Genomic DNA, 206,997 nt, shown 5'->3' with positions numbered 1-206,997 from the left:
AAAAGAAACAGACTGGGTGAATTTGTGTAGGATCCCCAGGGAGAAAGCATCTTTGTGCTGTATTTCTTTTTGACCTGGAAACCCTGAAAACAAGTCAGTTACAAGCTGGAAGAGGCGGTTCCCCAGGTCTGGATTTGTTTGAGTTTCAGGGACAGCCTTGATTAGAAAGGAAGAAATGCTTTATTTATATACACCAGATGGAATGCAGAGTTCCCCGCTCTGTCTTCCCAGGCACCCAGAGCCTCTTGATGAAAATCAGTTGTCTCAATCAGGAGCCGTTCCTTGTTCGGCAGAACCTGATATTAACATTTCCTCCGCCGGATTTGCTGGCATCTGTGTGTTCCCTTCAAGTGATGACAAACTAATTGCAGTGGTTTCCTGTCACCAGCATAGTCTTCCTGCAGAGAAGGGGGTAGGGGGGTGGGAGGGGGGAGGTCAGTCTTTCTGGTGAGCCAGGTCCCCAGCTCGCTTTCCTTTGCCGACGGGGACTGGTTTCCTTGCACCGAACGGCTCTTTACTGTAAGTGGTGCTGTTGGACCATCTTCCTGGGGTGCACTTGCCATCAGCACCCTCCGTGCATTCAGCGGCTCATTTCATACCAAAACGCCTATTCTTTTTGATGACTAAAATAAACTTTCTTCGTATGATACTCCCTTCCTACTGGGACTCCGTGGAGGCAGCTCTGACTCCTCCCAGTCTGCGATCCTGAGACTTCTCTTAGATGTGATTAAAAAATTTAAATGAAGCGGTGTGGGTAATGTAATGGTAACTCCTTGACATGCCTTTCTGAGAGGGAAGCTGGGGGCCAGCCAGTGATGTAAAGAGACGGTGTATGAACAATGGGGGAGGGGACCACAGATGGCAGAAAGTGAATGATCATTTTTATATAAAAGAAGTAAAGAGGCGCCCGGGTGGCTCAGTGAGTTAAGCGTCTGCCTTCAGCTCAGGCCACGATTCCGGGGTCCTGGAATGGAGCCCTGGAGTCGGATCCCTTCTCAGTGGGCATTCTGCTTCTCCTTCTGTCTTTCCCCTGCTTGTGCTCTCTCTCTCTTTCTCTCTCTGTCAAATAAATAAAATCTTAAAAAAAATAAAAGAAGTAAAACAAAACAAAACAAAAAACAAAGAAAAAAGGGGGGAGGGAGCCCAGAAAGGTGCAAGGAAAGGAGATGTGCTTTGATGATGAGCCAGAGAGGCCATTATGGGCCGATTCTACACGTTCCATTTTTTAAGCCATACTTTAAAAATAAATTTGTATGTGTGCATGTGTTTTAGGATAATTGCATGTATATGTGTATTGCTTTTATAATTAGTGAATGGATGTACTTCTCTTTCTCTCATGGGCTCCTTCCTAAGTCACTGACCCCTGGCAGTCCTGTTTACCTTCTCCCTCTTTCCAGAACCCCGAGGGACAGCTGAGCTTCATGACCCTGGCTCTGAGAGGGTTCTGCCGTGTAAACATTGGATCTCCACGTAGCCCACCTTTTAGAGAAAGTGAGTCACGTTTTTAAACTTTGAATTCTGCACTGCTTATTTAATACGAATATGAGACATTATGCCCCCCCTGCCCCCCCAGCCAAGAGGAGTGAGCTCAGTGGTGGAAGTCATTGATAAACTTGTTTTTCTCTCCATGTTAACAGTCAGCGTCTGTGGTCCTGGTAAGGGGGTGACCACAAGACCTGGCCCCTCCCACATAACATTTTTTTTTACAGAAGGAAAATGCGGCAGCCTTGGTCTCGGGCAGTCCGGCAGGAGAGAGGGCCGGTATACTTGGTTTCCTTCTGTCACATGTTTGGTGAAATGAATTAGACTTTTAAATCAGGGAATTCAGCAAGATACGTTCGATCTGTGCACAAAAGCAGCGGAGGATTTCCAGCTGGCTGGGGGTGTGATATGGAAATGCCTTGCTAAATCGGGGTCTGGTGGATTGTTGCTCTCCTGGCGGGCTCTGCTTCTTGCAAGCGAGCTGTGGATTGCATACAGAGTGAAGCGAGAGTGGGAACATAAGCATAGTCTTGCTTGTGGGATGACCCGGGGGTTCAGATGTTTCTCATTAGGAGCTGGTTGTGAGCTTTTTCAGCTTAAAGGAAAGCAGCGCTTTTAGTAGGAAAAGCCTCCCTGAGCTGTGTCTTCTGTTTCTGGAGACTCTTTCTCAAGGAGGGAAGTTTTTAGCATCATGTAACTGTTAACGGGGGATCTTTGTGCAGCAGAAACTCTATGGGAGGATGGGAAAGATGGAGAAAGAGGTGGTTATGGACTTCAACACTTTATTTAGAAGCTTTTGGTTTTACAATAACCAGCCAAGACATAGGCACTCACTCTCGATGAAAATTGCCTTCCCTTGCCATTATAGATAGCTCCGTGCTAAGACTCACGGGGCCATGTAGGCCTCCCCACCCCCCAATCAAATGATGACTGCTTTTTCTGGTTGGACATACAATATCCAGATTATCAGACAAATATTGTCTCAGAAACAAATATTTTATACCATGTTGAGCCAATCACCAGGACTTTCCAAGGTAAGGCCTGACCTCTCTTCTCGCTCCATTTGTAATTTCTGTTTGTCGGAATCAGCTTTGCGTCAGTTCTGTGGATTGACTCTGATGTCACCTGAACAAAGCTCTTAACATCCTTTTTAGACAGAAAACACGATTTGACTCATTTCTGAGTTCACATATGGGTTTTCTTGCCTGTGGATTTCAGGGACTCTCTTGGAGGTTACTGTATTCAAGGCTGGTTTATATCGAGAGCTTGAGGCACAGAAGGGTGGGAGTGGAGTGTGGGGGGGGGGGCAGGACTGCCCAGACTCAGGGTACAGGCTGGCAGGTGTTATCACGGGAAATCCTGGCAAACTCAGAACCTTCAGGTTCCCATATGGGAGAATTAACCGCCTACAGTCTGGCTGGCAGCGTGTGTCCAAAGAAAAGCCGGATGTGTGTTGGAGGAAGGGACCAAATCAGCAGTCATCGTCATATTAAAAACAACTCACGGGCGCCTGGGTGGCTCAGCGGGTTAAAGCCTCTGCCTTCAGCTCAGGTCATGATCCCAGGGTCCTGGGATTGAGCCCCACATCAGGCTCTCTGCTCGGTGGGGAGCCTGCTCCGCCCCCTGCCTGCCTCTCTGCCTAGTTGTGATCAAATAAATAAATAAAATCTTAAAAAATAAGTAAAAATAAAAACAACTCACATAGGCTGGTCTTCTGATGGCCCGTCAGGAGTTGAACTTAGAACAAAGTTAGGGAGGTTCACGGGAAAGCCCCCCAGGTAGGTTTTCTTTGTCACATCCTATCTGGCCGTTCAGTTTCTTGTCACTATTTCTCAAGGATGCCCCCTGCTCGATTGGTCTGACCCTCAGCTTCAGTGCCTTGCCTTTAGGAAGGGGTGTGTGTGTGTGTGTGTGTGTGTGTGTGTGTGTGTGTATGCTGCTGGCAAGTTTCCCGGTTGTTGGCATATGTTTAGCCTTCCAAGAATTCTGTTTTTATTTTAATTCGGGAGCTCTTGGATAAGAGCAGACCTTTCTAAGATCCTAAGTGAAAAATCTGAAATGTTGAAATTTCATGACACGGAGAGTGAGTTTGGGGCAACTTAGCTTTCCAAGTAAGCCTGGCATGTGAATGATTACTTCTTCAGTGCCTCAAATATGCCTTTCATTTAGGAGATCAAGTCTTCATCCACTTTTTCTAGTGTTTGGGACAATATATGTAGTGGTTAGAATTGAATCAGAGTTGTGCTGTTTGCTAGCTGTGTGACCGTGGGCATTTCACTTAATCTCTCCAAACCTCAATTTGTAAAATAGAAGTAATAATGATACCTTTTCAGAGAGCCATTTTTAAAAAAGATTTATTTATTTATTTTGGAGAGGGAGCCTGTGCCCTTGAGTTGGGGGAGGGGCAGAGGGAGAAGGAGAGAGAGAGAAAATCTAGACTCTAGAGAGAGTCTAGGAGACTCCATGCTGAGCATGGAGCTGGACACAGGGCTCTCGATCTCAGGACTCCCAAGATCATGACCTGAGCAGAAATCAAGAGCTGCCTGGCTAACTGAGCCCTCCAGGTTCCCCTTTGCAAAGAGTCTTTGAAAGAGTTTTTGTGAGCTTCAAATGGGTAACACACACACACACACACGCACACACACACACACACACACACACACACACGATCTCCTTGTTCTTCTGTACAGAGGATCTTCTTTAAAGATAATAAAAAATCTGGAAACGTTTGGTTGCCTCCAGGGAGTCAAGCAGGGGCAGGGATGGAAAATGTTTCACTGTATCATCTTCCTTATTTTTGGAATTTTGGACCATATGACTGCATAACGCCTGCACAACATAAAAATTAAAACATTCCTAAGTAACTTATCAGGAATTTGGTTATCATAAAGAAATGCCACCTTGCTGGTAGCTCTCGTTTACTCAGTGCAGGGCCCATGTTACCACTGCCCCCCAAGGCAGCCATGATCTGGCCATAAACATGCACACTGTTCGCAATGTGGGCACAGACCCCATGGGTGTGTGTTATAAACTATACAGAACATTCCTTTATATGTTTCTAAATATTACATAAATGGCATCCCAGTTTGTCACTGTTTTAAGTCAGTAAGGCATTTTTCCTCCTGTTCCTGGAAAATTCAAGGAACTGGACCAGGGAATAATGATGTATTAGCTAAGGTTCTTTTGATTGAAAGCAACAGAAACTAATTCTGGCTAACTTAAACCATGGGAGGATTTAATGAAGAATATTGAGGCATCATAAGTATCGATCCCATGACTGGATAATGGGAGGTTCAGGGCAGCTCCTGGGACATGAGCCCCAGATAGCTCTGGGTTCAGTCCTTCCCTCATATATTATCAACATGGCCAAATCACAGTGACCCCCCGTCTCTCTGTCTGGAGTCCACTCTTCAAATTTCAGAGACAGTGAGAGAATCCAGTTGGGCTGGATATCCCTTCCTGGGCCAAACCCCTTTATTTGGTCAGGAATGCAGGATTACGTAGTAAGTTCATAACCATGGAGAGCCCATCTGGCAGTACGGGGGCTCTTCCCAGCAGAGGGGAACTTGTGAGCGGGTCACCTAACAAGGAGACAACCATAAGTGAGCGGAGAAAATGTGGAGATGAGAAGGAAAGCTCTGTGTTGAGGATTTCTTCTGAAATGGAACAAAGAGAAAGTATTTCCATTTGAGAATTCCTTCTTGGCATTTCTTGAGAAATTGATACGGACTCCTGCATTCTGGATTCTGAGTAAAATCAGTTGAAAAATCAGGAAAATTGGCACAGTGTTATAATTCTCCTAGGAGAATTAAAGCCTAATAGTCCATACAGAGACCTTACCAGTTTGAAGTCTATTGGCTTCAAGCTGAAAGCAAGAGCAGGAAACATTGATGCATGGAGTCAAAGGTCAAGGTTGACATTTCTGGGCTGGGGACAGAAGCCCTAGGAGAGAATTGTCAGTGGGACTTTCTTGTATCTGTTGCTCTAAGTGCGTGTTCAGAGCCTTGTGGATAAGAAGTCAGTCTTGGGGGTAAACATTAAAAAGCTTATGTGCTAGTACTTTTTACATGCATGGTGTTCTAAGAAACACCGGCTTTTGGAAGCAAAATATGTCCTTAAGTTGACTGTTTTGACATTCGCCTCTCTGCAGTGCTCTTAATCTTGCCAGGAGATCCAAATATTACATTATTTGGATTCTACTGGAGAGAACAGTTGATGATTTGTGGGACTAAACTGTCATTTAAAGAATGATAATATTTAACTATTTTGGTATTACTTTCTAATTTCTAATGATGTTTATTTAGCTTCTATTTTATTCATTTCTTTTGAATGTTTTCTATTATCCTGTGTCTGTATTAGGTAGAGACCATTTTTATGTTACTGAGTTTTATAATCTTGTCACAATCTATTGGTTCATAGTAATGATAGCCATGTACTAGTTGTGATACCATTTTTGAAAAAGAAGACCCCAGAACCTTTATAATCTTCATAACCTTCTATAATGACCTTTATAACCTTCTATAATGACCTTTATAACCTTCTATAATCCTATTATAGAAAAGTGTTTCTATGCTTATTATTATGGCTACTTCTTTTTCTTTCTTTCTTTTTTTTTTTTTTTTTAAGATTTACTTATGAGAGAGAGAGAGTGCGTGAGAGAGTGCATGTGTGTGCGAGCCGGGGGAAGGGCAGAAGGAGAGAGAAAATCCCAGACAGACTCCCGCTGAACCTGAGCGGAAATCAAGAGTGGGCTGCTTAACTGACTGAGCCACCCAGGCGCCCTGTGGCTACTTATTTTTCAAAAGCATCTAAGTAAAGTGTTGTGAAACTTATGGAATGACCTGGATTCTGGAATCCCTGAGAATTCTCAGAAATTCCATTTCCTCATTCTTGAATCCCAAGGATTAATTATCGGTCCAAAGTTTGGATGCAGTCTAAGGGAGTAGCTAGCATGCTATGTTGGTTCCCCGATAGGGTTAATGGTGAAGGGTTATTGTTTATCTCTGAGCTACTCTCATTAGTGATGTCCCCACATAAGTCAGTCTCCTTGGGGCACCAAGATACACGAAGACAACTGCTATTGGGAAAAAAGAAACCCGAGTTGATTTCAGTTCCTGCTGAAAGTTGGAAAAATCAATTCCATGAGAAATGAGAAGTGACCCTTTTCTGGCTTCCAAGGAAACATTAAAAACAAGAGGGAGAAAAACGATGAACAATGAAAGGGTCCCCTGGGCTTCCGGTTGAAATTGATCGTCCTATTTTAATCCAAGAAACCCTGATCATCAACATCACTTTGGGGTTAAAAAGTTGTGTCCAGAAGACCCCAGGTGAGAAGGCAGAATTGTGTGCATTGCTTCTCTATTTGCTTGAGTTAATTTTCAAATCAGTGTGCCCTCCTCTGTAGATGTGGTCTAAGGGAATGAACTAAAGACTGGAGGAATCTCACGGAGAAAACTGATCTCCACGGACAGGGCATGTAGAATTGTTGGGGACAGTGTTTCCTGACGCATGGGTGAGTGAGACCTAAGCTGGGCCTGGGCTGGCCCAGAGGGGCTGACAATGACATCTGCTCACAGACCCAAAATGGGCTGGTCCTGATGACATAGTATTTTTCTTTTTTCCTTTCTTCTTCCCTCCCTCCCTTCCTTCCTTTCAAGATTTATTTATTTATTTTTAGAGAAAGAGAGAGAGCACAGGTGTGCAAGCCAGGGGAGGGGCAGAGGGAGAAAGAGAATCTCAAGCAGGCTCCTTGCTGAGCACAGACCGGGACCTGGGGCTCCATCCCAGGACCCTGAGATCATGACCTGAGCTGAAATCCAGAGTCGGTTCCTCAACTGACTGAGCCACCCAGGGGTCGCTGGATTTTTTTTTTTTTTTTTTTTTAGTGGAAATACAATTCACACAGAGTGTTATATTAGTTTCAGGTATATGATCTAATGTTTCAATAATTCTATAGTTATATTCAATGTAGTTTTATTTAAAAAAAAAGATTTTATTTGTTTATTTGAGACAGAGAGAGTGAGCAAACAAGAGGGAGACGAGGAGCAGGGGAGAGGGAGAAGCAGACTCCCCGCTCAGCAGGCAGCTGGATTGGGGACTTGATCCCAGGATTCTGGGTTCAGGACTGAGCCACCCCGTTGCCCCTACTCGGTGTACTTTTAATCCTGTTTATCTATTTCAACCATCCTTCCACCCACCTCCCCTCTGATAACCAAGTTTGTTTTCTGTATTTAAGAGTCTGTTTTTTGGTCTTTTTTTGCTTTATTTCTTCCACATACGTTTGAAATTATATGGCATTTGTCTTTCTTTGACTCCGTATGTCACTTAGCATTCTACCCTCTAGATCCATGTTGTCACAAATGGTGAAATCTCATTCTTTTTATGGCTGAATAATGTTCCCTTGTGTGTGTGTGTGTATCTCATATCTTCTTTATCCATTTATCCAGTGATGGACACTTGGGTTGTGTCCATAGCTTAGTTATTGTAAGGGAGAATTTCATATTAGCCATGCAAACTGACCCAGACTTCATGGCTAAAAAAATTCATTCATTAGGCAGGAATCCTGGCTGGTGTGACATACTTGATATTTAGCTCCATGATGTAGGTGGATATAAAATAGCTTTTAAAAAATGACTTTACATAGGAATGTTAGATATTTATCCGGAGATTGGCCATATATTGGGGGAAGCGGGGGAGGGATTCCTTCCTAAAACCCAAAACAAAAACCACCCGAGAAAAATGCCACGCAGGCTATGATTGCAAATGACTAATGGAATGCGATTTAGTGGAATATGGAAAATACATTTCCTTTATAATAAAGACCGAAGTTCTTTCTTCTCTGAAGCTTTAAACCCAAAATTCAGCTATTAAAAAAGTGTGGAGATAGCTTCAGAAAACCTTTTGCCTTTTATGCAATAAGGACTTTGATCAGATGACTTACAAACTGGTCAGACACCCATTACTGTGTATCACTGATGCCTCTAGACACAGTGGGGGACCCCTGGAGATGGAATATTCATTTCTGGCCCACCAGAGGCCTATCGTTTTTTTTTTAGAAAAAAGTGAATTAAGATGAAAACTTTTGCTCTCCCCAAACTACAGTTTTTACAAGCTGGTCAATTAACATGCTTTCCAGAGTTGTGTGACGTCCCCCCGACCGCCCCGCGCCAGACTCCCAGCAGGAGCATGCAGTAGGCAGGAGGCAGGAAACCCCCCCCTGAAAAAGTTTTCCATCAACTTCTTGTGCTGACCTCAGGGCACTCCTGATAACTGGAGCTCCCAGTATTAGGCTGATGGCTTTTTGCTTCCAAAGCAGTTAAAAGTCAGTAAAACTTTCTTTCGTCTTTACTAGGAGTTCGGTACTTTGCAAACGATGTCATACTGGATATGGTGCTGAAAAAAGTTAACTAGCCATAATCTATGGCTGCCGTCAAAGACAATACTGTCTGATACAAAGATTCAGAATTATTATTATAGTAATAGGAATTATGTTGGTACTATTTCAATAATTATTTAATGGTAATATTTAATAATAATAACTTATAATAATTTACTAATACTACTAATTCCGTTCTAGGCTCCGTGCGAAGCAATTTGCCGTTATTATCTCTCTGCATATGATCATGGACCATGGGAGGTAGGTAGCATTATATTTATTTTCCAGATGCAGAGACTGAGGTTTAGGGAGGGTCAGCAACTTGCCCAAGGCCACACAGGCAGTCAGTGATGAAGGCGGGAGACAGAGTTTTGAAGCCTGACATACAAGAACATAGAGAGCAGTGTACAGATGTTTGCAAGATACACCTGCGACATGCCTTCGTCCATCTGGTGAAGTTTTGAATACAGGTGAGGTTCAGTGGGGTGGAGTCCCGAGCCCACTGCCAAGAAAGAATTCTTGGGACATCTTTGGTGCAAAATGGTGGTTTACTAAAGCATGGGGACAGGACCCATGAGCAGGAAGAGTCACTGCCCCGGGGGGCTGTGAGGAGTGGTCCATTATATACTTGCAAGTTGGGAGGGCGTCAGGGATGGCGTCAGTCTCTAAGGAATTTTGGAAGCAAGGTTTTCAGGACCTTGAGGGACTGGCTGTTGTTGGGGAAAGGTCGTTTATTACTATCTAATAAAACCTTAGTCGTGAGACCCTTAAGGTATATATATATCCCCATATGCTTGGGGATGAGTGCCAGCCCGTTTCTTGGAGGGTTTAGAGATAAAGGACGTTTCCAAAGGAATTTTTATATATTAAAGTAGACTTACAGGACTCTGGTTGGGGTGGGGCGGTCAGGCTAGGATTTGCCTTTTGCCCTTAGCAGAGTATTAAGGTGGGAGCAGTTGAGACGCTGGAGGAATGTCACTCTGCCTCTTTCAAGGACTTGTCAGTGGCTCTAGATAATAAGGAAATTGAACAACTTTTCTTCTGCCTCTGTTTCCCACATTACATCCCTCGAACGTTTACTCAGTGACCTTCTAGGGAGGGGGCTGGAGAAGCAGCAAGTTCTGTTGGAATTGTGATCTGTATTTCCTTTGTTAGGGAACAGAGGCTTGGTGGAAAACGGTGTGTTTTAAGAGAAATATGGAATTGACTTTCCCCATCACCAGAAGCTGTTGGGGCAGATTTAAAATGAGTACATCCAAGATGTCCGCCCTGGAGATTTTCTACCTGCTTTTCTGCCTCTTGTCCTGTACTTTTGATATTTCTTCTGCTCTTAGTATCAGTAAGTCAACAGCCTATTTTTAGCACTCCCCGTGTGCACAGATGTGGACCCTGACTGAACAGGTGTGTGTAATCACCACAGGCCAAATATGCGTGCCAGTCTTTCCTGCTAGCAGTGGGTCAGGGGTGGTGGGGTGCGGGGAGGTGTGTGGAAGAATGGAACATATAAAAACAAATCTATAAATATATTTAATTCATTTTAAGTCTCAAAATCTCTCAAGGGAATTTTTTTTTTTTTTAATTGGGTAGTTCAGCCTTTCCCCCTTGGCACCTTCTGGTAAGTTCATACAGGGAAGCCTAAGAAATTAATCTTTTAATGCCTCACAAGTAAAAAGGGAAATTATAGAATAATGTAGCGGGAAGGGACCCCAGAGATCTAAAGTGTTTCATGGAATATTCATGTCCTTGATCTGTTAGTAGGTGTTTTGCCAAAGACCTTACTTGACCATGGTCAGATAAGATGTGGAAATGCTAGGTTAAAGTTGAATAGTTTTCTTTTCTGTGGAACTTCAGAGTCTTTAATATGCTAACGTGCTTTGTGAATCTGCAAAGCTCACTGGACACCTCAGCCCCCTCCAATTCTTTTTGTAGACAATGCTGGTCTAGCTGAGGCAGCGCCTATCTTCATCTCTATGAAGATGGCGGCTGACACCTTTTTGAGAGCCCCGAAGTCCCCAGGGGAAGGAAAGATAGATCAGTTGCTCCTGTTACATGCCAGGAATTCTCAGTAAGATGCTTTCCCCTAGAGGCTTAGAGAAGGCTGAGAGACACCTCAGCAAACAGGCCTCCCCTTCATTGTGGACCACACTGCAGAGAAGTGCCAACCTAACACAAAGGGGCGACCCGCCCTTTAAAATCGGGAAAGTGTATTCATCCCCTACCTAGCCCCCTGGGGACAGGTGAAGGGGAAGGGGGACTGTCTCCAGGCTATAGTCACAAAGCTAGTCTGGGGCTTTCCCTGGACAAAGTGGGCATGTGAGCTTGAGAAGAACCAGTTTAAAAGCTCGCAGAGATTTTCGTAGGAAAATGTGCATTGCAAAGCTCCAAGAATGGAGTATTGTGTGGAGGACTTCCAAGTTGCTTGACCAGGCAGCTCTGCTTTGTGAGGCATTGGGAGGCACTCAGGTTCTGAGGAAAGTCCTTTGGGAAACACTGATCTAATCCCACCTTCTCATTTTACCCCAAGGCATTTCTTCTGGAGGCCCTCTCAGGTTCCTTTCTCCATCACTGTAACACAGTTATTAGAACTAACTTGACCAACTTTGAGGGCAGCTTTGAAGAGATTTCTTTAGTTCCTAAATCCCTTTTGTACATTTCAAGGGGAGATTTACTCTATATTTCTTGACTTTCCATTGTCAAAAACCACAGATTATCTCAAGCGATGTGTATAGAATGTCACCTATGCCCAAAGCCCCTTTCTGTATAGTGGTGGTCCCTGCAAAAATATCAATTAGTTCTTGCTACAGAGGACATTCATAATAATGATAAATACGATATTGATGGTGATACTGTGAACATCTTTGAACGAATGCCTTTCTGTGTGTCAGGCCCTATACCATGCATTTTAATCCTCCCAACATCGAGTGAGGCGAGGATGATAATGATTCTTATTTCACAGTGAGGACACTCAGGTGGGGAGAGGTTAAGGATATACTCCAAGGTCACGTACAGCTGGCAGAGAGAAGGCGTACATAGAAAGGTGTGGCAGCCTGTGAGTGTTCCTTATCAATGATGCAAAGCGCTGTATGAATTTAGCGAAAAGAAAAATAAGTTTTGTAAGTCTTGATCCGTGCAAGTGTCAATTATGTGGTGGACAATTGTGGTTGCTTGCCCATCTCTCCTCCTTCTGGGGAACAACGCCCCCTTACTTTGGAGAAACTCCAAAGATACTGTGGGGTCTGGCTATGTGGTTGTACACTTTGTCTTGAGCTGGACCAGAGTCTTTGGGAATATGGGGATTAGAACAAAGGAAAGAGGTTTCCCTCTCTTATTTGGTATAACTGTAAAAGCTTGTCTGAGATATGGATGCCTTGTCCTTAGCCTTGTGGAAGGAGCTAGCCTTTGGTAGGAGAAACAATGTTGGAGGTGGAGAGATGGAGAAGTAGATCTTCTGGTCATCTTTGAGGCCGAAGCCTTCTCTTCTTTACAGGGGCAGAGGATTTACTACCTTCTCTTTTGGGAATGATACTGCCCTTCCCTGCAAAAGAAAATGTTATTAGACAGTGATTTAAAAACCCCTATGCCATAGGGATGTACACAGATCCTTAGAAGAGTGGAAGTTCTTCTCTCTGTTGGGTGCTACAGGGGAATGGGCTCTTGGGGACCCAAGGAAAACAAAAACAAAAATATATTTAAAAAATATAAAGCCCACAATGACAACCGAACTTTGGTGTTTAAGAGGCTAGCTAAGAAGTCCCAACAAGATTCCATTGCTGGCTACATTGGTTTTGTCTCACACTTCAATGATGTCAACAAAAACAGGAGGGGCCATACAAGAATTCGGACTGACTGCAAATGCCATCCTAGACACTCCCTTGATTTCACAGAAAGCCTCCCTTTTCTCATCTGTAAAATGGAAAGGATATGAATGCCATGCTTTCTTCTTTTGCTTTGAGCCTACAGAGAGAAAACAGATGCAAAGCCTTTGTATGCAAAACAGCATGTAATTGTGACCTTCTATTCACACTCATTTTACTGTGATCAAATGCTTTTCCAACCCTGCAGCAGGTCAAGCTTAGTCCCAGCAAGTGGACAGTATTTGGGGGGAGAAGCAGCGGATTTCAGGACAGTAGCCTTAGTGGGTGCAAAAATGCTTGGAGAGTGAAAGGTGATAGAAGCCAAAAAAACCCAAACCCAAACCCCAAACAAAACAATAGTTTCTTCCTGTTTGGGTTTTATCCTTTCGGTCCATTGTCTCTTCACTTCTGTTTTCTATGGAGTATTTCTTGGTTTGGGTTTTAGATGGGCTTTATGGAGACATAAATGCAGACCATCCCTTGCCCCCTGCAGAATGAGAAGATGCATGGAAAGGACCCAGGAGAGTTCCTGGTATCTTGTCCTTGTTTATTCATTCATTCCTGGTAGGGTATTAAGAAGTACTCTACCCTTTTCCTATGGAAAGTGATTACCGGGGCAGGAAGCTCAGCAGTGTGGACAAACAGTGTGGGACCAGCCCGTTTCTAAGCAGGAGCTGGGCTAGGGAGGGTAAGGAGTAGGAAGAAGAAAGAAATAGTGTCTGTGTTGCTGTTGTTGCAACCACCACAACAAACAAGGGGTGGGGTGGGAGTTTCCAAGCTGCAGATCGCGCTGCCCTGAGAGAGCCCAGGGAAAAGTGTGGACGGCTGGGTGGGTCCTCCATGGTTCAAGGGCCTGACAGTCTGTGATTCCCGGCAACAAATGGTAGTGGTGGGGTGTGTACCCACACACACAGACACACATGCAATGCTCAGCCTCCAATTTCAGTGCTGGCAGAAGATAACAATTCTCAGTTCGCCTTTCCAGGGTTATTTTTGGCTCGGGGCTGTTCGCTGGTGGCAAAAGGTTCAGCCCCCTCCCAACTCCCTCCTTCCTCCTTGTTCAAAAGAGAAACTTGGTCTTGTAAAAGACTCACTTGCAGGGAGACTGGGAGACCGGGCTGCGGTGGGAGGGGAGAGGGAGTGGGGGTCTGGTAGAGGTCCCCAAGTCCTGCTCGAACTCGCGCCCCGACTCCCGGCTGTTTTCTAGCAGAGGGTGTGTGCGCTTGGCAGAGAAGCGGTCGCCGGGAAGGCTGGGGCCAGGCGGGCGAGCGGGGTCTCCTGGGTCGGGCTGGCCGGCCCTGGGAGTAGGCTCTGGGGCACCCTCCCTTAAGTGAGTCCAGCAGGGACCCGACACTGCCGGCGCCTCGGGGGATCCGGCTCCAGAGGGAGCTGGGCCGGAGCAAACTTTCTTGGAAGGTAGAGGCCAAACTCTGCTGGATCCGCGGGAGGGCGCAGGGCTGCGGAGGGGGCCGGGGCCAGGGCGCGAGGCGGAGCCCGGGCGCGTAGCCAAGCTGGTGGGGAGCAGGGGGGCCGGCGGGCTGCAGATTCCCTCCGGCTCCCGGGAGCCGCGGCAGGACCGGCCAGGAGGCGCCATGGAGGGGAGCCCCATCCCGGTGCTGACGGTGCCCACCGTGCCCTACGAGGACCAGCGGCCGGCCGGCGGCGGGGGGCTGCGGCGGCCCACCGGCCTTTTCGAGGGCCAGCGCAACTACCTGCCCAACTTCATCCAGAGCGTGCTGTCGTCCATCGACCTGCGCGACCGCCAGGGCTGCACCATGGTGGTGGGCAGCGACGGCAGGTACTTTAGCAGGACGGCCACCGAGATCGTGGTGCAGATGGCTGCGGCCAACGGGGTGAGTGACCTGTCCCCGCTGACCCTCGCCTCCCACCACGCCGCCGCCACCACCGCCCGAAGCTGCCGTCCTCGGTCCCCGCCCTTCTCCCTCCTGCCTGCCGCCCCCCACGCAGGCCCAACACCCACCGCCACCGCCACTGCCACCCCCACCCCCGCGCAGCGACTCCCCCAGGTCCTCTCCTTGAGGTCCCCTAAAGACTTTCAGGGTTCCGCTTCGAGGGAACCTGCCACATCGCCCTGCGCTCTCCCGGGCTCTCTGCCCAGGGCCCGCACCTGCCCGCGTTGCTTTTGGGCCTCTTCTTCCCCGGCCCTTTAAAACTACCCGTTCTCACCGGTTTACTACCCTGCCTTCCCTACCCCCACTTCTTTCCTAAGCTACCAACATAGTGCCCCCCCCCCCCCCCGCCCCTTTCCTTCCTTTTTCTCCTGTGCCCTACTGGCAGTCCTCTTCTTCCCCTTTAAGTTTTGGCTCCCCCAGATCTAACAGTAAGTAGTATCTCAAACACACGCGTGCGTGTACACACACACACACACACACACACACAACACTCCAGTGTTGATTCCTGGCATGCTTGGCAAGAGTGGACCCGAAAGACTTTTAGTATAAGTGGTTCATTAACCCAGTGGAATCACTTCACTATTCATCTGGTTTGTGCAGGGCTGGGGTGGAGATCAGTTCCGTGCCACACAGCCTCTCTGCCCTCAGTTCTGTGTGTGTCATGGTGGGGAGCGGTATCTCTCAATGATCTGAAATGAGACTTGCGCTGCCTTTTTTAAAGCAATTCCTAACTACTCTGCGGAAGACTCTCTGGCAGTTGATAGCATTTTGTACCTCTTCTCCCTTTCAGATTTCATCCTCATTTCCTCTCTCTTCTCCCACCACCTCTGCAGACCTTGGAGGTTTCTCCTCTTCCTTCCTTTCTGTCCTACAGCTGAAACACCTTCTGGCATCATCCCGTAGCTCCCTGTCCTCCTTCCCAAATCCCGTAGCCTCTGTGGACTTCTGCAAGAGGGACACCTCCCTTCAGCGGTCTTTGTGGGAAATATTGTCTAAAAGAGTCATTTGAGCCAGAACCCCACACATAGCACATTTAAGTGGAATCCCTACCGATGTATAAATGAGTGTGAACATTTAAAAAAGTGAAACTAAGCAACTCTCTGGGGTGTGGATTCCCTTTTTCCTTCCCGACCCCATCCTTTTAATTTTCTCCCTTCCTTCCTTTCTTTTTTTTAATCTTTGGTGTCATCCATGCTCCATGTTTGTGTACTCTGATTCCCCTCTTGCAGTGTTTTAGGGGTAGGGAAAGTAGATTTTTTTTCTCCCAAATAAAATAACCCAAAAGCAATTGGAAGAAGGCGCTGAGGGGTGGCATGGGCGGTAGAGCTGGGATTTCCAACCTCGGAAGGCGATGTGGCTGGTGAGACAGCACTAGTATTTCTCTCTGGCTCCTTACATGGATCGATAAAAGTTGGCTTGAATCAGGGAGTTGGAGAGAGGTTGACAAATGGTCTTTTACTCTTGTCTGACAAAGCTGTTCCCGTGGAGTGATGGAGGATAAGGAGCCTTGGGAGAGGTAGGGCAGCTCTTGTACTCCTTCCTGGGCCAGTTTTTTTTTAGGGAGGGAGGAAAACATCCACTTATTTATTGTGGGTGAGGATAGTTTTGAAGCTACAGTTGTCGATTTGCACAGGCAAGGTATTGCTATGCTTTCTTGTTTCTTTTTTTTAAAAATATATATATTCATTTATATATATTCATCTGGTTTTTTTTTTAAAGATTTTATTTATTTATTTGACAGACAGAGATCACAGGTACGGCAGGCAGGCAGGCAGAGAGAGAGAGAGAGAGAGAGAGGAGGAAGCAGGTTCCCTGCTGAGCAGAGAGCCCGATGTGGGCCTCAATCCCAGGACCCTGAGATCATGACCCGAGCTGAAGGCAGAGGCTTTAACCTACTGAGCCACGCAGGTGCCCCTGCTTTCTTGTTTCTTGGCACACGGTCCCATCAGGTCTCTTCAACTTCTTACTTCAGTGGCTTCTCTGATAACCACATCTTATTAACTTTAAGGTGGAGTTTATTTTAGGCGATAGGTAGCATATGTTAATAAACGGTTAAAACAGAGCCACGCTTAACCTCGTGGTTGTTAGAAGGGACAGAATGACAAGTCACAGTCTATACAGAAGCACCATCTCCTAAATAATCCAAAAGTGTTATTTCCAAAATGGGTGGGTAGGAGTGAAGGGAATGGCCAACGTTTATCAAAGGTTCAGGCAGCCAATTTAAACCAGTCTTCTCATTTTGTTCACCTTCTTGAGGCTTTTGCTTGGGCAAATGAACAATCAGAAGCCTGACTTCAGGAGAAAGGGGGTTCACCATGAACAAAATTGGTCTTGAATGATGGCAAATTGATAGGAATGAAGACCCTTGGTTCCAAAAACTTTTCCTCTCTTGATTTCCCATTGGGTATTCATTAACGGGTTAGAAAAATAGTACAAAAATTGTATTTATTCTCTTTGAACTGACTTGAACCTGAGTGATAGGGCTGCCTCTCTGTATGTGAAAGATTTGGGGTTTGATAAAGTTATTTTACTATGCAGTTTAATATAACCAACTGTAGTCGCTCTTTGATTATATAATTGCTAGAGGAGAACAGAAGTTTGGAATTTCCAAAGTGATGAACTGCACCACTTATATCTTAATATATCATAGAGTTTGAAACAGATTCTCCGACATATAGCCGGTACAATTCGGGATAAAAAATTTTTTTATTGTAAAATTCTGAATATTTCAAACTTTCAGAAAAGCAGAGAATAGATAAATGGCTTCCATATGTCCATACCCCAGGCTGTTATTATTTTTCCTATATCTGTTCCATCTTTTTTGAGGGCTAAAGTATTTTAAAGTATATTTTTAAAATGATGTTTTATCCTTAAATTCAGTATGGATCTCTAAAAACTAAGAACAATGTTCTTGATAGTTACAATATCATTATCATCCCAAACAAAATAAAAAAAGGATTTCTTCATTTATTACCCATCCTACATTCAGATTCCTCAATTATTCTGAAATGTCTTTTATAGCTGTTTTTTTCAAACTCGTTTTCTTCAAACTAGTTTCAAGGAACACACATTGCATTTGGTTATGTCTTAAGTCTTTTTTAGCCTAGAAAATATCTCCCTCCTTATTTTTTTCTGTTAATGAAATTGACTTATTGAGGAGACGAGGTCGGTTGGTTGTCCTGTAGAATGCCTCCCTCGGCCCCGCTTTCTGGAATTTTCTGATTTTTTTTTTTTTATGGTGTCATTTAACTTTTCATGATATTTCCTGTGTGTGTGTATGTGTGTATACTAGAATTGAGTTCTAAAGGCTTAATTAGATTCAGGCTCAACATTTTTTTTCTTTTTTTGGCAAGACTATTTCGTAGGTGATGGTGTATATTCATGTTGTATTGTGTTAGGAAACAATCTCTGGTTGACCAGATGTTCATGGTACTGAGATGACTATAGGGCTGTTGTGGTGATTGCCTCTATCTTCCAGTACTTTCCCCCTTGGAACTGGCCAGTAGCCTGTGGGGTGAGGTTTGTACCATGTGAATATCCAGTTCCTGTCACCCTTTACTCAGTTGTTTTAGCTTCCATTAGTGATCCTGGCTTGAGTGGATTCTTTCATTAGGGGTTTCAAAATGATTTTTAATTCTCTAATTCTATCTACACGCTTCAGCTAGCATTTTTCTAAAAACTGGGCATTTCGCTCACTATTGGGCTATCCTGTAATAGAGTTCCTTCTGGAAAAGCAGAATTTATGTTTATTTCCCTCTCTTTTTAAATTATAAATTTTCAGTCAGGATTTGGCAAAATAGCCACTTCCACTCTTGACACACGAATTTGTTTGGCTTTCCTTTTGCTCTTTTGAGTTTCACTGTGAACTCTTGAATTTTTATATGATCAGTTTGAATGGATTTGCAAGTTAGTGAGAAGATACTTTTACCTGTTTTTGTAATTTTTATGTGGCTGTGCGAACTTATCTAAAAAGTCCCCAGAAGTATTATAATTCTTTTTTCAAGGATCCAGACTCTTATATGGTGTCATACCATATAAGAGCAAAGAAAAATATCTACTAAGTATGAGAGTAAACAGCATCATTTAAATGAATTGCAGAACTTAGTTTGTTACCAATATAAACTTAGTTTGTAACTAAGTGATTTTTAAAAAAAGATTTTATTTATTTGACAGACAGAGATCACAAGTAGGCAGAGAGGCAGGCAGAGAGAGAGGAGGAAGCAGGCTCCCCACGGAGTCGAGAGCCCGATGCGGGGCTCAATCCTAGGACCCTGAGATCATGACCTAAGCCGAAGGCAGAGGCTTTAACCCACTGAGCCGCCCAGGCACCCCTGTAACTAAGTGGTTTTTAAAAATTATTTCTTTTTCTATCTGCTGCAGATACTTCTTAGGGGTTTAGATCCTCTAGTTATCAATTTATTTTAATCTCATAAAGATTTCAAGAGCTAAATGTAAGTGATGACTACATTATGAATAAATGCCTTTGCCATTTTCTGGGTGAATCCATCTGTGACTAAGGGCATCTCTCTCTTTCTCTTCTTTGTTCTAATCTTTTTTTTTTTTTTTTTTTTTTTTTAAAGTTGTAAAGTACCTTTAATATTGGACAGATGGCAGCACTGTGCCTGAAGATGTTTCTGACTTTTTCTAAAGTTTTCTGTCTCTGGAGATGACTATATATATATATAAATACACACACACACGTATGTGTGTGTGTGTGTGTGTATGTGTTTATCTATCTATCTGTCTCATCACGGTCCAATAGAACTTTTAGAATGTTTTGAGATGATGGAAAGTTTCTGTAATCTACCCCAGCCACTAGCCACATGTGATTATCAAGCAGTCGAAATGTACCAAGTGTGACTGAAAAACTGAATCTTTTGTTTTATTTAATTTTAATTAATTAAAATTTAAGTTTAAGTAGCTGCAAGTGATTAGTAGCTACCATACTAGGTAGCACAGCTCTATGATTTAGTATTTAAAGTGTAAAATTTTTTTTTTATGGATCCAGACTGTTACAACCAAAAACAACTATAAATTAAATAAAGGTAGGTCACCAAACACTACAGATGCATTTTAGCAAACCCAAACCAGATTTCTTCATGTGATGATAACCACACTGTCTTCTGACCTTAGCCCGGGAGATAATGAGGTATGGTAGAAAAAGCTCCATATCAGCAGCTGGAAGGCTTGCTTTCTTTTCCTAGCTTGGCCATACAAGTTGCAGAGCAAATGCTTTAGCCTCTTGAAATACCTAGAAACCACTTGTTTCCTCATCTATACATTGGGTGGGACAGCAGGGCTGAGTTATCCTGGGAATCAAATGAAAGCGTTATGTAACATCCATAGCTTTAAGAAATGTAAGGGAATATTATTATGGTCAACTGAATATATCTCCTAAAACAGTGATTTGACTGCCACATTTTGAGCAAAACAACTTAGAGTTCTGTTGCACGTTTTAGCCAAGAGAAAAATCCATATGTTGATTAACCACACAGTATGCTGGCCATGTGATGATCAGGAATGGTAATAATAATATTAGCATACAGCTCAGCTTGCAAGAACTTCTCAATGCCTTGTGAAATCTTTTAGGGGTGGAGGTTGAAGTGCAATGGTGTGAAGAAGGCGGCGTCAGCGAGGGACTGGGGTATGCCCTCCAGAGGGATGCTTGTGCCGACCGTGTTTGAGTCCAATGTGCCATGCAGAGGTGGTTTTTCCAAAGAATGGGAAAGCCTTGTCTTGACATTTATCAGAGCTATCTGGGGAACAAATTTTGATGTCCCAAAGAAAAGGAGCATAGATTTGGAAGCGAGGCAGAGTGGAATATGGCGGTGTGTGGAACGTAGGGAGGGAAGAAGAAGGAAGCAAGAGAGGGAAGCCTGTGTTTCAACATATAAGGCTTCTTTCCTGGGGTGACTCTGGAAGTCTCGGATTGGCTGGCTTCAGGTCCTGTCTCTAGAAAGGAAAAAGAACTGGGTGATGATTGTTCTATATTTTCGACTGAAGTTCCCTACAGAATAGGTGAATGGAATGAGTTACTATGGCCCAGACATTAGGAAGGGCAGGATTGTAATACACAAGAAAGCCCCAAAGAGCTTGCCATAACTTTCTTTCGCTAACCTTCCCAAATCCCCATCCCTGAATTGTGGAAATGGGAAATCCATTATAAGAGCAATAGCCCTTGGTTTCCTTGGTGCCCTTGGTTCCCTCTTTCTCCCTGTTCAGTCAGTCCATTCCTTTTTTTTTTTAATTAAAATTTTTTTCATTTTTTAAAAATTTCTTTTCAGCATAACAGTATTCATTGTTTTTGCACCACACCCAGTGCTCCATGCAATACGTGCCCTCCCTATTACCCACCACCTGGTTCCCCCAACCTCCCACCCCCCGCCCCTTCAAAACCCAGTCCATTCTTGAATCTGTTAGCCTCAAGTCATCATTCACTTTTTTTTTTTTTTTTTTTTTTTTTTTTTTTTATGGGGAAGGAAAAGGAATGGGAGAGGTTTTAAGAACAGCTGGGCCCTCCCAGTTGCTGGGGTGGGTTATTTTAAGCTTTGTTTAATGTGTCCAGAGACCCAGATGACATTTTTAACTAAGCTGTGTTATTAAATCTTGTGATAAAGCATAATGATGTTTATTGAAAAGACAGACACACATCACCAACATTATGTGTGAAACTTGCCCAAAGAATTTTCTAGAAAACATCTGTTCTCTTCGAGTCCTTCGTGAACTCTGAAGGTTTGATAGTTTCTGTACGGATCTGAGGGATAGAAGTTGGAACCTGATTTTGAGGAAGCTAAGCATAGGTATTTACTTTGCTAAACTTAACCTTCACGTTTTGGGGCCCTGGTCGCCCTTCTTTTAGACCAGATACTGGGATGGGATTTGAACAGGATTTTTTGAGAATAATAGGCAGGTGGGGTGGGGAAAAGGGTCTGAAATTTCCAGGGATTCTTAAATTGAAGGTAGAAACTCAACATCCTTTGTTTCGCCTACAGCTTTGGCAGTTAACTGCAAACACTCAAAATTTGGCCAATATGCCTTAAATGTTTATACTTGTAAAGCCAAGGGAAAAGCTTTAGGTCCTTTCTTCGGACTTGACTCTCATTAGTTATGGATATGAGTCTTGTTAAAGTCCACATTTTCTGGAGCTTTAAGAGTTTTTCATCTCCTACATTTTTAGTGATGGTCAGATTTGGGAGTGATGCTTATATTTGTGTGAAGAGAAAATTTTCAGGAAATTTGAAGAAATTTTTCTTGGCATTGAGTCACAGAAATTTTTCTTTTCCACGTCTCTAGTTATAGCTGTTTTGTAATGTAATATTTAATGATTGCCTTCTTCTCCTCTTATTAATAAGAGATCTCTTTGGTAGCCAGGGGTATCTAGTTTTATATTTAAGGCTTTCTAATGGAAAGGGAAAAGAAGTTGAAATCAGAAGACCAGAGTTTATAACAAATGGTTAATATCTATACTCTATGAAAAGCTTCTCTAAATCAGTAAAAAATTCAAAAAATTCAAAAGAAATATTATCAACTACAACAACAAACATATGAAAAGGAGATCATCTTCATTAATAACCAAAAAAAAAATATAAACAAAACCAATCCATCAATTTGAAAAAAACTGAAAGTACTCGGAGTTGGTGTGAACATTTGAAAATTGTCATGCTAATGGAAGTTAACTTGATAGAACCTTTAGGGCAGGCAGTTCAGTTTAGCAGTATGCACCAAAATCAATGGAATACTTGTCCAGTAATCCACCAATCCATGAATCTAAAAATCTGTCCTGTAAATTTCCTAATACAAAGGTGGAAATGTCTATGTACAGGAATACTAATCACAGCATTTTGCAAGAAAACCTTAGAAACAGTTTATATGCTCATTAGTAGAGAATAGATACCTAATGTATGACACAAGCCTACCACTGAGGCATTAAAACCCGTAAACAAAGAAGGTAGATCTATACGTACATGAAAAAGATACGAATGATAGTTTGTTCAGTGAAACAAAGCAAGTAGTAGATTAAGAAGAATGTACTTCCAACTTCTATCCCTCGTCTGTACAGAAACTATCAAAAATCCAGAGTTCACGAAGGGCTCGAGGAGAACAGATGTTTTCTAGAAAGTTCTTCGGGCAAGTTTCGCATATAATTTTGCTGATGTGTGTCTGTCTTTTCAGTAAACACCATTATACTTTATCACAAGATTTAATAAAGCAGCTTAGTTAGAAATGTCGTCTGGGTCTCTGGCCACATGAAACAAATCTATAATGTAGGCATAGAAAATAGGGTTAGAAGAATATATTACAGTTAACAGTGTATTCACTGTTATGGGTGAATATGGGATATATGGGTGTGTGGCAGGGAAGGAGAATCCTTTCTCTTTCGACGTCGTATACTTCTTTTTATTAAATACTCATACACGTGTATGCATTGCTCTGATGATTAAAGACACCAGGAAAATATAATAAAAAGGAGACAGTCTGGATTTGAATGCCGATACTATTGTTTGCAACTTGCGTGACCACGGAAAAGTCACGTGGCTTTCTGGGGTTGATCTCCTCATTTATACAAATAGGAAAAGTAAAACTACTTGCCCCCACATCTTCCAGGTTCACTGGGAGGATTATTATCAATTATTTTATTTGTTCTCATAACACAATTATTACCAAACTCGTCTCCTCTGATTAAAATGAGAGGACCTGGGCGGGGTGCCCTGTAGTCTCAGTAACTGTACTGTTCATGTGGCGATCCCGGCTGCTTTGGTAAGGCTTCCTCTTGACTTTGGCCTTTCTTCCCTGCTGGGGGCTAAATGGCTTGGGTGCTGACTGCTGAAGTCGCCATCCCGTCCGCGCTCCTAGTGTGGCGTGCGCCCGTGCATGCGGTGTCTGTGCGTTATTTCCCAGCATGAATGAGCTGAGTCAGCGCCATGCTTCTCCACCTTAAACCTTTCTGAGGCTCCGGCTGCGTTCAGGCAGGACTCTCCCCACTCCCCACCCCCCAATCTGCTCATTTCATGAGGATTTTCAAGCCTAACGGACGGGGCCATGTGAGAGATTACTGAGAGGAACAGACCGAGCAGAGGCTAGGGGACTCCACGCTAATCTGCTGAGTCGTCTGAGCGCGGACAGCTGCAGGCGCTGGAGGTGCGATATTTGGTCAGGATGTTTGTCCGGGTGTCTGTTCCCGCAGCCTCGCCGAACGTTTGGTTCCCGGGCATGGTCATTTTTTTGGACAGGATCTCCCAGATGTAAAGTGTTGGATGCTAATGTGGAACAGAACACAGAAGACCCGGCCCTGCTGTCATACATAACAGTAAATTGTTCAGTCTTGCTGAGCTGTAAATCTGTTATTGCCAGAGGTCTTCAGTTCACTGGAACACAGTTCGAGGCGTGGGGGCACTTAGCAAAGGGGCAGGAATTGTTTCCCAGCCAGACGGAAACGGGTCTGATGTAATTTATTTAAAAAGCCACATAAATGTATTTTAATTGATTATGACAGTGACTCAGGAAAAAACACATGGCTATAGAGACTGAGGTTTATTTTGGGGGGGGGATATGCAGGCGACACACACACACACATTTATTGCAGTGTGGGTATATATATTAAGTATATATTCACACATGTATATTCGATCTATAAAGATGCCAAAGATAGAGTTTTTTGTTTTATAGATATAGCTTTCTTTATATATATATACATATTATATATCTATATAATGATATAATTTTTGTGTGTGTACCTATAAAGGTACCAGATGGAAAGTGTTTTTACGCATTTAGACAGTTTATTGAGTAGCATATGTGTGTGGGTATATGCACAGGACAGCCCCTTCCCCAGATATATATCTTCTTCCCTGGATGTCTTCAAGAGGAGAGTCGACAAGATGTCAGAAATGTCTGAAGATTACATAGAACCAAAGGAGTGGCTAAATATTCCCAGATGACCTATGTTTCTTTGAGAATTAGGAGAATTGGACTGGAATTGGAGGGGCTGATAGTAAGAGATATAAACCGAAGAAATCTTACTGTTCTGGGCGGGAATCTGTCTTGCAAGAGCAGCTCTACGGTGAGCTCACCAACACGGGAAAGTTAGCCAGTCGGCATCGCGCATCCTAGCAGATAGTACAAGTCAGAGGCACAGAGAGGAAAATGAAATGATCCAGATCGAGACGAGAGTACAAACGCGGTCTTGTCACTCCTTACCGTGGACTTCAGCACCTTCTCAGGGAGCAGGCTTGGTGGTTAAAGAAGAAAGAAGACATTGTATTTATGTAGGCATGTTACAACTAATTTGCTCTTTCATTTTGCCAAGCTACATGCAGTTTCATTTATTTCATAGCCCCTGTTTAGTCCTCAAACATTTTTTAGTTTCACATACAAAAACTTCAGGTAAAAGAACACTTTCTAAAAAAACTATTTTTAAAGAGGGAGAGAGAGAGAGAGAGAAAGAGAGCACGCGTGCGTGCGTGCAAATGTGGGAGGGAGAGGCAGAGGGGGAGGGAGAGAGATGCTCTCAAGCCCACTGCGCTGAGTGCAGAACCTGACATGAAGCTTGATCTCAAGACCCTGAGATCACGACCTGAGCCCAAACCAAGAGTTGGCTGTTCAACTGACTGAGCGTCCCAGGCACCCCAAAGAGCACTTTTATATTGGTTAGTAAACAATGGTACATCTAAATAATGGAAGACCATACGTACACTAAGAATCCAGTCGTGGAAGAATATTCAGTGACACAGAAACATAGATGCCAGGGAAGGGCTGGATATATTAGGATATATATCACCTACGATGTAGGTGATACAATAATCCCTTTTATAAAAATATGGAAATATGTAAATTAGAGAGAGAAGCAGAGATACCAAGACAAAGAGGATTTACATAGAAATGAGAACTGTGCTCATTTTTAGATTTAGAGACGACTCTTATTTTCCTCTTGCGCAGGTGTACTTCTTAAATGTTCAAAAAGGGAACATGTATATATGTTTATATATATATATATATATTTGTAATTAGAAAACCACTATAGGTTAGCAAAACAACAACAGATTCATTCAATAACTACGAATTAAGGAATTCATACTTAAGAATTAAGCAATGGCAAGTGGAAGAGGAAGGAAGGCAAGGGAAGACCCTTGAGTCTTTGTTTGGTGCTGGACACTGACCTGGAGCTTGCTTACGTTACCTCCTCTCACCTTCCATCTTTTAGATTACAAAACCGAGACACAGAGGGATCTTGTCGCAAATCGCGTAGCCAGTAGGAAGCCCATTGGATACAAAAATCTCATAGTATCTCAGGGCGTACAACTCTGTGTTCTTGACTCAGGTGGATCCAGTGGTTCCTCTCCAGGTCTTCAGCTGGGGTGAGCACCTCATAAATTAGCAGCAGACAAGCCCTTTCTTACTCCAGTGAGCCACGTCCTATACCTCAAGGTAAAGATTTCAGTATTTTCCAAGTGCTGAATTACCTAATTCCTCGGAGGGACCCAAGTTCGAGGGTCAGCACCCCCATTTTGCATCTGAGCAAAGCTGGATTGCCTGGTTCTCACTGAGATCTCCAGAGCTGCTGAGGGGGTGGAAGACTAGAACTTCGGCCAAACTTCTGGGCACGCGTGACTTTTCTGCATCTGTTCAGATGTTAGGGACCGAATGTGAAATCCACCTTCATTTGATTTTGGTGGGCTCTCACCTCTCCTTCCAGCCCCAAAGTGTATGCGTGAAACCTTCCAGGGGTCCGGAAGCTGAGGATGGGCTCAGGGGCTCCCATCTGGTCTCCATGTAACGAAGGATATAACCGCATCATTATCCATGTGCAAATGGAGAAGTCCCTTGATGTTTGGATAATCACATCCATGTCCTGAGTTTGTTATTTCTCGAAATTCCACTTAGCCATCTCCGGCTTACTCATGGGCAGCACTGCACAAAGGTTGGCACGCCCCTCTGACAGCTGGAGCCGAGAGACCGAAGCCCTGCCATCATGGTGGCTTGGCTTTGGCCTTGCTTCGTGGGTTTTGGTTTGTGTTTAACGGCGAAGACAGGAAACAGGCATCTTTGCGTCTGTGGCTCTCTGTGCACTTCGGAGATGACTGTGGTGGGCTGTGTGGTCCGCGCCACGCTCTGGGAACCATCAAGGAAGCTTCTGTTTATTGCTCTCTTCGCTCTCTGATTCACTTTGGGAATGAGAGGGATATGGCACAGTGAGTGGAGGATATTGGGGAACGTCATGCTTTCTTTTTCTTGTCTCTCTTTGGGACGCTTTAAAAAAAAAATGGCTTGTGTAAAGCTCGAAGGAAATCATGGCAGGGGAGTCGTATTTAGGGAGTTCACACAGGAAAACAATGTGTTTTGTTGCTTGGAGAAACTCATTTGGAGTAAAAAATCTGCCTGTACTCTGAGACCCTACCCTGCAGGCTTCAACTGCCCATCGCTGCTCTCTAGTACTTTGAGCTAATTAGAAACCGAACTCATGGCTAAGTCTAATTTAGAAGGATAGTTTTTTAGTGTTCTGAAAAGAACAAGCCATGCGAGAGAAACTTACTACTTTTTTTAAAGATTTATTTATTTTGAGGGGGGGAGGGGGAGAAGCAGAGGGAGAAAGAGAATCTCAAGTGGACTCCCCGCTGAGCATAGAACCCCAACGCAGGGCTCGATCTCACCACCCTGAGGTCATGACCTGAGCTGAAATCAAGAGTCAGATGCTTAACTGACTGAGCCACTGGGGCGCCCTGAGAAAGAAAATTATTTTAAAAATGGGTTGTATATGGCATCTGGTGTAAAGAAATGCCAGGGCTGGGAGAAAGCTTTATGGGATAAAAGGTTCTCTTCTCAGGACGCTGGTCTGTGCCATGTGGAGGGGCACCCTGATTCCCTTGGCACCTGCTGTGTCCATCAGGGGTGGAGCAGTAATGACACAGTCCGGGTGAGGTTCAAGAGTTGGTGAGAGGTTCCGACATCCATCTAGGAGACTAGACACAGAGAGATGATTAAGTAATGGCACCCTGGGAAATGTGACTCATTGCACGCCAGCCCGTGCTACGTCCTCTCTTTACGGAGCCTCTGCAAGTGTTGCCTAGGTAGGAACAAGCTCAAACTCACGTGCCTCAGTAGGTCTGCGAGCGTCCCTGTGATAGTGTGCACGTGACTACCTGTGGATCCTGGGATCTAGATGTGTGTACCGCCTGTTCCCTGTGTACATGACACTGCACTAGAGGCCACCTTGACCCCCTTTGCAAGTGGGAACGGAAGGACATGTTCCCCAGTAGCAAGTGAAGCCCAGGCTGGTTTCCCTTTCCTCCAGCCAAAGCCAGACCGTATGGGAATGGGAGTGGTGATTCCCCCTGCGCCCCTTGTGGGAAGGTTGGGGAGCCGCAGGATGTCTTAACGTGAACCCCCCACCCCACCCCACCCTGCTCCGGGTTGCAGTCTGGGTTTCACTCAGGAAAAAAGTCAGATGCCGCCCGCTCCAATGCCCTAAACAGAAGCAGTGTTAATTATGTAAGTAGACCATCCTCTCCTTGCAGGGTAGCATCTGCTGTGATGGGGATGGCAGAGAGCAATATTTCTAGGACTTGTTTGGAAAGTGAAATGGTAGCATAAGGGATAACCTGCTGTCTAAAAGTGATTTTGCAAGCACCTGGGGGGCGCAGTCAGTTAAGCAGTTAAATATCTGACTCTTGATTTCAGCTCAGGTCATGATCTCGGGGTTGTGAGATCGAGCCCCGCGCCAGCGTCTGCACTCAGCTGGGAGTCTGCGTCTCCGCTCCCTCTGTCCTTCTCCCTGCTCATGCTCTCTCTTTCTCAAATAAATAAATAAAATCTTTTAAAAAATTTAAAAAACCAAGTGTTCGAGGAGGGTGGTGGTAACATGTCATGTTTAATTTCATAAAGGGTTTTTCTTTATGGAATCTCGTCTTAAGATTCTCAGCTTTGCAGATGAAGACACGAAGCCTCAGAAAAGTGAAGTGATTTGCCCTCCTCTGGGGTGGAGGCAAGACTCCCATCTAGATCTTTTAACTTCGAAATGGAGTGTTCTTTCTTTAAACAACAGGGTTTCCAAAGGTTATATTTCTTTTATCCGTTGCTAGAAGAAGGCCAGAAGTCTGAAATCCAGCAGGGTCCTGCTTCCTCTGAGGGCCCTGAGGGTGAATCATTCCATGCCTCTTCTAGCTTCTGGTGTGGTGGCTGCCATATTCCTTGGCATTCCCTGGCTTGCGGCCACCTTACTCTGATCTCTGCCTCTGTCTTCACACTGCTTCTTCTGGGTGTATCTTCTCTTCTGTGTGTCCTCTTCAGTAAGAACAAAGCTCTTCCCTTTCCATGAGGGAAGTGGTCCAACTGTAATCAACCTGCCACCGGGTGTTTAGCTGGTCACCCCAGCAATGGTACCATATTAGGGACTCAGTTTTGGTCTCCGTCGGGTGCCCAGTGGTGGCTAGAGCCAGGCTGGCCTTGGTGAGAGGAAAGCCATGGTGCTGAGTCCATGTACCACCTCCCTCCTTGCCACCGTGAGGGTTCCTCATGGAGCTTTGTTCCCGAGTCCATTGGTCAATGACAGGTGTGGCTAACCAACCGGGAAGGAGGCTGATCAGACTCACACGAAGGAGGCTGATCCTACCGGTTTGATTCTTAAAATCATTGTCTGCTCAAGTCCCTTTTTTGTGAGCATTTCCAGGGGATACACATGTCTTTATGATTTTCTATGTCTGACTTTAGAAACTCCATCACTGGCTCTCATGCTTCTCCTCCAGCCCTTACCATGCCTCAGATGTCCCACAATTAGGTTTACACACAGTGTTCAGCATCACGCCTTTTTCTGGTAATGCTGGGTTAAGGAGCACATCTGCATAGGTGAAATTTCCAGATAACTAGGATTTAGTCTCCTCTTAACCCTCCAATTATAACCAAAATGTTAAAGCTTGGTATTTTTTTTTCAAGTATATTTTCTCACATTAACCGTCTTAAACCGGATATGTATTATCTTTTCAAACAAGAAATAATTGAAAGTTTAGTTAAGTTGGTCTATAATCATGACTACTTGATAAATAAATTGTATATATTTATTTCTGTATTTTTTCCAAATCGTAGCCCCAAAGTGAATATAACTTTACATTGTGCTTTTTTTTTTTTAAATTAAAGTAGGCTCCGTGCTCAGTGTGGAGCCCAACATGGGGCTTGAACTCACAACTTTGAGATCAAGACTTGAACTGAAATCAGAAGTCAGATGCTTACCCGACTGAACCACCCAGGCGTCCCTTAACTTTACGTTGTTGTCATAGCATAAAAGTTATTTTCTTTTTTTAAAATTTTATTTATGTATTTGACAGAGATCACAAGTAAGCAGAGAAGCAGGCAGAGAGAGAGGAGGAAGCAGGCTCCCTGCTGAGCAGAGAGCCCGATGCGGGGCTCCATCCCAGGACCCTGAGATCATGACCTGAACCGAAGGCAGAGGCTTAACCCTCTGAGCCACCCAGGTGTCCCTAAAAGTTATTTTCTATTCTGCATTTTTTTTTAAAGATTTTATTTATTTATTTGACAGAGAGAGATCACAAGTAGGCAGAGAGGCAGGCAGAGAGAGAGGAGGAAGCAGGCTCCCTGCGGAGCAGAGAGCCCGATGCGGGACTCGATCCCAGGACCCTGAGATCATGACCTGAGCCGAAGGCAGCGGCTTAACCCACTGAGCCACCCAGGTGCCCCCTCTATTCTGCATTTTTGACTTAGCATTAAAGCATTGTCTGTGTTTCCTCTATACCATTTAAGAAAATACAATTTGTTAGCGCAAATAAACCCTTTTAACAGTAAACCATTTTTATTACCTTTAAAAAGAGTAGAAAGTCATTTCTCACTCACATAATAGTCCACCGTGGGCATTGCTGGTGAACAAAGGCTCTTGGCTTCCATCTTCTGGCTCTGTGTCTCCTAGAGCTGGGTGCTCACCTGTGCTGAGTCTCTGGAAGAAGTCTCTGGAAATACATGGTGGAGAGGAGGCTTCTTACCATCCTGAGCCCAGAGGGCACTTGCATTACTTCTGTCCTCATTCTCATGTTCGTGTATCATCTGTTGTGAAATCAGTCAAGTGGCCACACTAGATATAAGGTGGTCTGGGAAATGTAGTCCCTGGCAGGGGGCTGGAAGTTGGTCCTCAAGGAGCGGTCTGGACTGTGGAAGGGGATCATTGCTTTTTGGGGACTGTGAACCCAGTCTGCCACAGGTGCACAATCTTCTTCTTCTGTTTTTTTTTTTTTTTTAAGACTTTATTTGTTTATTTGACAGAGATCACAAGTAGGCAGAGAGGCAGCAGAGAGAGAGTGGGGAGGTGGGGGAAGCAGGCTCCCTGCCGAGCAGAGAGCCCGACGTGGGACTCCATCCCAGGACCCTGGGATCATGACCTAAGCTGAAGGCAGAGGCTTTAGCCTCTGAGCCATCCAGGAGCCCCGGTGCACAGTCTTCTTAAGTATCTTTTAAAATCTTTTAAAATGGCTGAGGAATATTCCATAAGTTGGTACATCACACTTTATTTAACAGGTCTTTTATTACTTATGCTTCCTTATTTATAAGGGTTGTTTTTCACTTCTAATGAATACCACTGTAGGAATTATCTACACACACATACCTCTTCCCCCTTTCTTTCTTCTTCTTCTTTTTTTAAAAAAATATTTATTTATTTATTTGACAGAGAGAGACAGTGAGAGAGGGAACATAAGCAGGAGGAGTGGGAGAGGGAGAAGCAGGCTTCCCGTGGAGCAGGGAGCCGGATGTGGGACTCCATCCCAGGATCCTGGGATTATGACCCCAGATGAAGGCAGACACCTAATGACTGAGCCACCCAGGCACCCCTTCCCCCTCCCTTATTTCTTTTTAAAGATTTTATTTATTCCAGAGAGAGGGAGAAAGAGAGAGAGGAGAAGGAGAGGGACAAACCAGAAAGTGGGGCTCGATCCAGGACCCTGAAATCGTGACCTGAGCTGAAACCAAGTCAGATGCTTAACTGACTCAGCCACCCAGGCGTTGTCCCCCTGTTCCCCCTTTAAAGATTATTTCTTTACAGGAAATTCTTAAAAATGGGACAGAAAAAATATGAGCAAAGTTTACCGATATTTTTTAGGTTCCTGATTCTACAGACTTACTCCTTGAGGGCAGTGACTAAACCATATATATTGCTGTGTCTGCAGGGTCTTTGACATCTCCTGGTTCACAGTTAATACTCAAGATAAGTTGAATGATGAAATAAATTTTTAACAAGCGCATGTGGAACATAATTTATTATGGCTCTGGGTGATAATACGAGTGTAATTATTGTCCTGTGTCTTTCCCATTTTGATAAATGACACCATCATCCATTAAGTTATTGAAGGTAGAAATTGGGGAGTAGATTCATTTCCTCACTGCCATTGTATTAGTTGTTCATTGCTGTGCGAGGAATTATGACCAATCTTATGACCTAACATGACAACGAATATTTATTTTACTCACAGGAGATAGGTCATTCTTACTTGGGAACTCTCCTGAAGTCACAGTCACATGTTGGTGGTGGCTTTGTTATATGAATGTTTGGTGCGATGGGAGGATCCATTGCAAGAAGGCCCACTCACACAGCCGGCAAGTTGCTGTTGGCTGCTGGTAGGAGACCTCAGTTCCTCTCCCTTTGGGTACCTATGCGAGGCTCCTTGGGTGTCTTCATGACAGAGTGGCTGGTCTCCCTCAGAGTCAACAATCCAACACAGCGAGTCAGAAGCAACCGTGTTGTTTGTGGCCTCATCTTGGAAGTCACACACTCAGTTCTACGGTGTTCTACTGATCACCCAGTTCAGCCTTATTCAGTGTGGGCTTTATTCAGAGGGGACTACACAAAGGCATAAATGCCAGAAGGCAAGGATCCCTGGTGGCCATCTTGAAGGCTGACTACTAGAGTTCCTCTCTTGTGTATTTCATTCTAACTATGTGTTCTTTTTAGTCTCTTTCCAAAAAAAAAAAAAAAAAAAAAAAAAATCTGGAGTAAAATCCCTTCTCTTCATTTCTCCTGCCTCTGGCCTAGTCCAAGACACTGTCCACACTCGGCTCCACTGAAATATTTTTCCATCTGATCTTCCTCTTTTGGCTCTTGTCACTCTAATGCGTTTCTCACATAGCAGCCATTCATTCATTTTAGCAGCCATTCATTCATTCAGAGCAAATGCAAAGGCCCTGCTCATGCTTGATGTGTTTGAGGAATAGTAAACCAAACAGTGTGGCTGGGACAGAGGGGAGAGGGAAGTGGAGGGTGTTTGGTAATGGGGGTCAGGTTGTGCAGGGCCTTATAGAATATGATGACGACTTTGGGTTTACCTTGGGTTTGTCATTGACATATTTTGCTGATATGATATGACTTGCTCTCTGAAAAGATCATTTGGACTGCTCATTCTGTGATCTTTTAAAATGTTAATGATATCTGGTCACTTCCACTGCTTAAAGTTCTTCACTGAATTCCCATTGCACTTGGGATAAAATTCAAACTCTCTTAGCTATTATTATTATCATGTTTATTTTTATTATTAAACTAGACATCCCATCATTCTCTTTCACAGAACGCTGCTGATTTTCTTTCTAATACATATCTAACTAGTAAATATTAGTATTAGGCTTATTTGTTTATAATCTGCCTCCTCCACTTGAAAAAATGTACTCTGGGGATGTTGTGGGTCTTTCCATACTAAATCATCCCAGGACTGCCTTGTTCTTGGGGTTCTTGAGTTTGCTCTTTGTACTTTTTTGTTTTTGTTTTTATTATTGACAGACAGAGATCACAAGTAGGCAGAGAGGCAGGCGGAGTTGGGGGAAGCAGGCTCCCCGCCGAGCAAGAGCCCGATGTGGGGCTCGATCCCAGGACCCTGAGATCATGACCTGAGCTGAAGGCAGAGGCTTTAACCCACTGAACCACCCAGGTGCCCCCGCTCTTTGTACATTTTTTCCTGTATCTTCCTTCATTGTCCTGTTCGGTCAGTGACCTACTTCTAGCAATGTTGTAGTTGGGTCCAGGGTAATTTTGGTGTTGAGCTGGATGCTAGAGCTTGCCTTCCCTTGTGGGCCACAGCAGTACTTCTCAAATTTTGATAGGCAAATGAATTAACTGGAAGGGGGGAGGGGATCTTGTTAAGGTACTTACAGATTCTTCCTCAGTGGGTCTCGAGTGGACCCTTCTACTAAGCTCATAGAGGATGCCCATGCTGCTGATTCTTAACAAGGAGACTTGATCACTAAGCTCGCATGAATGTTGAAATCACTTATAGAGCTTTAGAGACAATGAAGCCTTGATTCTACCCCCAGAGATTCCAATACAATTAGTCCGAGATGCAGTCTGAGTATTAGTAATTTTAAGGCTTCATTAGGATTCTGAATTGTAACATCTGAGAACCACTGGATTGGATGACATTGGTCTTTATTTTAAGAGCAAGCATGCTGAGTCATACTCTGCAGGGTTATATGGCTTTCTTTTTTAAAAGTCACTTTTGTAGCTCTAGAAAGACTGCCCACACCCATGGATGACCTCCAGATCTCTGCCTAGCATGACTGGATAGTTTCTATTGTCTCCAGCACATGTTGTCAGTGGCAGAAATAAAATTCTTGCCTCCATAAGAGTGGTTATTCAGAGGGCAGTTCAATACACCTGCTGATGACGAGGCTATGGTAAGCCGGGTCCCTCTTGTATGGGCTTGTGCTGAGGAAGAGAGAGGAAGGAGGTGAAGCAGAGAAGCACTCCATTTCTTTTTTCTTATAATTTCTAGTATGTTCATGTGTAGAGTTTCTAAGCCAGTAACAAACTAAGAACTTCTTGCCTAGTTCAAGCCAAGCCCTTGATCATCAAAAGCCGATGTTTCAAATTACTAAAAGTCAATGAGGCTGATCCAGTTTGATAATTGACCTCTAGATGTGGGTGCCTCAGTGGTGTTGGAGATACCGGGCAGGAGAGACAATGCCAGAGCTCTCCACCCCCTAACCCAAAGCCCATTCAATTCCTTTTGCCAAGTGCCTTACTATGTCTTAACAGAGCTTGGAACACTTTCCATTGAAATGCCTCTGATTCCATGTAACTGGATTGATTTTTTTCTTTGGCTGATCTAGATTGGACGACTGATTATTGGGCAGAATGGCATCTTGTCAACACCTGCTGTTTCCTGCATTATCAGGAAGATCAAGGCAGCTGGTGGAATCATCTTAACAGCCAGCCATTGCCCTGGAGGACCAGGGGGAGAGTTTGGAGTGAAGTTCAATGTTGCCAATGGAGGTATGTGGCTTAGAATCTGCCTTAATCATCATTATTTCTGTCCTATTATGTTGTCATAGTCTTATTTGTTAAAAAAGATTTATTTGAGACAGCATGTGTGAGATCATGGTGAGGGGCAGAGGGAGAAGGAGAGAGGGAATCTCAAGCAGACTCACACTGAGCACGGAGCCTGACATGGGCCTCGATCTGACCATCCTGAGACCAAGACCTGAGCCAAAACCAAGAGTCAAACGCTTAACTGACTGTGCCACTGTGTATCCCAGCTATCATAGTCTTACAGTGACCCTTTGGTGGTAGACAAGCAGGGTGGAGGAGAAATGGCTCAGAAAGTTCCAGTGAAGTGCTGTATTAGTCAGGTTTCTCCAGAGGACCAGAACAGTGGGCTATACAGAGATTTATTATGAGAAGTGGGTTGGGTTCTGGTTCAAGATGGTGATGTCCTACATTCAGAACTCACCTCCTGTCATGGACACACTGCATCTGCAGAAAGATGGACCACTTTCCTCTGAAAAAAACCTAAAAATAAGCAGAGCAGCCCCTTTACACAAGGCAAATGAGAGGGAAACCATGTCAAAGTGGGTGAGAGAGGCTGGGACACCACCTCATCATAAACCTCACTGCTGGCCAAATAGTCCACCATCTGGAGAGAATGCAAAATCCTGAGCTTCTGTCCAAGGAAGGGAGGGCTCGTGCTCTACATTGGATACTCCATTTCTTAAGACTGCCATCTGAGAGATGAGCCCCCAACACATCCAGCTTGGAAGACCAACTGGCTCATGTCCTTGACCCTCAAGACTGTGGTGAACTAAGGGACAGCTCTTAAAGGGCCTGCATGCAGCCTCACCTGCCCCAGGGCCCAAAGAGGGGGTTGGCTCATGTGATTATGGAGGCAGAAAAGTCCTGAGACCTCTAGACCCAGGAGAGCTGATGGTGGAGTTCTGGTCTGAGTCCAAAGGCCTGAGAAACAGCAGAACTGCTGGTGTATGTTCCAGTCTGAGTCCGGGTTCCAGGGCAGGAGAGGCACCCTGTGGCCCAGTCAGGTTGACATATAAAATGAACCACCACAACCCTTGAGGTGGCATGACAAAGAAGTGTCCTAATGAGATCTTGAACCCACTTGATCTCATGGATGCTTATCTGATATGGAAGGACTCTGAATTTTAAAGCTGGAAGAGACCCTCTAAGTCACTTAGTCCATTCCTGTCATTTTATAGATGAAGAAATAAATCCCCCAGAGGGATTTATTGATTTGCTCAAGTTCACATGGCTGCTCAAGGCTAGACAAATGATTTTTTAGCATAACCTGTAGACATCCTTCTTCCTTATAGTGTTGACTTTCTCTCCCTGAAATGCTTAGAATTATTTCACTATTTCTCCTATTTACAGAAATGTATAGTTTAGAGGTCTTTGTGTAGTGGGATATGTGTATGGGGTGAATTAAACAAATTTTGAACATATATGAAGTTGGGAATAATAAATGGGTAGCTTGTGTCCATTACTTTGCTTTTCCATTTTGCACTTTTTTCCCCTAAAGAATTTTAAGGTAAATTACAGCACGAACACATTTTATACCTAAATATTTCAGAATACATTGTCTTAAAAGAAAGACATGTTCTAACATAACTACTTTATCACACCTAGCAAAAATAACACCAATTCTCTAATATCATCTAAAACCTAATCTATATTCAGAATTTTCCAGTTGCCTCCAAAATGCTATTTTTTTTTAAAAAGAATTTATTTATTTATTTGAGGGGCGCCTGGGTGGCTCAGTGGGTTAAAGCCTCTGCCTTCCGCTCAGGTCATGATCCCAGGGTCCTGGGATTGAGCCCCACATCGGGCTCTCTGCTCTGCGGGGAGCCTGCTTCCTCCTCTCCCTCTGCCTGCCTCTCTGCCTAGTTGTGATTTCTCTCTGTCAAATAAATAAAATATTAAAAAAAGAATTTATTTATTTATTTGAGAGACAGAGCGAGAGAGAGAGAGCATGAGAGGGGAAAAGGTTAGAGGGAGAAGCAGACTCCCAGTGTAGGACTTGATCCTGGGACACCGGGATCATGACCTGAGCTGAAGGCAGTGGCTTAACCAACTGAGCCACCCAGGCGCCCTATTTATAGCTGTTTTATTCAAACCAGGATTCATCCAAGAACTATGCATTACATTTGGTTGTTAAGTCTCTTAGTCTTAATATAGAACACTGAGTCTGCATTTCTACAGGAGTAGGTAATTTTCACCAACAATAGTTACCTTTATGAATTATTTTTGGCCAGAATATTATTTCCCCCCTCCTTGCAGCCATTTTGGACATTATCCAAAAAAATGAACTTCACTCACATCAAGTGTTTTAAAAAAAAAAAAAAAAGAAAAAAACACCTTTATGAAGTGTCGTATATTTCAAGACGTTTCGTTTCATTACAAAGCATACCGAGGACCCACATCTAGTTTTGCAGCAGCCCTTGAGGAGTTCAGGAAAAAAACAGGCAAGATTCAGGTATTTTATATGCTGTTAACATGGGAAATTGAATGGGCTTAGAAAGTGGCAATTTGTAGAGAAATGTGATTTAAAAGTTGCCAAGCTAGACAACGCTTACCAACGTAAGCATTTGGAATTTATATTTGATTTCATATTTTACAAAAATATCTCAGTCATCTCTGTGATATCCTGTGAGGCATAAAGGGAGAAGATATTATTTAAAAACCCATTTTGTAGATAAAGTACAGGAGGAAATGAGACGTATTCAGCCGTAGATTTTGGCTTTTAACTGTATTGAAAGTCCCTCTCTTATGCTTAATTCTTTATATTTGCATGTCTTGGCATCATGAATGAAGCTAACATTCCTAATGGCATAGAAAGATTCAGTTGGTTTCTTCCTACTCAAAGTAGAATCAGTTTTACCATAATTTCTTTCCTTGAAGAGACATTCATCTCTTTTCATTGTGTGTCATATAGATACATTTTATGGAATGAATTAAAAGGCTACGTTGTCTTGGGGCACCTGGGTGGTTAGTTGGTCTGACGTCCGACTCTTGATCTGGGCTCAGCTCATGATCTCCGGATCCTGGAATCCAGTGGTGTTGAGCCCCTTGTAGGGCTCCATGCTCAGTGGGGAGTCTGTTTCTCTCTCTCTTTCTCTCTTCCTCAGCCCCTCCCCCAACTCGTGCATGAGCTCTCTCTCTCTCTCAGATAAATGAATAAATCTTTTTTTAAAAATTAATTAATTTCTTTTCAGCATAACAGTAGTCATTGTTTTTGCACCACACCCAGTGCTCCATGCAGTACGTGCCCTCTCTATTACCCTCCACCTGGTTCCCCAACCTCCCACCCCCCACCCCTTCAAAACCCTCAGGTTGTTTTTCAGAGTCCATAGTCTCTCATGGTTCATCTCCCCTTCCAGTTTCCCTCAACTCCCTTCTCCTCTCCATCTCCCCATGTCCTCCATGTTCTTTGTTATGCTCCACAAATAAGTGAGACCATATGATACTTGACTCTCTCTGCTTGGCTTATTTCGAAAAAAAAAAAAAAAAAAAAAGACTAAGTGTCTACAGAATTAGTAGGCACAGCCAGGGAACTAGGACACATCTGGAACTATGTTACTTTTAAAGTGCATTTAGAGGACGGGACGATTCTGAGGATGTTTTTAAGTAGAGGGGAAGATGCTAGAGGGGAAATGGGATCCGTAATAAAAATACAGGATTTTTGGAATCTCATAATGTGCTGGGCACCGTACTCAGAACCTTAAATACGTTATCTCGTTTAATCCTCGTAACAACCCAATGAAGTCACTGAGGAATTAACTGGTTTAAAAACCTTGATCAGGGGACGCCTGGGTGGCTCAGTTGGTTAAGCGGCTGCCTTCGGCTCAGGTCATGATCCCAGCGTCCTGGGATCGAGTCCCACATCGGGCTCCTTGCTCAGCGGGGAGCCTGCTTTGCCCTCTGACTCTGCCTGCTACTCTGCCTGTGCTCACTCTCTCTCTCTCTGACTAATAAATAAATAAAATCTTAAAAAAAAAGTTTAAAAAAGCTTGATCAGTGTCACAGAATTTGTAAGGTGTGGAGCTCAGTTAGAGCCTAGATTCTGGGAAGAGGGCAAAACTTCTGGATAAGAAGGCAAGGATGGGGAAAGAAGCAATTCTGGGGGGTGCAGAATGAACATTTGGGGTAATAGTTGCTATACCTGTTCCAAAAAGAAAGAAAAAAGAAAGATTGTCTGGTAAGATAATGGGACAAGGAGAGGCAGGACTTGGGGACATATTCTGTAAAAGGTACTATGGGAAATGTGTTGATGATTCATGCATGAGAAGTCATAAAGGTAAGCAGCCTCATTCTTAGGGGGAGCCAGTTGGTGTAATTTTTGACTATTTCCAGCAATATGTGGGAGTCTGGAAATTGTAGCAGTGGGGAAGATGACCGTGATGTCCCAGGGTTGGGGAATGGCTGTGGAAGCATGGAAGAATGGTACTTGTTACAGGTGTCTGAGCTGACATCAGACTATTAGGATTCAAAATCCAGCCTCTGTCTATTACCAGTGAAGGGGCCTTGGTTAAGGATCTTTCCCTCTTCAAATTTCAGTTTCCCCATTTGGCAGTTGAGGATAATAATAACTCCTATTTCATCTGCTTTCTGTGCGTGTTGAATTCCATGTAAAGCGTGAAATGTGGTATATGTAAGTTTCAATAAATGTAGGCTCATACTATTATGCTAACAGAGGTATGGCTCAGATAGTGGACCTTAGGGTCCTGCCTAGGATTAGAGACCAGTGAAACTAGAAGGGACCGATAGCTTGGGATTAACCAAGCGGTGATGGGCATCAGTACAGGAAAGAGCAGATTCAGCAGAGGCGTGGAGGAGGGTAGCTGGCAGATAAGGAATTCATGGGCAGAGGACACTCAAATTTGATATATTTGAAAAGATTTCAAGAGGCAATCATATTTAAGATATGACTTTACCAGCCACTGACTAAAATGAGGAGGAAAACTCATTAGAGCAGAAGATGTCAAGGAACTCGGATGCAGTTGATGGATGCCGAGGTTGATGATGAACTTGTGAGGTTAACGACACGGGTGGTTGAGTGGCATCACAGAACACGAACATGCTAGAAGTTGTTTTACTTTTGGAAGCCAGTGTGCTTTGTCATCAAATCAGGCTTTTTAAAAGTGAGGGACACAGTCAAAGAATACAGTGGCACCTAAGGGAGCAGGGAGATATTCATGCATCCTCCAACTGGACAAGCATACAAAAGGCAAAGACGGAACAAGGCTATTTACTGTTTTACATTTTGTGAAAGGATAAAAAATGGCGTGGAGTGGAGGAGGAGGGCCATTTTTTTTTCTTTGCAGCCTTTACATTTCCTAAAGGACAAGGAAATATGGTTAAAATCTACTAGGCCTCTTTCCCATGCAGTAGCACGGGGACATTGCCCTTCCTTTATTTTTAAAACAGCTTTCTTGAGGTATAATTGATATACAAAAAAATCTGCTCATAGTTAATGTGTACAGTTTGTTGTGTTTGGGTAGTATTCCTTTTTATGTATTCAATGAGCATTTATGGGGAGACAAAAACAGTGCTATGTTTTTGAAATATATTGCGAGTGGCCCTAATGGAAATATATTGTGAGTCAGAGAGGATTTTAAACTTTCTAGTAGCCACATAAGTTAAAAAAAAAAAAAGTGAAATGAACAATGCATTTTTAAACCTCGTATACTGAAAATATTATTTCAGCAAGTTACTATAAAAGTTAAATGTAAGCTATTAACATTTTTTTCTACGAACTGTTCAAAATTTGATGTGTAGTTTGCAATTACAACACATATCAATTTCACCAGTCACATTGCAGGTGCTCAATAGCTGTATACCTTTAGCAACTACTGTCCTGGACAGTGTAGCTTGAGGGATTGGGATTGAAAAGAAATTATTTCTTGATTTCTTTTTGGTTGAAAGTTACAGTCGAGTTGGCAAGTATATCTCATATAAAACCTATCTATTGTCTCTCATTGATATTTCAGATCTTGCACTGTACTCATTTGATTTCCAGACTTATTGCAAAAAATCTAAACTGACTTGCAAGACAAAACAAAATTTAAAAAGAAGCTGAAAGGGGGACAACTTTTGATTTCATGTTCATTTAAAGTCTCTCACAGCCTAATTGTCCTCTTGATCTTGTGAGGAAACACATTAAATATTTTTATTTAAACCTCATTTAAGAAACTTGGAAGTCACTAGGGAGCCTGAGTCGGGGAAAGCATTTAACCCTGGCAAGCTCCTGCCCCAACAAGGCAGCCGACCTGGGAGTAGAACTCGTGTGTTCTTTCTCTAGGTGCACTTGGGAGGCTGCAGTTTAAATCTGGAATCCCTCACTTCTGTCAAGTGCATATCCTGTTGGTGTCTCATATCCTGAAAAAAGCTGATTACATAACTGGGTCTCCCCGGCAGGTGTGAACCTATTTTTAGGGAAGATGTATCATTGCTCAGAAATGGATTCAGACAAACAAACATATGGCTTATTAGCCTATGTAGAACAGGTGAGGCTGACCAAATTTCCTCCATCGTGGGTGAATACAACACAGGGAATATGGAGAACAGCTGAACTGTGAACTGTTGTGCATTGTTTTGAGAACAAATGAATCTTTTGCTTGGTGGTGAAGGAGGGAACGTGCCTCTGATTGAAGCTGCAGATGCTTTTTAAAAAAATTTAGTTTTGGTGGTGTGCTATTTCCAAATGCAGGTCCTGCACCAGATGTGGTCTCAGACAAAATCTACCAGATCAGCAAAACAATCGAGGAATATGCCATATGCCCTGATCTTCGAATTGACCTATCTCGGCTTGGAAGACAAGAATTTGACCTGGAGAACAAATTCAAGCCATTTAGAGGTAATAGATTATATTTTGAAGAAGTCAGAGTAATTCCATGATGGCGGTGAGTCTGCTTCCCGCATGGGAGGGCACACCCTAAAATGATTGGATGGTCTATTTTGGGAGTGACTTGATAAACAGATGTAATATGATTGTGGTGCACGGGGAAGTGGGAGCAGCCAGGATACTCAGAACTGGCAGTTTCAAAAATGACTTACCAAATTCTAGATCACTTTCAACATTGGAAAAATGTCACAGCTGACTCCCTTGTGGCATCCCAAGAATAGGCTATGAGTCTCCAAAACATGTCTTCACTTTTCTAATCAATTACGGTGAAGATGCTGGAATATTTTACACAGTGAAGAAGAGAACCAACAAGGTAATGGGGTTACTAAAATTTCCCATGGAAGGTAGGCGATTTCTTTCCAAGCCAGAACCATGCCGTTCACCTTGATTCAACATGCGAGGGATCGCTATTCTACATCAAGCACTATGTGAGGAGATTTTTGAAAGGAACTCAGTAAGCACCAAATGGATTGAGGCAAAGAATGGAATGAAATTGCCCCAGATATCCTACAATGTAGGATATCTGGGGCAATAAGAAGTATTGAAACTTCTGAAGTACTCAGATTATAACTTTTAATTTATAATCTGAAGTACTCAGATTATAACTTTTAATTTTACAGATTAATATTGAACCATAAAACATCACTAATATCATGTATATGCATATTAGTCCCCCCTCTTTCATCCTATTGCTTTTTCCTAGAACATATACAATTAGCCATAAACCAACTTTTTAACCTTTAATGTCCTATACGCTTAAATACAGTCTGCGTTAAAATATTTTCCTTGTTTGACAAATAAATTAATGTAGCTGAAAAGATTAAATACTAGGCTTGCAGCCGCATGGCATTGAAGAGACAAGCAGGGGAGAGCTTGAAATGGACATTGAGGTGTCACACTGTAAAGCCAACACTGGTATCTTCTTCTTGAAGAATTTTGAGTCAATTGCTCGCTTAGCTAACCAGCAGAAATTCATTGGAAGCCATGTGATACTGGAAATAATGGTGTCTCCTTTTATTAATCTCGCTGGGAGCACACACACGTAAATGGTGTGGTTTGACAGTGGTTTGACATCCATAAATGGGGGGAAGATTAGATGAAACGGATTTAAATATGCTCATTTACATATATTTGGAAAAATTGGACAATAAGATGACTGGGAAAAATCAGATATTACCATCAGGAAGAAGTTACAAATGATTTATTTACTTCTGGTATCTTCACAATTTTTATGCTTGTCTAAGAGACCTACATCATTGGTCTCGTTGGTGAGCTCAGGTTCAAGCTGTTTCTGCTGCCATATTGCTAATTTGATGAGATTTCTAAGATGCTGTGGATACTGGGAGGTGGGTAGAAGAATTCCCTGGCTCCCAAGAAGAATTTGAAGATAATTGTTTGGGATAATTTATGTGCTGTGTTCTTGGTGTTTTAAATGTTGAGCAAGCCTTTGAGTTAATTGCAAACACATCATTCCTTGGCATTTCACCTTAAGGGTTCAAGAGCCTGAACTATTTGATGTGAACTTTCAATTTTCACTGAATTTTACTTGCTTCCTTGTTTTTTACATTTCTGTTTACTATGTGTAATCTGCTATGAATACCAACTGTATTTAGACAAGTGGTTCAAGAATTAAAGAACCAGAATAAAATAGCTAAAAATATTATCCCATATTGTGGAGTAAGACTTCTATATCTAAAAGAATATGATCTTTTATTTCATATAGTAATTTTTTATTATGGTATAATATACATAAAGTTTACCATTATAACCATTTTACATATACATTTCATAAAGATTAATTCCTAATTTATTGTATGAATTAATATTACTCTCAGGCCAAAAGATTAAAAATGATTTGTGTTCATGCAAAAGTAATTACATTATATTTAAATGGGCATACATACTACATTGACTTAAGTGCAAGGAAAAATATTTTTATCTATTTATTTATTTTTTAAAAATAGTTGATTTATTTATTTGACAGAGATCACGAGTAGACAGAGAGGCAGGCAGCGAAAAACAGAGGAAGCAGGCTCCCTACTGAGCAGAGAGCCCAGTGTGGGGCTCGATCCCAGGACCCTGAGATCATGACCTGAGCTGAAGGCAGAGGCTTAACCCACTGAGCCACCCAGGCACCCCTGAAAAAATATTTTTAGATGTGTATTTGACCAGGTGAAGGAATAGTTTCAGCTATCTAATTATAACATATTATAATTCCATCCATTAAATATTATAGCTAGAATTTACTGAAAATTATTAAAAGTGGATTCATAATATCCTTTGTGCAGGTTTAAGTATTTTAGAATTCCAAAGTGGTATGTATTTGAAAATTTTGAAAAACAACATACATATGTTTCAGAATTTAACTATGAACTTAAAAGCAGGGTTTATGGACAAATTTTCATGCTAAAAGAGTCAAATATCTAGTATTCTAGGAAAATACTTTCTTAGTATTAATTATATGTTGATGGCAAAGTTTGAAAAATGTAATGGATTTTGCGTTGTGTATATCTGTCAAATAAGTGGAAAAGACTAGTTTTGGGTTCCTGGTCACTGGGGGGTGCCAAACATTGAAGAATACTTATGTTTAATGAAGGTTTCTAAATATCTGGCATTCAGCCTGAAATGGGTACTGGGTTGGGCACACAGTACAAACTCAGGAATGTATCCTTCATCACCAAATCCATCACCCTGGATTTGGTTGGCATAATGGCATTTAGAAAATAAGGGCCACTGCTAAAGTGACCCTTTAAGCCCCCTGAGTGATTCTTTGGCTTACCCCCACAGGTGAGGCTCCTGGGTGTGCCAAGATATCTCTTAGCATTGAGCTGTGTGCCTTCTTTGGGAGGGATGTGGTGGAAGGAAGATGGGATAAAAGGGCGCAGTTTTATCTTAACTACCTAATTTTGTGTTTGATTCTTCATTTGCAAAGAGGAATATATAACTTGTATTATGTATACCTATTTGTGACCAAAAAAGTTTGTAGGATCTTGATTGTGCCTTAATTTTGTGACTTCGTGTACAAATGGATACTTGGCTTCCTGCATGATGGTAGGGTTATGATGGGATTGTGGTCAGAACTTCATGCTGTTAGGGTAGTGATTCTTTTTTACACTTCCCAGTATTCTTCATGGGTATGGCCAATGATATTTCCCTTTACTTTTCTATCCTTAGTGGAGATAGTGGACCCAGTAGATATCTATCTCAACCTCCTTCGGACCATCTTTGACTTTAATGCCATCAAGAGTTTGCTGACAGGGCCCGGCCAACTGAAGATCCGAGTTGACGCGATGCACGGAGGTAAATCCCTGGTCTTCTCCCGTTTGGTGGATGAGAAATATTAAGGAGACCTCCACCTGTGCTGGGTTTCTGAGATTATGAGAAAGATTGGATTCATAGATATTCACACAACATGTCTATATTCAGATATTTGGAATGTTCTGGAAAACCTCACAGTTTTAACTTCTCTCTCTCTCTCTTTTTTCTTACTTAGTTTTTAAAAAAAATATATATCATTTTTAATTGAAGTATAGTTGACACATATTGTTAGAATAGTTTTAGGTGAATGACATAGTGATTTGACAGTTCTATATGTTATGCTCTGCTCACCACACATGTAGCTACCATCTGTCACCATGCAATGCTATTACAATACAATAGACTATATTCCTTATGCTGCACCTTTCATCTGCATGATTTATTCATTCCATAACTGGAAGCCTGGATCTCATATTCCTCTTCCTGCATTTTGTGCAACCTCTCCCCAGTTCCCTGTCCTGGTAACTTCTCTCTTTTGAAGCAAATGAAGATAGTGGTGAAAAAATGCGTCGGAGACTATGTCTCTTCACGTGTGGAGTGGATAGTTAATTGTAGTCATTTAAAAAAATCTATTTAAAAAATATTTATTTGAGAGAGAAAGAGAGAGCATGGGTGGAGGGGAGAAGCAGAGGCAGAGGGAGAAGCAGACTTCCCACTGAGCAGGGAACCTGACGTGGGGCTCGATCCCAGGACCCTGAGATAATGACCTGAGCCAAAGACAGATGCTTAACTGACTGAGCCACCCAGGTGCCCCTGCAAAATCTATTTTGATCAGTGTACACACATGTAGTTTAAGCAGTCAAGTAGTTCAAAGTTTATTTGAAAAAAATCTAAGCCCACCTCCCCACCAACTCTCTTTCACCCTCTCCATTCACTAAATCCAAGCACACTTCCCTCGACTAATTATATCATCATTTTGGTGAGATCAGTATCCAGTGTCTCCACTATTAGAACACTGCTGAGCCATGTAAAATACTGTAGTTATATTTTCTCACAGCACAACTCTTTTATTTCCTTTGTCTTGTTTTCTCATTGAGTAGTTTTTGTTAGATGTATTTACCACTACTAACCCCCATCCTCTCCCAGAGTCTAAATCTTCTCATCTCATGCTCCTGATTTGCTCTGCTCTGCATGGGTTCCTTTCTGAGTTGCTCTTATCCTTATCATCATTCTAGTTAATTTCTTTATCCTTCCCTTGTGTTGGCTCTCCTTATATCTGGAGCCTTTGTTTTGCATTTTTGTGATTTACTCTTGCCTCTTGGAGGAACCCATTCTCCAGAAGTTCTGAAAGAAAAGTGATGGGAAGTAAATGTGTTGAGTCATTTCATATCTGGAAATGCTTTTCTTATCTCCTTCTCTTAATTGATATTGTCTGGATATAGAACTCTACAATGGATATTATTTCCTTTCAGAAGTTTCAGGGCATTGCTACATTGCCTTATAGCCATCACATTGAACTTGGGAAATCTGATGCTATTGTGATTTTTAATTGATGACACGAAAACTTTCCTTTTTCTTTTCAGGAGGCTTTTAGGGCCTTTGACTTATCATCAGTGTTCCTACGTTTTGCAATGTTGAGTCTTGATGTGGGACCGGGTTCCTGGCGGATCCTCTTAATCTGTAAACTTGAGTCTTTTAATTCTGGGAAATAACTTCTTGAGTGATTTCCTCTATTATTGCTGCCTTCCTTTCTTTCCAGAATGGTTATTTTTAAGTATTGAGCCTACTGGACTAATTCTTTAATTATCTGATTCTCCCCTCTGCCCCTACCACCAATGTTCTTTTTCTTTGTTTTGTGCTCTGTTCTGGGAGGTTTTCTCAACTTTATCTCCAAGTCCTTCCATTATGTTTTTCAGTTCCATATTTTATTTCTAAATTGAACCAGGAAGAAATAGAAAATATGAACAGACCCATAACCAGCAAGGAAACTGAAGCAGTAATCAAAAATCTCCAAACAAAACAAGAGTCTGGGGCTGGACCATGTCCCAGAGGTATTCTACCAAACATTTAAAGAAGAATTAATACCTATACTTCTGAAGCTGTTTCAAAAAATAGAAATGGAAAGAAAACTGCCAAAGTCATCCTATGAGGCCAGTATTACCTTGATCCCAAAACCAGACCAAGACCTTGCCAAAAAGAATTACAGATCAGTATCTCTGATGAACATGGACGCCAATTTCTCACCAAGATACTAGCCAGTAGGATCCAACAGTACATTAAAAGAATTATTCACCATGACCAAGTAGGATTTATTCCTTGGTTGCAAGGGTGGTTCAATATCTGCAAATCAATCAGTGTGTTACATGACATTAATTAAAGAAAGGTCCAGAACCATATGATCCTCTCTATTGATGCAGAAAAAGCATTTGACAAAGAACATCATCTTTTCTTAATTAAAATTCTTCACTGTGTAGGGATTGCAGGAACATACCTCAACATCATAAAAGCCATATGTGAAAACCCCACAGCAAATATCATTCTCAATAGGGAAAAACTGAGAGTTTTTCCCCTAAGGTCAGGAACATGGCAGGGATGTCCACTCTCACCACTGTTGTTCAACATAGTATTAGAAGTCCTAGCCTCAACAATCAAACAAAAAGAAATAAAAGACATCTGAATCAGCAAAGAAGTAAGCTCTCACTCTTTACAGATGATATGATAGTCTACATGGAAAATACGAAAGACTGCACCCCAAATTGCTAGAACTCATATAGGAGGTCAGCAATGTGACAGGACATAAAATCAATGCACAGAAATAATAACATTTCTGTACACTAACAATGAGACAGAAGAAAGCGAAATGAAGGAATCAATCCCATTTACAATTGCACCAAAAACCATAGGATACCTAGGAATGAACCTAACCAAGAAGGCAAAGGATCTTACTCTGAAAACTAGAGAACACTCATGAAAGAAGTTGAGGAAGACAAAAATGAAAAAAAAAATGTTTCATGCTCGTGGATTGGAAGAACAAATATTGTTTAAATGTCTATGGGGCACCTGGGTGGCTCAGTAGGTTAAGCCTCTGCTTTTGGCTCAGGTCATGATCTCAGGGTCCTGGGATCGAGCCCTGCATCAGGCTCTCTGCTCAGCGGGGAACCTGCTTCCCCCTCTCTGCCTAGATAAATAAAATCTTAAAAAAAAAAATCTATGCTACCTACAGCAATTTATATATTCAGTGTAACCCCTATCAAAATGCCATCAACATTTTTCACAAAGCTGGAACAAATAATCCTAAAATTTGTATGGAACCAGAAAAGATCCTGAATAGCCAAAGGAATGTTGAAAAAGAAAACCAAAGCTAGGGGCACCTGAGTGGCTCAGTGAGTCAAGCCTCTGCCTTCGGCTCAGGTCAGGATTTTAGGGTCCTGAGATCGAGCCCCACATTGGGCTCTCTGCTCAGTGGGGAGCCTGCTTCCCCACACTGTGGCTGCCTCTCTGCCTGCTTGTGATCTCTGTCCAATAAATAAATAAAATCTTTCAAAAAAAAAAAAAAAAGAAAGAAAAGAAAACCAAAGCTAGTGGCATAACAATGAAGAACTTCAAGCTCTATTACAAAGCTGTAATCATTGAGACAGTATGGTACTGGCACAAAAACAGACATAGACCAATGCAACAGAACAGAGAATCCAGAAGCAGACACTCAATGCTGTGGTCAACTAGTCTTCGACAAAGCAGGAAAGAATGTCCAGTGGAAATTTGTCTCTTCAACAAATGGTGTTGGGAAAATCAGACAGCCACATGAAGAATGAAGCTGGACCATTTTCTTACACCCTACACAAAAATAGATTCAAAATGAATGGAAGATTTCAATGTGAGACAGGAATTTGTCAAAATCCTAGAGAAGAGCAAAGGCAGCAGCCTCTCTGACCTGCTAAACGTGTCTCTAAAGACAAAGGAAACAAAGGCAAAAATGAACTATTGGACTTCATCAAGATAAAAAGCTTTTTGCCCAGCAAAGAAAACAGTCAACAAAACCAAGAGACAACTTACAGAATGGGAGAAGATACTTGCAAATGTCTAACCAGATAAAGGTCTAGTATCCAAAATCTAGAAAGAACAAACTCAACATGCAGAGTACAAATAAATCCAATCAAGAAATGGGCAGAAGACACGAACAGACATTTCTCCAAAGAAGATATACAGAAGGCCAACAAACACATGAAAAAATGCACCACATCTCTTGGTATCAGGGAACTACAAATCAGAACCACAATGAGACAATATCTCAAACTGGTCAGAATGGCTAAAGTTAATTAGCCAGGAAATGACATGTTGACAAGGATGCAGAGAAGGGGGAAACTTCGCACACTGTTGGTGGAAATGTTAGCTGGTGCAGCCACTCTGGGAAACCATGGAGGTTCCTCAAAAAGTTGAAAATAGGGGCGCCTGGGTGGCTCAGTGGGTTAAGCCTCTGCCTTCGGCTCAGGTCATGATCTCAGGGTCCTGGGATCAAGCCCCGCTTCGGACTCTCTGCTCAGCAGGGAGCCTGCTTCCTCCTCTCTTTCTGCTTGCCTCTCTGCCTACTTGTGATCTCTCTCAGTCTGTCAAATAAAAAAAAAATCTTAAAAAAAAAAAAAAGAAAAAGCTGAAAATAGAGCTATCCTATGACCCATCAAGATTTCGGTTTTTCAATGGCTGCATAATATTCCATTGTATATATATATACCACTTCTTCTCTATCTGTTCATCTGTTGATGGACATCTATGCTCTTTCCATAGTTTGGCTATTGTGGACACTGCTGCTATAAACATTTGGGTGCACGTGCCCCTTTGGATCACTACATTTGTATGTTTGGGGTAAATACCCAGTAGTGCGATTGCTGGGTCATAGGGTAGCTCTATTTTCAACTTTCTGAGAAACCTCCACAGTGTTTTCAAGAGTGGCTGCACCAGCTTGCATTCCAACCAACAGTGTAGGAGGGTCCCCTCTCTCTGCATCTTCTTCAATATCTGTCATTTCCTGACTTGTTAATTTTAGCCATTCTGACTGATGTGAGGTGTTATCTTATTGTGGTTTCGATTTGTATTTCCCTGATGCCAAGTGATCTTGAGCACTTTTTGACGTGTCTGTTGGCCATTTGTATGTCTTCTTTGAAGAAATGTCTGTTCATGTGCTTTGCCCATTTCTTGATTAGATTATTTGTTCTTTGGGTGTTGGGTTTGGTAAGTTCTTTCTAGATTTTGGATACTAGCCCTTTTTCTGATATGTCATTTGCAAATATCTTCTCCCATTCTTCCGGCTGTCTTTTAGTTTTGTTGACTGTTTCCCTTGCTGTGCAAAACGTTTTGATCTTGATGAAGTCCCAATAGTTCATTTTTGCCCTTGCTTCCCTTGCCTTTGGTGATGCTTCTAGGAAGAAGTTGCTGTGGCTGAGGTTGAAGAGGTTGCTGCCTGCGTTCTCCTCAAGGATTTTAATGGATTCCTGTCTCACATTGAAATTGTTCATCCATAGGGAGTCTATTTTTGTGTGTGGTGTAAGGAAATGATCCAGTTTCATTCTTTTGCATGTGGCTGTCCAATTTTCCCAACACCATTTGTTGAAGAGACTGTCTTTTTTCCATTGGACATTCTTTCCTGCTTTGTTGAAAATTAATTAACCATAGAGTTGAGGGTCTATTTCTGGGCTCTCTATTCTGTTCCATTGATCTATGTGTTTGTTTTTGTGCCAGTACCATACTGTCTTGATGATGACAGCTTTGTAATAGAGCTTGAAGTCTGGAATTGTGATGCCAACTTTGGCTTTCTTTTTCAACATTCCTATGGCTACTCAAGGTCTTTTCTGGTTCCATATAAATTTTAGGATTCTTTGTTCCATGTCTTTGAAAAAAGTTGATGGTATTTTGATAGGAATTGCATTAAACATGTAGATTGCTTTGGGTAGCATAGACATTTTCATAATATTTGTTCTTCCAATCCATGAGGATGGAACGATTTTCCATTTCATTGTGTCTTCCTCAATTTCCTTCAAGAGCACTTTATAGTTTTCTGAGTACAGATTCTTTGCCTCTTTGGTTAGGTTTATTCCTAGGTATCTTATGGTTTTGGGTGCATTTGTAAATGGCATCGACTCCTTAATTTCTCCTTCTGTCTTTCTATTGGTGTATAGAAGTGCAACTGATTTCTGTGCATTGATTTTATATCTTGACACTTTACTGAATTCCTGTATGAGTTCTAGAAGTTTTGGAGTGGAGTCTTTTGAGTTTTCCATATAAAGTATCATAGCACTGCAAAGAGTGAGAGTTTGACTTCTTTTTTGCTGATTTGGAGGGCTTTTATTTCTTTTTGTCGTCTGATTGCTGAGGCTAGGACTTCTACTACTACTGTGTTGAATAGCAGTGGTGACAGTGGACATCCCTGCTGTGTTCCTGAGCTTAGGGAAAAAGCTCTCAGTTTTTTCCCCATTGAGAATGATATTCACTGTGGGTTTTTCATAGATGGCTTTGATGATATCAAAGATGTTGCTTTAGGATGAATTGTTCTGATGATATCTATCCCTACACTTTGAAGAGTTTTGATCAAGAAAGGATGCTGTACATTGTCAAATATTTTTTTTTAGCATCTATTGAGAGTATCATATGGTTCTTGTTCTTTCTTTTATTAATGTATTGTATCACATTGATTGATTTGTGGATGTTGAATCAAACTTGCAGCCCAGGAATAAATCCCCCTTGTTTGTGGTAAGTAATCCTTTTAATGTACTGTTTAATCCTATTGGGTAGTATTTTGGTGAGAATTTTTGCATCTGTGTTCATCAAGGATATTGGCCTGTAATTCTCCTTTTTGGTGAGGTCTTTGTCTGGTTTTGGGATCAAACTCATAAAATGAGTTTAGAAGTTTTCCTTCCATTTTTATTTTTTGGAACAGTTTCAGGAGAATAGGAATTAGTTCTTCTTTAAAGTTTGGTAGAATTCTCCTGGGAAGTCATCTGGCCCTGGGCTCTCCTTTGTTGGGAGATTTTTGATGGCTGCTTCAATGTCCTTACTGGTTATGGGTCTGTTCAGGTTTTCTATGTCTTCCTGGTTCAGTTTTGATAGTTTATATGTCTCTAGGAATGCATCCATTTCTTCCAGATTGTCAAATTTGCTGGCGTATTGTTGCTCGTAATATGTTCTTATAATTGTTTGTATTTCTTTGGTGTTGGTTGTGATCTCTCCTCTTTTATTCATGATTTTATTTGTTTGGGTCCTTTCTCTTTTCTTTTTGATAAGTCTGGCCAGGGGTTTATCAATCTTATTAATTCTTCCAAAGAACCAGCTCCTAGTTGCGTTCATTTGTTCTATTGTTTTTTGGCTTCTATTTCATTGATTTCTGCTCTGATCTTTATTATTTCTCTTCTCCTGCTGGGTTTAGGCTTTTTTTGTTGTTATTTCTCCAGCTCCTTTAGGTGTAGGGTTAGGTTGCGTATTTGAGACCTTTCTTGTTTCTTTCTTTTTTCTTTTCTTTTTTTTTTTTGATTTATTTATTTATTTATTTGACACAGAGAGAGAGAGATCACAAATAGGCAGAGAGGCAGGCAGAGAGAGGGGGAAACAGTCCCCCCGCCGAGCAGAGAGCCCGATGCGGGGCTCAATCCCAGGACCCTGAGACCATGACCTGAGCCGAAGGCAGAGGTCTACCCATTGAGCCACCCAGGTGCACCAAGACCTTTCTTGTGTCTTGAGGAAGGCTTGTATTGCTATATATTTTCCTCTTAGGACTGCCTTTGTTTTGTCCCATAGATTTTCAGCTGTTGTGTTTTCATTATCATTTGTTTCCATGAATTTTTTCAATTCTTTGATTTCCTGGTTGACCCATTCATTCTTTAGAAGGATGCTGTTTAGTCTCCATGTATTTGGGTTCTTTCCAAATTTCCTCTTGTGATTGAGTTCTAGTTTCAGAGCATTGTGGTCTGAAAATATGCAGGGTATGATCCCAATCTTTTGGTACTGGTTGAGACCTGATTTGTGACCCCTGCAGGATGTGATCTATTCTGGAGAATGTTCCATGTGCACCCGAAAAGAATGTGTATTCTGTTGCTTTGGGATGAATTGTTCTGAATATATCTGTGATGTCCATCTGGTCCAGTGTGTCATTTAAGGCCTTTATTTCCTTGTTGCTCTTTTGCTTGGATGATCTGTCCATTTCAGTGAGGGGGTTGTTAAAGAGCCCTACTATTATTGTGTTATTGTTGATGTGTTTCTTGGATTTTGTTGTTAATTGGTTTATATAGTTGGCTGCTCCCATGTTAGGGGCATAGATATTTAAAATTGTTAGATCTTCTTGTTGGACAGCCCTTTAAGTATGATGTAGTGTCTTTCCTCATCTCTTATTATAGTCTTTGGCTTAAAATCTAATTGATCTGATATAAAGATTGCCACCCTGCCTTTCTTTTGATATCCATTCGCATGGAAAATTGTTTTCCACCCCCTCACTTTTAATCTGGAGGTGTCTTTGGGTCTAAAATGAGTTTCTTGTAGACAGCATGTTGACGGGTTTTGGTTTTTTATCCATTCTGATACCGTGTGTGTTTTGATCGGGGGCATTTAGCCCATTTACATTCAGGGGTAACTATTAAAAGATATGAATTTAGGGGCGCCTGGGTGGCTCAGTGGGTTAAGCCGCTGCCTTCAGCTCAGGTCATGATCTCAAGGTCCTGGGATCGAGTCCTGCGTCGGGCTCTCTGCTCAGCAGGGAGCCTGCTTCCCTCTCTCTCTCTCTCTCTCTGCCTGCCTCTCTGCCTATTTGTGGTCTCTCTCTGTCAAATAAATAAATAAAAAATCTTTAAAAAAAAAAGATATGAATTTAGTGCCATTGTATTGCCTGTAAGGCGACTGTTACTCTATATTGTTTCTGTTCCTTTCCAATCTACTACTTTTAGTCTCTCGCTTTGCTTAGAGGACCCCTTTCAATATTTCCTGTAGGGCTGATTTGGTGTTTGCAAATTCTTTTAATTTTTGATTGTCCTGGAAGCTTTTTTTTTTTTTTAAAGATTTTATTTATTTATTTATTTGACAGACACAGAGAGAGAGAGAGATCACAAGTAGGCAGAGAAGCAGGCGGCGGGGGGGGGGGGGAAGCAGGCCTCCCCACTGAACAGAGAGCCCAATGTGGGGACTCGATCTCAGGACCCTGGGATCATGACCTGAGCTGAAGTCAGAGGACTTAACCCACTGAGGCGGTACCCCTCTCCTGGATGATTTTTATCTCTCCTTTTATTTTTAATGATAGCCTAGCTGGATATAGTATTCTTGGCTGCATATTTTTCTAGTTTAGTGCTCTGAATATAGCATGCCAGTTCTTTCTGGCCTGTCAGGTCTCTGTGGATAAGTTTGCTGCCAGTCTAATATTTCTACCACTGTATGTTACAGAGTTCTTGTCCTGAGCTGCTTTCAGGATTTTGTCTTTGTCACTAAGACTTGTAAGTTTTACGACCTAAAATAGGTCCACAGGGTGTGGACCTATTTTTATTGATTTTGAGGGGGGTTCTCTGTGCCTCCTAGAGTTTGATGCTTGTTTCCTTTGCCATATTAGGGAAATTCTCTACTATAATTAACTCCAATATACCTTCTGCCCCTCTGTCTCTTTCTTTTTCTTCTGGAATCCCAACTATTCTAATAGTGTTTCATCTTATGGTATCATTTATTTCTTGAATTCTTCCCTTGTGGTCCAGCAGTTGTGTGTCTTTCTTTTGCTCAGCTTCTTTATTCTCCATCATTTGGTCTTCTATATCACTAATGCTCTCTTCTGCCTCAGTTATCCTAGCAGTAAGAGCCTCCAGTTTTGATTGCACCTCTTTAATAGCTTTTTTATTTCAACTTGGTTAGATTTTAGTTCTTTTATTTCTCCAGAAAGGGATTTTATTTCTCCAAAAAGGGTTTCTCTAATATCTTCCATTCCTTTTTCAAGCGCAGTTAGCACCTTGAGAATCGTCATTCTGAACTCTAGTTCTGACGTATTACCAATGTCTATGTTGATTAGGTCCCTAGCCTTTGGTACTGCCTCTTATTCTTTTTTTGTGGTGAGTTTTTCCACCTTGTCATTTTATCCAGATAAGAATATATGAATGAGAGAAAATACTAAAAGTGTGGCAAGGACCCCAGAAAGATGTATGCTAACCAAATCAGAAGAGATCCAAAACTGGGGGGAGAAGAAAGGGGGAAAAAAGAAAGAAAAAAAATATAAAATAAAAAATTATACATATATATTAGACTGGTGAATAGAACAGAGCCACTCACTTGATTTTGGGTATATTTTGGTCTTAGAAGAAACTATCTCCCAAAGTTTTAATGAAAGAAAAACTTGTATATATAGAAAAATAAGGGTAAACACGATGATTGTAAAGATGAAAATTAAAAAAAAATTTTTTAATAGGAATTGATAAGTTGGTCGGAAAAAGAAGAAAAAAAGAGGAGGGAATGTGCTCAGGCTGGAGACTAGAACAAAGCCATGTGCTAGACTAGAATATATTTTGATCTATTAGAAGAAATTGTATCCCAAAATTTTTTAGAAAAAAAGACCCCATACATACACACACACACACACACACACACACACACACACACACAAAATACGGTTAAATACAATGAAATGATAAAATATGACTATAACAATGAAGGTTTTAAAAAAATATTTTAGGAAAAGTATTGTTAAGATAACTAGTTAAAAAATGTTAAAAGAGGAACGAGGAAACATTAGGTAAATAGAATGAGAACAAAGTAAAATTAAAAAAATTTAACTTTGCAAGAGTAAAGGATCATGGGTAAAAAGCCACGAATTCTATGTGTCACTTTCCCCTAGCTCTGGCGTTCCGCAGCTCTCATTGAATAGTGAACTTGGTCTTGGCAGGATGTTCTTGCTGATCTTCGGGGGTAGGGGCCTGTTGCAGTGATTCTCAAATGTCTTTATCTGAGGTGGAATTGCACAGTCCTTGCCAGGGCCTGGGCTAAGTAATCTGCTTAGGTTCATGCTCGGGAGCTTTTGTTTCCTGAACGCTTTCTATAGAGCTTTGGAGGACGGGAATGAAAATGGCAGCCTCCCAATCTCCAGCTCAGGGGAGCCGAGCGCTTGGGACTGCACTCCTCAGTGCATCCTCAGAGAAAAGCAGTCAGTCCCTTCCATCTCCCTGGTCTCAGGCTGCACTCTAAGCTGACCCGGCCTGTGACCGAGCATTTCTGTCTCTTGTGCTTGGCCCCGTTTGGAGTCTTCAAACCCAGCAGATTCCTCTTGCACTGCTTCTCCTGGAGCAGAAAGGTGAGTCTCCCTGGATATGCCACTTGTGGGGTTCCTGCTTGAAGAGCAGTTGCCCAACTGTGCCTCAGATCGTGGTTTAAGGTAACCCCAAGCTGAAAGCCCCCTTCTCAGCTCCATCTATGTAGTCGGCTTCCCTGCTTGGATACCTGGAAGCTCTGCCACACTCAGACACCCCCAATCTTTCTGTGACCCCACGGGACCTGAGACCACATTGTCCACTTGAGGGCTCCACCCCCGCTTAGCCTCTGGAGCAATGTCCCTCAGTGGAGCAGACTTTTAATTGTTCTGATTTTATGCTTTGCTGCTCTACCACTTGCCGGGAGCTGGCCCTTTCCCCTGCGGTCTATCTTCCCATCGCTTCAGATTTACTTCTCCGCATGTCCCACCTTTCAGAAAGTGGTCGATTTTCTGTTCTTAGAATTGCTGCTTTTCTTTTCTTTGAGCTCTTATTGAGTTTGTAGGTGTTTGGAATGGTTTGATTCCTATCTAGCTGGGATCTGATGTCATTTCAGTCTGCTACTACTCTGCCATCTTGCCTCTCTCCTATCATTTGTATTTTATTTCAAGGATATAATTAATTTTAAGATTGGATTTTTTTTTTTTTTGTAAGATTGTTTTTTATGAGGACACCTGGGTGTCTCAATTGGTTAAGCATTTGACTTGGGCTCAGGTCATAGTCCCAGAGTTCATCAGGGAAACTGCTTCTCCTTCTGCCCTTCCCCTGGCTTTCTCTCCCTCTCTCTCACTTGCCTACTCTCAAACAAATACATAAAATCTTTAAAAAGAAAGATTTTTTTATAGACCTTTATATTGATAAATATTTAATATCCTATAATTATGTTAATTATATAATTAAAAAGTTGACTTAAAAATGTTACTGATCTATATTTAAGAGTTTTCTTCTCCCTGTATAGTTGCTGTTTCTTCTAAGTTGCTCTTTACTCTTTTTGTTTTGATCTCATATTAATTGCCCTTTTCAAAAGTCTGGTGATCCTTGGCTGCCTGGCACATTTAAGAATGAGGCACTAAAAATTTTGTTGGGAGATCTGAACCCATGTGTGGAGCTCATCCTCCATGGGCTTTATTTTGATGTCATCTTTTGGCTTGTTTTGTTCTTCCTTATTGGGCTGATCATATTCCCAAAAAAGGGATTTTTAGGTTCTTCCCCTAGCATTAACTGGCCTTGAGGGAAGACAGTTTCTCTTTGTAAATGTTTTGATCAGTATATCTGGTTTTGAGCCTCATTGCCCAGCTTGTTCTATAGGTCCACCTCTGAATCACTTAATCTGGCTGAACGATAGAGGACATTGACTGGGCAGACCTAGGTGACCTTCTCACTGTTGGGGGAAGGGGAATTTAGCCACATTTAACTTATAAGAACTAAGATGGGGAAAGGATTTATTCTCCATAGGAAACCCAAAATATTGCAACTAGAGGAAGGGGAAATGAATGTTGGACAGGCAAAGTCGAAAGATGTTCACTATTTTAGGGTTGTGTTAGTGGAAATTAAATAGAAAAAATGTTTTATATATATTTCAACTAACAGGATTACATGCATTCCCCAAATGTGCTGTGTATTCTACCTCAGGCTCCATTCCCTTGTTTATAATGTCCTTTCCACTTGGATGGCATTCCTATTCCCCATCTCTATCAGTTTTATGTTCTTTTTTTTTAAAGATATTTAATTATTTAATTATTTAATTATTTATTTGGCAGAGAGAGAGAGAGAGAGATCACAACTAGGCAGAGAAGCAGGCAGAGGGGGCGGGGAAGCAGGCCTCCCCGCTGAGCAGAGAGCCCAATATGGGGACTCGATCTCAGGACCCTGGGATCATGACCTGAGTTGAAGGCAGAGGGTTAACCCACTGAGCCACCCAGGCGCCCTATCAATTTTATATTCTTTCTTCAAGTCCCTCCAGAAATGCTACCTCCTTCTTGAAACTTTTACCTGTGGTTGTTTCTTCTTGAAAGCCATCAGATCTAGTTATTTCATAAATATCCATTGCACAGCACTAGTCTTATTTCTGTAATCACTCACCTGTAGATTTAACTCATCCCTCTACCGGATTTGGAGCCCAGTAATTTAGAAACTATGTGATTTACATCCCTTGAATATGATGTTTCTATTCTTAAGATAGGAATTCCATGTTAGGTGCTCCATAAATATGTGTTCAACTGGAAAATACCATTCCTTAGCATTTATTGTGTAAAGTATGCTTAGTTTTACATGCTTCCATTGTTTACATTGTCTAATTATATTCTTGGCAGAGTTAAAAAGATTTACAGACTCAGGGAACATTGCTAGAACCTTTAGTGCTTTTGCATATATTTAGCCAAATTTTTTAATACATAAAAAGCAACACACATTGGATCATTATTAAGTAGTTGGTTTCTTTCTGGCAACATACTAGAAAAGTTTTATGTAACATAAAAATTACATAAACATTTTATGTAACTATTGAACACATCTATATGCCCAGCACAGCAACTGGCACATGGTAGGTACTCAATGAGTAGTAGTTGAAGTAAGTATCACTCTGTGTTGCGTCTTGACAAAGCCTGTAGAATTTGTTTCCTGTGCTATTAAGTGGCCTTTCTTGTTCTAAACAGAACCGAACATTTTTGGAGGTTTCTGCCAAGATCTCATATTGCCGCTTATCTCTTTTTAGTCATGGGACCCTATGTGAGAAAAATCCTGTGTGATGAGCTGGGAGCTCCAGCCAATTCTGCAATAAACTGTGTCCCCTTGGAAGATTTTGGAGGGCAGCCTCCTGACCCAAACTTGACGTATGCAACAACCCTTCTGGAAGCTATGAAAGGAGGAGAATATGGATTTGGAGCTGCATTTGATGCTGATGGGGTAAGTAAGAAACTTTTATGCTTGCAGACCCTTTTACAAGATAATAAGCCAAGCATTGGAAGCCAGAGAATTCATGGGGCTGGCTGATAGGTATGGGGCATTCAAACCCTAACGGGCTCTGCATCTGCTCTTCTTTTCAACGGCTCTTCCGTATTGCAGTTAAACAGCTTTTACTTTTCGTAGTTCCAGGGTAGCATTATGTTATAAAAAAGTTATTACTTTTTAAAAATATATCTTTATTTATGGTTGGATTAGTTAAAACCACCACATTAAGAAACTAGGTATTTCAGCAATAATTCTTGTTCTCCATTATATTTGGGGGAAAGTATGGGATAAGTATATGAAGGCTACAGACGCTTGAGGTAGTCCTCCGCATTCCAGCAGGTGGGACACATTCCAAACTGTGTCATGGTCCTGGACCCTACAATACTCAGGAATTTACAAGAAGGTTTCTCATGGGGACGCCTGGGTGGATCAGTGGGTTAAAGCCTCTGCCTTCAGCTCAGGTCATGATTCCAGGGTCCTGGAATCGAGCCCTGCATCGGGCTCTCTGCTCAGCAGGGAGCCTGCTTTCCCTTCTCTCTCTGCCTGCCTCTCTGCCTACTTGTGACCTTTGTCTGTCAAATAAATAGATAAAATCTTTAACCAAAAAAAAAAAAAAAAAGGTTTCTCATGCCTTCCTTGGCTTCATTCAATTTGTTTTAGGTTGTTTTAATATAGGATGGTGGTGTAACTTGTGATGATTATGGGCATGGGGAGCTAGCAACAGATGCCTCTCTCTGATCTTTGTCTCCTGTTCCTTCTGGCAGGACCGTTATATGATCCTGGGCCGAAATGGCTTCTTCGTGAGCCCTTCTGACTCCCTGGCCATCATTGCTGCCAACCTCTCTTGCATTCCGTATTTCCGTCAGATGGGGGTTCGAGGGTTTGGAAGGAGTATGCCCACCAGCATGGCCCTGGACAGGTAAGCAAGGATGTCACCTTGGAGAACTTCATGGTAGGCTTCTGATGTCAATGTTGCCTTTGCTGTCAGCTGTCACTCATTCTCTCCTGCTCTGGTGGGAACTGTGGGAAGTATGGGAACTTGGAGACATGTATAGTGCCGGGGAGGGGCATGAAGAATCAGGCGGCCTGGACTCGATTCTTGGTTTTATCACTTCTTAGCTGTGGGAACTTGAGGGACATGTGATCACTGTGCCTTATTATTATTATTATTATTATTTTATTTTTTTGCCAGTCTCTTTTATTTTGGCAATTCTAGTGAGTGCAAAATATTATTTTCTTTTTTAAAAATTGAAGTATAAGTACCATATAGTGTTATATTACTTTCGGGTGTACAACATGATTCAACAACTCTACACACTACTCAGTGCCCGTCATGACGAATGGCCTTTTGGTCCCCTTCACCTCCGTCACCCTCACCCCATCTCCCCTTCGGTATCTGTCAGTGAGGTCTCTGTTTTTAAGAGTCTGGTATTTTTGTTTGTCTCTTGTTTTTGTTTAGTTTCTTAAGTTCCACATATGAGTGAAATCATATGGTATTTGTTTTTCTTTGATTTACTTATTTCACTTAACATTATGTTTAATAGCTGAGTAATATTCTATTTTATACGTTTACCATTTCTTCTTTCTCCATTCATGGATGGATGGACCCTTGGGTTGCTTCCACATCTTTGCTTTTGTAAATAAACTGTAGTAAACATCGAGGTGTGTGTATCTTTTCAAATTAGTATTTTCATTTCCTTTGAGTAAACACACAGTAGTAGAATTACTGGATCATGTATTAATTGTATTTTTATTATTTTGAGGGCCTTTCATACTGTTTCCCACAGTGGCTGTATCAATTTCCATTCCCACCAACAGTGCATGAGGGTTCGTTTTTCTCCACATCCTCCCCAACACTTGTTATTTCTTGTCTTTTTTATTCCAGCCGTTCTGAGAGGACGAGGTGGTATCTCACGTGGTTTTGATTTGCGTTTCCCTGATGATGAGTGAGGTTGAGCATCTTTTCATGTGTGTGTGGCCGTCTGGATGTCTTCTTTGGAGAAATGTCTATTCGGATCTTCTGCCCACTTTTAATTAGATAATTTGTGTTTTTATAATGTTGAGTTGAATAAGTATTTTATATATTTTAAATATTAGTCCCTCATTGGATATATCATTTGTAAATATCTGCTCCCATTCAGTAGGTTGTTTTTTTGTTTTGTCAGTGGTTTCTTTCACTCTGTAAGAGCTTTTTTTTTTTTTTTTTTGCTGTTATTTCTCCCTCCTGAGGAGACATATCTAGGAAAATGTTTCTGTGGCTGACATCCAAGAAATTACTGCCTATGTTTTTTTTCTAGGAGTTTTATGGTTTCAGGTCTCACATTTAGGTTTTTAATTCATTTTGAGCTTATTTTTGTGCATGGTGTAAGAAACTGGTCTGATTCCATTCTTTTCATGGAACTGTCCAGTTTTTCCAACACCATTTATTGAAGAGACTGTCTTTTCTTCCTTATATATATATTCTTGCCTCTTTTCTCACAGATTGAGTATATGAGTATGGATTTATTTCCGAGCTCTTTATTGTTCTATTCCGTTGATCCATATGTCTATTTTTGTGCAAGTACCTTGTACTTACTGATTGTGATTTACTAATTCTGTGCCAGGCTCTGCTGTAAGCCTATTCCATAAACTCAGTAGTCATCATAACTACCCCGTGAGGTAGCCCATTTTACAGATGAGGGAACTGAGGTACAAGGAAGTTCAGTAACTTGGTCAAGATCAGGGCCTAGGGGCGCCTGGGTGGCTCAGTGGGTTAAAGCCTCTGCCTTCAGCTCAGGTCATGGTCCCAGGGTCCTGGGATCAAGCCCCGCATCGGGCTCCCTGATTTTCAGGGAGCCTGCTTCCTCCTCTCTCTCTGCCTGCCTCTCTGCCTACTTGTGATCTTTGTCTGTCGAATAAATAAATAAAATCTTAAAAAAAAAAAAAGATCAGGACCTAATGAGGGCGGAACTGGGATTCTAACTACACCATTCCAGCTCCACAGTGCATGGTCTTTTAAAATTTTTTTTTTTATTTTTTGAGAGAGATGGGGAGAGAGAGAGAGAAAGAGAGAGATCAAGGGTAGGGGCAGAGGGAGAAAGAGAGAGAGAATTTTAAGCAGGCTCCACAGTCAGTATGGAGCCTAACACAGGGCTCGATCTCAAGACGCTGAGATCATGACCTGAGCTGAAATCAAGAATCAGATACTTAACTCACGGAGCCACCCAGGCTCCCCCAGAGTGCATGGTCTTAATTACCCTGCAATATTACATGGCACGGTGGTGGGACTGTAAGATCCATAGGAACCCAGAGAGGGGACAAGGGGCCTCCAAAGAAGCTTCTGGGCTTACTCTGAGTTTCAGGGGCTGACGTGACAGCTTTGGCTGCACAGGCCTCCAGGTGACAGCTCCCCAGATGAGCCTACATTGGTCATGCCGTCCAACCTCAAGTCCTCCCCTGGGCTTCATGTTGCCCTCAGTCCCATCCTCAGAAGCGAGGAGATGAGGCTGGACTCATGAAGATGAGGAGAGGGACCCACCAGCACAGTCTTCCCCTGTGCACTTACCCCCCCCCCCCCCGCCAGGAAGTGGAGCCTCAGCAGGAAGAATGGGGGGAGGGCAGATGAGGGATCCATCCCTCTTCTCCCCTGCCTGTGGGGTAGTGGGCTGACCACCGGCCAGGCCTTCTCCTGGGGGCAGGGACAAATGAGGCTCTTCAGGCAGTGGAGAGCCATTCTGCTCCAGGCCTCAGGAGAGAAGACAAATGAGAAGCAAGATGCTGTCCAGGCAGGAATAGAGAAGATGGGGCGGATGCTCCAGGCAGCCAGAATAGAGGGAGTGCATTTGTCTGTTGCCCCCTGAGAACCTCTGCTCTCAGCCAACAACTCAGGAGTCCTAACTAGCCCTGCTGGGCTCCCCAGGCCTGCTCCCCAACCCTTGGCTTTTGGAACTCGGGGTGTTGCTCTTCTAGGCATGTGGTTGCCCCTTCCCACCTCACATAGATTTAATTGGTCTTGATTTTTTTCTTTTAAATGGGAGTTATCATATGGTTTCACTTATATGTGGAACATAAGGAATAGCATGGAGGACATTAGGAGAAGAAAGAGAAAAGTGAAGGGGGGGAATCAGAGGGGGAGACGAACCATGAGAGACTGTGGACTCTGGGAAACAAACTGAGGGTTGCAGAGGGGAGGGGTTGGGGGGATGGGTTAACCCAGTAATGGGTATGAAGGAGGGCACGGATACCACGGAGCACTGGGTATTATACGCAAACAATGAATCATGGAACACTACATCAAAAACTAATGATGTAGCGTTTGGTGACTAACATAACTTAATAAAGAAAAAGTTGAGAATCCAATTAAAAAATCGTAAGCATAAAAAATATATGGGAACTTGATCTTTCTCCTGAAGATTCTCAGGGACTAAGGCTGAAACTGGAGTTCCATTTCAAGCTTCTGACCATTTTTTAACAAGGAGAGCCCATCCTTTGGCATGTTTACACTCAAATTCACTTGTTATCAACTTGACCTTCAGCCCCTTTTGTTGATGTGACTCTCCCTACAGTGTGAGTGGTATTTGGGTGTTGACCCTTGCTGAGTTGAAGAGATGATGTGGACATGCTCTAATCATTGCGTGGTTCCATATCCCCCAGAGAAACCAGTCCAACAATGCCTGCTTTGTGGCTTAACTATAGCGGTCTCACACAATTTTTGTTAAATTTATCTCTGAGTATCTATGTTTCTGATGCTATTATAAGTGGAATAGTTTTGGGGTGCCTGGGTGGCTCAGTGGGTTAAAGCCTCTGCCTTTGGCTCAGGTCATGATCCCAGGGTCCTGGGATAGATCCCCGCATCGGGTTCTCTGCTCTGCAAGGAGCCTGCTTCCTCCTCTCTCTCTGCCTGCCTCTCTGCCTACTTGTGATCTCCATCTGTCATAAATAAATAAAATCTTTAAAAAAAATAAGTGGAATAGTTTCATAAATTTAATTTTCCAGTTGTTTGCTGCTAGCAATTAGAAATGCAACTGATTTTTATAGCTTGACTTTGGATTCCTCCACTGGGAAGAATCTTTTGGATCCCCGCCCCCCCCAACTTTATTTCTCTCCTTCAGGGGATATTGATAAGAAGCTCATGATATAATCCAACCTCAGTGCCTAAGAGCACCAAAGAGGAGGATGTAGTATTCCACACTTTTTTTTCCCCATTTGCCTTTGCTTATATCCTTCCATTAAAAAAGAAAAAAAAAAGATTTAGTAAAACTGTGGAGAACAAGGCAAAAATGGAACCGTCTTTCGTCACTGAGGACTCAGGGTCATATAGGATCCTGATTGCTATGTAGGTTACTTAATATTTTGGGAGCATATTTAATAATGACACTTTTCACTTATACAGAATTTTATAATTTAGAAAGACCTTCTGTGCATTTGATTTCACTTGATCTTTGCATGAATTTAGCAGGTAATTGGGGAGACATGACTCTCACCATCTTAAGGATGTTGAACCATGTATCAGAGAGGTTAAGTGACTTGTACAAGGTTGCACAGCTAATCAGAAAGTGACCCAGGATTTGAAACTGGGTCTTCTAGTGTACGGTTGCATCTGCGTAGTAACTACCACTGGGTGAAGATGGTCCCTGAGAAACTAGTTGAGAAGATTGCCCAACTCTCTTGGGGGATAGCCAGCAACTTTCCAAACCCTGGCCAGGAGAGGCAGGTTTCACTCTGACAACAAAAACCATTTGTCCTCTTTTCTCCCGGACGTTTCCCGTTTCACTTTGTCCCCTCCCTCCCAATAAAACTCTGTTTCAGTCGGAAACCAGAGGCCTTGCTCAGAAATTTCACAAAGGGCCTGTTCTGATACGTAAGTGACCATTTAAAAGGATTATTCACGCTTGCTGGTTGGGCTCCAGAAGGCTCTGGGGCTCTGACGTGCTGATTTGCTGTGGGTATTCGATCTATCTGTTGCGTAGCTCCCAGGTGGATTCTCATGATGGACACTTTATGAGCTTCTTTCTTAGGGAAAATAATACAGCTTCAAAATCTTATCTTGATCATGGTTTACCTTGTAGGTTATTATCATTTTTTTAAATGAATAAAATCATTGAAATGTGACCAAAAGTGCCAGAACCCAGAAGGATGACAACTGAGTAGTCGAGACACATTAAATGGCGCCCTTGCCTAACTTTGGGATTCCAGAATTTGGATTGGGGGGGTGGTGGTGGGGACCTGCACCCTTGAAACTGATGAATTATTCAGGCCAAATTTCATTGTTCCCAGATAATCATTGTTCCCTGAGGGGAGACTTACAGTGTCTTTAATTTCTGCTCTTACAATGTCACTGAAACAAGGACTCTATTTTCCCCAGAATTATGCAGTTTCAGCCTTGAAAAGGGCGTTCTTTTGGAACTTTGTCATTCTGAATGTGTCTGATTTGTAGTTGCAGATGAATCTGTGTTGCTGAAATTGTTTTGGTTCAAGTGATTTGAGAAGGAAAGTCTATCTGTGGCCCGAGGTCTGTCTCCACCCCATGCAGAAGTATTAAATAATCCTCTGTGTCATCAGCCTTCAATAATATTTATGAAGAGCCCATCTGTGCTTGGGAGTGTGCCGAGCACTGTGCAGAACAAGGCAAACACACGCGGACTTGAGCCCTTCTCATTAGAGATATTCACAGCCGCACACAACGCTAGCAGCATCCTTCAGCACACTGCAAGTGATCCAAATCTGAAAAGTATGTTTTGACGGCAAGGGAGTCCACGTCAGGCCCACCACCCATAAGTCTGGTGGTGAAGGGAATTGATCCTTTTCTACCTTCTGTTGACTATCTGTGCCACCCCTGTTCACCGTTTACTCACTCAAGAATAATACTTATTAAGGTCCTTTTGTGTCCTAGACGTGGTCCCTTTCCGTGGGGGAACTTACAGTCTGATGGAGAAGACAAACAATAAGAAGTAAAGAGAAAATACAGATACAAATTTTAACACGTGCTCATAGGAAATGAACTTGGAGCAGTAAATTGTCAGATATGGAGCAGGGTCCTTAGATGGGACAGGCAGGCGAGGACTTCCCGAGGAAGTTATGGGTAGGACCAGAGATCAGAAACATGCAGCTAGACCCAGTGAGGATGCGGGGATTAGAAATAGCCCATGGTACATGTGAAAATGCTTGTTTTTCAGAATATAGTCTACAGCAATCTGTTGCCAATCCCCAGCCCGAAATATGTACTGTAGCTTTATCCTGAATATATGCAGCTGGGTGTTGGAATCCAGACAGTGTTAATGCTGTAAGTATGCAAGTATCTACTGATCTACAGTGACCTTGGTTTTTACTGCAGCCTTTGGATCTGTGCTCTTTTGTCTCTAAGATCAGTCATGATGTTACCAGAGTAGTGGGAGAGATAGTGATCTGAGCTAGTATCTAATTACTTAGTCTCCCATACATTGTTTCTGCTACAGAAAGATGGGAATTCTTTTGCTTCAGCAGACAAATATGTTCAAGTGGACCCTGTATAAAAATAAAAGGAAAAAAAGCCTTTTATCTTAGGAGTTATTCCCCTGAAAGTCTCTATAGCTGATTTAGTCAGGGTCAAGGCAGAAAAGAGATGGTGCCCTGAAAAGGGGTTTACTAAAGAGAGTTTAATAATAGTAACTTAATAACTTAATACAGAAGTATGGATGAAGTTAAGGAAAGCAAAAATAATCAAGAAGAGTTGAAGAAGCACCTCAGGACACAGAATAGTAGAAAGTTGTTAGTTCCTCCAGGACTGAAGGGTCAAAGCAGGAAGGGATTAGGGTAACCATAGCCTAGTAGGGTCTGGAGTGGTGGAAGGTGGGCTGTCAGACAGGAATGGAACTCATCAGTGAGGAATAAATACCCCAACTCCTCTCTTTTTTCACCCTCCAGTCTCCTGCTGATGCCTCCTCTTGATCAAACCCAACTGGAAGCAGGAGTGCAATCTGTGATGTTTAGACTCCAAAGGAAGAGAGTAGGGCAGAGATGGCCATGGAATGAAATGGGTCTTCCACTGGACAAATGAGGAAAAAAATTGTTCAAGGATGAATATGGTTAACTCAACTCTATGCCTGAGGTCCAGAAAAGAGGGGAGAGGATGAGACTGGGAGTTAAGCAGATAGGGATTACTAAAAAGATTGGCCCGTGTGTTGGTTATTCTGGTTATACTTTGTTTGCCCCCTTCTATTCAACAGTCCAATTCCCTACTGCTGTTTAAATTTTCACATCTCATATTACTAATGAGGTTGAGAATTTCTTCACATACTTAAGGGATTTGGGGGTTTCCTTTTTATTAATTGCCTATTCCTGTCCTTTGCTTACTTTTATATTTTGGGTTCTTCTTTTTTATGGGCTTATCGGAGATCATTACATATTTTATATATTAGAGCCTTGTCAATTTTAAGCACTTCTAATTTTCACTTTTTTTCTTGACACAAAATTTTACCGCTAAGCTCTATATCCAGATTGCTGTTAATACACAACTCTGTGTGGACAACTCAAATTTAATATGTACAAATAGCAACTTTTCCAATTTTCCTGGAAAATTGCTCTTTGTTTTTATATATGCTATCTGAGTGAATCACCTATCACCCATATTATAAACCTTAGCATAATCCTAGACTTCTACTTTTTCCTTATTCCCAAGGTACTGTTAGTCACTGAGTTCTGTCAGAAAGGCTGCTTAAACGTTTCCTGAACCATTCTTTCTTCCCCAACCCTACTTTTACTTTCCTACGTCAGGTTCTCATAATCTTTTGCTTGAGCTATTGCAATAGGCAATTAACCCATCTCCCTGCCTCCAGACCACCTCTTTTTCATTCATGTTCTAGACTACCCCATGCAGAAAGCCGTACTTTTCACTTCTTTGCTTAAAATCTGTTGATATCATCATATAACTCCACAATGAGATCTCATGTCCAGATTCTAAAGCATGCATAATTTTCTGATTAGGAACATCTTACTCCTGCCTACATTTTTTACCCTGCCCCCTAGATGTGTCGTGCTGAGAGGCCCCAAATTCAATGGTCTCTTTTGCTGCTGGGCCTTGGAACAAGCTGCTGTCTTTCCTTGAAATGTGTGCCCTGTGCCCCACCCATCCCATGGTTGTCTTTCCTTATTTTTCAGGCTTGAGTCAAGCATCACCTTCTTAGTAAGTCCTCCTTTGGTGTTTTGTTCTCTCCACCCCATAGCACTGTATGGAACTGTTTCCTCGTAGATCATTTTATCATAAATATCACACCGAAAATACACACTTGTCTGTTTTCTAATGTCCAGTGAGTCCCATGAAGGGCAGAGTTTTTAACCAGGGCCTGGCACAGAGTAGTTCTCAATAAGCACTTCTTAAAGGAATGTTTTCCCCTTTTGGATACCTTTTGTTTGAGAAAAAAATAACGAGAACTCCACAGATCTAAGCACAGAATTCTCAAAGTACTGTGAACTACCAACATCCTCCTTTTGCTTTTGTACAAAGTAGACTTGTTGATGCTATCAGCTGTTGGCTCGAGAAGGTGTATCTGAATGATCAGAAGAAAATAAATGATGCATAATTGCACAGTCTTCTTTGACTATAATAAAACTGTGCCTGATTTATGGTTTTCATTTACATTTAGGTAAATTTATAGTTTAAGTCAGATTTTTAGTAATGATATGGGGTATTGATTACAACTTTATCAAGGTGAGGTAAAAGGAAGCAACCACATAGCGTTATTTCCTATTCAATAATTAAAAACTCGCTACAGCCTGAACTTAAGTGCAGTATTATTTATTTCTTGCCCTAGTGAGTTGGATGAGAAATGGATTTTTTTCCCTAAGACATTTAGCGGATGCCTCATATTACTTTCTTGTATGTTTTTGGCGTTCACTTACTGGAAAGGGGGCAAACAATGATTGAAGCCCATTACTTGGTGTTTTTAAGAGCTGATGTCTGATAAACACATGATAACATGCATACATTTAGTAGAGGGCGTTTATGAATTAATTGGGTAAAGGGAAAAAGGAATTCTTAACTGTTTAAGACTAGAAGCTGCAAGGGCTGGAGATGTTGGATAAACCATCTTTTGTTCAGAGCCATCTTTGGTTTTTGCTATTAGAGTTGGTCAGAAAAAGCATTAGGTGACCTGAGTTCTGAAATATGTAGTCATCATCACTCTCCCACGTAAAGTGAAAGTCAAGCCATTTTTAGAATTCGGCTCTCTCTTGCCTGTTGCATTTGCGAGGACTCTGCCATTCTTTGCCTTCATCTCTAGAAAGGCATGGTCATTGCCAAGGGTCTCCAGCATCTTATCCTCAGCCCTTCCACTTCTTGGTCCTGCTTTGGCCTTTGGCAGGTCACTTTGACCATTGGTGGACCCAGCTATTACTGAAAGAAACCCCTTAAGGCTGCCTTGGGTGCTTGGAAATTAAAGACCATTTTAAGCAGGGATTTCTTTCTTTCTTTCTTTTTTTAAGATTTTATTTGTTTATTAGAGAGAGGGGGAATGCAAGAAATCATGAGCAGCAGGGAGGAGCAGAAGGAGAGGAAGAAGCAGTCTCCCCTCTGAGTGTGGAGTCAGACTCCGGGCTTAGTCCTAGAATCCTGAAATCATGACCTGTGAGCCGAAATCAGGAGTCAGATGCTTAACTGACTTAGCCACCCAGGCGCCCCTTGTCCCATTCATTTCTACTAAGAGGCATGAAGTAACTATATATCTTAATTATGGTGGTAGTTATATATACATCATTGTACAAGTATATATAGCTCAAGACTCTTGGAACAGTACAATTGATGAATTTTATTTTATGTAGATTTTACCTTGATAAAATTGATAAAAATAATCAAATCCTCTTTTTTTAAAGATTTTATTTATTTATTTGACAGAGAGAGCATTCACAAGTAAGCAGAGGCAGGCAGAAAGAAAGGGGGAAGCAGGCTTCCTGCTAAGCAGAGAGCTTGATGCGGTACTTGATCCCAGGACCCTGAGATCACGACCTGAGCCAAAGGCAGAGGCTTAACCCACTGAGCCACCCAGGTGCCCTCAAATCCCATTTATTTAAAAAAGGAAACAAAGCACCTCCCTTGGGTCTTCCTTTACAGTTGGGATCAGAAATCAACTCTAGTTCTCAGGGTCAAGTCTGTCGTTTAATAGACTGGCCAGGTTCAGGTGACTTGAGTGGCCTTTGGAATCTCTGTCCACTGCTTTTCTCTCTGTGGTGAGCCATAATATCATTATATTACCTACAATTCTTGTCTTCTTTGGAAAAGACTAAACTTACATTTAGAGTTGGAGGGTCTGAGATTTCAAGGTCATTAGTCATATTTATTGGCATAAAAGATACAAGGAAGATAGGAGAACCCAGCTTAATTCTGAACCATATGCTTTACCAAGCTGCCGGAGAAATTTGGCACTGAACAATGATTTTAAATGAAGGGAATAATGATAAATCATCCTAGGCCTGAAGGTTCTTTTGGAGGAAAAAGGCATGTCCTTTTTATACGTGGTTTAGATTTTGAAATGAATTTTGTTACTCTAACCGAAAAAATAAAAGTTTTTTTTTTCCATTTTATTTATTTTTTCAGCGTAACAGTATTCATTCTTTTTGCACAACACCCAGTGCTCCATGCAAAACGTGCCCTCCCCATTACCCACCACCTGTTCCCCCAACCTCCCACCCTTGACCCTTCAAAACCCTCAGGTTGCCCCAACCTCCCACCCCTGACCCTTCAAAACCCTCAGGTTGTTTTTCAGAGTCCATAGTCTCTTATGGTTCGCCTCCCCTCCCCAATGTCCATAGCCCGCTCCCCCTCTCCCAATCCCACCTCCCCCCAGCAACCCCCAGTTTGTTTTGTGAGATTAAGAGTCATTTATGGTTTGTCTCCCTCCCAATCCCATCTTGTTTCATTTATTCTTCTCCTATCCCCCTACCCCCCCATATTGCTTCTCCATGTCCTCATATCAGGGAGATCATATGATAGTTGTCTTTCTCCGATTGACTTAGAAAAAATAAAAGTTTTAAAATAGATTTTAACCTCCAACCTCAGAGGGTAGTGTCAAGCTGGGCCTATTGGAACACCTCTTAAATGGATTGCTAAATATCATCAGTTTCACTTTACCCATCAAGCTAATGGAACAATAGTACTAAAGAAAGATGCACAGGGTGAATCGGGGAGATGCCCAAGATTTTGTCAGCTCGGCAAAGGATAAGGGGATAAATGCATTTTTATTTACAATGCAATCTATTATAGTACCTTGTTCAGTTTTTACAAAAGCCTCAGAAGTATTTGTCAGGTGCTATCATTGACTTTTTTTTTTAATAAGAGAGAGATCATTTTGAAAGGTTAAGCAATTTGCCTAAGGTCACCCATCAAGAAAGAAGCAGTGAAGATGGGTATCAGACTGTCTAATTCCAAATCTAATAATTTCTTTACTGATCCTAACTGTTGAGAGCAGGAAAGCATTCGGATTGTACCTTGAGTGTAAGTCATTTGTGCGGGTTGGGGTGTGTTGTGGGAATGTCTGTTGCCCAAAAAGTGGTAGATGGCATCAGACAAGGATAATTGATTTCAACCCCAAGATGTCTTGTAAATTTCCACCCTGAACATTACTACTGTTTCATAAAGCTCTGGAAGAAGCAATCCCTGGCTTTAACTTACGACTTCCAGGAAAATGTTGACTGGAGTTCAAGGTAAGGCTTGAATTTTATACCCTTGCCTCAGGATCTGCTTGAAGTAGTAAGATCAGCAGTGGCCACATGAGAAAACTCTGCTCAGGTTTCCACGGCTTTTCTCTGTTACATCTCTATAAAGTGGGTTAAGCAGATACAGTTCCTTCTCCCTAAGAGTTCTGAATCTCAGACAGACAACATTGATAACCAGAAACATAAAATATACCGGTTAGCTATAATGGGTTCTTTTAGTAAATGAAGTGTCAGGAGTTGGATATAAGATGTCCGTGCATAGGAAAAAAGAAAAAAAAAAAAAAGACAAGAAATCTTGTCAGCCCCTGTCGATGTGTCCTGTACAGTGAGAGTGGAATCCAGATCTGAGTAGCCATTCATCTTGCCCCTGATTGGGTTCTGCCTGGGGTTTCAATTTGTCATTTGGAACTCTGAATTCTTTTAGAGTGCTGCATTGCATCAGGGGTTTATATCCTAGTATGCAGGAAAACTCTTTGATGGGTTGGTGCCTTTATGTAAGGAAAAAAAAAAAAAAAAGAATGCAAGATCTCTATCCAGGGCTCACAGAGAGTCTATCAGTCAGGATCTTTGTGCTGCAAACGAGAGAAAAACTAGGTGAGCCGGGGCCTGGGAGTAATACAGGGAATGTGTTGGCACACATCACTAAAAGAGAGGTGGCTGCAGGTGAACTTCGATCCAGCAGCTCAAATGAAAGGTCCACTTGACTTGGATATTGCTGTCAGCTCTGCCTCAGAAGGTAGCGTTCTTATCCTCAGGCTCCCAGCTCTGGCTCTCCAAGCCTTCTCTTTGGGGGAGCAAATACCTGTAGGATTCCAGACTTCTCGCTCCTATATAGTCTTTTCTATGAGGATGAAGGGTTTCTTCCTTCCTCTCTCTTTCTTCCTTCCTTCCTTTTTCTTTCTTCTTTTTTTCTTCTTCCTTTTTTTCTTTCTTTCTTTCTCCTGTCTATGAGACAAAGCTTTTCCAGAAAGCAAAAACAAAAACATCTCCTTGAGTCTTGATTTTGTTTCGGGTCTGTATCATCTCTGATCCATTGACTCACCAGGGCCACGAGGGGGTAAGATACACTGAAAATCTTAAGCCCCTTCCCCTTTATTAGGTGGAGCTGGGAGACTGTCATTCTTTCCCAAGCCAAATGACCAAGAATGGATGCAGTTGTTCTCCAAAGCAAGATCTTTTTTTCTCCTTCCGGAAGGGAGAAGTAACTGCAGCAATTTGGGACCCAGTGGCTGCAGAGGGATGGAAGCTAGAGTGTACTGGGGTGCGGTTCTGCATGGAGAACTCAGGACCTGGCTGAGAGCTCAAGGTGCCCTGCTTGTTACCCCTCACACCCCTGCCAGTCCTCTGCTGTTGACCAGTAACTGACAGTGACATTGGACTTGGAATGGCAGTGCTTGCCTATGATCCTTGTATAATTAATATGCTCATGGATTCATCTGTCCTTTCCCAACCTCTCCTCTCTTCTCCTCTCTTTCCTTCCTTCCCTCCATCTTCCTCCCTTCCTTCCTCCATCTCTCTGGCCCTCTCCCTCTTTCCTTCTTTTGTTCTTCCAACTCCTCCCTCTCTCTTTACCTACCTTCCACTTTGCCGTTTTTCAGACAACATTGTTTTAGTACCTGCTGCATGCCAAGCACACTGCAGGGTTCTGGATATGACCGATGGAGTTCATCTTCTCTTCTGCCTCCTTTTTTTTTTTCCTACCAAACTTCATTGTCGACAAGCTTTATAAATATTCTCTGTATAAGGTATTCTTTTAGATTTAGAGAAATTCATGACTTTAATCTGATGTTAATGATAGATTGGGAGAGTGTTTTCAAATCATTGACTACGACATAGCCTACAGATTGTCTTGCACAGATTCTACTACCTATATTTAGGAGTAGGAAGGAGAGAGAGAACATAAGTTAAGGAGTGCAAACACGGATGCCTGCCAACGTACTCAAATGAGCTCATGCACAAGATGGAAAATGGTACTTTCTTTCATTGGCTTCTACGTTCAGCTTATCCAAGTTTGAATTCTGACTCCTCTACTCTGGCTGTGATCTTAAGCTGGTTCCCTGATCAGGGTCTTGTCCGCTAAATGAGAGTACAATAGCACCTCTCTCATTAAGGATTAAATGAGATAATACATGGATAATGCTTAGAAACAGTGCCAGTCTACAGTAAGAGCTCCATGAGTATTAGCTATTATTAACACAATAATGGAGTTCTATAAGTAAGAAACTCAAGACTGAACAGTGGATCCCGATGACTAATCTCCAGTTCTTCTCCTAAGGAAGCAGGACTTAATCAGTGGCTACACTTAGTTCCTACATTCCCCCCTGTAGATAATAGTGATTAGATGGTTCTCCTTTTGTGGGTACCTCACACTTCACAGTACAACAAAGCTTTTAGAAAACTGCTGCATGGACCTCAAGTATCTGTATTTGGTAGTTTTTCAGATTATTTTATAAGTAATCATTGTTAATTTTCTTTTTTAAAAAGATTTTATTTTAAGTAATCTCTGCATCCAACATGGGGCTTGAACTTACAACCCCAAGATCAAGAGTCAAGTGCTTCACCCACTGAGCAGCGAGGTGCCCCTAATGATTGTTGATTTTCTTTACCTCCTTTTTAAATGTATATGGAAACTTTCAACTAGGTGTTCAGGATTGAACCCATTGCTTTTTGATCTTCTGTCTTTCTGTTAGCATCCTTTATTTCGTCTTTGATTTCTTCATTGACCCATTGGCTATTTAGCAGGATGTGTTTGTATTTTTTCTACTTTTTTCCTTATGATTAATTTCTAGTTTCATATCATTATGGTCCAAAAAAATGAAATCATATCATTATGATTTCAGTTTTATTAAACCTATTGAGACTTGTTTTGTGCCCTATCATGTGATCTATCCTGGAGTATTTTCCATGCACATTTGAAAAAAAAAATGTGTGTTCTGTTGTTTTTGGATGGCATGAACTGCATACATCTGATAAATCCATCTTGTCTAACATGTCGTTCAAAGACACTGTTTTATTATTGATTTTCTGCATAGATAATCTATCTGTTGATGTAAATGGTGTGTTAAAGTATTGTCTTACTCTCATTTTCTTCTTTTAGGTCTGTTGATATTTGCTTTATGTATTTAGGTTGCCCAGTGTTGAGTGCATAGATATTCACGATGGTTACGCACTCTTGTTGTATGGACCCTTTTATGAGTCTGTAGTGTCCTTCTTTGTCTCTTCTGACAGTCTTTGTTTTAAAGTCAATATTATCTGATATAAATATCACAACCTTGGCTTTTTTTCCTGCTTCTGTTGGTATGGATTATCTTTTTTTCATCCTTTCACTTTCAGTTTGGGTATGTCTTCAGGTCTGAAGTGAGACTCCTCTAGGCAGCTTTTTCACATCCTTTGAAGTTGTTACAAATTGGAAGATCTTTGTTCGCTCTAGCAAGTGCCTCTCTGGAACATGTATTGGACTCTGGAAGCCTTATTTCTTTAGAAAAATTGTCTTTCTGAGTAAACACAGGGCTTCTTTCTCTTCTTCTAAAACACACCTATGTCTGTCTGTATCATGGCCAAAATCATTAACCCCCCTTACAAAGCTCAAGCTTTTTTCTCCACTGCTAATTCTGACGATAGGATTTTGACTTTGTATTCACATCCCATTAAAGCATATAATATGACTTGATTGCATATTGTAAGTGCTTGTCCATTTCCTTATCTGTTCATTAGCGCAGCCAAAAGCTAAAAATGTAAAATAAAAGAAGCACCATGACCAAATGAATTACCTGTGTTATGTTGATGCCCGGGGATGAGAGGACAGAGGAGAGATTCACAGAATGGCTTTCTTTTTTTATTAATGTAACACCAGCTGTTTCCTTTTTAAAGAGCATTCAATCCCAATTATTGTTGTCATGGTCATTTCCTGCTTTTATACTGACTTTCTAAAAAGTCATAAGCTCCTCTATAGTCCTTTTAGCTTCAAAACCACTAACTGAGTCCTCTGGTCTACTAGGGAGAAACTTGGGACATGGAAGGGCAGATATTCCCCCCCAAATGGGGTTTGTTTACATGAACCTTACCAAAGCAGGTTGGTGCCAGGAGACACTTAGAAGGAGAGCTGGCTTGAAGAAGGCCATTGGATCTGTAGAGGAAATTTCCATCTGAGGACACTTTCAGAGACAGAGGCTGGGTTGTGCAAGACTCTGGGTCAGCAAGACATTGAGCCTGGCTGGAGCTGACTAGAGAGAGAGAGATAGAGAGAGAGAACTGTTAGAAGTGCTGTAGGAAACGACGACAACAAAACCAACAACAACAGAAAAGGAGGTGTAACTGTGAGATCTGGTATATCTGACTTTACCACTGATTCTTGTCACTCCTCGCAGCCTGGCTTGCCCTCTCTGGACAGGAAATGGTCAGGGCTGGTATAGTGGTTCTTCCCACACAGAGCTTCCAGGGGCCCACATTCCTTCTAGATCATTGCTCCGCCTCCCTTGAGGATAGCCTTCGCCCTCGCGTTTTAGGATAGTTGGCGTTCCAGCCACCATGTGAGCATCCTAGGCAGCTACTGGAGTAAGGATAAAGAAGAAGGGAAGAGCGGAGAGAGACATACCATCTGTCTTTCAAAGAGGTTCACAGGAGCAGACAGTTGACACTTTTGTTTATATCCTACTGGCCGGAACTTAAATTACATGCCTGCCTGCAAGGGAAGCTGGGAAATGGATTCTTCATTCTGAATGACCAAGGTGTGCAGCTCAAAATCAGGGGTTTTCTTATCAAGGAAAAGGAAGACAATGGTTGTAGAGGGACAACTACAGTTCTCTGCCATAGGTTTAGAAGATTTTTTTTAAATTATTTTTTAAAAGATCCTTTATTTATTTATTTGAGAGACAGCATAAGAGCAGAAGATGGGAAGAGAGGCAGAGGCAGAGGGAGAAGCAAACTCCCTGCTAAAGAGGGAGCCCATTGCAGGGCTCAATCCCAGGACCCCAAGATCATGACCTGAGCCAAAGACAGACACTTAACTGATTGAGCCATGCAGGCGCCCCATTTGGATGCTGTTTTAAACATTCTGTGTAGATTATTGTATTCTGTGTAGATATAAAATACTGTTTTCTCTAAGATTTGACTTGCTAAAATATTTTGTTGTTGTTATTTCTGGGGACTAAAGAGAATGACAGAAACTAGGATAATGGTGATATTAATGAGGAGGCAGAGGAAAGGAAGAGGATTGTTTTTCATAGAAAACTTGTAAGATCTAGCAACTCAGAACCTAGTGAGAAAAGTATTATTTTCCTCATTTTATAAATAAGCAGATTGTTGCTCATAGTTGGAGAAAACCTCTGACATATCACCAGTCCTTACCTATGGAGTTATGATCTGGCCGCAGATTTTGAAGGAAGCAAGTTGACTTTTACTTGCAAGTAACAGGAAACTAAACTCCAAATGACATAAATAGTAAAGGGGAAAGAATATCTTACATTATTGACATCAGTCCAAGGGGGTCTCATTCCCTGCCTCAGCATCATCAGCAAGGAGCCAGGTTCTGTCGTCCTCAGGGTTTTTTTGTTTTTTGTTTTTGTTTTTTTTTAGATTTTATTTATTTGAGAGGAGAGAGAGAGAGAGAAAGACAGGACAAGCAGCGGGGAGGAACAGAGGGAGAGGGAAAAGCAGACTCCTCCTTGAGTGGGAAGCCTGACATGGGGCTCGATCTCAGCACCCTGAGGTCATGACCTGAGCTGAAGGCAGACGCTTAACTGACTGAGCCACACAAGTGCCCCGAGTATGGTATTTTCCTGGTGAGATTTCCTTGTGGAAAGACTACAGCAATTCTAGCTATTTGCCTCACATATGATATGGTCCAATGGAAAAACAGGGACTGCTTTCTATTTATGTCTTTTTAAAGTAAAAAAAAAATCTTTTCCATGAAGCCATCCAGTGTAGTATTTAAGTTCACCTTCACTAACAATGAATATTAAAGTTATGATTCTGTTAATGAGGAAATCAGTGTGAATGACTTCAGGTAAGCAAATGTCAGTAACTGCTAGTTCATTTAAATCATTTGCCCACCATCAAAGAACATTCTAGAATTATGGGTGTTTTTCTGAAGATGCCATTATCTTTGGTATCAGTGAGTTTTTTCACTTACTCATCAATAAGCATTTATGGAATACCTTCTCTGGGTCAGATAGTGTTATAAGTGAATACAATTTCTGCTTACCCTGAAAAAATTTTATGATTTAGTGAGAAAGATCAATATCCTGAGGAACGTTTACAATACAGTGTGAGGAATACAGTAATAGGGGCCATGAGTGTGCTGAGAGGAAAGCATTTACATTGGTCTGGATTGAGATCAGAACTTGTGGCTGGAACAGAGTTTTTATTCTCTTAGGTTCTAACTAAGTGTTGCTCAGGGGAAGCCCTTGAATGAGCTCCTTGGGAACAGGGGCACATTTTATTCTTTACCTCTGTGATTATAATGCTTTGACCACAGTGGTTCAGTATGGCAAGCAGGGACGAGTCAGGTCAGGAAAAGAGGAAACATTCTAGAGCAAACTATCCATTGTGTGCAAGAAAGTGCTCCAAGGTGGTAGAAAAGAGCACGAACCTTGGATTTGCAGAGACCTGAGTTCAGGTGTGAGATCCGCCACTACTTGGCTGTGCGAACATAGGGAAGTTATCTAGCCTCCCTGTGCCTGTTTTCTTATCTGTGAAGTGAAAATTAGAGTACTTAACCCCATTGGGTTTTCATGCAGCCGAGATGGGAAAACACATGTCAAGTGATCAGCAGAGAATAAGCATCCAATGAATTATTAGCTATTTTATTACTTATAATCTAGCTTACCTAATTTTTCCCTCCCTCCTTTAAATCTTCAATTTTTAAAAAAGCTTTTATTTTTTTTCAAGTGAGAGAGAGAGAGAAAGAGAGCAGGGGGAGGAGCAGAGGGAGAGGGACAAGCAGGTCCCTGCTGAGCATGGAGCTGACTCAGGGCTTGATCCCAGCACCCTGAGATCATGACCTGAGCCGAAATCAAGAGTCAGACACTTAACCGGCTGAGCCACCCAGGCGCCCCTCAATCTTCAGTTTATGAAGTTGTTTGTTGAGGAAAGTGCTTTCTCTGGGTCAGAATGTCTCTGACAACCAGAAGTAAATCTCGCATAGACTATGCTTCATGATGTCTTGGTTGAGAATCTTTGAGTTAATGGACATTTATAGTCTGATTCTGACAAATACCACATGCTAATATGTCCTACATTCTATTTACTCTGTGTTCTCTACTTCCTAAAATAGGAAAGGGTGCACTGTTGAAGTATTGCCAGATTTTCTTTACAAGTGGCTGGCTCGGTTTTCCTTAATTGATGAGTCACCCTTTGCCGACGGGACCCATTTCCATGGGAATTTCTAGATCTTCTCAGAGCTCACGTTCTGGGGGCTCCCCTCAACAAGTGATGTGAGGTTTTTTGTTTGTTTGTTTGTTTTGTTTTTTTAAGATTTTATTTATTTGACAGAGAGAGATCACAAGTAGACAGGCAGGCAGAGAGAGAGAGAATGAAGCAGGCTCCCTGCTGAGTGGAGAGCCTGATGTGGGACTTGACCCCAGGACTCTGAGATCACGACCTGAGCTGAAGGCAGCGGCTTAACCCACTGAGCCACCCAGACGTCCAATGTGAGCCATTTTTAAGCGACAAATGTCAGCTGGTCATGGCTGCCACATCAGAGATTGTATCTCCTCCAACTGGATTTAGAGACCATTTCCTTAATGGTTTCTTCCTTTTGTAAAACTATGTGCCGTGTGCCATTTATGAGAAGAACAGAGTATTCCAGAACACGTTCAGTTACTCAGGGATAACTGACCTAACAAATGGAGTAGTGAGGTGAGGGTGAAATCCAGTTGCGTGGTGGCCCCTGGTCTTCTGTGTGGCTTGAAGAGATTGAGGATGCTGATGTGTTCTTTGGGGAGAGATTCACAGTTTGACAGGAAACATCTGTTTTAATCTGCTCCAACATCAACACAATCGATGTGGTAGGAAGCCTGTTGTTACTGTGTAGGTTCCATTTCTCCATCCAGAGCTGGGCCTGGGCTCAGGGCTGTTTGGACAGGCAGCATAATACAGTCTCATTTGTCACAATACGGACATAACAAGCAGCATTATTTGAGAGTGTCCTGGGGCTATTTCTCTATTTGAGGGAATTATTTTCCTTCCAAACCTGTCTGGCTCTGTCTTCATTTCTCTCTATCTCTTTTCCTTTATGTTTTCTCTCTCTTGGCACATTTCCATTCTGGGTTGTAATTTTGAGTGATCACTTCTCAACCCTAACTCTACCACTGCTTCCTCTCCCATGAGCAAGAAGGGCTTCCTGTGGAGAATGGTCCCCCCCAGGGGTATCAAGATATCCAGGAAACAAGGGTGCAAAGATTCAGACTCTCACACTCACAAAACCATAGAGATCGTCATCTACCCCGTAAGGTCTAACTTCCTCCTCTCCCCACCTTCAGAATCACTACCTAGAATTAATTAAAAATTCTGTTCCATTGACATTATAGAGTAGGTTTGTAGGGAAACCTACCTCATCCCCCACCCTTTTTTTAAAGATTTATTTTATTTATTTGAGAGAGAGAACGCACATGTGCAGGTATAGGGAAGGGCAGAGGGAGAAGGAGGGAAATCTCAAGCAGACCCCCTGCTGAGCACAGAGACTAATGTGGGGCTTGATCCCATGACCCTGAGATCAGGACCTGAGTCAAAATGAAGAGTTGGACACTTAACTGACTGAGCCACCCAGGTGCCCCTCATTTTTCATTATTTGAAAGAGTAAAGTTGGTATCTGACACTTAAAATTGGTCTCTGGAGAATTCAAGGAATTCAAAGTGTACTTATATCAGTGCATCTGTGATACTCATCACTCAAAAAACTATTACACTACTAATAAAATGTGAAGTGTAGATTCATAGGACTGAGTCCACCTTTTCTCCATGATCATTTTTAAAATTCTATTGCCCATGAAGTCCTAAGCATTGTGAACGACTAATAAAAAGACCTAGGTGTGGATATTCTCAACAACGACAACAACAAAACCACAGTCACACTAGATAAAGTCAAGGTCCTTTTATACCCATTTTGGTACTGACCAATCAAAAGATACTGAAAATATCATGTATTATATCACTGGAACCCACTCTGTACCACTAGTTGAGATAAATCTAGAAGCTTCCCAGTTCTTTTTTATTGACTCTGGCAGTGGGCCCAAATGAGGGTCAATGAAAAGACCTCCAGTTGGTTATTTTCTCCTCTCTCACGCCTTCTTTCTACCTAGTGACCCGAATGTATGTGTATTCCAGATGTTGGCCCCATCCCAGGTGGAAAAAGTCATTTCTTTTCTCTTTCCAGCATCTTCTGGCATGGTTAGGCTGTTGTCTGCCCTGCCCTGTGCCAGGTGCTGTGTGCAACAGGAGGGGAGGTCCACAAGGAAATGATAAGACACATTCTCTGCCTTAAAGAATCTCAAAGCCTTTTGTACCCCCCCCCCAAAAAGAATCTCAAAGCCTGAGAGGAGGTAATAATTACAGACAGTAAGCTAATAATTACAGAGATAATAGGTACAAGGCACATTGATGAGGAGAGAGGAATCAACTTGACTTGAGATTGGAGGCTGCTAGGGGGAGCGGAGACTTCGGAGAGGAGGACGTGTTTGGAGAGTGTTTTAAAGGTTGAAGAAAAGGTTTGGAGAACATGAGTTTGTCTGGTGGACGGGAAGGAGAATTGGAAGGACATGCCAGGCAGTGGACAGCAATCAGTAAAATGGTGTGAGGCAAAAATTATCAAGACACATGAGGAGACTGATAAGCGTGATGTTTCTGGAACATTTGTTGTGGGACTCAGGGAGGCATACAAAAATAAACCAGTGGTAAGAAGTGATGCTGGAAATGTAGCCAAAGGCCTGGAGAAGGAAAGACCACCATCTTACGGGCTGGGACCTCATCCTGTAATGCAGAGACAGTTCTCTGCACCTTACGTTTCCTGTGGAGTCTGTCTGGCTTCCGGTCCACATATTTGCTTTTATTTGCTGGTCATTCAAGAGCCGGCACTCTCTAGTAGCCAGTTACTCCTCACATGCAAAACCTGGGCCATGGATGGAAAACCATGGGCCAAATCAAAGTCTGAAGACCTAGGAACGTGAGCTGAGCTCTGGGAAGTGTGGGATATGCTGACAACCCTCATGGAGAGGGGCTGAGCTGCCTGTTCCAAGAGGCAGTGTTAAGTGGGGCCCCAAATCCGAAGGCTGGCAGGTGGGCATCCCAACTGGATGAAAGCCTTCAAGGGAATTCAGATAAGAGCTTTAGGATGGAACTGGGCTCACTTGACCACTGCTGGGGGCATTCAGAGCGTGGCCTACAGCCGGGAGGAATCCTCTGGGCCATAGGAATGTGGGCAGCTGCAGCCGTGGCCTTGACCTCAGGCAGAGAGGTCACTGTTAGGCTCAGGAACTGACTTGGTTTACACAAGACTCACATTCATTTTTCCAGAAACTTTTCTTCATCTCCACCCAGTTGGAATTTATCGCTCCCTCCTTGGTGGTGTAGAACATTCTATTTATGCTTTAAGTAATTTTAGCCTGCCTTGTTTCATAGTATTTCTGTATATTTCTGTCTCAACTCTTGATTATAAATTTGTTAAGGCAGAGAATATGCTTTTTTCAACTTTTTCCTTATTGTGCTTTAAATATTATTTTAGGCAGAGAATATATAAATACGTAGATACATTTTTGTTGGATTAAACTTAATTGAATTAATCCCATTCTCTTTCAGAATAGAAGTTGTGTTTTCTGGGCTCTAGAAGCTATTGCAGAAGAAGTCAGTATTGTTGCTAAGATTTTATTTCATTTATTTATTTTTAAATATTTTATTTATTTATTTGATAGAGAGAGAGAGAGAGAGAGCTTAAGTAGGCAGAGTGGCAGGCAGAGGGCGAGGAGAAGCAGGCTCTACACTGAGCAGAGAGCCTGATGTTCGTCTCCATCCCAGGACCCTTGGATCATGTCCTGAGCCAAAGGCAGGCTCTTAACTGACAGAACCACCCAGGCGCCCCAGCTGCTAAGATTTTAAATGACTGGCCGCCTTAGTCCATTCAGGCTGCTATAACAAAATAGCACACACTGGGTGGCTTATGAATAACAGAAATTTTTTTCTAACAGTTCTGGGGGCTTGGAAGTCCAAGGTCAGGGTGCTGGCATGGTCAGATGAGGGCCCTTTTCCAGGGTGTAGACGTCTCACTGTGTCCTCCCCTGGTGAAAGGGGCTAAGATGCTCGCTGGGCTCTCTTGTGTGAGAGCACTAATTCCATCCATGAAGGCGGCCCCCTCTTAACGGATGCATCTCCCAAAGGCCCCTCCTTCCTAATACCATTAGGTATTAGGGCATTGAGATTTGGGCATTGAGATTTCAATACATGAATTTGGAGTGGACACAAACATTCAGGTCATAGTATTGGCCAATGCACATGTGGGCTGGCGTGCACTGAATGCCATCTACCTCCAAAGTGATTGGAACTGCTACCAGATCTGAAATAAGTTGTCCCGGTTTATGGGGAGACGCAGGATCTGAGGATTTCCTTCCGCAAATGCTCTGCCTATCTGACTACCCGTTAGCCAGGGATGACCTGACCTCACATGTGCAAAAAAACTGAAAGAAGAAGAGAAAATTAAATATTAGGTGAAATATTTTGAGTCCCAAGGGGTAAGGGATGATTCTCTTGGGGCTCCTACATGAAAGCCTGATGAGAAATGGTATGTAAATACCCCAGCTCCCTTGCCCGTCTGTAGGATCCTGAGGCATGTGTTTTCACAGGCTCCCAGGGTCTTTTATTTTTATTTTTATTTTTATTTTTCCAGTGTTCCAAGATTCACTGTTTATGCACCATACCCAGGGCTCCATGCAATCCGTGCCCTCCTTAATCCCCACCAGATTTACCCATCCCCCCAGGCCCCTTCCCTCCGAATCCCTCCGTGTCAATGCAGGATCAAGTCTCAGTCACCTGTGGTGCAACTGGCTTGAGAACCTGGCCTTGAGTGGCTCTTTCCCCTTCCTTGTCTTACTTCCCTTCTCCCCTCACGTGGGATCTTTCCTGTCCCCACAGACCCAACTACTTGCGCTTGACTCCTTGTTTCAGGATTCAGGTCTCCTTCTGGGGAGCCCAAACCGGGTACCTTTATTCTCTTTCTTCTCATTTGGTGCGGATACATTTTAAGGCCCCAACAATTTCCCCTTAACATGCAGATCCAATTACTTGTGCCTGGCTTATGAAAAGTGGGTAATTTAGAAAATGAAGGCACGCAGAGAAACTTTACATGAGTGTCCAAAAATGTGTCCAGCTTTAGGGCATTATCTTGGGGCCCTATGAGCAGGAAATCTGAAAGGCGGTGCTTCTAGCTTTCATGATTATGTGTGATTTTGTTATTTTATAAAATCTGCCTTGCAAACCCTGTCGGGGCAAGACGCTTGATAAGGCTAAGTAAACACCTGCCACGAAGGGAATTTTATCTAAAAAATGCCGTTTCCTCCTCAGCTCTGAATGTTGACAGATTCTTTCTGTCCTCGTGGGGTTTAGCAAGTTGGCTAGAAAGCCAGGATCAAATACCAGTGCGAGGTGTGAAGACCAGGCAAGCTCAGATCCAGTGAGGACGCCATTCTTTTGCTAAGTTCTTCATCCCGATAAGACAACCATCCCCTTGATGGACTGGGTCTGCCGGGTGTCCTTCTACTGTCTGCAGCAAAGCTGGATGAAGGAGGTGCAGCTTTATTAAGTCAGGGTTAGCAGAAGGTCCCTTGCAATATGCTTTTCCTGGCCAAAAAAAGGTGAGAAACAGTGATCTGTTTGGAGGTCCCTTGAATGAAAATGGGTAGAGCTTTTAGCTTTCAGATGAATGGTGCTTGAGAGGCACAAGTGTAAGACCCCAGGAAACTCTTCTCTGTCCCCCAGAGCCCTGCCAAACCCAAGGGACCTTAGGAAAGCAGTAATGAGAGTCAGAGAGCAAGGGAGCCCTGGGGTGGGGGAAGTGAAATGCTGGTGCTGTGCCTCCACCGGGGAGCAGGCAACTTCATTCTCCTGCGTTTGATCTCCTTTTTGCTCCGTTTCTGTCCTGATGAGAGCGGGATCTCTTCTTGGGTTCCCTGAGGGCCTGTCTGTCTGCTTGGTCCTTCTTTCCCTCACATCCCTCTCTTAGAGTTTTCTGACACGCCTCTGCTTGCAGGATCCCATGTTTTGTCCCCTGGGTTTGACCAAAGCCACCTCAAGCTAGTTTGAACTGCAGAGGTCAGACCTGCCTGCCCAGCCCAAGTGCCCCATTTTGCGGGGCAACAGAACTAGAATGTGGTTTTTTTTTTTTTTTTTTAATCTCTGTGAACCAAGAGGAAAGAGTCCCCTGAGGGTTTGCCTGGGGGTGGGGCGGGGGTCTGTCGCCTCCCACTCTGCTTGGGCTCAGCCAAAGCCATCCTGTGCTTTGCGCCGGACTCTGTCCCTGGGCTCAGCTTCACTGACAAGGGCTGGTATTTTTAGCTTGCAGACCTTTTAGCTCACATCCTGCAGCATTGAGGGTGTGAGAGAGGAGCTCTTTGGAAATCAGACCCTGTTGCCGATAGCTTGTCCTAGACCAAAAGGACGGCTGGAGAAAGGATGCTTTGTAGCCAGGAAAGAAGAAAAGTCTGGCCCACGGGGCACGGGGCACGGGGGCACGGGGCAGGGCTGCAAGCTTCTGTGTTCTCACCTTGCCTCCAGATGACTCACTGTTCTTAAGTCACCTGCTCTGTGAGGGGCGGCACCTTCTGCCTTCCCTGGACCCTCGCTCACCCTGGCTGAGCCCCGGGAGTAGGTTTGAGCCTTGGGACTGTGGTGGGAGAGGCAGGTCCTCCCCTGCTCTCCCAGTACCTCCCACTCGGGTTCCCCCCAAACCCCTCCTGCAGTCCCAGAGCCTCCATGCTGCGGTGTCAGCGTGGAAGGGAGGAAGGAGGTGTTGGGGGACGAAGTTCACGGGGGAGCCCAGTACTGTGTGAGGAAACAGGCTTCCAGGAGCTTTAGGGTGGATGGAAAAAAGAGAAAGCAGTTCGGGTCACATGACCTGTTTCAGTTGTAACCTCTGCTTTTAATCCTCTACCAGGGGCCTCCACGCCGATGCACGTGTAGAAATAAGCCTGTGCTTTGGGATTTTGACAGAAGAGTCAGATTTTAAAAGTCTTATGAAATCAACTTGATTTAATATAACATAATCAATCTCAATTCCATAGCTTATTATTTTTGGATTAAGAGGGAGACATAGATACTGTGGTGTATGCGTTCAGTTGTCTGAGACAGAACAAGATGAACTGAAGGTAATATGTTTTGAGTTTCGTGGGTTTTTTTTTTTTTTTTTTAAGTTTTAAAGCTCTGTGGCTGCTGGTAATTTTCAGTAAAAATATGGAGTACCCATCGCTGGACATCTTATAGGCAAAACAGCTGAAGACAGATAGGCTTCATGATTAGCTCCAGGACCTGGTTTTGCTGCTTTTTCTCGCTTTCCACCACCGGCCAGGTGTCTAGAAGAAGGGGGTTCGGGTCAGGAGGAGCGGGTGGTGCTGGGTTCATATGCTCCTGGGGAGACCTGGGCGGTTTGAAGCTGAGGCAGAAAGGCTGCCCTTGAGGGGGAGAGGCTGGGACCAGGGAGCAATCTCTCTTGCTCTCCTGCACAGCATTTCATGGGAACTAGTCTCTGTGGCTGCTCTAAATTACCATTTAAATGTTCCCAGGCCAGAAAGGTCATCACCCGTATGCATACTCTCAGAGCCAAGACAGAACATTTCCACGGTAGAAAGCAGAGAATTTTCAGTGTCACGTCTAGGGCCGGCTTTATGTCTCTTCGGAGATGGCCCTTGGCCCTCGTGCGAGGATTCGGGGCGTGCCTGCCGTCATTGGGAAATCCTATTCATGCCTCTGAGCACTAGCTCTGCTGGAAGACGGTGGCAGTCAGATTCCAGTGAGGCCACGATGCCCCATGCTGGATGGCCTGGCCGCCTTTGATCTGCAGTCCCACTCAGAGACCGTTGCCACATGGGTGGCAAGTGCCTGGACCGCGGAGTTTGAAGCTGTCACTGCTAGCAGGCCAAGTCAAGTTACCCTCGGGCTCTTGATGCACCCCGAGGGGAATCCCAGCTATTTAACAGGAATTGGCTGTCCCCATGGGACTGGGGACAGGCGCAGCCTGGCCCTGATGCAGGGACCACAGGCATGTGAAGCAGTTGGGGGCTCTGTGACTCTCAGCGGCACATCCCTGAAGTGTGTGTTGTTCCACATGCAGAGCCCGAGCTACTTCGTCGTCTTTGTGGTCGGGCAAAGAGAAATGGGTCACCTCGGAAGGAGAGTCTTCCGCTGGTGATCATGGGCACAAAGGAGGGAAACGGACTTCTTTGAGCGGCAGGCCACGAGTTTCCTTTTATCCCTGAGGAATAAAAGAGGGGCCCCACGGACCTTGAGCTTGGTCACTCACAATGTGAGCAGGTCGGATACATGATAGTTATTGTGACATATTTCAGGAATATTCTTAGATCAAATGGGGGGAAAGGGAGGCACTTTGTAAGCTGTCATGGGCTTGCACATTATTGCTGGGAGGGATTTTTTAAAAAATGGGTCATAAAGTTGATTGAAAGACTGTTGCCTGTGATTTACTTAGTATTGCCTTGTTTATTCGTCTGTGGCCACCTGCGGTGACGAACACCTGTGACCTTCGGACATGCACCAGTAGGCAGGGCATAAATCGTCTGGTCTTGGTGCCTGAAGAGTCCCAGGCTTTGAACCTGAGTCTGTGATGCATTCGTTGGGTGCCTTCATCTTTTTGCACTTCCTCCTTTGGAAAGTGAGAACATTTCTACATGGAATCCCTCGTGTGTTGGTTGTGAGCACGAAAAGAAAAATGGATGGATGGTTTTGAATGTGCTGAAACAAGACAGTGTTTACACCTTACACAAAAGTAAAGGTGTAACATGACCCTAAAAGTTCTGAAAAAAGTAATATGAACTTGGGATCCATGCTGTGGCCATGGGTAGCTTCTTCTCTGGGAGGCAAGGCTACAAGAGGGTAGATGAATGAACAACGTGAGACGATGTGTGTGGGAGCCCCAGCGTGCGTGTGGGGGTGCATAGTGTGACCCATGTGATGTTAGGTGTGTTAGGGTCATTATCTTTTGCATTTAATTTTTTTTTTTTTTAATTTGACAGAGAGAGATCACAAGTAGACAGAGAGGCAGGCAGAGAGAGAGAGAGGGAAGCAGGCTCGCCGCTGAGCAGAGAGCCCGATGCGGGACTCGATCCCAGGACCCTGAGATCATGACCTGAACCGAAGGCAGCGGCTTAACCCACTGAGCCACCCAGGCGCCCCTTCTCCCCTCTGCCCTACCCCTTGCTCTGCCCTGTATCTCAGAGAGCATCGCCCCCTAGGTCCCTGTCGACTGCCAGCTTCCTCTCTTACCCCAGACCCGTGGAGCTAATTCCTGTCAGATGGTACCAGCATCTGAGCTTCTCTTGTCCCTGAAGCCCTGGAGGTTCTGGCCCTTTCCTGATGGTACAGATCCCTGGCTGGTCTCACCCCCTCTGTTCGGCTGCTTACTCTTCTGCCCTTCTGGGGAACTGATTCTCTATATTGAGTTCCTTCTCTTTGAAATACCTGGAGCGCATCCTGCTTCCTTCCCTGGCCCCTGGCTGACACAGGATGCCTGCTTCATACACAGATACTAGATGAAGATGTGGCTACCAGCAAAACGATGATAGAGAATTTATATGAATGTTGTGCAAATTTATAGGTCTATAAATTTGGTTACTTAATTTTAAAACAGAGTAACTGTACTTTGAGTATACCCTGAATCTGTTTGAGCACTTTTAAAATAAGCCGTTCAAAGGGTGCCTGGGTAGCTCAGTCATTTAAGCGTCTGACTCTTAATTAAGGATCTGACTCTTAATTTTGGCTCAAGTCATGATCTTAGGTTTGTGAGATGGAGCCCCACTTGGGGCTCTGTGCACAATAGGGGGTCGGCTTCTATCCCTCTCCCTCTGCCCCTCCTATGGTTTCTCTCTCTCTCAGATAAATAAATACATCTTTAAAAAAAAAAAAAAAGCAGTTCAGCACAGTTTGGGATCTGATATTCTGGAGTAAGTTTTTTTAAAAGTTTACTTAACAAAAGTTTTTTAAAATCCATTTTTAAAGCTCAAGAGTAACCAACCAGATGTTTTATGGTGTCTGAGTTTGCCAGGTCCTGGCATATAAAATGGGATAAGATCATTATCATCATGCAATAAACATGAATGAAAGAAACTCAAGCTTGCTTTTACAGAAAACATATGGAGAGAAGCTGGAATCTAAATCTGGGTTCATTAATATTACATTTACATGTGATTAATTGTGAGTTCTCCTATTGTGTTTTATCTAAGTCATTGTTTGTCTTGATAAAATTAAGGGTAGGATATAATTTCCTAAATTCTCAATCATGGAAGGTCAGGGGTGATTTTAAATGACTATATCATATTAGGTAAATAAAGGGTTTTCCAGTCCCAAAAGGCAATTGTAATTGCCTGTTAAGAATTCGTTGGATCTTAGGAAGTTAGTCAGAGGACTGGAGATGTCAGAGTTCCACATTTGCCTTTTTGTCCTTCAGATCTTAACAGTTACATCTGTGGAAAGACTTCGGAACATCTGTATTAAGGTTCACAATGAGTAGGAGAGTCAAGTGATGGGTTTTAACTTAGCATACACTCTTAAGAATGGAAATAAACAACAAAGGCCATCGCTTAAATGAGCAAACACCAACCTTTTAACATGCTAATGTGTAAACAAAATTATTCTTAGCCTTGTGTGAAACCGTGCACTCTGATGATCATTCTGTTGAAGTTTAAAACAAGTTGTCTAGTGCCTGCATGGGCTATGTACTCAGCAGGCCTGCGTTGAATGAATGCACCGTAAACAGATTAAGACCCGGATGCATTTGTGCGTAATCACTGAAGAGAATAAAGGCAGTAAAACCGAGACCTTAGAGCAGTAGACAGAATTAGCAATGGAGTATAAAGTACAGAAAGTACAGAGCAAGATGCCGGAAGAAAGTCCCTGCTTTCTGTCCGTGTATTATCAACATAAATGAGTTAAAACTTCTCAGTAAAAACAAAGGCTCTCAGAATGGAGTTTAAATGCTTAAAAGAAAAAAAGTCAGGCAAAGATATATAAATAAATTATGAGCAAAAATTAAAAAGCAAAAATCAAGGGATGCCTGGGTGGCTCACTGGGTTACGTGTCTGTCTTTGGCTCAGGTCATGATCCCAGGGTCCCGGGATCGAGCTCCCTGCTCAGCAGAGAGCCTCCTTCTCCCTCTGCCTGCTACCCTCCTGCTTATGCTCTCTCTGACAAATAAAAAAAAAAATAAAATCTTCTAAAAAAAGTGAAAATCAAGGTAAGAAAACATTAAAGCCACGAAGATAATTTTAATTGATTTTTATAACTCATGAATATTTATGTATTAAATTACAGTGTCTAAATATATAAAGAAATGATTCTTTTTTTAAAACTTTTTTTTTAAAGATTTTATTTATTTATTTGACAGACAGAGATCACAAGTAGGCAGAGGCAGGCAGAGAGAGAGAAGGAAGCAGGCTCCCCACTGAGCAGAGAGCCCGATGCGGGGCTTGATCCCAGGACCCCGAGATCATGACCTGAGCTGAAGGCAGAGGCTCCACCCACTGAGCCACCCAGGCGCCCCAGGATTCTTTTTTTTTTTTAAACAAACTCTACAGAAGTGAAAAAACTTGCCACAGTTTTAACTTCTGACAGAGCAAGTGAGAGAAAAAAAAATCCCCAACAATAAAATAATGATTTGATGATCTGATGAGATATTTAGTAACATTAATTGGCTCCAAAATGTTTGTGTAGGGGGTTTTAGGCATCGTGACCTTTTTGGAAGTGGTCTAGAAGAATTGTCTTGAAACTGCATTTACACAGCAGGGACTCCGTTTCTGTTTACATTTAGTCAAGTTTTGGGGAGAGATGGAAGCAGATTATGGAGTGGGGTACACCCCCCACCTCCTTCCTCTTGGTGGCACCACTAGTCCTCGAGAATTTCTCCAGGCTCTGGTGCTCCCGCTTTCCCACTTAGGAAGGAAAAGGAAAAAAAACAAAAACAAAAACGGTAAGCATGTAGATGGGATGATTAAAGGAAGTAAAGTAAATTGGCACCCTCACAGGAAAGTGAGTAGTAGGTTAAAAGCATTCTGCAGGGGTGCCTGGGTGGCTCAGTGGGTTAAAGCCTCTGCCTTCGGCTCAGGTCATGATCTCAGGGTCCTGGGATCGAGTCCCGCATCGGGCTCTCTGCTCGGTGGGGAGCCTGCTTCCTCCGCTCTCTCTGCCTGCCTCTCTGCCTACCTCTCTGCCTAGTTGTGATTTCTCTCTGTCAAATAAATAAAAAATATTAAAACAAACCAAAAAAAAAAAGCGTTCTGCAAAGGCATAGAGATAAAAGAGCACACAATAATCTGAATTTAAAAGAGTAGAGGTCCTGGGCTGGCACAGCTTCTCTGAAGGGAGAGAGCCGGAAGGGGCAGGACTGCGGAGCTCGGCTCAGTCCCCGTTTGTAGCGGGGACCGTCGGAGAGATGACCGCATTTTCAGGCAGGCCATTTCTCTCTCTCTCTCCTCTTTGGGGCTGAGGTCCTTAAAGACCCCTGAGCACTCCGTGAAAATAATAAGAGACAGCTTGCAGCACCACCCGCCCTCTGAGTGGGAGGAGCGCAGGTGCGCGCGCAGCCCTTCTTTCTGTGCATGGGATGAGCAGGCTTGGGATTGGGAACCAGGACCGCCATAGGGACCCAGAAGGAGCCTAGATGGGGAAGCCTTGGCTGAATTTCCGCAGGCTGAGTTTTCCTTTCGAATCCATGCTGATGTCATGTCGCTCAACAAAATCAGAATCAGACACAGTCTGTGACCGTTTCTCTTCTAACTTCATTTCAGAGCTCGTCTTCTCTCTCTTGCCCTCGCACACTCACCCTACCGGCTCTCCTGACCTCATGATGAACAGGGATGGGGAAGTGTCTGGAAATTTTTCCTGTGCAGACCTGTTGACAAGACCTGAGAGGTCAAGGCTAGAAAAGACTCCGTGTGGCATTTCCCACAAAGTGATTCTCAGAACACTGTGAGAAATGTTAATGGTGTTCCAAAACAAGGTGGGAGGGGTTCCACAGACAAAATCAGTTTGAAGAGGGATGAAATTAAGAGAGTTTTCCTTTAAAACTTTTCAGTCTTGAACTGGTTGCTGTGATTCTCCAATTGAGGGCTATAGAATGCAGTCTTTCCTCAAGTTGTTTGCACAAAGAACCCCCAACCCAGGTACACCTGTTAACATGTCTTAGACCACTAGGGTTCCTTGGGAACCAAATCTTAGATTATGCCATCAAACAGAGAAGCAGTGGGTTTATTCTGTATTTAATCAGAGGGTGCATGCCCGTAGAAGTTTGAGAGAGAGAAAATTTGATTCAAAATAAGAGAATCTTTAACTGTTAATATTGCTCTGCAAAGGCATTAAGTGGGCATCCTTGAGAAGGAATCTCAGAAACTTAGAGAAGACAGTCGGTTCCATTGTCATAGATTTTACGGAAGGGATTTTATATTAGGAGGGAGGTTGGACTTACTTGCTTTTAAAGATCCTCTCCAAATCTGATACTACTTCAAGTTACAATCTCTGCTCAGACCTGTCTTCTGATGTTCAAAAGTTGCTTTCTTCCTCCTTATCTGAAATTAATATAATCATGTGATTAAACACATTTCTAGCAAGGCAAATTTTATGTAAGTGTCTGGCTATTTGTTTGCTGTTCATTAAAATAGTGAAGTTTCTTATTCCAAAGGAATCATTGACTAACATAACATAATAAAAAAATATTTTAAAAACCCAAAGAAATAATTCAAGAATTATAGTGGATCTTTCCTGAGGGTTCATCTGGGAGCTCTTTCTAGTGTAGGTAACTTCAGTCTTATTTTCTGTCCTTTGGCAGGCAAAAGGACTAGTAACAAACAGGAATTATCAAAACTTCTCTAGCAGTGGGAAAAAAAGAGAACCAGAGGAAGGCAAAAGAGGCATCCCCCTTGATGACATGATAGAAACACCCAAGCAGCAGAATTGTTTTCAAAAGATGGCCAACAAGGCTCATGGCCAAAGGGTCCCATCTGGCTGGTGATGATGTAACAGTCCAATCCACCATGAAAGGAGGAGAGAGAGGTGAAGTTTAGAGTAATGGAGATTTCAAAGTGTTACTGCTGATCATGGGGAGTGGTGGGGGGTTTCCGTTGTTTATCTATCTTAGGGAAAGTAGACATGGCCTTTTGCAAATATACATTGTTATTGTATTTCTTAATATGTATAGCAGAGAGAAAAAAAATCAGGAGAGAACTCTCAGAGAATGTTGGGGTTGGATCAAATACTATCCTAAGCATAGTCCTCTTTTGGAGTTATGACACCTACATTTTAGAAATACCTTTCATCCTGAATAGCTTAGGGTTGGACATTCAGATTAAATATTTATCTGCTTGGCATGTGGGAAGAAAACCACCTTGAAGCAATTGTGTTCAAAGGTCAAACAGTATGGTAACACCTTACCGATTTTTTTATTGATTAATGAATTAAAACACAGTTTTGTTTTTTTTTAAGATTTTATTTATTTATTTGACCTAGAGAGATCAAAAGTAGGCAGCGAGGCAGGCGGGGGGAGGGAGGAAAGCAGGCTCCCCACTGAGAAGAGAGCCGGATGCAGAGCTAGATCCCAGGACCCTGTGAAATCATGACCTGAGCTGAAGGCAGGGGCTTAACCCACTGAGCCCCCCAGGTGCCCCAAAACACAGTTTTAACTTTCACTGTCAGTAAACCAAGGGCACAAAATGTGACAAGGGATGTCTGAAATGGCTTTCTATAATGGAGATCAAAGTGAATTTGCATTTTCTTCCCTGACCTTGCAAACCGACTAGGATTCACGTTTTCTTGATTTTCTGTTTTAGAGAGACATACACACAAACAAAACAAAAACCTAACACTTTGGTTGGCAGCAAAGGTTATTTTTGTTTGCTATGTAAAATCCCTCTATCCTACTTGAGCTGTATTTTTAAAATTAAGGTTTACTAGTGAAAACATTTAAACATATTTAAAGAAACATATTGCGGATTAAGAACTAGGAGAATTTCATCTGCCCTAACCTACAGCTGTTTTCATTCTCCAGAAGCAGAGTAGTACAATGAAAAGAAAGAATTTGAGATTAGGTGTCTTTCTTGGGTTTGCATTTTCTTCCCTGACCTTGGACAAGCCACTTATTCTCCCAAATCTCCATTCCTCATGCTTTAAAAAAAAAAAAAAAAAAAAAAAGTGTCTTCATTGTCATATTAGCATACTTATTTCCCAGAGTTGTTTTAAGTTTCCAGGAAGAAAATATGTGAAAGAACCTTGTAAACTTCCGATTCCTTACATATACATACAATTGTTTTTTAGCTCCTTTCTGATCTTGTTCATGTATATATGGTTCCAATCTCGGTACCTCATTCAAATCTGTGTTCTACTTTTTCCATCTAACATTATGGTTGTGCTATAATTTAGTAGCTTTCCCCTAGTGATGGACATTTAAATGGTTTACAGTTGTTCCCTATTATAATAATACACTGAAAAACGTCTTTGTACGTTTAGACTTTTTTTTTTTTTTTTTGGACAAATTTCTCTGGGATGAGTTCCAGAGGAGAAATTATGCAGTCAAAGTGAATGAACATTTTTTATCTATCCTGTTTTTTTAAGCTTTCCCCCTTCATCCAAAAACCCCTCCCTTTGGTAACTTTCCTAGAATGTCACAGAATGCCTAAATGTCTTCTTAAAGGCATCCAGCAGGATTCAGAAATCTGCATTTGGTGGCCATATTCCCGTCTTTACGCTCTATCAAAATCACTCAGCTACGAAGCCTCCCCCAGACTGCAGGGTCCTCGGGGGCAGGACTGTCCTAATCACCTTTGCACCCTTGTGTGGCCTGGCCTGTCATACGGTCTCAATGAGTGGTCGTTCCGTGCAAATAAACTGAATGGATGGCTAGAACAAGACAGGCTCCTTACATACCTGACTCGCCAAGGCTTCATGCATCAAAGAGTTATTAAAAATGCCAGGCACTGGTCCTTGAGCTGGAGACAAAGAGGCAGAGCAGCACAGGTGATCTCCGTGCCCTGAGAGCCAGGTCCCCGGTGGGAGGGGAAGACTTTGGCCCTCAATCTGGTCTTCAGTCTGGAGTTAGAGGGTGAAGCTGCCTTGACCCATGTAATGGGATTTCAGGGAGGGCCCCACTCTGGTCAGATATTTTAATCATCTACCCTCTAATACCTGTCATTCTGTAACCAAGATCACGTAACAGAGGCTGGGATGACAGAAGGGCCGTCCACGGTGCTGTTGGTTAACCGTATCCTGTGTCACAGAACTCCAGGTTGTTTGGTAAGAGCCAGGATGTGCAAACAGAGTTCCTTGACACAGCAGGGGTAGGGAGGGCTTCCAGTTCCCCTCTGGAGCAGAAAATCCCTGTTTGATCCTCTTTAGCATCATAAGGCCACCTGCCGTGGGCGTGGATGCTGGGTCCGATTCAGGAAGATCAGAGTTTGGAGGTCTGCACTTGTGTATGAATGAATCTGAGGCTAAACGTTGTATGTTCCCTCCTTACCTCTTGCTGCACAACTTTGATAAGGAGAGTAGAAACTGAGAAAAGAGTTCTGAAAAGTTTTCCTTGGCCTCAAACTCTGGGTTGTTTTGCAACTCATTCCTTGGGAGTTTATATAATTTATTGAAGGCTGGAAAGCCAACCTTGGGTGTACGACGAAGCCTCTCAGAGTGTTGGCTCAGCTTGACGTTTGAGGGCAGAGACTGTCAAAGAGGGCAGCTCTGGTCCAAAATTCTAATTAACGTTTTCTATGGAAACCCTCAGAGAACCTCGACAAGTTTTTCAGACCCCCAGATTGCCTTATGTGGGCCATCGCGCTATTGAGCAATAACTTAGAGTTTACTCTATGAGTTAGAAAGCTATGACTTTCCTTTTAGAGTGTTCTGTTAAAGAACTCCCCACATTTGGCTAAAAAAAACATACACGTTATTGTGTGCATTGCGGAGCATTTATCTGTATAGTTGAGTAAAAATAAAGGCACTTGAACCTACCAAGAGATGAAACCAATTTGTTAACATTTATTAATTATTATTATTTGATCATAAATATATTATCTGCCCAAGACGGCCACTTAATCAGTGACCATCTTGGGGACTAAGGCGTTTTTCTGTGTTTTAGACAGAGTGTCAATGATCCCCGAGTTTTAAATGTCGTCAGGGGGATGGATCTGGCTCAGTTGTGTTGTATGTGTTATTGGTCCTAATTCCACATGTGCGTATATAGTTAGAGTTTTGGTCAGTATTCGTTTTATTTTTGGCCTCCTGTAGCTGGTTTCATGATCCCAAATTTATACTGATGAGCAAATTCTTTCAAACTTTTCCATTCCAGCTCCTATTTAGAAAGTGCCTGTGTGTAATTTTTACTTTGCCTCTGTTGACTGGCTTTTAGGCAGGCATGCTAATTCCCATTTCCCCCGAGCCAAGTTCACGTCTTCCATTTCAGCTGCAAGCTAATAACCTGTCAGGAGTATGGAAATATATATCTGGAGTTTGTGATTCTGCACAGAATCAGGATTTCCAAGCGCGCCTGTGAGAGGAAACTCTGCTCCATGCTTCGCATTTTTAAATGTTGGCTTCTAGGGTGCATTCAGATCAGCTGCAGGAGACCCAGTTTCCTCTGGAAGTTGCTAGCACTATCTTTCGCGTTCTGCAGTCTCACAGGCACAGGCACATACATTCAATGAAACTTATGGAATTCCTTCCTTTTTTTTTTTTTTAAAGATTTTATGTATTTATTTGACAGACAGAGATCACAAGTAGGCAGAGCAGCAGGCAGAGAGAGAGGAGGAAGCAGGCTCCCTGCTGAGCAGAGAGCCCGATGCATGCGGGGCTTGATCCCAGGATCCTGAGATCCATGACCTGAGCCGAAGGCAGAGGCTTAACCCTCTGAGCCACCCAGGCGCCCGAAACTTATGGAATTTCCATGAGTATTTATGTTTTGAAGAGTGCACCCCATAAAATCATGACTACGTTACCGGGGGGGTGGTGGTGTCTGTGGCGCGGTGCTGGGTTCAGGTACCAGCTCTGTCACATGCTGGTTGTGCGGTCTTGGGCAAATCTAACTTTCCATCTTTTGCTTTCCTCATCTGCAAAATGAAGATGGACATTATCTTGCTTTCAGTTCTTCTAGTGGTCCAAGGTGCATGGGTGGAACATGTCCGTGTCTGCTCCAGGAGTTCTACTATTATAAGGACTCCACCAGCCTTATTTTAAGTTTCATGTGGCGTTACTACTCTAAAGCATTCTTTGCGCATAGTAAGCTTCCCATAAGCTTTATTTACCTTTATTACCTTAAGGATCTCAAGAAAATATTAATTCTCTGCCTCTGATGAGAGACAGAGTTCTAATTAAACTAAATGCAGGCCCATTGTGTGAAGTTGTGGGTGTTTTTTTTTTTTCCATTTCTAGAGCAGTAAATACAAGCACATGTTAAAAAACAGTCAGCCAACCAACCAACTACTCAACCAGCCAACCAGAATATCAAATAAGGTTCTAAAGCAGTAGAGTGACACTTAACGAGCCTTCCCACTAACACAGAATTCTTAAACACAAACGTATCAGAGAGTTAATCCCAACTTCCAGGTAATACTCTCCCTTCAAGCAGTATCTGTTGCTCTCATATCCCACGTAAGACAAAATCCACTGCCCAACAGTGGTCTTTGTCAGTCTTTTTAAAGTCAAAAGAAACAAGTATATTTTGGGATGAATAGTACACTAGGTGGCAAGAAATGTCCTCCAGGTACAATTTTTCATTTGTTTCTATGACTTACAGTGTCTTGCATTAAAGAGCACGCATTCTGGTTGTCCCTACATCTGGAGAAAAACAGGCCACAGTTTTTCTCAGGCTTCTATCCCAGAGTTTAATAGCTGTCACTGTTTAAAATCTTAGAGATAATCTACACTGTTCCAATTTAAGACAATTTCTTTTTATCCTGTTTTCCACACCCATCCTTTGAACAAGAGCCAGGTATGGATGTGAACCCCGCAATCCTGTTACACAAAGAACACCAGTGATCTAAACCACTCAGTGTTTTTGTTGCTGGGAGGAGGAACACTTAATCTGGGTTGGTTATTGTCGGTTTTATTCTCTTAGTAGCATTGGGCTTTCTTTGACAGGCAAAACCCAATTGAAGAACTTCTGTTGTTATCTTTTTTTTTTTTTTCAAATTAGAGAGAAGGAGCTAGGGTAGAGGGAGAAGGAAAGAGAATCTTAAGCAGGTTCCATGCCATTGCAGAGCCTGTTTCGTGGCTTGACCTCATGACCCTGAGCTCATGACCTGAGCCAAAGCCAAGAGTCAGATGCTCAACCAACTGAGCCACTCAGGTGCCCCAACTTTCTGGTTATAAGGGAAATCTCAGATTTCCTTTCCCATACCTAGAAATGCATATATTTGGGTTCTCCATATCTCGTTACTTTTATGATCAGAAATTAAGATAGCCAGAAAGTTTGAAAACTTTGAGGCAATTATTCTTTCCTAATCAGATTACTTTCTCATTTAATTATTTCTTTGTATTTAAGTTGTCTTTTGAACTTAGAGTAAGCAGCTTTACGCAGAGGCAGTGTCCTAACCAATGAGGTTTATCTGAGACGTGATTATTGCTAATCGAAATTCGAGTAGTCAACCGTAATTTGCATGTGTTTGTCAAAATTTTAAACTTTCTCAATATATTGTTTTTAGCAATAAATTTTACACCATGGCTCTCTTTTCCCTCCAGATTTATAGGGATATAATGGACATGTAACGTTGTGCAGGCTTCAGGTACAAATGTGATGATTTCATATCCATATATTTTGAAAAGTGATGACCACAATAAGGTTAGCACACCTGTCAACTCAACACCACTTCTTGTGTGTGCGGTGAGAACTTTTAAGATCTGTCCGCTTGGCAACTTTCTAATAAACAATATAATATCACTATCCATAGTCACCATACCGTACCTTCCATCCTCAGAACGTATAACAGGGATGTTTGTACCCTTTGACCACCTTCCCCCATTCCCCCCCACCCTGGCAATCACCAATCTATCTGCTTCTATGAGTTCAGTTTTTTAAAATTTCTTAGAAGTGGGATCGTATCATATTTCCCTTTCTCTGTCTTGCTTCACTCAGCATAACAGCCTCAAGTTTCATCCATTTTGTTGCAACAGGCAGGGTTTCCTATTTTTTTGTGATTGACTAATATTCCGATGTGCGTGTGTCTTTGTGTGTGTGCATGTGTGTGTGTCTGTATGCATGTCTGCGTGTGTTTTCTTGACATTCATCTGTCATTAGTCTCTTAGATTGTTCCCATGTCTTGGCTACTGTAAGCAGCGCTGCAGTGAACATAGGAGTGCAGACACCTCTTCAAGATAGTGATTCATTTCCTTCTAATTAATACCGAGAAGCAGAATTGCTGGATCACATGGTATTTCTGTTTTTAGTTGTTTGAGGAAATGCTATGCTGTTTTCCATAGTGGTTGCACCAGTTTACATTCCCACCAACAGAGTACAAGGGCTCCCTTTTCTCCACATCCTTGCTAGTGCCTTTTAACTCTGGTCTTTTTGATAACAGCAGTTCTACCAGATGCAAGGTAATATCTCATTGTAGTTTTGATTTGCATTTTCCTAATGATTAGTGGGGTTTGTCAAGCAGCTTTCCATGTACGTGTTGGTATTTATATAACTTCTTTGAAAAAAAAAAGTCTGTTTGGGAGAACTTTACTCATTTTCTTAATGGGGCTGGTTGTTCTTTTGGTATTGAGTTTTATGAGTTCCTTACGTATTTTGGATTTTATTTATTTATTTTTTTAAAGAATTTATTTATTTATTTGACAGAGAGAGATCACAATTAGGTAAGAGAGGCAGGCAGAGAGAGAGGAGAAAGCGGGCTCCCCACTGAGCAGAGAGCCCGATGCGGGACTGGATGTCAGGACCTGAGATCATGACCTGAGCCAAAGGCAGAGGCTTAACCCACTGAGCCACCCAGGCACCCCATATTTTGGATTTTAATACATTACTAGATACATAGTTTGCAAGCATTTTCTTTCATTCTGTAGGTTCCCTTTCCATTTTAATTGTGGTTTTGTTGTTGTTGTTGTTTGTTTTGGTTTGTTTGCTGCGCAGAAGTGGTTTAATTTGTTTTATTTCCATTTGTTTATTTTTGCTTCTGTTGCTTATGCTCTTGGTGTCATAACCAAAAAAAATCATTGCCAAGACCAATATAAGGGAACATTGTCCTTGTGTTTTCTTCTAGGAGTTTTATGGTTTTGAGTCTTCTGTTTCAAGTGAATTTTTGTGAGTGTTATAAGACAGGCATCCAGTTTCATACTTGTTTTCTTCTAGGAGTTTTATGGTTTTGAGTCTTCTGTTTCAAGTGAATTTTTGTGAGTGTTATAAGACAGGCATCCAGTTTCATACTTTTGCATGTAAATTTCTAATTATCCCAACACCATTTGTTGAGGGAATTGTCTTTTCCCCATTGAGTATTTTTGACTCCCTTGTTGGCCATGTATTAGTTGACCATATATGCATGGGTTCATTTCTGGGCTCTTGCTTCTGTTCATTTGGCCTATGTGTCTATTTTTATGCCAGTTCCATACTGTTTTGTTTACTATAACTTTATAATATACTTTGAAATCAGGAAGTGTGATGCATCCATCTTTGTGGCTCCCTCCTCCCCTCATCCCTCCCAAAGTTTATTTGGCTCTTCAGGGTATTTTGTAGTTCTGTAAGAGTTTTATGATTGTGTTTTCTATTCCTTTGAAAAATTCTATTGGAATTTTGACAGGGATTTCATTGAATCAACAGACGGTTTTGGGTTGTATGGATATTTTAACAATATTAATTTTCAGGTTTATGATCATGGAGTATCTTTCTGTTTATTTGTGTCTTCTTCAATTTTCTTCATCAGTGTTTAATAGTTTTCAGTATACTTATAGTTTTACTTGGTTAAATTTGGTTCTAAGAATTTTATTATTTTTGATGCTATTATAAATGGAATAATTTTCTTTATTTTTCAAATAGTTTGTTGTTAATGTATAGAAACACAACCGATTTTTGTATGTTAATCTTGTATCCTGCCGTTTTACTGAGTTCATTGATTAGTTTTAATAGTTTTTTGGATTAATAGTTTTTTTTTTTAAGTCTTCAGGGTTTCCTATGTAGAAGATCGTGTTAATCTGTAGAGACAATTTTACTTCTTCCTTTTTTATTTGGATGTCTTTAGTTTCCTTTTCTTGCCTGATGGCTCTAGCTGGGACTTCCAATATTCTGTTGAAGAGGAGTGGTGAGGGTAGGCACCCTTGTTGTATTCCTGATCTTAGAGCAGAAGTTTTCAACAGTTCAGTATTGAGTGTGATGGTAACTGTGGTTTTTCATATATGATCTTTATTATGGTGAGCTATATTTCTTCAATACCCAATTTGTTAAGAGTTTTTATCATGAAAGAATGTTGGGTTTTGCCAAATTCTGCATCTTTTGAGATGTTCGTATTATTTTTATCGTTCATTATACTAGTGTGATGTTATCATATTGATTCATTTGCATATGTTGAGGTTTCTTTGCATCCCAGGGATGAATCCCAGTTGATCAAGGTATATGATCCTTTCAATATGTTGTTGAATTTGGGTTGCTAGCATTTTGTTGGGGATTTTTAATCTGTATTAATTGGAGATATTGGTCTGAGCTTTTATTTCTTGTAGTGTCCTTATCCAGCTTTGGCATCGGGGCACTGTTTGCCTCATAAAATGAGCTTGGAAGTGTTCCCTTCTCTTTAGTTTTTTGGAAGAGTTTGAGAAGGATTGGTATTAATTCTTCTTTAAATATTTGGTGGAATTCACCAGTAAAATCATTTGATCCTGGAATTTCTTTGTTGGGAGGCTTTTGATTAGTGAGTCAAACTCCTTACTTGTTGGTCTATTCACATTTTTTTGTATCTTCATGATTCAGTCTCAGTAGGTTGTGTGTTTCTAGGAGTTTTTCCATTTCTTCTAAGTTGTCCAATTTGCTGGCATAAAGTTGTTCACAGTAGCTTCTTATGATCCTTTGTATTTCTGTGGTATCAGTTGTAATGTCTCTTCTTTCATTTCTGATTTTATTTATTTGAGTCCTCTCTCTTGCTTTCTTGGTGAGTCTAGCTAAAGGCTTGTCAATTTTGTTTATGTGTTCAAGGAACCAACTTTTAGTTTTGCCCATCTTTTCTATTGTTTTCCTGTTGTATATTTCAGTTATTTCTGCTTTAGTCTTTATTATTTCCCTCCTTCTGCTAACTTTGGGTATCATTTGCTCTTCTTTTTCCAGTTCCTTGAGGCATAATGCTAAGTTGTTTAATTGAGAGCTTTCTTCTTTCTCAGTGTGTGCATTTATAACTATATACTTTCCTCTTAGAAATGCTCTTTTGCCTCCCATAACTTTTGTTATGCTTTGTTTCTATTTTTGTTTGTCTCAGACATTTTAAAAAATTTCTTTTGATTTAGTCTTTGATCTAGTGGTTGTTCAAAAGCATGTTTAATTTTCATATATTTAAGAATGTTCCAGCTTCCTTTCTTTTACTCATTTATAATTCCATATCACTGTGGAAAATACACTTGATATAATTTCTGTCTTCTTACATTTGGTTGTACTTGTATTGTGGCCTTACATGATCTGTCTTGGAAAATGTCCTGTGTGTGCTTGAAAATACTATGTATTCTATTGCTGTTGGATCGAATGCTCTGTATATATCTGGTAGGTCCATTTGGTCTATAGTGTTATTCAGATCTGCTGTTTTCATATTGATCTTCACCATGGCTCTTTTAAAGACTATTTTATGTGTATCATACCTGCCTCTTATCCTAGAATATATTAGAGCTTCAAGAAATTTTGTCCTTATGTGACCAAGTTTCAGGGCAGTGTGACATTCAAAGAAACAACAAAAAGCAAATGAAAAGTGGTTCTAAAGTTTGCTTGCAGTCCTAGGAACACATCAAAAGGGATTAATACACAGATCTTAGCCATCTTGCCTAAGATTCTTATTTCCCTACCGCTTTCTCATTGCTGAAGCCCACCTGGAGCTTTTCTTCTCCACTTTCTCTCTTTGACCCCTCCCCAATGCTGTCCACTCTTCTTTCACCTATTGGAGTCAGTCCTTCTAGTCCTACCTCTTTCTTCTTATCCTCCTGATTCTGTGTCACAGGAATTCAGCAATTAAGTTGGCAAGAGACAAAAAATCCCTTTAGAGGGTGGGCAAAGAGGAGACACTAAGCAGGTGGGGACAATATTATCTTTGCTGGGAGCAGAGGACTCAAGTGTTCACAGTGAATCCAGGAATACTCAATGATCAATTTTCTCTGTGTCTCAAAAGCCTTTTTTAAAAAGAACACAAGGATTTAATGCCACTATTAAAGTTCTTGCTTTACTTCGCTTAGGGTGAGCTTTCCAAAAGAGGCGACCCGCCCACAGTTCTCGAGCCCATGGCATTGGAATGCGAGCTTGGAAAAAACTTCAGATAATACACTTAACAATATGCTTCTCAAATTATAACAGACAGAGGGCCAAAATGTACAATGAAGAGTCTAAGCCTATTCCACTCTATGAGGAGGTGGATTTTCTAGGATGTTGCTGTGGTTTTCCAGAATTTCCCCCTAGGAATAGCTAAAGGAGGCAGCTGGTTGGAAAGTAAGTGCTAGGGAGAATGAAAATTGGGTTTGAACAGCATTTTAAGTAAGATGGGGAGAATATCATTTTCCACATCAAAGAGCGGAGGGGTGGTGGTGGCTGCTGGGGATCGCTCAAAACCCAAATCCTCCCCATCCAGTGCTCCCCTGGGAGTTCCCATTGCTCACTTGTGGGCTGTTTGCAGTCCAGGAACCTTTCTTGCATGCGTGGTGCCTAAGGTTATTGGCATACTGCATGGGTTATTTTATTATTCTTGATGGGGTCTTTTTGTTGTGATGCTTTTGTTTTTAAAAAATCCCTTTCTCTCTATAGAACCACTATTAACAGTGGTCTGTGGCCTTTCAAACATTACATACATGCAGAGTTTTAGTTTGTGTTTTTCAACAAACAAAAAATGAGGTCATACTCACTTTGATTTTAAAATTTCTTCTTTTTTCACTTTAGAGTTGTCATGAATATCCATGTCAGAATATTTAAGCATATTGTATTCTTTTAAACAACTGTTTATCTCATTGCATGAAGATAGACTCTTGTACTCAGTAATTCTCCTATTTCTGGATGTGTAGGTTACTTCCAGCTTTTCACTCCCCACGTGATGTCCTGTGCAGTGAGGGCAGTGGAACGGATGATGATCTCTGAGTTCCAGTGGACCAGGAATCTTACATTTACAAATGAATGTTGCCCAGTTTCAGAGGATTGTTTAGGGCTGTTCCAAAGCAGTATAAAAACCTGCTCTTCTAAAGATGGCCAGCAACAAATTAAGTTCTCTTGATTGAGCTTTGATTAATGAACACATCCATTAACTCCCTATGGAAGATTCTTTTGAGACATTTAAACTGTAAATTTTTCTTTTAGGGCTTTTTGAAAGCTGAGAGACACTACTGAACAAGCTTGCATTTGGGCCAGATTTTATTTGTCCAGTTCAAATCGGTTTTGATGCCTGTGTGTTTATGTGTGCCCCGAAACATTCCCCAGTACTTACATAGGGCACGTTTGACCTGTTGGCCAATGTGCAGATTTGGTTTAATCAAGTTCCAAGTTAGATATAGCATTCACGTGATAGTGATCTTTCGTTTAAAGCCTGTGTTTTCCTCACTGAACCTTGGATAAATCAAATGCACAGATAAAATAAAGAGTTTGGGAGAGATGTTGGTTTGGTTTCTTTCATCCTTCTGCTTACTGAAGGCTCAGAGCCAAAAGAAGGAGAAACATAGAGTAATAAGGATTATACTGTTTACTTGCTTAGCTGAATGTGCCTGTAGCTGTCTGGAACCATCCTCTGTAAAATATAGTATTTACCAGCTCTTACGAGTCTCTTAAGGAAACAATCCTGGTTCAACATAGAAAATATTGAATCTGAAATCTATTCAAACCAATGTAGATATGGTTTAGAATATGCATTGGTAGATTACTTTTAGACCCACTATATAAAAGATTATATAGATTATAGATATATAAAGATTATATATATAAATACCTTGCTACTTAGCCAAGGTACAAAACTTGGTGTTAGAATTTTTATCCTTCTGTGATATTGGATCCCAATCAGGGTACATACACATCCAAATAAGTTATTCCCACTCATATGCCAAAGAGTGGTCGTAATTTGATTTTTATAAATGAACGTGAGCCCTAATAGATTTGCCCAAGAATGGACAACCAGCTCAGTGTGGCCTATTCACAGACTGGTCATTATCCTTTGAAATCGAGCAAAAAGCTCTTCACAATCAGGGAATACCAACATTATCAGATGCTTTTCAATAATCTTGAATTTAGTCATTTCAATATGTAAGACTCCTCCTTGAGCAGGAGCAGAACATTGTAGGTCCTGAGGTAGAAGGAATGTGGTGGGGCCATTTATCGTCATGAGTGATTAGAAGTTACATGTAAGCAAGAGTAATGAGAAAGGAGAACCTACAAAGTCAAGTTTAAATGTGCATATCAAATAGAAAATGAGGAAGTCAATGAGAAAGAGAGATGACCAGCCATGACAGACTATATACCCTCCTTGGATTCTGAACAACATATGGTTCTGAAGCCTGGTTGTTCCGTGTTCCCCTAGATTTCTTTTAGGCCTTGGCCTCAAGGTTGAAATTTCCGTGTTCTTATTCTCAAATATACCCTTACGAACTGCAATATCCCACCTAATATTTGAGATAATTTGAGTCAAGACTATGTTCCTTGCAACTGGAAAAGCTAAGTTAAAAACTTGCATTATTAACTGGGAAGAAACCAGGGCTTAAGGTCATATTCTAGTAACTTAGGGGGCTGGAATTCAGATCTATACTTACGTGACTTCAAGGTCCAAACTTTTTAACTCTGTGCCATGCATGATATATTTCCAGACACATTCAGGTGTTTAACTCTGATAGCAATATGCTTTCACCAGTTAAGTGAACCAGTTTGGAACCAAGCGTGAATTAAATGAAATTCCATCTGTATTAATGAGTTTTGTCACTAAAATTAAAATATGGTGTTACTGATAATAATTAAGAACTGGCTTGCATACGAAAATGCTTATAGCATACATTTCACTTTATTAGCCCCATCAGGTCATGTCGCTTTGAAATTAAAGTCAAATGAGGTGTGTCACGTACTCTTCAGTAACCTGCAGATTAAAAATTCTTGGCAACAGAAATTTATCATTATTTTTGAGATGTTTCTCTCTTTTACTAGTTTCCTCCCCTTGTTTCATTTACTCTGGTTCTTGTTGAAAGACGTGGCTGCGATGAAAGATATTATATGTAGGGAACAGGAAGCTTAGCAAGTCCCATGAAATGATATGCCTTAAAAAGTAGGGAGTTCTTAGTAATACCTCAGAACGCCAGCTGTAAAACCTGGACAGGAGTCACAGAACAGCTATTTGAGGACTTTGAAAAGCCAATAGGAACAGATTGGGGAAGAAGACCAGGACTTTAAGTCCCATCAAAGTAGTGGTGAGTTTACCTTTTCTGTGTTTCTGCTGTCGTCCACCTCGACCTCAGTGCAGTCTGAAACCTGGAAGTCAACACCAGCATGGGTAGAATTCCAGGAGAATTTCTCTAGTTTAGAGAGAGAAGGTAAAGAAATTTCCCATTTTTCTTTTCTCTTTTCTTTTTTTCCTTTCTTTTCTTCATCTGTTGTGCCATAGTTCTGAAGCAGTCCCGGGGTAGCAGTGGCAGTGGGAGTAAGATGGCTGGCAGGAACCCCAAACCGGAAGTGGTTCTGAGAGAGTCGGGAAAAACATCACTGCTTCTCTCCCTCCCCTTGTCTTCCCACCACTTGGCTCTCCCTCCTCACGGGAACAGGGACAGGCATGAAGCATATGACCGAATAGAGTAAATAAGACTCCAACTTTCTTGTCAGGGTACCAGAAGAACCGCAGGGAAGCTGGAAAGTATCAAAAGAGAGGATGGGGGGCGCCTGGGTGGCTCAGTGGGTTAAAGCCTCTGCCCTCTGCTCAGGTCATGATCCCAGGGTCCTGGGATCGAGCCCCGCATCAGATTGAGCCCCGCATCAGATCGAGCCCCACATCAGGCTCTCTGCTCGGTGGAGAGCCTGCTTCCCCCTCTCTCTCTGCCTGTGTCTCTGACTACTTGTGATCTCTGTCTGTCAAAAAAAAAAAAATTAAAAAAAAAAAGAGAGGATGGATTCAGGGGAAATTATTAGAGTTATCTATGAACTACTGGGCTCATTCTTTAGCTGAGCATAACGTACATCTGACCCCAAACTGTATACATAGACTTTAAAAACTCAACCGTACTGCAAAGTCTTTGAAAACCGAAATTTTGTTGGCTTAATTTACTAAAAAGACAACACAATCCTGAATGTATATGCTCCTAATAATGGAACTTCAAAGTACATGAAACAAAAATGGATAGAACAGAAAGGAGAAACAGAGAAATCTAGAATTATAGTTGAAGACGTCGTTAATCTCTCAGAAACTTGTAGGACAGACAAAGACAGATGAGACAGAAAATCAGCAAGGGTATGGAAATACTGAAGAAAATTATCTATCAACTGGATCAAATTGACATTTATAGAACACGCTAATCATCAGCAGAATATATATTCTTTTCAAGTGCAGGGAACATTTACCAAGGTAAATCTTATCCTGGGTCATTAAAACAAAAACAACAAAACGTAAAAGAATTTAAACCATGCAAAGTATGTTCCCAGACTATAAAGGAATTAGACTAAAAATTGATTACAGAAAAATAGCAGAAAAAAATCTCTAAACACTTGGAAATTAAACCACATGCTTCTAAGTGATCCATGGGTCAAAAAGAAACTTCCAAGGAAAATTAGAAAATGTTTTGAACTAAATAAAAATGAAAATACAACTCATAAAAAATTGTGGAATGCAGATAAAGCAGTACTGAGGGGGGAAATGGTAGCAGCAAATGCTTATATTAAAAAAGAAGACAGCTTCTGAATTGTAATCTAGGCTTGCACTGCAAGAAACTAGAAAAAAGACAGCAAAGTAAATACAAAGCAAGGAGGAGAGAAAATAAAGATCCCAGTAGAAATCAGTGATATTGAAAACAGTAGAACAAGAAGAAAAATCAATTAACCAAAAGCTAGTTATTTGAAAGATGAATAAAACTGATAATACAGCAAGATCGACAAAGAGAAAAAGAATATACACAAATTATGAATATCAGAGAGGAAAATATCACTACCGATGGGGTGCCTGGGTGGCTCAGTGGGTTAAAGCCTCTGCCTTCGGCTCAGGTCATGATCCCGGGGTCCTGGGATCGAGCCTCGCATCAGGTTCTCTGCTTAGCAGGGAGCCTGCTTCCTCCTCTCTCTCTGCCTGCCTCTCTGCCTACTTGTAATCTCTGTCTCTGTCATATAAATAAATAAAAATTAAAAAAAAGAAAATATCACTACCAAGCTTACAGACATTAAAGTGATGGTACAAACTACTCTTTATGAATAAATTCAACAACTTAGTTGAGATGATTGAGTCCTCAAAAAACAAATTATCAACACTCACCAAAATTAGATAATTTGAACATTTTATGGCTACTACAGAAATTGAATCTGTTGTTTAAAACCTCCCCCAAAATCAACTTGTAAGTGCAGACAGATACACTGATGATTTTTTCCAAATAGCCAACAAATTCTTCACAGTCTCTTCCAGAAAACAGAAAAGGGTGAAATACTTCCAAACTTATTTTATGAGGCCAGAATTATTCTGACACTAAAACCAGACAAATATGGTATAAGAAGAGAAAGATAGAGATCAGTATCCTTCACTAACATATATGAAAAAAATCCTTAACAAAATATTAATGTAACAAATCCAACAATATATAGAAACAAAAATCTGGGGTTTATCCCGAGAATGTGAGGCTGGTTTAATATTCACAAACCAATCAAGGCAATCCACTGTATTAGCAGTTTAAAGAAGACAAACCACACACTCATATCAATTGAGACTGATAATCATTTGACAGAAAGTCAACATCTATTTAAACTAGTTCTTCAGTCTATAAAGGGCTTCTACAAAAAAACATCAGCTAAAATTATTTTTAGTGGTGAAACACCGAATGCTTTCCCCTTATGATCAGGAACAAGAGAAGTTTGTCTACTCTCACTACTACTATTCAACATTATGCTGGGAGTAACTGCCAAAATGATAAGCTGTGAAAAGGAATTAAAAGGCATATAGAGTGAAAAGAAAGAAAGAAGGCCATTTTTATTCACAGATGATATGATTGTCTACATAGAAAATCCTGAGGGATGCCCCCAAAAGTCCTAAAGTTAAGAAAGGAAAATCAGAGAATACAAACTGAACATTTGAACCCCAATTACATTTCCTTTTTTCCCTTTAAGATTTTTAAAATTTGTTTGAGAAAGAGAGAGAGAGAGAGCGTGCGCGCGAGCTCACCATCCAAGTGTAGGGGCAAAGGGAGAGGGAAAAGCAAAGTTCCCCCAATGTGGGACTTGATCCCAGGACCCTGAGGTCATGACCTGAGCTGGAGGCACTTGCTTAACCAACTGAGCCACCCAGGTGCCCCACCTATTGTATTTCTGTATGCCATCACTGTTTAGTTGAAAACTGAAACGCGAAAAAGCAATATTATTTACAGTTGTTGAAAAAAGTGAAAAATTTGGCTATAAACGTAATAAAACATATAGAATCTATATTCTGAAAACATTGTTAAAAAAATATGAAAATCAAGGGATATACCATGTTTCCATGGATTGGAAGACTCAGTGTAGCAAAGGTGTCACTTATCTTCTGATGACGAATGATCCATAGGTTTAATGCATTTCCAATAAACATTTCCACAAGACTTTGGTAGATATAGACAGATCGACTTTCAAACTTATATGGAAAGAAGGAACTAGAACAAGGAAAACAATTTTGAAAAAGAAGATAAAGCTGGAGGAGTCACATTTTTTAATTAGCAGAAAGCAAAAGGCATTGGCTAAGGGATGGACATATAGATCAATGAAACAAAATAGAGAGTCCAGAAATAGACCTGAATAAATATGGCCAGCTAATTTTTGACCAAAGTGCTAACGTAATTCATTGGAGAAACAATAATATTTTCAGCATATTGGAAGAGTTGGAACTGTCAAAACAGTTAAGAATGGGATCTAGAGAGGATTTATGGGTGTCAGATGAGCACATGAAAAGACACCCCACATTATTAGCTCTTAGGAGACGCAAACTCAAACTAGAATGGGACATGACTGTGTAACAATTAGAATGGCTAAAATAGGGGCGCCTGGGTAGCTCAGTGGGTTAAAGCCTCTGCCTTCGGCTCAGCTCATGATCCCAGGGTCCTGGGATCGAGCCCCGCATCGGGCTCTCTGCTCCGCAGGGAGTCTGCTTCCTCCCTCTCTCTGCCTGCCTCTCTGCCTAGTTGTGATTTCTCTCTGTCAAATAAATAAAATATTAAAAAAAAAAGAATGGCTAAAATAACAAATATTGCTGATCCCAAGTGATGAGAGAGATGTCTGTCATTTGAAGCGTCTTACATCCTGCTGGTAGGAATGCAAAATGGGATACAGGGCCACCCTGGAAAACAGGTTTTCAGTTGCTTATTAAGTAGCAAGTAAGATTAACATGTGATTCTGTAGTTCCACTCCTATACATTTACCCTAGAGAATAAAGCCTTATGTTCACACAAAAACCTGGACACAGAGAATTATAACAGCTTTATTCATAACATTGCCCAAACCGGAAACACCCAGTGTCCTTCAACAGGTAATAGATAAATATGTGAATATTTATTATTTGTTATTATGTGTGATATATGTATGCAACGAAATACTACTTGACCATAAACTGGGACTAGTGATATCCACAACAACTTGGATGAATCTCAAGTGATTATTCCGAGTGAAGGGCACCTTTCATATACTGTGTCATTCCATTTATATGGTGCTCAAGAGGACAAAACTCTAGAGAAGAACCCAGAGCAGTAGTTACCAGGGGCTGGGAGTGGGGGACCAATGTGTCTTTGTGAGAGAGTTTCTCGAGGGGGATAGAAATGTTCTGTCTCCTGACTGTGAAGCTAGTTCACATGAATTTATACATAAATGACAATTCATAGAACAGAACACACTCCAAAGTCCCATTTTATTGTAGGTTTAAAAAAAATTAAAATACATTTTTAAAGTTCCACCCTTCATGTTAAGGTGCTGTCTGGGCTATATACCACCTCTCTGGAGCCAACGCCCAACTGGTGGGCCTCTTAAGCAACAGAGTTCTGGAACTCCCCTCCGAAAAGTTAGAACTTACTTTGAAGAAGCACCATAACCAGTAAATAACCTGCAGCAGGAGACAAGCAATGGTTTCAAAGCAAGAGCAGTAGAGAGTCTGAAATTTTGCACTGCCGCCAAGTCAAACAGAAAACACAAATATTTGTATAGCTTTCTAACAAAAGAGCCATATGTGTTTTGGCAGAAAGACCTCTTAATGGCACTCGTGGCTTTACAAGAACCGAGGCTCGCTCCTATTATGTGGAAATTACAGACAGATGTACCGCATGTCAGGGACCATAGGGCTGCCCTGGGGAGAGGACATTAAAGATGAAACCCAGGCTGACAAGGAGGGGAAACTTGTGCAGATGTGGTGAGCCCAATAACTTCTTGGCACTGGACCTTGAGATTGCGTACATTACTTAGAAGCGTCGTTGGATCACTTTGCAGTTGTGGGTTCATGAGTATTTCTGTTTTCAGCTGCCCAGATAGTATCTTAAGCCTTTTAGTTTGGGGATGAGGTGTTTGGGGATCAAAAGGAAAATACTTGGCTTTTTGGAATGAGTAGAGTGGTGGGTATTGACGGAGACTGGGTTTCCAGGAACGTACCCTCCACCCACCTCACTGCAAGGTCAGACAAACTCTGTTTTCAAAAAGGAGACATTTCACCTCAACTTCCCTTTCTCTTGAATTGAACCCAGTGCTTACACATTTATGGTTTGGGATTAAGGAAGCAGAAGTCAAGTAGGGTCCTTGGCATCTAAGTAAAAAGAACCATTTTAGGTTACTGAAAAAGAATGCACTGGAAGGATAAAGGGTAGCTCTCAGAACCAAAGGAAAAGCTAGTCTCAGAAATAATAGGAACCTGGATGGCAGGAATTACGTATGGGCAGTCTCTTCAGACAGTTGCCCTCTGGATCAAGGAAGAAACTCCATCCATTGTCCCCATCTGTGTTCAATCACATGCTTGTTCTTTGGCCCGAGAAGCAGGGATCACCTTGTGTGACATGCTGTGGAGAAGGGTGCAGTTCTGCAAAAGCAAAATCTGTTTCCTTGAAAGGGGGCTGGATATTAGACAGTGAGAAACAACAGTTTCCTGATCATGCCTGGAGAATGTGTGGATGAGCACGGGCGTGGTGCAGGGAGGGCGGCGGGCGTGGGGGGGGGGGTTGGTGGTGGGGGTAGGTGTTGGCTGTGATGGCAGAGCCTAGGGACTGACCCAGAACCAGAAGTCCCAGAGGGCTGCGCTGTCAGCAGGCAGTGAGACACCACGGCAAGTCAGTTACTCTGCCAAGAGCTCTGCTTTGTTTATTTAAAGAATGAAGTGGTTGGACTAACTGTTCCCAAAGATCCCCTTTTGCTACGAATCTCAGGAGAAGTATACTTTGAGATTGTATTTTTTAGTTGGGTATAAGATCGTGTTCAACAGGAATTTTTTTTTTTTTTTTTGAGTGTTTATAACACTGATTCTCAAATGTGCCTGGGAATCTTACAGGGGTTGGGCAGGTGGAGATGTCCTTGTTAAAAAAGGCAGATTCCACAGCTCTATCCCCAGAGATTTGGGTTCAGTTATGCCAAAGGGAGCCCAGGAATCTGCATTTCAAGCAAAATGGCCAGGTAGTTCTGATGCAGGTGGTCCAGCCTATAGACTTGCTTACGTGCTGTTTGGTTCTCAGAAAGGGAACTTCCCCAGTGGAAGCTGCAGGTACCTAAAAATGTGGGATGTCAGGCAACTGGTACGCTTCTAAAAGCCCCCTCTTCAGCCCAGTAGACAGTGTGGGGATGCTGGGGGGACAGTGGAAGCCAGGGTGGCCAGGGGCTTGCTTGCCCGGGTACTGAGACACAAAAACCCTGGGCTGCTGCATCGTCTCCCCGGCCCCTGCTCACTCTTTCTGCCTCAGATGCGGCCACGTGACGATGCTGTGGGGTGGAGAGATGCCTTGTGTAAATCGACGGCTTTCCTTATTGTGTGAGCTGTACAAGGATCTTAAATAGAACATTCTCAGGTGAGGGCATGTACTTGGTATCGGCAGCGTGTGATTCCTAAATTTCTGCTTTAAGAAGTTGACCCTCTGGGCTACGCCTTCTTGTTAAATACATCTCCTTTGGGGAGTGACCTGGAGGGAGGTGTGGTCTGTTGTTTTCTGGAGCGTTGTTATCTGTACTGTGCTTTCTATATGGGAATCTCTAAGTGTATTTTTCTTTTTCTTTTTCTTTTTGAATTTTATTATTATGTTTAAAATTTAAATTCAGTTCATTAACATGTAGTGTATTATTAGTTTCAGAGGTAGAGTCTGGTGATTCATCGGTTGTGTATAACACCCAGTGCTTATTACATCAAGTGCCCTTCTTACTGCCCATCAACCAGTTACCCCATCCCCTTGCCCACCTCCCTCCAGCAACCATCAGTTTGTTTCTTTGAGTTAACAGTCTCTCGTGGTTTGTCTCCATCTCTGAATTCGTCTTACCGCTTTTTTAAAGTACTTGGTTTCGGGGCGCCTGGGTGGCTCATTCATTAAGCATCTGCCTTTGGCTCAGATCATGATCTCAGGGTCCTGGGATTGAGCCCTGCATTGGGAAGCCTGTTTCTCCCTCTTCCACTACCCCGCTTGTGTTCCCTCTCTCGCTGTCTCTCTCTCTCTCTGTGTGTGTCAAGGACATAAATAAAATATTTAAAAAAAAAAAGTACTTGGTTTCAGTCAAGGTGCTCCGTGACACATGCAGTTTGTAGATGGTGAAGGATATGTGTCTATATGATTCGAGCCTGACTCTTTTTTTTTTTTTAAAGATTTTATTTATTTGACAGAGATCACAACTAGGCAGAGGCAGGCAGAGAGAGAGGAGGAAGCAGGCTCCCTGCTGAGTAGAGAGCCCGATGCGGGGCTCGATCCCAGGACCCTGAGATCATGACGCTGAGATCATGACCTGAGCTGAAAGCAGAGGCTTTAACCCATTGAGCCACCCAGGCGCCCCAAGCCTGACTCTTTTTTTACTAGCTTGTACAATGTGCCATTAAAACCTATAGCAGATGCTCAAGCATTCCTTGGCATTCTGAGGCTGGATAGAAGTCCGTCATTTGGACCAGCATGCTCTCCAAATAGATTCAGAGTTCTGACCCAATGATGGTGAATTACAGCAAGGGCAAACAGTTTAAATAGTGACATAAATTATCCTTGGATACATCCAAGGAACAACCATTCTGGGAGGACATTGCCATAGTGCTTACCTCTGGGCACCATATGATTTATGGTGTATAAGGCACTTTTCTCTACATTCCAATCTGATACACCCTCTTGTCTTTGCTGGTTCCAGGCTTAGGACGGAGATTGGATGGGTAAACCTTGATCTTGGCTTCTAACAACATGGCTAAGTCCTTTGATAGGTAGGAGATAGGAACTCATTGTAGCTGACTGGTCCTGTCCTATTTCTGTGTTATGTTTCAAAGAAAATTGTCCTTTCTCTTCAGATGCTTCGTTGGTTGTGTATACGCCGAGTGTGGGGGGTGTGTGTGTGCATGCATGTGTGTGCGTGTGCAGTGGGGAAACAAAGGCCAGGCTAGGAGGGAGAACTGCATGAAGGATAAACTACATGTTTTTCGTCTTGCTTTGCTTTTCTTTCTCTCCGATACATGGGGGGTGGGGCTCTGCATATTCTTTTGGCTTCAAGACTTGTTGAGAGCTCAGAGAGGAACAAAAGTGTTTATTCTTCAGAGTTAAAAAAAAAAAAAAACCCTCAGCAAGTATGCATTCTGTTCCATTTGGTCTTCTACGTCCTTTGCCAGTGAGAAGAGCTTTGTATCCCTCTCGCCGGTGAAACATCCGCACATCTCCTGGTAGACGTTCCTCCAGTCCCATGCTTCATAAATTAGCAGGGAGGGTGCTGTCGTCACACTTGACCATATAAGGGGACGAGAGGCCCCGCCGGGATGGGGTTTTGCCCGCATGTCAGGACTGTATATACACTCGAGGCCTTTTAAGGGAACGTGGTGCGTGCAGGGAAAACATCCCCAGGCAGCCCATCCATTTTCTTCGCTACTGCAGACTCGGTGCCTGCAAGCTGTGTGTCACTAGGAAGCATAAATCACAGGGGGATGCTGGCGCCCAGCTCGAGGGAGGATGCCTCAGGACGGCCCTTGCTGCCGGGAGCTGTTGGCATCTCAGTTTTCGCTAAAAGCCCATCTTACAACTTGGCCTTCTGACTTGCCGTGAGAACCTCACCGCACCTTGGCGTTCACTTGCCCAGCCCCCTCCCGGTTATAAATGGTTACGATGGCGGCAGCAAGGTGACCGTGGTCTCCTGAAGATTCCAGATGCGTCTCGTCTGGCTGTAGCATTTGGCTTGGCACCGTGGGAGGTCTCGAGTCCAGAGAGAGCTGGCTTTCAACCACAGGGCTCTCCCTTCCTCGCTCTGAGATCGTGGACAAGTTACATAAGCTCTCTGAGCCCCAAGGTCTTCCTCCAAAAATGGGGAACATAAATAGGATCAAATTCACTTTAAAGTGCATAGCACAGTACTTGACACGTAGCAAATGCTTACTAAATGTTAGCTGTTGTGCTTATTGCTGTTGCTGCCAGAAGAGACGTATAGTTTTGCTCTTTGCAGCAAGTATTTCAATAATCCCTGCTGCTCTAATACAGTCAGCTTTATGAACGGATTTTCTTTATAGGCCAAACACATCCAGAAGGATCCAGAAGGATCCTTAGAGGTCCCGAAGAATGTCTTGGCACAATTCATTGTAGAGAGAGTGGATTCTGGAATCAGGCAGGTCCGGGCCCGAATTCCTGCCCTGCCACTTACCAGCTTATGGCATTTTGGATGCAGTCTGTGGTCTGGTGATAATGGTAATTGAAAACCAGGCGTTTGGGTTGCCGGGGGTGGCAATGAATCACGTTAGAGCAAAGACAAACCTGTAGAGATTCTACAGAAATAACCTGTGGTTCTGAGGGCACCTCAGTGCCCTCAGCGAGTGACATAGTGACCCCCGTGCTCTCTCAGGTCTGGTGCAGCTCAGTATCCCTAGTGGACACGTCGTCTCACCTTCAGATCACCCCTGTAGTGGAGCCTCTGGGCTGGGGCACTTTCCTTGGATGGGCAACAAGGGCTAGAGCCCTGGGAGGATTATAATAAAGCTGACCTGGTGGGGAGGGGGGTGGCCGGGAGGTATTAATGTGGGGAAACACCCAGTCCAGTGCCTGGTACTAGGTATAGGTACCAAAAGTTGTCTCCTCTGATGACAGCTAATCCTACCCACTCCCTTCCCTGAGTTCTACCTTCTTGAGCTTCGTTTCCCAGTAAACACAACAGAAGTCCTGCACAACAGGTCAAGATGTGTGTGTGCCCTTCCAATGCCCACCCTTCTGTTCTGACCAGTCCAGCTGTAGCCATGCAACCGAATCATCCAGGCCGAGGGGACGTTGGGGGAGACCCTTAGGGAAGCCTGTGTGTGACCTTCCTTGAAGCCTCCACGCCTTCAGGCAGAGCCCTGGTCTCGCCCACCAGCTTCTTCCCAGCACCCAGGAGCCTCACGGTGATTTCATAAACAAACCCGCGTTGGTTGGGATTTCCCTCTTTTTCCCAGTAAGCTCAGGGGTTCTCGAAATGGTTTTCTGTTCATAGGCTCACTCCATGAGGAGCACCTGTTGTTGCCTGTGGTGATTCTCAAAGTAGGTGGGGTTCTGCCTATGAGAATCTGCCCGCCTCTGGGTTTCTGATAATCGGATGTGGTCCTATGCTGGGTGTTGATATTAGGGAAGGACACAGCCCTTGTCTGTGGAGGAGATGGACGAGGACAGCAGTGTGGGAAGGTTTGTGGTGGAGGTGCTGCCTGGCAGAAGAGGGCTCCTGGGCTGGGTGCTTGTGTCACCTTCAAGGAAAGACAGGAGGGGTCTTTTCTCATCCTGGGGCTCTCTGCATGTGCTTCCCAGGAGCTGAGACTTGAAGGACCATTAAGAGTCAGCTGGCCAAAGGGAGGGAAGCCATGTCATTGAGTCATGGAAGGCAGAAAGCTTGGCTTGTCTGGGAGCTGCAAGCCTTCGGAGTCCTGGAACATAAAGATGGGGAGTAATTCTTCACGGGAGGATAGACTTTGTCCCTCAATGTCAAGTTCAGCGATGAGTGCCCTCTGCCGGGGCCCCCAAGGTCACAGCTCTTGCAGCTCATGGAGCACCTCCCAAGGAGAAAATCTGGCCCGTCCGCATGGCTGGCAAGGAGTGGGGTGCTGACGGGTATTATAACTACTCCATTATCTGAGATGTGGAAACCCTAGATAAGAAACGATAAGTGCTGGCCTATGATCGTCACAGACTTAAACGCGTAAGAGCTATGCTTTGAACCCAGGCTTGGAAGAATTCAAAGCCAGTGTGATACTTACAGAGTAAGTAAGGGTCTCCTACAAATAAGAAACACTACTTCCTGGAATATAGACACGCGGGCCCTAAGCAAGACCTCTACTTCAAGACATCCTAGCAGAGGGGGCCTGGAGATTTGTATCTTTCATAAGTACTTCAGGTGACTGGTGTTATCAAGAAAATGTGGGAAATTCTAGCCTCTTTGGAGAAGCTGAGTAGTTCAGCACGATCAGCCGGGCAAAAGTAGAGGGAAACTTGTCCAAGCTTGTGTACTAGGTTAGACTTCAAGGGCAGAATCTGGGCACCCCACAGGTGTTGTCTTCCTGCAAGTTTATAAACATTCATACCACATGGGGTCATTTTACTACTTCTGTTCGGATTGAAAACGCACATTTGGTTTCATCAGGATAACCCACCCCCCAACTGTCCTATTTATCCAGCTAGACAATTTGTTACAGGTGAACAATCATTTCTTTTTCTGACCCTTGGAACATTGCATTGAGATTTTCTGGGAAACTCAGCTGGCAACCTGGTGATCAGTGAGTGAGCTGGGCGTGCGGGCATCCAGATCTGGTTCTCCACGTGGGCGTGTGTATGGGCAGCGGTAACGTGAGCTAGCTGAGAGCTGGGGATGGAATGTTCCGAGATACATTTGTAGGACCCTCTGACAATGAGTATGGTAGAGGCAGAATGTTGTCGGGAGAGAGGAGAAGAGAAGATGAAGTGTTGTGCAGGAAACTACCTATGTTTGTGATGCGTTACACCACCCTCCCTTACCCCCCAAGCACACACACACGTGCATACACCCACAGGCTCACACACACAGTACACATACATAGACATCTACGTACACACACATGCCCACTCACCCATGCACACACACACACACACACACACACAAGCACACACGTCAACACGTGTCCATGGGTCCCAGGGTCATGTCATCCCTTCTTAGCATTCCCAATTCCAAGCCCTGGGCCTTCAGCCTTCGTGGACTTAAAGTTACAGGCCAGAAAACAATTACTACCTCCAAAATAAAGAAAACTGTGACATCAGTGATTAGCTGCCTATTTTAATGAGTATGAAATACAACGTATTGTCACTTTGTCATCAAATTCAGTATCCAAGAAGCCATCCCAATGCTTAAAAATCATCTGTGGAGTGTATCTTCTCATTTTGAAAGCCTTCCAGAGTGTGTATGATCAATGAGAAATTAATTAATTAAAGTTATACTTATGGTATATTGTTAATTAGGTTATATAAATAAATACAGATGTACACAAAGTTATATAGTTGTATAGGTAATTAAAGGAGTGACTCGTTGCCTCATCATTGAAAAAACAAAATTAGAAAAGCCCTTTCAAAATTCTTTGGGATCAAAAAGTAGATTTCTATATGTGATGTGGCTGCATTTTAATACGTTTGGTGTGATATAGGGTGAGGACTCACACACACATGTACGCTCCCAGAGTTCCCCACCACCAACTGCTATCAGGCAGGCTATATGGTTGGAGAAAAATAAAATGTGCCATTCGAAGCTGTGTCTTCAACTACTCCAAGACTGTGAAAGGCTTTTAGGCTTACTGCCAGTCTTATGACCATTGAGAAGGGTATGATCTACCCCCTGCTACACCAGGAATGTGGTTAGGGGACTTAACAGCAATTGCTTCTATGCTGTCTAAATTCAGGTGAGGTTGATGGACAGCTGTGGCATACAGTTGCACAGGATGTATACTATGTAAGGACACCACCATCCAAGGGAGCAGTGTTCATATTGAGGATACCTACATTTGAATATATATTATGACAGTATTTCAGCAGATGGTATAAAAGTGCTCTTGTCTAAGAAAAGCGGTGTGCCACCATACTTTTGACAGCTGGAAATGACTGGATTTTAAAGAAAGTGTGCCTTGAAGCAAAAAGGCTCTTCTTGGGCTTTAGCCCTGGGCTGACACCCAGAATGGTGCTGCTCTTGCTCCATTCATCTTTATCATCCCTTCACTGTAGGTTGTGGGATCTTGACCTAAAGAGAGTTGCTCCTTTCACACAAGATTGTACCCCTGCAAGGGTTCCAGTGCCTGGAAGCCATTCTGTCTTCTCTTTACCCTGCCCTTCCTCTGTGATGAAGTTTCCCCTAAGGCCCCCAGTGGCCTTCATACAGAATGGATCCACACACACATAAACACTAAATATTCCCGTGACTCGAACTCTGAGAAGGGGGACAAGGCAGTTGAGTGGCTTTCTTCTTTCCCTGAGGCGTCTCTGCTTTTCCAATTAATTTCAGGAACTGTGTGTTCTCGCCAACCTATTTTGGTTCTCCATTCCCCAGAGACAACTAGGGAGAGACTCTCCGAGGGAGAGTTCATCTCGGCTACGGCCAGCACTCTAGGGGTCACCCTGAATGCAAGCAGCTGCTTTTCCTTCCTCCTTCCTCTTTCCCCACTGGCTCTCGGGGGCTGAACCCCAGGACCAGATGGCTCAAAGGAAGGGCACGTGACTCGCTCAGATACCACAGAGCCCTGCTGTCTACCACTCACCAGCCATGCCCCCACTGCCTCTCTCTGCTGAGCTCAGAGCTTTTTGCAATCCAGGACATAGAGCACCTAGAGGAGGAGTGTCTCTGCTTCCTTGGATGTCCTTTCCAACGTCTAGTCTCTCAGGCCTCTTTGGGAATGGCATCTTGCTGTGAGTCCCTGATGTGACTTAAGGCTGTTTGACATGTTCCTTCTCCCCTACTCTTCCAAAGTGTTCCATGGGAGTAAATGCTTTTGAAGGACACCCCTGCAAACAGTCATGTAAGGGATATATTTCTTGGTTCATCTCAACAAGTGTTTTCCAGCAGATACTAGATGAAATGTCAGCTCCAAGAGGGGATCCTTATAAATAGGAGAAATGGGTATCCTACTTGCTCTTTGAAGTCTTACAGTGAACTAAGTCTTTAGTTCTGAGAAATCCCATGAAAGGAAAGAGAGGCCAGTTCTACCATCTTCTCTACCTGCTCACAATAAACTTAGAGCACTGGACTTGGTAAGCTAACAGACACTTATTTAGAAGTAATCAGTCTCTTTTCAGCCAACCCTTTTATGCAATTCCCTTTGGAAATTTGTCTGCCATAACTTAATCTTATCCTGAGCTTTCAATGATCTCATGCCCTTGGTTCCATTGATATTTGAGAGCCTTGGTTTTGGAATGTAAATTACATTTTATATCCATCTAAGGGGAGGAGTCTCTGTGCTGGCCTCATGCCTCTTCTGAAGGTCATCGCTCCCACCAGACAGCCCTGTCCACCCAGCTCTGTCTCTGGGTCTCTGGATTCCAGGACTGAATCAGAGGGTAGGGTAATGCCAGCTCTATGGCACTCGCTCTGGGGTACTGTCCTGTTCCTTATGTTCCCCCTCCCCACTGTCCACACCTGTGTGAATAGTTCCTGTATTCAGTGCTCCTCAAATGACTCAGTGTGAGTGGGTCCTCTATTCCTGTTGGGACTCTGACCAACACTGGTTTTGGTGTTTGGGGCTTTCCCAAGCATCACCCCATTTAGTCTTCGCTGAGTAAGGAGTTTCACTGTTAATCCCATTACACAGGTGAAGGAGCTGGTCTTGTTGTCTCAGGAAGTTCACTGTGGTCACAGGGCCAAGAATGGTGGAGCTGGATGGGGACTCAGTCATAATTCAGAGTCCATCCTCTCATCCCTACGAAGGTGTATGGACTTGACCCCTCAGGCAGTGCATGTTTGCCTACCTTTGCTGTCCACTCAGCTTTACCTTGTGCCATGAAACTCATTTCCCACAAAAGGACATCAACTTTTTCAATAGTTTCTTTCTTCATGACCGTGTCTCATTAAACAAAAAGGTTTTTTTTTTTTAAAGATTTTATTTATTTATTTGACAGACAGAGATCACAAATAGGCAGAGAGAGAGGAGGAAGCAGGCTCCCTGCTGAGCAGAGAGCCCGATGCGGGGCTTGATCCCAATCCCTGAGATCATGAGCTGAGCTGAAGGCAGAGGCTTAACCCACTGAGCCACCCAGGCACCCCCAACAAAAAGTTTTTAAGACAAATTGATGTTAGAGCAGAATTAATGTGGCATAGACTTTCCTTATACTTATTGGCAAAATTAAGCTCACTGCTGAATAGAGGATGGAAATCCTGGAAAGATAAGAGCATTCTTGAATACAGGGTCCTTGTTAGGTGGGTGTCTGCCTACGTGTCCTTTGATGAATGCTTATTTTCTCAGAGTCCATTTAGAGAGAGTTGCCTGATGACTTGTTCTGGCTTCCTAGGAAACAGCAACCCGGCTCAGCCATTAGGCCACAGGGCAGAGTTCCCCATGAGATGAAACACCAGAGGAATGACTTGTGTGGTCTCTTGTATTCCAAAACCAGCATGGGCAGCTGCTGCTCACATTCCCAGAGGGAACCCCTCCAAATATAAAAGCCTTTGTATCTCTGAACAGGCATCTCCTCCTGAAATTTTGAGTGCTTTGGTCCAGAAGGTTCTTTGTCTTCCTTCTGTCAAAGAACAAAGAACTTCCTTCTGTCAAAGAACCAAGAGCTAACTCCCTAAAGTGAGCTGAAATGACAATCTCTATTAAGAACCATGTGCAGAACTGGTGAATTCTTCTCTGTGATGTTGATGGATGGGTTAGCAAGAGAAAAGGGAGGGGGAAGTGCTTATACTACACAGAGTATAAGCACCATCTCTTAATTAAGAAGGAAGGGAAGGGAAGGGACAGGACGGTCGGGAAGGGAGGGAGGGAGGGGGAGGGAAGAGAGAAGGGAGGTCAGCTGGTTTTAAGTTCTATCCATGCAGGTGGAAAGCCCTGGCTAAGAATCTTGGGAAATGCCCAGGTCAATTAATTATGGCACGCTCCAGCTAGTGCACATGGACTTGCTCTCTGAATTCAGAGGCTTAGCTATAGGACAAGGACGATCTTCCTAGTTCCCTTGTGCTCTGGTGGCACTTGCAGGTTCTGGATGGTTGTCTGAACCTGATGGTATGTATAGGGCCTCTTCATTTAGTTTTTTAGTTATTTAGTCCCAATAATTCTTCAGAGTTATAAATGTCTGAAACTTCTTATTAGAAGTAGGAATGATATCCTGCTAGGTTTTCAATGTGAACTAGTGAGAAATAGTAATTGGAATACTAGGGATCTAAGATAATATTTCAAGACAGAAATACACTTAATACACACTTAATTTCTTCTTTGTGTATGGCTTTTTTGTTGTTTGTTTTCTGTTTTGTTTGTTTCTACAATCTATGCATTGGGGCCCTTGAATCACAGCTGCTTATTTGCCACTATATAAACAAACCACAGTTTGTCAAGTCCTCTACTGATGGACCATTAAGTTGCTTCTGGCTTAGCTCTTTTTCTCTCTCACCAAGAGTGCTGTAATAGACATCCTTGAACCATGTCTCCTTGCACACACTTACACTAGTTTCTCTAAAATAAATACCAAGAGGTGGGCTTGCTGGGTCATAGAGTATGATTAACTCCACTAGGATTTCTCAAATTATCCTGTAAAGTGAGTGTACTAATTTATAATTCTGCCACCAGTGTTTGGGTTTCCATTTTCCTATGACATTCCCACCAACACTTGGTACTATTAGATTTTTTTTTTCTTTCCTTTTTCACACAATGAGAATGACATTATGTTTGGCTGTTTTAAAATTTTCATTTCCCTGATTTACTGTGTATTTTCATATTGGCCAATTAATCTTCCTTTCTTGTGAATTGCTTAGGTCAGTTGAGATATTCATATTGGTTTACGGGACTTCTTTGTTTAGGTTGGCTACTAATCCTTCAGTTTTATGTATTGCAAATATCTTATCTCAGTCTATGGCTTATCTCCTTTTTTTGGTGTCTTTGAATAATAGAAGTTTTTATAAATTTTAATGCAATTAAATTTATCAATCTTTTTCTTTTATTTAGACCCAACGTGTGGAATATTCTGTTCACTGTTCTTTTCCTCCCCTCTCTCACATTACCTATGGAGATAGATTGCCAAACTGTTCTGTCATATTTAGACTGAAAAGATTTAAATTAATCATTTTAGGGTCAAACTTAGGCTCATAGAAACATTGGGGACAAACACTGAGGTCCCGTGGCATGCTAAAACTGAATCCAGCATGAAACACCAGAGAAAGGAACAGATGTATGCTTTGGGAAAATCGATAATGCTTTCCTATTTCAATGTTTATATCTGCTCATGGTATCATCCACAGAATGGTGATGCAGCATTATACCCTGAGCTTTGTTCTCCCTTTGGAATGAGTATCCATTTAGAGTCAGTGTGTATTTATTTAATATCTAAAGCCCAGATGTCCCTTCTCTTTTTTACGACCTAGGATCCATAAGATTTGTATAATACCCTCCAGGAAAAGATGCTAATTGAATCCAGAAGAGAAAAAAAGAAAAGGTTTTAAGAAAGAGAAGTTTTGTTTGCTGAGATACGTTATCTCCTGGGCTTGAACTGTCCATCATTTCTTATTACTGTTTGTCTATAGGAGCGAGTGAACTGATTCTAAATCTTCCAGTGTAATATATAGGCATTTAAAAAAATCTTAAGTAAGGTGTCTACATGATCAAAAATTCAAAGGAAAACCAAAAGACAAGAGGATAATTCACTTTTTGTTGTTGGGGGAGCAATCTCATGGGAATCTGAAGGACCACTGACAACTATTTTTTTTATCCCTCAGCTTAGCTGGAACTCTTAGGGCTGAAAATTCACCAGCCCCAGTCTTTCAACAATTTTTCTTCTTTGAATATAATTAGAACCAGAAAGAGTTTACATCAAAGTGCTTAAACATCAAGATTGTAAACAGACACTTGTTAATTCCCAGACATAGGGTTCCAGATAATTTCCTCTGGAGAAGTAAACCTGTGATTGTTTCAGTTTTACATATTTTTCTCTTGGAGCTCTGGTCAATTTCCCAAAGCCAAACTTTTTTCTTTTAAATGATGTCAGGATCCTCAGAAATATGCCTGCCTTATGTTTCCTAACAAAACTTAAAATCTAATAAAGAAGAATCCTATTTTTCTGCCATAACCCTACCTAAAATGAAAGTGCAGAAGCTTCTAGATAAAGCAGCAAAAGCCCTTGGGTTTGGGGCCCACCTTTGTTCATTTTACAGTTGGCCAAATGTGGAAGTTTGAAGGGAACACGAGACATGCAGTCATCTTTTGTATTTTTTTTCCTGTAAATACTCTTTAATTAAGTGAAAGTAAGTGAAATAAGTAATTATTACCCTTTTAATTAAGTGAAAGATCCAATACAAAGGACAGTGGTCATGGGGTAGCTCTGTAGGACACTTTATAGTTGTTAGAGCCCTTTCTTTTCATTATACACTACCTTATTTGATCTTTACAACTTCCCTTATAGGGCAGGCAAGGAAGGCGTTATTTAATATGTAAATTTTGAGGTCTAGACCAGGCTGTGATATTGTAAGGCTCAGGAACAAAGAGCTCTTTGCTCAAGTTTATATATATGGTTGAAAAACTTCTGTGATCATCTTATTTTGACAGCCTCGCATTTTATATTTATTTTACCTGCAAGTATGAGTTGCTCCATCCAAAAGATGAGTTTAAAAGTAGACATTCATGCCCATGAGTTTAAGCCCTCTTCCCAGAGGGGCCTTTAACCAATAGCTCCAAGTCAGAGTTTGAAAGACCAGCTAGCTTGTCACAGATCAGGACAATTCTGAGGCAAGGCTCACCATCCAGAGTCCCACGGAAAGGTCTGGCAGAAGCTACTCTCTGCACAGTCTTGCCTGAGATCACACTATTGCTTGGCTTTCTCCCCTTCTCTGTCCTTCTTCCCCACCCCTTACCCATGTCTCCTTGATAAATCTCTAGGGGAATCTTTGTCTCAGGGCCTACCTCTAGGGAACCCCATCTAAGACACCTAGATTTTCCAACCGCTGAGAGTCTTTCCTTCATAGAACAATCTAGTAACAATTTTATATATTTTGGTTAGTCTTTGACCATTACCACATAAGGCAGGGACTACGTGTGTTTGAGTTATTATTGTATCCCCAGAGCTTGGCACTGCAGCTCAAGAACAGCCGATAAAGATTTACTTAATGGGAGAGAAAAAAAAAGCAGACTTTAAGATGACTATTAGAAAATAAGGCCGAGGGGCGCCTGGGTGGTTCAGTGGGTTAAAGCCTCTGCCTTCGGCTCCGGTCATGATCCCAGGGTCCTGGGATTGAGCCCTGCATTGGGCTCTCTGCTCAGCGGGGAGCCTGCTTCCCCCTCTCTCTCTGCCTGCCTCTTTGCCTACTTGTGATCTCTGTCAAATAAATAAATAAAATCTTTAAAGAAAGAAAGAAAGAAAAGATAATAAGGCCGAGATGAATGTTGCCTATTTCATATTTGTGAGTTGAGTAGGTTGCCTTAGAAATGCTTTTAAAGTACAAACTCACACAAGACTTTGACCTCAGAGCAGCTCCGGCTGGCCATGCCAGACATCAAGGAAGGGATCTGGAAGTGAATTCATGGATGTGAAAATACCGAAGGGGTAGTTCGAGGTCAGTTTCGTGAGATGTCCGCTAGACATTGACTAGCATATCCAAAACGCTGCTAAACTCCATCTTCAGCAGTTTATTTCTTGGGATTACGTAAACACAGCCAATTCACATACACATGTGCTTAGTCACAAATACTACAGGGGGCTTTTCTTTTGAATAAATGTTTGTTGAGTATAATATGTATTTTTTAAAAAGGACAACTCTTAAGTCCCTCAAGGACTTTTCACAAAGGGCACGTTCGCATGTAACTAACATGGGGATCAAGTAACAAAACAGCCTTCCTGAAGATCCCCTGTTCTCCATTTCATTTACTCCTTCCTCTCTCCCTTCCCAGAGATAACCGTGACCCTGATCGCCAATAATTATCACACATGGTATCACAGTCAAGTTAATTAAGACATTCATCACAGCACATACTTTTTTATGAGAATGTTCTCGGCAAGTTTCAAGTATACAACATGTATTGCTAACTATAGTCACCAGGCTGTGTGTTAGATCCTCAGAATTTACTCATCTTGTGCCCTTGTACCAATGCCTTCCCATTTCCCCATCCCCTAGGTCCTGGCAACTACCCATCTATTCTCTGTTTCTATGAGCTGGACTTTTTTTTAGACTCTGCATAGAAGGGGTACTGTAGGGTGTTTTTTGTTCTCTGCCTGGCTTATTTCACTTAACAGAATGCCCTCCAGGTTCATCCATGATGTTGCAAGTGGCAGGATTTCCTTCTTTTTTATGACAGAATTATATTCATTGTATATACACACACCACATCTTTATGCATTCATCTGTTGACAGACATGTAGGCTGTTTCCATATCTTGTATAATTGTAAACAATTATGCAATGAACATGGACATGCAGATATCTTTTTGAGATCCTGTTTTCATTTCCTTTGCGTATATACCCAGAAGTCAGATTGTTGGATCATATGGCAGCTATTTTTTAAAATTTTTTTGAGGAACTTCCGTACTATTTTCAGTAGTGGCCATGCCAGTTTACACTCCCATCAATGGTGCACAAGGGTTCACTTCTCTCTACATCCTTACCAGCTCTTATCTATTGTCTTTTTAGTAACAGCCATTCTAACAGGTGTGAGGTGATATCTCATTGTGGTTTTCATTTGCATTTCCCTCATGATTAGTAACATTGAACATCTTTTCATATATATTTGTTGGCCATTCGTATGTGTTCTTCAGAAAAATGCCTATTCAGATCCTTCACTTGTTTCCTTTTTTTTTTTTTAATTAGATTGTTTTCTTGTCTTTGGGTTGTTGGCGTTCCTTACATATTTTAGATATTAACTTCTTATTGGATATAGGGTTTGCAAATATTTTTTCCTGTTTTGTAGGTTGTCCTTTCATTTTTTTGGTAGTTTCCCTTGCTATTTAGTGACTTTTTGGTTCATGTTGTCACACTAGTTTACTTTTGCTTTTATTGCCTGTGCTTTCAGTGTCCTACCCCCAAAATAATTGCCTAGACCAATGTCAGTGATTAGTTTTATTTACTTTGAACTGTGTGTAAGTGGAATCATACAGTATATATTCCTCTATGCTGACTTCTTTAATCCAATATTATACTTATGTGACACATTCATGTCTTTCTATGTAGTGGTAGCTTGTTCATTTTCTCTCTTCTGTGCTACTCCTTTGTGTAAATATGTCAAATAAATAAATATGCCACAGTCAGTACTGATTTTCTTTCCTTTAGCAATTCATGAATTCCCTTCCTTCACCTGCACTTGGCAGTACCACTCTTTTCAGCTAGTCTTGTGGGGGTGTAGTTTGATCTCATTGTGATTTTAGTTTGCAGTTATATTATCTTTACTGATATTGGGCATCTTTTCATATGCCAAGGAGTCAATTGAATATCCTTTTTTATAAAGTGCCTGTTCAAGACTTTTGCCCAACTTTAAAAAAAAACTTATCTGTCCTTTTTACTGATGTACAAGAGAGTTTTAAAAAGATTTTATTTATTTATTTGACAGAGAGAGAGAGCAAGAGAGCATAAGCAGGGGGCGTGGCAGGCAGAGGGAGAGGGAAAAGCAGACGCCCTGCAGAGTAGGGGGATCCTGATGAGGGGCTCGATCCCAGGACCCTGGGATTATGACCTGAGCTGAAGGCAGTTGCTTAACCAACTGAGTCATCCAAGCACCCTGTTGTAGAGCTTTAAAATGTGAACTGCATATAAGTCTTTTGTTGGATATATGTGATGCAGGTTCTTCTACTCTATGCTCTTGGGGGCTTTTAAAAAATGGGGATAAGTGTTCAGTGTGTAGATAATAGAGTCATGAGCCCTGCTTGGGCTTCAAGAAAGTGGACATTTGAAGGTAAATCAAAAGAAGCGAAACCTGGATCTTGTTCTCTTTAAGTCTGCAGTTTTGTTGAAGTAGGATTCCAAGAGCAGCTGGGTATGCTTCATATTCTTGATAGAACCAATCATTTTTTATTTGGTTATTGTCTCACATGCTGAAAGAGAGTCATTAATCATTGATATCCCAGTAGAGTCTATCCCACAAAATGATGTAGTACTGTATAATTAGGTCACTAGATATTTGAATAACGACTGTGGCTGTGTACTGTGCTGGAGGCACAAAGATGGGTATGTCAGTGCCCCTTAATTATGGGAGCTTTTAGGGCACTGTTGGGATGCTTTAGTATCTGTATCTTGTTTGATCGCCTGAGGGTATGGTGATGGCCAGACTGGTAAAATAGAAAAATGAGTTTTCCTGCTCCTGAAACCTTTGATTTTCAGTTAGTCATTGCCCTAAATCTATGAGATCTTTATTTCCAAGAAATGCCTTTCTCTCATCCTGATAACCCCACTAATTAACATCTTGTGAAATTCTCTTTCTCAAAATGATGAATTTAAATAAAACGTGGTGGGGCCTCTGGGTGGCTCAGTTGGTTAAGTGTCTGACTCTTGATTTTGGCTCAGGTCATGATCTCAGGGTTGTGAGACTGAGCGTGGGACTCCACACTCAGCACAGAGTCTGCTTGGGGTTCTCTCTCCCTCTCTCCCTGTCCTTCCTCTCATTCACTTTCTCCCTTTCAAGTAAGTGAATAAATAATCTTTTAAAGTAAATAAATAAATAAATAAAACATGCAGAAATGACTTAGTTATAGTTTTAAGATACTACAAGAGAAAAGGGCCATAAAATAAAGATTCTTTTCTCCCTGCTATACGATAACACCCTTAAAGATTCAGTATTAGTCAACCGAAATCATGCCGAATTTATTAAGGGCAAATCTGACAAATCTGAAGAGCTATAAAAAGTCTATAAGATCCTGCTTATAGTATATATAGTATATATATATTATATATATATATATAAATATATTTATGTAAGTATATATATATATATATATATATATATATATATATATATATATATATACTTATAGTATATAGTATATATAGTTCCTGCTTCAAAGAACTTCTAATACACTGGTCATGATAGCAGTGTGCATCTGTGTGTGGAAGAAAAGTGTTAAGGGTGTGACAACATCAGCAATGACAACGTGAACATAAAGACCTAAACCAAGTGAGAGGAAGGGGTACTTTGGTTTGATTATAATGATGAGAAAGGGTTATACTGATTAAGATAATGGAGCTGTTACTACAAAACAATATTCTCAGTCATCAAAAGCTAAAGACAGGTGTTCCTGATTGGTGGTTGATTCTCCTCCAAATGGCAAATTAGAGTCCAAGATCCTTCCATACTATGGGTCTACCATCTTCAATGTATAGCTTCCATGTTTGCTCGGCTTGTCTGCTATAAGTTGGCAGAAGGAGAAAGAACATGGAGGATGGGAAGGTTTAATAGCTAGATCTGCAAAGGGTATATGTCCTTTCCACTCAAGTTCCATTGGCTCGAACTCCACCATGTGACCACAGCTAAATGGGAGGGAGGTTGGGAAGTATAGTCCAGCTGTGTGTCCAGGAGAAGAGATGGATTTGTTGGTCACCTAACAGCCTTTGCCACCGGCTTCATGGTGACAGGGCATTTAAAATAGGTCTTGAAGCAACGTGAAGGATTTTGACAGAGATTGGAAGTATTAATCTTCATGAAAAGCATGAAGAATGACTCAGGAGTAGCCAACAACAGCAAAAATGAAAGAGCATATTTGGAAAATAAGAAATGGCCTAGTTATTAGGAGCTTATAGTGACTTCCATGAGAGAAACTATTGGAAAAGTAGGTTGAGGCTGTTTCCAATCTGAAACCACATTTTTAGAGGTTTATAAATCACACTGAGAAGGTTACATCCACCATGGTTCGTTTTATTTCTTTTCTTTCTTTCTTTCTTTTAAGATTTACTTATTTGAGACAGAGAGAGAGCACGAGGAGGGGGTGGGGCGAGGGAGGGGGGAGGGAAAGAGAACCTTAAGCAGACTCCATGCTGGTTGTGGAGACTGACACAGGGCTTGATCTCAGAACTCTGAGATCACAACCTTACAAAACCAAGAGTCAGAGACTTAACTGACTGCGCCACTCAGGCGTCCCTGTTTTTGTTTTTTTAACTACCAGAACTCAACTCCCACTTGTGGGAAAATTGTGGTTGAGACTCATTTTCTTTCTTTTTTCTTCATACTCCAGTCTTTCCTAGGAAGTGAGTTCTTAACGTTGGTCTCTAGCACATGGTGGCAGTGGTCAAGCGGGGTGAAGACCCCCAGCATAAGCAGCTTGGTTTTAAGCTTTCAGAAAATCCCCAGGGGGTCTGCTGCCAAAAACCAGTCTAGAGAATGGTATCTGCTGAATGCTGTGTTTGGGATGGATCCCAAGTTCAGTAGAGGGAGGAGGGAGAGGAATTCCTTTCTGACTCTAGGGCACAATCAGCTCATGCTCAGGATCCCGGAATTTAATTACCCATGTTGTTATCTTAGCTTGCATAGCTGCAACTATGCCTTAGCGTTATAGAAGTATCCGGTCCTTTAAAATCCAGCCTCAGCACTCAGCCTGGTGACCTCCTGACAGTGATTCATTGGGAAGGGTGGGAGCAAGGGAAATCCTTTCCCCTCCCTTCAGATCTGCCAACTTGACTCTGAACCAACAAGAATGTTTTAGCCAGAAAATATATGTCCCCAAACTCTCTACCCTTTTTCTTACCCTTACATCTACTCCATGTTGCACTTTCTCTTTGGTAATCATACGCATTCATATTTGTGAAATTAACTTGGACCTAGGCTTTACTGTGTGCCAACTCTGGGAAGCTTCTCTGAATTACTCCTCTTTCCTTCTGCTTCTGACTATGAAAATTTACCTTGGATCTACAGTTGGGGGAGGATTTATTTCATTGTTCCTACCAAGATACAAGTGTAATTGTATATGTTTCTTAGCCCATTAAAACAACAGAACATTTGATGTAATACCCGAGCATCTAAAAAGTACTTTTCAAAACAAGCTTGAGGGTGATTTAGCACATAATTTTTCAAGGTCCTGAACACATCAGTTACACTTGTATGTTATGGAAAGGAAGGTGTTCCCTTTCCTCTGGAAAGAGTTTCTAGATTTTTTTCTTCTTTAGCTGGCCATAAAACAAACCTAAAGAAATCATTATTACATCATGTCCTTTGTCCTCTGTGCACCTTTCTTCCTCTTCTTCACCAAGATGCTCTCACTGGTTCCTCTCCCTGACTACCTCCTGCATTTTAAGCCTCTGAGAAACCAAATCTTGCTGGTGGCAGGTATTTGGTGTTTTTGTTTTTTTTGGTTGCTTGCATGTGGGGAAGATGAAACTCTTTAGGTCGATGGTACAGTACCAGATTATTCCCCAACATTTTCTGAGATCTACATACCTCTTAAATCATTTGGGCAGACACCACAATATAATGAAATGGAATGTGAGCAGAAATGAAGCAGACTTGAGTCCAAATTCTAGCTTTGCCTCTTACCTCTGTGAAACCTTCCACAAAACACTTGACCTCTCTGATCCCCTAAACCTGCATTGTGATAGCACTGTTTAGTTTTAGCTGTTCTTGAAGTTTATCTACATGGAACAGTACAGTATGTATTTTCTTGTTCCCAGTTTCTTTTACTTGATATGATGTTTGTGAGTTTCATCCAAGTTGTTGCAGGTAGCAATAGTTTGTTCCACGAAATCTATGGTAGCGCATTATATATCACAAGTCATCTGTCCATCCTACTCAATGGACACTGGGTTTGTTCAGTTCTTGTGAATTGTGATTCTATGATCATTTTTGTAAAATCTTGTGTATATATTCTGTTGAGTAATGTGACACACTGGTTCCCCAGGTGGCACCCCTGAAAGATTTGCTTGCAAGAAGTTTATTCCTTTCTGCCATCAAGGTCAAAGTTGGCTTTAAGATCAGAACCTGTGGGGGAGTTGGGGCGCCTGGGTGGCTCAGTGGTTTAAGCCGCTGCCTTTGGCTCAGGTCATGATCTCAAGGTCCTAGGATCGAGTCCCGCATTGGGCTCTCTGCTCGGCAGGGAGCCTGCTTCCCTCTCACTCTCTCTGCCTGCCTCTTTGCCTACTTGTGATCTCTCTCTGTCAAATAAATAAATAAAATCTTAAAAAAAAAAAAAAAGAACCTGTAGGGGAGCAAGGAAGGCGAATTGGACACCGAGAGACAAGTTGGACTACAGTGTAGTCACAGAAAAGGCCTCAGCCAACCTATGGAAAGCTCTAGAGCTGAAATGGTCCCACCGAGTTGTGCCAAATAGGGGCAAGGAAACTAGACCTTTATCCATCCTCATTTACCAGTCATTGTACATCGACTGACCCGGGGAGGGAAGCATGATTTTGAATGTGACATCTGTCTTTGACAGAGAGTGGGGGCCACATCTGTGAGCCATTAGCCATCAACATTTCTAGGAGCTGGTAGAATGAGCTTCCCAATCCTAAAAGTCCTAGCGTGTGTGTGGGTGGGGGGTTGGTAGTGGATCACAGCTGTATGCCACAAGTGTCCACTACATGTCTAATTTCTAAGAGTTGACTTGCTGGTTCATAGGGTATGGGTATATTCATCTTTAGTAGATACTGTCAACAATATTCCAAAGTGTTTGTACCCAAACTCCCTCTTAATTTGGATTCTGAGATCCCCAAGTGGATCTGGATATCCACGTGGATAAAGGAACATTTTTAGAAGGAAAACATAAATGTGAGAATATCCTACACATTAACTTAATATTTTCTATATTATGGGAAAGCAAAACTGAGAACCCTTGGAATATGCTATTTATCATTTTCTACCTTATGGCTTAACATCCTGAAAAATGTCAACACAGTCTGGAATGTTCTGAAATCTAGTTATTAGAGATAATAAATTCTAAAGACTTTCTTCTGTGCTAAGAAAAGAAAGGAGAAGAGATATATGAATTGACTGTTGCCTTGAATTTAATTTTTCAGAGTGGCCAAATCAATGAAGGTCCCTGTATATGAGACCCCAGCGGGATGGAGATTCTTCTCCAATCTGATGGACTCGGGACGGTGCTCTCTGTGCGGAGAAGAGAGCTTTGGCACTGGTAGGTTTTGCTGGGGTGATGTCACCGGAGAGGGTGGCTATGGCTGTAGCAGTTCTACACAAACTGTGTGACTCCGGTTTGGAGATGTGTGAACCCATTGTGAACCATAGGAAGAGATAATTAGAGGGAAAAAATCAGAGAAGACTGGTGGGATATGTGTTATGATACACTCATCTCTTCCATTTTTTTCTCTTTAAAAAAAAATCCATTTTTGGATCATATGGTAATTCTATTTTTAATTTTGTGACAAACCCCCACACTGTTTTCCACCGTGGCTGTACCAGTTTGCCTTTCCAGGAGCAGTGCACGAGGGTTCCCCTTTCTCCCCATTCTCACCAACACCTGTTGTTTCTACTGTTCTTGATTTTAGCCATTCTGACAGGTGGGAGGTGACATCTCATTGTGGTTTTGATTTGCATTTCCCTGATAATTAGTGATGTTGAGTATCCTTTCATGTGTCTGTTGGCCATCTGTATGTCTTCTTTGGAAAAAGTCTATTTGGGTCCTTTGCCCATTTTTAAATTAGATTGTTTAGGTTTTTTTGGTGTTGAGTTGCGTAAGTTCTTTATATATTTTGGATATTAACCCCTTATCAGATACATTATTTGCAAATGTCTTCTACCATTCAGTTGGTTGCCTTTTTCGTTTTGTTGATGCCTGCCTTTCCTGTACAAAAGCTTTTTATTCTGATGTAATCTTAATAGCTTATGTTTGCTTTTGCTACCCTTGCATTAGGAGACATATCTAGAAAAATGTTGCGGTCAATGTCTGAGATATTATTGCCTATTTTCTCTTCTAGGATTTTTATGGTTTCAGGTCTCACACTTAAGACTTTATTTCATTTGGGATTTATTTTTGTGTATGGTGGGTATTTACCCTAAGAAGATGAAAACACTAATTTGAAAAGATAATGCACCTCTATGTTCTTTGCAGCATTATTTACAATAACCAAGATATGGAAGGAACCTAATTGTCCATCCTTGGCAGATGAATGGATAAGGAAGATGTGTGTGTGTGTGTGTGTGTGTGTGTGTGAGAGAGAGAGAGAGAGAGAGAGATGGAATATTACACAGCCATAAAAAGATGAAATTGTTCCATTTGCAACAACATGGATAGACCAAGAGAGCATTACACCAAGTGAAATGTCAGACTGAGAAACAAATAGTATATGATTTCATTCTTATGTGGAATCTAAAATTTCTTGGCCTTTTGGCTAAGATCAAGTATGGAATCTAAAACACAAAATAAATGAAAAAAAAACACCAAAAAACAAAAAGCAAAATTACTATGTGTCTATCCATAGATAAATTGATAAAGAAAATGTGGAATATATATACAGTGGAATATTATTCAGCCATAAAAATGAGATCTTGCCATTTGTGGCAACATGGATGGACCTAAAGTACTGTACGATTTCATTCATATGTGTAATTTGAGAAACAAAACAAATGAATAACCAAAAAAGGAGACCCAAAAAACAAAACAGAGAACAGGGTTCTTAAATACAGAGAACAAACTGGTGGTTGCCAGAGGGGAAGGGGAGTGGAGGATCCAGATTTCCAGTTATGGAATGAATAAGTCATGTGAATGAAAGGCACAACATAGGAAATATAGTCAATGGTATTATGATAGTGTTGTATGGTGATAAATTTTATCTATACTTGTGAGCATAGCATAGTGTATGGAGAAGTTGAATCACTATGTTGTGTACCTGAAACTAATGTAACATTGTGTGTCAAACTGTACCCAAATAAAAAAATGCTTTAAATTTTCCATTTCTCACCAAAATTTTCTATTATGGCAATTTAAAAAATTTTATGAGAGTAGAGAGACTATCACTGAATTCTCTGCTTATCACCTACTTTCTATCATCATCAACTCATGGTTGATCTTGGTTTGATGGTTGATGAGCCAGTCATCATCTTGGTTTATCTCTACCTTCATCTACAAGGTGAGCTCTCCTCTCTGATTAGTGTGAAATAATCCCTAGTGTGAATCTTTAAGTATAAAAGCTGTTGAGAAAAAATATATAATACCACAGTACCATTGTCACACCTAAAATGTTAAAATTTCATTTCTTTATTTCAGTATTTTGAAGATGTTACTTCATTGTCTTCTGGCTTGCATACTTTCCAAGAAGAGTGCTTCGGTCCTTGTCTCTGTTCCTCTGTGTTTAAACTCTCGCCAATCCTTATTACCTCTGGTTGCCCTCAATGTTTTCTTTATATGTTTTGTTTTCAAAAGGTTGACTACAATATTTCTAGGCATTTTTAAAAATCATCTTGATATTTTGGGGATTCTTGGATCTGTTCCTTATTGTCTTTCATGAATTTTAGAAAATTCTCAGTCATTATTTTTTAAATATTTCTCCTTCCCAATTCTGTCTCTTCTGGGGTTCTGATGACACATGATTTGTGACCATATGTTGTCTCAGAGCTCTTCACACATACTGTTTGGTTTTGTTTACTTTTATCTTTTGTGTTTCAGTTTAAATTCTTTCTATTGTCATTATCTTTAAGTCATTGATTCTTTCCTTCACTGTGTCCAATCTTCTGATGAGCCTAGTGAAGGAATTCATCTCTGATACTGTTTTTTATTTCTAGCATTTTTCTTTGACTCATCTATAATTTTCATCTTGGTGAGAAAATTCCCCATCTGTTTAATATGTTGCTTATCTTTTCCATTAGATCATTTAACATATCCAACATCATTATTCCAAACTCCCTGTCTGTTATTTCTAATATCTGGTTTATCTCTGAATCTGGTTCTCTTGATTGTTTTATCTCTCTGGATAAAGTAGTGGTTTAGTCTTTCTTGCTTTTTGTGTATCTTGTAATTTTTCACTGAATGCTGGACAGTAAGTATATAAGAACACTAGAGACTCAGGTAAACAATGTTTATACACAGAAGGGGGCATACCTCTTCTTTTATCTGGCCCTTACTGGAAAGTGTAAATTGATCTAGTCAGGAGTTGAGCTGGATTTGGATTTTATTGTTTCTATTATAGTTTTTAGTGTTGCATAGTGTTCTAATTCTTCCAGAAGTGGGATATTTTTACTGTGTGCCAAAGCAAGGATGCTGTATTGGAGGAGATTTTTTAGTGTTTCTGTTTCGTTTGCAGATTTCCATAGTGCCCGCATGTCTATGATACAAGACAGATCTATATTGTCAGGTGCTTGACCCTTCTCCAGTGACAGCAGACCTCTCCTTAGTATTGGAGTAAGGTTACAGGCCCCAAAAGGTTTCCTACCCTTTCTCCAAGGGCAGAGGGTTGTTACTTCAATCCCTATTCCAGTAATAATGGATTTTTGCATGGGTTCTTAGGATGAGAAAATTTGCAACTCACATACCCAAAAGTTTAAGCCTTTTGTTTCCTATGAAAGGTAGGTTTGGGGAACTAGAAGGGCTTCATGGTTGTCTCTCAGCAGCTGATCATTGCCCACATGTGAACACTATCAGGACTCCCTCTCTGTCTCCAGTCTTTTCTGTGAACAGCCAGTGAAGGTTTGTGGGAATTAACTTGCAAATTTATCTCTGATATCTGGGACTCCAAGCAATTTTAAACTAACATGATGGGCTATACTTGGCCTTTAAGAATTTTTGGAACTCTTAAATAACTTCTTATTTTTCACTTGTATGGAAGCATCCTCTTTTTCCTGTGACCTGCCAAAAGGAAATGGTTTTGTGTCCTATTTCTCCTTGAAGGGGCTTGTCACTTTTTGGATTTCACTTACTCTATGGCCTTATGGCCTCATATTTCTAAGGAGTTCAAGAAAAGTTATGATTTTGAAGGTTTCCTGGCCTTTTCATATTACTGGGATAGGAGTGACATTCTTTTATAGAGTTCTGCATCCTAAACAGACATGTAGAAGTGGAATGCCAAAAGTAATTTCTTAATAACCTCTCCTTTTCTCACCTCTTCCTTAATAGTTTTTTCTTTTTCTAATTGAGATCCAAAAGATATTACTTTGTAACTATTTGATATCTATTAAGCATCTTTTAATCTGCATATCCCTTTCAGGTATTCTCTTTCTAATTTATTAATTGAAGAGACTGGGTCATATGTCCTATAGAGCTTTTAACAGCTTTGATTTTAATGTTGACATCCTCATTTTTATAATTTCTTTGGTGCTTATATAAGGAGAGGCTATTGATTAATACCTTTTTTTCTCTTCTTTGCAACCATCTTAGCACATTCTAATATTAATTACAGCATTTTCTTTTCTAAAAACTCTATAATCTCTTGTGATTTTAAAAAGGCATACAGTCATATAATCTATGATTAAAATATTTTTATGTTTCCTTTTCTAATATTTTTACCCTGTATGTCATATTCTTATTGTATTAGGTACAATCTTCAGAATTATGTTAAATAATAATTGTGATAATTCATTATTTTAATGGAAATGGATTTAACATTTACCTTCTGTTTTGGTTATTGCTTTTTAAAACTTTAAAAAAAGATTTTATTTATTCATTTGGTGGGGAAGGGCAAAGGAAAAAGGAGAGGGAATCTCAAGCAGACTCTGTGCTGAGTGTAGAGCCCTATGCATTGCTCAGTCTCACGACCCTGAGATCATGACCTGAGCGGAAATCAAGAGTCAGATGCTCAACCAACTGAGCCACTCAGGCACCCCAGTGATTACTTTTTAATGTTGGTAAAATCTCTATCATGTCCATGTAGATATTTTTTCCTATTTTTATTTTACTTAGAACCTTGTAGAAACAGCTGCTGGATTTATCAGGTGTCTTTTCAGAATCTAGTGATATACAAGTACTTTTTTCTTTTTTATTATGATGTAATGAAATAGTATGATTGATTTGCTGATGTCAAACCATCTTTGAATTCCTGAGAATATGTCCTCTTTGGTCATGCTTAAACACATTGCAGTAAAACCACTGGAACTGGTTATAATGATAACATTTGAGGATATGTTGGGATTCCTGAAGAAGTTTCATTCTGGGGAATTTTCTTCTCTTACCCACTCTAGTGGCATTACCATTAATGGTCTGGGAGGGATGGTGTGCATTTTTGTGTCTTTGGGAAGGGAGAGACCGTATCAAGCTCTCTCAAGTGCTACTCTTTGGATTCAGAATATATGGCTGGTACTTGTGCTTAGGTCAGTCCAAGCTGTGATACCTTCTTTAACAACACAAATCGAGCAACTGGAACGGAAACTGGCAAGCCCAGATTATCCTTCCCTCTCTGTCTTTATAAGCATTTATTGAGCACTTACAATATACCATATATTTACAGGCTTTAACTTTGCAGGATAAGATATCATGTGCATAAACCATATTATATCCTCAGTAACAAATATTTGCTTACTTCAGTTCAGTACTTACGGAGTATGAGGCACTGTCCTGCATGGTATTTAGAATACAAACTGCTTAGGACCATACCCTTAAGGAACTCAAGATCTTTGGGTACATCATTAGAAACATGCACAGATTACTAGATGACTGTTCTACAATGCAGAAACTTTAAATTTCTAAAATAGGGGAAGAGAAAAAATGTGGTGGGAAATGAGAGAATGCTTTGGGACTGGAGGTTCAAAGCAGACTTCGGGAAAGGGATGGAAACTGGGCTGGTTCTTAAAGAATGGGAAGGATTTGTATACATAGAGATGAAAGGACTGGACCATGCCAGATGGAGAGAGCAGTGCCAAGAAAGAAACAGAGGTTGGGAGAGCAGGGGACATGTGTTGCAAGTAGCCAGTTCACTTTGTCTAAAGCAGTGTTTTCCAAATATGAATCAAGACTCATCTGAGATCAGGAAATTAATAAAATGTCATGACAGATTTTGAGAAAAAAATGAGTAGACTGGAAACTTCTTAGAATGCATTGTGTTTAGTAAAGGTAAATATTACTCTGGGAAATATGTATATATAAATACACACATAAGTATCTATGTGTATAGTAGGTCTCATTGTCAAGTGTGCTTATTGTGGGTCATGGCCAAAAATGTCTGAAAAGGACTGGCTATAGTGGGGGTCATCACACTTTTTCTGTAAAGGGTTGGATAATAAATGCTTTGGGTTTTGCAGACTAAGAGGATACGTATTGTCCCTTTCACACTTGGCTCAGCCACACTGGCACAAATACAGCCGTCAGTGATACATCAATGAATGAGAATGGCTCTGTTTCAGTAAACATTTATTTACAAAAATAGACCGAAGTCTGAATTTTGGCCCGTGGGCCGAAGTTCACTAACCTGTGACATCTAGGGTAGGTTGGAGGAAAGATTATCAAGAAGCAGTGCCAGAAATACAAGCGAGGAGGGGAGAATGTGTGAAGCCCTTCACCTGCCTGGCTTAGACACGGACACATGATTCAGCCGGAACTCGGGAACCATGGTCAGCACCGGAAGGAGGTCGCTTCTAGACACCTTTCAGCAAACTTTGCTTTCACTGATGCTGACTGCAACGTGTAGGCTGGCCTAGGAGGGAATTTGAAAAGTCTCTTGTTGTTATTCTTGTTTATCATGTTCCATTTAAGGAGCCCAAGGACCCTTCCTCAGGTTCAAGTGACATTTGCCTCATGAGCCTGATTTGACAGAGGAAATTCCTGAGCCCAGGAAGGAGTTGAGTGACTCACCCAGGGCCCCAGGGCTTGGAAAAGGTCCCCACCTGAATTACATTGCAGTTGAACTAAGATTGATCTCGTGCCTTACACTGTGTGCTGCTTTCCACCACGGTGATCAGACTTTCTGACGAAAGCAGTGACTAATTCCATCCTGCGGGCACGCAACAGTGAGGGACTGTTAGAAGGCCTGAGGAGCGGGACCACTCAGCCTTGTAGGGGGAAAGTAGCTTCATTCTGCTCTTATGGGTTTTATTAATGCCAGTTCCTGAGTAGCCCTGAGCTGCTACGTCAGAATCTCCTGGGAAACTTGCTAAAAATACATATGTTCTATCCTACTCTTCCTTGGAGTCTCTGGAAGTGGGGGGTTGCTGAGGACCTGCATTTTATTTATTTTATTTTATTATTTTATTTTTTAAATTATGTCATGTTAGAATCTGCATTTTAAGTAAGTATCCTGACATTTTTTAAAGAAGGTTTATTTATTTCAGAGAGAGAGAGAGAGCGAGCAAGTGAGCAAGTGTGGGAAGGGGCAGAAGGAGGGGGAGAGAGAAGCTTTGGCAGAGCTTGGAGCCATGCGGGGCTCCATCTCACAACTCTGAGATCATGACCCAAGCCGAAACCAAGAATCGGATGCTCAACTGCCTGTGTTACCCATGTACAATCAGGAGCAGGAAATATTGCTGTAGTGAAAACGAGTTTTTTTCCCACCTGGATGCAGAGAAAGAGTATCGTTGAGGTGCCACAGGGTATGGTGCAGGGAGTCCAGTGGCCCAGAAATGGGACACTGACAAGTACATTTAAGACTCTTACCTGCAAGTTACAACAAGCCTTATGGCCTCTCTGACCCTTAGTTCCAATCTGTAAAAGTTAGCTGGACACAAGAGATCCTTATCCACCTTAAGATATAGTTTCCAGGAGCAAGTGAGCTAACTAAGGGAGGAAACGGTGGACAGATGGAAGGGTTTTAGATCTGCGGCTGGGGAGGTGCTCCGAAAATGTACCCAGGCTTTCTCAAGTGGAGGCCTTTTCATGTGTCCCTGGAGCATGGAGCTGTGTACCAATTAGGAATGCATTGTTCGGTGCCAAGAAAGCTTGAAAATATGGATTTGACTCAGGCTCAAGAATGTCAAGCTTTTTTTCCAAGACGAGCAAGATATATTGTGAGTGGAAGTTTCCTTTGCTAGCTTCTTGAGCTCCTAGAAATTTCCAAGGTACCAAGCCGGTGATAGGATTGGAGCTCAGGCTTCTCTCCTACGGAAAGGTCCAAGTCCTGGACAATAGGAAACCTGTATTTCTGACTCTGCCAAAGAACCAAAGTCCCTTAAGAAGCCAGATCACCTTTTGTGCTGGGACCAGATACTCACCCACCTCCTGGGAAGAGGCTTGGAAAACTCCTTTACAGAGAGAAAGAAGAATGTATTAAAAATTCTCAGATTTAAAGAGAAGAAAACTGTTCATCTAGATGACATTCTGGGTACTTTTCTAAAGTTCCAATTTGAAGGAATCTGGACTTGTCCCCGTACACAAAAGGGGATATATGAAACAACTAAACCTAAGATCTATAAAACCAAAAATTTTGAAGTTTTGTTTTGTTTTTGTTTTGGCATTGGTTGATGATGTCCTTCTCGTTTCCATCTTTGACAGCAGTTTTCTAAGAAGTTACACTATTTTGGGAATGTATGAAGGGTCACAGCCCAAAGCTTTTTCCTTTACAGGTAACACTGAAGAATGGCTGTGTTTGGGAAAACCTGGATGAGCTCTGAATTTGAACATCACCTTGAATATGACTATTACCTTGATCACATATTCTTAAAAAGCTAAGCTAATGTCGTTAGCCATGTGACTGTGTGTTGTTTTCAAGAAAGTGCTCTCTGTTGAGTTTTCCTTAATAATAATAATCTCTTTGAATGGACACTTAGTATACGCCCGGGCATTGCTAAACCTCCTGTATGCATCCATCTCTCTCTCCCTGAAGATTTGGAATTGAATCCAGGTCTCCTGGCACCGACAGGGCTTGTCCACTGTTATCACACCAGTTTTTTCCACTGTGAACTTTGGAGTACAGCCTGGTTCTCTTGAAGTAGGCTATTTTTATATCTGCCCGGTTTCTAGCACAAAAGGGAGAGACCAAGCCTATGTGTACATTCCATGTCACAAGTAATTTCAAATTTTTAAGATTGGTTAGATCTTTCTGCTTGCTGTGCAGAAATCATAAATGCCCTGAGGACAGGGGCCATGACTATTTTGTTCAGCTCTATTTCTTTGATATATGGCAGGTCTTGAGTAATTGTTTGCACGATGGATGGAAGGAGAGAAGGAGGGATGGCAGAATGGAAGGAAGTTAAGGTAGAAAGAGGAAATAAAGGAAAGAAGGCTGGAAAGATGGATGGAAAGTAGACAGGTAGAAGGAAAGAAATAAGGAAGAAACAAAGGATTTCCGTGTTGGTATTTCTTCTTTGTCTTATCAGTAGTTATATTTTTAGCAGTTTTGAGTGAATATATTTCTGGAGATCTGGGCACTTCTATCCCAAGATTTGGGAGGATTTATAAAGACAAAACAACACAAATATAGACCAGTTGGAAGGGAGAGAGGAGGGATGTTGCAAATTATAGTAAAGTCAGAGTTATATAATTTTGAAACTAAAATTTTGATATTTTCAGTCATCATGTAATTATCAGCACAAATTAATAACTAACAAAGTGCTTCTAGGAGGACTTTTTCCCAAAACCTGTGTTAATGAATAGAGTTTAAATTTTAAGTATTATCAAGCATTTGTAATTTGTTTTATTTACCTGTTTATTTCCTATGTGTGTGGTTGGCTGACAATTACCTGTGAAAAGCCTCATGTACAATGGTGGGCTGAGTTCTAGCTTTAGAGATCTTTTATGTGTCCTAAATTCTTACAGCCTTCAACACAGACGTTCTCTATAGTCTGTGTAGTCTCATGGTTTATATTGTTGACTTATTCTCCAGTTGCTTTATGAAAAGACATTTTATTTCCCCTAATAGTTATGTAATTTATAGTTCAGGGCCATGCCTTCTCCTTTGTTTATGTTTCACACATGACCTGGGTGCATCCTAACTCAAGATTGGGTTCGCAGTATTGCTGTTGAACAAGTACTGCATAGACTTAACTGTGCCGTATTTATACGGTGATTTCACTTAATAGTGTACCTTTTTAAACAGGTAAAATAAAGGATCACTTTAGTTCATTCCTTATCTAGATGATCACTAATAGTACACTTGGCTCTTTCCATATCGGTTCAGTCTCTAGGGCAAAGAGAGAAGCCTGTGAATTTCAGATTATTGACGTCCTACCCCATTTCCTTCTCCTATTCATGGCCAATTTGTGTATCCGTCTGGATAGCAGATGTGACGTGAGAAGGCCGTGGTGACAGCATTATCAGTGCTGGGAGAGCAGTTCCTCTGCGGGCTAGTTGGGACAGGCTGCATGCACATGTGCGATGTAGGCTAGGTCAGAGCACGAGGCGCCAAAATTGACATCCCCAAGAGCCTCCTCCTAACGCCCAAAAACCAAAACTCCCTTTTGGACCCTGCATAAACTCCCTACCCTGTGCTGGGACCCAAAGCTCCACCTGGAGTGGGAAGAATATCTCCATCACATAAAATCCTGTTCTTGGGGTCTCCCCGGTTCCAGTTGCCTTCACCCTTCAACTCATCCTCCAAGCTGTTGAAAAGTGGTGAGGGAGGGTGTGTGTGACGTCTGAGTGTGGAATGAAAACAAAAGAGTGGACCTCAGAGGCTGTGTCTACACCTAACAGGGCACTCTGGGACTGAGAATCCTGGGAAATCATGGTCCTTAGCCACAGACAGGGATCCCAGCCAGACTAAGGGTTTCTTTGTCTACAGCGTCGACTAAGGGACTTCTAACGAGGAGGCCCATCCCTTGGTATTTAAGACGGAGTTCCTAAAATGGCACTTGCAGGCTTCCCCACCTGCTCTCTGCTAGTTGCTAGGTGACCCCAGGAGAACAAAGCGTAATGACTACAGAGTGACAGGTCCTCAGCCATGTGGTGCAGATCGTAAATCCACTGGAATGATTGCCGGTTCAGCTTATGACCTGTCAAGGAGTAGTTCTCAGGGAATCGTGTTGTTTTCCTCCACTCGGGTGACAAAGAAATGCGGTGGGATGTATGAGTTAGGAGGTTCCACTCTCCCTTACCTACCAGTACCGGTGTGCTCATGAGGGAGAGTTGTGTTAGCTGGCTGGCCTCCTCCAGGACGGATGGCTTGACTGCCTTGGGGCACATGTTGATGAAATCGTGCTAATATGTCTGATTTATCGAGCCCCTCCTAAGTGACAGATACCATGCTTAGGGCCTCCTATACATTGTTTCATGGAGATGTCTCAACGCTGAAGTGAATTAGAAACTGTAATGGCCCCTCATTTTCCAGATAAGGTCATGGAGGCTTAGGGAAGAAGGTCAAGCCAATGGTCAAGGCCACTGGCGGAGTCAGGATCAAACCCAATCTCACTGGCTCCACAGTGCCCTGCTGCCCCCGCTTAAGGCCAGGCCGAAGGGTCTTTTACTCCCCTGTGGTGATTCTTTTAGATGAGGGTGGAGAGGACGGCAGGGGACTTGGGAGAATGGTGTCATGTAAATAGCACAGCACCAGGATTTGATAGACTTGGCTCCAATCTTGACTCCCCCTCTATGCGGCTGAACCACCTTGCAGAGATTGCTCATCTTCTCTGGGCCTCAGTTTCCTCGTCTGTAAGGTGAATATTCAGTTGGATGATCTGTAATGTTTTTTCCAATGTAACATTCCAGGTGACGTCTAGCCAGCTAGCTACTTTCATGAGGAGTGAGTCCAGTGAATTAGATCAAGCTACATACAAGAGTTTCACTCCGTCATTGATTTCATGTCATCATTCAGTGAATATTTACTGCACACCTTCTACGAACCAGGGCCAAGAAAGAGTGATGAGTAATTTCAGACGCCGTTCTTTCCCTCATGGAGGTTATTGGGTGTTGCCATATTAGCCATATCCTCTGCAGGATATTGGTGTCAAGCACCATCATCATCATCATCATCGTCGTCGTCGTTATCATCATCAATGTCCTCATGAAATTTATTGCCACGTAGTATTATTCACTGGGATCCACGATGGCCACAGTGCCAGTCATTGGTCAGTTGCTGCCATCTTACCTTTCTGAGCTGACAGCTGTCTCTTATACATCAGTTACATAGACCTGACCTGCTGATACACGGAATAAATTTGTTCTCCAATTCGTGAAAGTTTTAGGGCATTTGTTTTTTGTGGGGTTTTTAAAATAATTTTTTATTTTTTTATTAACATATAATGTATTATTAGCCCCAGGGGTACAGGTCTGTGAATCACCAGGTTTACACACTTCATAGCACTCACCATAGCACATACATTCCCCAATGTCCATAACCCTACTCCCCCTCTCCCTAACCCCCCTACCCCCAGAAACCCTCAGTTTGTTTGGGGAGATTAAGAATCTCTTGTGGTTTGTCTTCCTCCCGATCCCATCTTGTTTCATTTATTCTTTTCCTATCCCTCAAACCCCCCACGTTGCCTCTCAACTTCCTCGTATGAGGGAGATCATATAATTGTCTTTCTCTGATTGACTTATTTCGCTCAGCATAATACGCTCTAGTTCCATCCATGTCATCGCAAATGGCAAGATTTCATTTCTTTTAATGACTAGGGCATTTGTTTTTAAAAAACTTAATTTTTAAGCATGGAAAAGTGTCAGTCTTTCCATGCACCTTGCTTTTGGGCAAGATTTCAAAAGCTGAACGTAAGCGATTTGAGGCATGAAAAACACAAAACCCCCAAACCAACCTGTCACAATTCTATAACATGTTTTCAGATCTCCGAGTCACCTGAAAGGAGTGTCTCCCACTTTTCCCTTCGAACTCCACTATTTAAAAAGACAAATCCTTGTCTTGAGTGGACGAAAAGAGGATGGGGAGACTTTCAGTGCAGACTAGTAGGAACTGTATTTGTAATTGACCTGAGGTTGAATTGATCTGAGAAGAGAAGCAAAGGGAAATCGACAACTTTTCTGACTATCTTGTGTGCGAAGGAGGAAGAGTGCCTTTTGTGACCCACATCTTTAGGAGGGTTGCCTCGGCTCTGTCATCCTTGCAGGCCCTGAGGACCACTGTGGTTCCTGGGCTTGCTGGAAGTAGCAAAGTTCATCCATGTGAGCGCCAAAGTGCCCAGGTTCGAAGCCTGTTTTCACCACTTCATGGCTGTGTGACCTCATACGAATGGTCTAGCCACAGTCTCTTTTTTGTCAAAAGAGCTATACTGTTGTGTACATTGGGTGATTGAATACACGGATGTGTGAGATACTGAGTCTAGTGTCTGGTACCTTCCTGCTTGTCTTCTAAGAATGGAATTTATCTCACTTTGTAATCCTCCTCCGAGAGCAAGTACATATAGCTCCTGTGACTTCCAGTTCCGGGAACGGTGGTGCTACTGTGTGCGTTGAACATGCATGAGTCCTAAAAACCATCAGGGACCGATTTGAGGGAGTGGCCCTTCTTTTTAGATGATCACCCATCCTGGCGTGCTGGGGACAGAGAGGTTTTCTTGACGGGGGGGACATTTACTGCTATAATTGGGAAGGTCCCGGGCTAAGTTGGTTAAATCCTCCCAAGTTTTCCAGACAGAAAGGACAGGGAGAGAGCATAATCCTGACACCGGCTCCAGCAGGAGCCACCTGCACAAGCAGGGCTTGTGGCATCCACTGAACTGGAGACTAGTGGCCACTTCCATTTAGCACCAAATTTGGACAAAAAGAAGAGGCATAATTTGCTACCCCAAGCCATCTGCCCCCAACATGGACCTATTTTGATTAGTCTTTTCCTAATGCAGTGGCTCTCAGCCCCAGCAGCCCATGAGAATCACTAGTAAAAAACAAACAAACAAAAAACAAAACCAATGCCCGGATCCCATTGCCAAAAATTCTCATTTTAATGGTCAGGAACAAGGCCTTGCATTGATATTTGGAATTTTTATAAGTTCTTTAGGTGACTCTGATATGCAGCCTGGATTGAGAATCATAATTCTTGTTCCAGCTTGGGGCCTGCAAAAGGTGCACAGTGACGTCTGTTTTCCTAATTGACAAGTTCAGACGTTCCTGATCTGAGTCTCCACTGAGATGACTTGATTGTGTTCATGTTTAATTGAGTTGATTTGCCCATGCTTGGATTTCCATGAGAAGAAAATCACTTTGAGCCTGAGTACACTCTTTATTTCCCCCTTATCTTCCATGAGGCCAGTGTTCTTACTGGAGTAAGTAGTCTGGATAAGGCATAACTGAAGATGGCAGAAAGATTAGTAGTTTGCCATGTTTGTCCAAATCCTTGACTGCACACCAAGCGGGAACCCTAGCATAAACTATGGGCTTCAGGTGAAAATCGTGTGTCATTGTAGGTTCAACACTTAGAATAAATGTGCTCCTGCACTGGGAACTGTTAATAGTGGGGGGAAGTTGTCTTTGTGTGAGGACAAGGAGTAGAGGGGACTCCCCATACTTTTTAATCCATTTTGCTGTGAAGCTAAAGGTAGGCTACAAAAATAAGCTTCCCCAGCTTCTTCCAAGGCCAATGCTGACAGCTCAGCTGCATGCCTTCTTCCCTATCCTCAACTTCTGTTAGTCTGTAAAACCTTCCAGGATATTCCTGATCCTAATCCCAAGACCTGTGAGACCCACAGGGAGGGGGGTCATATTCAGTCTCTATGGGATGATTGATAGGTTCAACGTCCATCACCCATTCATAGGTGGTAGCGATCTATTTACTATCCCAACCAGCTTTTTGGTAAATGGAGTTGAATGTCCTCAAATGTGACTTTCTACTCACCACTGAAGACTTTCATGAAAAAAATACATCTTTCTTCTGGAAGTAGGGCAGGAAAAGAAAACACCTGCGATTCTACCATTTCCGAGATATTGTTAAGGGCGGTCCTCCTGTTGTTTATCTGCGCACATACATATAGACGTATCTACCTATAGTTTGCTCCAAAAATATACTGAATATACTTCCTTGGTAAGCTGAGTTGTTCCATTTATGAAAACATCTAAACAAGCTTTTGGATGGATTTTCCACAATTATCCTGATGTGTAACAATTGGCATTTATTTGTCCAATTTTCTTCTCTTCTTTTAGCTACTTTAGTAAAATGTCCTTAGGCTAAAGGTTAAAAATTAGGATAGCTTGGTCCAAACCTGGGTGATACTTTAAGACTATTGATTATTTGTGCCAAATTATGGTATCAAACTACACATTTATACTAACACTGGTACTCGGTAGTCCCCTACCCCTGACCTCTGCTAATTGGCAGTTTCCAAGTATCATCCCATTTAATGGACTTGACCGCAGTGAGACCGAACATTTGTTCAAATGTTTTGAACTATTAATATTTTTCTCTTGCGAAATTGCTCATTTCTGCCCTCCCGCAGCCCTCTATCGGGGTATCTCTTTTTTTCATTAACTCATAAAATATTTATAAATATGTCGTGTGTTAGCCTTATAATCTATAATGTGAATAGCGCTTCCCTCTGTTTTTACTCTGTTTATGGTGGGGTTTCAGAAAACCATTTAATACCTTTGTATTTTCTGCATTTCTTATTTAATGTACCTGTCACTGATATGGCATGAGAGTTCATTTGCTTTAGAGAATTATTAAAAGGAAGGTTGTATCCCCAAAACCCTCTCCAAAGCATCCCATGAGCATCCAGGGGAAACATGTGTATAAATGCAACATCCCTCAGTGTCTCCATCCCACCTCAGAAAGCTGTAAAGAGCACAATTCATTTTACTAGATCATTTCCCCTTATGAATTGGCAGATAGTTTAACTTGTAGGCAAGTATATCCAAACCAACTTCACAATCTACTGGTGACAAATGGGCGAGGTGTTTGGTTTTGTTTTGTTTTTTTTTTTTAATCTTGCTACAAGAACTTTATGTCTCTTCTCCCACTAAATTATGCCATCTTCCTTCACAGAGTTAATAAGCTCTAATGGTTCTATCTCCAGGTAATGTAATCCAGCTGGAAATGCAAGGTATGCAAAGCCCATGTTTTAAAACAAAAGAGTATTTTTCTCTAGCCAGTAAATAAAAGTGATTTTTCAGCTATAAAAGGACAAAAGGTTTTGAAATTATCCCACTGGGCAGGGTTTCCTAGACTTGTTATTTTGGCACTCAGCCATGGAGCCAGCCCAGCATCTTCCAAACTTCTTCCATTTTTGTAGCCGTGTGAAGAGTTCGCTGGATAAGACAAGAGTCACCCCGTGGTGTGATGATTAACGTCTGGGGTCCTCTCGACCTGGAGGCAGCGGCAACCAGACGTCTGAAAGTGTCATCAGCGCCTCATTGATCAGTGTAGAAGGAGAACCAAACACTGATTGTTTTTCCTTTTAAATATCTTCACTGCCCTCTCAAGGTTGTATGTTTTCCTTTTCAAGGAAAAGCATTTAACATTTAACACCATAAATGTAACAGTAAGTGGCTCGTAGCTTCATTGAGAAGTTGTCAAAAATATTTAACTTAACTAAAGTATTATTTCATCCCGTTTTCGAGGTTTCAATAGCTTTGAGACATCGGGTCTCTCTTTTCGATTCTCTATGTATGTTTCATAGCCCTGAAACCAAAGAGTCCTCTTGTCCATTCTCACTGCTCTATTGCAAGAAGCGATGGTCCAGCCCCTGATCCCAGTCGCCTTTCTTATGATATGGTTATTGCTAGTGTCAGAGGATAACATTATAGGAATAACTGAGAACAATCTGCCTTAAAGGGTGTCTTAAGGAATCAGCACCATGTTGGTGCATTGTGTGAATTACCAGTATATCCTGACAGTGACTCCATGGGGTGGGAACCATCCTTGTCCCTGTGTTGCAGACGAGAACAACCAGTCCCACGAAGAGAAGCGTTGAGCCAGCTCTTGAATGTGAGCAACCTGACCCAAGAGCCTGCCCTCTGGCCTTGACTAAATTGATAGGACAGCCCCACGAGATTGGTGTTGGTGTCCTCATTGTACAGATGAGAAGTTGAGGCTCAGAAAGCTTAATAACTGTGCAGCAACTTGTCACACATGCAAGAGGTAGCAAGAGTTTGGTTTCAGACCCTCATTCCAAAGCCTTCGCATGCTTTTCCCGTCACCGTGTTCCTTACTCTGTTACAAGTGCCTTGGATTCGGGGCCTTCTTCACTTCGGAGAGAGCTTAGAGCCGGCCAGGAGACAGGTGCTTAAGTGGGCCTCTCGCATTTCCTTCTGGTTCTTTTTTGCACAGAAACCTACCTGTTCAGCGGGCTTTTGGCGTTCCTGTGAATGCCACGATATGAACTGCCTGTCTTAATACAGAGCTGCTGTAGGGTTGAGTTACCCGGTTCGTTCCTGGGTGGGGGACTTTGTGGTCGCTGTCCCTTGGTTTGGGAATGCTTTGTGCCCACATCTCAGCGTGGCCGACTCCTTCCCACATGGCAGCTCAGACGTCATCATCTCAGCGGAGCTGACCGTGACAACCTGTACTCACTTCCTAAGGCTGCCACAACAAATCGCTGTAAACCTGGGGTCGGGGGGTCTTAAAACAACAGGAATTTATTCCACAAATCCAAAACCAAGGTGTTGACAGTGTCATCCTTCCTCTGAAGGCTCTAGGGGAGAGCCCTTCCTTGCCTCTTTCCACTTTTGATGGCTCCCTGTGTTCCCCCACTGGTGACAGCAATGCCAGTCTCTGTCTCTGTCTTTATGTCACCTGTTTCTTTATATTGCTCCTCTCTGTGTCTTCTCCTCTCCTTTGAGGAACACTTGTCATTGGATTTAAGGTCTGCCTGGGTAACCCAGGATGATCTCATCTCAAGATCCTTAATTGTATCTGCCAGACTGTTTCCTCAGCTAAGGTCACGGTCACGGGTGCTGTGTGAACATGTCTTTTGGGAAAGCCACCACTAGCCCTTCTGTAGACAAACTATACTACTCTAGGTAATATAGTTTTTTTTTTTATTCGTTTGTTTATTTACAGCATAACAGTGTTCATTGGGTAATATAGTTTTTGCTTCTGTCATACTCTGTGACTTTTCATAGCCCTTGTCCTTATTTAATGCATCTTGTTCTCTCGCCTACTTTTCTGTTGCCCGTCTCTACCTCCTCGAGTTCAAGCTTCATGAATGAAGAGTTGTCTTATTCAGTGCTCTATCCCTAGCACCTTGACCAGAACTTGGTATACTGTAAGGGTCAAAAATTATTGACTGAATGAATGATAACATTGGGCAAATGCGATGTCAGCTTAGCTCTTTGGAACTTTCAATAGATTCCAGGATTGTATTTTATTTTTTGATGTTATTTTATGTTACTTGAATTTCAGTTGGATTTTTTTTCGAAAATGCAAGTATACTATGGGACATGTATTTATCACAATATGTAAATAGAGGCAACCATTTCAACATTCAGTTGCTAACTGGTCTTCATGGTTCATTTGGCTTTTACTTCCCCCTCCCCGCCAGGAACAATTCCTCAGCAGAATTCTTCTTTCTTCTTTAGGCTCTGATCACCTCCGGGAAAAGGATGGCCTCTGGGCTGTCTTGGTCTGGCTTTCCATTCTGGCTGCCCGAAAGCAGAGTGTGGAGGAAATCGTCCGAGATCACTGGGCCAAATTTGGTCGCCACTATTATTGCAGGTGAGGAGTGAGGGGACCCTGGGGAACTGCTCTTAGAGAAAAGTGGTGGGCTAGAACCTTAAGAAGGAGGCAGCTTTCAGGATGATCTGAGGAACACAGGGGCTGGAGCTTCTGATAGGCATTGGGGCGACCTGTCAAGGGCATCCGAACCGGAAGGCAGGAAGTTCCCCTCCCCTAGAGACTTTCCTCTGTAATCTTTTCACCCATGCCTGTAAGATGGGCATCCATTCCAAGAGGGACTCTGAACTGCAGAACCTTAAAAGTTCTTTGTTGCCCAGGAGAGTTGTATCGTCTAATCAGGGGCTCTCCTTGTTAGTCCTCCATCCATAATTATCAAGGAATGGAAGCAGAGACAAAACTGATAGGTCGGATTGCTTTTGTAATCCTCTCTTCCCTCTGTCTTACTTGCCCACTAAGGGTCCAGTAATGTCTAAGGTGTCCTCTGAAGGGGCCACATGGTTCAAGAGCCCCAGATTTGGCTAAAGTTTTGTCCCTGTGAAAGGAGATACAGAAGAGGAAACTCTTACCCTGGGAGGGAACAAGGGCAAAGGTCAGTGGCTACGAGCTCAGGGTTGGGGGTCTATCTATGTCGCTTTCCTGTTTGTGAAGTAAGTGAGAGCACGGAGTCTTCTGGCTGCCTGGTTGCCTGCTGGATATGTGTACCTAGGTATGCTAAGTTTGTGTTCCAAGTACCAAGCCACGGATTTGGGGGAGCAATGGTGGGCAAGGACGTTAACTATGGAGAACCTGGGGTTGGGGCAAGGGAATCTTTGGGTAGCCTCAGAGACTCTCTATGTCTGCAAAACAGAAATGGTGGCTTCTTTGCTTTGTTTATGAATAGTTAACTACTTTGGATGTTTGGTTATGTTTCAAGAGCTTAAGGAACAGAAAGAAAGCTTTAGACTTCCCTTATAAGGTGATTGTTTCTTCTCTTAAGAAGTCATTTACTTAGATAAATATCAGAGAATAAGAAAGCCTGTGAGAGGCCTCATTACTGTCAAAAAGATTACAGGGCTCTGGGAAATGTTGACATGGCCATAATAGTCTTTTTTCCTGTTTAGTCAAAGAAGACGGAGGTTGCAGTTCCCTGAAAACCACCTCAAATGGTCCCTTGTTTCATAAACAAGGCAGTTACTCTCAAGGCAGGTTGGGCATTTGTTATACTTACTAGTATTTCTCACAAGTGCCCCCAAAAATCCTGATTCTCGTGGGCCTTTTTTTGGCGTACCTGAGAAGTAATTCCATTGCATGAAGCTGTTTCAAAAAAAAGTCCAACCTGATAAAAATATGTTATGATCACCAACCTCTGGCTTAGTGAGATCCCTTTGAGTTAAGGATGTGCTCCTCATAATTTGTGCAATGATTATCTAACTTTCTGCCAGTGTTTTGAGGACATGGTGTTACGATGACTGTATTTAGAATATAGTTCATTTTTTTTTTGTGGCCAAGAGCTTAGAGGAAATTACTTTTTTCATAGCAAATACCGTATTAGAGAATATAACGCAATGGCAATTTAAATTCTTGTAGAACATTGACTTACGTTTCAGATTTCTGTCCAAAAAGATCACAGAGATAAAGAAAGAAGGAGGAGGGAGTAGGTAGAATGAAAGGTTAACACTTTTTCAGCCTCCAGCAGATACAGGTTGAGAGATCCTTGTGAAATAAAAAGACTTCTAGCCTGTTCTTTGTGGTGGGGAGGAGATAATCCAACAGTTTTCGTTTAACTGTTTCTGAACCTGAAGTTGTATCTGGGAACCCAGATGATTTTCCTTGTGTGTGGACCCCAGAAGGAACTCCCCATTGAAAAATTTCCTCCCTTGTATGTGCTATGGTGAGTGCTGTGAAACGTGTAAGCCTGACGATTCACTGTATCCCTGGGGCAAATAATACATTATATGTTAATAAAAGTAATTAATTTTAAAAAAAAGAAAGATTTCCTCCCGTGAAAGTGTGGGTTGTGGTGGTCAGAGGGGGTGGTTTGCGAAGCGGGGGCTGTGCCAGAGTCTGCTTGTGGATGAAGATAAGCATTTGGGCAGCCTTGCCCATAGACTGAATATATCTGTCCTGTCAGTCAGTTTCCCCAACTTCTGCATCTCTTTCACTGCCCCCTTTGTATCCTAATAAACCCTCTTATCCCATCCTTCTACCCTTCTCTGCTTGGTTGGGTCTCGATCTTCCCCCCAAAGACTATCTTTAAAGAGATTCTAGGCTCAGAACTCATCCACTTCCTCCAGTATTCTGAAAGAGTTCCCAGTTGTTTTGTTTCTGAGGCTGGGGAGGGCACATCTGTGTTGGAGAGAGAGTTTACAAGACAGAGATACAGGGACAGGGAACCCACTAGTAGAAATGGCATCATTCCATGTTTTCCATTTTGGCTAATACCCTGATGTTTACTCAAAGTCTTAAAAGATCTTGGGTGAAGAAGAAGTAGCATTGATTCAAGTCTTCCTTCTTTCAGCAGGCTGGGAGCCCACATCTTGTCCCTGTGTCACACAGAGCCCAGTGTGAGATCTCACCACAGCCATGTGCGCCCCGCTGCCCCTCAAGGGCTTCCTTCTTTAACAGCGCCCCCGGGAGGGCGCCTGGGTGGCTCAGTGGGTTAAAGCCTCTGCCTTCCGCTCAGGTCATGATCCCAGGGTCCTGGGATGATCCTCGGGGGTTCTCTGCTCAGCAGGGAGCCTGCTTCCTCCTCTCCCTCTGCCTGTCTCTCTGCCTACTTGTGATCTCTGTCTGTCAAATAAATAAATAAAATCTTTAAAAAAAAAAAACAAAAACACAGCGCCCCCCCTGGGCTTGCCATTTGGTCTTGGTTGATACTATCTGACACAGGGGAAGACTCCAGTTTCTTTGTGATAGTGACTAAGAATAAAATCCATTAATAATTTTAAGCAATGGTGTCTGGCATCACTTGATATGCATTATGGTATTTAAGCCCAACAACAACAAATGAGATAGGTGTTATTTTTAGTCTTTTTTTTCTAATCACCTCCCAGCCCCATTGTTACATTTGATGTTCTTGGCTAGGAGGACTTTTTTTTTTAATGGAACAATTGGGGTATTTGTTCCAAGTTTCCAAGAGAGTTTTATGGTACGTTGAGGCCCCTTCCTCCTTCTCTCTTCACCTCCCTTGATTCCTCTTTCTCCTTCCTTCCTCCCTCTGTTCCCTTCCTCCCATCTTTCATCCCACTGCTTAGTAAACACTTACTAGAAGCAGCAGAGAACAAAACAGAGAAGGTCTCTGGCCTCCCGGAGCTTGTGGTTCATGGGGGCAAAGGCAGATAAGAAATAAATGAACAAATACACAAACAAGTCAGTACAGATTGGGGTAAGTACCACAAGAAAATTTCAAGAGTGATGTGAGAGCGGGAGAGATAGAAGGAAAAAGCTTGAATTAGACGATCAGAGAAGGTCACTTTCTGGAGGTAACTCTAAGCTGGCAAAGGGACAGAAGAGAACGTGCCAGGTACGTGAGGGGTCATGGGGAAGAATATACCAGACTGAGTCCTGGGATGGATCCCCATCCCGGGCTCCCTGCTCAGCGGGAAGCCTGCTTCTCCCCCTGCAACCTGCCACTCACCTCACAGTGCTCTCTCTTTCTCAAATAAATAAATAAAATCTTAAAAAAATATATACCATGTTGAAGGAACAGACAGCAATGGCAAAGTCCCAAAGGCAGGGCAGGGCAGGGCAAAGTGTCTCTGAGGACCCGAGAGGAAGCCCGTGTGGCTGGAGCATAGGGAACAAGGGCGAGAGTGGGACAAAGTCAAGGGTGGGTGGGGTCGGATCTCACAGCGGCTTATGGTCTGTGACGAGAGTCTTGTTCTCAACTGATGGGCACTTGGGGAAGGATTTAAAATAAAGGACATGACTCCATGTGCTTTTTACAAGATCATTTGGGCTCCTACGGGGCCAGGGTTCTGTGGTTCAGGTAAGAGAGCATGGGGCCAACTGGAATGCTTCTCTGTGCTCTTCTTTCAGGAAAACAAAACCAAGGATCAGATGACCTTGAGTGGTCCACCCTGTTGCTGGCTCTCTGACTAGGTTTGTCTTCACCCTGTGTCCTGCCTTCCCTCTCCAGGTTTGACTATGAGGGGTTAGAGCCCAAGACGACGTATTACATCATGAGGGACCTGGAGGCCCTGGTCACAGATAAGTCCTTCGTCGGCCAGCAGTTTGCAGTGGGCAACCACGTCTACAGTGTGGCAAAGACAGACTGCTTTGAATATGTGGACCCCGTGGACGGCACAGTGACCAAGAAACAGGTACTTGCTAGGAAATCACCAGAAAGGGCAAAGCCAGGGGCCAGAGTGTCTAACAGCTGGAATGGTCTGTAGGGCTGGTCTACTGTGAGCGCTTCATGGTTAGATGAGAGCCTGCAGCCGGGAGAGAAGAAAGGCCTCAGTGAAGTTTACCTACCTGGTTAATTCCTGGTAGAGGACACATTTGAACACAGAGCCCTGACTGTCCAGTATTCTTTCTGCTTGTAACTGACAGGCCAATACTATACATGGATAGAAACCCAGTATTTCCTTCTGAAATGTTTGCAGCCTGTGGGCTCATCACAGATTCGGAAAAAGGTTCCCAGGGCAAAATATTCTTTTTCCTTAGCATCCCCGTCAAGTGCAGTTTCCCTTTTATGACCTTATGTCATTGAGAATAATAGGAGCTTAGCCAGATGGGCTTATAGGGGAAGAAACGATGGGAAAACTTGTCCCACAAAACCCAAAAGGAAGATCTATGGTGGAGAATGATTACAAAAGGTCAGTGACAAAATCAACAACTTCTGCCATGGTCTCGTCTTTGTGAATTGTGTAATGGAAGTTGAAAGCTATTACAAAGTGTGTTTCTTCTTGATTTTGTGTATTTATTGGCTATGGCAAGAACTGACCAGTCTAGGAGCACATTTCAATATTTACAGTTCAAATAAGACACCGAGTAATGTTAAGAAAAGTTCCATTCTAAAATCTCCAAATTCATATCTTCTGGTACACTGTTCACCAAGAATAGACAACAAAATAAATCAGAAGCTGTCGGATCTGGGGAACTAGATGTAACAGAAGTTACTGATCTTTTTATTTCGACTAATATTTCACACATAGTCCTTCTCTTAGGGTTCTGGACTTGCATATGTTCCAAAGCCTGAGGCCCTCCTATTATTTGGTTGGTATCCTCCTCTGGTCTGTGGTGTTTCCTGGTGGTCTTTCATTCATCTCTGTTGGAAAGTCCTTAGTCTTTCATTCTAGAAGGCCTTCCATGGCTGGGGAAATTGATGACCGCTTTACTTTGGCAAGCTGTAGGGTAGTGGAGATAAGAGTGGTTGAGAAGTTTGAAAGTTTGAAGACCCAGGGGTATCTGGGTGGCTCAGTCAGTTCAGTGCTTGCCTTTAGCTCAGGCCATGCTCTCAAGGTCCTGGGATGGAGTCCTGCATCCTTCTCCTTGCTTCTCCTTCTGCCCCTCCCCCTGCTTGCACTCTCTCTCTCTTTCTGTATCTCTCTCGTTCTCTCAAATAACAAATAAATAGTCTTTTTAAAAAGTTAAAGAAGAAGAAGCACATCCTCCCCCTGCCCCACTAACTAGTTATATGACTTCAGGAAAGAGGTCCGATTTCTTTGAGCCACGGTTCCTTCCTCCTTGGTAACACATCGACCTCACAGAGCTGTTTTAGAAAGCCAACGAATAAGACACAAAAGCTCCCAGTGATCCTTCACACAAGGAGTATATCATCCATTTTTTGTAGTTGTGTTTTGTTTCCCATGAGGATGCGTCTTCATAGAGGAGACCGACTCCTTCCAGAATAACGCTAGTGAATCTCCAGACACGTGAAGCCAGGAGCTCCCCACATGGCGTCTCAGAGCCGTGTTGCCTCAGATGAATCCTTTCCAATTCTGTACCATATCCCTACTTCCATTTTGCAAAGGAGCCTCAGAGCAAACATTTTGTAAATCCAGGGCTCCTAAAATACGTGCTTTCTAAATTATTCGTGGGAGGTTTTTGTTCCCTGGTGAGGAAGTCTTGAAATCCATTCCCTGAAAAGATTATCTAGTCAGTGCTAGGTTCTGGACTCTGTCTGCTCCTGAGAAGCTTGTCTGTGAAGCTAATTTGTTTTGCTGTTAAATCCACTAACGCTCTACCTTGTTTCTTCCCCAGTGCACTCACCATCCGTATCCTCTTTTCTTGGCTCTTTGAACAGTTCACATCAGGCTAATTCTGCAGCTAGATCTCAAGTTCAGACTCTATTTATTCCACGTCCCCTCCCCTGCAACCCTGAATATTGGTTTCCATTTTTACTCTGGAACTTGTTTTTTTTTTCTTTCCATACTCTTTCATATTAGCTCAAATGTGGCCATAAATAGTAAATGCTACCAGGAGCTGCTCTGGGGAGTTCCTCTAGCAACAAAGGAAGGTTGTTGTTCACCTTCTCAGAAACCCAAGTGGTGGTTTACCAGCTGGCGGTCCTCAGTCACCCTGGAGTTTCTCCGCTGCTCTGGGTTTGGCTCACGGAGAGTTTGGGGGGACACTTAACCCTCAGTGCCATCCTCATCGTCAGCAAGTTACACATGGTTCTTGCTGTTGGTCCTGTTGGCACGGAGGGGGAGTTCCAGCAATGGGGGTGTGTTGGTAAACTTCCTTCATCAAGGCGACATCTCAGCTCCTGAGAAGTCAGGGCATCAGCAGTCGCTTCCAGGGATGGTCGAGTCTGGGCACACTTCCTGTGACATTGTTGCAAAGCAGGCACCATCTATCTACTCCTAAAAGATATATTTGAATTTAAGGAACGTGTATTATTTTTAAAACCCATAAAGCACTTCGGTGCCTTCATTCAAGAGATATTTCTGGAGAGCCTACCAAATGCATACTAACTGCATTTGTCATGGGGGGCATTTGTATTTTTTAGAGAGGAAGAAGTTGGGGGGGGCAAGAGGCAGAGGGAGAGGGAAAATCCTTTTTTTTTTTTTTTGAAGATTTTATTTATTTATTTGACACACAGAGATCACAAGTAGGCAGAGAGGCAGGCAGAGAGAGAGGAGAAAGCAGGCTCCCTGCTGAGCAGAGAGCCTGATGCGGGGCTCCATCCCAGGACCCTGAGATCATGACCTGAACCGAAGGTAAAGGCTTTAACCCACTGAGCCACCCAGGTACCCCGGGAGAGGGAAAATCTTAAGCAGACTTCACGTGCAGCACGGAGTCCGATGTAAGGCTGGTCTCACGACCTTGAAATCATGACCTGGGTTGAATTCGTGAGTTGGGCTCTTAATTGATTGAGCCACCCAGGCACCCCTGGAGCAGATTTTTAATATAAATGTGTATCAGCTTTATCGAGATACCATTCACACACCATCCAATTTACCCATGCCAAGTGTACACTTCGGTGGTTTCTAGCATATTCAGGCAGTTGTGCCATCATCACCATGGTCAGTTGTAGAACATTTTTGTCATCCCCAAAAGCAACGTGTACTTGTTAGCTGGAATCTCCATTTCCAACCCTGGCAGTCCCTGACCTACTTTCTGTCTCTCTGGATTTGCCTATTCTGGATATTTCACTCAAAGGGAACCATTGTGTGGATAGACTGATTTTTGTTTGTCCATTCTTCAGTTGATGGATGCTTGGACTCCTTCCACTTAAAAAAAATATGTATTTATTTATCTTGGAGAAAGAGAGTGTCCATGAGTGGGGGTAGGGACAGAAGGAAAGGGAAGGAGAATCCTGAAGCAGACTCCCCGCTGAGCATGGAGCCCTACACGGCGCTCCATCCCGGAACCCTGAGATCATGACCTGAGCCGAAACCAAGAGTCGGCCTCTTAACCGACTGAGCCACCCAGGCACCCTAGGCTGTTTCCACTCTTTGACTATTATGAAGGGTGCTGCTGTGAATATTCACATAAAGTTTCTGAGCAGACATTGATTTTTAATTATCGTAGGTGTGTTGCTAAGTGTGGAATTGCTAGGTTAGTGGTAACTCTAGGTCTAACCTTTAAAGCAACAGCCATATGGTCTTCAAGAACGATTTCTCTGCTTCCCATTCTCCCCAGCAGTATATGAGGCTTCCAATTTCTGCATGCTTTTGCCAACCTTTGTTATTATCTGTCTTTTTGGTGAGAGAATACTGTAATTTAAAATAATCTATTAAATAATGTATTATTTTAAAATTAAGTTGGAAGAGACTTGATCTATAAGGACAAACACAGTATGCCTCGCCTAGTAAAACCCAAAGGAAACATAATAATGCAACATCTCCGTTTGCTGTGGGAAGCAGATTGCTATGGCCTCTCCAGGGTTGTATTATGTTGGAGTCAAGCAGACATAGGTTTGAAGTCTTTCTTCCCTGCCTCGATTTGTGGCTTTGGGTACATTATTTAATTCTTTCTTTTCTCAACTTGTTGGGCCAGGCAGATGGCCTGTTGGTAATAATTATCATATAGGTTATAGAGAAGGTGTGAGAAGAAAGTTCTATAAAGCCCCAGGCTCAGTGGCTGGTATCCATTTGATATTCCAGAATTATCAGTTGCTTCCTCCTTTCAGAATCTTCAGCGTGACTGCATATCAGTTCGAGGAAAGGGTGTGGGAGGCGTTTAAGTGCAGATGCTTGAGATCAGCAAGTCTGGAGGTTGATTCAGTTCTACCGCCTCCTTGCTGGGTGATCTTAGGAAGTTACTCAACCTCCCTGTGCCTTTCCTTATCTGTGAAAATAGGAATTGTGGCTTCTTCATACAGCCCTTGGGAGAATTCGATAATACATGGGAAGTCCTGACATGTAATAACCACTAATAAATGGTTAACTAGAAGAGGTTAGGTTAAAAGAGCATCCTTGGGAAAGAAGGATTTTGACATTTACTGACCATATATGATGAGAAAAACAGGGACAACAACACTGAACAAAATACAGCTTTGCAGGGTGTCATGTGAAGACATTGGGAAGGCCTCCTCAGTTTCTGAGTCATCTGTGAATTGATTCAAAGTCACAGTTCTTTGCCTTCCCTGAGTCCACTCCTCCCCCATCTCCTCCAACCCACTTTGCTCTAGAAAGGGAAAGGTTTTTTAAGGCAGCTCAGTCTCCTTTTTGTCCTCGATTTGGGGTTAGAGTCAGGAAAGGGACTGTGAAAAAAAAGCGGTTTCACATATATCTCCAGAGATAAAGAAGAAATGTTCCTCCATCCAAAATGAAATTAAAATCCTGTTCTAGTGATAAGCCCTGCCCTCCATCCACTTCACAGCTGTGGGAATATTCAGCAAAATCTGTCCTCTCTGTGAGACCCTGTGGGTCATTTAAGGAGCAAGAAGGAAACCCCTGAAGTATTCAACCCCTGACTTGAATTCCCAGGGACCCCATTGGCCTACCCACGACCTATCCAGGTCACATGGAATTTACTGTGGCTGCCTCCAAGCGGCTGACCATTTTGTGATGTTGGGTGCCAAGAGGAAAGCTGATGTGGTTTTCCATTAAGTGGGACCCACAAGGAATTCTGATTTAGAAATAGCAATTTAATGAGGCATGGCTCAACACCTGTGGGTTCATTCTCTCTTGTCCCATGAGAGTATGTCACTATTTATTTTCAGGTAAAATCTAGTCACATGAATGAATGATGATGGTTTCTTCAAATAAGAGTGGGAAAAGTAAGCCAGTAACTCCTATCAAGATGTTCCCACTTTATGCCTTGAAAAAAGATGAGAAAGATGAGAGAAAGGCAGGCAGCTCCTTAAGTCTTGATGCGTGGCCCACTCTTTCCTCAAGGATGAGTTCCTTGCATGAACATCAAGATTTCCCATGGTGCTAGGTGCTCTCTCTCTCTTCCTTAACCATCAACAACCCAAGGAATAGCAGCAGCAGCAGATTACCTCTTACCATTATCCTCCCCATCTTCTCCTTGTAGCCCAAATCTCTCGGGGTCGCCACTCAATGTTTCATGGCCATGAGACTCTTCCAGCCCCAATGGAAGGAATACTCCAGTCCTGGTGGTATGAAAGATGGACAGTGTGACAGACGTGCCAACATCAAGTACTTCTAGGCTGGGCATCGATGCCAGAACCATGACCTGTATTTTGACAATTAGCTTTGTAGAGAGCAATCTTGACACCAGCAGCAGAATTTAAGCAACTGAGTCTCTCCTCATGACTCGTCCCGTGCCTGTATTTCTATTTAACAAATCAAAAATCATGAAATTCCACCAGTGCTGAAGTCATTTGCCAGTAACAGTTCAGATGATATTAAAAAACCTGATGTAAATAAAAGCATACCAGTTAGCTGATGTGGAAAACCAAATCCAATTCGATTATGTCAGGCCAGCTCTCAGCTTGTTAATACCTCTTCAAGTTATGCATGCTGTGTGGAAACATTTTGATGTTGTCCTCAACCTGGAGAAAAGGACCATTTGAGATTAGTTCAGAGAAAAAGCGTACTTTGAAGACTGACTGCAAAGTTAATTCGCTTTTAGAGTTGTTTCAATACGCGGGAAGGTGTCTGCACTTTTTAATTTCAGTATTTAGAAATAATGAAGCAAGTAAATTGGCAATCTTGAAATCATGTCTTAGTCTGGCCTTTGGCATGTTAATATATACTGAGATTCTACTAACCCTTGGTTAGCAGAGAGAGAGAAATTTACCATAGCCTTGTTTCTGGAGGCATCATACGAAGGCAACTGATTGGGGAATCTAGGTGCCAAGGACTGAGTTCTCAATTTAGAGTTAACTGGTCAACCTTCAACTTTCATCACATTCTAATTGTGAACCAAGCGAGAGACCGTTGTGAACAACTTATCCCTGTACGATGCCGCTTGCCGGAGTGTGCTCTGCGCATCTCAAAGAGGAATTTAAGAAATCATTTTAGTCATGCTGATGATCCCACCTATAGAGTTCAGTTGAATCCGAAAGTCAGTACTTAGAAATAGTCTTCCTCTGTGGAGTGACAGAAGTGTTTTGGGAGGGAGGTGTTGTCATTACATGTATATTGTGATGAAATCTGGGTGAAAAAATCCTTTTTCTGTTGCAAGTTGTGAGGTTAAAAAAAAATCCTCATAATAAATATATATCCCTTTCCTACTTTAGTACAATACAGTGAAGACAGCGGAAGCATGATTCATTCATGCCTTCTATCATTCACTGAGTATTAACCAAACACCTACTATGTGCCAGTCAGCTTGCTGGGCGCTGAGGCTACGCCGGCACATAGGAGAATCTAGTAGGGAAGACAAACTGACATTAAATTTGTAATCACTATAGAGTTCACTGAACAGTATTACAGAGGACGAACCTATTTGGGAGTGCAGAGCAGGGGGAGCTCACCTCAAGTAGGGCTCTGGGGAGGTGAGATTTAAGCTGTGCCCTGAAGAATGAGTGGGAGCTGGCCCAGGGAAAACCATATTGTCAGACTAAATGTCTTTCTTTCATCTAATGTCGTTAAACCGTTGTTTGCCTTTCCAGATAAAGAACTGGGATTTCCTGGGGCACCTGGGTGGCTCAGTGGGTTAAAGCCTCTGCCTTCGGCTCAGGTCATGATCTCAGAGTCCTGGGATCGAGCCCCGTGTCAGGCTCTGCCCTCAGTGGGAGTCTATATAGATTCTCTCCCTCTCTCCCTCTTTCAGTATGTCTTTTTTTTTTTTTAAGATTTTTATTTAAATATTTGACAGACAGATCACAATTAGGCAGAGAGGCAGGCGGGTGGGGGGGGAGCAGGCTCCCCGCTGAGCAGAGAGCCCAATGTGTGTCCTGATCCCAGGGTCCTGGGATCAGGACCCAAGCTGAAGGCAGAGGCTTTAACCCATTGAGCCACCCAGGCGCCCCCAGTGTGTCTTTTAAATAAATAAATAAATCTTAAAAAAAAAAAAAAGAAAACCATGTATTTAAAAAAATTTTTTTGTTTAATAATAGCTACTTTTCCTGCGATTTTGCTATTCATCTTCCAAAGACCAAACACATATTCATTGCTTCATAAAGACCTATTGGCTGAGTAGGAAGGAAGGAGAGGGAAACCGTGTTTCTGATTCGTTGGTAAATTCTTACTACTTTGCTTCTGATTCACTGGAGTTTTGTCATAACGAAGCACCTCCCCCTGACATAAGTTGATTGCTTTAGGACTGTCTTCTAAAATGCTGGTAGTCTAATCCTGCTAAGATGTGTGATAAGAATCTAAGTATTCTGGAATGAATGACATCATAATTACTTCCTACCAAACTACTAATTCTGTGTATAGTTAGGAGGGTAACCGTTACCAGGAAACATAAATATTAAAAGGAAAAAAACTGTGGACTATCACAGGAACTGAGAGAGGAAGCTACCTCTGTTGTCTGGGTAAAGTATGTCTGATTCCAAAATATCCCAGAACTGGGGCTGGTGTTGAGTGAATGGGGATCAGCAGCCATTTTGGCCAATGATGAGGGGAAATGGAACATGTGTGACCTCGTTCCATTGTTCCAAATCTGATAGTTGGAATCTGGATAGTCTTCAGGTCTTCTCTCTCCCAGTAGTGCTCTCCTCACCTAATGCAGTTTTTGCTGGGCATATGTTTTAAAAGAGCACTTAGGAAGTCATTTGGCCTTGATTTCCCCCAAATAATTTTTTGCAGTTATTGGTCTCCAAGAGAGCTGGGTTGGTGGTGAAAAGGACTAGATGAGAATTTGCTCCCCAAAGTCGGGCACTTAGGTATGGCTGTGCAGTTAGTGCACTGCAAAAAGGCACCCGGGCTAGTGGGGGAAGGAGAAGCTGAAGCCCAGGCCAGCCAAGAGGAAAGAGACTTCTCTAATTTGTCTTCCTGTTTGTCATCTCTCTGAGGGCACAGTATGGACGAGCTGCTGCCCTGCTCAACCCCTTCCAAACTCACACTTGCAGCTAACTCTGACTTCAACAAAGAAAAATGGGTAATTCTAGTTAATTTTTTTCATGGAGAGAGATGTCTCTCCAATCTAAATCTTCTGCTTTAGAAGCTGCATGCTTTCTTCTGCAAAATATGGTTCAGATGTTACACAGCAGTATTTTCACCTTGAGGCTTTCCAGACCAATCTCTGGGATCCCCCGTGGGAGACAACATGTGAATTAGGCTTCGAGTCTCTCTCTTCCACGCCTGTCTTGTCTCCAGGTTCACGTGCCTGGTGTGGCCAACTGACTGTATATGTGACGTTGTCCTGGCTTTCAGGGCCATGTGCTCTTTTCCCCTGGAATCCGTCCTGCGTTCTATTTGACGGGGTCGGATACTGCCAAGTAACTGTTGGTAATGTACAACTCCTCCTTCCCCGCCTGGCTCCAACATGTTCTGTAGTCTCCAAACGAACATCTGGCAGCTCTGTGTATGTGTTTAGCAACTTGCACATCTCTCTGCATTGATTTACATGAGGGCTTAAAAAAAATCAACATTTATTTATCCAGCATTTATCAGATACTTGCTCTACATAAGGCTCTGGGCTCTTTTGGGAGTTGGTAGAAAACATACGAGATATTGTTTGGATATGTCACGAGAAGCAATGTGTGGCTCTCAGCCCTCTCTTATGCTTCAACCTCAAAGTAGAAGCCAGGGTCAGAAGACCTAAAGTTCCGGCTCCTCTCTTGACCAGCTGTTACCTGAAGCAGTATTTAACTTCCCCTTTCTTTCCAGGGAAGGGAGGAAGTGGCCCTGATGACTCCGAGATCCTTGTTTCAGGAGCCTAATGGTCTAAATAGATCAACTTAGAAGGGAAATTTTATGGTCAAAGAAGTCAGTTCGGTGGGAGGGATGATAAGATGGAAGATAAGATGGAAGGGAAGAGAAGATAAATGGTAACAGATCTGCGAGTTTAGTAGTGATTTCAGAGAACATGGCACAGTCCTTAAAATAAAATTAATCTTAATGCTGCCTAATTTAAAAATAAATGTGCCATAAGCCATCACCATTCAAGCTTCATTTGGCAATCTTCTGCAAAGTCTGGAAGCCTGGATGACTAAGAGCATAGTACCATTTTCATTAAAAGCTTAACATAAGAATAGTATTTATAGACTGATTTATAATTTTCAAAGCACTCTTCACATATATTCTCTGATCTGATGCTACAGCAACCGAGGAAGTCAGGCCGTATTGTCTTTCATCCATCTTTAGGAAACTAAGTCTTGTAGAGCTTCAGGTGACTTGCTCAAGACCACTAGCTGATAAGCCAAGCCAGAATTCCATGGCTTCATCATTTCCAAACTTGACTCTCCGTGAGCAGCAAACCAAAGAGGGGCAAGTATGGAGAGAAAAACAGAAGCTCTAGTGGTCCCTGGGAGCACATTGGAAGATTTTGGGGTGGAGAAACTTGCAGGAAAGCATGGCCCTTTAACAGTGCTGGGACAAAGCGAAGGTGGGCAAAACCCCACTTTTGTCACCGAGGCATTTCGCTGCAGGCACTCAACGGGAAGAAAATGTTGGGCTGGTACAGACAGGGCCCCTTGGATACCCTGCTCTGTAATTAACATGATCTTAACATGGAAAACGGCATCTCTTCCCTTTCTTTGAGCTTGGGGCCGTTGTGTCATCCTGGATGTTCTGGCCACTGTTGTTGCTATGACTACAGAGGTGTCATGGGTTCCTTCACTGTTGCTTTAGGAATCCCTGAGGAGATCGTGCTGAAAGTTCTAAGTGTCAGATGGCTCAAGGGAGATTCTTGTAATGGTTCCGCTATTGGCAAGGCATTAGGAGGAGGCTCTCAGGACACCGCAGCAAGACGTTTTATTAGCACTCCTGAGATTCCGGTCCCTTGGGAGTACACAGCCGAAACCTGAGATCTTAAAGGGATCCTCCTGAAAACGGGTGGGTGCTCTAGTCAGTCACTTGATCCATGAGGCAGGTGACCCAACAAAAGTGACTACTACTGGCATGCCTACATTTGCCTATGCAGTAGGATCACCCAGAGAGCTTTTGCTATCCCGGCGCCTAAGTGATAACTTACTCATTAAATTACAGTGTCTAGGGTAAAAGCCAGATAGCAATATTTTTCAAAGACCCCAGCCAATTCCAGTGTGCAGCAAATTTTGCAATCCATGGCTTTATGATTTGTCTAACATCACACAAGTGGGGACAAGAACCTACCATGTTTCAACTCCATTGTCTTAACCCCAATTGGACCCTTAAAAATGAAGGTTAAGTAGATACAGCATTACTCGTGACTACCCTTCCAGGTAAATATGTTTATGATGGAGAACATAAGTGTGTTTTCATTTGGCCTGTGAGCCCTCCTTAAATGTGGAAGGAGACACTCCAGTGGTACTCACCCCAGCTGTCAAACGATCAGTGACACACACTGAAATGTTTGCAAAGGGCCTACTATGTGCCAGCCCTTGTCCTGGACTGTGGGGATAAATGGCGAACAAGGAACATAAGGCTTTGCCCTACCAGAGCTCATAAGCTTGATGAAGGACCCAAAGACCTATTTCAGCAATTCCAACTCTTTAGGGTTAAGGCTGAGATGGGAACTTCTTGTATTTATTTCTAGCTGGGCCTTGTTTCTTCAAGGGGATTTGTGGCAGCAAAAACATGCATAACGAAGTTGTTAGGATGTAAATAAGAAACAGAAATCAAGACTAGGGAAAATAGAAATAAGAATGGAGAGTCAAGAACAGAAGAAAAATTCATAGTTATGCAAGTCCTAAGGATCTGCTCGGGCTGAACCTCAAATTTGGCATTAAGTATTCTGGCAGCCATATTGAAAAGGGAACTATGGTGAGTTATTATTGTCAGAAAGACAAAAAAATACCAGTTCCTCAGGGAAGGAAAGGCTTTCCCAACACTTGGCTCTTGAGGAAATGTCTCATGTGGAATTTTATACAATCTCCAAGAATATTCCTAGAGTGACTGCAAACATGAGTTTTATGAGGCAGGACCCTGTAGACCCTGCAAGGAAAGAGAGGATGAGAAATGAAAATGAATTTAATAAATCCATTTTTGTCATGAGTAGTCAGTCAGAAGTAAGTTGATTCAAGTCAAAACACATCTAGACAAATCTATGGCTAGAATACCTGTGGAAATGCGCAGATTGGACACCCTTCATACTTTTTCTGTCTTGGGATTTTGATAAGGCACATAGATAAAATCGCTTTCAGGGGTAGAGCTGAAGTGTAAGTTTTTCACTTTGTGGATAATGTAGTGGTTTATATCAGGGGTTGGCAAACATTTTCTATAAAAGACGGTAAATATTTTAGCCCCTGTGGACCAGACAGTCTCTGTCCTAACGATTCAGCTCTGCAGTTGTAACACAAAAGCAGCCTTAGAGAATACAAAAGGACTGGATGTGTTCCAGTGAAACCCGATTTATACAACTAGGTGGTTCGTCCAGTTTGGCTGACAAACTATATTGCCAACCCCTGGTTTAAGCTGCAAATTAAAAAAAGCAAAATGTATGATGGGTATGCTTTTGTTGGAATCGTGGAACATTTAGAAACTTGGCAAGTCTTGTGTAGTGGTGACTCTGGCCTCATAATTTAACTGAAAGTAGGTGATGATGCATACTGGAGAGGACATGGCTTGTGTTTAGAATGCACATTCATTAAGTTCGCTGAAAGAACGTGGAGACACCCAAGCACGCCAGGGCAGCTTCCCACATCAAAGTGACACTTGGCAGACGGGGATCTGGGGTTTCTGCAGCCCAGAATTGGGCTGAGTCTAGAACTTCTTTCCCGTGATGTGGAGGAGGAGAACTGTGATGTTCCCCACTTGGAGGTCTCACAGGGCAACAGGGGTTCTCTGGCAAGATCTCATGGCTGGGTCCTTAGGAAAGAGAGAAGGCTGGGCAGTCAGGAGTACCTCATGCACACCTTTGTCTTTGTTTCAAATGCAAAATCTACTCCAGGCTAGCCGGTGTAGATTCTAACCAGCCTTCTGGAAGAACAGCCAAAGATAGGGCGACCCACAAGGAAAAAAAAGTAACATCAATTCACTGTAAAAAAGCTTAGTTGTGAGTTGATAATGCATGTTGATGGTTTGCTATGGCCTGAGTTTCTGAATACCTCCCACTGGCTATGTAAGACTCTGGGGTTATTAATGAATTATTGGTCCATTACATTAATGGTGTCATGGGAGCTACAGGAAAGGATTGAGTTTGGGTGGTCATCAGAAGAGGGGGCCTTAAGTGGTTTGGAATCTATAAAAACAGGGGACTTAGGGCTTCGACCTTAAATATTGCTTTAACCAACTTAGGCATAACCCATAGTCTTGAGCGACTAGTTATCTACTCATGTGTCCCATATATGGTGACAAGGGGAGTGCAAGCTTATAAAGAAATGACAGCTTCAAAGGAGTTTGTAGAAACACGACCATGGATGCAGTCTTGGAACCTTGGGGCCTCGTTGTCTGAACATAATTTGGTCTAGAACACTTACCAGGTAGTAGGGAATTGGTGCATTTGCTCCATTTGGAACGTCCTAACTATTCACTCCTCCCGCGCTGAAGGTGGTTGGGAAGATGGTCGCCGCTCCTTATACTACAGTTGTGGTGACTAGTCCAGGCTTACGGAGAGCAAGGACGGTATCTTTCTCTTCATATCCCCAGGGCTTAGCCCAGGACCGGGTCCCCCAGGAGCTACTGTAGAATGTTTGCCCAGCAAATGAATCCTGGTCAGTATCATCCTGTTTGCAAAGCTAGTATCAGAGAGAGATGAGTTGCCAGAAAGGGAGCTGGCTCCTTTTTATCACACACATCGTGGCAAACAGTGAATCGCTCCAAATGAGGCTAAGGCTGTTGTTTGGGGACAGGAACAAAATATGCCCAAAACTTAAAAAAGCAGAAAACCATGCAGATGGAATCAGAGTGGTTCCTACCCTCCCTCCGACCCCAGCAGATATGGGGGTAGGGTCAGGGATTGGCAGTTGAATCTATATGTCAGGTATATATATATATTTTTTTTTTTAAAGATTTTATTTATTTATTTGACAGACAGATCACAAGTAGGGAGAGAGGCAGGCAGAGAGAGAGGAGGAAGCAGGCTCACTGCTGAGTAGAGAGCCCGATGCAGGGCTTGATCCCAGGACTCTGGGATCATGACCTGAGCCGAAGGCAGAGGCTTAACCCACTGAGCCACCCAGGCGCCCCTATGTCAGGTATATTTTTAATCATAACTTATTCTTAACAACCATGATTTAAGGCCAGACGCGTTTCAAGGGCCAATTTCTTAGGAAAAATGTCTGATGTCCAAGTTGCCTGAGACTTCTCCTTTTTCAGAAATAACAAGCAGCCAGACTAATTATTTTGTTTCCTCCTCTTCTTTCCTCTGGCCCCTGCCGATATGCTTATTTATAACAAGGGCATTATCAGTCGTCTTAAGAAAACAAATTTCCTTCAACAAATGTTCCAATATGAACTTCCGGTTCTATTTTTCAAATATCCCTGCCACTAATGAAAACAGGGGCATGGAAAATGGAAGCATTCTGAGCCAAAAGCAAATTAATAGTGCTTCAGCTCTTACCCCCCATGCCACCCTGGTGGCCGGGTCGGAGAGTAAGAAGGAAGAACAGAGCCAGGGGGATGAGTTTGTGTGCAGGAACTGCAGGACCCAGCTGAGGTTCCAGACCTGAGCACGTCACTGTAGGCTTCGAGTGCAACCAAGGGGAATGTGGGCACAAGGAATAAATCGAAAGAAATGAACTTAAAGCAAAGCCTATTAGTACGCGGGGTGGGCTTAACACAGGCAGTTTGCTTTACTGTAATAGACAAATTGCCTCCTCCCACTGCATTCAGCAGTTTCTAAGGGACGAACTTTGGGCCCAGGGACATTTATTAAATATCACCCCCGCCTTGTCCCTCTGCCTCTTTCTGGCTCCCACAACTCCCAACCAAAGGAACTCGAGCATCTGTTCGTAGGTATGCCCCTAAGTCTCCCCCAACATTAACCACATGTAGGTATTCATTGTTTCTACCTGTGTCTCCCGTGATTCACTGATCCCTTCTGGCTGTTCTTGTCTCAGGGCCTGAGGATCATTTTCTCAGATGCGTCAAGGCTCATCTTCCGGCTCAGTTCCTCTAGTGGCGTGCGGGCCACCATCAGACTGTACGCGGAGAGCTACGAGAGGGACCCCAGCGGTCACGACCAGGAGCCCCAGGTACCCTCAGCACCGTGTGTCTCATCATTCCTGGAAAATTTAGGGAACTCTTGGGGGCCTTTAGTCGGGGTGATTTTACTTTCTAGATGGGTAGATCCTGCTGAAGGACAAGCTGACAGTAAGTAACTCCAGGCAAATTCCAGTCATTCATGACAGTGTTTGGAACAGAAAATTGGGGCTTTAGTCTCTGTGATGAGTTTAGACCAGCATTTCCCAGATGCCTTGCCTTTCTTGATTGTTCTGCAGTTTGTTAAATTGGGATGACATCAAGAAACACTACGTTGTATAGAGAAATTTTTAGTTAGAGTCAAACTGGTCCAACTCCTCAGAGCCTTGACTCTGCGTATGTAAATAATGAATCTCCAGGTGTTTGGCAAACTCTGGGGTGGGTCATGACCTTGAGGTGCGGGTGCGGATGCCTCCTGTCTGAGATCGATGCAGAGCGCAGTTTCTCTTAAGAGGGGCGAGGGCTGGTCTGCATTTAAAGTTAAGGGGGGGCTAAGCTAGACGAGCCAAGGCTGGGCCACTGTGTGTTTGGCAAAGCCCCTTCATGTTGTCAACAGGAGAGTTAATGAAGAACCCAGAAAAAATCATAAATAGCCCAAATGTAAGCATCTCCACTCTTATATTCATTGAAGCTGCAGGCAACATTAATTAATAGCAGAAAGGACCTCCTACAACACTGGATACTTCCAGCTCCACCGCTCGCTGTCCCTTACCCCCTTGGTCTTTACGTCACTCTGGGTATGGACGAGGTGATTCCTTGGGATGAAACCACGGGTTTCGGCAACACTTCCTTCGCAGAGAAGTAGAGAAGCAAAGAAAATCTCACGACTTTTCATTTTAGAGTTACTCCGAGTTTCCAATGATCATTTGCCAAAGTTATGCCCCAACATGAGACCAGAAAGGGATTTCTTTCTTTGCTAGTGGTTTAGTGTGTTTTTCTTTTTTTTTTTTTTAATATTTTATTTATTTGACAGAGAGAAATCACAACTAGGCAGAGAGGCAGGCAGAGAGAGAGGAGGAAGCAGGCTCCCCGCTAAGCAGAGAGCCCGATGCGGGGCTCGATCCCAGAACCCTGGGATCATGACCTGAGCTGAAGGCAGAGGCTTTAACCCACTGAGCCACCCAGGTGCCCCTAGTGTGTTTTTCTTAAAATGGTATCTTTCCTGGGTGAGTCTCAAAGAACTTGACAGATGCGGTGCCATAGATCCCCACAGCTCACGACAGAACCAGATCTGTCTGGGGGCAGATCAGCTCAGATGGGGAAGGAGGGACCTCAGAGGCTGGGAGCTGAGAGGATGAAGCTAGTATAAGGCCCTCGGGCCTTCCTGTCAGGGTCACAGGCTTTCCATGCAAGGTCGGGCCACGCCCTGCCAGCATAATTTGTCTGTGAGTACATTTCACCCAAGATAGTACCAAATCATGCAAGAATTGGAGACTTACCCTCTCTTTCCATATAAACCCTGTCTACTTCTCATGTTGGGAAAAGAGATTAAAACAAGGGCCTAAAAACCCAGAGCTACATACAGGGTGAGGAATGACATTCCTGGCCTCACCAACTCTGACTCACTCTGACTCAAGGCTATTTTTTCTCAACATACTTTTCCCTATTTGCACAGGCTAACTAGTTATGATAGTTGCTTATTTGTATTTACCTTCCACACTGACTGCAGGAGTGTGACGCCTAGGCTTTTAGACATGTGCGGAAACAATCCTGTGCCCAAGTGAGTCTCTCTCTGAGATGTTCCACCAAAGCCAAGGGGCACCATTTTTTTTTTCCCCAGCGCTTCCTTTGATGCTGAAAACCTCCAATAGGCCTGCTGCTAGAGTTTGGTTGGGGACTCCTTTTGTTGATGTTGTTCTTCTGATCAATAATCTGCCTTCCCTTTTTAATCCTGAGTCAGGGTCTTCCCAAACCTGGCTCGGGGGGGCCTCACCATATTTACCTCAGGATCCAGCCCAAAATTTCACCTTAAAATAGAATTCCTTATTAAAATACCTGATATCATTGGCTCACCGACGGAAGCCCTATTCCATAACACATGCAAGTCAGGGTGTAGTTTAGAATAAGGTTTGAAAAGGCATGGACACCCATAAGGAAGAGGAAGAAGATTCTGAGCAGACTCGCGGTCCCAACACTGCCGAACCACACCCAGGCACTTACGTTTGACTGTTTGAGGCCTCCTGACAGTGTTGCCTCCCAGGACCCCATCTTCTGCCTTTGTGGCGCTCTGGAAGGAAATGCCTTTGGTCAACCGTTAACAGAGATCCAAGATAAGGCATGCTCCTCGGGTTATCACTGATCTGAGGCCTGATGGGCAAAGACCAGCTGTACCGCTTCCTCTGCTGAAGACACCTCCTGCCGTGTTCCAGCTTATTCCGATTTGCAGCCCAGGAAAGGAAACAGATGTCCCCTTCCCCCAATGCTCAGACCCCCAGTAAAGTGCCTCTCGAATGTCTAGGGATTCCATGGATCAATTGTCTGGTTCAGCAGGTACTCTTGTTTTACCTGCCTTAACTCAGTACCCACCTACACTCCAGTTAATAACAAAAGGACTAGAGAGTTCTCTTCCACTGGCTTCCCAGTATCTGGTTATTGTACTTTGCATGGATAGTTTCTTGTCCATACATCTTTGTTAAAGTTGCTATTTACGTTCCTGTTAGTTAGCACAGTGTGGTACTGGTTTCAGGTGTACAATGTAGTGATTCAGCCAATCCATGGGATCATCACAAGTGCCCCCCTTCATCCCCGTCACCCATTTCCCCCATCCCTCTACCTTCTGGTAACCCATCAATGTGTCTTTATAGTTAAAAGTCTATTTCTTCATTTGCCTCTCTCTCTCTTTTTTTTTTTTTTGGTACTTTTGCTGCTTTGTTTTGTTTCTTAAATTTTATATATGAGTGAAACCATATGATATTTGTCTTTCTCTGGCTGACTTAATTCATTTAGCATGCTACTCTCTAACTCCGTATATGCCATTGCCAATGGCAAGATTTCATTTTTTTTATGGCTGAGTAATATTCCTGTGTGTGTGTGTGTGTGTACCACATCTTCTTTATCCACTCATCAATCAATGGACACTTCAGTCCAGACATTTTAAACACATGGAAACAGAACGTGTTTTAAACATTAATACTGTGGTTGCCTCAAAAAAAAGCATCTGTAACCATCCCAGGGATGCAGCTAGGAAAATCTGTCATGTAGTCTGTATGCTCAAGAGTCCCTTCTCCTGCCTATAGATTTATTTGGGTATATTTTTACAACAGCTACTATGGTATTTATTTTAAGTGATTTAAACTAATTTCATTACCTCAAAAAATAATTTTAAAGAATTCTATCCACCTACCTCTAGGAATGGGTGGTGAGGGGAGGAAGAAGATGAGGGGCACTGGAGAAAGGACAAGGTGCTTGCCTTGCCCTTGCTCTGTGTCCTTGGTTAATCAGGAAGGAAAGCCTCCAAGGCCTATTTCTGGAAGATCACATAGTTTTGAAAATGCAAGGGTAATTTTACCAGCAATCGGTAGGCTTTCAACAAGACCTCAAACCAGCTGGTAATGATTTGGAAAAAGGGATGAGCCAAGAGGATTTAAGTTCACAGGTGACCAGAAACAGCCCCGTTATTTTCCACTTTCTTTCCCACCAAGCTTATTAGTGGAAGTGCTCAATTAACTTTTTATTTACCTTCTCTCTTTTCCCCTTTGAACCTGAGGGTGGAGTAGCTCCATGAACAATAAAAATCCAAAGGGAAAAGGAAGGAGAAGTTTTTTTTAAGGGCTAGATAATCACATCCTGATAATCAGTTGCAGGTCATCAACAGTTGACCGTACCCTATCCCACCCCAAGTTTTGGACTGAGACCAGTTTTCCCCAACCCTCCTTACAGTTGACGGGAATTGATGTATTTCTGATATGCTGGATATAGACTACTTTAAGAACCAATATCTAAGCACCGGGAGTCATATAAGGAATTCATCTGTCCAACCAAGAGCTGGCGGCCATTTTGTTCTACTTGTTCTTATGAGGACTTTATCATCGAGAAATATTAAGTATGGAGCCATTTTGTGTTACATTGGGAGAACATAATTTCTCATCTAAACCAGGATCCACTTGAGAGTGAAAGGAGGCACTAATAATTATGTTGAGACTGACCCCAATAAACTGGAACATGGGGTTATTCTAATTACATGCCTTCATGCTACCCTAGATCTGGCCATCTCTTTAGAGTGGGCTTCTGAGGGCACTAGCCCATAAGCCTAGTAGTGCAGAGGAAATGTTCCAGGAACAAAGAGTTGGATCTGGGATTCTAACCCAGGCTACACACCAGGACCACTTGGGGGCTTTGGTAAAGATGCCTGGGCCTCATTCCCAGAGATTCTACCTTAATTTTTCTAGGGTGGGGACTGCGCTTTTGAACAGTTTCCCAAATGGTTCAAATTAGGTGAGTGTTCTCAAACTTTAGTGTATATTTACGTCATTTGGGAATCTTGCTAAAAATGCAGATTCTGACTCGAACTGAGAAAGGCCAGAGAGTCTGCATTTCTGCAAACTCCTAGGCAATATTGTGCTACTGGTCCAGGAGCCACACTTTTAATAATAAACAGATGAACTCCTAAGCCCTATAGACAAATCATTGAATTTTTTAACATTGCAAGAAGAGCAACACCTGTTGTTAGTGCCCTTATGTGCATGGGCCCCTATCCTTGGGATTTCTCTCTCAGGTAGCCCACCCAACTTGACTTAAGCAATAGTGACCTCCAACAGCACACTCTACCAATGTGACCTTCAAAGCACAACCAGAGTCTGGCCCTGCCTTGCCACGTCTACCATTTCTGTCCAGGGACAGGCTAGTGTTCTGGCCTCTAGATTATTGCATATCTCTCCCACCTGGTCTCCCTCCTTCTGCCCTTGCCTAGTCCCCACCCACACCCTAGTCTTAGCACAGCAACCAGAATGATTAAAAAAAAAAAATTAAGTCCCCTCATTGCTCTGCAAAAATCCTTTAGCGTCGCCCCATCTCCCTCAGAGAAGAACCAGAACCCTTACCATGGTCTCAGAACTCCTCCTGGAAATGGCCCCTCCTCCCTCTGACTGCATCTCCTGCCACCTGTCCTGTTTCTGTGCTCCAGCTGTTGTTCTGTGCACATGCCAAGAATTCTGTGCCTCAGGACACTTACAACGGCTGTCTCCCCAGCCTGGAATGCCTTCCCTCCAGTATCTGCATGACTGGTCCTCCCCCTTCTCCATGAGGACTCCCCTGGCCACCCTGCATAAAATCACCTGATGCTCGAGTACCACTGAGCTTTCTCACCCCACTTTACTTCCCCTCTTTAGCACTTACCTCCATCTCACATCCACATTTACTTGTTTTATTGTGTCTCTCCCAAGAGAATATAAACCCCAAGAGGCTGGGACTTTGTCAGTTGTCTTCACTGTCTCCCCAGTGCATTCACGGCTACCTGGCAGATGGTACATGCCCAGTAGGATTTTGCCAAAGGAATGCAATATTCAGTGTTAATTACTTTGGAATATCTCAGACTGATGATATCACACGGGAGACTGAAATATTCTGTACTCAGTATGAACCTTGGTGCTATCCTTAGTCTTCTCCTATGCTTGAAAGTTGGAATACAATCAGTTATTTTTAAGGTCCCTACAATGAGCCAGGCACGTTCTAGATATGTCGGGTACATGCATTACTGTGTTAATAGTTCCAGAACCACCCCTTCCCTGAGTAGAGTTATCATCCTGCTTTGGCGGGTGAGTAAACTGATTCAGGGAGCCATTAATATTCAAGGAGCAGGTAATTTCTGGATTAGAGAGTCAAACTAGGTCTTAGTGAAACCTGCTACTCTTTGAGGTCCACGGAGGAAGGAGTCCCTCTTACAAGGCTGTACCTGGAGCCTTAGTTCAGTGTTTACCTATTGAGGGGTGTGTGTGTGTGTGTGTGTGTGTGTGTGTGTGTGTGTGTGTGTGTGTGTGTGTGTTTCCTCACACCAACCGAGGCCCTTATTCTTAGATGCCACTGGGTACCCAACAATTAAATTCAGTTCTGACACTAATTACGTGGAGTTAGCCCAGGCCCCACAGAGGAAAGGCTCAGCCTCACAAGACTGCCCCCACTTAAGATACCAGCAGAAAATGGGGTAGCCAAGCTCCCCACATTTTTGCCCATTAGAATACAAATTCAGGGGTTCCTGTGATCTGCTCCTCAAGATTGGTAATTTGCTAGAATGGCTCAGGGCATCCAAAAAGCACTTTACTTAGTATTGGTGGTTTACTGTAAAAGATACAACTCGAGAATGGCCAGATGGAAGAGGGCCATAGCGCAAAGTATGGAGAGAAGGGTGCCAAAGCTTCCATGGCTTCTCCTGGCATGCTACCCTTCCAGCACCTGGAGGTCTTCACCAACTCAGAAGCTCTCTGAATGCTGTTAAGGAGTTTTCTAAAGAGGTTTCACTGCATAGATATGATTGATTAAATCACTGGGCATTGATGATGGAACTCAACCTCTAGCCCTTCTCCCTTCCTGGGAGGTGGGGGTTTCCATCCCCCTAATCCCCTGATTGGTTCCTCAGGTTACAGCCCTCATTCTGAAGCTGTCCTGGAGTCCACAAGACTCACCTCATCAGCATAAACTCAGGTGTGGTCGAAAGCAACTTAACCATGATTAACAAATCCACTCTTATCACTTAGGAAGTTCAAAGGATTTGGGGAGCTCTGTGCCTGGAACCAGAGAGAATGACCAAATATATTTTATTGGTGGTTTTTAGACCACACGTATGGATGTGGATATGTGTGAGCACTTTGAAAACAACCAGTTCTCTCTCTCTTAATTTGAATTAACAATGAATAGATTTTTCAAAAATTATTTAAATAACAACATTCTACATACGTACTTGTCAGGATTTATACTCAACAGGGGATCCATAGTGAATGGTTAAAAACTAGGAGAATGAAATTAGAAATTGAAATAATATGATATATATTATAAATAATATATATATATATAATAGCAGAGCTAGGGACAATGGAATTCTGAAAAGGCACATAATGGATACCCAGATATTCAATTCTCAGGACGAGATGAACATATATATATATGTATGTGTATATATGTGTATGCTTATGGATGTACATGTGTCTATGCTTGTAAATATATATACATATATGCACACATGTATATACGATTTTGGGTTCATACTTAATATGCATCAAAAACATTATGTTGTTATTTATTTTTTTATTTTTTTAAAGATTTTATTTATTTATCTGACAGAGATCACAAGTAGGCAGAGAGAGAGGAGAAAGCAGGCTCCCCGTGGAGCAGAGAGCCCCATGTGGGGCTCGATCCCAGGACCCCGGGATCATGACCTGAGCTGAAGGCAGAGGCTTGTAACCCACTGAGCCACCAAGGCGCCCCTATGTTGTTATTTAAAAAGAAAATTTGCCCAGAGATTTATTCCTAGCCACACATGAAGAGAAAGATGAGGAAATATTTCATTCTCTTTTTTGCCTTTTAGTTGAGTCTGTATTTGCTGTCATTTGAAAATATGGAGGAGGGTGGAGTGATGTAGAGAGAGTTTAGAAAAGAAACACGTGCTTAAAAGAAAACGTGCGCTCTGTGGCCAAGTGGAAGAGGGGCTCATTTTGCTTGCCAGAGAGGCATGACCTGGAGGTCTTCAGGAATTTAAAGACTAACATGATGCAGAGAAAGATGACCAGCTGTTCTCCATAACTACTGAATATGTAATTTGATGAAATAAACTCAAGCTGAACTTTTTAAGAGATTCCCATCGACAGAGCAATTTCTCCACTGTGAGGGTGCCCGCCCCGTGAAGATGGCTAGTCTGTGCTCTTCTTCACGTCTCCAGGACGGCGTAGGGTCAGGTAACTTTTAAACGTAGGCAGGCGTGGAAAGGAGGGAACAACGTAATGTCTCAACATTTCCTAGAACCTTAAACTTGTGGTCCTGTGATAATTATTTTTTAATAAAGAAAAGAAACGAAACAAGGTCTGGTCAGATGGGTTAGATTTCCCTCTAGTGGCGTAGAGAGGAATTTCGTATAGCTACGCCGTCACAAATCAGCGTCTCTTGGAGCTGAATGAAATTTGAGAAGGAAGCAAAGATGTATGGGTTTTCTTTATTTCACTCACTTAGGTGAAGAGCCTCCTAAAAAGGGTGGGCGAAACAGTCCTCCTTTTCTCCCTTAGATATTGCAATCTGGACTCCTGCTCTGCTATTATTATGGATTGTTTTCCTTGGAACTGAGAACTGGGAATGATCATCTGCTGGTGTGTGAAAAATTCCCTTGGACTGGGAGCTTGGCAGGTGTTTCGCAGGGCTAGTGTCTGTCATGGTACAGGGGTGATTAGGGCTTTGATGACAATGGGCTTTTCCCTGCCTCTGCTGGGATTAGAACTCCGTTCACGGTCCTGAGTGGGTGTTCTACCATGTGTGGGAAAGTGTGTGTCCTGATGAGCTCGGACTGCCGCTGTGAACCACTCCTGTTGAGTCCACAGGCAGAGTCTAGCTCAAACCCCCCACCCTTTTGGCAGTAAGCACAAAAGAGACCCTTATTTTAACTCTTTTAAGGCTATCTGACATTTCTGATTTATCCCAAGAGCCAGTGGCCTTAAGAAGCAGAAGAACTGAAAGTCGTGCCTTGATCCTGACTTTGAGTCATTTTTAAATGAAGGTTTAGTGATCCAAAGCTCTGCAAAAAAAAAAATTTCCCCTCCCTACTTCCCCATACTTAATTCAAAATTAAAACAAAATTAACTTTGAATGTAAATGTAAGGAAAATTTAAAAATTTGGGTCCCCCCTGCCTTGTGAAGCTGTTTATTTTGGTGTCTCTGCTTTGCTGTGCCCAGAGCACATACCTAACCAGCTACTGGTTAACCTGGCACTGTTTATGTCCACAAATCACAGTTTTTGCTGGATCTTGTTTACTCAGCCTGAAAAGGGAGCATGAATGAATTTGCCTTGGTCACACAAGTACAGAGGGTCATTGGCCATAACTCCTCGCACCAGATGAATGGGTTTGACAACTGTGGGCAGCACAATCTGGCTTTCCCAGCATCCTCTTTGTTCCAGCCCAGATACACAACACAATCAACTTTCCGTGCCCTTTAGCAGAAAGCTACCCAAAGCTCATCAGCTGGCAGAGATTCAGGGTTTCTTTGAAGTGGTGCCCTTCTTTGGTGGAGGGTAAATCATTTGCTTTGCTCCTAAATAAGAGTGTATTTTGGTGAATGAATACTGATGGTGAAGGTGGAGATTGCCTGCGACCTTCAGGAGAAGGCTCTGACCAGACCGTGCACTCAAGCAGCATCAGGAGGAGGCATTGCCTGGGCTCGCCACCATGGTCACACATGTTTCCTGGGGAACATATGATCTGGGTGGCTGAGGGGAGGAATGTGTCTGTTTTAGCTCTCCTGTCTGATTTTAGGTTTGGCATCCCAATCCCCAGAAGAGAAACCCTGTTTAAGACGCGGGCAAGGGAGCTCCCCTTTTTCCTTTGTTTTCGCCTCCCAGGAAAGCGAGCTTGTATGAAAAACTCCAGAAGGGCAGCATTTTCCTACCATAATGCTTAGGTCTTAGGAAAGAAAACAGGAAAGGTTTTTGTGAAATTCTTCCTTTATGGGTTTTTGTTTGCTTGTTTGCTTTTGCTTTTGGTTTTATTTCCAGGCATTTTGGTTCGTAGAAACTATCATGTGATGTATTGTTTGTAGGTTGGGGCCTGTGTATTCTAGACTGAATAGGGGTGTGGGAAGTAATGAAACTATGAGAGTGTTTTAATATATAGGTTTTATTATTATTCAGGTATGGTGAAGCCAACAGATCAGGAGACAATTGCCATTGAGAAGATAACTTCTTAGTCACCCTTCCCAAGGGAAGGGGCATGCCACTCCATGCAGGGCCGTAGGGGGAAACACCATGGTCAGTTATGAGGCAGAAGGAGTGGAAGGAAGTATGGGTGAAGAACTTTTATTGTGGTTTCTATAGAAAGGAACAGACAAGGCAGTGTAAGCAAGCTTAGGATTGGCTAGTTTGAAGATTTTCAGCAGGCTCTGGGGAAGGTGGGTGTCTCTGGTTGTCTGACACCTCGCCCATGGTTGATGAGGGCTGGTGGAGAGTGACGCAGAATGTGAGAGCCCCATTGGGAGATGACTGGAGATAGGACTTTGGTTGGTCTGCAAATGGAAGGTGTGTAACGAGGGCACCTATTTGTTATCTCTAGAAATCAGCTGACTCTGGAAAGGGCAGTCCCTTGCAGTATCAGCAAGGCCCCAAGATGTCAAAGCATCCCAATAAAAGTCATGCACAATATGGAGAGGAATAGATAAAACCACAGTCTCTTTTGCGGGTAGATAAAATTGCTTGGGGGCACCAAGATTTTGGCCTGATGTCCCATTGTTCAAAGGTTGGGCTTTAGAATCCTGCATCCTCAGTCTTGTGCCCCACATGGGCCATTTTCCAGTTCTGTGACCTCGGGCAACTTACCTTCTGTAAGTTTCAGTTACTTTTCAGTTATATGGGGATCAAAATACTGTTTATTTCATAGGGTTCTTGTGATGATTAAATGGGATCATTCATACACGGTGTTTTGGATGATGCCTGGCACATAGAAAGTACTCAGTAATGTTAGTGATTATGATCCTTGTGAATGCCATTTTTATTACTAGCAGTGTTGACTGGTTTTCTGATCACATGAAGATCAAAGAGCCTCAGACTAATTAGTAACTTGTTTTAAAACGGAATTAACCTGTCTCGTCCTATCATCTTTTCCCTTTAAATTCTCTGAAGGCTACCTCGATCTATGGGAGATGATGTCTTAATAGAAATGGCAGCTTCTAAGTATCTTGATCTTATAGGAGGGTGCCTGGGCCCTTGTGACTTGGTGTGTTAGATATACTATACTGTTGAGAAAGCTTCAAAAATGAAGTTGAGATTGTCTACCTGTCTTTCTGTTCTTCCCTCTCACTCCTCCCATCCTTTAGAATCCCTACATAGATGGGCTTGTGCAACAAATTTGCTGCCCTCCTGGCTTGAAGCAAGAGTTGCTGAGTTGAGGTTGTTCAATAATCCTCTTTATCCAAGATGGCGTACCATTGATTCGTTATTCCCAGCTCACTGGCAGAGATAATTGATTTTTTTTTTTTATTATGTTCAATTAGCCAGCATACGGAATTTTGCTGGTTGTATTAGTTTGCTAGGGCTGACATTACCAAGTATCACAGACTGCGTGGTTTATACACTAGAAATTGACTGTCTCCCATTTCTGGAGGCTAGAAGTCCAAGGCATTAATGGGGTTAATTCCTTCTAAGGGCTGTGAAGGAAAGATCTGTACTTCACCTTTCTTGGTTTGAGGATACCGTTCTTCTCTCTCTGTCCCTTCACTTCATCTTCCCTCTATGTGTGTCTGTGTCCAAATTTTTCCTTCTTAGAAGGATACCAGTCATATTGGATGAGGGTCCACTCCGTTGACCTCACTTTAACCATATTGCCTCTGTAAAGACCTTGTCTCCAAACAGGATCACTCTTGAGGGATTGGAGGGTCAGGACTCCAACCTAGGAATTTCAGGAGGGGGACACACTCAACCCATCACATTAACCCTGCGGCGTTGTGACTCCTCAACTGCCATTGCAGCAAGAAAGCAGCCCCAGAAAATGCATAAGTCATCGAACAAATTTATTTATAGACACCAAAATTGGAATTTCTTTTTTTTTTCCCCTTAAGATTTCATTTATTTATTTATTTATTTATTTGTCAGAGAGAGAGAGAGAGAGAGCACAAGCAGGCAGAGTGACAGGCAGAGGCAGAGAGGGAAGCAGGCTCCCCGCTGAAAAGGGAGCCCAATGCGGGACTCAAACCCAGGACGCTGGGATCATGGCCTGAACCGAAGGCAGAGGCTTAACTGACTGAGCCACCCAGGCTTCCCTGAAACTGGAATTTCATATAAAGTTCATGGGTCACGGGGCGCCTGGGTGGCTCAGCGGGTTAAAGCCTCTGCCTTCAGCTCAGGTCATGATCCCGGGGTGCTGGGATCGAGCCCCGCATCGGGCTCTTTGCTTGGCTGGGAGCCTGCTTCCTCCTCTCTCTCTGCCTGCCTCTCTGCCTACTTGTAATCTCTATCTGTCAAATAAATAAATCTTTAAAAAAAAAAAAAAGTTCATGGGTCACAAAATACTCTTTGGATTTTTTCCCCCACCCATTTAAAAATGTAAAAACCATTCTTTTCCACAGGCTATACAAAAACCAGGTGGTGGGGAAAAAAACAAAACAGCCCAGGTGGTGAGCCAGACAAGGACTATAGTTTGCTGACCCTCATCTTAGAGGTTTTTAAACATCATGCATGATTCCTGATTACATTCAGTGATGCATACCTCAAAATGAGTTTGGTCAAACAATATACTTCATAAAAGGCAAAATGACATTTGTATTCCTGTGTCTGGGTTTATGTATGGAGATAGATTTTCAAGTTTTCGGGAAAAGTATCAAATATCTCTGGAAATCCCCAAATTTGACGTTTGGAAATTGGAAAAAACCCTGGCTTTTGGTTGCAATGAAACATGAGAGGAAGATGTCTTAGAGCATGTTTGTATTCATGAAATTCAATTTCTTTGGTAGGTTTTTGAATTTTTTTGAGGAAAGTTTCTTTTTCCTATTTAAAGCAGTTGCCTAAAGATAATTTTCAGATGAGCAGCACTATATTTTGGAAGAAAAAAGAAAAATACTAAGGAAGAACTTATGGATAAGTGGGATGAAAAAAGAAAAGCGACGGGCGCCTGGGTGGCTCAGTGGGTTAAAGCCTCTGCCTTCGGCTCGGGTCATGATCCCAAAGTCCTGGGATCGAGCCCCGCATCAGGCTCTCTGCTCAGCGGGGAGCCTGCTTCCTCCTCCCTCTCTCTGCCTGCCTCTCTGCCTACTTGTGATCTCCGTCAAATAAATAAATAAAATCTTAAAAAAGAAGAAGAAGAAGAAGAAACGCGTGTGGGAGAGCCCTGGTGAATACTTAGAATGTATGAGAAGCCTTTCCACAGGTGTAGGAAGCCAGGAAAGCCTTGACATTGTACCGTGGGGCTGAATGGGGCTTCCAAGAGTTAGTAAGAGGTGCTGTTCCTCTTCAAATGCTTTATCTGTGATCCTCAAACCCACTCTCCAAAGAAGCCCACCTCCCATACGAGCACCAAGTCTGTTGTTACTTTTTATTCTTTGTTCACTGTTAGTTACAGCCTCACAAATTACATTTAGGATGGCCCGTGTGTGTTCAACAAAACCTAAGATACTTGCATGTTTAACTAAGGCTTTCTGCTGTACATTTTATTTTTTAAATACAGATTCTATTTATTTATTTGAGAGAGGGTGAGAGAGTGCACAAGCTCGGGAGAGGCAGAGGGAGAGAGAGAAGTAGGCTTGGCGCTCGACCCCAGGATCACGACCTGAGCCGGAGGCAGAGGCTTAACCAACTGAGCCCCCCAGGAGCCCCCCAGCTGTGCATTTTATACTGTGTTTAGCCATGTGGGCATTTCGATATTGGTGAATCAAGCCCCGACCTCGACTTAGAGTCACATGATATGCTTCATTCTGATATTGCTCAGAATTTGCGATCATCTTTATAATGAATAAGATTTTTAAAAAAGCTTAAAAGCAGCCATAATTTAGACTGTTTCTATCAGCGTTTTAAACTCTTGCTACCCAAAGGACCCGCCCCATTAGCATCACCATCATCACCTGGTTGCTTCTTTTTTTTAAATATTTTTTTTATTTAAAAAAATTTTTTTTTAAATTATTTATTTGACAGAGAGAGAGGTCACAAGTAGGCAGAGAAGCAGGCAGAGAGAGAGGGAGAAACAGGCTCCCCACTGAGCAGAGAGCCCGAATAGGGGCTCAATCCCAGGACCCTGAGATCATGACCTGAGCCGAAGGCAGAGGCTTAAACCACTGAGCCACCCAGGTGCCCCACCTGGTTGCTTCTTCTTCTTTTTTTTTTTTTTCATATTTTATTTATTTGACAGAAATCACAAACTAGGCAGAGAGGCAGGCAGAGAGAGAGGAGGAAGCAGGCTCCTTGCAGAGCAGAGAGCCCGATGCGGGGCTTGACCCCAGGACCCTGGGATCATGACCTGAACCGAAGGCAGAGGCTTTAACCCACTGAGCTACCTAGGCGCCCACCTGGTTGCTCATTAAAATACGGAGTCTCTGTGCACCCCTACCCCATTCATCAGACCTGCTGAATCCGATTCTGCATTTTAACAAGCTTCCCAGGTAATCCATGCACGCAGTCAAGTTTTAGAAGTTCTGCCATGATGACCTTCATGATCCTTATTTCCACCTTGGCTGGAGCAGAAAAAAATCCCACCAATGCCAAACTACTAAGAAGCAGGGTGAACAGCCTCTAGTCTTCCCTCCTCCTTCTAGAAAGTTACAAAAAGTAACTTTCTACCTCAGACAAATATCCCAAGCCCTTGGAAGACTTTCTGCTTCTCAGCTAATTAACAAAAAGCGAAACAAGAACATCACTTTCCCGTCGCATCTCCATAGAAACCCTGCCTCGGTATCAGCTCCCCAACTTCAGACCGTGTTTTCTTCACACAGTCACACCAGTGGAACTGAGCGATTCAAAATAACCCAGGGATGAAGTAAAGAAGGCTCTAGTTTGATTTTACCCAGATAGGGAGACGCGCTAAAAAGTGTGGATAGACAGTCTAGCACTAGTTCAATTACTAGGTAAAGGTCAATAACGTACTTAGAATACTTGAGGGTCATATGGCGGCTATGTCTTACAGGCAAAGTCCAAAAGAACATGTTCTTCTGTCAAAAGTTGAAGAAATGCTCAGTCACTGTGCTCATAAAATGTATATGAACTGTCCATAAATTCCACCGATAAGTCTTTATGTCGCGAAGAAGAATCTTCAAGTAGAGGGTCATCTCTATCTTTTTAGTGCCTGGTGTTCATGACTTTTCTGCTATATTCCCTCCCCTCTGCAACTCAGGCAATGTCATGGAAATTTTCTTTCCACTTTGCTTCTGCAGCTCATGCTTCGTGTAACAGGCCTTGCTAACTAGCGGCTCTGGAAACTGATCCATTCCTAAGGAATGCGTTCCAAGTGCGGTGACGTCTGTTCCTTCTGCTCTCAGCATTGTCTCGTCCAACTGAAACGGGACCGCATTCCCTCTGGCTGGAGAGAAGGGGCTGCAGTGCAAACACAGGGGAAGGCAAGCTTTCCTGGGGCTGGGGAGGTCCTGCTGATGCAGAGAGATGTTACTTCTTCTTCTTTTTTTTTTTTTAAGATTTTATTTATTTATTTGACAGAGAGTGAGGGATAGTGAGAGAGAGAGCACAAGCAGGGGGAGCAGCAGGCAGGCAGGCAGGCAGAGGGAGAGGGGGAAGCAGGCTCCCTGCAGAGCAAGGAGCCAGATGTGGGACTCGATCCCAGGACCCTGGGCTCGTGACCTGAGGTGAAGGCAGCCACTTAACTGACTGAAACACCCAGGTGCCCCGAGAGATGTTACTTCTGATGAGAGTGACTTTGGGCGCCTTTCATTCAAAGAGCTGAGGAGACTTCTGCTGTTCGTAATCCTGTTTTTTTTTTTTTTTTTATCTGATCTTCCATGAGGAAAGATAATATGAATTTCATTTTATGGGCAAGAAAGCAGGTGCCAGAGGGTTATTGTCCGTCTACCAAAGTTCAGCCTGTTGGGGCTAGGCACTGGGCCACCCACTCCCACCTTGCTGTTCTAGCAAGCCAGGCTTCCTGGTTCGGTATAATTGTAATAGTAGCCCAGGTATCCTGTACCCGGGCTAGGTAAAAAGCTACACATTGTGTGTCTGAGTTGACTTATTCTCATCACAATCCAATGTGATAGGTACTCGTCTCTCCACACCCTACAAATGAGAAAGCTATATCCCTAAGAATTTGAATAACTTACTATTTCTTTCTTTCTTTTTTTTTTTTTAAAGATTTTACTTATTTATTTGATGCAGAGAGGCAGGCAGAGAGAAGGGAAAGCAGGCTCCCGGATGAGCAGAGAGCCCGACGCGGGGCTCGATCCCAGGACCGTGGGATCATGACCTGAGCAGAAGGCAGAGGCTTAACTCACTGAGCCACCCAGGCGCTCCATAACTTACTATTTCTAAGTCCTGTGGCTGGTATTTGAACCTAGACTCTGCCCCCAGAGACAATGGTCTTAACTGTCCGGAACTTTGGGGCTGTGCAGCCATCTGTGAAAAAGAAAGTAGAGTAAGGAGGTGCCCATCCTTGGTCTGGCACACTGTCAATGCTCCCCAGGGCATCCTCTGAGAGCTCTCAGGTGCCATCCTTGAGTCTCACAGCTCCGGAGTAGTGGGAAGTCTAGTCTCTCTTTCAGACTTCCTACCCGGTATCCGTCCTCAAGTCCTTTCCAAAGGGCTAGTCCTCTCTTAGAAGGCTGTATCTTCTAGAAGCTAGGGAACATCACAGCACTGCCTGCAACCAGTTCTGTCCAGCAGGCTGTTCTGCCCCAGGGTGAGCCTCTGCGGCAGGGGGGGGGGGGGGGCTGGGCTTCCACCATCCAGCTTCTTGGGTCCCGTGGGCCTGGGTTCTCAGGTTCCCAGCACCTCAGTTCTCTGACTTCCTTCACAGAGCTGGTCTGCCAGGCTCTGCGGTAGCTCCTCCCCCTTCCCGGGCAGGAGGGGATGCTGGCTTGAGAGGAGACCATCCCTGGATTATAGCCCTGGTCAGTGCAGTCCATGCTGAGAATTTGAAAAGCTAGTCTCAGGGGGTAGGGGTTGGGGAGGGGATCTCAGTCCCTTCACTCCCCGAGAAGTTTCTTGGGCTTCTTGTGCAAATCTGCCAGCCTTCCCTCAGCGTCTTCGAGCTCCTCTCATGTCTCTATTTCAGAAAAAGAGAACAGTTTAATGAGGATGTCCTAGATTCCTGGAAATGTAACTAGGCAGGTAAGATGTATACTCATTAATATTAAAATAATTTCACTGCTTCTGCTCCATGACTGATTCCTCAGTGGTAGCAAATTCAGATGCCACCAAGACAGACGGCATGTCTTCGATTAGGGCCAGTTTAGGACAACAGAGCACAATAGGAACTCTGGGGACACTTGGCTCTCTCCAGGTATCGCCTGATTAGTATAGTATAGGTCCAGGGTGGCCAGATTTTCTGGGTTTTTAGAAAGCTGGGTTTTCAGGTGAAATTTGATTTTTTGTTAAAGATTTTATTTATTTGACCCAGAGAGAGAGAGAGCACAAAGAGGGGGAACAGCAGGTAGAAGGAGGAGTGGGCTCCATATAGAGCAGGGAGCCCGACACGGGGCTCAGTTCCAGGATCCCACGATCATGACCTGAGCTAAAGGCAGATGCTTAACTAACTGAGCCACCCAGGTGCCCCCAAATTTGATTTATTTTATTTCATTTTTTAAAAATTCAATTAATTAACATATAGTGTATTATAAGTTTCAGAGGTAGAGGTCAGTGATTCATCAGTTGCATGTAACACCCAGTGCTCATCACATCACGTGCCCTCCTTACTGCCCCTCACCCAGTTACCCCCCCCCTTGCCCACCTCCCCTCCAGTAACCCTCAGTTTGTTTGCTATGGTTAAGAGTCTCATGGTTTGTCTCCCCTCTGATTTTGTGGTTTTATTTTTCCCTCCCTCCCTCTTTGCACCTCTGTTTGGTTTCTTTAATTCCACATCTGAGTGAAATCATATGATAATCGTCTTTCTCTGAGTGACTTACTTTGCTTAGCGTAATACCCCCGAGTTCCATCCACGTCATTGAAAATGGCAAGATGCCATTCTTTTTGATGGCTGACTAATACTCCAGTGTGTGTGTGTGTGTGTGTGTGTAAGTGTGTACATATATATACACACACATATATGCACACTTACATATATATGTACATATGTACACACCACTTCTTTAGCCATTCATCTGTCAATGGACATCTTGACTCTTTCCACAGTTCAGCTATTGTGGACATTGCTGCTATAAACATTGGGGTGCAGGTGCCCCTTCAGATCACTACGTTTGTATCTTTAGGGTAAATACCCAGTAGTGTGATTGCTGGGTCTCAGGGTAGTTCTATTTTCAACTTTTTGAGGAACCTCCATGCTGTTTTCCAGGCTGGCTGCACCAGCTTGCATTCCCGCCAACAGTGTAGGAGGGCTCCCCTTTCTCCACATCCTCGCTGACATTTGTCATTTCCTGACTTGTTCATTTTAGCCACCGGACTGCTTTCACTCATATGGGGAACACAAGGAATAGTGTGGAGGACCACAGGGGAAGGGAGAGAAAACTGAATGGGAAGAAATCAGAGAGGGAGACAAACCGTGAGAGACTCTGGACTCCGGGAAACAAACTGAGGGTTACAGAAAGGGTGGGGTAAGGGGTTTTGGACGGCATAGTTATTACCATCCCTGACTCAGTGGGCGAAGGTAGAGCCTACATCAAACAGCACCAGCATATAAACTCTTTGCACGCCACGGGAGCACATCTAAAAATTAACTACACGCTGGGGAATGAAATAATCCAGAGTGCCACGACAAGGACAGTTAAAACGAGAAAGTAATAACAGGATGGGTAGGGAAAAGCATTTGGCAACATGGTTTTAAACCATCTACTCACAATAAAAAATCTGTGGCTAGGAATCCAGAGAGAGTCCTTAACTACAGAAAAGTCTTGGAGGTATGCTGTGCGTGCTGAGTTTGACAAATTCATTTAGAACACAGACAGGTGGGGGCTCGGGAAGTAGAAGCATTGGCTTTACATGTAATTTGTGTGTGTGACTTTTATGTGCTTCCTGGTGATGGCCGTGGCTCACAGTTCTTAAAAAGGCAGTTTTCAAATAGTGTGCCTGGAACAGAGAAACCAGGAAAGGCATGAAGACAAATTGTTTTTAAACTTTTTTTTTTTGAAAGTGAGGAGGTCAGTCTAGGGTCCTGAGATAGCCCGCACCTTTGCAGTTAAAATCAAGGCACTGACTAGGTGTGGAGCTCAGCTCTGCCCCTCGTCTGCTGTGTGACTTTGAGCAAGTTATGTAACACCTCTGAGCCTCTGTTTCGTCATCTGCAAAATGGGGATCCTACCACCTACTTACAGGCCTGAAAGAAGATTAACTCAAAACATGAATTGGAGTAGGGGTTCGCACATAGTGGGTGCTCACTCTCGCTACTAAACATTGTTGGGGGCGCCTGGGTGGTTCAGTGGATTAAGTGTCTGACTCTTGATCTCAGCTCAGGTCTTGATCTCAGGGTCGTGAGTTCAAGCCCCGTGTGGGCTCCAGGCTGAGTATGCAGCTTACTTAAAAAAAAAAAAAGAAAAAAATTGCTGAAGAAGAATCACAACTTCAGACCCCGAGGCACAAACTGTAGACGAGGGCTTAAGGAAGCATTTCCTCTTCCCAAGATTCTGGCAAAGCCAGTGAATCAATTCTCTGTCTGCCTGTAGAGCCAACCTGATTGCCTGTGACCTGAACCCAGCCGGGAAACGTGACATTTTCTGGCTTCCAAGACTGCTGAGGCGAGAGCAGGCATGCATTTGGCATTCATAACTGGAAGCTGTGTGTTTAGCAGGCGAGGTTTTGCGGTCACCTACAGTGACAGAGCCGTGAATTCAGGGCTGGGGAAGCTGCCAAGGGCCACGTTGTATCTCGTTTCATGTTTATGACAACCCTGTGAATCAGGAATTATTATTAGCATCTCCATTTTCAAAAATGAGGCACAGAGAGGTGAAGAACCTAGTCTAGTAAGTGCCAAAGAAGGAATTAAGCCCAAGCCTGACTGATTCATGCATTCACTCCACGGACTATGTGGTCTCCCATTGCACTTACACCATAGCTGCTTTTCCCACCTCGTGAATAGTTAAGCGATGGGTCAGCCCAAAGCACGGTTGAGACCGCTTACCTTTTGCTCTGGTCAGCTGTTATTGCTTAAGAATTCCCCCCCAAACCTAGCAGCACACTACAACAATGATTTCAGCACGCTCGTGGTCCCTATAGGTCAGGAATTCGGACGTGGTGGAGTGGGATTGGCTTACCCCTGCACCATGATGTCTGGGGTCTAGAAAGATCATGGGAAGACTAAAAAGATCAAGAAGGATTCAGATGGTTGGGATTTGGAATCTCCTGGAGGTCTCTTCACACTTTGGCCATGGGAGAGTCAGAGTTCTTACACATAGGGTTGCTTGAGCCAATATGGGGAAGTTGCGGGCCTTCCAAGACTCAGGGTCAGAAGTCACATACCAGCACGTCTGCGAACGTTATTGGTTTGGGCAAACCTGCCAGCTTTCAAGGGAGGAGGGACTAGTCCCCCACCTCTTACTGGGAAGAATTTCAAAGGATTGGCAGCCATGTTTTAAAACCGCTATCTCGATCTTATCCTTCTCCCTGGCTTCAGAAAATCAGATACAGTAAAGATGGCCCCACACCTAAAAGCAGAATATCGTTCAGCAGCATAGAGTTTCGAAGGCATATTTTTTTTTCCTTTCTTCTGATCTGGAAGTTATTTTTGAAATGCATTCTTCATATCATATTAGTGACTTGTATTTTTATCAGTCCAAATGGGCTAGATAATGTCACGGCAGCCAACAACTCAGCAGTCTCAGTGTCTTAAGACCACCAGGGAGAACTAAATTTTATTTCTTACTCACATTATCCATTCCCCACACCTCGGTTGGCTGCTCTCTTCCATGTTGCTTTCCGTCTAGGATCTGGGCATCTGGAACATTGTGGTTACTAGATCAGAGGAGCTATGGCTGAAAGCAACTACATTTCCTCCACTTCTAACCCAGTGGCTGGAAATTGTCAAAAGGCCCTCCCTGGCCATAGAAGAACCTGGAAGCTCAGCCTTCTGTGCCAGGGAGGAGAGGAACGCCAGGTACTAGTGTGTGCTCGAACGGCTACCGAAGTGACTGATGACGCTGTGGAAGAAAGGGAGCTTACATTTGTTATCTTGAAGAGTTTTTCTGAGCCAGCCCTGCGAGGGCTTTGGAGCCAATTTTGGTCAGCTAATCCTTCTGGAGTAAATAAATGTGAGCTAGTTTGCATGAGTGTGAACCAGTACAGGAATGTGTTCAGATTCTGTTACAGGACCACATGTAAAAGTCCGCTGAACACCACACACTTGGAGAGAGGTGGGAAGGCTGGGAGGGCTCCGGGCTGGCTGGGTCCCATGATCCTGGAGCACACCTTGAGGAAAAACCCATGACTGCCTGTATCTAGGACTCCCTGGTTTCCGGGATGCCCCCCACAGTCCTGGTACGGGTTCCATATTGGGCCCTGGGTTGGGTAGCCATAAAACCCAGAGGCCCTTCCAGGGTGAAGAGGGTATAAGATCTGGCTTAAGCAAACCTTGAAGCCCAGTTGGGAGTTTTTTGGTAATATAACTGTAGGTGTCTTCTTCTCCACATGAAGACACACGCAGGAGCAGAAGCCAAGCTCAGAAGCAGCCCCGTGGGTGTGCGTCACACTCACACCCACACGCCTCCCACCCACCACGTCACCTAGAGCAGCCAGCTTTCTGTGACAGAACACACACTCCATGGCGAGCCCTGGAGTCAGAAATCCAAATGGCAGACACATCACTCACCCGTGTGCACGGGACAGCATAAAACAGAGGGAAGCTGTTGGTTAGAACTGGCGTGCCATCTAAAGGCATTTGATTCATGTTAAAAAAAAATTATACGCACACAGACAGACACACGCATTTTGGGCTAGCCAAAATAAGAGCTGGCAGAGAAGACTGGGCGAGTGGCCATGGACCTCTGCTTCGTACACCCCACGCAGCCTTGTGAAGCGGCACGGCGGGTGCTCCGCCAGTTGCATTCAGTTCCTGGTTTGGAGGGTGACGGCGATGCCAACCCACCGTGTGCCGTGCATGTTCTGAGTGTTTCTTAGTCTTTAGCTCATTTCATCCTCACTGCTGCCCTCTGAGGTCAGGGCCCCCATTCTATGTACAGAGCATGAAGGCTCATGGAGGTTAGGTGACTCACAGGCTCGCACAGCTCGCAAGGGGTAGGGCCCGGCCGTGGGGCTTCAGAGCCCATGGTTGTAACCACTCTTCTCTACCACTGCTTCCGGAATAAGGAGCGTGACCCTTCACGAGTGTCGTTTTCAGACCGGGGTATGCATCAGAGTCATGTTGGGAGCTTGTCGGATCTGTACACTCCCTGACTGCCCCCCAGGTTTGCCGACACGTCATCACCATGATGAGAGTAACATCCCATCCCGTCCCAGACTAGCGCCCACCATGATGCCTCCCTCATCCTTAGGTAAAAGTCTTCTGACCAACCTTTGGGGAATTTCTTTGGAAGCTTTAAACCCATCTCTCAGGAGCACGTCTTCCTGCATCCACATGCAGAAAGGCAAGCAGAATCTCGTTGTTGCAACCCTAGGAACCATGTTTTTAAGAAATAACTCATCACCACCATGACTTCCAGAGTGGTTGGAGCAGAGGGACAAAGAGGAGGTGAATGCTTTCAAGGAGAGTCCTTTGGGCAACACCAACTGGACAGTGGTCTTTTTTTTTTTTTTTTTCTGGCCCCTGCATTCCATCATGCAGTTGTATTTCTGCTAATAATTCGGGGAGTGGTGGTGGCGGGGTGGGCAACCATACTTTCCCTCTGAATTGGCAAGTGTGTTCCCCATCAAAGAAATCTTTGAAGTCTGTTGTGAATATACCCTACACAGAGAAACGTGGAAGACACAGTAGGGACGTCTGAGGAGGGTGGGCAGAAACTGGCGATCTGACCCCACTAGTCATTTCCCGGCCTGTCACAGTGTCTTTGGCGGCAGAAAGGAGGCTCAAAAGGGAGAGGAGAGGGATGGGGAGGGAAGGAGTGACGGGGAGAGCAGTTCTATGAGATGGAAGTTGTCACATCTTGCAGGTTGGTTTGTGTTTGCAGCACAGGACGGGGACAGGGGCGTCTCTGAAGTGCCCACAGATGCCGCCCAGCGGTTTGGCTCCGCCCCCTTCCCCATCTCTGCGGGATCTTTCTGAGTGTGGAGCCCAGTGGAGCTCACATTTGAACCAGCAGGAAAATGGGCTTTGTGACTCCTCTGTTTTATTTTGGATTGCCGCCTAGGGGCTGCCTTTCGTCTCCTAAAGTCCATAATTACAGGAGTGGGGAGAGTGGTGGGGAAGAGGGAGGGGCCTGCCTGCTCAGTGTGGTCTCTAGTAGACTTGTCACTGACGTCCCAAAGGGCTCCTGAATTTACCACTTTGATTGAACTTCCGTTTTGTCAGCTTCTATCTTGGGATGCCTCTCTGCCCCTCAGAGGAGAGCTTTTGTGGAGGCTGGGCTTCTAATGTTGACAAGTTCCTTCCATGTCGGGCTCAAAATTCAGACCTACGTGGTCATTTTTCACAGTCTGCATTTTGGCTAATTTTAGTTCTATTGTGGATCAAGACAGGTAGATGTGTTGTATGAAAAAGGAGTTGAAGTCAGGGCCGTGGGTGTACGGATTATAATACACAGCAGATATTGCAGTGTTTAGCATTTTCACCTTATTTGTTTATTTGTTATTTATTTATATGTTATATCTTATTATATTTATATATAATATATATTACTTATATATTATATATTTATATATTTTTATTATATTTATATATTTGTTTATATTTTATATATATTATTATATAATAATTTATTATTATTTGTTTTTTTATTTATTTTTATTTGTTGAAGTTCAGTTTAACATATAGTGTATCATTCATTTCCGGGGTAGTATTCAGGAATTCGTCAGTTGCATATAATATCCAGTGCTCATTACTTCACGTGTCCTCCTTAATGCCCATCACCCTTCATTTTTATTAGCAAAAACATACTTGATTTTGTTTTCAGTAATAATTCCTGTCCTACATGTTTCCCAAATGGGTTTAAAATAGCCAGTCATCCTTCTTAGCTAAAGTCTGGGTGATTATAACCAGGGTGACATCTTAACCTATAGGGCACTCTTGTGCAAACAGGAAAAAGTGTCCGGGGCAAGATACAAGATCATAAGGCTGGTGGGCGACATCTTTGTGGGAAGACAAAGGCATCCCTTCCTCTGGGAAGACACTACCCTTGCCATCTTCTGAGATGAGCTTGGGATGGGTTTCCACCCCCAATTACCCCTTTGATCAGGAGCCCTTCTAAAGTCGGCTTGGGGCTTTGGACACTATAATCAGAAACCATCTCCATTGCTCAGATGTATTGGAAACAAATCAGAGGGTGACTCCAAGTTTATAATCCCAACAGGTACGGATTGCTCCACAACTCCCGGGGTTCAAGAAAAGTCACACTGCTCTGTTGTAAGGATCAGATGGTCTCTAACTTGGTCACCTCAGCCTAAGCTGTCAGGAGGCTCAGTAGTAGCCATATTGGGTTCCATCCCTTTTCTGGAACATTGAAGACCGCACAGAAGGGACAGAGAGGCCCAGAGAGGGAACACACTCTCCTGGGGAGAATATGGGTTTCCTCTGCTGCTCTGTGATGCCACGTCTGTGTGTTGTCCTCTCCGTCTGTCTGGGGCACTGCTCTGGGCAGGGGCAAGGGCTCTTTAACCCTATGGTCCTTGCTACTGCCCACAGGCCTCCCTCCCTCCTTGGCATTGCTAATCCAGGGGGGCCCAGGTTCCTGCCACTTCCCGAACTCAGAGTCCTTTCCCTTTGCTGTATTTCTGGGTTTGACAGCTTTCCTTTCCTTTCAACTCTATGATGACACCTTCACCCCAGCCCTTGGTCTATATTAGTATTTAGTGCTAATTAAAATCCCCCAAGAACCTAGTAACCCTTCCGAAGTGGAGAGGGGTTCCTGGCCTAAGAGACATGAAGCCTGGACTCTCCCTTGGGTTGAGGAGCAGACAGGTGGGAGAATCAATGGACAGTTTCATCTCTTTCTACTGAGTCTTCCTGATGAATGGGGTACAGAACGCGAGGTAGTTTCTCGTCATCACCCACTGAGTTAAACGCTGGACAACTCACTCAATTTCCTAATTTCCCAAATCTGTCATTTTCTTTAGCAACTCTTATGGGCAAGATGTGTATTGTGGGGGAAACAGATCTATGTCAGAAAAGCTCTGCCTTCTAGTCACTTAGAGTTTAGTGGAAGTGTGTAGAGGAAGAGAGAGGGGGAAAATCAACTCTACAAATCCCTGTAAATCAAGATAAAAAGGAATCCATAGACACAAGTGAATGTCTGGAGAATGAAGGGAGCCTAGTTGGGTAGGATGGGGTGGTCAGAAGATCCCAAGGAGGAGGCCTCAAGGGCTGGGTGAGAGTGCAGCATGCTTCTGTACTGACCAAGCAGTGCACGTGGAAGTGGAGATGAGAGGCAGGTGGGCTGCCTCAGGCTGAGGGGGTCACAGTTTCAGGGGTGCAACAGCCTGGGACAAGGGGCAAGCCGCTCATTGAGGAGGAAGGTGGGAAGGAAGGGAGACATCATTTCCTGTGGCTGCTATAACCGTCCCCAGGCAGTAGAAATTGTTAGGGGGCTTCAGACAATGGAAATGGATCTTTCTTGGTTCAGGGGGTAGCATTCTGAAATCATGGAGTCAGCAAGCCCGTACTCCTTCTGGAAGTTCTGGGAGAGAATGATTCTTGCCTCTTCCACCTTCTGGCAGCTGCTGATGCTGTCTGGCACGTGGCTGTGTCACTCCCACCTCTGCCCCATCTTCACTCAGCCACTCTGTGTGTGTGTGTGTGTGTGTGTCTGTGTGTGTGTATGTGATCTTCCTCTGACTCTCTCTTATGAGGACGGCCATGATTGCATTTAGGGTCCAGCTGGAAAATCCAGGAAGTTCTCCTCATGTCAAGGCCCTTAACTTTATCATATCTGCAAAGAACCTTCCCCCGCACCCCCAAAGAAGGTCACATTTATAGACTCCAGGGACTAGGGCCTGACATCTTGGGGAATATTATTCTGCCCACCAGAGAGAGTGAAACCCAACTGTCAAGAGCCTGACAGCCATGCTGAGAGGGGCTGAGGGTAGCCTTGGAGGGATCATCCGGGACTTCTGCATGAGGGGGTCAGATGGAGTCTAGTCGGAAAAGCTCAGAGTGGTGAGGCTGAGAACAGGTGGGGATTTGGGCAACTGGGTTAAGGAAAGAGCCTTGGGATGGGAGCAGTGGATGAATGGCGAGCTGCTGTGGAGATATGACCAATGGGCTTGGCCACTGCTTGAATGTGGGGGAGAGAGAGAAAGACTCACTGAGGAGCACTTCTGGCCCAGCCATTGGAGAGATTAGTGGGATATGCTGATGTGGTCCTGAGCTGAGTTGGTGAGGAAATTATTTTTGGTTTGTAAGAAGTTTTGTTTTATAAGGAAAGAAGCTTTTTCTCATTGGTAGTAAACAGCTGAGCAATGATGGTACCTCAAAACGATCCAAGAAAAGCACAATTTGGGTGAGTTTATTGGATTAATGTAACTGTCTTAATTTGTTTTAAATTTTTGATTTATTTTAGAGTATACAGAGACTGAGGTTAGCTCAAGAAATCTGAGGGAGTGTCCTGTCCTAGGGCCAGGTCCTGGAGACGATACCTCGAGCAGAGTTTTAGACTCTGGCCCCCTAGACAGGAATGGATGGATCTTTACTTGAGAGATGACTGGGATTCATACCATTCTTTTCTCTTTACCAACTCTTTATTACTTCCCTCTGCTCTCCTTAATTTTTCCCCCCAGATTTCTTTCTGCTTTCTTGTAACCTTTCTGTCATCTTTCTCAGAGTCCATGTTTTCTTACAACCCCTAGATTACCATGGCGCCTTACACCCTCATGGTTAATCAATCATAATCTTGTGGTTAGTTTAGCTTCCACTGTTAACTGGCTCATTCTTTCACTAACTATCAGTTTAACCCCTGAAGGAAAGAGTCTGATCAGCTAGTTCAAGTTTTGTCCCTGGGCCATCTGGCGGTTGCTTGCCAGCTTCTGGTGGCTTCCTGAAGGTCAGGGACCCACTCCTAGTCCAGTCAGCTGTGGCCAGGTTGTGGAACTGTGTGATGCAAACCAGAAAACTGAGCCTTGAGCTGGAGCAAAGAATTTCGACAGGTACAAGAACCAGCACACCTTAGAGCAGCAGTTTGCAGAGTATGGCCCCTGGACTGCCAACACCAGCATCACCTGGAACTTGTTAGAAATGCACATTCTTGGGCCCTACCTCAGACAGCCTGGATCAGGAGCTTGGAGAGGGGACAAGCAGTCTACACTTCCGCAGACACTCCCAGTGATGCTGATACACGCTCAAGTTCAAGACTTAGTACTTAAACTAAGCAAACAGCATATGGACTAAAACCAAGTGTTGGAACGAAGTTGTGAGAGATGGTCAGGCCATTCAGTGGGGGTGTTGATGCAAGCTAGCCCTAAGAATCAGGAGAAAGTGGCATTTGTTATAAATTCCTGTTTTATTGGTGCTAGAAGGCTCATGTCTTCTGTTGGTGAGAAATCTCCATTCTCTTGGGTGGTATTACCTGACCTAAGGGAGGAACTAACATAAGTATTATCCATTCGTCCTCCTCCCCGCAGCCCCACTTTCCTGACCATCTGAATACTTCCTCCTCCTCAAGACCAGCCCGGTGCTGGGTTCCCTCCACAGATTCTGCAAATCTGGCTTAATCAGTGATTGTGTTTCCAGTTAGGATTTTTGTTTTTCTCCAAAAAAAATCAGTTAACTATTTACTTTGAGTCTTGTGACATGCAGATCATTTACACCTCTCCTGTCCATTGCCGGTCTGGGAAGGAGTTCATTTGGTTAGGGGTTTGCTTTTAGGGCCCTAATTTGCATGCACGTGGATCAGAACCACCGCCACAGCAACAGAAAGTAAGAGGAAATGGGAAACGATCTCTGTGCTTCTGGGGAGCATGAACAGGTTAAAACCTAATACAGGACCAGACTTAGGGTGAGTTTAGCTAGATGCAAAATTTAAAGAGGCACCAAAACACCTCAACAATCAAAATAAGTATTGCAATGCAGTATTTTTAAAAATAAAAATCGATGCAGTTAAAACCTATGGTAAAAAAAAGCGTCTACATTTTAAGTAGAAACAGCTCCAACTCCCTCTTTACCCTGGTAGGCTTACTACCTCGAGATAGCAATGTATCTCTCCACCTGCCCCCCAACTCTCCAAGATGGAGAAAGGACATTGGAATTCCCATGAGAGTGCTGTTGGATGGATACCCTGCCAACTCAATTTGCCCCAGAAGGGACACTCTATCTTCCCTACTCTTGAGCTTAGAAAAACTATGTCAAGCACTTCCTAGAAAAAAGATGTTATATTCCTAACATTATTAAATGTTATTTTATTATTATATTAATTATATAAGTATATATAATTATATATTTATAATATACAATATAATATACATTATAAATATATAATTATATAATATATAATATATTATATATAATAACATATACTAATATACATTATAAATATATAATTATATATTATATTATTATTATATTAAATGTTATAACATTATTAAATGTTATTAAATCATTAAACATGATTAAAGTCTCGATTAGTTTGTTCTCTTTATTCACAAAGAGTGGTCTTAGAACTTCTAAGACACTCACACAACCAGCAGTGCTCTTCTGTTCTTGGTCAGTGTAGATGGCTGGTCAGTCTTGTCCGACCCCCTCATGTGAGGAGGGACTTGTCTGGGGCACTAGGCGACGATCCCACTGTTCCCTCAACTCTCTTCCTTCATTCCTCTCACCTCCTCTGTGTTCCCTATCATTCCTAGTAGTCCAGGTTGTGGGATAGAAGAGCAGTAGAGGAGGTGTTATTCGTTTCTTAGCTCAGGGATCATTCTTAGCTCAGGGACCAGACAGGGGACCCTGGGCCCACCATGGCCCATGTCTGTACTTCAGTTTCCTTGTCGATGACAAGAAAAACTCAAAACTAGATCTTACCATGTTCCTCTCTGTTCTCAAGCTCTGTACTTCAGTTCTTCCTCTGCAATCTCACATCCACCGGCTTCTAATTGTTAACTCCTCATCTCATTCCCAATTCTGAGGGCCTTTCCAGTTGTCTCAGGAAAATTAATCTCCCTTAGCGTGGTGGATGATAGGAGAGAAGAGTCTGGGATTCACATGTATCAAAGCTGTGAATTCTGAAGAAAAAAATTCTGAAACAAAAATCCAGTGACCCTCCCACTTGCCCAGAGCACCCTGCATGAATGGTCACGGAAGTCTCTGTCTGCTCATTATCTTCTCTTCATCAGGCGGATAGGGCATTCATTTATTCAACCAATCTCCACTGAGTACCTTCTAAGTAGCAAGCACTTTTCTAAGGCTTGAATTAAACAAAATTCCTGCCCTGATAGCATGACCAATTATTCTAACACGTGTCTATTTACTTTATATACTCAGACCAAAAAAAAAAAAAAAAAAAAGACATTGCTTTATGATCCTTAACCTAATTATAACTGGAAGCTTCCATCCCACAAGGCTGGTAAAAATTTTAATCTTGGGTATTTTTAGGGACCTGTCTCAGAACTCGCTAGGGTCCTACAAACATCTATAGACTTCATGGGTTGCTGGAAAATGGGTGAAAAGACCCTTCTTCCCAGATCTTCATGGTCCCTTGAGGGCAGATGGCTCCACAGTTTCTGTGCTGTGTTGGCCTGGAGCTCTGTGCTCAGAGTGGGAGTCCCCAAGTTCAAGGTCTTCCTCATATGGCGTTTCCAAAACTGGGTTCTCTTCCTTCCATTATGCGTAAATAGCACTGAAGCCTTTTTCTCTGACATGGTCAGAGCAAGGGACAACTGCTTAATTTATGAATCCAGAAAGAATTAAAAGAGGTAACTAAGTGTGTATCTTGACCATTATATTTTTAGCACAAAACATATAAATGTGTATTTGTTTGTCAGTCTCTTAATATTGACCCAAGCCCTTTCCTTTCACTACGAGCACACTTGGTATTGTCATTATCTCTCTTGGATCCCCACTCATATTTCATCAGTGATGTTCACCTTTAATTCCTTTATAGTGAGTGGGAACTTAAAACACTCTTGGGAAGCAATCTGAAGAAAGAATTTTCTGGACTTTTTTTTTATTCTTCCCCAATTTTTCATTGTTTCTCACTTGCATTAATTTCACAGGAGTAGCTAATTGCATTGCCTAATTCTTTCCAGAATATTCAACTCAACTTTCATAGGAAGAACCCTTCCTGTGTATATTCACATCTCACTGGGTTACATGTAGTTTAAGTGCATATTCTGAAGAACTAGTGTAACAGATGTTAACTTCCTTAGGAGCAAATTTAGCTAACTCCTGAGAAGCACATAACTCAGCCGCTGGAGGAGGACGAAGTATGTGAGTAGACCAGAAAGTGATGGACTGCAACACAGACCACTCCTGAGCTGTGGACCGCACTCAGGATGTTTCACAGAAGAAAGGGAAAGCCATGCTTTATATTCCAAGCTTGATGGAAATCCGTTGAGAACTTGGTCAGGGTTTACAGTATCAGTTAAAACTGTGCTTCCCTACTGAGTATTTACCCTAAAGATACAAACGTAGTGATCCGAATGGGCACGTGCACTCGAATGTTTATAGCAGCACTGTCCACAATAGCCGAACTATGGAAAGAACCTAGAAGTCCATCAACAGATGAGTGGATAAAGAAGATGTGGTATATATATATACAATGGAATACTATGCAGCCATCAAAAGAAATGAAATCTTGCCATTTGCGATGATGTGGGTGGAACTAGAGGGTATCATGCTGAGCGAAATAAGTCAATTGGAGAAAGACAACTATCATATGATCTCCTGATATGAGGAAGTGGAGATGCAACCTTGGGGGGTTGGGGGGTAGGAAAAGAATAAATGAAACAAGATGGGATCGGGAGGGAGACAAACCATAAGAGACTCTTAATCTCACAAAGCTGAGTGTTGCCAGGGGGAGGGGAGTAGGGAGAGGGTGACTGGGTTAAGGACATTGGGGAGGGTATGTGCTATGGTGAGTGCTGTGAAGTGTGTAAGCCTGATCATTCACAGACCTGTACCCTTGGGGCTAATAATACATTATATGCTTATTAAAAAATTAAATTAAAAACCTGTTCTTCCCTACCAATGGATATTGTCACTTAAAAATGTAGAATTGGGGGCGCCTGGGTGGTTCAGTTGGTTAAGCGGCTGCCTTCTGCTCAGGTCATGATCCCAGGATCCTGGGATCAAGCCCTGCATTGAGCTCCCTGCTCATCACAGAGCCTGCTTCTCCTTCTCCCTCTGCCTGCTGCTCTGCCTACTTGTGTGCTTGCTCTCTCTCTTGCTCTCTCTCTCTCTGTCAAATAAATAAATAAAATCTTTTAAAGAAAATGTAAAGTTGGAGGTCTTTGACCTTGAAACTCACAGTGATGTGAAACCAAATATGTCTTCATTTTTCAGTTCTTGAAGTTTCAAATTCAATTTCACTGCATTTTCCTAAATAGAAGGTATAAGGCTTAACTTTATTTGTCGTCCAGGATCTTAGTTAGTGATTGGTTTTTCACTTCATTCTCCTTCTCTGTCCTCATTTAACCTCTCTTATAGGTGTTACTGAAGAGTCACATAGCCCAAAAAAGCTGGGGGTGTGAGGAGAGGGAAGAGAAGACAGGAAAGGGAAGGAAAGCTAATAATCTGTTTTCTGTACAAAATCAGAGCTTGGCTTCTAAAGGATCCAGATGCTTCTATATGGGCATCACGTAGAATATGGCCTCACACAATGTGCCAGTAGGAAACTTTTCTGGGCACCAGGAGGGTTATTAAAAGAACATAAAACCTTCTGTTTCTGTATATCATGTGCTTGGATACAGAACTAGAGGGAAGTGTGCTTGTCTTGTGCACCTGTGAGGAAATGGCTCAAGATTGTTCTCTCTGTTCTGGCTTCCAAGATGATATTTGAGCTTCTCCAGCTAGTAATCGTCACAGAATAAGATGATTTCATCCATTTGGCCATAAGTGTGTTAAACTCCCAGATTTGCCTCTAGAACCATCTTTCCAAAGCACAGGTCTGATATTGTCGCCCCTTAACTCAGAAAACTCCAGCATCTCGCCTTGCCTAGTGAATTAAATCCTTACCTTGCCCTGGCATTTCCATCCCTCCCAGCAGGCCTTACTCACTTGTTACTCAGGACTGCCCTGTGTCTACACTCCACTCAGGACACGCGGGGCTACTTGTGCTTGTCCTTGGACCTGGGCCTCTGCTTGTGCTCTTGTTGGCTGCTTAGAATACGTGCGTTCCCGTCATGCCTGTGTCTGTTAGGCATAGGGGAGGGTTGCAAACAGACAGACTGCCCCTCTCCGTTCTCAAAAATGACAAGTTTTATTTTCCTCAACGTGCTCTCTTTGTTTCTTCCCTTCTGCCAGTATTTCCCAGACTTCTCTTCCATCAGTACCCCTTTGTTAGTGTTTGTCCTTTAAATGGACTTACCATGTTTTCACTTGAATCTATTTAGTTATTATAGAACATTTGCATCTATGTGAAAAAAAAAACAGTATCCCTTGATAAATAAAAACTCACCACAAAAATGAATTCAGTAAGATACACAATGATCTTACCTTCTATCTAAGTAATGCTTGCCTGTGGCATGCTCTGTTTTGGTTTGTGCATTAAAGATCGACAGCCAACAGAGTTTCTCCTTGAGGAAATTAAGAGAATGGAAGAAGAATGGAAAGTGGGGTGACTTTCTCGCTGTTTTGTTGTTGTTTTTTTATTGTGTTATGTTGTCACCATAAAATACATCATTAGTTTTTGACTCAGTGTTCCAAGATTCATTTTTTATGTACAACACCCAGTGCTCCATGCAATACATGTCCTCCTTAATACCCACCACTGGGCTTACCCATCCCCCTACCTCCCTCCCCTCTAAAACCCTCAGTTTGTTTCTTAGAGTCCACAGTCTCTCATGGTTTGTCTCCCTCTCCGATTTCCCCCAACTCGCTTCTCTCCATCTCCCCTTTTGCTCCACAAGTAAGTGAAACCATATGATAATTGACTCTCTCTGCTTGACTTATTTCACTCAGCATAATCTCCTGCAGTCCCATCCATGTTGGTAGAAAAGTTGGGTATTCATCCTTTCTGATGGAGGCATAATACTCCATTGTATATATGATCCACATCTTCTTTGTCCATTTGCCTGTTGAAGGGCATCTCGGCTCTTTCCACTTGCTGTTTTGTAGGTAAAACCACGTCCACGAACCATCTAAAAGAACCTTTCGTATCATCAGTGTGTATGAGAATGTGCTCCATACTTAGGAAAACAGTGCCTCACTCCTGTGAAAGGATAAGCAGCTAGAGGGCAAGAAATGATTCTCCTCTTCGTGTTCTTTGCCTTTCTGAGAATCTACTCCTTAGGCCTCTAAACTCTCCTTCTTCTGGGGGACACTGAGGCATCTGATGAGCCACCATGTTATTCGATGGGAAGAGAGAAGTAGATATTTCTGCAGCACCAGCCAATGGATTGGTCTGCCTTCTGTGAAACATCAAGATGTAGGTTCTGTGGGCCTCTGGTCTTACGCTGGAGAATGAGTGTGTTTCCTCAAGTTCTTGCATGTGTGTGTGTCTGGGCAGGGTATACATTCTGTGGGGAGAGAGTAGGAGAGGAAGACTGGGACGTTTTCTGAACTTCCTTAATTCACAAAGCTCTGTTCGTGAAATGCCCCAATGCTCTAGGAGTTGGGTTGGTGGGTTCTTGAGATCCATGTTTTTGGGGAACAAAGACTCTGGAGACCATCTCCTCCCCTAACCACCCCCCCTCCCACCTGGCCCTACCTACTCCATTCCCCTTTTATGGATGAGGAACCAGGGTTTTGGGAACAGGTGTCCAGCCAGTGGGAACTCTGCCTTTAAGCTGCAAATCGGAGTAGAATCCAGATGCTTGCAACAGAAACCAATCACAGTGACCCTCCTGTGACGGACGTGAGTTGTTCACAGACTTTTCCCCTCCTTTTCCAGGCCGTGCTGAGTCCTCTTATAGCCATCGCGCTGAAAATATCCCAGATTCATGAGAGAACTGGCCGGAGAGGCCCCACTGTCATCACCTGAATGGAGGCAAGATCAGTCACCAGGGCCAAAAGAGAGCCCTTGACGGGAGACCCTTCACCCATGCCTTCTTGCTACCTGTTTTTGCCTTTTATGATTTCGAACACACACACACACACACACACACACACACACACACACTAATCTGTTTTGTCTGGGGTTGGGTCTGTTTCTCCAAATGCAACAGGGTCTTCAGTTGTCTGTTAAAGCAGCACTATCATTTCGTATCTATATTTTACCACCCCAAAGAACCTCACCTCCTGAGAAAGAGGAAGTGGGCCAGGAATGTGTCCATCATGGCGTCTGCGCACCATTGTCGTGAGCTGAGGGAAGGTTCTGAATTCACGCACAGAGCGCAGTGCCGGAGTTAGGCTAACCTCCAAGCCACGGGTGCCTCTGTGAAGGCTTTCCTTGGAAGACTGTCCTTGGCGTGGTAGAGGACTTAGCTTTTCATCCTGGGTCAGGTCTCCCAGGGGGCACCTTGTGGAATTCCTCATGGTCGCCAGCCCCCCGATGGCCCCCTTCCCGCCTCCCATCTCCTGCGAGTCCCCATGCCACCCTCTCTCACATCTTTGGATGCATTCTACAGATCCCCACGGCACGCTTTCAAGGAAACACAGCAAAGGGTGTTTCCTCTCTTATTTTGTCCATAGTGCTATTTTAGCTCTTCCGCCGGCTGCATTCCTCCAGATTTCAGCCATTCGTTGTGCAGGTGGAAAGCAGCATCTTGGCAGGAGACTGCAGATGAGTGCCTAGCATTTTGCTGGCCCTCCCTCGACGACATCATGTAGGGTGATACAAGGGTTTACATCCATTCCTCCTGGGAAGACAAAATACCACCCTGTCTGCATTCTCTCTGACTTTCTCTCCGCTCCCTTATCTCACAGTAAGGGCCTGTTTTAAAGCAGTCGTTTGGACACAGCTCACATCTTCCTCACAGGGGCTCGAGAAGGAGACGGTGAAATGCTAGCAAAGTAGAGAATAGAGTGCTTGCTGGAAGACCTTAGTGGTGGTGGTGAAGGACCTGATGAGATGTGGGAAGAGGGTGTGGCATCCCTGCCGGAAACCAGAAGGTCACGACTGGCTCACTTTGCCCAGAAGGACACTGCGGCCCCAGCAGCCTCTGCCCCCAGCCGGGACAGCCGGTGCGTGGGACCTGTTTGCATATGTTTTGCTTCCTTGGGAATGACACTCTCACTCACCTTGTCTTTAGCACAGAAGACGTGGTGCTCTTTGACTGTGAAGCAAGGGGGTTTTACTGTGGTCACGATGAGAGCAAGCAGGGAGATGTTCCTGGGAAGGGATTTGTGTCCACTTCTTCTCTCTGCTTCTGTCAGAAACTTGCTAGGACGTGTAGTAGCCAATAAAAAAGAAATTCCTGATTTCAACCTGACGCATGGATTGTGGATTTTTGCATGTCTGTTTTGCCATGGGTGTTCCCATTTTGGTAAGTCTGTCTTTCAGGACACTTGGCAAGGGCTGGCTTTCATTGTTAGGACCTGGAAATGTATTATGTAAGTGGGACCAGAAAAGGCAGATTGCTCAAAACTGCCTTTGGGAGTCAGCAGAGACAAAATTGGCAACTGGTCTTTCATCGTAAGTATCTTCGTTTCGTAATCACTGAAGGTGGATTTGAGCAGAGATTCTAAAGTCATGGACTTTACCAGAAAAACATGTCATTTGCCTTAAAGCTTTGGTTCTCACCACCTTTACGTGGGATCCGTGGTGGCGTCCATGTACTACTCAGCTCTGTGTGGGTCCATACAGCAGGATGCGTTTTTAGGGTTAGCTCTAGGTCAGAAAAAAGGTATGTTTTTCTCAAGTCCCTGAACTTTGAATCATCTCTAGCGTCAAAGTTCAAGTGTAAGGTAATCTTCATTTAAAATTGCTGTTTTGTTTTTTTT

At 42.8% G+C, this 206,997-nt stretch overlaps 1 protein-coding gene and 1 pseudogene across 1 annotated transcript; both read left to right on the top strand.

The window, feature by feature from the left end:
- Positions 1 to 13,835: 13,835 nt before the first annotated feature.
- On the top strand, positions 13,836 to 205,228 carry PGM5 (phosphoglucomutase 5). Its single transcript, XM_046022772.1, has 11 exons — positions 13,836 to 14,564; positions 34,710 to 34,872; positions 41,594 to 41,740; positions 44,963 to 45,088; positions 59,009 to 59,199; positions 60,009 to 60,163; positions 133,680 to 133,795; positions 151,925 to 152,060; positions 156,139 to 156,322; positions 170,953 to 171,087; positions 205,007 to 205,228. Exons 1-11 carry the CDS (start codon positions 14,304 to 14,306, stop codon positions 205,094 to 205,096), a joined length of 1,704 nt encoding a protein of 567 aa, XP_045878728.1. The 5' UTR covers positions 13,836 to 14,303; the 3' UTR covers positions 205,097 to 205,228.
- Positions 98,650 to 98,775, top strand: LOC123953636 (annotated as a pseudogene).
- Positions 205,229 to 206,997: the final 1,769 nt, after the last annotated feature.

This window comes from Meles meles, chromosome 11, assembly GCF_922984935.1.
Source record: "Meles meles chromosome 11, mMelMel3.1 paternal haplotype, whole genome shotgun sequence".
In the NCBI taxonomy this organism is placed as follows: Eukaryota; Metazoa; Chordata; class Mammalia; order Carnivora; family Mustelidae; genus Meles; species Meles meles.
The sequence above is the reverse complement of the archived record's forward strand: the minus strand, read 5'-3'. Positions and strand labels throughout refer to the sequence as shown.

Excerpts from the sequence above, each read along its gene's own strand:
- PGM5 (XM_046022772.1), top strand. The coding sequence starts at position 14,304 with ATGGAGGGGAGCCCCATCCCGGTGCTGACGGTGCCCACCGTGCCCTAC. Across the intron at positions 14,565-34,709 it reads AGATGGCTGCGGCCAACGGG|ATTGGACGACTGATTATTGG; the intron begins GTGAGTGACCTG and ends TGGCTGATCTAG. Across the intron at positions 34,873-41,593 it reads GTTCAATGTTGCCAATGGAG|GTCCTGCACCAGATGTGGTC; the intron begins GTATGTGGCTTA and ends TTCCAAATGCAG.